Source organism: Melospiza georgiana, chromosome 12 (genome assembly GCF_028018845.1).
Source record: "Melospiza georgiana isolate bMelGeo1 chromosome 12, bMelGeo1.pri, whole genome shotgun sequence".
In the NCBI taxonomy this organism is placed as follows: Eukaryota; Metazoa; Chordata; class Aves; order Passeriformes; family Passerellidae; genus Melospiza; species Melospiza georgiana.
This window is the reverse complement of record NC_080441.1, coordinates 7,247,954-7,465,388: the sequence shown is the minus strand read 5'-3', so window position 1 is coordinate 7,465,388 and position 217,435 is coordinate 7,247,954. Positions and strand designations below refer to the sequence as shown.

The window sequence follows — 217,435 nt, the reverse complement described above, 5'->3', positions numbered from 1 at the left end:
CCATCGCACCTCCCTGGCATGTCCCCTGTATCCCTGAAGCCACCATCTCACCTCCTTGCTGGGGCTCCGCTGTCGCCAAAACCACTGTGACACCCCCCCCACTGAGAGGCTGCATCCCTACTGTCCCCACATTGTCATCATGTATTCCTGCTGTGTCCCCTCTGTCCCCAAAGCCACCATCATACATTCCGACTGTATCCACACTGTTCCCAAAGTCACTATCACATGTCCCCACTGTGTCTCTGCTGTCTTCAAAACTGCCATCACACCTTCTTGTTGTGTCCCCACTGTCCCCAGAAACACCATCACATCCACCCTCTAAGGAGCTATACTCCCACTGTCCACAAAGCCACCATGATACCTTCCCACTGTGTACCCTCAGTCCCCAAAGCCACTGCCACAGCCCCTTGGTGAGGGGCTGAATCCCTACTGTCCCCAAACCACCTTCACATATCCCTGCTGTGTCATCTCTGCCCCCAAAGCCACCATCACACCATCTTGTGTGTCCCCACTGTCCCCAAAGTCACCATCACATCCACCCGCTGAGGGGCTGCATCCCCACGGTTCACAAAGCCATCATCCCCCCCATTGTGTCCCCGCTGTCCCAAAGTCACCATCACATACCCCCCACTGTGTCCCCTCTATTGCCAAAGCCACCATTACACCATCCTGCTCCGCCTTCTCTGTCCCCAAAGCCACCATCATATGCCCCCACGGTGTCCCCACTGTACCCAAAGTCACCATCATGCCTTCCCACTCTGTACCCTCTGTCCCTAAAGCCACTCTTTCATGTCCCCACCATATCCCTGCTGTTCCCAAGGCCACTACTACACCTTCCCTCTCTGTTCCTGCTGTCCCCAAAGCCACCAGCACCTCCCCATCCTTATGTCCAAATCCATCACTGCACCCCCCTCACTGAGGGGCCATATCCCCGCTGTCCCCAGGCCATCACCACATCCCCAAACACATCTCATTTGCCCTCAAATCCGCACCACATGCTCCCATCGCCGAAGCTGCTGTCACTCCATCCCCCCGAGGGGCCGTGTCCCTGCCGGGCTCGGCCACCCTCACCTGGGCAGCGGCGCGGCTCCTCCACGCTGCAGTGCTCATTTTCACTCCTGTTTTGCAACACAAGATTGCGTACGCCAGGACAGTCGCGAGGGAGAGTAGGCGCAATGTGAAGCAGATGAGCGAGTAAATCATGAAGCCGCCGTACATGTTCTGCATACTGCAAACGAGGAGCTAATTTCCTGGCAGCCGGCTTCAGGATGCTTCCAGCCAGTCTCTGCCGATGTGGCCCTTAAAAACCTCTCAAGCTCTGGCTGCAAGCAGCCCTGCTCCTTTCTGACTTTAGCATCTAATTCCCACAAATATAGATAATTGAATTACGCATTTTGTTAGGGTGAGCGGAAAACACCCGGCAACCACTGGATCACCGAGGAAAACAAAGTCAGTCACTTTTTTTGTGGTGTTTTCCTTAATTCAGCATTTTTTGGGGTTTGGTGACATTTTGTCGAGCATGAACTCAACCAGAGGCAGAGAGAAGCAGCTGAGGGTTGTTTATTGCACACAGAGTAGCCCTCCCTGACAGCAGCACTAATGGAAATAACACTAATAAAGCTGTCGTGTTCGTGGTCTGAGCAGCAAAATGTGAGCCCTGCTTTCTGTGCCCTGCTCTGACAACCACTTCCCCAGCGAGCACCAGCAGACCACTTCACCTCCCTTCCTAGTTACCACCACTGATTCATAGTTGAGATCAATTAGTTAATGTTTGCAAAGTCAGTTGAAGATGACAAAGCGTTACACGCTGCTAATAAAACCATAATGATCCCATTGTTAAACATTAAACACACAATGAGGTGTAAAAAAATACCACATTTATAGAAAATTCCTCTTCCTTCAAGGACAAAGGATTAGCTCCTAAAAAAATTAAGGATGAGCACAAATTTGTACCACAGCATTGTGTCTCAAGGGTTTGGCTTCTGCTTGGGTGTTTGCTACTGATTATTTGTGTGTCCATGGGAACGCCACTTGGACCAGCAGTCGCTGACCCATCTGAGCATGGCAACTTAATCCAGAGCTAGCCAAAAACCACCAGAAGGTTTTGGAAAGGGATGGTCCTTTCCATTCCGTGCCTCTGCTTCCCAGTCTGCTGAACAGGATGAGGACTGCAGCTGTGTAGCCTGATTTTTGCAGGCAACATAATGCAGCAGTTAGCAAACCCTCACAACATGGTCATTAGAAGCCTGGGGAGCTGTGCTGCCTGAGAGACACGTCACACCAGAGTGCAAGGAATAAAAAAGTGGGGGTGTGGGACTTTCTAGGAGATTTTTCTTGGCAATGAGTCTTGCTTTAAATGTGGAACTGGTAGCTGTGCCACTGGTAGGGCCGCAGGTCGCCGCATGCAGAGCAGCGCATGTCTGATGCTCTGACCTACAGGCAAGAAGGAGGAGAGGAACCAGGAAAACCACGTTTGTCTGTAGCTTTGGGCCTGCACGGGGCCAGTTCATGGTGATGAGGCACTGGTGTTTCTGGCAGGGCAGAAGCCATGGGTGGGGATTTGCACAGCAGGAGCTCCAGGCAGATTTGGCACAGCGATTTCAGAGAGCAGAGCTCCTCTCCAAAAAGAGCAGCCCTTTGACAAGGCATCCCTCATTTCCTCCATCAAACTGCCCTTTGCAGGGAGCACGCCTCAGCTGCAACAGCCTACTGCATCTTCCTCCTGAAATCTGATGCTGCCCTGCTTTGATGGCGATCAGTTGATGACTGCAGAAAAGCTGAATCATGAAAGAGAGGTTATAAACAAGGTTATTTTTAACGAAGGAAATGGATCCCACATCTTTCAGAAGTCAGGGCAAGGGACTCTCAGCTAGGGCTCGCAGGTCTCACTTCTGCCCCAACGTTCTTTATGTCCTGGAGCAAATTAAAATCTCTCTAGCCTTTAATTTACCTCCTTGTAGCATGGACAATGCAGCAGACTCCAGTTGTGCTTTCTTTGTACAGCAAAGCTCCTGGTGTGACAATGAAGCGCTGCTGGGAGCTGTGTGATGCCAAGGGCTGGCTTGCACTGCCACCCGGCACCTTGCAGAGCTATTTTCAGCCATGCAAAACGATCACACGCACTATCTCAACAATATTCATAGGCATTTCAAATGCAGAGAGAGACTAACCAGTCTGATTCCCCTCTCCCATATTTCACAGTCTTACATTTCAATTCCCACATGAAGCCCAGTAACTTCTGCTTCATTTTGCTCACTGCAAACTCAAAATAGACAAGTTTTGCAACCCAGAGGCTCATGCTGTGTCCTTCAGGCACTGGGGTGCTGCTGGTGTGCTGTAGGTAACCAGCCCAGGGGGAAGGAAGATGGGTCTGGTTCACCTACAGCTAACTGGGAAATTTCCTGAGTGTGCCGCTTTCTCACATTTAAATTCTTCCAAGAAAAGCATATTTCATTTTACCCACAATAGATGACTCCACTCAGAGAAGCAGGAGATTGAGGCTGGGGCTGGCCAGGCTTCTGTGTACTTCCCAAAAAATATGAACAACTCCACATACAGATCCTTACAAACCTGTCTTCTCTGCTTCATGCCCGAGTTAACAAGTGTTTTGGGTGTGTCTTCCCAACATTACAGAGATAACTACCAAGGTTAAAGAACTCTAGATTTTTTTTGAAAATATTTTGTAAATATTCGTATTTAAATATATACACATGTGTATTTATGAAAACTTTAGGAGATTGTAAACTTCCCTGCCATACTTATTTAAAATGCTGTTAAGGGAGACTTTTGCTCCTGGAGGAGCTTACCTTGCACTTGTTTTCTTTGAGTTAAGCAGGGATTTCCACACAGAAAATATCAGATAGAACCCAAAGCAGAAATGGGTTGGATCCCAAGCGTGCTCTGCTCCCCCTGGCCCATCTTCACTTACCTGCTGTGGAAGCAGACACCAAACCTGCACTGGCTTGGGGCACACAGCAGAGCCTTGGCACAGGTGCCCAGGAACCTCCAGCCCGGCTGTGAGAAGTGGAACAGGACCAACCTTGCAAGCCAGTTCCCTCTTGCTGGTGCCTGCAAGGACACGTGGCTGCGTGCCAGCAGAGGAATAACCATTGCCCCGTGCTAGTTATGGGGCAGGGATGCTGCAAGGCTGTGCTAATTAGTGCTTGAGACGCCTCTGTGATCTGGAGATGAAAGGTGATTTACAGCTGCTAATTATTGCTCTCCTTCATGTGAAGTCTATTATTTCCTGGTGTCCCTCACTTTGACTCATGCCACATCCCATATTTGGCACAGGGCAGGTTTGTGGTGCTTTGCACACTGCATCAGTGTGAGATCTGCTCTCAGCATCCATTCCAGGCAGCCTGGCTGCGTCCATGCTTGGGAAACTTGGGCTGGAATTTGCACTAAGTGGCAACATTTGGGCAGGTGGCTCAGCTGGTGGATGCAGAGGGGCTGCATCCAGTGCTGGGTACTCAGCTGGGTTGTGCACTCAGCTCTGTGAGCAGTCAGAGGCCCAGCTGGGTGACCCAGAGAGGAGAAAACAGGAATATCCCGAGCTTCTCTGCTGGGGACTGCCCCAGGGAAGGGGAAGAAGCCAGAGAGGACCAGACTGGGGCCTCCTAGTCTATGGCTTCTCATCTGTGTCCCAAACCTCCTGGGCAGGAATTACAAAGCAGGAGAAGTTCATGTCTCTGGCAGGTGTCTGGAGGGAAGGGATATTAATGTGGTTTTGTGAACAGCCCATGGATAGCAGAAGGAACAGGGATATTCAATGTTCTTCCCACGTTATGCCCCATGGCACGTACAGGTTGCAAAAGCAAGTGACATTTTGCTCTTATTGCAAAATAAAACAGCAGAAAGTGACACGTGGTGTAAGGTAGTTGTAACAACAGAGGAAGAAATATCCCTGATACTCTACACCAAAACAATTCTAGCACAGAGTGGGATTTCCTTCCCCCTCCCTCACTGTGCAGCTCTCCAGCTGGGAAGTAAATGGCCACTCACACGAGCTGGCACAAGGCAGTCAGGGATTTTTACAGCTCAAAGAGATCTACCTCCTGCCTAGCCCACAGCAGTTTCCACCTTCTTCCCTGAAGTCCACAAGATTTTAAACCTGCAAATTATGAGACTCCCAGGCAGCCTCACGTACCAGAGAACAAGGAGGACTTGATGGGTTTTCCAGTCCTAGAGTAGCCCTCTCTCCATCGCCCCTTGGCTCCACCAAGCCCTCCTGGCAGCTGTTTGCCTGCACACTGAATTGGTCTGGGCCTGCTCTCACTCTCCCCATGGACACAGCAGCCACACTCTAATTCCAGCTTTGGCTTGCTCTCAACAAACCCATTTAGGTCCTGTGCCACCTCCCCAGGAGCCATCGATGGCAAGAGCCCTGCCTGTGCTCTGCCACAGCCCCACTGCTGCACCCACAGCTGCCCAGGGGCGTGGAACAGGAAGGAACCCCAGTGCTGAGCAGAAAGATTGCAGAGCTGCACCCCAGTGGCAGTGCCATGCAGACAGAAAACAGCACTGCTCCAGAAGTGTTTGTGCCAAGGGGGCTGATGAAGGCTCAGTGGCTCTCTGGGACAGTGTCACACTCACACTCACCTGCAGATCCCCTTGTGGGGCCGTGACACCCATGGTCCCCGCAGCCCATGCTGGAGGAACTTGGTGCTTCAGGCTGATGTTGTGACACCTTCCCCTGCTCCACAGTCCTGCAGGATTGTGAATCCTCTGGGGTACCAAGAAAGCCACAAGCCAATTCCTTTTCTTGCTACAAGATGATCAATGGAGTGAGCCAAACACTGCTATGGGGAGTGTGATTACTCATTAGAGATCCCACCTGTGCTGCAAAGGGAAAACACAGAAAGATCCCCACCATAAAATCTGCCTTCTGCCGTGTTGTATTTTTTTGCTGCAGCATTTTCTTCAGAAGGTTTTGTCCTGAATTCCTCAATGTGTCAGGGCAGAGGGGCCTTGGCTCCCAAGCTGCTTCGCACATCACTCACCCTCATGGCAGTGAAACCCAGCATTTGCTGGGACATTGTATTCCTGCACTTCTGTATGGATTCTACTGACTATGGAAAATGCTGAAAATAAGTCTTCAAAACCTAACCCCACTCAAGCAGAAGCTGATTTTAATGGCCACTGCTGAGTATTAACCTTAAATGTGTTACCAAGGAGTGAGCAGATACACAGGCCATGAGCACCTCTTAGAAATTGACATTTTACATAAGAGGTTGACAAACCAGGATCATTTTGACACCTTTGATAAGATAAATCATTGTAGACTATTAGAATACTTTTATTTTTAGCAGCTGAATATTCTCAAATAACAGTTTTTAATAACCACAAACGATGACATCAAACTGCCACACCTCTAACTGAAATCATCACTCACTTCTTCTGGCAGGTAGGGAGGGAATTCTCAGCTTTCCTCCTCCTTTTAAACAACCTCTGCAGCAAAGAAACATTAAAAGGTGGAAAAAACACACAATCTTGCGTGGTGGTGACATTGACAGATGTGATGGTGCGGGCTGTACATGACGTTGTGATTTTTTATTAATAACTCTGCACTGCAGAGCTCAGTTAGGAAAAGAAGGAGTGCCTGAGCGCGTGGGGAGGACAGCTTTGTTCTTTGGACTTGCAAGAGAAAGAAGGTAACGTCAAAGGCAGAAACACAGGAGGGGAACAAGGCTCACAAAGGAGGCAATGGGCTGTGGGTGGCTGCGAGCATCAGGTGCACGCAGAAACGAGACCCCAGCCATCAGGCACCCAGGCTTTCAATCAATTGACTTGGACCAGCGACAAGAGGGCAGGAAAAGATGCTCTCGATTTGTGGAGCAGATAAGGGAGGTCCAGTCGTTTTAAATAAAAGGGTTTGGGAGCTTTTCTATGCTGACTGTTATGGTGGATTACCCACAGAAAGTGCTTGCTCCCTTCCTCCAGCAAGGCAGCGTTCTTGTGCCCCCTGGCCCACACAAATCCCCCATGAGAGATGAGCAGAGCCCGGCAAGAAGGGGAAGGAGGGATCCCTTCTCCAAAGCCAGCAAAGGCTGCAGCAGCCCCGTTCGCCGCTGTCCCGAGCAGCCCGGGAGGAGCTGCTCTGCAGGAGGACACGGGCGGCTGCAGGAGCAGCAGAGGGCCCGAGTGCCAGCGAGCGATGAACACTCTGTCCCCAGTCACGTCCCCGCTCCGCCGAGGGGAAGGAAACCGAGCTTCAAAGGGATGGAGCAGGAGGGGCCCGAGTTTCCGGGGGCGGCTGCTCCCCAGTGTTTGTCATCATCCGAAAGAGGAGTGAAAGTTTTCGCTCTTGGGATAATTATTAAAGACATTTGGGTCTTGCTTTCACATGCCCTCTTCTTTTTTGTTTTTTTAATTAACCGTAAACCCCATCCCGACTGCTAAACAGGGATCTGTGGAACTGAAGCTTGTATAAATGTGGTGATTTATGTTCCTTTGGAAGCGAACTGGCATTTCTGAAGAACCCCACCCAAGCCTAGCAAATACCATGGGAGCGCACTGACTCACTGGCTGCTGGCGCTCGCTGCTCTCCCTCCACGGCTGGAGCTGCAGCCAGTTTGGGCACATGTGAGGCAGCGCCGGTGAGCGAACCCGGGTCCCCAGAGACACCGTGCACCGAGGAAGCGCCTGCCAGAACCCCGGGCTCCCGGGAGAGGCTCCGAAGGGAAGGAGAGGAGCGCTGCGAGGCTGAGTCAAGCTGTAATCAGCCAGCGATGCTGGAGGAAGCAGCGAGCTGCTGGCACAGCCTCTGCCTGCAGCCAGGGGAAGAGCTGCTGCCAATTAAGGAGCGTTCGAGTCACCCCGAGGCGCAGCAGAGCCCTGCCGAGCGGCCGGCCTGGCAAGCCTTGGCAGAAGCGCCTTTGCTCGGCTGCACCCTGAGAGCAGCCGGGAGGGCAGATGAGCTTGAGGAAGCTGTAACAAAAATCCAGCGCTGCCTGCACAAAGATCAGCCCAGGCAGCAATACCCGCCGAGCACCTGACACGGGGGAGCCTGACTCACGGAAATCTGTTCAGCCATTTGCAGGTGCGATCTTGGTGAAATAAATAAATAAAAAAAGACATCACCGCATTGTTAAAATGGCCCCTGCCTACTCAGTGCTCTGCTCCCTCACATTAATGCAATTGTGTTTGATGAATTGCGGGAGAAAAGTCCCTTTTGACTGCAGTGCTCCCAACAGGCTGCAGAGCCACCCTTACAGGCTGGATCTTGCCAGCTTTTGCATACATCCCATATACAAGAAAGCCCCCAGGACCACCTCTCACTGCCCCACCCACCCTAAGGAGACCCTTTTCCCATGCACCCAGAGAGAGCAACACTGATCATGGGTGTACCTGGGTGGTGTTTGCCTGGAAGAGATGTGCTGGGCTCCTACAGCTCCCAATGCCATACAGTGAACCAGCTGGGCCGGTCTTCCCCTGCTGGATTTTTGTTTGTTTGTTTGTTTGTGGTTTTTTTGCTAGCTATCCATCCAATATCAGCTGTAATAAAAAAGGCAAATCAGAAAACAATGCCGTCTGTTTGTGTGTTGTAAACTGGGAGAACAGCTGCTACTCCTGGGCTAAATGGGAAGCCTTTCCTTGAGAGCCATAAAAAGCGGGGTTTCTCCTTTCAGTTGCTGCATCATATCACAAAGAATGGCTTCTGCCAGCCTTGCTGCCTTTTTTTTTTCTAAATAAAACCAGGTACAATGGTCAGGAACAGCACACAGGACACAACTCTGCCCCTCAGTGCTCAGCTGTGCCTTTGGAGAGCCTGAGAGGCATCTGAAAAGCAGAAAAATTGTTTCCTGACAATGTCCAGCATGCAGAGGAACCTGGACATGTTCTGTCCCTGGTGTGTCCCTCTGAATTGTCTCCAAATGCAACCAGCACCATCCCCCTGGAGCCGTTCCCTGCAGAGCTCAGCACTGAGAGACACTGTGTCTGCTGTGCATTGCAGATCACTTTGGGATTATATCTCCATCTTAGGTTGAAGCAAACCTCCCTGGGTCATTGGGGGACTCAGGATATGATGATCTATGGAGCTATCACCCTTTCCCAAATGGGTTCTCATTTCTTCCTCCAGGGTCACTGCTCCAAGCAGAAGTGTGTGACAGACTTCATCAGAAATTAAAAGCTGCTCTAAATCTGCTCTTGGTAGCCCAGCCTGCACACTCCCCACCGTCCCCAAACACACAGAGGCTTTGTTTAAGTATTACTCAGCTAATATTTCTTTTTCCATGACTTATAAAAGGTGCACTAATCACTGTGGGAGAGCAGGAGAGGCCAGCAAGGATTGCCACTCCTTGCAGCACCTCAGCTCCAAGCCCTGACCCTCAAACGTGACCGTGTGTGCATCCCACCCACTGAGCTGTGCATCCAAATCTGTGCCAGGGCTCAGCTGCAACCCTGGAAAGCCTTCCCAGGTAGTTATCCAGTGGCTGCTGCTGGATTTATTTACCTCAGTGACAGGGCTTTTGGGGACTTGCAGCGTCAGGCCTGGAGCCCCTTTGAAACTTTATACAGATGGGAGAACAAAAAGAGCACAGGAGCAAGAGGATATAAATAAATGGGAGATGTCTGCTCTTGGCTGAGAATAACCCTGTTTGATGGGAGAAAACTTTTGTCCTATTTTCTGTTTTATCAGTGGAACAGCACTTGACAAGACCACTGCTCGGCTTTTCTTTTCTTGTCATTCAGAGGGAAACGTTTCTGCCTTAACAGAGCTGATGTTTCCTTGCAGACAGAAGAGCAGCCTGCACCCGAGCTGCAGCAGAGACAGCTCATCAAAGCCCCAACAAAGCTGCTCTTGTGCTGTAAGGCAGCAAAGCAAACAGCCTGCTCCTGTTATCATCTGGGCTTCACACACTCAGAGCTGTGGCCACCATTAACAACAGCACGGGCTAAATTCTCTTATCCCTGCTCTGATTCTGTTCTACCAACAGCCCCACTCTCTCCCGTAAAGCTGCCAGGGCAAGTAGTCACTATTTGTGAAAATGCAGGGCTTGCAGTGCCTGCATGGCTCCTCCTGGCCTGGCACAGTGCATTAACCTCCTCAAGGATCCATCAGCACTCAGGGATTGCATCACCAGCTCCCAAAGGAGGCAAAAATTAATATCTGCTATCCTAAAGCATGCCTTATAAACAAGCATCACTTAGCTGAGGAAAATGGGGGGCCAGGAGGCTGCCAGAGTCTGGGACTTTGCTGGGAGCTCCCTTTCCCTGTTTCCCAAGGCAGAAGGAAAACAGAGGAGCTCCCTCTCCCCCAGCCCCAAGGACTCCCCTCTCTGGGAACCAACATTGGGATCATAGGGGACTTCAAGAAGAGATCAGGTGAATTTGCTGGTGGTGGGCACACAAAAATCTGGGAAGCAGGAGAAACATGGACTTTCAGATGAAACAGAGCTGCAAAAATAATTTCCTGTCTCCTGAAACATTTTAATTGACTTCTGGATACCTTCAACAACGGCTGTGCTCCTGAGAGTGGGATACTGTGTAAAAGCATCTCCTGGGTGTACACACAATGTTTCAGTGGGGAGGAGGAATACAGAGCAACATCCAAAGGATCAAGGTCACCTAACCTGGGACCATCTCAAAAGGCAACATTTATATATATTGAAATAAATGCCTTTTTCCTTCTAAAAATTAAACCAACACCAGCATATTCAAGCAATGCACTTTAATTTCAACTAACTGCTACTACAGGGTTTTTTTTGGTTGGTTGCTTTTTTTGTTTTTTGGTTTTTTCCTAAGAGTTTGCTCCTCAAAGACACCCATAATTTTCCCGGGGGAGAGACAGGAGCAGGCAGGGCCCGGGGCTTTGGGAGAACGGCAAGAGCCCGGCAGCAGCTGGGGATTGGTTTTTCCATGGCTCCCTCTAGTGTGTACAACCCAAAATGGGATTGAACACAGACAATGAATTTCGTGCACTCAATGCCACCTGAAACAGATTTAATACAACGGGCATTTAAAATGTATTTCCAAAGGAGATGTTTGCTCTAGGAGAAATTCTGCCACTCCTGCACAGAAAAACAGCTACTGGGGCTGCAGGAGCAGCTGGCTGAATTTTGCATGCTCACAGTTTGATTTCCTGTGTTTCTGAACCAAAAATTAAAAGGTCAGAAAGACTCTTCTGTAATAGCAGCTCTGGCCTATTTTTCACCTATTGCTTTTTCATTTATTCATATCTTCCTCAGGGACTGATCTACCTTCTAGAATAATAGGGTTATTTTCTGAGACTAATCTAAGAAAATAAATTAGAAAGTCTAAACCTTTCATTAGATCTCAAAGAGACAGAATTTCTCGGTCAAGGAGAGCTGAGACACTCAGGAATAGATGTCCAGCAAATAACATTTATTAATTATGCATATTCATACTCACAGCCATGGACAAAGGCAGCCTCCACCAGCAGACCTTCAGGAGGCTGCCTGCAAACCAATGTGTAAAGTAAACAGCTCCTTTATTGGGCTAAGTGGTCACGTAGTAAAGGAGCTCACATTTCCAAGTAGCTGTGGAGCAAAATAATAGGAAAGCTATTAAAGTCCAGAGAAAGATTGCATTATATTGCCTAAATTAAAGTCTAAATCAGCACTGATGTAAATATTACGGTTCCTACTTTCTTCCACGTCTGAATACCAAGCAGAACTTGGCCAGCACATAGAAATCCTTTCAATAAATGCTTATTTTTCCCCTGGACTTCAGATGGGGCTAGGGAGGGGAGAACTTTGCCCTGAGGGCAGAGATCCTGGCCCTGGGTGAGGGCCAAGGTCAGGCTGGGTTGTGATGTCCAGGCATCTCTGCTGCTTGGCAGGCAGGAACATCAAATTCTGCTCCCCATGATCAGCAGCAAAGTTTTCCTCACACAACAGCCTAAGGCAAGGAGCATCCTTGGCTTTGGGGCCCTGGGAAATGGGCTCTTCCCTGAGGTCTCACAAGAAAGCCAACCTTGAGATGAGCTCCATAAGCCCCCTCCTATCCTGGCTGCATTTTCTTTGCTCCCCTGCATGCTGAGCCTTCCTTTGAGGAGCCAGGCTGACCACCAGACAAAGTAAAATAAATGAACTGCACCCCAACACTTAGGTCAAGCAAATTCAAGGTGCATCCTGCCTAATTACTATCTGCCCTGAGAATTAATCAGAACAATTTACCAGCTATGGTGCTGCAATTGCAGGGGATGCACCCAACTCCCACACAAGGTCTGTGAGGAAGATGAGCAGTGCCAGGGTCAGATGAAGACCACTGGCCTCTATCATAACCAATATATAAATGACCAATATATAAAATAGTCACAGGTTGCAAAGCAGGAGAAAGTGGTGCACTCTCCATGCCCAGGGCAGCCTCCCTCCCATCCCAAATGCAGAGTGCTGCACTCTCCATGCCCAGGGCAGCCTCCGTGCCACCCCAATGCAGAGTGCTGCACTCTCCATGCCTGGGTGTCCCTTCCAGGGAAGGCTCTGGGGCTGCACAGCATCCTGCAGGGGACAGAACCTGGCAGCTCTGGCACCATCCCACAGGCACAGGGGACAGCTCCACTGCCCCAGAGCTGGTGCCAGCTGAGATATTTCCTTAAGGGCACAGAATGAAGTGACCCATGAATATTCAGAGCCCACATAGCAGCAGGACCTTTTCTAAGAGCACATCACAAGTGTTAAGGGTGGTTGAGATGATTGGATTGTCTCCACTTGGCCTCTGCACTTTAGGTGGGCTCCCTCCACAATCCAGAGTGCAACTTTATCTGGCCCAAGTGTCCCTCAGAGAGCAGCAGCCAGCCTTGATCTGGGGACAGCAGGAGCTGGAGGATCCCCTGCTCCCCTCTGTGGCTTGTTCCAGCAGTTAATCACCCTCACTCAGAAATTTGTGCATGAACTAGAAACATAAAATTAATGATTTCTGTCATCTCCTGCCTTGGCAGCCTGCTTGTTCTACTGACAACAATGATTCAGTAATCTGAAAAACATTGTACTTCATTTACAGTATTAACAGCTGAGCCTACAGATACAGAGATTGCAGCTACTCTCATGGAAAGGCTGTCCTGCAGTGTGCAGAATTACTTACCTTTACATTCTAATTTCTATCATTGCCTCTGCAACCTTTGGTTTGGCCTTCTTGCTTGTGCAGAAGTGACAGAAAGCAGCCAGGTCAAAGGGGTGAGGATTTAGGGCGTGGGTTGCCAGATTCAGCAAAGAAGGAGGAGGCAGGAGTATGTGGACTCCACTTTACCACAGCTCATGGTCTGTGCCTTACAAACCTCCAGCCCAAGCACTGTTGTCTTATCCACCAGCCAGGTGTCTTGGGAGGAAAAACTCTGCTGACAGAGTGAGTTCTGTGGGTTCCATCCTGCTCAGGAGCTGAGCATCACTGGGAAAAAGCAGACATTTCAGCTCTGATCTTCTCTCCATCCAAAATCTGACCTGCCACTCCCAGAAAATCAATGCAGCCAAACCAGATAATGCCACCCCTCTGCCCTTCCAGAGAAAGGGAGAGATCAGCTATGACAAATGCAGAAGGCCACCAAAAGTGCGCTGCCTTAAAGAGCCATCAGAGTAATTTTAAAATCAATGTGATGTTTGACAAAGAGCCAGCATGACTCCTTCCAGACTGGCAGTGCCATCCCAAAATGCCCTGGAAGGGATTGGGAATTCTGCAGGCAGCACTTTGCACACACTGATGCCAATGCAGCATTTTCTCTGCAAGGCCATAAAAGCAAACTAAAAAAAAAAAAAAAAAAAAAAAAAAAAAAAAAAAAAGAAAAAAAAAAAAGAAAAAGGCAGCATTGCAATGGTGTGAGCAGCTGGTGAGGGGAAGTGGCACCGTGGGTGAGTCACAGTGACCCTGCAGAGCCACCCACACACCATGGGCACGGATGGCCAGGCAGCCACGGGGCACAATGTGCTCTGAAGGGCACCAGAGGATGGCAGGACATCCTTAATTATAATCTCTGCTCTCTCCACGATGGAACTGGAGGACAGGATGGAAGGGACTGCTTGGGAAAGCTGCTGCTGCCAACCTTTCCCCCCTGCCTGGTGTGGTGCTGGCAGTGCCTCCCTGGCACATCAGAGCAGCCCCAGCAGGCAGCATTGTCCTGGCAGAACTTGGGGCATTTGGGCTCCCAGGGCAGGATCTGGCTGGGCTGAGGATCTGTGAGCAATCCCAGAATGGATTCAGCTGGAACAGAGCAGTGGTACCCAGGGCAGGGCAGAGGGGCACAGGGCTGTGACAAGGACTCACCACGGGCACTGCCCTTCCCTGTGCCCACACTCACCCACCCTGAGCAGCCCCAGGTGTGAGGTCCCAAACGTGGCTGCTGAGGAGGGGATTAGCAGCTCACAGCTCACGAATCTTTAGTGATTTCCAGAATGATGGTCACATTTCACACTCCAGGCTCCTTGGCCGGGGTAAGAGCTCTCCACCATTCCTCCTGGCAATAGCTGCCGGTGTGTCACCTCTTGGCTTACCTGCCTGCCAACGATGGTGGGGCCTGGCACCACCTGGGCCACCTCCAGGTGTGAGTCCTCCCTGCGCAAGCTCAGGCACTGGAGCACAGGACCTGAGGGAATCCATTCTGTGATTCCCTCCTCATTATTCCCATACATTTGTACTGTAAGAACATATTTTAAAAATACAGCATATCACTACTTTTTATTCTCAATTCATTACTTCCAGGAAGCACCTGTAACTTTATATATATAAATAAGCAATACCCCCAGACCTGCTCATTGCATCCATCTGTGCACCCCAGGAATTAACCCCTCTGATATGAGGGGCCAACCATGTGATTTTCCATTGAATCCAAATAAACACATGTCCATAAGAAAACCTCAAAGGATTACAACAAATGGGGCAAAGGCAGCAGCAGTAAATGCACTTCCCAGCAGCAGCAGAGGTTACCCCACATCATCACCAGCCCTGGGAACTGAGGAAAGGGAATTCCTGCCCTTCAGTCCAGCAGCAGGAGTTACCCCAGGTGTGGCAGTTCTTCAGAGAACACAAAATTCCTGGTAGTGACTGTAAATCTGTGGCTGGTGTCTGCAAACAACCGTGGGCACACTGGGCACCAGGCAGTGGCACCTGGGGCCCATCTGGATGTGGTGGCTTCAGCCCAGACCAGGACACACAGCCTGTGTTCCCAGGGGCAATCTGCACCACAGCACCTTCCCTGCAGGGAGAATTTGGGCTCTTTGTGTATTTATTAATACACAAAGAGCCCAATACACAGTTTTATATAGAAAACTGTGAAGCTGCTCCTGGGAGCAGAAGTTCCTGCCTGGCCCAGGCTGTGGGCCCTGAGCAAGCACCAGCTAGAGCCAGCCTGGGCTTTGGACAGGAGGGGTTTTCTGAGCTGATGTTTGGGATGGGAGCTGGTGCTGATGGCCCCTGCCCAGCTGTGGTTTCTCACCCAGCCATAAAATGGCTTTGTGCACCCTCTCTGTCCCCAGATCCCTGTGGGGCTGGCTCGGGGGCAGCTCTCAGCCACATGCAGAGCACACCTGCACCTCCAGGGATGCTCCAGCAGGGCTGTGCCCCCTGTCCCCTGTGTCCCATCCCCAGCAGCTCCTCCCAGGGCAGCCCCGGTGGGCTCTCACTGACCCCGGACCGGGACCCATTAGCAGGGGATTGACTCCAGAGGCTGCTGCTGCTGAGGGTGCTGCAGCCATCCAGACAGCTTTATTCATTAGCAATTAGGCAGGCGTTGTCTGGCATCTAGATTAATCCCACTTTTAATTATTTTGAAACTGTGTGAGATTTCCCAGGCATTAAAGATTATGTACGCGCTTGCTGATTCCACAGCAATTATTCTAATGTAATGATGTCTATTAATACTCTTCCCAGCTTGCCATGCCCAGAGGGGAAATTCCCATCTCCCCCTGTGGAGATCACATCTCCCACGAGGCATAACCCCCCTATTCACCTGCTTACATGGCACAAAAGAACATTTTCCATGTGCTTCACCTAATATTAATAACATTACAGAGCTGCTGCTGTATCAAATACCAAGCAATGATAGCAAAGGGGAGAGAGATCCCTTAGAGCCACAGCCCACCCAAAAACCAGCATCTTGTATTTGTGGGATATTTTGAAAGGTAAAGGTCACAATATTTTTATCCCGAGTCAGGCTAAACCATTTAATCTGAAATCAAAGGTTTCATTCAGCTTCTGCATCATTTGAGCTCATTACAGATTGCCTTTACAATCTACAGACAGCATTTAAAAGAAGAATGTAGTTTCAAAGCGGGACAATGAAGTGTGTGCTGACAACCTCAAACCATAGAGCTATTCCAAAATCTCACCTTTCCTTTGGTATAAACATCCCCTAAACTTATCAATTTCCATCTATAATTCTCATAATTCCCAAACTTCATGTATCAGAGAGTTTGCTATTCACTGGCAAAACAAGTATTGTGCCATTGGCCACCAACTGACACTGTGGGGCTGAGACAGTTATCAGAATGAGGGCTCAAGTGAGTGCTGTGCCAGGACCCATGTGCATCCCTCTGCCCATGAATGCCCAGCAGAAAATACATATATTTGACATTAATCTCTAGCTTATATAGAGGTTTATGTCCACAACTGCTTGTGCACATCCTATCAAGTGAAAACCTTATTTGCAGTCATAGGAGGGAACAGATTAAAATAGCTGAGATACCAAAAGGCAGTGGTTGTAGTGTCCTGAAAATGAACACTCAGCTCTCACTATAACTATTTTGATTGTTTTGCATATATATTGTTTCAGCATTTCATTGCTCCCCAAACAAAAAGCGATATAACCTCTCCTGCCTGCCCTAATGTATCCTCACAGAGCTAAACTGCATGACAGAGCTGCTGGGTAGAGACCACGGGTAATTTGGCTGATAGATCCTCTGGAAGCTCAGAGCTAAATTCGATTTCAGGCCCAAACTCGTCAGCCTGTCTCTGGAGATGGCAGAGCAGTGATATTAGCATGATGGCAACGCCGCTTACTCTGAACTCAAGAAATGGATTAAATGAAATTACACTCTTCCCTGATGAGGCTGGTGGAACAGGGAGATTGCTTTAGGAAACCCAGAATTGAATTTCATAGGTAAGAGTTCAGATGCTGGGCTGTTTGCTCAGGAAGGTTTGGCAGGCTGCTCCTCCCTGGAGCCACAGCTGCCAGGAGGGCAGGAAGGACACGGTGCCAGCTCCCTCCAGAGCCTGCAGCCACCCTCACTCACATCACTGCTGGCTTTGGCAGTGCTCCATCCACTTTGGAGGCAGGAGATCCCACAGTCCCATCCCAGCATCCCCATTCCCACCTGTGAAGGACTCTCCACTTCTCCCTTCTCAGGCACTGCCACCCCAGCAGGGTTCAGCAATACCAAACCACCCCCAGCTCCTCCCAAATGCTCTGGAGACAGGGAGATTTCTATTAACTGGAAGATTTAAATTTACCTGCTTGGAAAATACCTCTCCTGCAGAAGATGTCTCTGTAAGGACGCCCTCTCCACCCAGAGCTGCTCTCTGTGCCTCCCTACAGTACTGGGCCAGCCTGGCAGCTCAGGGCTGCAGCTCAAGGTTTGCATTTGTTTGACAGGTTTCCTCAATTACCTGATAATTCTGGCTCAAATTTAAGAGAGGAGATGGATCAGGTTTTTTTCTCCTCTCGTCATGAGCAGAAACAGCTGAAACAGCAATTGCACTGGTATGTCAGGTGTTACCCATGGCTCTGATATTTTGGATAATGTGTGAATTTTAAAAACTACACAAACAAGCCCATTAGTTCATTTTCACTCAAAAATAACATAATTGAAAGCAAATTTATTATGCATCTAAAATGCATCATTTGCCATATAAAGAGGATGCGAAGGTCATTGACAAAAATCAGCAGAGCAGTTCATGCCCAACAGCCTTTACACACCAGGTACCCTTTAGGAAAGCTTTAGTCCCACACTCTAAGACCCAAATACAGCCCTTTGCAAGGCCACACAGGTCTCACAGTTACCAACATCCCAAGTTTTTGGAGGGCAAAAGGAACCAAGACTTTCTCTTTAACATGAATTTTAGCAGTGCCCATCACCATCTCCTCACAGCCCTGGGCTCCACCCCGACTGGCCCAGGTGGTGCTGGCAGTGCCAGAGGTGCTGACATCCCTTTCCATCCCTGGAAACTTAAGAGGCATCTCAGTGCTCTAAAGAATTTTCTTAATGTGTCTCCAGGCTTTTCAAAACTCACCAGAGGCTTTGAGAGCTTCTTGACCCACTGCTGCAGCTCCTCACCTTCTGAAGTTTGTCTGCCCAAACATCCCCCACTCCCTCATCCTTCACCTCCTGCAGTAAGAGTTTTCTCAGCTGTCAAATGACTCCCCTCAAAAGGCAACCCCAATTGGTTTAATGCCAGATTTCACTGCTGGGTGCATTTTTAGCTGCAGGGAGGCCTCTCACACGACCTCCATCCCATCAGCAGCTCCTGTAGCACCCTCTCAGTGCACTAACAGACCTGTCTGTTAAATAAAGCCAGTCAATGCAGATCTGCTGGCAGGCCCCTCCACCCCTGCTCCCAGGGCTCAGAAAGCCTCACAGAGGTAGGATGCCCCTGCAGGTACTCACAGGAGAAGGGCAGCTCTGTCCTCACAGGAGAGTTCCAGCAGATCAAGGCAAAGTCTCCCGTGCACACCTTCATGACAACTGTCCTGCTGCAAGCCTGGCAAACTTGTGGGCCTTTTATAGACACCAAGAAAAAATGCCTCCATCCAAACTGTCAGAAAGTGTCTTTGTGTGGCATCTCTGGCCAAGAAGATGCTCAGAGGGCTGGAGAACCTCAGCTCTGGAGACAGGCTACGAGAGCTGGGGGTACCCAGAGCCTGGAGAAGGCTCTGGGGAGATCTCAGAACCCCTTCCAGTGCCTAAAGGGGCTCCAAGAGAGCTGAACAGGGAGCCTTGACAAGGGCATGGGGGGATAGGACAAGGAGGAATGGCTTTAAACTGAAAGACAGAAGATATACCTAAGATATCAGGAAGAAATTCCTCCCTCTGAGGGTGGTGAGGCCCTGGAACAGGTTGCTCTGAGAAGCTGTGGATGCCTGGAAGTGTCCAAGGCCAGGTTGGACAGGGCTTGGAGCAACCTGGGACGGTGCAAAGTGTCCCTGTCAATTTTTTGTGTGTCCCCAGAAGGGATACAGTGGGATGCACTGGAAGTCAGTGGATAGGAAGCATCCTCCAGAGTCAACATAGAGGGTGGGCATCTCATAAAGGATAAAAATAAATCATATACATACACACACATATATGTACACAGAAGAGAAAGAACTCCTTAATGCTTCAGACCACTAACAATCCTATTTAAAATCACCAGAAACCACAGCTTGTTTTTCTGAGGGCTGCTCATAAGTTGAAACCTCTGCAGTAACTCCTGAACCAGAAAACATCCCAGTGGTTTTGCCCTTGAAAGCTGTAGTTTAAATACAATTCAGAAAAGCTATGACTTCAAATTCACATCCTTGCTATCAACTGCTATTTCACCCATGTTGGAATTACCATCCATTCTCAACTGTGCAGCTCTCAGCACATCGTCAGAGAAAGAAATAATCACATGAAAATCAGAAGTCTGTAGTTAAATTTTATTTATCAGTTCTATTGTTAAATGACACAATCAAAGTCAGTGGATTGGCCTGTAAATCTACACAATAAGACAGCGTCTACAGTGGAAATCAGTAGAGTTTGATATGGTTATGACAAAATGGTATCCTTATATTCGTACATCCCCTATATACAATAAACAGTATACACAAAGAAAATGCAACTAGTCTCTGTAAACCATGCACACCACAGCATAAAAACAAGATGCACCTCCTGCAACAGGCCTCCAGCTTGCCCACAGTTAAGTCCTGTTTACAGCAGTGCCTTTCAGTTTCAAGAGCAAATTATTTTCCCCCATGAAAACCAAAATACAACTGAGACATCATATTGGCAACTGCAGTTCTCATTTAAAAAAAAAATTGCTGTACATGAAGTTATTCTCTTCTCAAAGCTGCTAATGCAGGGTATTGGTTTGCTGCTGCTTTGCTCTCCCCTTGCCCCTGGCAGGGTTGCTGCCCCCAGGCAGCCACACATCATCAGATGTACAACCACTTCCAGGTAACTTAGGCATGGAGCCCTAAGATGTTTTTAAAGCCTTCTGCCTCATTTCCTCCCCCCCTGCCCTCCTGGTGTATAGAGTCTTACAGGTGAAAGGCAACAGTGCAAGTGAGCCTCGCGAGCATCGTGTCCAGAGGGCCCTCCCAGCTCAGTGCCAGGCCCGGCAGCACTGCAGGACAAATGTGCTCAGCTTGCTGAAAGTCTGGCCCAAGCCTTGCAGAGGTTTGTATTTTTTTTTTTTGCATAGAGATTTGTAGGAGCCCCTCACACCACGTTTGCTGTCCCGTGGGCCTGGGGGAGGCTGGAGGGCTGCGGGATCCCGCTCCAGCTCTGACCCTGAGCCCAGCAGAGCCTGCTGGGGAGCAAACTGTGCCCCCCATGCACCACACCTCCCTCTCCCCCTCTAACTATGGCTATGGAAAAACTGGCTTCCCTCATTTCCCAGTCCTCATCCGTCATCGCTATGAAGGGCTCAAGAGCATAGGAAAAAAAAAAAGCCCTGTTCTTATCTGGTGTAGCAAAGATTTACTGGAAGTAAATCCTAATTCAAGTGTAAATCTACTTCCATTGAGCAATTCTCTTTATAATATTGCTGGGATTAGAGAGTTTTATGACTTTTTAAAGACACTACACAAATATCAGCAACATAATTTCATCTAGTTTATACCACCAATTATTAAGGAATGATAAATTCAGCATTATGTATTCTAATGGGTAAGAAAGACTTAAAATGAGACACTGTCACAGGATTATAACTTGGAGAAGGCTTTATGAAACAAACATGAGAATGTGCTGTAACTTTTCCAGAATGGTTAAAATCATACTGCCCTGAAAAATTCTGGAAACAGTGTCTTATAACGTTGGCATTGAGTTCAGAAAAGTATGCATGTATTTTTTTTTCTTTTTTTTTAACATGAGATAGACCAAGCTTAAAACTCTAAACAGCAGTAGGTAGAAAAAGTTTAAAATTTTAAATATTTATATAGCTAGAGAAATTACTTCTATTCATTTTAAAAGCCAATATGATACATAAAACTAGTCGATAATTTTTCTAGACCTTTACTGTTCCCTTCATCGTTCACTCATTAACTTGGTAAATATCATAAGCAGTTGGTGCCCTTGAAAACACATTATTAAAATAAAATTAAGATAAAATCAAAGGAAAAGGATTTGTTCATATACTGTATTGTGAGAGTATGCTAAATGCTCGTTATTAGGAAATGAGTTTGCTTCCCAGATAGATTTCAGCCGAGCATCATAAACATTTTCCAGCATCCCATTTTGTACTCATAACTAATTTAAGGATTTTTTTTTTCCTTTCACTTCTTTTAAATGAATGTCCAAGCAAACATTTCCGATGAGCCGAGACGGCTCCCGTATTTCATAAATAACCCAACAAACCTAAAAAGGACAATTTAATTACACGCTAAGATTAAGTGTTCCACGTACAGTACAACATTTACTGCAAAGGCAACTGCAAAGGCAACATTTTGACCTCTTTTTGCTTCAGACCCTCGAGAAGCATCACTGGGTTTGCAGGCTGGCTCGGGCTCTGCTCGTTTTCCGCCCGGCAGGTGCGCCCCACTATCGCCGCCAGCGCTCCACGTTCCCCGTGTAGTCAGTGCTGGAGCTGTTCTCGCCCTGCTCCCTCAGGTGCGCCTGCTTGGCCCGCAGGATCTTGCGCTGCTCCTGGCGTTTCCGCCGCGCCTCCTGGTGCTCCTTCTGCCGCATGTACTGGTACCGCTGCAGGAACAGGTCTTTTGCATAATCGTACAATTCCATGTCTAAAAAATTGAGGGCCTCGATGCGCTGCTGAGTCTGCTTGTCTATCTCCACGCTGGAGGCCCTTGTGCTGTTGTACTGCGTGAACGGCGAGATGAAGTTCATGTTGAAAGTCTTCTCAAAGAGATACTGAGTCTTGCGCTGGAACTCGGTCAGGCCGAAGAAGGCCATGCGCTTCAGGTTCTCCTTGGCACTGTCCAGCAGAACCTTATTCCTCTGCTCCTCGGGCATCACCGACAGGTTGTAGCAGCCCACCAGGCTGAGGTCGGAGAGCATGCGCACCTGGCGGTTGTTGGCCAGGTTGTAGGGGCAGTCCATGAACTCCTGCAGGGAGCAGCCCGACCAGTCGTCCCCGCTGTAGCAGCTGGGCAGCTCCTCGGTGGTGGGGGAGCGGCCGTCGCAGACGTGCAGGGACGCCTTCCATGTGGCCCCGCGCTGCACGTGGCGCCACTCGCTCAGGTACCGGGACACGGGGTCACGCAGGATGGTGATGTAGTAGAAATTCCTGCCAAGGGGAGAGGAAAACAGAGCGTTCAGTCCCGTGTGTCTCCAGCACAGAGCGCATTAACGCTCACAATCGATACAAACAGGCAGAGGCACTTAAGAGGCTTTCAGCAGCCCTGCTGCACAGGCTCCTCTGTGAGTTCACCTCCACGGGGTGAAGGACGGCTCAATAAATCCCTGGGGGAAGCGTGAGGGGCTGCATCTACCTGCACACACACAGAGCCGTCGCTGTTACCTGGTGGTGTCTCTACAGAGGCCAAGGGAACCCAAGACTCCCCTCTGTGCTGGGTTGTCCCTGTGGTAACACCCTCCTGCTGGTGCTACAACTGATGGTTGCCCCAGACCTTGGGAGAATACTTGAAGTATCTCCCAAGATGTAAGCCATGATCCAAGCAGGACACAGGTAGCCCTGGCTCTTTTAATTTCCTTGTACCACAGAGCTGCACTGACAGGCTTCCACAGACAGCAAAGAGCTGCCTGTGCTGTGCTCCTGATGAGCAGTTGTGGGTCTCAGCTGCACGAGCCCCAGAGCAGCATAACACTTCTGAGGAAGGTATTTCTTACAGGACCTTTTCTTTTGCAGATCAATGGGGTGAGCCCAGAAGCCCCAAACCACTTCCACTCTAACAAGTACTTTGGCAAAGCCCATATAAAATCCTGTTTTACTCTACTGCCTTCATCTGATACAGGACTGAAATGATGAGAGAGGAGAGCTAAGTGACTAAAAAGAAATTGAAGGATACATTACAGCATTTTGTAAGAGAAAACATTTTTCAAGAGAGGTTCTGGCTTTGGTTTGAAGCAACAGGATTGCAGCACACGTGGGGGTCACCTGGCCACTGGGAATCCAACAGGCCACCAGCTGGAAAAGCTGCAAGTTCAACCACAGAACTCACCCAGAGCTCACTCTGGGCTGCACATTAATATCCACCATCAAACACCATGGTATCCACCATCACAGCCTGAGGATGGACACAGCTCTTTGAACCTCCACTAACATGACCATGGCCTCACCTGGATGATGCTGGAGGAACACCATCAGGATATCAGCCATCTGCTTAAGCAAATGGAATTAAAGTAGCTCAGTAAGCAAATTGTGCTGCAGGGAAGGCCACTCCTCCAGGAGGAGGACACCAAGGAGTGTGTGCCCAGGAGCCCTGAGCCCCTGGGGTGTGACTGCCATGTCCTTGGTGCTGTGCAAGGAGGAGAAGGACATTAATTTGCTTTCTCAAGTGACATTGTGACTGGTCACCTTGAAGTCAAACTTTCATTCCCTGTTGTTTCCTTTGGCAGAAAAGCCACTAGATGTCAATGTTTTACAGAAAATCATCTTTGAACGGACTAAAATGTGAATCACAAGCACAAAAAGGATCCAACTGCACAGGGAAAGGAAACCTAGAGAATCACCATTCCTCTTCCTATTTAGAGCATCCACACTCATGAATAATTAAGTAAGTAGAAAGTACAATAAATGTGCAAAGCCAAATAAAACCAATGAGCCCAGAACAGAATCAGTGGCTGGAAAAAACAGCATTCAACACTTGGAGCTGGGACACCACAATCAGCACCACCCCTCTGCTCAGAGGGATTTGGCCACAGATTCACACAGGCAAAAGGAGCAAAAGTCCCCACCACAACCCCCAGGAAGGTCCTTATCCACAGAGGTGCCATTCAGTGATTTCACTGTGAGAGCTGGGGGTAAGAGCGAGCAAGAATAAAGCTCACTTTCATGAGTGAGTGGCAGCTGCTAACCCCACACTGTCCCTTGCAGAGATGGGGAGAGTTTTGCTCTGTCTTATCTCAGCAGGTCTCTGGTAGCTTTGGAGAACCCAGCCTGGCAAAGAGGAAGGGCTTTCCATGAGCACCACCTCAACCAGAGCTGTCCCTGACAATGCTTCTGCCTCAGGCTCCTCTGATGCAGCAGCAACCCAGCCTTGTCAGGATCCCCAGCAGGGGAAATGGAACATCTCTGGGATAAACCTAAGCACTTTGTTTACCTTCTGCCAGGACTCCTGAGCCTTGGATCTAGTTTACTGGGACACTGCACTGAAATAATGACCCAACCATACAGCACTAACCTCTACATTAACTACAGCAACAAACCTCTGATGACCGTGGGGACAAAAGCAAAGCCCTGCTTGCCCCAGAGCCCCTTGCAGGAGCTGGGCCATGAGCAGCTCAGCTCAGGGGAGAAGGGTGCAGGCACAGACATATATGTTTGAGAACATATATGTTTCACAAACATATATGTTTGAGAATCCAGCTACCAGCTGGAGGAGAAGGCCAAGCAGACTGTGTGCTCTAAGGTCATCACAGAAATCGATGGGGAGTCAATGCAAGAAGGGAAACAAATCCTGAGCCAAGATCGATGCAGTGAGCGTTTTATTACAGCCCAAACTCTTCAGCCACTCTCCCTTCGTGCTCCTTGGTCACAGGCGGTGACAAAGCATCTCCCTTGGCTGCTGTTGTAAAAACAAAAGAATGAATAAAAACTCAGGCTGAGGGAAGAGGCTGTGCTGTAACAGAGCCCTGTCAGCCTGGGCTGCCTCACCTGGGCAGGTACCTCCATCTGTGCCTGCCAGGGAAATGCTGCAGTCCAGGGACACTGGGGGGATGAGGCTGAGCAAAGGGGCTCACTGGACTCTGCAGTGAGCATGGAGCTGTCTGCGCCACTCCAGCAGCCTGAGCTCAGGATGCCAGGCAGGGACACTCACGGGATGGCCCAGGCAGGGCCCTTATCCTCCCTGGCCTAAGCACAGCTGGCTGGAACAGGCTCACAGCTGTTACTTATTCCACCTTGTTATTTCCCAGATGAATCCTGCTTTCAGAAAATGAGAAGACATGTCTTAGGGAGAGATGCTTTGTCAGTTGCTGGGCCAATCTCAGCAGTTTATGCATTTCTCTCCAGCCTATTAAAATGTTACCAAAAGATGCACTGCCCCTTTTGGGAACATCAGCTTTTGCCCCAAGCCTCTCCTCTGAGTTAGGAATCATGGCAGCTCCAGGAAAGCAGCTGTGCTGCTCTGTGTTCATCTGAACTGAGCTTCAGAAAGTCACAAAAGCGTTAATGCATCCTCAACTCAGAGCTGTGCCAGAGATGAATTCGGCCATCAGCACTTTGAGCATCATTCTGCTGCAACTGAGGAAGACTTAAAGCATTGCAATTATTTTTAGCTCTGTAGGTAACAGCTTGTTCTTTCTGCTGCCTTACCAAGGGAGTGCTGAGCTCCTGCCTGCTCCTTGAAGCATGTGCTTCAGAGCCCAAAACAACACGTTTGCAGGTAGAGCTCCAACTGCTGTGAATCATCCCTCCCAACTCAGAGCTGCACTCACCAGAACGTGGCTTTTCTGATGCACCTGGGGGGCCACAAAGCAGAGAGAGGGAGCTCAAGGGCAACTCACAAAGCAGGGACTTGCTTCTGGTCTCTCCCTGAGCAGTGCTGTTCCTTGAGGAACACGGGGACCGAACAGTCCCACAATGTTGAGTTTGCTCCCCATGCTGCACCTGTTTGCTTTGAAGGATAATCCTGTGGTCACAGTGTCCATTCCTGCCAGTCCTTTCCCCACCTCTGCCAAACACAGGGGCAGAATCAGATTCCCTTTTTTTTCAACCTAATCTGTTTTTTAAAGAATCCTTGCATCAAATTTTGAATTGCAAAATAAAAAAAAAAAAAAAAAAGAAAAAATATTGATTTTCAAGTAAGGAACTGTGAAACCCCAAGGGATGACAACACTGAGTAAAGCCAGAGATTTCAGAGTCTGGAGAAGCTACCAGAGAAGGGATATGCAGGTACTCACACCACAGTGCTCAGGGGGCTCATTGTGTGCAGAACTAAAGAGGTGAGGGGCAGGGAACTCTAATTATGCACCAAAATGGGTCAGAATCTCCCAAAGTCAGAGCACATCTCAGCCCAACCCCGCTGCCCCACTGTTTAATGGCCTGCTGAGGTCGAGGGAGGCTAGAGGTCAGATGCTGGCAGCTGCCATGGCTTCAGCCTGGAAACCTGAGCCTGGCTTGATGGAACTATGAGGTAAGGATGGGAGACGGGAGCTGAAAGCTGAACATGCACTCACCATTACATCCATTAGTGGATTAGTAGGTGAGGGTCTGAGTGACCTTTTCCCATTTCTGCTGAGAAATGAGGCTGCAGCAAGAAGGGCTTTGCAGGTTACTGAGGGTGAGAAACCTGCAGCCTTTGCACAGGGAGCACTGCAGCCCCAGAATCATCCCCATCTCCCCCACAGGCTGTTCCCAGGGGCAAACTAAGGCAGGAAAACACAGCTTCAGCACAGGGCTGAGGAAGCACAGCTATGATTTCCAGGGAAAGTACTGGGGCAGTCCCATTCACCGTGCAAAAGTAAAGCCAAGCTTTAAACTGGCTCAAACACACCCATTTGTATCTAGGTCAAGCTCAGCCAGATGGCAAGCCTGGCTAGGACGTTTGGAGTCACAGACAGGGGCTTGTGCAGTGAATGGGAGGCAATTTTATACAAGTGCCTCCATCTCTTTGAGTGGAGATGGGGGAGGCAAGGAAATTTGTTAAGTTTCCAAATCCGTAGGGTTTTTTTTTTCCCCAGTTCATGGACTTTGTAGTACATTAATGGGCCAGTGTGAAACCAAGTTTTGCTCCAGGTGGAGGTGGATATTTTGAAAGAAAAGTTCACTCTGAAGGTGCAGGGGCAAAGGGATAAACCAGATTTGTGCCAGCAGAAATGCAAATAAAACAAACTAAAACCCTGCAACAGAGATTCTGCATATGGTGCAAAGGATTAAGAATGGAGCTACTGGAAAAAGAAAAATAATCATAGGGTTGGCACTTCAGCACCAGAAACAATGCACAATCACCAGAGCCAGCAAGCAGCACAAGGACATCCATGTCCTCCCCCCCTCCACACAAACTGCTCATGCTGCTGAATAAAAATCTAGAGAGTTGCTTATAAAAGAGTAGCCACATACTCATTCTTTTAAAAGCTGAGCAATTTAGGGTTTTTTTGAGATGGCAGCTTGTCTCAGCTCATCTGACCACAGGAAGATGCTCCTACACTGTGGCACAGATCTGAGATCCCATCTCCTTCTCCTCCACTGCTCCCAGCAGCTGTGGGGAAACTGAGAAACTCTGTCACAGGCATGTCCTGCACTTCTCCCTCATCCCACACCACCTGGAAAACGTCCCTGCTCAGGATTATTTGACTCTGCTCAGGATTATTTTGACAGCAAAGTGACAGACCATGATGGAAGGTCAGGAACGCGATGGGTGTGAGTCTCACATTCCTTGTTGTGCTCTGAGGAACCCTCCCCGTGGGCTCCAAAGCTGCTGATGGATTTAATCTCTGGCAGAGGGTCTCCAGCCCATCAATCATGGCCACCACATCTCTCTGAGAAGTCAAACTCAATTACGCCATGCCGGGCGCTGAGTGCCTCGCTCCCAGAAGTTGAGGTTAATTCCCATCAAGAGTGGCCCACTGAGAATTTGATTTGCTAATACTACAAATTGTTCCTCCAAGAGAAATACCACTGCTGCCTAATTTGTTGGAGTCAGGCATCTGTTTGGAGATCCCTCAGAGAGAGGCAAAGTGTTCATTTGATACTGTGACTCATCCTGGTTCTTAACAAACTCTGTCACCTAGAGACACAACCAGAAGGACAGGGGTGAGCATCCTGTGAGAGCCTCTCCTGCCTCAACCATCCCTGCTTGGAACCTCCCCCCAAAATGAGAACACCTCTTCCCTGCCAAGAGCTGCTCCTGCAGCACAACTCACAGAGATGAGGCCAAAATATTTGGCAAGTTTACTGGGCAGTGCTGGAATCAAATGTTTGCATCCACTCTAGACTGGTTCCAGATGCTTCCCAGCAGCGATGTGGATGGCAAAGGCAGCAGTGGAGATGCATTCATGGCCCATGGGCTCCCCACAGTGCTGCTCTGCTCCAAGGCCTCCCAGCCCCACAGAGAGCAGCAACAAACCCCATCTCAGAGTGGGAGAGGAGCACGGGGGGCTGTCGAGTTCCCCTGAGCTGCAGGGAGAAGATCTCGTGCCCACTGTTCCATGGCTGCCTCCATGCCCTGGATGTGGATCTGCAGCCTGGCTGCCCATGCCAGGGCTTCCCCTGGCACTGTCACAGCTCATGCAAGGAGGTGACCATGGAGCAGGGGTATTGGAACAGGACTGATCCCCTTCTCTCCTCTCCCCAAAGACCTCAGGGCAGCTCAGGCCCAGCTGCACCCTGGGCTGGCTATACTTGTTCCTACGAGACCTCTCTATATTCAGGCATTTAAATGAAACCAAGCTTCCAGGTCCACCTCATCCAAAATTCAAAGTACAGTAAAATCTAGATGAACAAATCCCTTTTTCATGAAAGAAGTGATGGATAAAGATTATGGGGAGGGAGAGAAGGAGGAACACACACCCCTTCCCTCTGCAGACTACCCAGACTATATTCCTTTACTCTGGGTCTCAGGGTGGCAGAAGCAAATAACGCATTAGCTCTGAAAAAGGGCCTGGAAGGAAAGGAGATAAGTATTTCAGGACTGTGAATTAAAGCTGTTAGCAAATGCAAATTTACATTTCCTCTAAGTAATCATTATGTTTTCACTTCTATCAGCACCCAATGAATCACAGAGATGTTTTGTCTAGAAACACTAATGGTGGGGGTAGGAAGCCAGCAGCCTACCCACAGCAACGGCAGCAGGGGAGAAGTGCCAGAGAAACCCATAAAAAGGAGCTGGATTTTTCAAGAACAGCAATTACATCAGCCCATCATTGCCCGTGAAATTACCAAAAATGAAAGATCTGCAGGAAAAAGGCATTTCAGGCACAGAGGAAGGCAGCGATTTAGCAGGTCAAGGTACACATTCATATATGTGCAGGCATGGCATATGCAAACAAAGATAATGAAAATAAGGCTTTAAATAAGTAAAAAATATGCAGCCTCACACACACACATGCTCCCAACTACCCTCACGCACAAAATAATTGTCCACAGTGTTGCCTGCAGAGGGGAGAGCAGCCCTGCAGACTGCCAGAGTGGTATTAATTTCATAATTGCCTGTATTATTAAGATCTCTGCAGGACACCCCTGCTCACAACCAATTCAGCAAGAATAGTGACCTTTTAAATTACTTTTTTTTTTCAGCAGTGCATGAAAAGAGAAGCAAGTTTCTGTTTTTAGACTCCGCAAACAGAAGAGTGACTCAGTTGCTGGTGCCATTCCCACTCTCTGCCTCCACCCTGGATGGAGTCTGGCATGGGAAAGGGTGGCAATGGGGCCCAGAGCCATCCCAGCCACCTGACCTGCTGGAAAAAGGACTGAGCTGCCCTCTGGAAACACCCAGCTTCCATCACAGCCCATCTAGAGCAGTAAAGCTTCCCACCTCATGAGCTTGGTTATATGACAGAGGCATCAGGATGGAGGCAGCAGTGGTGTGGAGGTAAAACATGGGAGGTAAAACACAAGGAAAGGAGAGAGAAGGTCACAGGAAGATCAGTGTGTGCCATGCCTCCATCGTGCTGGATGACAACCTGAGCACAGGTGACACTGGATTTGTGAGGTCTCAGCAGCAAGGCCTTGGCTTTGGAAAGCGCCTTCCTTGCTTAGGGTGATTATCCCTTAATAAACAGAGGCAGAGCTGAATTTTGCTCTTAATGCACACTAAGAAAACTCAGGTTTTCTAAGGTATGAGCGATGTCTTTTGAAACACTGAGCTCTGGCACCCACAGAGTGCCAGGAGCACCTTCCTATCCTGGTGTGAGGAGCTGTCCCTGTCCCCTGGAGCTCCTGGAGCCACACCACACACATCTCCCAGCAGTGGTACAGCATGGCCCCAATCACAGAGCTGCTACGGATTCATTAAAAAGCATGGCAGATATCCTAAAGCAAAAAGGAGGCCACTGCAACAGAGCTGCTGAATAACCACAGGATGCTGCTATAAATCAGATCTTTACAACAGTATTTACCCCATTTAAATGCTGCTGCAGGAATTAGTCTCAACGTGTAACTGATATTTCTGCAGTGGCAAAGATCGAGGTTTGCAAAGCCTGCACTCCATAAGCAGCGGTTTACAGAGATGGAATAGTGGCAGTTTTTCATTTTCCAGAGTCCACTCACCCTTCCAAGAATCTTAATGCCTCATTGATTCATAATACAGTACATAAAGATTTCATTTTTTCTTGCACACAGTGATATATTATGGAGGCAATCTATTTTGCCACTGAAAAGTTTGCTTAGTAGAGAAATTTGGAGTTTTGACATTCAGGAAATTACAGTCATCTGTAAAGTGCGATTGATATGCCAAGGCTAACATTTTCATTGCACTTATGGAGCCAGAATAACTATGCTAAAATATTTATTATATTCTAAAAAAAAAATCCAACTTCTTGTTTATAAAAAGCATATATTTAGCAATAAAAAAGCTTTACCCTTATATCCATATATATTTTAGCTATGTCTTAAATGCACAAAGCCACATTCTCTCTGACCAGATTAAAATACTTATAATAATTGAATAAAACCAGTGTTTTAGACAGGCTGTGTGTGCAAGCAGAGGGCATGAGCTGACACGTGGCTGCATGGAGCTGCACAACAACAGAGAAATGAGATAGGGGCTGTCACAGTGAACCTGCCCAAGGTCCCTAAGGGGATGTGGACACTCGTCCTGCCAGCCACCAGCCACCCACAGGAAGCAGGAGATCACTGAACCCTGTGTGCTTCATTTGCCAGTTCTGCGGCTAACACGATCCAGGAGGAAATGGGTGTGCAGAGCTCCAGTCTCAGCTTGGCACGCACACTTGTCTTCTTTATGAACACACCAATGTGTATTCAGAAGTTGTGATTTATCCTGCATCCTAAGCACTCACTGCAAATTCATAATTTGAATTTGCAGCTCCTCCCAGCTCCTCTGCACATGAGAGTAGCTGCCATTGAACATCCCTGCCTGGGTGCTGGAGAAACCTTGGAGCTCTCAAGGAAAAGATCACACAATCAGCCCCAACAGCTCTGCATCTCCCACAATGGGAAATTAACTCCAGAGAGGTATTTATAAAATCATTTTTTACTATATCAGAGCTCGATCAATTCTCTTCAATAATACATAAAAGGAGGAGGTTTGGCTCACACGAAAGAACGTAATTCCTTCACAAGCCATTTGCAGATAATCTCCCCTACCCCAGTTAATACATCCCACGATAGGTTATACAAAAGTGCTTTTAAAAACTAAACTGAGGATATATAGCACATGAAAAAGGCACATTAGTGCAACTTACACTTTGCTTATCATGACTATTGCTCATACAGAAATCCAGGGAAAATCCTTCCCAGTCTTTCTAAAATTTTGTCAAAAGCAAGCATCTATTGAAAACATCTTTGCAATGTAATTAATGAACTGATACTAATGAAATTCTCAGCCTGCTGCCAAAAGAGGGTAGAGGAAGGGACAGTGTATTTACAGCTGCAACTTCTACAGTTTTAATTTCAGCTCTCATTGATTCCATTGAGCACCATGAGACTGCATAATGAAGAAATCTGTATCAATTGAAAATACCAAGTGTGCTCCTGCCCCACTAGGGCACTACTGTAATATCATGTAATGGAAGGGGATTCTCATTTAATTGAATTGGAAATGAAACACATATTAGCTAAGAAAACTTAATCAGTGCAATAATATTAAAATGGGCCACTCAGACAAACTATACTGATTAAGTCACTTGCAAACATTTCCGTAATCATCACTGAGACTTGTGGTATTAATGATTTAAACTCACTTTTCTACTCCAGGGAACAAAACTGCAATTTCATAGCAGACAATTAGAATATTTTAAGCCCTGCCTCACACACTACAATACAGTCTCCTGGCAGAAACACAGGACCTCATCCTGCAAGGATACATCTTGAGCTGTGACGTACAAGGTCTGCATGGATGCTGGGATGTTTGATTTAAGATGGGAGACAGCCCTGAAAGCACCTGGCTGGCAGGGAAATGTTTCTGAGGTACTGGCTGTGGTTTCTTTGCAGACTTCATCTTTAATCCTGACTTGTTACTGATGGCACACTCTGATGCACTGTAACACTCTGAGCTCCAAATGGCTCCCAGCAGACCAGGATTTTAAAACTTGTGTTCACACACAGTTGACATAACTGGATTTAAAATTTTCATGGAAGAGCAGAGTGCATTTCTAGTAAAACTCCATGGATGCATTTGTTGTGCCAAAACTCAGCTGGGAGGGGTTTTACATCAGCTAGGCAAGCAAGACTAAGAAAACATTACAAGATGTGCAGAACGTCTTCTTTCCCCCTGCTAGTTCCACCCCAAACATTTAGAAAAAGTATATCTAAGTATGTCTTACTCAGTCTGAATCAGTGAGGACAATGCCCTTAGAAAGCAACCCTGAACAAACCCAGGGATGAGTCCATTGTGTTTTGCTTAGAAAGGACTATCCACACAGTCCAAACTCGTGGTGTGCCTGGAAACTGGAGACTGAGCTGGCAAAACCTCATCAGATGCTTTCCTGGCAATCAGTGACAGCACATTCAGGACTGACATCAGCTCGGACACATTGCATTTTTCTGCATTTCAGATGCTACCTATATTTTAAATTAAATTGTAGCATTTTTCTGGATTTCAGATGCTCCCTATATTTTTAATTAATTTGTAGCATTAAGACATTAAAAACCCTACTTGCAGACAGTCAAAAGCAAATTCAATTCTTCCATCTTTTCAGTGCCATGAAACAAACTCCAGCCAAAGCGGCAGCTGAACTGAGGCCACCACAGAGAGGCAACAACCTGGGAGAGCAGTCCAGCTCCCCTCTGTGCCAGCTGAAGGACTGGCACTGCAGAGGGCACCCAATTCCACTGCCCGTGAACAGTGCTACTTGCTCCATCCTTTACTCTGGCTGGGTCACTGTGAGGGTATCACAAGCTTGGGTCAGATCTGACCTTTCACTGAGCAGCTTCTCACTGCAGCTCTTGAGCCCTGAGCTGCCAGCCCTCACCATCCACAGCCAAACAAGCAGGCAGCACATGGAACCCTCAGCTGGAGGGAAGCCTTGTGTAGGATAGCTGAGAAACCCTTAAAACCAAGCTGATTTCAGCTGAAGCCAAAGATAACCTGCTTCTGCCAGAAGGGACATGATAAACCTGGTATGATAAACCTAAAGCAAAATAAACCACATGACATGTAGGGTTATTCACTAAGATCACAGCTCCTTCCAAAAGGATCTGCCACTCCCCCAACCTTGTCCTCAAAATATAAAAGAAAACAAACAAACAGACAAACAAAAAAGACAAGAAGCAAAACACTCCTATCAGCAGCAAGAATGGTTCAAAACAGTTTAGTTCCTATCTGTAGCTCTTTGAAAGATTTTCAGAAGACACAGTTCTACTCCTCCATGGATTATTCTGGCTAAAAATGTGTGTGACATTTTAATTATCAAGTACAAATGTTACTGCAAGTAAGCAATGAAACAGATGGTGTCCTGAATTTTACAGTACAGCCACATTTTCCAGCTCAAATTTACAGTTCACCAATCATCAGCTTTAAGTTCTGTCTCTACTGCATCTCCCCTACCCATCTGAAACACCACAACCCTCCAATGCTGAGAGCAGAGCTTTGGGAAAGTTGGGAAATTCAACCCAAGCTGTCTCCCTCCAAGCAAATGTTCCCAATGAGGAAACAAAGTGGAGCACAGCCCTGCACATCAGGAAAGCATGGCAGGTAAGGAGGGGGAGAGCACTGAGGAACTGCCCAACTCAAGTAAGCAAAGAGGTGATCCTGATACCTCCATCTCCATGAAGGACCCGATTTATCTGATCCTCTTCCTCAGTGAACTCCACTCATATCAGTTATCAGTCCTGAGATTTCCTTCCCTACCCTCTGGAGTACTCAGCAGCCCCCTCAGAGTGTGTCCCCAAGGGGAAGGGACAGGATGGAATGAGTGTCCCTTCAGGATCCACCAGTGCCAACTCCCACATCACCAGGGAACAAAAGAATAGTAAAGCCAGAAGCTTTTCCATTAATTGTTGGCCTACCATCCTTCCAAAAACCCCTCAGTGCTTAAGATCAGTTGCAGTTTCTCATGTTTATTTCCCCCTCTCACAAAACATGAAATAGAATTCAACACAGGAGCCACACATGGGGATGGGGACAAGGAGCACCTGGGGATACTCATCTCCTGGATTGACAGCACCATGGCAAATGTGGTCCTTGCTTGGACGAGCTTTATTATCCAGCTCAGACAGCACACCAAGAGAGAGTGTGAGTCTAGAGACTCCTGGGGAACAGATGCAGCAGCATCCACAAATTTAAGTAGCAAACACAGTGAGTTTTCAGCTGTTCCTCTTAGCTGTGTGTGGCCAGGCTGAGCAGCACATGATGCCCTCATTGAACAGGCCCTTGATTTAACAGGCTGTGACCAAACTGAATCCTGGAAAGCTTTCCTGATACTCCACTCCATTCATCTCCACTAAAAGGGAGCTGCTGCTGGGGCTTATGGCATCAGTGCTGCAATTATGACAAGGAAACGTTTTCTGGGAAGGTGTCCCAGAAAGTAATACACTGAACACTTCCTCTCACCACTCACAGTGCTGAGCAGTAACTCCTCTCACCATTAGCAACAGCTCTGAGCCAGGTCTCCAAGAAGGGCACCCCTCCTGTCATGCCCCTGTGCTGGCACAGGGCTGGGACCACCACCTCTGCTCTCATCATTCAGCTTCTGCAGACACCCCTGGGACATGGAAGTACTCCTGCCAGGATCAGACAAAGGGAGATGCTGCACAGGCCAAGGCATGCATCTTTTGGACACCAGACTTTTCCCATTTTGCTTTGAAATGGACTGGAGCTTTGGAGGTGGAAGGGCCAGAGCCAGCTCTGCAGACAGGCAGTGATGCTCAGTCACAAAAGCATTTGCAACATGGGCTCTGCCTCTTGTGTGCAGGTTTGCTCACTGCCACTTAATCCAGCACCACGCTGGCACCCAGGGTGAAGGTGCAAGATCTGTGGTGTTCCTCTAAGCCCACCTGGGAACCTCTTCCTAAAGGGAGCCAAACAGGGCCCTTGTAGATCAGAAGGGATCCAAGGACTGAGCTTCTCTTGGAGCACAGCTGCTTTAACAAAACTTTCCACTGGACTCCTGAACCCCCAGGGAAACACACCTGGGTATTCTGTCCCCAGGGAGAGAAGCCAAAGCAGTGTCCAGAGCTGGGGCACGTGGCGTGGCTGGCAGCAGATTGATGCTCCTGCATTTGAACTCAGCAAACAGGAGCTCCAGAGCATGGTGAAGTGCATGGCAGCAGCTCAGGCTCTGCTCTCAGTCACACTGGCAGCTGGATTGCTGCGATAAATAAACCTGAAAATCGACTGTCTGAGCAGCAACAGCTTCTTCTTATGTCTTCATCCCTGGAGGGGTTAATCTAGGATAATCTAATTTATTCCCAAATTGCAGGCAGCAGTGTCTTTCCCCATTTAGCAGATTAAGAAACTCTGCTCTACCAAATTTATCTGAACAATTCATTCCCACAAAATTACACTGGGTTTTGAACTGAGGTTAATATACTCCATGGTATCTGCAGGCTAAGCAATCCACTGAGGGGCCAGATTAAAGCACAGCTAAACACCACCTGAGTGGGCTTTTCTGGCAAAGCATCTGTGCAGGGATGGGGCAAGAGCAGCAGGTGCAGAAGGGATCCCAGCAGTGACAATCTGGGCCAGGGCTCAGGCACATCAGCAGCATCTTCAGCTGCATCTCACCCATCCTGTCATTAAAATAGCAGCACCCCCATAACTCATTCCAACATACGGCCACTAGGCTCCTCTTCACATTATTTTAAACAAAATGACACTTTCTCTAGACACTTAAATGCATCCTGGTCTCATCTCATCAACAGAGGAAGCATATTTTTCTGTTTATGTGAAAGGTGATATTGGATGCATCATACATTGAAATCGTTTGCTGGCTTCCTCTCTTGACGTAAGTAAGGGGAAAGAAAGTCAGAGAAGACAGATTTTTAAAGATGTATGCATATGCATGATCATTTTCTAACCTAGAACATTATTAAATTCTTTCATATATTCATGTGAGAACTGCAAAAGATTATGAAAGTAGAGATGCTATCACTCATACTTTCCCAGAGCAAGGATTAGGGAGCTTTTCTTCTTAGTAAAAGTGATATATTTAAATACTATCTGTTTGGCCAAACCCTACATAGTACTGGCCAACAGAGGTACAGCTCACATCCCTGCTTTGCAGAATAAACCTCTCTGCAGGTCCAGCCAAACACCGGGCAAGACTGAGCAAGAGATGTCACACAGTTGTCAGAACTTTGACCTTTTTATGGCTACTAAATGCATTTTAATTTCTTCAGTTTCTCAGGTCTAGCACCCTCTACCAAAAATATACCCCACATAGCCCATCCAGCTCCTTCCCAGCCTTTGGAGAGCTGAGCCCTGCAAAACCCTGCCTGAGCCATTTTACCCAAAGGCGTTGCAGAAATCCTCTTGCAAGAGATGCTAAATTCATCTAAACAGCTTTATTTATGAGTGGTGTTACATCCCACTTCTTGGGGAGACAGATCTGCCACTAGAATTGCCTTTTCCTGCCTGCAGAAACTGTAACTCTGCATCAACATTACACAATTAGTTTAAAATCACTATTTAGATAGCTCTATGGTAATGGATATGTACACCAACTCCAGCACCACAGAATTTGCATAGCAGAATTTTTTATCATGCTTCCTAAAGATTAATAATTTAAAGCAAGTTGTAACTGTGCTGAGATTTAGTCTTATGTTTTCATCACTGCTTTATATTCTCATAAATATCCAACATTCCCAAGTACATAGGAATCTGAGATGGTATTCAAGAGGAAAAACTGCAACCAATATATCTTCCATTTATGGAATTGAATATAAGATCATATTCAAAGTGCTGCATTTACTGACTGATTTTGAATACATAAAATATATAGCCATTGCAAATTCACCTTTCATTGCAAAGCTTTGTTCTTGTAGTGACATAACTTATTGCCAGATTAGAGCCCCAAGTACAGCTGGGTCATTTTTCGTGTTCTCCATTCCCACAAACACGACTGGGAGAGACAGGTCGTGCTCTCTATCAAAGTTGTGCTTACCACACAGCAATATTGCAACACGTCCCATTAGAGTTATGTCTGCTGAGACTGTGAGCACAGACTTGGCTGCAGGCACCTCCTAATGGAATTACATAATTGGAGGCATGTCATCTAAATCTGAACAAATTGGATTCCATTGTCATGCACTATTGAATCAGAACGGGAAGAACACTCCATGCTGTTATCTATGGTAAACCAATGGTGGCAAATCCAGCGTCACTAATATTTTGATAATGTGATGTTTATTAAAAATGGGGGAGGAAAAAAAAAAGATAAAAGTTTCATGTAAGGCATGTTAAAATCATGTTGCACGGAAAAATGAGCTCATCCGAGCTTGGTTTCAGACTGGGAATAACGTTAGCGGCTTATGACGGCTGTGATGTTAAGAAGATGTAACTGAAGAACCACACGAGGCTGGGTGCCTGTAGCAGCCAGGGAAGTGCAGGCAAGGGTTTGAGACAGCCCCCACCACCAGCTCTGCATCTGGCAGCAGTGACAGCCACCAAGGTGTTTGTTCTGCCCAGCCTGTGGCAGATCACGGCATTAACATTCCCATCCTGCAACTGAATTCTCCAGCCCTTGCAATTCACAGGCATGCCCTGCTTTTCGTTTACAAGTATATCAACTTTAATTTGGAATTACTGGAGGAATCATAACGAGGGAGCAATAATTTTGAGCACACTGAACTGCACATTCAGGGCAAATTTTCACTGAGCGCTCAGCTCGACCTCCAGCTCTGCACGTATGAAAGAACAGAGGCATTAATTACATTACCAGAATCACTAATCAGCTCACTGCATCTTTACATTTCATCAGCTAAATGCTGGTGCAAAATGAGAGGCTTTTTCCCCCTGTAATTCAGCTCTTAAAGCCTCACCAGGATACTTCCATGAGCACATGGAATGAATTGATTAACAAAAACAGCAAGAAAAAAGAAACTAAGAAATTAATTGTGAAGCCTTACAGAATTCATGGTTCTCTTAGTTAATTAACTGTGGGCCAGCTTGGGCTCCTGTATCCACACCAGGCCATCAGGGCAGCTCATGGATGAGCTGGGCCCCAAGGCAGAAGGGATGAGCTGGAAGGGCAGAGCAGCCACCCACTGTCTGGTCCAGGTGATGGCCGAGGGTCTGTGAGGATAAGAGGATTTGTTTGCAGCATGACTCTCCTGAGGCTGGCACACTGCAGAAATTCAGGTTTCAGCATGCCAGCAGCACCTTGGCTGCACACTAACAGCACTCTCTCCACTGCTCTGCCCAGCAGCACTGCAGTCCTGCAGGACTGTGCCAAATTCTGATTTTTATTCAGCACAAGGGAGAAACGCTGTCAAATCACCAAATTACCTCAAGTTGTGAGAGCGCGCAGCAGGGGGAAAGTGTTAACTACCAGTGAGCCTCTGCCTGTAGATCAGCACGGAAAGGAGTCAGGTGAACATTTACTGAGCTCTCAGGTCAGAGCACACCCCCAGTCACAGCACAGGATCACACCATGGCCCAGTGGGATCACCCCACAGGCAGCCCCACTCTGCAGATGCACGGTCCCACCTCAGCAGCCCCATGCAAAGAAACCCCCAAAAACCTGTCCCCTAAAATCTGCACAAATGCCTGGTCTAAAGGGCCATTAATCTACATGGACAAAAGAACTGCTTGAAGAACTGCTTAATCCAACACCAATCCATTTTTGTTAATCTGCAGCTTCAGCCTTTTCTGCCACCACGCTGTGACCTGTCACATGCCCATCTCCACAGAGCTCTCTTCCTTGATGGCAGTGCCTTGCTCTCCTTGACCAAAATGATCCTCTAAAGCAATTATCACACATGCAAAAGACCTGAGAGCCTACATTACATGATAAACCCTTTACATCCTCACAGCAAGCGCCAGCCTGTCTTCAAGCCTCAGCACATCTGGTTACACAAATGACCTCAGCCACGTTGCTGAGGCTGAGTCCTTGCAGGGCTGGATGACACTGTGCTGTATCCTCGAGTGACACCACTGATGCCACCACACCACAAGGACTCCACACAGTCGTGTTGAAGGGAGGCTGCTGTTTTGGCAACAAACCTGGAACTGAAGTGTGGCCCTTCAGGATGGGCAACAGCAGATCTGTTTTTGGCATTAGAGCAGGAACTGGGGCTGACTCAGGCTTTCAATCTGATATTCCTTAGAAGGAGCCATGACAAACATCTCCCGGGGCAGTGGTGTGGAGTCAGGAGGACTCACCACCTTCTGCAACACCACCTGCAGAGCTGAGCCACAAGGGATCACCACAGCATGACAAACCCCCAGAGCACCACAGCCAGAGAGGGGAGGTGGGAAGGGCACCCCAGGATGCTGAGCAACAGAAGTGTCCTCAACACATAGGCAACAACAACATCCACTGAGCTGGGAGACAGCAGCACAGCAGCTGTGATCCTGTACATACAAACAACATCATTAAAACCAGTATTTTAACTAGTAAATTGTAGGATGCTCCTGCTAGCAGCAATGGACAAAGCCACCTTTGTTACTTGGCAGGCATTTCCACAACTCTCCAGGGCACCTCCAATATTCAGAAAGAAACCTTTACTCATCCACAGAAAGGTTATGAACCACATTCTTGCATTCAGCCTCCTTTGCTTTAGAAGTATCAGCTTGCAATTAATACAACTAATTAATATCACTAATTAATGAATTGAAGCAAGGGCAGGGAGCTAGGAGAACATTGCTTTTGATAGCTATGAAATGGACTAACAAGAGCCAGCTGGATAATTACTCCTCTCTTCAGGAGTTTTTAAAGAGTTTGATTTTTCCATCAAAAAAGCTCCTGTGAATATTTAAAGAAAAAAAATTGTAAGAGTAAAGTAAGAAAACTGCTGTCCAGTTTTGCCAGTTCGGCTCATCTTTCCCCCACAGAGATGCTGTCAGGTTTAATGGACATGAGGGAGTCCAGATGGGAGAGGGATGGCATGTGCTCCAATTAGCAATCACACCTCTTTAAAACCAACTGACCATGAGACATCAACCCCCGAGGAGAAGATCCTGTCAGTGCTCATGGGGATGGTCTGCCTGGAAAGGGCTCATGGCACAGGCATGGTGCTGAGCTGGGGAAGGAAACACGGAAAAACATACCCTGGTGTCTCCACAGGACCTCATTTTCCTCCTTCATGGCCAGGGCAGCCTTGGTGTCTCCCTTGGATGCTCATTTGGGGCTGCTGGTCACCCAGCCTACAGTCATGCCATGGCTGGGAGAACACCCAAAACCCACACCTGAGCCAGGGCTGGGGTCTATCTGTGTGGAGGAGTGGGTTACACAGTAATAACAGCTGGCTGGAATAATAAATTAGCACCTAATTAACAGGACTGTTGGCTGCAAAACACTGAGTTAATGGAATAGAAAAAAAAAAAAAAAAAAAAAAGGAAAGAAGGCAAAGAGCTGGTGCTGTGAAATAGGGAGACTGCTTTAGAAGCTGCTTTGTCAAGGACGTCTTCCAAGTCGAGGGTCTAAAAGCTCAAGGAAGAAAGTGCTTTTGTGGGGGGAAACTTGCCCAGCCCTTACCCAAGGTCGGGATTTGTTTCCCAAGCAGGCATTAGCGGCCAGCACTCACCAGACTCTCCCTGTCAGGTAGAAAAAGGGGCTGTAATGTCTTTAAGTTGCATGCCAGAGGACAAGGTAAGCATTTGGGATGCAGATAATACAGTCAGGACAAATATTTATTGGGTCAGTAGTCACTGGTGAGAAAGAGGAGCTATAAAGTGGAGATAACAGGGAATAATGCTGCCACAATGGGAAACTGCACTAATGACTTAACAGCTCTTTGCACCTCTCCACAAAAACCTCCTAAGGGAAAGCTCCTATTCAGTGCAGAGGAAACAGTGGTATAAATCTGCTTCCTGCTCCATCTGACCCCCTTTGCTCTCGCAGCTGCTGCCAGACCAGCTTCTGCCTTATTTTACTGTGCTTCTCCCCTGGTTTTGCTGCCCTTCTCCACACACAAACCAACATAAATCCTCTGCCCAGCTCCATGGCAGGTCGCAGCAGCCCTGGTGGAGCAGAGCAGGAGAGATTCCTCTCACAATTCTCCCCTGAGCTGGGGGACAGTCCCAGAGGGGACATCGGAGCTGGCACAGCAGCAAGGCTGACCTGCACCCTCCTACACCAGCCCCACTCCCCAAACCCAGCCAGCACTTCAGGGGACTGTGCATGCAAGGCAAATGCAGAGCAAGCCTCTCTTCCAGCGAGGAGACACTAAGGACACAGTTTAAATAAAAGTGCCGTTTAACTGTCTTTAATTAATATTCTGAACTGCACGTAAGCCTTTAACACACAGCAGGATCACGGTGAAAGATTTATGAGATTGGTTCACCTTTTGCAAAGTGCTGCCTTGGGTCATCAGCACAAACTTATCATCAGCCCACACCACACCAGTGGGGAGCTGGAGCGAGAGGGGAAGGGGAACAGCTGCACGAATATGATGTGACCTACTTTCACAGTAATTTGAATGCATATCTGGGAAAAAACCCCACCCTCTAAAATTTTAAGGGAGAATTATAAATCAAAGCACGACAGTAAACAAGTCGTTTGTGAAGTCGTACTGTCTACTCTGTACAAACAAGATATTCATCAAATAATAAAATACTACTTTAGAAGAAAACAAGCACAATTATTTTATAATTATGGCTGCTCTAGTCTTCTGAGGGCAGGAAACCTTCCTACCTCCATAGAATCATAATCAAGACTCATCAAAGTCCCGTAAAAGCAAATCAATAGCTGCTCTTGGCAGGACGAGTTAATTAATACCAGAGTGCTCTCCTGCCTGGCTGTCAGGCTGATGGTGCTCAGCACAGCTCTGCCAAGATGCTCCATGAAAAACCACCCAGCACCACTTGGCTGCTGGTGAGAAAGGATGCCATCCCTGAGGGTCTGGGTGCAGGGGCACTGGGGCTGTGCTCTGCTTTGTAAAGCACACAGACACCAGGCTGGTCAAATCTCTAAAATGCAATCGACTCCTCGCTTCTCTGGATCCTTATTTCCACCAAGCAGGAGACTCAGCCAGCACCATATGGCTAATTTTATGAAGGGAACTCAAAGCCATGTCCTTTTCACCACTACTGCACTTGTGGAGTTGGTCCCTGGTTACGTGTGGTGCTCTGGGGTGCTGTGCCACCCCCACATCAGGCATGCCAGGGGGAGCTGGCTGTTTGTTATCAGGTAACTGGCTCACACCACCAGCACTGGTGCCTTAACACCCTGCCAGAGACTTCTGAGCTGCCACTTCAAATGTTGGCTACCAGAGTGCAAGCTTTCATCATCTCTCCATGGCAGAGTCACTGGAGCTCTGTGCCTTTTACTGCATGAGTTCCTTCTCTTTTTTTGCTTATTAAGAGACCTTTAAAATGGAAGGATTGTCTGCCCTCTGTGATTAGCAAAGATCTCACAGCCTCTCTCAAAGTGCAGAGAAAATTACAGCCAAGAACGTGATAGCAGTTACAAGCCCAGAGCAGGAAGCAGTGAGACACACTCAGCAGATTGCTTTGAAGCAAAAGCTCAGTAAAACATTATTAAACTTATTTTTAGTCTAATTTTCTAAAGAAATCAGCCTCTTACAAGCACACTGTCTACCTCCCTCCTCTCTCACCCCACTCCCCATAATTTTTTAATTGGTTCCTTTATCTGGAGACTCCTCTGTCAAATTGGGGTGGAAGATAAATAAGCATTGAGAAGGGATTTAGGGGAAAACACCCAGCTGGCTATGGAGTGCAGGAATTGCTGGGAGCTGCAGTCGGCCTGACAGCAGCAGTGTCTCCTGTCACCTGTGCCTGACATGAGATGGACATGCAGGGTGATATTTAGCATGGAAGGCTGGCAGATGCAGCAGGGGCAGAACACAGAGGTGCTGCTTGATGGCTTTGCTGAAGAGCAGCATTCAGCACGTCCCAAGAGTGCCAGTGACGTTCCACAGACCTCCTGCCAAGAGCAGCTGATGTGTCACCTCAAATCAGGCATAAAAATGGGACAAAGATGCAAAATGCCAGAAGAGAAGGAAAAGCCACTTCTGCTGAGTGCCACTGCTGATGTACTTTTATTGTTTAATGGTTTTCTTGGGTCAAACAAGGGGGAAGATACAAGTGTGCAGACAGAACTGGCTGCTCCCCGTCACAAGGAAAAGGCATCAAACAGAGAAGGGCTCAGCAACAAAAATACATGGGTCAGAAGAGTACACACACAGGAGAAAGGGGTGAGGAAACTGGCTGCAAGGTAACAGGGGTGCAGGAGTACAGCTGCCAGTCAGCAGAGAGGCTGGAGCCAGGACCAGACTGTGGGTGCCAGCACTTGGCTGGGAGAAACAGTTTTTCTCTGCCCAGTTAGCACAAACTCCACCTGGGTCAGAGTTTTACTAAGAGGACGAGGAGAGATTGCAGGCCATTAGTTTGCCAGAGGGCTAAGTGATGTTAGAATGCATTGCTGGAGCTCAGGTGGGTGGCTGGGTAAACACACCCCCCTGCCCAGCACTGCCTGTCCATCAGCTGGAGAGCAGCAGGGACAGCAATCCATAGGGATGCTGCTGTTCATAACCCAGCTCTCATTCCAGTGCAGTCTCTGAGCAGACTGAAACAGTGCTGGGAAGTGGATGGTCAGGAAAGGGCTCTATCTACATCCTTTCCTTTCATGTACCCATTCCTTCAGGGAGCAGACAAGGACAGGCACATTGCATACTCACACAGCTCATTTTATCCCCTTCCCTCCCATTCCTTAGGTTTTGTTCTGCTTTGGGATTTAAGTAAAAAATAAGTACAACCTCTCCAACCTTCTGGGACCAGCAAGGGCAGCCAGTCCCCAAGGACACCCAGCACACTCACACACATCCTCAGGCTTTCATTCTTCAGAGCAGGCCCACAGCACTGCCAGTCTGGCTCCCTGCTGCCTTTGGCTGAGGGAGGAATGCAGTGGACATCACTGCACCATTCAACATCTGCTAGGGACTTTGCTTCCAACACTTCTCTGGCAGATGTGGCTGAGAGGCTCACATTATCCATGAGAGAGACACTGAAGGAGCATGGCAAAGAGCCTGGGTGCAATTTGTCTGCAAACAGCCCAGCATCCCACTGCAGAGCTGGCTGGCCCAAGACAGTTTGCTATTTCTGTGTGCTGTTTTCTGTTCCAAATAAACCTCTCCATGCTCTTCTGCATCCAGACAGAGAGTCTGGATACACACCCCACTTCCCTGTAGTGAGCAGACAGGGCCTCCCCACAGGTACCTGCACCAGGCAGCTTGTGGGGGATAAAGCATTCTGTAGGCTCAGGGTTTATTTTAGAAGATGCTCTGTGCATTCATGACTCTGTGGTGCCCCAGGAGCCAAAGGCAGGAGGAAAGCTGCCCCTGCACAGCTCCAGCCTGGTAAACAGAAATCTCCAGCCTCTTCTAGGTCACTGCACACAGAGATGTCCATTTGTTTTTGAAACTAAATTTTGCATGGATCGATACAGTAAAGGCAGCATTTTTTGCTATCTAGGCTATCTTCCTTATCTCTGCTTTAGAGGAACAACAGCTAGAGCAAGCTGAAGAAACAGAAAGGCACGGGGCAAGCACACTTCCAGTGAGGTTACCAGAGCAGTGGGGCAGCCCCAGGGGGGGACAAGCCCCGAGGAGGAGCAGGGAAGGGGAACTGCTCCCCTCAGCACCAGTGCAAGCTCCCTGCAAGCTTGGCAGTCAAGCCCTTGCAACCAGACAATCACATCTCAGGTACAGGCTTGGTGTCTCCGTGCCAAATCCCACAACAGACCAGTGCCCCACAAAACTGTGCTCCCACTAGAGAAAATGATCCGATTTTTTTTAAGATGCAAGTTCTTGGACTTGGCAAGCCAAGCTGCCTTAATGTAAACAAAGACCAGACTTTGTATTCTTGCTAATTCAGGCAAAAATACTTCTCAACAGTCTAAACATCTCTCCAAGCACATTACTCCTTTGCATCCAGTGGTCCTATCACACTGCTGAAGGAGGTTGTGAGAATGGGAAACACACCACAGACATTCCTTTTTTGCAAGTCTCATCTTTCCTGTGGATTTAGCAATTATTGCAAACAACATAGGATGAGTTCAATAGTAGGTGAGTGAAAAATTGGATCTGACAGCCCTAATTGAGCCTGAAGTCCCATTTACTGAAAATGATCTGGCATAATTAAAAATTCACAACTGGAGACCAGTTGTGAACACTATACATTATAGGTTCTCTGAATTACTCTGGGAAACATATGCTCTCCAGGCTTTGGTCTTGCAGCCAAAACAGCTCGAGCCACACTGATGGATTCATTTGAGAGGAGTAGCTCTGGATTTCAGGGAGGGAGGGATGGCAAGAGGGTGGCCGTGCTGAACTCACACCAAGAACAGGTTTACAAATATTCCTTCTGCAGCAATGTGTTGCCATCCTTACACCGTGGGGAAATGCTCCTTACTAGCATGGTAAGGCAGTAACAGGACAGCTCCTGCTTTTCTATCCTATTTCAAGTTTCTTGTGTTGCCTCAGTTTAAAGCAAAGGGACAAATTTTCCTGTGAGCACTAACAGGAACAGCTCTGCAAGCTCAAGGGCTCTTGAAGCCTCAGCCCTGTGCCTGCTGCTGACACTCAACATCCTCAGTGCCCCAGCACAGACCCACGTGCAATTTTCCAATTGCTTTCTCCTTATTAACGTAATTGGGATATAATTCCAGCACATCATTTGCAAGCCTCACTTAGCCTGAGACAACTTAGGGGAATGTGACTGAAAACATCTTAATTTCTGCTTTTAGCAAACCACCAAGCTATGGCCAATAAGCAGAATGTTTGAACAAACAGGACAGCCTTCACTAGGGCAGGGTGTGGGACATGAATCCAGTTGCAGTATGTTAGGGAAATAAAAGCCTCAATAAACAAAGCGCATTCTGTTCTGCACACATACATACCAATCACAGCTAAATAACAGGCTTTAGATAATTTATAACAAGACATAACTTTATAAGTGTTTTTAGGAACAGCTCCCAGCCAGGAGATTTAACTGAGCTGAACACTGAAGGTACTAATCAAATGCTCTAATGCTGGATCTCACTTGATAGGCAGGATACATGTGAAGAAAAAAGAGTAATTACCTAACATTCGCATTTTTGAGAGCAAACATATCCACAACTGCAACTGAATTATATTTTTATCTGGCCTAGTGTAAGAATCACACCATCCTATACCAAAGGTTGCAATGAATAGAACACGCCATTCAGTTTTCTCCCCCAGGAGGGTTTTGTTGTGGGGTGGACTTTGTTCTCCTTCTCAGTGTCAGCTGCTGAGAGCCAGCATGACAACCAAAACTTTCCAATAAATCACAAGGCAGTGACTCATTGAAAGGCCTCACTTCAGAGGAACAGCAAGGTGTCACCCTCCCAGCAGCGCCGCAGCCGTCGTCAGCGGCGCCGCTTTTCCAGGCACGTCACCTGTGCTGCAATCCAAAAATAGGCATCCCAAAATAGGCTCCAGAGGCAGGAGAGGGATCTGAGTGGCACATGCAGGCTCTTCCAACAGGTAATGCAAAACCTACTGCATGCCCAGGATGGAGAAAAAAGCCAAACGCGTTTAAATCCCGGTTAATCCTGCAGAGCATCTGGACCTCTCCGGGCTCGGCTGTGATGCTGATTTGAGCACCGAGGTGTGAGACAAGCATTTATGCACCAACCTGCTCATCTGCTGCCAGAGAAGAGCCCACAGCAGTCACACCTTGTCACTTTCCTGTGCTGGAAGGTGGAATGATGCAGGAGCCAGAGCTGGGCACCCCTCCACATGCTGCTGCAGCAGATACGGGGCCACTGAAGAGAATTTCACTGTGGTGGGGGACAGTAGAGCATTACCAGAGTCCAACACTCTACTTGGGGCTATGAAACATCAGGATTCAGCTTTATTCCCTCACTGAACCAGAGACAGCTGCAAGTGGGTTCTGCTTCTCTGACAGCACTGTGGGATCAAATGTGTTTTAGTGAGGGAACCTCAAACTCCCCAAAACTCTGTTTCCTGTGCACCAGATATCAAAGGATAAAAGCAGGTGTAAGCCCTCCTGTCAGACTAATGCCTTTTTATATTTCTTTTGTGGCTTTTTGTCATCACCATCTAAGGTCTCCCTAAGACAAATTGCAGAGAAGCAAACTGAAGAGACAGGAACAGGGCTCAGATCAGACACTTCAAGGGCTTGTGAAAGGATTTAGGAAAAGGCAGCAATCTGAACACTGAATTTTCATTAATTTCACCATCTTCTGGGCTATGTACAGGCTCTGGAAGAACAGATGAACCAAAAGCACCTACCAAGTCTGCAAAAGCCTGACTTAGCCCATGCTCAAACTGCCTAGGTCCACCAAAGCACAACAGAGTCCAGAAGACTCAAAAAATAGTAATCTGGAAGAAAAAAATGACACCCAGCACAAACTACTTTCCCCCTGCTGCTTTCAACCACAGAATTTCATTACTTTTGCTGCTGTCTTGCTGATTTTCTGGCACAACACTCAGAACACTGGAACAGACTATTTTGCACAGCATCTGCCATCACTGAGGGACTCTGCAGTCTGCAAACTTGCAGGCAATTTATTGCCCATATTCCTCCCCTGGACAGCCCCTCCTTAAGCTTTATGGAGAAAGCATTTGCAGCAAGCCTGCTTTGATGCTTTCTGTACAAACTATGACCTCTAACCCTGTCCCCAGTGATACTTTGGATGTTCTTGTTTTTGTACTAGTTTGGTTAAAAAAGAGGTATCTCAAATCTGCAAAACAAGAATAAAAAAATCTCCTCATGCCTAGGTTGCTGCTGCCCTTAGCCAAGATTTCCTTCTGTCCTTTAAGGTGTCATCTGATGTTGATAGCAAAATATTCTCCTGAGATCACACACAGCCTGTCCTCATAAATTGCTGGCAAGGATCCTTCTAAGCTTGCCTGAGAAGCATCTTGCCTCAAACAAATCCATATTTATAGGCTCCAGATATGTTTTTCAGCTTGCATTTATTTATTACAAACAAGGCTAATAAAACAAGAAAATTCAGTTCTATGTGTATGCTAGATTCAATGAAGAGAGCAAAATTTGCATAACTTTGAAGCATAATCTTCCAAAGCAACAGCTAATCTGCGAGTGATTATCTTTCTATTTGTTTATCACTGCCTGTATTGATGGGGAGATGAAACAGGACAGCACTGCATCAATAGAGGGGCATCCACGACAGAGTTCAATAAATATGAAGCTCAGGCAGGTATCCAGGTCTTTGTTTTCAGTAAGGCTAAACGTTATTCTATCTTATAAATACCTGGCCTTTCCCAAGCTGCTGGATCCCAGAGTGTTCCACAGCCTTGGGAGAATCTCCAGGGTGTGGGTTCAGCTGCCAAGTGATCAACTTTCTATCTATTAAACATCTGAAACAAACTCAGATCTGGCCAGCCGCCACTTCACGAGCCCACAGAATAACAAGCTCATTGTGAGTCCTTTTAGCATGGATTAATTGGTGCACAGAGCCGGCAGTGTGAAGAGGGCAAGAAAACAACCACGCAGCTCCCCCTCAGAAAAGGCAGAAGGCTCATCAGATTTCATTTGCTCCGGATCCTGGGTGAGTAAAGACTTCCGTGCTACACGAGCAGGCACAAGCTGTCACCGAGCCTGGCCTCAGCTGTGCAGCACCCTGGCTGTCTGCTGCTATTTCAGCGTTTCCTGCCATTCCAGCGGTTGTTTGGGAAGGGAAATAAATTAAAAAAGCATCTGGAAACATTGCAGCTATCATCATGGTAATTAAATGAAGGGAAAACAGCCCAAAGTGCATCAGTGAAGAAAGGAAACCAGAAATGTGAAGTTCTGTTAAGTTCTGGCTAAGCTCTGTGGCTCTGTGTTCTCCAACTCCCTTGCATGTTAAAAAAGAGCATTAAGAGCGTCTTAACATACTGCAGGAGCACGGGAAAGAGGTTTGTTTACATAAGGTTAGGATGCTGTCACCAAGGGTTTTTTAAAAATATTTTTGTGGGGCTCTGGCTGTCATTAATCTGTTAAGAATATCCCTGGTGCCAAGTCAAACACATGAATTACAAGGTTTTCTGCAAGTCACCACTGGGTCCCACATCCTCCAAGATGCACTTGCTGTCTTTCAGCCTGGACTTTGGCCATGTGAGTACCTCAGCTCAGGAGACTGCATCTGCTCTGCCAGGCAGATCTGCACTGCACAACTCTGGGCAGAGGGTTGGCTCACACTTTTTGGGTGCTCAAAAGCCCCCAGAGTGTCACTACGAGCAGTGTGCAATGTGTGTGACCCCAGGGAGCATCAGAGAGGAGAAAGAACTGTGACAAGAAACAGGAGGAACATTTTGACATCCCAAGATGCATTTTTCCTGACAGTTCACTGGGCAAAGGACAGCCAAAGGATTGTGTTGTCTAACGAATCAATAATTTTTGGAGAGAATTTCATTAGCTCTGACACCTCTTGCCGATAGAGGGGTAACTGGAAGTCATTCAAGTCACTGGACCCCGTGATAGTATCTGCATACTGATGGAGTGCTAATTGTGTTTGGGACATCAAAAGGTCATAAATCAAACTGGCTTCTCCCTGGGAATACAGTAACTCAATTCATACACAAAGGATTTTAAAATTTAAACTTATGATCAAATGGGGAACTACACTTATTAACATTTCTTCCACTGTGCTCCAACCCCTCAGTCAAGTGGCTGAATTGTCCAAACAGGCTTAAAACTACAGTTAATCAATACTGAACGTGTTATTAAGCAGCATGTGGCCAGAAAACTGCCTGCTGGTTTGTGTCAGCCCATTCTTCTTCCAGAGACCAAATGATAGAAGCAGTCCCTTTATTCCCACTAGATGCCTGCAAAAACTCAGACTAAACCTCAGCTGATTTTACAACTCTGCCTGCCTTAACATTTCTCTTCTGGTTGCAACTCAAAGCCTGGCTATGCATCATGTGGCTGAAAGAGCGTGTGATGCTGGCAGCAGGGGGCTGCTGGTGGCCACCTTCCTATCCAGAAGGTGTCACAGGTACTGAAAGCATTGCTCCAGAACCACTGCACCAGCAATTATTAACACAATAAAAAACTTTTACTTTGTCCAGATGACAATTAAAAGTAGTAGATGCAAAGGAAAACAAAGGGGGAACACTCGAGTGCTAAACAGACTGCAATATGCAGATTTGTGTACTGCTCTGCAGTATGAAATCATGGGACAAATTAGCTGCATCATAAAAGAATTGGGCAAGTTAGTGTCAAAGAACATGAATCTGGCAGGAATATATATCCACAGTGGAGCCAGCTTTAGCTATAAATGTAAAAACCATGCTGACACTTCTGAGGGCTCCAGTGGAGGAATAATGCCATGCCCTTATTTTGCAGTCAGATTCTGACTTAGTTCTCTGCTCACTGATCAGGGCCACGAAGAGGAGTGAGCTTCAAGCAAAGCACAGCAGAGAATGATGCCCATGGGCAAGTGTACCACTAACCAGGACACTGACAGATTGCCCAGGGAAGAGGAGGTACTCCTGCTCTTTGCAGTTTTAAAGACACTTCTTACCAACACTGAGGATGGCAAAGGCACAGGAGAGCCAGCCTTGCACAGGAGCACAGAGGAGGAAACTTGGATCTCTAGTGAGGCAGATACAGCTTTAAAATAAAGCAAAACCCAAGAATAAGGCAGCTTTTGGAGTTTGCAAATCTCCTTGCTCCCGTGCTTTGGGAAGTCCCTCCTGCTGCAAACCACATCCAGATAATTGGCTTTGCACAGCACCGGCTCTGCAGCTGCCTCCCTCCCTGCCCCAGGGGTGTTTGCACCGTCAGCAAGGGCTCCTGCCCGGCACAGTTTGTAACAGGGATCAGAGCAGGATACACAAACCCACTGCATGCTCGGCTGCCCCAGCCCGGCTGAATCAGCTGTCACACACTGTCTGGATCACAGATGAGCACCTTCCCTGGTCTCTTACAGCAATCTCTTCTTCACTGTGCTGAGCAGCAAATATGGCTCTAAATACAGCCCCATAAAGGCTCCCGGATCCTTGTTTCAGCTCACAAATCCAAAGGAAAATTTCCACACTCTAATGACAGCTTGTGCTATCCAGGCTCATGCAGGTGGCTGAGGGGGAGTGAATTAACTCTGCTGGGGTCACACAGAGCAGGGCTGTGCAAGCACAGCCAGTATCATGTCACAGTGAGCCTGACCAAGAACAGAGCATCAGAGCAGACCACCAGGTAGGGCAGGAGCTTCCAGAAGCTTCTGCCCTGGACCAGAGTGTGGGATGCTCCCCTCCTTCGCTAGCACATCTCTGTTCAGCAGGGCAGTCTCCCAGGCTTATTGCCTGAAGAAAAGGGAAAGGAGAAAGGAATTAGCCTTTAGACAACCCCATTCCTCCCCTTTTCTGCAATGGCGGCCTCACTCCAACAGGCTTTAAATTCCACATAATTTTCAGACATCTGAAAGATGGAGGAGATGAACTCCCTCCTGCTGACCCGAGATTGACTCAACAGTAATCATGTTTAACAGAAGTGAACCTGCAGGCTGAGACAGTGACACCTGGGAGAGGAGCAGGCACAAGAGGGACAGTCTGTGTTTCACCAGCTCAGCCTCCTTCTACAAGCAGGGGGAGCAGATGGAGGAGCAACACAGAGAAGAGAAGCTGTGTCAGAAAGGTGAATGAATGCCAGAGCTGCTGACCCCAGCGAGTCCCTGAGCTCTCTATCTGCACACTCAGGGTATGGTGCAGCCATGAGCCAAGCAATAAAATGCATGGAAACCAACACTCCTGTGTCCATCCAGAGAGGCACCCAGATGTCCATCAGGGATCTCAGCCCATGGTGTAGGTGGCAGGGTGCAAGGGAACACGACATCAGATATGGCACACCAACAAGGTGTTTTTGCTTCCCCAAGAAACACATTCACATCCAAAGACAGATAGAGTCTGTTCTATGTACCTTGTATAGATTATAATAAAGGCTCTGATAAACATTTTCTCTCAGCTGCTTTATTCCAAAATTCATGTGATTTTTCTTCCCTCTCTTTCTATTTTTAATTAAACTGAACTCACACAATCTAAATGACAACATAACTTCTTGATCTATGCAACAACAGACCCACTCAAAAGAACATTGTTTGGGTATTCCCAGACTATCCCTCCAGGTTTCTAATAGCCAGGGTGGTCAGTGGAGCATGAGATTATTATATTAATGGGTTCTAAATGTGCAGGTATTTAACTGGAAAACTATGATCAGAGAGAGGGTGGAGAAGCTGCAGGTGCATTTATTTAAATGGCTCATTTCCAACTTCTCCCTCTGCTTCAGGATCTGCATCCTGCTGAATGACTCCTCCATACACCTCTCATGGACTGTGTAGTCAAAAATCAGAACTGGCCTGCATGGCCACCTCTTCCTGCCAGATTATATAGGATACACAGCACAAGGATCATCACTTTCAGTGTGGGCACTCTGATGCTGAGTCTTGCATTTACTACCTGAAACACTGCCTACTTTTATTCCACTGCCTTATTCCTTCTGCTAGCCCCCAAGTCCCATAAGATCAAAGCATCATCCAACATCGATGAGCTACAAGACTCAGGCTCACACAATGCCTTTGGCATCTGTAGACTGATAAGGTTAAAGAATAAATGGTTGGGGTTTTTTGGGCAATCTGCAGAGAGCTCTGCCAAGATGAGACACTGGCTTATGAGGCTCATTATGATCATACTGCAGCAGTGACCTTCAGCACGCAGCAAAGGAAAGCAGGATTTAGTGTTCATGTCAACAGCATAATGAAACAACTCAGGGGAAGGCCAGCCTCAGCCACAACTTTTATCCCACTAAAGAACTTGCAAATCCGCAGCAGTGAGAGGGAGTTTGCAGACAAAAATAAAAGAAAGCCTTCAGCTTTTTCATCCCAGGTTCCTGTGCTACAGAAGTCATAAATAAGGCAACAAAATATTTTTCTGGATAAAAAGCCACTAGAGAAAGCAATTCTCTGCCTTTCACATCTGGAGCTTTCCTGGCAGTGGCCATCTGGGTGAGATCAGCTCCCCAGGGACCGGTGGCTTGTGCTGGTTGGGCACACCAGAAACCCAGCCCTGGCCCTGCAGCGTAACACACTGAGGTGAGGTGCCTGAACAGGGCTGGACAGAACCAGCAAAGAGGAGGAGTCCACCAGCATCACCAGCTCCCAGAAAATCCCTTCACCCCCTGGTTTCTTTCAGAGGAGGGTTGAGCTACAGTACCTTCTGTAACCTCTCACCCTATCTTCAAAGCAATGTGATCAAACTGGAGCAGCAGTGAAGTCAGCAAGACTTCCCTCAGCAACATTAAAAGAGCATGCATCCAGCACTCTGAGCCATGCAAACACATCTAAAAATGCAGCAGGCCTTTTAGTTCCCTCTCATTAAACCAAACACATCCCCAGTCCCTGGGAACACGCTGACAGGCCAACTACAGCCACAGATGAGGGACAGACCACACTTCAGATGTGCTCCACAGCTTAGCAGCCCTCTGCTCTTGAGCCCTGATGACTTTTCATCCTGCTAGTAATTGAACACTGTGTGACAAAACAAAAGGTACTGGAGAGTCCTTCCCAGCCCTCCTGCACCACATGTGTGCAGCTGGTTCTGCTGTAGTGCCTTAAGTGTCAGATGATAATTTATTTTCCATATGATTTAGCCAGCTTGCAATTATAGATTTGATTGACTTACTGGAAATCCCAGAAGACCACCTGCCTCAGAAGGAGAGTCACCCTCTAAGACTTCAAATTAGTAGCCAAATTAATCAATCCTTACATAGTGATTTCACTAATTTGATGAATTACCATCAACACTGCATTGATGATTTACCCTGGCTTTGATACTTATTTGATAAGTACACAAACAGCACACAACATATTGCTTTGTTGCTGCTTTAACACTGTTGACAGCACTGGGGGGGATATGTCTTTCTCAGAAGTGTGTTAAAACACTTTGCCAAGACAGTGGTGCAATTCTGCATTGATAAACTGCACATGAGCTAAGAAGGAGGGACTTGGGCTCACCTCTCCTTATGATCACTGCCCTGCCTTGGGTTAAACCTTGTCTGTTCTGCAGCCCAGAGCAGCCCAGGACCTGAGTTTTGGGTGATGGGAATAATCACCCTTCACCTTTCCCAGCCATCAGCTCTGCTGGATGGGGCAGGATCAGCTTAGGAACCATCTGCAGAGGAAGGAGGGAATTTTCACCACTTACTTATTCAAGTAGGTCTGCTAATGACCAGAACATTCAGGGCTGAGCAGTGGAACAAAATGAGACAGAAGATGACAGCTTTTGTTCTTCTGTCAGTTTATGAATGAAAATAAGATGCAAAATTTGTATGAGCATGTACAATGGATGGGATGACCAGCCATGACCATATTTTAGTGTAACTGTGAACAATATTTCCTTTCCCAGGCAAAGCTGAATGCAAGAAAAGAATGTTTCAAGCACTGTTATTAGTTTTCCTATATATCCTCTACTTTTAGGTCACTTTAGTCAATTAACACTGAATTCTAAGTGACTTTCTGGAATGCCTCTTTCAACCCAAGGCAAGTGGTGAATCAAAAATCAAATCCAGCCAATTAGCTGCAAAGGTAAGACAAGGGGACCAAGAGGTACCAAACAATCAGGGCAAAGCTCCCTTCAGGGACACCACCAGCACACATGAACGGAACAAGAAAATGAAACATTGATTATTTAAACCCGAGGTGCTGTTGGCAATGCAAATCACAATTACAATCAGGAATTTAACAACCCCTTTCTATTGAAGAGCAGTGCATTGGGATGGATGATTAATGCTTGTTTACTTGTGGGGCGGCTGTATTGGGGGAAATCAAGCTGTAGCCCCTTCCCTTTGCTGCAAGTCTGTCTGCTGGGGGAGCAGGAGGACCTGTAACACATTAAGGTCAAGTCCCTGCGCCAGGTTCAGCATCAGGAAGGATCTTAAATAATCTGCCAAAGTAGTAGCAGCAAATCTGGAACAGAACAATGACCCAAGCAGTGCTTTTCCATTATACAGATGATGCAGTCCAAATCTTAAAAAGGTTTGAACACTTGCCTTGGCTGTTTCTCCTTTTGCATAATGAGAATCTGCTACTGAAATGAAAAATAGTTTATTGCAAAAAAACCTCCCAGCAACCCAAAACTGCTGTGTTTGAGCAACTGGTGACAACTGTGCAGCCAACAGTCTTCCCAGAAGACAGAGAGATTTACAAAAAAGCAGCCTGGAAGGCAAATCATTATCATATCACCTGTGGTCCTTTATAACTGATTCCTAGAAAAAGACCCATAGGTCTCTTAACACACTTATCTCTACATAAAAGCAGTCTTAAAACCTACCAGCATTGTTTCATAAACCTGCAATGATGGCACATTTGCACATATGTGAGGATGCTCATGTGTTCACAGGCTTGGATTTGCTGTTTCTGCCTGGTGAACTTTGCTGGGAAGAGAAAAAAAGGCATCCATGCCAGGAGAGGCTTGGGAGAAACAGCTTCTAAAACTAGGAAAGCTGATGGACAGGCTCCAGTTTTTCTTTACATGAAAATTTTGTTGCATCTCCCATATTTAAGATCCTCAACAAGGCGGAACTCTCAGCTGGTTTGAGCTCAGGTCTCTGGCGACTGGTGGTGCACGAGGTTGGAAGGGATCACAGTGCATGATCCTGCATCCCACAGTTAATTCTCACACCCACAGAATCACACAGGAATTGCTCAGCTCCTTGCAAAGAAACCCTGGTTTGACTCCCCTGTCCTCAAGCACCACCAAATAGGCCCTCATCTTTGCAGAAGGCTCTAAGTGCTGCTGTAGCAGACATGAAAATCCAGTTAACATTCCCTTTCAGTTTGATTAACGTGCCTTAATGCAATCCAATTAACGAAGTATTATGGTTTCTAACATCACAGCTTTTATATCCTTTTCTAACCAGGAAAAATCTATGACATATGATACAGCCATTAGAAAGGAGCAGATAGCTCTCACTCAAAAGGCTCCCTATCACCTGATCCAAAGCCAGATAGGGTCAGCAGAAAGACATTTGCTGACTCCAGCAGGTCACGGATCAGGCACTAGAGAGTGAAATCTATAAATGCCCTTTCACTGGGGAAGTCACATTACTGAGGACCATGAATTATGTTGGGGGAAAAAAAAAATCCCAGCTAAGAGCTGCAGTATTTACAGCACTGTCTCAGCTGTAAAAACCTTTCCTGGGAATCAGAGGCTGGGCAGTGGAGACTGCAAAGGACTTAGTGAGAATTATGATCAGATGGATTAGCTAAGCACCATCAGGCCAGAACTGTACAGGAACATTAGACAAGGAGTATTTGAAAGCCAGCACAAAGTCTTTCCAGGATTAAGTCCTTCCACTGTTATTCCTTTCAAAATAAGTAAAAGCAAGGTAAGATTAATTCCTTGTCAAGCCCATGAAGAACAGACTCCAGCACAGAAATAAACACAAATTGAATTTACTTTGGTGGCTTCAGATAGGTCACATCAAGCCAGAACTAATGCAGTATTGACCTGCTCTTACTCTAGGACTACATAACAAAGCAGCCAACAGCATTGCAGGCACTGCAAATTCATTTCCTTTAATAATGTCTGGGCAGCAAACTTAGCCTGGGATACAGGCTGCATTCAATAGGCACCTCCAGCAGCAGGAAGCAGGATGAATACTAAAAATTGGACATTTAGGTGCCATCTGAGACAGACAAGTGCCTGCACTGCTCACCACAGCCCCGACCACTGAATGGCCACACTGCTGCCCTCACCAGTAACACCCCAAGGCCTGAAGGGCAGCCACAGCCCACGGGGAAGGCAGCATCTGCAGGCACTCAGTGCGCATTCTGAAGCCACACAAAGCTGCCAAATTTTAAGCAGCACAGGCACCAAAAGAACCCCCCATCCTGTGCAGAGCCAGGTTTTGCAGTGCTGCACTTGACCTCTGCTGTGCATTTCCTGCAGATGCTGCTGGGATTTCATCCATCTCTGCAGCCCCCACTGGAAATCAGCTGCCATCACAACAGCTGGGCTGGGAATCCCTCCCCTCTTAGGCCCCAGGAATCACAGAATCACAGAATGAACTAGGTTGGAAAAGATCTTTGAGACCATCAACTCCAATCTATGACCTAACACCTTCTCATCAACCAAACCATGGCACCAAGTGCCACATCCAGTTTTTTTTTAAACATGTCCAGGGATGGTAACTCTACCACCTCCCTGGGCAGATTATTCCATTGCCCAATCACTCTTTCAGTGAAGAAGCTTTTTCTGATGCCTAACCTAAACTTCTCCTGGTGCAGCCTGAGACTCTGTCCTCTTGTTCTGTCAGCTGTTGCCTATGAGAAGAGACTGACCTCACCTGACTACAGTCACCTTTCAGGGAGTTGTACAGAGTGATAAGGTCACCTCTGAGTCTCCTTTTCTCCAGGCTGAGCACCCCCAGCTCCCTCAGTCATTCCTCACAGGGTTTGTGTTCTGAGCCCCTCACCAGCCTCATTGCCTCCTCTAGACCTGCTCAAGCATCTCAACATCCTTCCTAAACGGAGGGCCCAGACCTGGACACAGCACTCAAGGTGTGACCTCACCATTGCCGAGTACAGGGGAAAGACTGGGGGTTCAGGTCTGATGCTTTATTTATTGATTTTCATGCAAGGCAAGGAACATGAAGACAAAAAAGAAGAACAAAGCATTAAGCAGTACCAAGCTGATGGCTTAAGGAAGTTTTGAACAATCTCCCTGCCCTTGCAGTGGATGACCTTACACAGATCACACAAAAACATCTCAGAATAAAATATTTATTATATTGTCCAGTACAGCAAGCATGCAGCTTTTAATGGAAATGCCATACACACTTCAGATGGAGCTCAGTGGACACACACCTTCCCCGCCCTTCTATCAAACCAGGGCACTGGCCTCTCCTTTCTGTAATTAAACTACTATCAGCCATGTAACAGAATGGAAACCAGTGTGAAAAGCACAATGCACCAACAAACACAGCTACACAACATCCAGAACATTCCCATGTCATTGTGTACTTTAGAGTGAGGCTTATAAATTAATTTCTGCCAGCTATAATTCCACCAAGCAGTCCCTGAGACTTTGGGTTGTTTCCACTCATTAATGAAATCCTGGGAAGCATCAAAGAGTTGCTCCCACAACTTACTCACAACCATGGTTGCTTTCAATGGGAATTGCACGATACATCAAAGGGCAAAATAAATCACACCAATCACACCTGCTTCTGCAAATAAAGGGCAAATAAGACCAAAGCTGCATGTTCCTAAGAAGTTTCCATCAGAAGACTTTTGAAGGAAAACTCAGCTGTTGACAAAACTATTTATCACAAACCGCTTCTGTTCCTCAGGGAGCTTCCACAGATCGGGAAGGTAAACATTTGAGACAAAACAATCAGAAAACTTTCAGCCACAAAGAGAAGCTGTGCTGCCACATCTCAACAGGCAGTCCTAGAGCTGCCTTGTCTCTGCATTTTCTTCTTTCTGGACAAATTGGTTTGGGCTGCATCTCTTACCAGGCTGCAGTAGCAAGAGGGGCTGTGCAGCACATGCTGGGAGTGCTCTTCTGGCCCTTGGGACACAACAAGCAAATGGTGAGAAGAAGGATGTGAAATAAGGATGCAAAGCCTCTCTGCAATTCCTGTTTCATATCTTCTCCTTGATAAAAGCTAGATTTCCAGCAGGAAACACACACAAATTTCTCACCTGCCTTAGCTATTGCTATTCCAGAGTTGCTAATTTCTTCCCTTTATTGAATCAAGATCTCCCAGTTGGAAACAGGGAACACTCCAATAAGCAACTTCTCTCTTGTTCTTATCCAATCTGCAACCCCCTCCAGAGAGAGATCCCTTTGGGGACCCAACTTTGTACAAGAAAATGGCTCCATAAAAGGAGAAAAAAATTAAAAAGGAGCAAAGAAGCCCTTAAGATGTCTTCCCTTCTCTCTCTAGTGATTCATGCCCAACTCTTCTCCTCACATGAACATTTATTACTCGTATTACTTGTGTTACCTGATGGCTGAGGAAAGGTGGGAGAGATAGCTGAGGGTAAGGGACCCTGGAAAACATCACCACAAGTATCTCCAAGATCTCTCTTCCCAGTTGGACTTCTAAGTTCCCAGTGAACAGAGAAACACAGGTGATGCCCCAGGATACCTGCTTCAAACCCATGCAGTCAGAGCAAGACCCTGTTTCAGAGGAAATGGTACAAATGCTCCAGAAGAGCATCCTCACAGCCTGATGAATTGGGTTGGTGGCTCATCTGCATTGCAAATAGGCAGTGCCTTGCACAGCTCAGCCCCAGGAGGGGCTGAGGGACCCACTCACACAGCTTTACCCTTCATGCCTCTAAGCAAGCATTATTTACAGCCTCACACTCAACCTGTAATAAACGCGGATCAGATTAAAAACCCGTTAATAGTTCATATTTATTAGCAGTGCATGGGAGATGCTCATAAAAATAAGTAAATTACATTGGTGCAGGCCTGCACATTCACTTCTTTAAATGAGATTTTGAGTTCATTGCATATTAAATCACTCTGCTCTTGGATTACACAATATTCTCATTTCAAGCAAGTTCTCCAAAGACACTGTTTTGCCCTTTTAGCCACCATGCATCAGGGCCACCATTTAGGAGCAGTCTCAACCTCATACTGAGGGCCCCATGATTTCAGTGGCCTGTGCTTCATGTCTCTTGTAGCAGCAGTGGTCCTTTTGTCATGACACTGTAAATGTTTGCTACCACTAAGGACATATGTCCACAAGTAAGTTACTTTTCTCTAGCATTATTTGTACAGAAAAAGCTGCAGCTTAGTACAGGAAAAGATCTTTAGAGGATCCTACATTTCAGGATTGCCACCAAAAGCTTAAAAGGAGCTTTTCATCCAATCACTTTTCTAAGCTGCTCATTTTCTTTCTAACTCCTCACTGCACAGACTCAACCACAGGCTCTGCAGACCTTCTTCTGATGTGGGCACAAACTTGCTGCCACCAGGGACAGATGTGCTCCTTCCTAAACACCAAGGAGAAAGTGGCCATGCAGACCTACAGCACAAGGCTGGGTGAAACAAGGACCAGAAAAAACAGAACTTGTGTTTTTGTAAGGATCCAGCAGCTTCCTGAGGAAGAGCCATGTGCTTTTTAAAATTCCCAAATAAAGTCTACTGCAGCTCAGAATTCAGCAGACACTCAAAAATTGGATAATTTCTACAGTTAGGTTCTTTGCCAGCTTATCCTTTACTCCATCTTACTAATCCAGCTCTACATCAGGCTGTGTGACACCAAAGAGAACTCACCTAAGAACTACACTTACATGGCTTCAAAATGAAATGCTGCTCCCAGAGGTGGATTTCCCAGCTCCCACGATTTCCAGTGTACAGGAGTGCAAATAAAGCCATAATTTTGTACAGGGTCAGTCTGGTCCTTCACATGGGCACAATCAACTTTGCACCCCATTTTCCAACATCACACCCAGATATGCAAAATTTCTTTTCCAAAGGTATATTTTATCATCTGGAGTGCAGGAGCAGAACAAGTAAAGGCAGAAAAAAAGCAGGTCTCATCTTCTGGCACTCACTAGGCAGGGATGCTCTGGCAACAAGCAGGTACCCAAGGTATCACTGGTACCTTGGCTGAGCCCTCACTTCTTATGACAACAGCAGATACAAGGATCCATTGTTGAGAGTCTGAAACACAGCCATGGCTACATACATTTACATACATTTCACTGCTCAGACAGAACCTTGGGAAAAGACAAGACTATTGCAAACACAACAAATATAATCTGGTTACAACCGACTGCAGAGCCTATGGTACCGCTGGCTGTGGGGAAAAAAAGAGAGAGGTACTCTGAGAATTAATGTTCTTCCAGTCTACAGAGAAACAAATGAGTTCCTGGTGCTGAACAATTAGTACTCCTGTTAATTATGCGTGAGGGTTAGAAATAACACCAAGCATTTGGGACTGCTTCCATTTCGATTGTTTTCTTTCTGCACTGGATAACAAAAATATATTCAGACAGCTAAATAAATCCTTCATAACACTGATGGGACTTCTTGTTCACAGCAAGCAGTTATGCAAATTGCTAATTATGAGGCAGAGATAATCATAATCTAGCACATTTATGCAACCACATGTACAACAGGGATAGCTAAAGCAATAGTTGCCTTATTGTCCTCACTGCATTTTTAAAAGTCATGCCAATGGCTAGCTCACTGCTTGGCAGCACAGCCTGGCACAGTGGGTGTTACAGCCCAGGAGCAGCCATATGCCCCTGGGATGCCACAAAACAGAAGGTTTAATATACTGGAAAATAACACAGTCACAGGAATAAAAACTCCAGGTACCTCCTAGAAAAATAAATGGGAGAGTGAGTATTACAGCATCCCCACTGGTTTTGAATCATCTCTTGAGAACTTGCTGCACCCTAAGCTCAGGTAGGTACTCAGCCACTTTTCAGTGGTGCCAGGCTTCAAATCCTGGGCTCTCAGGACACCACTGGGTCAAGCTCCCCCCACTCAAAACCTGTCTGAAATCCAGACCTGTGTGCCTGGGACAGAAGCACATGAGATGGCAGGGATCCTCAGTGTTGATTTTGCAGTATGAGCTCTCAGGCTTGAAAGGAAAAAGGCTCAGAGCTACCCAAAAAAGTGATCCTCTCACCACTAATGAAGTAGGCACATGAAATGAAAGCTTGAGTACCTATCCTGAACTGCATTTCATGAAAAGTATTGGCTTCAGGGATGTCCTTTTGCTTCACACTTGGGGAGACTGATTTAAAACACCTAACAGTCATAAAACAAAAACCAAAAACATGAGAAGGAAGGAAGACTGCACACAAACACAAACCTGCCCAGCCTAGAGCAGTTCCTGCTCATTTACTCTCATCCAGCACACACTACCCTTGCTATTTCTGTCCAGTTTCCCAGACCAGTTATTCCAGTTCAATAAAACCAGCAATGTGTTATCATTTTCATTTAAGGCTCCAAATTCCAAAGTTTACACCACTTACTGCAAAAAAAATGGAGGTAAGAGCACAAAGTACTGCAATGCTGGGGAAAGTGCATGGTGACATCCACAAAAATCCCACAAGGGAACAGTCTGGAAGGTGGCCTGTTTCTGCCCTAATTAGCTCTTGTTTTGGCAAACCCAAGGGAAATGCAGTGAAAACAAGCCTGTGACTCCACACACCCAAAACACAGAGAGAAGCTGTGGATGGGCTCTGAACTGGAAATGATGGATGTGGCTCACTTGCACTGTAATTAAAGCTCCTTCCACAAAATAAGAACAGCGATCTGTGTCCTGCCGCAGAAACCTGCTGCATCATGGAAATGGAAAAGACCAGACAGACCTGAGAGGAATTGCCAATGATTTTCTTATGCCTCGAAAAAAGAAACCTTTGCTCAGACCTGGCTGTCTCCGGTGAGTGGGCAACAAGAGCAGGGATCAGGAAAGGGGTCACAGCTGGAGAGTCCCCCCAGCTGGCACTGAGAATGCAGCCACCCCACCTGGGTGCTGCTGCTGCTCACTCCTCTGCTGGCAAGGAGCTGGAGGTGAGCAGGTAAAAGAGTAAATTTATGCAGGGCTGGACCCCACTCATCTCATGCCAGCCACCATGCCCCTTGCCTGGTGGTGCTCATGCGTGTGCCAGACCCAGCACACTCACAGCAGGCTGTGCAGGAGAGCAACTCAAACCAGCAACCAGAGGCAGTCCAGGATCAAGCCTCTGAAACCTGAAAAAACCCCCAAGAATCCTTCAGCTACACAAACACACATCCATGCTTGGTTATTTGTATTTGGCTTTAGCTTGTAGCATTTAGGTTCTTGTCTTTGTGCTGTTCTTATGAGCAGGAGGATTAGAAATTTATTTTGCTCCTTGAAGAAGAATAATGCAAGTAAAATCTTAGTTCCTAGAGAGGACCCATCAAAAAAACAATTTCAAGAGGTTGCATTTGGTAGGTTCCTAAATGTATTATGCTGTGTTTGACATTCACATGGCCCACCAAATTCAGTTTTACCCTGGCTGGTATTTTGCAGCATTAATACCTAATCACTGGGGACACGATGGGACCTACCACAGACCGTTCCATTTCAATTGCTATTTCCTCTTCAAAATGTAAAGTAAAAGCCAGGTTAGACAAAAGATGCTAATCTGCATGCATTGTGTGATAACAATGAGCTTACCTGCAAGTAGGAATTTCCACAAGAGTTAAGATGAAAACCAGAAGATACCAAATATCCAATCATTTCGAGTGTTTCAAATCATTGCAGGTGAAAGGCATTAGGAGGGAAACAAAAAGACACTGATTAGCATAACAATACAGTGTTTGCAACACATTTTTAACACTCTTAATTGCATTCATAATACCAGTGAGAACCAGGAGCTGTCAAGCCAGTTTTCCTTTACAGGATTTGCTTATATTTCAGATTGGATTTACACCATTTTTCACAATACTGGGCTCCAATGTACACCCCTCACTCAGGTGAAGCTCACACAACCACCACAGAATTGCAGACTAGACAAGGAAAGCTTTTCAAAGCTTGGCCTGAAGGTACAGGTCCTCTAGCCAAGAAAATACAAAAAAACCCAAAAAGGTCCAGAAAGGAGACAGCTGTAATTTATACCTTGTGGCAAGCAGAATTCAAACTCTATTCTGCTTTTCCCAAGATTTCTATGTGCAGCTGCATGGTGCATTTCAAATTCCTTCTTTTTCCTTGTGGAAATCAAAACAAAGCCATAAGAACTTCATTCCAGCACCAGTCTGTTGCCCATATAACTTTATGTGATCAAGCCTCACATAACTGTAATAAAAGAACTCTGTAAAACATAGTTTTATAATACTTGAGCATACATTTAAACAGCTGAGGAGTTCCTCCAACCTGATGGAGCACATTGCTTTCCATCTATTCCTGGAGACTGAAAATTTCAGGTGGCTTTCACTGCTCCTCTGTGGCTCACATTCCTGCCCAGCAGCTAGATGGAAACTCACAGGGCAGTTACTTACAACTGACCTGGCTCTTGGACAAGAAGCAATTCTCATTTGAGCAGCAAGAGGAATCTACCTTTGCAGTGCATCCTTAGGAAGAGACACACTGGGGTTGCTACATAGAAATTCTGCTTGGAATTTGTATTTCTTTTTCTTGTATTTATTTGCTGGTTTGGGTTTTTTCCCCCTCCTTCTTTAAAAGTTAAAGAAAAAATGTGAACTGGTATCTCAAAGATAAAATAAGAAACACAAGGTAAACAGATAGTTCCTTAAAGTGTTTCTATCTCTTTACATCTGATTAGACACCAGACAACCTGAGCTCCTGTAATCATATGAAATCACAATCTGAACTACTGTTAAACACACAAATAGTTTTTACTCCCTGATTACTAGGAAAAGCTTGAAAATGTGATCCCCACAGACCTGGAATAAGCAAATAAAGAAAAACCAAGTTTGGCTGTGATCCTGCAAAGCACTTAAACACAAGCTTAGCTTTGCAAAATCAATGAGACTTTGTGAGCTTCTAGAGAACTTCAAGCTCATGAGAGATTTGTGGGATCAAATCAGGAAAAAAAATCTGAAGGTCTTAAGTCTTAACCTAATGCTATTTCAGATTCTCTAATGCCTAAAGTTTTAATTTAAATGCTGAGGACTAAGCTTAATATGTTTGCATAAAATTATTTACTCAGCAGCCTTTAAAAAGGTGAAAGGTCTTAGAAGACCTTCAGTGGAGGATCTGACAGAGCACCTATCAACCACCACCCCAGTGTCTCTAGGTGGGATGGCAGCAGACCCAAAAATGTAGAAGACAAAATCCCACTTACATCTATCATAATTACAGCATTTTATCCAGTGCTTTCAACATAAGTATTGCTTCCATGCCTGTGTCACTTCAAGTCTGCACAGTTTAAAATAGAAAAAACCCTTCAAAATTGTTATTGCACTTCACTCCAAGCTGTTACAACCTTGAAAAGTAAAATAACAGAAACTGTCTAAATTTTGAAGCATTTGGGAAGAAAAAATTTAAAATGTATAAGGAATTTGCTCAAATGTCTTCCAGGCACTGCGAGGCCCAATGATTCTTCAATCAACATGTTTGCTCAAATCAGCTAACAAGAAAGTGACTATGAACAAGAGCTCAGAATGAGCTTAACACTGTTTTTTGTGTGGTTTTTTTTGTCTTTTAATTCAAATAATTCAGCCCTTGAAGCAGACATCTTTCTGATGGGAATTCACTGGTTTAGCATCTCCCCAAGGGTCACTGCATGCAGTTACTAACAACGGGAAAATCAAAAAATCAATGCCAGACTCAACAGCAACTTCTTCTTTTACTACTGCTGGTTTTAATGAGTCTGAACTAGAAAGTCAGGGGGAGGTACCTATGACAGTGAACAGCCCTGATGGTCCCTGCAACCAAAGGGGGAGGGAGGAGGGAAAGGCAAAGCTCCTCTCCCACCCAAAGCATCCATTGTAGCATCACGGCTCTTCGTCCAAAGAGCCCAACGAGAAATGTCAGCAGATCACAGCAAAGCTGATACTGTACAAGAAAAACCATAAAAGAGTGACTGCACAGAATTCAAGGAGAGGAAATAAATCCTGAACAAAAAAGATATTGTACTGTAAAGCAAGCTGAAGTGCTTTCCAACCAGTATTGAAGTAGACTAAACCTCTGCTATCCCCTTGTTTTAAACCTGACTATTTGCAATCAAAAGCAGATAAAGACTACACTTGAAAGCCATTAGCAAACTACATTTTGAATTATTCCTTTATAGTAGCTGTTAAACCACAAACACACATTTTGCTAATGCTCATTTCTCATGTTTTTCCCCAAATGTTGTTTTTACTGCTGGATTGCAATGATAAACACCAGCAACTCCGATATTTCTTCCACTTTCTTTGAGAATGAAGGCACATTCCCCCAGCAATGTATTCACCAAGGTACCAATCACATTTTTTAAAGTAAGTGGATTTGATGATGAGAACTGCTGAACAAATCTTCAGCAAATGGTGTTTATTGCCTATGCGAACGTTAACCGTGCCACGCCAGCTGATATACTGGTCCTTAAAGCACTCAGCTCCCTGTATTTATAGGAACAGCTCTCCTGATCCAGTGCACGAATTAGCTGAGCAAAGCTTGGCCATTTCCATCCCTCACACACCCTCCAGTGCCACCATGATTTGCATTGCAGACTTCACGCTCATCCGTGCGCATCTTCCCTCTGAAATACATTTCTGCCTGAAGCTCCGCAAAGATTAAAGAGTCTTACATCCTGCAGTTGGTTTTCCTAAAGTGCTTCCAGCCTACCTTAGCAAGGGACATTTCTAAGCAGGAGGGTTTAAATGCTTTCTTTCTGATGACAGGTTATGTGATGAGTCACTTGTCCAAGTGTGGCGATATCCACGTCCACATGTGGATTTTTGCCCCAAAAGCAGAAATCACCTTGCAATTCCTGCAGGCCACCTGACTTGACTGTGAAGCTGGCTCTGCTACAAGGAAAGGATTGAAAAGATGGTCAGAGACCCTTTCCAACTTCCCACCTCGTCTGATTCCAAGCAGACAGCAACGCATCCACAGGCAGCCCCTGCCAGCATGCAGAACCCACAGCCCAGAAATACAGATGTGCAATTCTGTGCCCAAGCACTGTGAACAGCACCAGCCAAATGCAGCTGCAGGGTGCTTCAATACTGCAAGCAGCGCAACATTCCCAGTTTACAGGCAGGTTCCTCTGACACAGACCAGTTATTCTGCCATCTCTGCAGCCTCTGTAGAATGCCACATCTCCCTAGAATGAACCACAGGGTGGAACAGCTCTGGATGCACATGTGGTCACTCAGTTTGGACAGGACAGAACCTGCACTCACATTCCTCTGTAAAATCAGTCTCTCTAGAAACATAAACTTTGTATGCCACAAGGCCAGGAAAAAATGTTACAATAAAATTGGAATATTAAGAATTATTAAAAGTTAGTCCCTAAATACTGAAAAATCAGCCTAAGCTAAATTTTAATAGCCTGAATACTTCCCAATTTGTCTGTTTTTCTCAGTCAAGAGTTTGGATTTGCAGAGATCTTGAGAAATTGGAGAAACTCTGCACACAGTGAAACAGAGCAAGTCAAGGACAAAGCTACAAACCTTAGCGTCCATTTGGAGTTTGCAAGATTCTTAAGAGATATTTTTTTCCAGTCAGGCTGATTAATGCTGTTTTAATGTGCAATATTTTGTGTTTAATAACCCTGGCCTTGCTTCTGAAAGGAGGAAAAGGTTTTACAGTTCAGCATTTTACAGTCAGTTTTGCAAAGGGCTACCACTAGATTGCATCCATAATTTTTTATGCTGCCACCTCCGACAGCAGATGGCAAACTGCCAAGGTAGAGTCCAGCTTCCTGCCTGGAATGGCAATGTTTTGGGGCAGAGGGGGACAAAATGTGGCTGCAAAAAGAAGAAATGCAAAACCAAAAGCAAAGCAACGTAACTTGGCCAAGGCTGCTAAAATTAATTACACAAGTATATATTTATTTTAGAAATCTCCATCCCCCGGGAACTCCTGAAAAGACAAAAAAAATGGAAAACCATTTTACTCCTCCCTCAGTCAATGCCCATCCCAGCCTGAGATTACATGCACTAATAAAAGCAGGATGGGAAGAACATCTGGCAAAAAGCATTCAGGGTCAGTGTTGTGCATCACTGCACGGAAGGAGCTGAAGGTGAAGAGGGGAGAGCTGCCCCAGGAGAGCCACTGCCCACCTGCCACTGGTGCTCACCAGAGAGATGCTACTCAGGACAAAAACCCCATGCAAGGGGACAGGCTATTCCTGCTATACATTTCCAAACCATCTCTTGCAGAAGGTTACATCCAGACCCAAAGCCAGACCCAAAACACAACCAAGAAACCTGTACTGAAGATGATTTGCTTTACTTATAACTTTCCATCCCCACAGAGCAGAAAGCCAGAGTTTTACTACGATAAACTATGACCACAGGAAGGGCTTCACTTTTAATTACACCATTTTAACGTTATATATTGTTTTCTAGCCCTTAGATGTAATTAAATATAGATGTTCTCAGAGCTTAATGTCAGTTTAAATTCCAGGCCGGAGCAAGTAATTTGTTTTCATGTTCAATGAACAAACCATTTCTCCCACGTTTCAAAGACCTGTGCTCATGTATCATGTATAAAGGTTGCCTTTCTCCAAGCTGAAAGGTCAAACAGACCTGAAATTACACTTGGCCCTCTAAGGAGGAAGCAAGGTCCCTAAAAGCCAGAAATCAAAATTTTGATCTTCCTGCCTTGAAAACCTAATAGTTCCAAATTTTCTTGTCTAGTTAGTGCCTGACTCAGTAGTGTGATCTCAAATGCTTCACACTGGCTTGTGTCAACCACAGCTGCACACAGCTAAGGGTGCACAGCTATTGGGGTGATTGTGCAAGGGTTTGGGATTATTCTTCCTGGGGTCATCTATCTTGATGTTGATGGTGAGCCACAGTCCAAAACAGACCATCAGATTAGATGTAAAAATGCCCATAAAATAAACACTGCCATCTCCCAACCTCTTCACCCCCAAAGTTTGCTCCATTACAGCGGATTAAAACTGGTAGCTGGAGACTTGTGAGAAATGAGCTGATGAGGACAACTCACAGTAGGAGCCCTGGTGTCCCCTCACCTCAGAGTTCCCAGCTGAGCTCTGTGTGGGACAGATGGCAGCAGGATGGCACACAAACACTGACATCCCACATGTGCAGTCACTCCCCAGCTAAGCCAGGACTACAGCCCTCTATAACCAGGCTTAGCTTGATCAAAACCCTCCTTTTTTGAAAATTTTCTTCTCTGAATGCCTTGCCCACTATTTGTTTATTTATAAAATTTATTTAAGGTTGCCCCTCATAGACATGTCTGAGCTGCAATGACTCCTGCACACAAGCAGCCACCACCAAAGAGATGTGCAAGTCAAGATAGTTTGCCTCAAAATTTCAGAGGAAACTTTCCTGCTCTGTAGGGAGCTTTCCTTTTCTAGCATGGGGTCAAATCACGTACAGAGGCAGCCCCACATGGAGCAGGCTGTGTTCTTCCTGTTCCCATGCCAAAAAGCCTAAGAAAGCTTCTTCCATGAGCAACAATGAGTTACTAATCCCAGGTTTCTCTTATCCACTGTGAATGCATCCTTCTCTAAAAAGCATTGTTCGATCCCCTAAAAAAGCACTGGAAAGACACCAAAATCATTGTGTTGCAGTAATTGCTAGCGATTTTGCTCAGCTTACAAGTACAGAGCTTTTATTTCAATACCACTTCAAAAGTCAGCTGGCACAGAAGATTGGCCCATTTCTTGATTTACTTTGCATCACTCTTGGTAAAAAAATGTTTTACAAGTCAAGTGCTCCACTGAGACTGAGTGGTAACTTGTTTGTTCTCAGATACTTCCTCCACTGGGATTACACTGCTCTCACTAGAATTGGCAGTGAGGGCACTGGGGTGAAATCACACCTTCACAATTCTGAGACTTCCACAGGACTGTTATTTAAAGTTGCAAAACTTTATTCACCTAGGGAGGTAGAGGGGCTGTGCAAGCAGACAGATTCATTCCAACCCCTGGGATCAGCCTCCCCTCTGACACCAGCTGCACAAACCATGTCTGAAAACAATTCAGAATGTCAGAGGTCCCCTTGCACTCGACCCTGTGCAAGGCCGCGATGCTCCTGTTGATACCTTCAGCTTCCCACCCTCAGCAGCACCTTGGAGAGGAAGCCCTTTACAAAACACACAATTCATGACTCCTCTTGGTGCCCACTGCTCATCCTTCCTTGCCATTGTTTTGTTTCCACCTCTGAAAGCATCTGCAGCACCAGGGGCTCTGCAAACACCACCCATCCCAGGACCCACCACACAAAACTGAATTTTAGCTATTTCAAAGCACCAAGAGGAGATCCAGCAGAAAAATCAGGAGCATCCTGGCAGCTCTGAGGCTGCATCAGTATTTCTTATCTCCTCTGTTTTGCTGCACTTTTTGTGCTGAGAGTTAAAGCAGAGATGCACAAGGAAATCAGGCCCAGGTTATTCAGCTTCTGGCCTCTGGCTCTTGCTATGGATCCTGCACTAGCTTAAAGAGCATTTTAATAGAAGTGATTTTCTCTGCAGGAAGGTACTTAACCACAGTCCCTTGGCCAATTTTGTGGCAATTTGAAAAGCTCAAGGAGGTCTGCATCCCACTCCAGCAGACACTTTTGGGTATCTTTTTTAAGGAGGTGGTCCCCGTGGCACCCTGATGTGGATGGTGGGACACAGTGGGACAAAGTGCCTCCAGACTGTCCAGGGAGCCCAGGCTGCCACCAGCTCCCACACCACCTAGTCTGCATCATCCTTGTCAGGGACACAGACCATGGGGGAAACACTCGTGCTGGGGGACAAGGGGGATTTCACCCTGTGCAAAAACAAACAGGGTTTTGGTAAAGTGATTTTCTTCTTCTCACCGATGGTTTTCTGAGCTAAAATTAATTAATTAAAAAAAAAAAAAAAAGTCAAATCTTCTGATAGGTTGCCTCAACCTATTTACTTTAATTTTTTTAAAAAAGTATTTCCTGATCAGCAGCACAATAAATTATTTGCCATGACATTAAATATGCATTATTTACTTAATACATGGTAATTTATGTTGACAATGGCAATAATTCTCTGTGCTGAAGGTGCTGAATGCTGACTAGTCACCAAGGAGATGCCACTACCTAGGCTGAACAAAATACTTCACAGTCATTTCAGGCATTGGTAATTTGATACCAGCTTTGAGGAGACAGAAAACAGCAAAAATGTCTAAAACAACCTTCTAAAATTTCCCTCCACTGAGGTATTTCAGCACCTATTTCATCACAGGAGCAACAGGATTTAGCACTACTTGATCATCTGGGGTTAAAAGGAAGAGGATGGAGGAAGGTTAAGTGACAGTGTACAGGAAACTCCGTATTTTGCTATCAATAGTTAATCTACTGTGTCACATTTCTTAGAGAACTAAATGAAATGCAGCAAGCGCTGTGTAAAATTGGAGCTAGGGAGCAGAATGATTTTGTAGAGCAAATAACTGTCTCATACTGGCTGTTTTATGCCCTATTGAACAACCAGCAGTTTATGAAAACAAAGTTTCATAAATACCAGTGGAGGTTTCCTTCTCAGGAAGCATCTGTGGATTCAGAGGGGCTCAAATCAGAGTGGGAAGAGCAACCTGAGGGCTGAGGAAGGAGTCCCTGGCCAGTGCCGTGGGTCTGGTGAAGAGAGAGCAGCAAGAAGCACGGGGCAGGGAGGCTCCTTCTGCAGCAGCATCCCTGCTTTGCTCCAGGCTGTCACAGCTGGACAGCTCAGGAGCTGGAGTGGCCCAGGGAGCAAAACGAAACCCAGTGATCAGGGTTCTGAGCATCAGAGCCCATAAAAGATTAAATATTAGGAAGAAACTGGAAATTCTTCCTTCTGAGGGTGAGGCACTGGCACAGGGTGCCCAGAGAAGCTGTGGCTGTCCCATCCCTGGCAGTGCTCCAGGCCAGGTTGGATGACACTCTGAACAACCTGGGATAGTGGAACGTGTCCCTGCCCATGGCAGGGGGGTGGAAATGATTTTTAAGGTCCTTTCCAACCCAAACCATTGCATGATTCTGTTTTAAACCTTGCTGCTGCTGGCTGGGGTCCTTCCACCTCCAACTGAGAAGGGACAGAGCACAGCACTCAGCACAGGGATGCAACTGCAATGAGGGGGAAAAAGGGCTGCTTTGAGGGCTTCCCTGGTCAATTCCTGGGAACAGGATGGAGGAAAACTTCTGGGAATACCCCTGAGAACTGTGAAAAGTAGTATCTTAATTTTTTTTTTTTTTTTTTCCCCGAGAGACTGCAGGGAAAACAAAAACCACCCATGCAAATCACTTACAGGCTCACTGAGGCTTCTTGCCACATACCAGGGCTCATCCTGGAGGAGAAAACACACTGAACCTCGTAGAGCATTAAAATCCACATGGAAAAACCTGGTCATTAAATCACCTGGTGCTGTGGTACATATGGCTGTTTGCATTATTGAGTCATTTTCACATACACGTCCCAAGCCTTTACCCAGAGCTCTGAATGCTCTGTATCACCCATGGCACATGACTTTGGGCCTCAGCATTTGCTGAGAGAACCTGGCAGACACAAAAATGTATTACCTTCATCTCAACCAAAAACCTGTTGCCTCCATGACTCAGCCTTACCTACAGCATAGGAGTAAGTCTGACTTTACTTATAAACTCAGGATTTTTGCCAGATGCTATTGCAATTAGAAATACTATTTTTAATACCTCAAGTGCAGCTAATTTTTTTTTAAGGTTAAATCATGGTGAACCTAAATTAACTTCTACTAAATGAGTCAGGAACAAACACTTAACACTGCAATCAAATATTTTCCTCTGTTGCCCTCTTGCCGTCCTCACCTCCAAAAACAACCAACAGCATCAGCACAACATGCAGACACACACCAGCTTAGTTTATGGGATGCTCCAAGACACACAAAACAACTTTCTGTGTGGATTTCCCAAGGACAAGCAAAATTTAAGAAAAACAAAGAAACCATTATTGTGAACCACGTCGGTAACGCTTCAAAAACCCAGATTGAAGAATTATTGACTGACTCTGAAAGCCCTTTCACTGTGAGAAAAACACAGCCTGAGCGTCACTGGGTCTGAGGAGAAGTGCTAACTCCCCAAGTATCAAGGCCCTGAAAGCAAAGCAATAAAATGTATGTTTTATGAAGTTTCCCTGCAAGAAGGCTCCATCAGTTACAGCCCCCACGGGAAGCGGCAGGCGGCCAGCACCAAGGGCTGTGTTTTTGCCATAATGTGCTAATGCTGGCTGTATTTTACACCTCTCTGGACACCACCACAGCACCCCAGCTCTGTACTCAGCAGGACATAAGGCTGAGATTGAGCATACCATCATTTTCAAGTCTCCTTTCATCTCTCTGTTCAAGCTACACCACAAAACCCACCCTGCACCCCTCTCCCCTGCTGCAGCCCTGCTGGGCTCTGCCTTGCCTGCTGGATGCAGTCAGCAGCATGGCTGGTGGGAGAGAGGGCGAGTCAAGGAGAAGGTTGCTGTCGACAGCTAACTCTCCTGGCCTGACCCTCTGATAGCTTTTTTTATGTTTAAATGATGTGATAAAAATCAGCAATGAATTATGCAGCATCACTTGATAAGTCCAACCCCAACAGTTCTTGAAGAATCCCATTTTAAAGTTAAATTGGAGTTTGATCCTTTATCTCAAAGCTTTAATAAACCAAGCAAGCCATGTGCTGTAGTCTTTACTGAATGTTCTTCAGCAGGCTGGGGTGCTCTCTCCCTCCTCATCCACAAGTGCACAGGAAGCTCAGGAGCTCTCCCTGACCTGCACAAGAGCAGCTCCTGCCAAACGAAGATCTTGCCCTCCTCCCCTGTGCTGCAAGCAGTTTAATTTGCCAGCCAAGTTTTTCCAGCCTGGTATCCACCAGCTCTCCCTAGGAAACACCCATTACTGTTGCTGTCATACCAGACCCCTACAAGCCATCACTTTGGGAAGTGCAACCATTTCCCCCTGGCCTTTGCTTGGTTTCACCCACTCTTTGAAGACATCTTTGCAGTGTCTGTAAGGCAGCAAGTCTTGCACCCGATCTTTATCTCAGTTTTGCAGAGTTTAACCTAGAGAGCATCCCTGCTCCTACCCAACACTGCTCTCCCAGTCTGGGAGGGTGATGATTCCTGACTGATTCCAGGACAACTGGTCATTTTCTCCTTTGTGGAATCATCAGCAAGAAAAATGGCCGTAGCCATTAATGGGACGGGTATTTTGATGGATGAACTATCACACACTGCTTGCTATAACATTTCATACTGCAGCCAGTTCCTCTCTTGCCAAATGATGGAAGACCAAATCTGCAAAAGTAAGGGTTTCTACTCGTCCATCTGTTTTCCCCACTCTGGGCAGCAATTTTAAAGATTCCATCCATGAGTTCTTTAGTGGGGAGGCTGAACAGGTGCCCTGCTGGAATGTTCACCAGACTTCTGGGGCTTCCCTTTGAGCACTTTTTGGGGATGGGGTGCAGAGGGTGAAGTGTAAGACCCCCAGGATCCCAGCATTCAGCAAAGCAGCACTGGAGATACAAGCTCAAGTTTCATCTTGTGAAAGCAGAGCACCACTGCAGGATCATTTTCCATTAAAGAGGCTGGAGAAAAAGGACATAGAGAGCACAAATCCAAATGTCCAGAACAGGAACACCTGCCTTGGCCTCACTGCAGAGCTACAGCATTAATGGAGCCACCACTGAGTGAAAAAAACAACATACACCTCTAACAGAAGCCTTTATAAAGCACTAAAAGGCTGTGTTAGCCTGTGCCACTCCAGGCCCTGACTTCCTGTGCCTCGTCCGTGACGTTACCAAAATGGACAATGTAATTAATTAAATTAAAATGCATTAAGCAATCCAGCAGGAAGGCAGAGCTGCCTATTTCAGTTCTCCTGAAGTAGCAATTATTACAGCAGGGGGAAAGAAAACAGCCATCATCACAGCCCTGGTGCCATTAAAAATAAAATCCAGGGGGAAAATAAGCATAAGGAATAGCAAAGCACAATGTGCAATTATGGCCCAGTAAAAACTGGGAACAAGAACAGTCACTGCAGAGAAAACCAGGCAGAAACAGGAGGGAAACAGGCCAGCTGCTTGCTCCCTGCATGACTCCAGGGCAGTCCTGAATGAGCAGTGGCCAGTGGCTCATTACACCCACAGACTGTGCTGGACAGCCAAGTCGTGAACACCCAGAAAGGAGGCAATCTCTCCATAATTTGAAGCCAAATAACTTTGGTGAAGCAGCCAGGAACAGAACCTGTCCTGAGGAAGGGATCAGTCTCCTTGTTAAGAAAATTCATCTCTATGCCAGTAGCATTTTTACAGAGGAAGATACCCCAAGAAATGCCAGAGGATGAGAGTGCCTGCATCCCAGCTGGAACACCCAAGCACCACCACCAAGCCTGCCTGGCTTGGTGACCGATGTGAGAATAAAACACATCCTTGTCAACTGATGCTGCACGTAGAAGGAAATTCACTGTCCTTGCAGGAAACAGCCTTCAAGTTGCAGCCAAGGCTTTGAACAAGCCATTTGTTCCTGTATCTATGGCAGCAGCCTTTGGTGCCCCCACAGGCACTGGGACAGACCAGTGGCTCTGCCTGCTTGGCCACACAGAGCCAGCCTGGAGCCAGCTGAAACCCAGCAGAAGTCTGGAGGATTGTCTGCCAAGGAGGAAGTCTCTTCCTGAGTAATTCTTTTGGGTGCAATTCTTTTGAGCTCCCAGCAAATAAACTGAACAGAATAAACACTAAGATATGCCCCTGGATGCTTGGTTGGAAGCTGGCCCCTGGCTTTGTCCACAGCATGGTGGTCCCTTCCTTGCCCAAACCTGCCTGCACCAAAGCACAGGACCAAGTGATGCCCCCTCAATTCTGATGCATTGTTTGAGCCAATTGTCAGTGAGAGGCTGCAGCATCCATTAATTTGGTTAATTTTTAATTAACCAAATTATTCTGCAATGATGCTAAGCTACAGCATCATCCTAAATCCTGATGCAAAAGGAAGAAGCACTGGGGGCCAGCAAAAAAAAATTTCCCATGGAGAGCATCCTCCAGTGGGTCTCTCTGCAGCAACACCAAGCTACACTCTCATGCCAAACCTCCTCAGTTTCAGCAGGGCCACAGTAAGGCAGAAGGCTGCATGGATTTTATTAAATCCAGACCTTCCCTGCCACGTCCAGAGATCCTGACACACAGCATCTGCTGTTAGAACATTTATCTTCTGGCACGAGGTGTGTCATACCTACACCCCCAAGAGCCACAGGCAAGGGATGCAGGCATGAGATTGGAATAGCTTGCTGATATTTTACTTTAACAAATAAAACCGGAGAAACGATTGCAGGCATGGGATGCCCAGCAGATAGCTGAAAGAACTGATTTGGATCGACAGCTAGAGGCTCCTGCAGCTGCAGGAGAGAGGTTCAGACAGAAAAATGTTCCCATAAAATACCAGTTTATCACAGACACCTCTACCAGTCCTCCTCCATCTTTCCACAAGAATAACAATAAATGGTTTCTCCATTGTTTTGCTATTTCTTGCTTCACAGAGCAAGCACCACCAGCAAGATGAGAAAGTTCCTGCAAGAGATGGCAAGCCTGATTCCTCTGCTTTGTCCTGCAGACTTCTAAAAGAACCTGCAGAGCCATTATCAGGCCTGGCTCCCATCAACAAGCCTTTCATCTGCTAAAGCCTCATATTGACACTTGCTTATTTATAGCAACTGCACCGCACCATTCATTTAAACACATCAGCATTTGTGAATAAAAGATAAAGTGGACTTTGAAGCACTGGCCTCAAAACACACCAGGCAGAAACAGGAGACAAAGCTCTTTAAAGGTGGAGATGCAGTTGGTTGTTGTCCCTCAGCTCCCTGCACCTGACCTGTACCTGCAGAGGATGCACATCCATTCCCCAAACCTCCTTCTTTCCAGCCAATCTGAACAGCACCAAAAGGTTGCAAGGTCACCAGTATTTCTTGGCTTCAACCAACTCACCTTTAAATAACCTGCTCCTAATTATTTCCTTTGATTTACTACATTCTAGGTACAAAATGCCTGCTACAGAGCTTTGCCATCAATGCTGACTGTTGGCTGTCAACATTTCCATCATCATAATTCTATTTAATCATCGCCTCTCATTGAGACTTACCAGCAGAAAAACAAACAGAACTGTTCACAACTTGACTGCAAAGAACAAGTCAGCTGAAGGGAGAGAAGGGCTCTAATCCCCTCCAGCTGCACCAAACATTACTAAGTTACAGAAGTAATCATAAAATATTGAAAAAATCCAGGGACAACATGAAATATTTAGCGACCATGGTGTGAAGTGCGTGTGCTTTTCACTTAATATCATGCACTAGTGAAGCCAATTTTTAATTAACCAAAACCAGTGATAAAACTCCAAGCCTGGATCTCTGAGTGGCAGAAGGGCAAGATCAATGCCAAAGAAACTTGGATGCAGATAGGAGCATCCAAGAGCGTGGCATTTCCAAACGCTGTGCAAACAGGAGAGCACCCTCAGGACTGAAACAGCCTAACTCAGGGCCCATCTCATGCTGGCCTGAGGCAGATGAAGAGGGTTAATTTGGATTTAAGTGAGTAAAGGAGATGAAAATCAATCCTCTAGGATTCAGCACTGATATTCATGTGGCTTCATAACATAACTCACAATATTGGATATTCTTATAGTTTCAGCTTTTGGCATCTGGCTTTCCAGCTATAAAACATTTGGGTCTTTGTCACTCTGGAAATGAAAAATGGATAAAACAACCAAAAATTCAATGTGATTCAAGTGCATTCAAAGAACTCAGGATACAAAAGAAGTTGCTGCTCCCTCATTCCTATGATTTTAATATTACAGTCAAACATATTTCACAGGGAGAAGCTGCTATGTGTGAGCTCAGGTCATGGATGCTGCTATGTGAAGCATCATACACACATTATTAGTCATGCAAATCATGATCCAATTTGAGCTTAAATCCTCACAGAACTCAAATCTCTTTGAGAATAGTCCAAGAGCTCAAATAAGAGACTGAATTTCAACTTGGCTGAGCCCATTAACAGCTGATCAGCAGGCACCTCCAACATGCTCCTGCAATCCCAACTCTGGGTAGATTTTAACTCACAGGAGTCCAGTGGGAGCAGCTCCCACAGCTCTCCACAGTGCAGTCAACACTCCAGCATCCAGATGTGCATGAGTGGTATTTATGACCTGGTATTATCAGGTACACCCTATTTTAGTGATACTTTTCTGGATAACTTCTGAATCACAACAAAGGGAAGTACATTCTGCAGCAAAGGAAGTTGAGCACTGATTTTTTTTAAATTTTGTCTTGTTACTTTGCTTCTGAAAAAAAGTAAGAAGTACAAGCAGGCAAAAAAGCAGTGGCACCATGTGTGAACCATGGGAGCTATTTTTCTCCAGGCACACAGACCACAGCCTTAAACACTGTCTGGCTGCATCACCAAACCTGGGTGAGTGCCACTGATGGGATATAGGAGGAATAGTTGATTAGGATAAATCTTCACACATGAATCTGCATAATGGCAATGTTTATAACCATGGCTTTTCATCAGTCTGGTTTACTCCACACCACGAGCTCGGTGTTGTCAGCTGCCTCCCTTAATTATGTCAAGAGCCTGTGTGGGCCAGAGAATCATTTTTTCCTCCTATCTCTCCTAACCCCTTTAAGACCATCATATTCTTTTCTGTCACTGGCACCTGGATGCTCTTTTTGGTAGCAGGACACTCAATTCCTTTTCAAAAAACAGCAAAATCCTGCATTTAGCTGGCCAGTAAAAAGGAGGAAAGCTTTTTTTTTTTTTTTTTTTTTTTTTCCTGCAGCACCACAATATGTGATAAAACATTATGCTTTTAAAAGCAGAAAGATTTCATTGGAAGCAGCATGTTACCTAGAGCACTGTTTTCAGCAAAGAGACAGCAGGAAAACACTCCTTCAACATGGGAAGAGCTCTCTACAGGAATAGGGAAGGTTTGAGATAACCTGCTTTTCTCTTCACTGAGATGAGCAGCACTCTGGCAGCCAGAATGAGGGGCAGCAATATGATGCAGCAGTTCTGATGGTCTTACCAGACACAGAAAAATACACATCTCCCCATTAAAAATCTTCTGAACCCCCTCTCCCACAAGTGAATTGACAGCCTGCAGGAAAAAAAAATCTTAGTTTGCTCAACGCCAAGTGCACAATTTTGTGCTAATGCACAATTCTGGGTCTGCAGGAGTACCACACTCCTGTGGCCGAGAGCAGCAGGGAACCACTGCTGAAATCAATATTGCTTATCAATGAAGGGGAAAATACATCCAAGTCTTTGAAGACTTCTAAGCTCATTGTAATGAAGCTTCCTGCTCTAATCTAGCCTGTGCACACAACAAAACCAGCCAGAGTTCTGTTTGCAATTCCTGCATTTTAAATAATTCACAAAGAAATCAAGACAGCTTATCACAGCGCGCAGGGAATCACGGTGGATGCAGTCTTGCTGCAGTGCTCTTCTCTCTGATGCCTGTTGCTCCTGGTTCTGCAGGACAGCCCTACCCTTTGGTGCCATAAATGTTTTAGGAACAGCCCAGGGCAAAGGACCACCTAGACTCTCTGCTCCAGATGTCCTCTGGAGGCTTCTCCCACCACTGAGGGAAACACTGAGATTTTATGCAGCAGACTCCTCTAGCAAAAGAGCAGTGCTGGGAAAAAAGGTGAAACCTTCAATAGACAAAAGAGAGGCAAAGGGAGACCTTGCCAAGTCAGGGCTCTGCATCCCTGTGGGAGCATAAAGCCTGTTCAGAGCACAAAGCATAAAGTTCAGAGCAGTGGGACCTGCCACAGGACCTCAGTGCTGAGCAGGATGCAGCCACCCCTGAACTGCTCCCTGCCTGGGGCTGGCCTCCATCGCTGCCACAGCACAGCCCAGGCAGACAGGGGTGGCCAAGGAGAAACACAGAACATTGGTGCATGGGGACACGTGTGGGGACACGTGCAGGATGGGAGGGAAGGCCAGGGAAGCCCTGCAGGGAGACCCAGCCTGACACCACAGTGAGAATGCATCTCCAGTGCAACATTTTCCCCTGCTCTCTTACGCTTCAGCATTTCCACTCAACCACGTCCAGCCAAGCTGTTGTTACTGGCCACAGCATTGCTGCCCCAGGGCTGAATTAGTGCTTCTTCTGCAGCCAGCTCTGCTCTTGCCTGAAGGGCTGCCAGGGAGGGAGTGCAGCAAGGCTCCTTCCAGCAGCCACCCTCGCGGCATGGACGTGCAATTCTTGTATAACTCACTTTGAAGCTCCCTGCCTCCGGGCATGAAGCAGCAACTAACATACAGCAGATCTTGCTCTGTAAACTCCCAGTCAACAGACAGCATTTCTCAGTACTGGTGTCTTCCCTGATGTGCTTGTCAACAGCTCTGACCCTCTCAAAGATCAGATTTTTGGAGGAGAGGGGGCAGCAACCCTGTCCCTGGGTTGGATACCAGTGGTCCAGCACCTCTGCCCATTGAGGCAGGGGCAGCTGGAAGCGTCGGGGTGCTTGGCACACTCCTACTTGCAGCTTCATCTCTTGCACCTCTATGTTTTGCTTTCCCATGACAAGCACTTACTCCCAGCAGCTATTTTTCTTCTTCCAGTTTTAGTTTTAAAACCAGGAAAAAGTCGGCTTGCTTTCCTGATAAAAATCAGGAAGCCTTAGAAGCAACTTTATCTAAAGAAACTGTTTCTAAATGATGAAGAACTGTGGGAAACTGTTCTCACCACAGTTCACCTGGCTTGGAACCAATTCTCTGATTCTTTTTCCTCCAGAAACCTCTCCAAATGAGTGTATTCATCAGCCAAGTGGCACAAGCCCCATCAAAAATACCTCTGCAGGGACTTGCCTACCCAGACCCTCTTCCCTGGGCCCCCCAGGGCCCCATGTCCTGAGCCCACCTGAAGTCAGCACTGGGCTACAGCCCAGAACCCCTGAGGTACCAGGAACAACTCATTTCTCCCCCAAATTGCTTGTGTGGCTGCCTCCAGCTTACAGAGGGCAACATGTTCCTAATGTTGTTCTTGCATTTCTGGAACCTGGAGGATGAAGAGCAGAAGATGCCATGAGGGGACTCCTGGAGCAGACCTGAGCAGGGGAGTGGAACAGGCCAGTATTACCTGCAGGAAGCAGAGCCTCTCCCTGCCACGCCTTGGATAGAGGGACAAGCAAACACCCAGAGAAAGCTGCTGGTACTCTACAGCCTATTTCCTTAAAACCAGTGCATTTCCCCCTCTCCTGACTGAGAGCCACGGTACTTCTTAGCCCCAGCTTTTTAATCTGATCTCACATTTAAGTGTTCTGCTAATTAAGATTCCATTACAAAGCTGCTGTTGGATGCCTCCCTCTCCCCTCGCCAGAGTAGGGGAGCAATCCACTCTGGAGCAGCCTGACAGTCCTGATAGCTTTGGGAATAAGATGGCACTGGTCCCAGAGAGCACCAAACCCCCACAGCTTGGGGATTATGTTACACTTCAACCTGTCATCCATCAAAAGCCAGAAACCAATCTCACCCAGTGGAAGAAAAATCAATAGCTTTCTCTTTCAGCACCAAGGGATGTATTTTGTCTCCTATCCCAGGGTCTTAATCAAGGGACATGATCCCAGATAACTTATCAGTGATGGGTTTGTAGCAGCTAAGGACATCTGGCACATCACAGTGGGTTTTAACTATGGGCCACTTCTCTGGTTCGAAACTCATTCCTGTTAAGAGAGTTTCACCCAAAGCATTAGACAGAGCACTGCAGGTCAAGCCATGCAGGTCCCTGCTGGAAGAACACCACATACACTTCAGGAGCTGAGCTGGAGACAGCACCAGTGACCATCTGGATTTCTGAATGGCAGCCCAGCAGCACTCCTGTGCCAGCAGCTCACCTTGCCCTGCACTGTCTCTGAGATGCAGGAGCACTGCAGTAACTGGGAGCACCAGGAGGCTGGGAATGCTGAGTACTCCTTGGCAGAAAGTACTCATAACTCTATCACAGAACACCCAAATGGGTGCCACATTAGCCATCTGAACAAACAATCACCACATTAAACAACTACAGTTAATGCTGTGCTGAAAAGCAGTGCCACACTGCCCTCAGCTCCAGTGCCCTGCATGACCACCCCAGCATCAATCAGCTACAGGGTCTGAACTGACCCCAATAACTCTGCACATTCCTGCCCACCAAACCCATGGTGGGGTCACTTCCCCTGGCAGCCCAGGAGCAGAGCAGCAGCACACAGCGTCAGTGACCTGCTTTCCTTCTTTTGGCACGTCCTTTGCAGAACACAGCTGCAAAGTGGGCAGAGATGTGTTGCTGAGTAGTGGTTTATTTTCAAAACCTTTTGCATTTTGCTTCCTTCTTCTGGAGCAGAAGGGCAATACTCTTTGGAACAGAAAGGTGTTTTAGCACTTTGCTAGCGTCTAAGCTCCTGGAGCAAGTGCAGTGACAGGGGACAGACAAGGACATGACTGCTTTTGGTCCTGACACTGCTCACAGAGCTGGATCCTGTTCCCACACCAGTGGTGCCCAAGGCAGCCCCATAACTCTGCTGGGATCAGCCAGCACGACTGAGCCTCCCATCGACCGGGAGACACCAGGGAGAGCTGGACTGTTTTTAGAGCCTCTGGCTTGGCAATGAATTTAATTTCATTTATTTACAGAAACTGCATTTTTGCAGCAAGCCCGGGTTAAAAGCATAAATAAAACATTTTATGTCACACTGGATTTTCACAGAAGGAATCAATAGAGTTTTGATTTAGTAATAATGAGAAGAGAGCCCTGTTTACTACCTGTCAGAAGGGCAACAAAAAGCTCCAAAGAGTCTCCCTCCCTCCTGGCACTTTCAAGCTGCCACTTTGCACTGGCAGTGCAGGGAGCAGCCTGCAGTATCCCACATGGCTGAGAGAACATCCCAAACCAGGCAAAAGCAGACACAGCTCACTCTTACATTTCTCCCCTTTTAACTTTTCCCCATGGCCTCACTGGTTTGAGGTCTCTGGCCCTTTTCCATCAGGGTTTCCAAGTGCTCATGTTGAGGGGGTTTGCATTAAAAGTAGCACCTACACTTGAAATACCTTTGCTCCACACACAGGACCTGCAGCCAGGGATGGTAAGGAACAACTTAATCACTCCTCTGCAGCAAGGGGCCCAATTTCTACAGATTGGGTGTATTGCACTCTCCCTGCAGATCACCACCACCCTCCATAGCATCTCCAAAGCCCCACATCCAAGGCTGAAGATGATGCTGCCAACTCAAAAGGGGCCTGGAGCACAGCAGAGCAAGAGCACAGAGTTGCTAACCTCTGGGGCTTTTTCCCCCCAAAATCCATCCTGAATTGACCAATGCCAAATCCAATGAAGAAACAAGGCAGCAGCTCTCCAGGAATGGATTATGGGGATGACAAGGTGCCACTGACCCCTTTCCCACTGAAGCCCCATCCACCCTTGTGCTGCTACTGCTGGATGGAAGCAGGAATGTGGGAGAAGCCAAAGCATTCCTGGCTGGAGGTTGTTTTGCTGCTAATTAGGCTGGCAGCACAGCATTGCCTCTCTGTGGCCCTGGCAGACGTCACTCAGTGTCACCTGGGCACAGGGGAGCAATGGGCCAGGGCAGGCACCACCTCATTAGCACAGACCCACTCCCAGCCCTGCTACATCCTCCTCCCAGGGGTCAGCCACCAGCTCCCACTGGATCCCCATCACTGGGACTGGAAAACAGGAAGCATGAACTTGTTTGCTAACTCACTCATCCCTGTGTTTCCAGGTGAGGAAAAGGAAAGGTTACAACAAGCCTAGAACAGCACCAAGCCCTTGCTTGGGCTTGTCCCCTCCACACCTGAGACAATAAAAGCCCCAGTCCTCTCCACAATATCCAGAGCGATTTTCAAATCAAGTCTGCTCACGTAGTCATCATCAGATACATGGGACTTCCAGTTAATTAGTTTCTAATGTTATTAATTACCTGTCTTGCAAGCATTTTACATCAGACGCACAATGTTTAATTTCATACATAAGAACCCAGAGCACTCAACTACCAGCATTAATTGGGAGGATTGTTTTTAATGCCAGTCTCATTTTCACAGCACAGTACTAGTGCTTACATGAGGAAAGCTCTGCTACATCCCATCATCTGGCACTCGGTTATCACCACGAAGCACAAGAACCACATGCTGTTGTTTAATTAAGACTCTAGCACAAGGGGGGTTGCTGTGTTTTTTGTAAAGAGAAAGACCCCCTGGGTACTCAGCACTGCTCCTGTGGTGCCCTGAGCCCCTCCACAGAGCACAGCCCTGGGGACTCTCCCGGCAGCTTTTGTATTTTCCTCAGATGTTTGCTCTCACTGCCTGCCCCTGAATGGGCTTGCTTCGCAGTTTATTTTGGGAGGCTGAATATTGCACTTGGAGCACGTTTCACAGAATGCTTATACCCCACTTTGTCACGGAGCTGCATGCTGCTTCCTTCATCTATCACTCACCCTGAGTGGAGGCAGGGAAGAAAGGGTGGGTGTGGGAAAACCATGGCTTAGCACTGTCTGTAAAATAAAACAAGGCATCTCTCCACGGGTCCATTGCACAGAGAAAATGCCCAGCCTCATTTGCACATACTGATAATGACCACAGCCATTAACACTCCAAGCCACAGGCTCTGAGCTCAGTGTTAGGAAGGAGGAGATTGTGCCCCTTGCAGACAGCAGCCCCATGGACCAAAGGAGCCGTCACCAAGCCCACTGGGTGAGCTGGTACAGCTGAGGGTGGACCAGCAAACATGAGGGGGGGTCCCAGCCCTTGCCACACTGCACCCTTGTTCCCCAAAGCAAAAGCACTCAGGGTTCCCCTGTGCTCCAGGCTGACTTCAGGCCAGCTGGGTGTTCTCTTTGCAAGTAATGCTTGGAAAACCCCCATGATGCTTCAAGCCAAGGGCTCTCAGCTGCTTAAAACAGCTCTACAACTGGGTGAAGTAGGAGACAGTATTGGCACAAATCTGATGATGAGGGGCTGTACAAACTCTGTTTCTATGGTAACACCACATCACAAAGCTATTTGGATATTCATTACAGTTTTCTAATTCTTATAAACCTACTTAGTCCATAATTCCCATTTATTCCAAGATCCTCTGTGCAATCTGTGTGATTCTCTCCAAGCTGCACGGCAGACCCTTGCTTTGAAACACTCTGCTCACCTGCCCCACCAGGGAGGAGACCTTCACTCCAGGTGTGCTGGGGCCAGCATGACTGCAGAGGGAAGTGAAAGATGCTGCTCTGTATCTGGACTAAGAGAGTCAAGAAAACAGTGGCCTCCTGTGATGCTCTTTGAAACTCCTGTCATGGCACGTTGAACAATTTAAGCCTTAAAATAGACTGAGAAGAAAAGGACAATATCATTAACAAAAAAAAAAAAAAAAAAAAAAAAAAAAAAAAAAAAAAAAAAAAAAAAAAAAGACTAAACGAAAATCAAGGAAAACCCAGACAGCAGAAAGGTTCACAAGCATGAATCAAGAGAAGAAAAATGATCACCAAATCAACACCACTGCATTTAGACAATAACCAAAGGACAGAGCACAGCCATCTGCTAGACAATGGGTCTCATGAAGAAACAGGGCAAGCACCCCACTGCTTATGCAAGGAAAGTCTTTGTTTCAAGAAAAATCACCATCATCAAAGTACTGCCCCTTGCACCATGTCACCCCCAAAGGCACAATCTCCTGAACACTGGGTTCCTCATGAACCTCAGACAGCCACAAAGAGGAAGAAGTCCTTCCCCATCACAACCAGGAAAGAAGAAGGGGCTGCACGCACTGAATTAATCAAAAGAGCAACTAAAACTGGATCCCCCACTTTTAAATGCAGAGATTCCCTTTTCCTACCACCTTCCCCCTCGCAAAGACAGCAGATTGAAAGAGCAGCCTCAGGGTACATTCACAGGCATCCAGCTCAGTCTGCAGCGCCTCAAGTAATAGCAGCAATGAGGTCAGCTAGGAGCAGCTACAGCCCTGAAATGACAACATACTTTTATTAAACAGTAAAAAAAAAAAACCCAAAAAAACACCAACAACTTTATTTCTCACCCCAGCATGTAAGGTTAAAGCAAAACTCAATGCTGGAGGCAGAGGGAGGAGGCAAGGATGTTCCACAGGTCTGAGAGAGACATCTGCCACCCCTGGGCATCACCAGCATCTCTGGGCTTGCCACAAAATCCAGTATTCTTTGGAACAAAGGCTGTGGTTTCAGACCTTGCAAGTATCTAATCTTCCTGGGTCTAGGTTATGGTCTGTCTGCACAGTGCTCTGAACCACTGTGGATCTGATCCCATTTAGCAATTCTCTGTTTACTGCTGGGCTAGCATGGGGACTGTCCCATTAACACCTTGAAAACAGACAGAAAGCAACTGAAATCTTCAAACATTAAATTATACACCAAAGAAAACCTGCAATGTTATGCTGCAAGCACCACAGACAGGAATCAAGACCACTTGACCACTTTGCTGGTTATTCAGGGTGTACAAGGCTCCATCCCCAGCACTCACTGTCTGCAATAGGACCCATGGCTGTATCAGCAGCACCATCTGTGACTCCATCTGAACGTGTAAGCTAAGCCACACTGGACACAGTGCTCTCAGCTAGAGCAGCAATTCCCTGCTTCCCTGGTGTGCAATGCCAATGACAACAAATTGTGGCTGCCTGTTACATCCCAGAAATGGCCCCACTGCAGCAGCAGAGCTTACTTAAAGTTAAATCTAATGTAACATGCACTTCAATATGCACGTGCAAAAAAATCCACGCGGCACTTTATGCACGAGTATTACTAAGTCTAGATGTCCACTGCCAATTTAAGGTATTAGTTTAAGAACAGCTATAAAAATCATCTCTGCAAACAAAATGGCCATCTCTAATAATCTTGCCAAAAGTAAAAAATTTATGGCGCACTATAATTACATTTCCAAAGTTAGAGGAATTACCATGTGAAACAAGAGTTCATGAGATGCTACAAAAACGTGTCACCACAGGAACACATCTCTGCTGGAGCAGGGAGTGATGGAAAGCTGTTTGCTTATTCTTAGCCTCTAGAGGTCACAGCCTCACAGTTAAATCCCTGAAGTCAGACAAGCAGTCGCTATTTTTGCTCCAATACATGATTTATAAGACATTGCAATCTCTTAAACAGCCCAATTTTGTGGAGATCAAAAGAAACTTTGCTTGGCCTTTCTAGCTCCACATAATCCACAGGAAGGGCGTTGCAGCAATGCCTCAGCTCCTGCAAGTTGTTCCTGTCCCATTTGCAACCCATGGTGCTGAGATGACAGGAGTGGGTAGAGCTGCCGAAGCATGAAATTGGTTTAAAATGATGAAGAGAAGATCTGTTTTTCTTTGAGATCAAGCCACATCTGAGAACACTAACAGCAGTCTATTCCCTGCTGAAATCTGATCTGTACCATTGTTTTTCATCCTCTTATTTTCTTGTTTGGAAACCAAAACCTACCTATACTATTACCTATGAGTTTTTCACTTGACCAAATGTCATCAGGCAGTTTGCAGCAAGTTCTTGAAATGGAGAGGACAAAATGCCTCCTTGACAATTCCTCCAGACTGTGAGATACAAAGCACCATGACCTATCCTGTGCCATTATGAAGATGCTCCCCCCAAGTCACTGTAAATCAGGGCCACTCACCAGCAGCATGGTCTGCTGAGCAGAGCCATATTTCTGGCAGTGATGGACACCTCAATCCAATCACCCAAGCCTAGCTGGAGCCATTTTAACATCCCATGAAATGGTTAAAGGCAGTGTGCCCTCCTGAGGAGCGAGGAGGAAGCTGGGAAGCTCAGATGATGATGATGATGGATGCTGGGCTCCCCTGGTGCCAGATGTCTACCCACACACTTGAGTGCCAGACCCATGGTGCCATCCCTTCTAGACTTTACATTATCAGAATATACAACATAAATGCATGCTCCTAGACCTTAATAGGACTTTCTTCCAGAGGCAAACAAGCCTCTCTTTTCACACTGTTCCTGCTTATAAATAGTTCAAACTCATTAATAACTTAAAAGCAGGTGATGCTTGGTGTGGTTCAATTACAGCTGCAGCATTTAGTGTACTACCACTCTCCAGCACGCCTCCATCATGTACTAGCTTGTAGCCAGATAACAGGCTTCCCCAGAGGGAGCAAAACCCTGACTTCCAAGTAAGAGAACTGGTTTTTGTCTAAACCAGAAATTTTAATGTGAAAACAGTGCTGCAGGTTCTTTCTGGACACAGAAAAGATGTGTCAGAAAAGCAGAAGCCAAGCCCAGGCCAAAGCTGAATGCACAAAATTAGTTTCCTATTTTGCAAATATCACCAATTAGACAGTGAACCTCTTCTTCCTCCCTGCTGTCTCAGTGACTGCCTGCCCACGTTGACACACATTGATAGAGAAGTCAGACTTCAAATAAAACATGAAAGGACCTATCTGAGCACTTTTGCAAATTTCTCTGAGGTCTTCAACAAATGTTAGAAGCACAGGTCATAATACAGCACTTGCATAAGCTTCATTAAGGCACCTTCATTTAAAACCTTTCCGAAAATCCTTTTCCTGTCATCATTTCTATAGTAAACAAAGCTCATTCAGGTCAGACAGTCCTAAAAAACCTACACAACTCTAATGTCTTGAAACAGCAGCCAAGAAAACATTCTGATGGAATAAAAATCAATCCATTCCCACTCCCTTCAAACATTACATTTTATTGTTTGGCTGTTAAAAACCTCAACACCACACCAAACACAGAGGCATCTGCCAGGCACTTCAGCCTCACTTCAAGATTCACTGCTGGGAATGAGCTGTTCACTCCTCAGCATAAAATGCTGTGTTTGTCCCCATCCTCCTGGGGAGCACAGCGTCCCCTCCACCCCAGGCTCTCTAAGCAGCACCCACTGCCAGGCACCTTTCACAAACCCTGGCTCTGCCACCAGCAATTTTCTTGCCCCAGAAAACTGGACTTGCTCAAGAAAAAGAGATATTACTTGCAATTATCAGATAACCATGCTTTTTTCACAGTGTGACCACAGGTCCAGACCAAAATAAAAACAACAGCATAACCCAGCCTATGTCACCCCACAGAGACAATGGTTTCTCTTGGGAAAACTGTTAGTACAGTGGCCAGATTCTGCATCCTTTAATCAGCTGAATCTGATGATTATTGCCATTTGTGCTTTGTCAGTCTTTAATGACATACCTCCATTTCAAACTGCCTCAATGAAAGGTACATAAATGTAGGTAAAGCAAAGCTGACAGGTTTGTCTCCAGTTGCTACAAATCAGATTTCCAAAATTTAGGCCAGCATTTCTAAATGCAAACAGATTTCCTACTGGAATCAGCTGCAGTTCAATATAGGAGTTGATCAGGTGCTCACTGGGACTGCTCCAGAAATCAATGTTCATATTCCCATATTGAAGATGGAACCCTGCTCCTCCTGGGTCACAGGGCCTGGGGTCAGGTCTGCTGATCATTTTTATTACTACAAGGATGTAAGAAGGGTCTGAGAGGAATATATATCACCATCACTTCCAAATTTCTCTTTTTTCCCAGCTCCTAAGCAACTTCTCAACCTCAAACAAATACAATCTAGAAAATATCCTCTCTGCACATGTTGGCTAGGCTGAGAGGGTAATTAAAACAACTGGATTTTCAGTACAAAGGAAAAGACCAAAACCTGCCTCCATCTCCTCTGTAACATCACACTGCATGGAGCTGCTAAACAGTGCTGGTCCCTCTACCCATCCCAAAGGAATCCCACTTGAAATAGAGCCTTTAACAACTCTCCTTTGCATATGATGATCCAGCCAGTTCCCTCCCATCTTGCAGTGCACCCATCTCCTTAGTTTGGCTACAAGGATGCTGCAGAAGGTTAGAGTCCAGCTGGCATTGAGGTGATCCAAATCCCTGCCATGAGTACAGACTGCAGCTAGGAATCTTCCAGCTATTAGAGCAAGCCTCACCCACCTCCTCCCTTTCAACCTCTGCCCACTGCTTGCATCCCCTTGCTGACCCAACATCTGATCCTGACCCATAAGCTCTCAGCAAATATTTATAAAGCTACAAATGCCAACATAACCCATAGCAGAAAATGAAAATAACACATACCTACATCTGCACAAGACATTCACGTGATTTGAGCTGGCCTAGAAATACAAATTTCCCCTCAAAAAACTGTTTAATTAAAAAGTAGTACCTCATCTCAGTACCATAAAAATGGTACAGCACATCTGCATGCCGTTGGCTTAAATCAGTTTAAAAGACTGCATTCAGCCCAAGCCCATCTAACAGAGCAGGGCTGAAGAGTTGTTTCTCTGGAGATTGGTTCTGGTATTTTTAGGAAAACATGCACTAAAATCTCTATTAATAGCCACATACAAAAATTACTAATAGCTATGAGATCTTTTTTTCTTTTTAATATGTGCCTTGATACAAATAACCTTGAAAAACCTGAATCATCTGCCTGCTATCAGTTTGAGCCCAATGGCTGTTATTTTGTTATTTTTGAACACTCAGGTGAATCAGTGCTCATCCATGCACTTAAGAAGGTGAAATCTGGAAGAATCGCATCAGGATTCCCAGAGTTTTGGGAATGCTCTAAGTGCAGATTCATCAGATTGTGCCTCAAAAGCAAACCATCACTCTGCTAAAAATGACTCAGTTGTACGCCCCTGTTCATTTGGAAAGACGATGCTATTGTTAGGAAAACAAGCTAATTAGGATTCCTGTGCTAGTTTCAGCCTGAGTTTCTCTTTAAAATCTGCCCCTAGCAAATGCTGAATCCATTGCTTTTGTTTAACTAAAACAGGCTTATCATTTCTTTTTCCTTTCCTATATTTTACAGCTCAGATTTGAGTAAGAATTTCAGTATAGAAGCGAAAGAACTCTTGCCAAGAATACATTCCTGTAACATTGCAATTTGATGGTTTGTTTTATTATTTTTTCCCCACGTAGATGTTTATTTGCAAATGATTAACCACCCCATATATACACACAATGCAAGTTAGTGTTTTTCACCTACTCTTTGTCTGCAAGAGCTTAGCTACCATAAGCCAACCTGCATATTTAATGTACTTTAAAACAGTCATATTTGTTGCGTTATTGCTGTGGAGTTTTGGATGGCATCCAAGGGTACTAAGTTTAGCTACAAAACGGGCTCTTTTAAAATAATTTCCTTGTTAAGAAGCTGACTGCAGAGCCTCTGGCCGTGTTTGGCATGGCAAAGCAATAAGCTGGGTGCTGCCAGCACTAGGAAACAGCAGCAATCCACAGGCACATGTGGCATTTCTCCCCATGGGTGACATCCTGAATGGTGCATCTGAGGGAGGAAACCCTGCTGTCCTGTCCATGTGCTGTCCATGTCCCCACACGTGCTGTTTGATGAAACACCCAGCATTGATCGCATCAATGCTGCCTGCATGGCTCTGACAGTGATTTACTGCTGGGCAACCTCAGAGAACCCAAATCCACCTGTAGCTGGAAGGAATTTCAGTCACTTAACAACAGCGAAGAGCAGGAAAAGCTCCCTGTGAACGCTCCCATGTCCCTTCCTGCCTTCCCCCAGGCTCGCTGGAGCACGTGTGCACAGAGCACAGCGTGGCAGGATGTCACACCGGCACAGGGGACAGCTCCTCCTCTCCTCCTGGCTGTCACTTCAGGTGAACAGCACACGCACAGCCAGCCCGTCAGCGCCGGGGTGCTGGAGGCCACCCCCGGAGCACCCCGGGGCTCAGAGCACAGCGCAGTGAAGGCACCTGACAGCTCCAGCAGAGACTCATGTCTGAACAGCCCTAAGCCAGCCCTAGCCAAAGGAAAAGTGAGAACGGACCTGACACCTCTCCTTGGTAGATCTCTTTGACAGACCTCCACACACTGCACGGTGCTGCTGCTGAATGCCCAGAGCATACAGATATCCTAGGTTCTTCCCTAAGATTTAACTGGATTCAGAGGAACCAGCGATTTGTAAAATAGTACACAGCTCCATCAAGAGAAGTAGAGTTTTCTGTAATGAATTACTCAGTATTATTATTTCTTTTATTATTTCTGATTTAAATTAGTAATACTGCAAAAACACCCCACTCCTACCCTTTCTCAGCTGTGACTGGCAGAAACAGAAGAGACCTCAGGATTTTTCAAAGGCTTATGCTTAGGGTCTCCTGAAAACAAATCCTTAGTAGTTCGGCCCCAACCCCAGCAAATATGTAACACCACTCCAGGTGAGATGATCTCCAGGCCATAGAATATTATATTCAATTCTTTCTCCTTAGAAAAAACCCACACTATAGTTACTTCCTTGGCCTCTGCGTAGAAGCAGCTTTCTTCTACCTAATCTCAGCTTTTATGAATACATTTATAACTACATTTAACTTTCACACAGATCATCCTCTACTAGGAAAACTGAACACTGTACTAATCCCAATTAGATTTGAGAGAAAGAATAGTCTATCTATCTCTTTATAATTATTATGAGAATGTATTCAATTTGCTACTTTCATCTAACAGCAATTACAACTGTTTACCAGTTCTAAAGCACATCCTTTAGGAAGCCATGAGTCATATTTCATGCTAATCACTGTTTATTTGGTATTCTATTCCAAAAATAAAGGGATCAGCTCACAAACCCTTAAACAGAAATGATAAGAGAAAAAAAATCTAATGAAGCGGTGCATAAGAAAGAGATAAAAAAGCTAAGATCTTCCACATGCTAAACAGTTTTACAAAGCACCCATTGTAAAATTCATCCCCAGGACAAATGCTGACTGCAAGTAAGACTGTTTAAGGCACTGCTTTGAAGCTACTTGGAAAAAATTAGCAGGCTGCTGGTACTACAAAAAATATCTTCCATCAAGGAGATTTAAGCTAAGTTTTAGAAGAAGAAAGATTCCAGCAAAGAGATGAGATAGCCATGAACAGACCACTAATGAATGCACTGTGTCTCCTGGGCTGTAAAACAAGTCTGTCTGCTCCTGTTTGGTACAGTCTGGGGGTGATGATTGTGCTCCCCCAGCCCAGAAATGCCCTCTTGCTTCTGACCTCCTGAGGCACAGCGGGTTGCTGTGAGCACTTTGCATCCCGGAATTTCTCCTGCTTTCCTTGCAGCCCCTCCACCAGCACGCTTTTGACAATGTCCTTAATGCCAGAAATACACACACAGAACTTCTCCTTTGTTGTTGAAATCTACAGACGTGAAAATATCACAGAACTTGAGCGAGAGATTGATAAAGTGTGATTGGTGATTAGTATGGATTGAATGAGCACCTACAGGTTGTGCATCCCAAGGAAGAACACATTTGTGTGGCAGCTCCGTGTGTTCTGGCAGGGATGTGACCTGAGACTGACCCCTGCCATGCCACGGCTGGCTGCAGGCATGGAATGCTGACCAGTCCCCCAGCATCTCTGTGTGGTGGCTGTGCTGGGGCAGGAGGTCAGAGCCCAGCCAGGGAGGATTAATTTGACCTTATCTGGAGTTGGAAAAGACCCAGCTGGGTATAGATGGAGCCCTGCTGGAGGGTCAGTGGAGCTGATCTGCCAAAGGCAACTTTCCTCTGGGGTTGGAACACAGCCTAAGATAACTCTCCCAAGGCTGAAAGCCCTCACCTGACTGGGTGAGTGACTGCACATTCTGGGCTATGCTTTTTAAAAACACAAGAATGTTTAAGTGAATGACATAATGAGTTTTGACATCACAAATCGGTACTTACATGTTGATGCGGCTTAAATTGGTTTAATTTGTTTAGCTGGTTTATAAAATATATCTAATTTGAAATATCATTTGTCTCAATTTCATAAGCTGCTGCAACAGGTTGTCATGTCTAACCACCCATCATGTACACACACAAATCAGGAAACCAATAGCTGATGGATCAGCAGTGCCTGGCAGCCCTGCTCAGCTCCATGTGGCACTGTGGCCTGTTGTGCATGGGCAAAATCAAGCTCCAACTATTTGTACTGGCCATCTAAAACTAATGGGAAGCAAATTCCATCTTAATCCAATTATTTGTGGTAAATTAAAATCCCTCACTAATCCTTCATCAGCGCCTGGTGATGTTGCAGAGGAGAGAAGCTGGGAGTTTCTGTAACTGATGGGAAGCTCCACAATGTAATGCAAGCACAGGACCTGCTGCACACCAGGCACGAAAGGGTGTGAACCAGCAAGAAATCCTGGGCTCCATCCCAGCCCTGGGCTGGACACAGGCAGCAGGGCCACACCACGGAGCAACCAGGCCCTCCTCTGCAGGCTGCACAACTGGCCATGCCACAGAAAACCAGGAAAGGGGAAACTACAGAATTACTAAGGCTGAAAAAGGCATCTTAGCTCATTGAGTCCAACCATGAACACAGCACTGCCAACCCCACCACTGAACCAGGTTACCCTTTAGGCTTCCATATGCAGATGGGATGTTGGTGTGGCACATGCAGGGTACAGCTGCCTTAAATAAATAATTGTGGCTGCATCATAAAATAATGAGAAACCTGAGCACATGGCAAAGATAAACAAAATCTCAGTTCTTGTCCTGATGCAAGCAGCTCCAACCAGAACCACATGTCCAAACTGGGGTCTGAAACTCCATCCTGAGGTCTGAGCACGCTGCTCATCCCTCTCCTTACTTGGGCCATCTGTCTCCAGCTCCTCCCAGCTGCCTGTGCATGCAGCCGGGGCAATCCAGCAGGGCAGTGTAAGCGTTTCCACAGACCCTGCCCGTCGTGCACTTGCTGTGGGGACACACAGACGTCAGCACTGCCATCTCAAGAGGCTTCACAAGACAGCCATTCACACCAGCACAGCCCCCCCAGCAGCCACCACCCACGCCTTTTCCACAGCACCAAAATAAACTCATTCATTAGAACATTCAACAGCATTTTCCCTGCAGAGGAGGAGGATGCACGAAGGCTTCTTCTGAAAGCAGCATCATTCAGTGCTCAAGTTGCTATTTATTTGGTGGATGATGAGCAAGAAGAGGAGACATCGATGCACAACAGCTCTCTTGAGCAGTGTTGTGAGTTTATTCTGAATGTGGATGACGGCAGGGCAAAGCCAAGCCAAGAGGTGCTTCTCAAACCACAGCGAGGCAAAAAACCCTAATTCCAGTGACTCCAGAACCCAGCAGATTTCCAAAAAGACTCCAATGGTGGGTCACACAGATCTCAGAGTGCACAGGCATTTCCCTCATCCACCGACACTGATCAACGACCCACGGCAAACAAGACAACACAAACCACAGGAACAACTCCAGGAGCCCACAGGCCAACAGCTGGAATAAGTTAAACATCAAGCTTTTTAGGCACCTTTCTAAAAGGACAGAAAAGAAAAAAGGAAGAAAAAATATTTCAGGCACTACTAAAAAAATAAGGTGGATTATATTTACTATGCCTATCCAAAAAAGTGCTCTTCTGCTTTAGGAGATGTTGGCAAGGACATGACCTTTAATGCTGTGAGTTAGAGCAAAGGGTGGATTTAGTGTCAAAGGACCATCTCCTGTGGAAAGAAGTAATTACAGCAGAAACCTATCTCATGGGGATTTTTATCCAAGAAAGGTTTTAAAATATAAACCAAAGGTGCTCCTGTTAAGTACAAGCCCTAGAAAATACCTGGAGATTTTGCTCTGATCACCATAGGCTGTGTTCAGAATTAAGAAACAGTCTCACTGTTAAAAAGAACCTGTTGGAAGTTTGGATTTTTCTTTTTCTCTCACGGAATTTTCTCCTATCTGCTGCCTAAAGGATAATAACCACCAGTATTGAAGAGATGAAAGAAGTGGCCAGGTTAGGGTGAAGGGGTGCAGCTGGCTGCAGCCCTTTAGCTGGGGGCTTTTCTTTTGGGAAGGGCAGAGATACTTTGACATTTTGGCTCAGGGGTGAGGGGCTGGGCTCCATTGTTGTTGTTTGCCTTCTTATACATATATATACTAGTAAAGAGTTGTTTCTTCTCCCATCTGCTTGCCTGAAAGCCCCTTAATTTCATAGCTATAATAACTCAGAGGGAAGGAGATAATATTTTCCATTCCAAGGGAGGTTCCCACCCTCCTTAGCAGACACCTGTCTTTCAAACAAAGACACAAACCAAGTGCCAAAAATCAAGCAGCAGTGACTCATTAAATGGTTACTAATCAAAGTGGAGGAAAAAAGATTTCTTATCTTCTGGACATCAGTAAAAGGTGGCGTTGCAAGGTCATGTGGTAAAACATTAACATTAAAATAAGACCTCAAAAACACACCAAGGAGAACGTTACAAGAAATCTATGCATGCATCCCCCTCTGAAAACATGCTTTTCACTGGCTCATGGACATGAGAAGTCAAGGCATTGGCTCAAATAGCTCATCTCTCCCCTCCATACATCTCAGGGCAGAAATCAAATATTTGGAACATTCATAATTCAAGCTTCTTAAATCTCAAAATTAAATTAAGTTTTCTTAATAAGCTACACATCATGCACTCCTTCTAAAGGGCTTCTTTTTTGAAAGATTTAATAAACCTTAAATAAATAAATAAAACATTGTACATCAAGAAGTCATAAAGTTCAAATATGATAACCTTGAATTTAGTTTCCTGCACATGGTAATGAAGCTCCAGAGTATTGGAAATTCCTGCTGCTGGAGAGAAAAATAAATTGGGCAGACACAGTGAGTGCTATCCCTTAGTACAAACGAACATAAACAAGATGCAAGAATGCAAAGCCAGCATGTGCGGCCAGCTATAATTTTCTGTGATTAGAGACTAAAATGAAATGTAAAACAACATCCCAGAGTGTCAAATTAGTGAAAAAAGTCATGGACAACATAAAAAGAGGATTTTTGAAAGTCTTACAACCTCTTATAAAAATGATGAAGATGAAATCCAGCCTCATCTTGGTATATTCAAATGGGTTTTCTCCTTAGCTTCCTCTTGAAACCACTGCTGGGTTTTCTAAGAGGAGGCTTGGTGGGGTTTGTGAGGTGCAGGCAGGGTCCCAAGCATCTCCCTGCTCTCGTTGGGACAAGGTGCTGGGGTGGCACAGAACCCACAACCCTGCAGTGCCCTTGGCTGGGGCTGCCTCCCACACTTGCCCTCCCTCAGTAGCATTGAGAAAGAGAGGGATGATAGATGATTGGGGTGTTTCAGGCAGAAAACACTGTAAGATGAGCCCTCGCCCAAGAGCAATAAAGCAATATACTGCCAAACAGAGAAAGATGTCCAGGAAAATAATTTGGAGCTAGAGAGCGTTCCTTCATCCAAACCCAGATATCCTAGCAGATGTTCCTGCAGTGGCTGAGGTCACCAGAAACACCACCACGCTCACAGGAGGTGACACAGCCACATACATACAACTGAGTGTTTTCCATTGAGAGCAAGCCTTACCCAAGGCCAGAAGCACCTGATGAGCTCAGAAGAGGAGGCAGGCTCACCATGGGAAATGCTCTGTCCAAAAGGAACAGTGGAAACACAGGGGCCAGTGTAACCTCCTCAAACTGGCAGACAGAGCACACAGGCAGGTGGACCTGTACATGTGCAAATCCTCATCCCATTGTTCCCTCTGCAACCACAAACATGCCCAGCAAGGTGGGATGCTGGTGCCTTAACAATGCACAGCAGGGCACAAAGGGCTGTGGGGGCAAAGTGCCAGCCCAGGGAAACAGAAGATTCATCACTGTGTACCATCTCACTGTGCCATCATCAAAAATCTCCCTGTTACCTCACTGTATGAGAAGCCTGATGCTAAAGAAGGCTACAAGGTTTGGAACAAGAATATTATTCTGCCGTGGGATGCTGTAGGAAGGCTGGGACACCAGCCTGGAAACATATCCTTACACTGAGCTCTCTCCCAAGCAGCTGCATGGCTTCCTCCCTGCCTCTAAGAAATAAGCAAGCTCTATCCTGAAAATAGGCAGGATTTGTCTTCCCCAGGAGGCTGTGAACAACTGCTTGGTCTAATGAACATTTCAACATCCTTAATTTCTAGCCAAAATGTGTTTCTGGGCAGCTCATCCCCACAGTAATACACTGCCCATAAGCATTCAGCTTCAGGTCTGAAGCCTTGCTAGCAGATGAAGATGCATCTGCTTCCCTGCAGATAAACAGCTCTGCTGAGGAGGCTCCAGACAACACATTAATCCTCCTAAAGTCAGTTGCAATTTAAGGTCATTAAACAAATTTAGAATTAACAAACTCCATGCAGAAAGCTGGTGTAGTGGGCTCCTATGGACTGTCACATCTATCAGCACATCTGTGCATCAGGCTGCTTCCCAACATGGTTCTTCATTACCCCAAGATCTAGAGAAAGCAGTCACTGAGCTCTGGAGTCAGAGCCAAGGGGAGGCAATATGGAAAGATGTGTTCTCTCCATCCTCCTTTCCATCCCAGAGTGGAGACTTCAGACTATGTGGAGCTGAAAAAAATGAGCCGCATCTTCACTCATCCCTTCGATCTGCTTCAGGAACCCAAGGGTCTTAACAGATAACTTTTGTTAGTTTATCTCTTGAGAGGGCAAGAGTATGCAGTACAGAAATGTGCTCAGATCACACAGGGAGCAGAGCCTCTCCTTAAAAGCAGAAGTAACCTCCAGCAGAAAATCAGAGAAGATAGGGCTGAATGATCCTGTGAGGCCACCTGACTTGCCAAGCTGTCAGTCTGTATCTCATGGGCAATGCTCACCCTTTCCCACCCAAGAACACCTCTCAATTGCTAACACTTGCAGCTTTTGCTGACAGTCTCTTGTCTTTTCTTAACCTTTCATCTGGCAGCAGTATCAGTCATTACAGATTTTTCTTTTAAGACATTCAGCTCCAGTACACCTGAAGGTGAAACAAAGTGGGAGGTATGAATGCCTGGCGCTGTCATCAACCCAGTTCAAGCTACAGCAAGTCTCTAAACTTATTTTACTGCTGCTACAAGACTTTGATATGAGATTTTCCAGGACAGAACTACTGGAACTGCAGCCAAACAGCACCGTGCAATAACCCTGCACAACATGCTTGAAACAAGGACTCAGTAAATTCAGGATGGATGCCCTGGAGACAGACCAAGCTTTAAAGACACCCTGCCACAACTACAGATCATCAAGGAAATACCACAAATGCCTGTCTTGTTTTCCCTGGGTTTGCCCAGGAGGCTGCACATCACTGAAGGCACAGCTTGCCTCTCTCAAGGAAGAACACAGAGAAGAGCATGGCTGATTTCAGCAGTGAAACTATAAAGCTTCTTTAAAACATAATGACTGTGATACCTGTGTAGGCCAAAGATCTCTCTAGCCCAGAATCCTAAGGTGATTTTGCTCAGTCTTTGAGCTGATATAAATTTGGAGTACCCACAGTGAAGGGGAGTCATGAGGATCCACCTCCCACGGGCTGTTTGAAGTTGATGCCTGCTGGCCCTTGCACGGTGATCCCCTGTCTGGTCCCTCCAAGCCACACGTGGTTTTGCAGGTTTTGATCATATTCTCCCTGCCCACCATCAGTTTCCCAGGCAGTGTGAGCTCTCCTTTGTGTGCAGCTCTGAAGCTCAGCCCTGCTGCTGGCGGTACAGCTGTCACAGCCGCTCCCCACGGGGTGTCACCTGTGCACAGAGACTGCTGTGGTTCTGGGAGGGATGGGACATTCAGAAGCCAAAAGAAGAAGTCTCCTTCACTGAGAGAGGCTTAAGGTGACAATGGTAAGACGCAGAAAAATAATAATTAACCTGTGATCAAATCTATTCATCTTTTTTTTACTTCAGTTGCATAACTGAAGCCCAAAGACACGGCTGTATGAGATGCTCAGCAGCACCCTGTGGGAAGGGGAAACCAGCAGAGTTGTAACCTGTCCTTCAGGCTGTTTACTACATAAAAAACAAGTTTTGCTCCCCTCAGACATAAAACTCACAGATTACTTCTCACACATGCGGCAGCATAAAATCTGAATCCTTACAAAAACAAGGATGGTGGGACAGACAAGAACCCTCCCATGCTGCAGCCTGGACTGGGCAGGAGCACCTGCAGGTCTTGCTTTTCACAGGTTTGCTGGGGTCTCAGCCTGACCTGCAGCCAGCCTGCAGAGGGAACCACCATGAAATTCACCCAGGGAAAAAGGCAACAGGCCTCAAAGGTTTTACAAGAAACAATGCCAGAAACATTGCTCCAGTCCTGTGCTTTCCATGGAAAACAGAAGACTGTTTTTTGCTTAGATAGAAGATAATGAGTAAATACAGAGTGGTGGGGACAAAGGTTTTAAATAGGATTTTCCACTAATGACTTAGTCTTTATAATTTCCATTTCCCCACCTCTGCAGGAACAGAGCCTTCTCCTGGGAAGCATCACATGATGGTGCTTGCACAGCACCTGGCAGGGTGAAAAATCAGACCCCAGCTGATAATAAAATAAAAATAATATAATATAATATAATTATAATAAATATAAAATAATAATATAATAAAAATAAAAACTTTATTTGAAACTATAAACATCCCTAATTTAGAATTTTGTTTAAGACATAAAAATCTTGAAAGACTTCGTCCAGATAGTGTTTTGCTTCTAGATTCCCCTCCCCTCCCAAGCAATCTGGATGTCTTCTTAGTGGTTATTCTTTCCTTTTTCTTTAGAATAGAAAGTATTCCTCAGCCCCCAGGAAATCTGTCTACACAGAAGGGCAAAAAGAAAGGAAAATGCTTCATGGGCAAAAAAAGCAGAGCTCTACAGAAACACTTTATATTCTCTCAATAAAGAATCATTTAAGTATTAACAAGTTGCAAATGTTAGAGAACTAATTTCACATATTTTCTTTCCTCCAAATTAGGATGTTAGAAATAATAGAAAAAATAGCATTTTGCCTTGTAAATTACTTCCACTTCTGATCCATGCAGCCTCAACAAGCCACACTGAAATTCACATGCACAACAAAATCTACACTGTGCCATGAGCCTGAGTATACACCCTCCTCCTCTCGAGCCCAATTCCTAGTAATTCTGTGAGACTTTTAAAATGCCATTCTGAGCACAAAAATCCAGCAGCTTACTCCTGTCAGAAGGGCAATGTGGGAAATGGTGTGTGTGCACCAACTTTCCAGATTAATTGGGGTCCGACGGCACACGGAGCAGCGGTGTGCAAGGAGAGGGGGGTGTGTGATTAATTGGCATTTCCCTGCTCCCCAGGCAGGGAGAGATGGGACTGTGCCCCCCTGCCCTCCACATGGCACCCTGAACCCAGGGCTCCCTTAATGAAACACACCACCAGGCAGGGGCAAGGATTTGGGCAGGATTTTGACAGGAAAAGGAGAAAGGAACCCAAAATATGGTGGTATTTCAGATTTACTTTCACTGCAACCTATACAAAATGTATCCCTAGTGGCACTAGTTGCTTGTTATCATCATACATGAAGGAACTCTACATCAAAGAGCTACGCTCATTGAAAATAGGTTCAAGGTCAGGTATAATCCCATCCTGAGCTACTTAGAAGAGAAGAAGCACCAGTGTTCTCTTTTGCAGTGAATATTTTGGGATCTACTCTCCTCTTACAGGGCAAGGTGCACCAGGCAGGCCAGAACTGAAGACTGACAGCATTTAAACAGAGGAAATACTTTCATGCTGGTACATCCCACCTCTTGAGTCAAATGGGTATAGAATTTTTTTCTATGAAAGCCTTGCATATTGAGCAAAATGTCCACTTCTTTACAAACAATACCTTAAACCCATCCTATTAGCACAGCAAGTACTCCACACATATCATCATGAAATAATTTTCATTCATAAAGTATCTCCTTCAACCTTTAAGATGTTCCCTTGCCATAGATGCTTTCAGTGACAGCACTGTACATTGCCAGTGAAAAATCAGAGTTGACATCTACATTTTTAAGTTTAACAGAAAATGCAGTTTACAACTTCCATACTTCCAGATGAAAGAAATCTAGTTATCTTTTATGAAAGCAATTATTTAAGCTATCAGAAATAAAACAAAGCAACAACACACTTGACAAGCTACATGTCCCAAAACAGATGGAAAAAAAGCAGGTAATACCTTTTTTCCACTAGCCTACATTAAACAGGAGCAAGAGGAAAGGGAGGGAGAAATGCCCCCACCTTTTCAGGCATAAATTAAATTTACACATTCAATATCAGCTGCATTAGGAGCACACTTTAACTGACAAACAGCTCAAGCTATGAGAGAGCCCTTGCCACTTCCCCAGCGCCCAGAAAGGCGCAGTGATACGGGACCGCAGCGAACGCCGCGATGTTCCGCACCCAGTAACTTAGCAACTGCTTTTATTTCTCACGGCTTCTCTGAGAGAGAGGGGCAAGAGGGGGCTGAAGGAGCGTGGAGGAAGCAAATGTCATGTTTGGTTTCTTTCTGAGTAGCTGATGAGAGGGAATAAGGACACGTGGTCGTTGGGGACGGGAAGGATGCGGTGCCGGCGAGCGGCAATCCCAGCCCAGCAGCTTTGCTGCTCCCTCATCCTCGAAGGCATGGAGAAATAATCTCACCACGTCTAGAGCACAGCCCAAGTAGAGCAAATGCATTATTTATTACCAGAAGCTTGGGAGGAATAAAAAAAAAAAAAAAAAGAAAAGATGCTCAGAGACTCCTTCCTCCCTGTAGCTCTCCAGTTCTTTGGCCACATCAAAATTCTTCCTGCTTAATCTCTGCTGCCTGCTTGAGTGGGGAAGAAAAGCCTGACTAACAAAAGCCAGAGTGTGCCCAGGCCCAGCAAGGCTCTGCCTCCAGCACAGCAGCCCACAAGCACCCCGTCTCACTTCCAAAGATATACATATTATTACCAGAATACTTCACCTGAACAGCCTTAATAAAATACGAGGGGATATTAACTAAGCTGTAAAAATCTATAAAAATTCTGCTTTACAAGAGATATTTACCTATGAATCAGCAGTTGGGTTAATTCATTATTCAGTAGGCTTGTTATTTACAGTGTATTACAGCTTTGTAAATTATTTATATGTGCTTGTCTCTGTCTGTGCATGGTTTTCCCTTAAGAGACAAGAAATGTTTATTATCTCCCACACAGGGAGGTTGTTTCAGTCAGAGGTAGGATATTAAAGCATCTGAGGCTTCACTCAGGATTTCTCTAACCTGCATTCTGTTGTGTATGGGATTCAAACACACTGAGCACAGGGATCCCAGGCAAATCCACCCCAGCATCTGAGAGATTCCAACTCAAACCCAGCCTTTCTGCACCATGTAACCAAGGATCCATTCAGCCAGCCACCCCAGGGCCACAGCCAGCTGCAGCTCCAGGAGGAAAAGACTTTACATTTCATTTCGTGTCAAATTGCAAATACTCACCATCAAACCAGACTCCCTTTCTAAAAAGGACACTTCTTATCTGCTAATGGTAGGTTAGGTTTTAAAATCTGTTACCTAATTGCCAATCATGTGAATTTTATGTAGCAGACACCAAGAAAACCATTGGAGGGACCCTATCTCCATCCTTCCAGATAGAGAGATGGACCATAGGTATGAAAAAGATGAGCAACGAGGAAAAAATTCTTTACTCAGAGGGTGGTGAGGCACTGGAACAGGTTGCCAAGAGAAGTCACAGCTGCCCCATCCCTCCAAGTGCTCAAGGCCAGGCTGGGTGGGGCAAGGAGCAATCCAGCCAGTAGAAGGTGTCCCTGCTCAGGGCAGGGTGTCGGAATGGGATGATCTTTTAGATCCTTTCCAACCCCAAATCATTCTATGGTTCCAAGAAAAGTCACCAAACACAAGAGCTCTGCAGCACTGCTAACCAGGGCCAGCTGCTCTGGGCACCCATCAGGAACCCGGGAACACTAAAAGCTCTCTTAGACCCAAAAAATATCAACAGGAGCTCAGTGGATCCTTTCGTGCATCCCAAAATCAGTCAGCCACCAGCTCCCACAGACACCAGCTGCAGAGGAGGCTTGCCAGTCCTCGCACAGGTCTAACAAACAGGGCTTGGCACCCACGTCCCTTGAAAAGTACTCCAGTGACTGCTGGGATCCCACCATTCCTTTCCTTAGTAAATCATGAGAAAATAATGATTAAACATGGGTTTTTTTAAGGCACCTAGCAAATTTAGGACTTTTCATCAATTAAAAAATATGAAGCCCACATTCCTGTATTAATGAATTTCCAACCCCCGTGCAAATGCAGCTTGGTGCTCATCCAAGATAAGCAGTTCATAGTAAACATGAGCCATGGCATTTCCATTCCCAACATAAAAATACGTGCAGACAGACATGTGCTAAGCCACATACTAGCTCTGAGTGTGCCTGCCTGTTCAGCAAGTGTAACAACAAATTTAGAGCAGGAATGCTAACAACTGTAAATAGCACGTTTTAGTACTCTGTCCATTGATAAACGAGAATTACTTTAAAATAGCAATTTAACTTGGAAGATGGAAAAATATTGACTCCAAACATTTCTCTTGCTGGCTTGAGTATTGATGAGAGAACTCAAAAGTGGAGTGAATGTGGAAAAGAAGGGGTGGATGAGCTTCAGTGCAAATAAAGGTACCAGAAAGGCACCACTGAGATAGAAAACATCCAGAGAGGAGCAGCCAAAAGGCCTGAAAGGACAGAGCAGAGATGCAAAGGGCCAGACTGATACAACCACCCCTTGGGGCATCTCTAATATTGGAGGCAATCAAAGACCAAATTTGCTCAAATTTCAGGCAGACAAGGATGTGGCAGCTCTGGAGAGGCAGAGGAGCCCCTTTTCCATGCAGAGCTGGGCAGGCTGTGAGCAGCCTGCACTGAGCTGGCACGTGCTGGCAGCTTCGCAAGGTCTCACACCAGCCTTGCCTGCAAAGCAGACACAAAGTGTGTTTAACTTGATTAAATATTAACAACGTTCCTATGCAAAGCCAGCATTAAATCACTAATCGCATTACCAGTTTTTAAAATACTATTGGCAATGTCTGGCCCAATTTATGTCAAGCCACTCCAACAAAGAAGTACAGTCTTTTCATTACCATTAAAATTACAAAATTTCTGACCTCAGACAAGTCTGTCACACAGCTATTGTTTTTAATTCCCAATCTACTGATCGTGAAAACTTAATGAAACTGCTTATAGATAACTTTCTCCCTTTTGAATTAAGTGAATGGATTTCCTTCCCATATCAGAAACCACAGCAGCCCTGAGATGGCCCATTTTTCACTCTCACAGTCAGAGTTCCTATCTTTAGGTCTTAAAGAACATTAGTTTGTTGTCTTGCAAGCTTTTCCTTAGTAAATACTCAAAATACAGTTTATTTATTCTTACACATTTTGATGATGCTATGGTTTCTCCATTCATAACTGACTTACCAAGATAATGAAGATTTTTATTGACAGAACCTTGCTTTTCCCTCAGCTGCCTGAAAAGTGAATTTATTAGAAATACTTCCAGTGGCTAAAAGCCTGCACTTATTTTCCAGTGGGTCTCCTACGTGAAAGTAATGTCACTGCAAGACCAAGACCAGAATCTGAAGCAGCAATCTGCGTTGGGCATCTGCACGGCTGGCTTATTTTGAACAAAAAAAAATTCTCAAACCACATCACAAATACATTTTGTAATACTCTTTCACTATCAGCTAAAGATTTCAAACACTTCTGTTTGTTATTTGTTACCAGAAATGAGATTTCGAAGAGAAAACTGTTTAAAAATAGGTTTGGTGACAAAGTTTTACAGAAACCATGCCACCAAACTGGATTAAAGGTGACTTCTGTGTGCAGGGCTCAGCAGATCCACCCTGTAAGAAGGAACTACACTAGTCCTAAACTTTTCAAACAACTTTATCTTTCCACACTTGAAAAACTAACTGGATTTAGACAAAGTGGGGAGCTTAGTAGAGTCTTCTCTTAGGAAGAAACAGTGAGATCTATTAATCCTCAGATGTTCAGAAGCATGGTACAGACAGGCCATCAGACCAAATTCTTCATATTCTAAACTTGCTCATTAGAAGCACAGCCCTAATGCAAAGGACAATATTGTGCATCTGATACACTTTAGATAATTATATTTCAGTACAGCTATGCAAATGCTATTTTTGTGCATAGTAATTGAATTCCAGTTTCTTTTCAAAGAGAGTTTGAGACAAAATCACAGGCAAAACAACAGTAATTAGTATATCAAGAATGCTACAAATCCTAACACACACATGTAAACCTATACAACTTATTAAATATGTATGCATGGACACTAGATTTTTTTCATGGATAAGAAAGAGGGAACACCAAATCCAATTTAACACAGCCTCTCTTCCTCAGTATGTTTTATGGCTACCAGCCCGTAAGAATCACTTAAATAAATATAAATGCAAACCCAATATTCAAGTCAATTATTTAAATGAAGGTTGTTGCCTTCGTTTATTGTGACTAAACCCAGTGGTTAAATCCATCAAGCCCAAGTCTGAAGTTTTACACAAGTCTGCCCATCACCAGACTATTGATGCTGTGCTTTGCTTGCCTTACCATTTTTAAGCAAACGGGGTGAAATCCTGTCTCTGGAGGAGTCCAGGGGATTTTAACCACCCTTTTTTATATGCCCATTGCTCAAGGACTGTCTGGGAAGCTGCCAACCCAGCCTCAAGCCATGCACAACCCCCAGCCAGCCCCTGGCAGCAAGCAAACCCCTCAGCCCTGACACTGGGGAGGGTAACTGAGTGCTGGGGCAAGGAGATGGCTCAGCCAAAGGCACAGCTGGCCACAGCCAGGACAGAAGGCACAGCTGGCCACAGCCAGGACAAAGCCACAAGCATGGTGACGAGGGCAAGGAGAAGGTGCCCACAGCTCCCCATGGATGAGCTTTCAAGGATTCCTGCAAATGCAGAACTGGGTGCAGCCCTCATGACTAAGGTAGAAGCACCACAGGCACCCCAGATAACTGCATGCCTGCTCACAGTCCATAAACTCAAAAGCTCAGAGCCATGCATGACAGCAGAGGACTTTTCCTGCAACTGCTTTGCTGCTTGTTAACAACACTCTTAAACTAAAGATGGAACCAAAATTGTGCTTTTCTCTGTTCTTTCCCTCCCCACACCTACCCCACCAACACATAACACATCCCTCAAGGCAGCTCCCTGCCTAGGAGCTGTTTCAGCATTTAAACTCTGGATGGGCTCTAACAGGAATCATTCAACTGTCCTCAGAGAAAACCTGGTTTCCCAGCTGTGTGTATCGACCGGGTATCTGCAGTGCAGAACACTCTGTAAGCAAACAGACAACGATGCCAGCTCTTCCCCCTGCAATCTGGTCCCTATTAATTTAGAATTATTTGAAAACTCCAATGAAATATTGAATTAAAATGTAATTGCAGGGGTTGGGAAAGGTTGTGGCACTAAAGCTCTTATGAAGCTGCTTCATCTACATGACATTTTGGCAGCATTTACTGCCAGCTATGCAATTTAAGCGTGGAAGCTTAATAGCCAAAGGGAGAAAGATCCCAAAGCTGCACATATTGGAGCATCACCCCACATTGTAAGATAACCCTCCAGAGGCAGGATATCTCAATATACCAATCGTAAGCCTCCCCTGCAGTGAAAGAGAGTTCATTCAAAGGAAGAGACATTCCAGCAACAGAAAGAAAAAGTGTAAAACCAGCTCTTGATTGGTTTCCACGTGCCATCTAAGACTCAAAACATGCAATGTTCTTGCTCCAGCCCTGTAGGCACATTTTGGCAGGCATTTCCCTCAATGGTATGGTGTGCCATAGCTGCACTCTCTCTTCCAGCTCAGTCATTTTCACTCTGCATTGACTCCCTAGCCTGGTTCACTACAGAGCCATGATGAGGCAAGCAGCAGGGCAGAGGCAGCTTCAGCTGATGAAGAGAAATGCTCTTTAAGCCATGGCCTGAAAGAGCGTAGGCAGACAGTGAGTTAGATCCATGTTCTGCTGCTCCTGTTTCATATTCATTATCATCCAGCAGCAGCCACCAACGCACTCGCCCGCTCTCCTGGAGCTCAGCCATGCATGGCCACCCTGCTCCCTCCCCAGCACATGAGGCACGTGGCCTCCCTCCTTGCTGGGCTGTGCCCAAACCCCCCTCTATTTCTGCAGGAATAACCCCACAGCACCATCACACCACCCTCTTCCTACGGCTACAGCCTGCCTGCTCAGAGCGTGGCATTCGAGGTGAGTACTCTGCTCCATCTCAGTCACATCCTGCACGTGCTGCAGCCAGAGTTAGCAACAGGACAGCAAATACAGCAGGTATTACGTAGAGCCCCGCTTTGGGAAGGCAGAGCATCTCTGACCTCCCCAGGATCCATCTGGCTGTTTCCTATCAGCACAGACAACAGCTCACGCAGGAGCCCGAGAGCTTTCGCACACCCACCATCAGCTGCGTGTATAAATAGAGACTCGTCTGCTCCACAGACACTGTGTCCTGCAGCCCAAAGTAACTCAATATCCTCCCACCACGCCACCAGCCTCTCCCTCAGACGTCCATATAAAGAAGCCTTCGCAGGCATCTTTAAAAAAAAAATCCCACAACTCCGGCAGAGCAGAAGCAAGTTGTAAGTCAGCAGATCCCACACGAGCCTCACGTTTCATCCAGGATGCTCTGCCCACAGCTCCCTGCTGGCATCTACCCTGCTAAACTGGGACACGTGGAACCAGTCAGACTCCTGTGGCACTTAGCCACATCCCGAAATAAATCCTTATCACCAACCAGCATCTCACTGGGAGGCAGTGGGTGCCACTGGGACACACAGTCCGTCAAGGAGAGAGGTTGAGGAAGCACTGCCACAGGTTTGTGCTGTCCCCAAACACATCCCTGTGTACCCATCAATAACTAAGATGGCACTGAGTGCCACTGACTTGGCCTCCCTGGTTGCAGGGATGAGTCCCCCTGTGCTGTTACTCCACCACACTCAAGAAGGGTTAGCAGAACTTTTCATCTATACATGTTTGCCAGAAACACCGTGGCTGTTGTTTTATTCAGCCACAAGGAATGCAAAGACATTTGCCACAGACATGGCAAACATACTACTTGTGCAGCTGAAAGTACTAAATCCTGTTTCCCTTCAGGAAAAAGCAGATCCAGAATACAAATTAACCCAAGTAAGGCTCTGAACAAGAGCTCCCCTCTTACCCCCTAGCTCTCCACCAGCCCCAGAAGGATGTAGGAGGCTTCACAGAGATGGATCTTTATTTATAGACACAGATTAGCATACAGGACTCCACTGTACAATATGTCCCCATGAGACAGAGTCCGAGGCGACACCAGCCACAGACAGTTATTGATTACGAGTCAAAATGAAGAACGGTCTGTTTTGAACCAAACAATTTTATTACAGTCTTTGCTACCAAGACACAGTGGCTCTGAAGACTGGCTTCAGCAAGCAAATCTCCAGGCAATCTGTCAAAGGCAATGCCAGCATATTATTCTACAGGGTTATGTGAGTGACCTTAAAGCAACTGTACGGCCCTCTGATATTTGTGCAGGTCAAAGACTGTCTTCATACATTCTGAAGACATATAGTAGATATACAGCATTGTGTCAAAAGAGGAACTTTTTTCTTACTAAAGCCTTTTAGGTCATTTAGTCACCAAGAACATGGAAAGTTGAGAAGTACCAAGATAACATGAACATTAAAGTGAATTTCAGGGTTCTGTCCCCACAAAGAAGCTACCCTACTTCATGGCAAATACCTTACAGAGGCCAATATCCTCCCACTCTCCAAAGGTGGTTATTTCACTTGGCTGGACACTAATTCCAGTTTCATCAGATGAGTATCAGCTTCCAGAGTCAAACTGAAACCATAACATGACATGGAAACTAAACCTAGTGAAACAACTCCCATGTATTACCACTTTTAAAATAATCCTCCTGCACACCATTAGCATGACAGCAGCTCAGCTTCAGTTCCTTCATTCTCAAGTCGAGGGCATTTATTTAATGTCTGTCTTAGCTGCTTGGGTCAGTGTGTATCCACCCATACTAACAGATTTCTGCACAGCACAAAGTAGTGATTTTCTCCTAACCTGCAGCTACACCCATGTAGGCAACAAAGCCAAGAGCCTGCTTCCAAAGAGCTCTTCCCACCTGTCAACAGATGCTTATAACACCTTGATGAATATCAAACAACCAACTTACACACCAATGTGCAGCTAAGCAGATGCTTCCTGCCTTTCTAATAAAACAGCTAACAAAAACAGTTTATTTCATTCTGGATCTGATGGCAAACAACAGTGAGTAGTCCAAATATAAAGCTTTCTACATAACACACCCACTCTGTTGTTCACAATACTTCAGTAGAAAAATAATCACTTTCAGCAGAAGAATAACCACAATAATTGAAAGTCTTGCCTAATCCCAAGCACTGACCCATGCAGGTGAGGGAACATGAACATGCAAAGGCTGGGATCTGCCCCATAGCTGAGATCATAGCAAGTGCATCCTCACTCATGGGTTAAGCAACATCCCAGTGGCATTCCCCACAGCAGAGAGGCAGGAGAGCAACCTTCATTCTCCCAAGGAATCAACAGAGAAGATACAAGCATGACTTATTCCCAAATAGGAAACTTGTGCAACTAACCTATCCTGCAAAAGCACTCCCATATCTGCCTCTTTCTGGCTACAATTACCAGGCATTTGGTATTTTGAGAAAAGCAGGACTGCAATTAGAGCTCAGAGCCTGGAAAGGCTGTTGGATGAACTCTGCAGAAAGGACCTACTGGGATGCAAGGGTTTCTCACTTAACCAGTACATAAAATAATGATCCATCAGCCGTAAGAAATACACTGCTGTTTTGTTTCTGCTGTTCCCAACTGGTACATTCTCCTGCTTCAGCTACCCGCCATATTCAGAAAAGCAGATGGCATCATTCAAACAAAATTAAAATAGATAAGAGCATGCTAACTTTTTATGCCTTATGACGATCATCTTTATGATTTTGATTCGAAAGTGCGAAAACTACACCAGATCCAAGGTAGCATAAAGTGCGTCAAGGGAAGAGGATTAACAAACATCCTTCCAGTCCTACAGGAAATGCAGAGTTCACAAAGGTTTTGCCAACCTATAGCTTTAATATTAATGGGACTGAGGTTGGCCACAGTTTGGGAGAAGTGAATTGAGGGCACAAGCATTTATGCACAATTATGTGCACATTACAGGGAAAGTGTGCAACACAAACATACACTGGGCTGCATCACAAAATCCTGGGGGCCAAGCTGCCTTGCAAAAGTCACAGACACTCAGGGGTGAGGGAGTATTAAAAGCACATTTGAAAAAAAAATATTTACTTGGAACTGTTTTACCAACACAGCAGTCAGCACTGTGGGAAGTGAATAGATGGACAGACTGTGGCACTTTCACCCCTTCAATATCCTGAAAAACAGAAGAGAGGCAAGGGTGGGTAGGGGAGGAAAGCCTCAAGAGAGAAATCCCTCCAGTTCAGACAAGTTCATCCATTTCCAAACTTGCCTCATCTCTAAGACCAGTGTCACCAGAGGTGGGTTTTCATGGCTGTGTGCACCTGGAGCTCAGACTGCAGACATCCACCCAGGAGCCACAACAAGGCACGGTTATGGCCCTGCAATCCTGCTCCACATCTCATCCCACAGGCACCTGCAGCCTGTGGAAAGCCTCTGTGTGTGTTGTTTTTCCAGTAACAGGGGAGTGGAGAAAGGAAAAGATTCAAAGTCATTGCAAAGGCACATCTGAGAATACAGCTTTGTGCAGAGATGTTGCGATATGTGGAAAGCAGCCGAACTCATTTTTGAAAGCATTTTTCTTCCTCCTAAAGGCTCTGCTGCCATCCTGGCAAAGTGTACCCTTGTCAGTCAGTGGCTAACCTTGTCAAGGGGAAGAAAAGGCTGGGATGTGACAGGTTTGACAACCTGTCGGATGCCTGGTGCTCTGCTCTCCTCCTGATCTGATCACTATCAAACATTAAACCATTGTTCCTCCACACAGGAGCGCAACTTGATGCTTGCAAGCCCCAGCCAAGAAAGATAGCGAGGCTGGTGAGCTGCCAAGATCCTTGCTTTGTCCCTTCCTTGCATGTTCTAGACTTCACTTTTATGATCTGATTGTTGAATGTGTCACACTGGGAGCAGTCCCACAGGAGTCCCAACACAGGGGCACTGAAATTGCCATTGGTTTTCAGGAAACTGAGAACTAGAGGTGGATGTATCAAAGGTGACAACCTGGGTGACAGCTGCCTGGGCATCAGTCTGCACAACCTAGCTTGCAAACCAAATCCAAAACTTGGAGAAACCCCCAATAGACCAAAATCTCCCCCATCCCCTCAGAAAAGCAGAACAGCCCTGCTCCCATGCAACATGTACTGAAAACCCTGGCACAGTGCACATCACTCAGCCTTTAGACACCCACTGAATGAGATCATCTAAACATAAGGACTCTCTTTCTCTGTGTTCAGGAGGGGATAAAACATTTTAATTCATCTCTTCCCTCCACACACAAAACCTCTGCTCTTCCGGAGCAGCTTTCAGGATTCAGGAGTAAAAGCAGCAGCACTGACTGTAAAACCCTGCTCTTTATGCTCTCTAATTCCACTGACACTGCAAGAGTCAAAGGCTGAACAGTCAGGAGTAAAAAGCATCCTGCAATCAGGAGTTTAGCTACAGCAAGTAAGGTAGGAGCTCTAGTGCATATTTGAAGAGGCCATTTAGCCAACAGATGCCAAGGACAGACAACAAGGAGCACTTAAATTGTTCTTTCATAGAGTTCATATTCAACTTAATCGCAAGACTGTCTGTTATCTTCCCAGCTCCCAGTGGGCTTAAGTCAGAACTTGCATCAGGTTAATTTGCTTCATGAAGACCTCAGCAACAAAAGCAAGATGCCTGCTGCAAAGCCCAGCTGCTTCAATGCAGCATGGCCACCTAACAGGTAAGATGGGGGTATCCTCAAGGGTAAACTGAGGGTTTCCTCAAGTCTCAGGAGGCTTGTTAACTCTTCATAGCCTTTTCTGTTAAAATTCAAAGCAGGCTGGGGACCACCATCCCCAACAAGAGTCCTCAGGTTGTACCATGCCAGGAGGAGGTATGACGACTTGCACAGCAATTTGAAGTGTGCCCAACCCATCCTGACAGATGTGAAGTGAGGCAGCAGGTCCACCACTGTTCAGCACCACTGCTGCCCCAAGACACTGGGTGGATGGGTACAAGGCTGCAGCATCCATTCCCTGGGGCTGGAATGAATGGGCTGCTCCTGCTCCCAGCTGTGTCAGGTAAGGAGATGGAGACTGCTGGGCTTGGAAGCACAGAGACCTGCTGGGTGGGGACAGGACAGGACAGCAAGGCTGGCTCTGAGGGGAGCTGTCCTCCTTTAGATAAGACCAAACACACTAACTCAAAGGACCAGACAAGCTTTATGGAATTCATAAAGCCTTTTCATGTCTTTGTAGCTTATTTGCCTGAAGACTTGTGCATTTTTTCCCCCCTCTAACAGAACTAAATGCTGTTTGATTCTGCAGCTCAGGACATTGCCAACACAAAGGATGGGTGAAGCTGCCCCTTCCTGCTCCACCCTGCAGCCTCCTCACCTCTGCTCCCCACTGCAAACAGGTGCAGAGGTCCCACACCATATATTCAATTCAACCACAGCATTTCTCTGCTCTGAACAGAGCCATAACCAAGCTTGTGCAAAGTTTAAAACACAGGTAAGAATTTGGGGAAGAAATACAACAGCAAGAATATTTTTCTCTTTCATAAATGAAGTTCCACATCTCTCATCACTCACGGATTTCCAGGGCTGCTCCCTTGCTGCAGACAGCTCAGTGCTCACTTAGCTTTAAGGATCCTCCCTCTCTCTTTATGCACCAAATTTGTTTCTTTTTTTAAACAAATAAAATCTAAGGCTTTTTAAGACTGATTTCCCTTTTCAAGGCAGTGAGGAAATAGATTCCTTTTAGCATGCTTCATGCTTGAAAAGGTTACAGTGGCCTTTCAAAATACCACATGCTGTGCATTCTGTACAGCATTAATGACTTGGAGGATGCTCTGATACTTTCTAGTACATCTTAACCTTTTAAGATTGGGGCTTCATTGTCTTACCTTAATAAGCAGTTTGTTCACCTTATGTCACTTATGTCTCACAAAGGCCACCCCAGCTGAAAATATATATTAGATGTAAAACCACTTGTCCTATGTGAATAGTTTAGCACATGTGGCAGCAAAGCAACGGCACAAAATAGAATATGCTTATTCTCTCCTCCCATTATTTCTCTCCACTGTGACTAAAGCTTCCCAATAATCCCAGAGGAGCAGTTCCCTGGCTCTTCACAGCACTTCTTTTAAACACAGGGCAAGAGGGCACCAAGAAAGGTGCAAGATTTTATTCACTGCACACAAGTTGATGGGCCAGTGTAAGCACATTGGCTCTCTGGGAAAAGGGAGGGCAGGAATCAATAAGACATCAACAGTGATTAAAGCTGTTTGACAATTTTTTACATTAAACACATTTCCATGCTCTTGTGAATGAGAAGCACAAAATCTATAGTCATAAATGTGTAATTGGGAACATCCTATCTGCACTGAGAGGTAGGAGAGAAAATCTTAAAAAACTATGAAATATATAATTTTAAGTGATACACACAATAGCACTTATGCAAAGAAAACCTGGAAAGCAAAGAGAGCACCCTGACATCCTCCCTGTCTGCTGCAAGCCCTGCCACTTTAGACAACACTGCCTTTGTCCAACCTGCCAGCTCTACCATCAACAACCTGAGGAGAAAAAAATCATTAAAACACACACCTAGACGCTAAGATACAGCCACAACAAGAAGTCAATCACCCTTGCTGGAGAACAAGTTACAAGATGCCACAGAAAGCAATGATGTCTTCATTAGCTTTTACAGTAAACATCCCCTTGGAAAGCAGCCTTTATGATCCACCAAGGGCAATAAAGATGTCTTTACAAATTGATGAGACAAATACTTTAGAGGCATAGTTTCCTCCAGAGCTAGTGGGAAACAGAAGATAATAGCATTCTCTAAAATCATATATAGAGGAAAAAAAAACTTACTCATCGTTATCACGGCAAGTTCACACATATAACAAAATTAGGGTCAAGCACAGAAAGGGCTTCAACATCAACAAAGAGTGAGGGCAGTTTCTGCCCAGGGAGGGTGCACTGAGGTGCCTGGAGAGGAAAGGTCTGGTTGGCTCAGTGTAAGCTGGATACCCAGGGATCCAGCTGTACTCTCAAGTCTCACCTGTAGCCGTGAGGACCATTCTGTGCGACGGCTTTTCACCATTAATTTGGGGACGTTCCTGAGTGATAAAACAAAGGAGAAGGAAAACAGAAAGATAACAAGCATCTGATACACAAGACAGCAGGTCTGAGATTCTCCTTGCACTAATAAGATATGATGCTGACCAACCTCATTATACAGAAAAGCCGTTTTTGAGCAAGGACTGAGTTACCAGAAGCTAAAGAAATTAAATTTCCAGGTCTCAACCGGCAGTCTTAAAATTTAATTTTGTCCAAGGCCTCTGCTAGCATGAAAATGTGGAATGCCTCAAGTAGAATAGCTCTGTTCTTCAAAGCAGTTGGGCTTTTCAGAACAGCACTGGAAGCAACTGGAAGGCAGCAGCACAGGTACACCTGGGGGAGGGGACAGACAAGAAAAACAGAACTAAGAACTAAGGTTCTTTCCTTGAATTTTTTGCTCCAACTACATTAATTATGGATATTCCAAAATCACATTTTGGGCCACCTGGAGCACCTGGGGCTAAGCCCAGGGACACGGAGATCTGGCAGCAGCGATGTCCAGCACAAAGCCTGGCCATCCCCAGAGCTGGCTGCAGGACCAGAGGGTTTGCCAGGCAGGGAACCTGAGGAAAAGCACAGGCTGAAGAATTTGTCACTGTTTCTGTTACAGCTTTGCTGCCAAATTAAATACACTGCACCCCAAAAAATTACATTTGCCATAAAATCAACTCTGAGTGCAGACATCACAGACAGCTCTCCCTTGCAAGGATCCAGGGATGTGTATGCTCTCCATACCTTTCTTACCACACTCCACATGCACTGGGTGAGCCAATCCAGTTCTGCAAGATGTATTGCTTAATTAATAATTTTGATGTTGGCAATTAAGGTGTGTTTGAAAGAAGATAATGAATATTTTTTCACATGAAAGCACCACCTTTTTAGTCTAGCAAACCTCTGTGCAAACTATAATTGATAGTTTGCTTTAACGTGGAGTATTCCCGCTGCAATTATGGGGTTTTATTGCTCTATGCTACTGCACTTCACACAAAAAATATTTTCATTATCATAAATTCCTTTGCTAGCAGATTGCTTAGGATGGGAATGGAAAAAAAGCATCAGTTTCTCCTGAGCTGGAAATCTTGGCTTGTTTCTTGTAGCACAGCAGTGGAGGAGCTCTCACACGAGATGCTTGTGCCTGTCCTGACTCTATCCTGAAGGCAAAGCAAGATTTCAGCCCTAGGGTATTCCCTGGATGGGAAATGTTAACCCAAACAGGTTTTTCAGTTCACTGCTAGATATGTTTCTGCCTTAGCTCCAGGAAGGAGCCTGCAAGGAAGCAAAGCAGCACCAGTTCCCTGTGTACCCAGCACACCTTCTGGGGCTGCCACTGTCCTTGGCTGACCCACAGGTCTCTGAAGGATTCTCTCTAATTCTCTCTGCATCAGCTGCTGTTCATGGCAGGACATGTATCCCCCTTCTCTTGGAAAAACACCACTTCTCTCACCAAAAAGACACAGCGCTGCCTGCCTCTCCCAGAGCTCACACATGGTGCCAAAGAGAATTCCCTTTTATCTGTGGTTCCTACCTGTAAAACAGGAACCTCTGCAGGATAGCAGAGCCTTGCAGGAAACCAGCTCTCCATCCAGAAACCCATCTAGGGAGCCTGACCCCAACCCCCAGACCCAGTTTCCAAGGGATGGTCCTGTAACAACGGGGCATGTGCTCCCAGAGTCAGTGGATAGGGACACTGTGATCTCCCACCACCACATGACAGCCTGTCGATAACACATCTTCTGGAGCACTAATGACTTTTACCATGTCCTCTGCCATGATCAAACCACTGCTACCTGGAAAAAACCTTGCCCAGGTCCAATAAAAGTTATCCATCTCCTCTCAGGAGAGATGACATTTACTGAACTTAAAGAGGAGTAAATACAAGAAAATTCACAGTTTCAGGGCTTAGATGTGGCACACAACATTTATTTTCCAGAGCTCCTTGGTGCTGCCACCAAGTCACTTAAGCTAAAGCTCTTCCTCCCCTGCTTAGCAAGAGGGTTTACCAATCAAGAGTTGCAGAATACATTCTAATCCAGAAAGTAAACATGAATCAGCATGAAATACACACAAAGTTATTTTAATACAGGGCTCTCTGTGGAAGCAGAGCTCCAGCCACACTTGGCCACCCTGTCAGGAACCAGCAGAAAGGCTGCTACAACCACACAGCTTCTGCAGGACCATCCCAAACCAGACTGAGGAAGCAAAGCACCCACTCAGCCAGACACTGACTGAGCCCTGTGTTCTTGCCCAGCCTCAGCAGCGAGAACGTGCTTGAACATGAGGTGCACAAAGCTGCTCAAAAATTCTGCTAGACTTGCTCTAAAATAAGTCTCAGAGGAAACGGCAAACTTCACTTCATAAGCACTTAAATAAATTTAATGCTATCTATAGTTGCAGTTCTAACTATAGCTACAGCTCAGCAACCCTGCAGAGTTGCACTTTAAGACATTCCTTAACTAGAAACAATTTGCATCAAGCTGTGTAAGGTGCTGCTTCTTACCAAGAACAGAGAGGTAATTTGCGCTTTTCCCCTGCTCGTGCTGTTTAATTTCCTAGGAGGCTCAAAGGCTCACCTGGCCATTAATATCACAATACCACTGAGTTTGCAGAACTGCTGTAGACTGTGATCATTAGAACAGCTGTGCCACAAGGACAAGCTTCCACAGTTCTGTCCCAAAACTCTGCTCTGCACACCTATAAAAGGACCATGACAATTTTGCAGTACTTGTGAGAGTGCATAAACCTATTGTGCATATGGCACAGCAGCCCACACCACTTCTGGGAGCTGAACCTTTGAAGCCTGCACTTATAGGAGAACATGTTGTGCTGAAAAGCAATGGGTCCATGTGTCCACTGCACACCTTGTGAAGAATGACTTCCTTTTCATGTTACACTTGCAGCAGCAGCCCAGCTACAATTTCTCCACAGTGAATTGGGCCCTAATTACTGAACAGTTTGTGAACAACTGCCCTTAAAATGTTAACAGCTGAAACGATGATAACAATAATTCCATTTGCAGTTATAATGGCCCCTCATTAGAGCCACTTAATTAAATATTTTCCAAAACTATCCCAGAAAGAGAGTCTGCTCTCTCAACTGTAAAAGCAGAATCCAAGGCAGCCTCAAGGAAATGGTGGCTTTTCCAGCTGAAGTATTTCCCACAGCCAAAGCAAGGAGTGCCCTCACCCACGTTCCTCACACGGCAAACGCTGCCATCATTAATCCGTTCATTCAACAGGAAAGATGCTGCAGGTCTTACTGAGCATATTCTCCTGTGAGCACTGCGCCATAAATTAGGAACACTTAAACCATTTACACTTCTTTAGCCTTTATGCTGTCTCTCCACCCTGTTTGCAAACTGCCTTTGGTAGGATGACGCAAATATTTAGCATTCTCCCAAAGTCACAAGTAATAATTGTACTTCCTTCAACCCAAACACAGCAGGATAAAGAAAGAGTTTCTTTCAAATAAGTGTTTATGGAATAAGCAGTACTATGGCAGATGCTCTTCCACCACCCTAGCTCCCCATCATCTGCCCCCACCTTTGCAGAGCCACATCTAATCCTCTTAGCCATGCACCAACGAATAAAGTCTTCAGGCTACCTTCCACCCCATGCAAATGAGACTAAACAGATATAATGTAGCACACTGCCAAGATTTAATGGCAAACCATGATTGGTTAACTCCAACACAAGCAGCTTTTTACAAGCAGAGAGATGGTCTGGAAAATCAAACACACACTTGCTGCTGGGGTTGAATTCAACCCCAAAGGAGTTGTTAAGTACTTCTGGAACACAAGGTAGGTGTCCCTTTTTCATCAGTGCAGTTGACAGAATCACAATATCTTCATGGGCAATAATGTTCCATGGTCTCCCAGGCATCCCTGCCTTCCTTCAGGTCTTTGCAATGTTGTTGGTAAAATCCAGTTTTATCAATGAATGCTTTCCAAAGTGCTATAGATAGTAGCAGGGTTAAAGCATCCATTGAAACCCTGGATAGTCACTTGGAGGCAATATACAAAATGTACCATAATCCCTGAAGGGGATTACACCTTTGCAGTCTGACTCAAAACAAATTTCCATCTTGATTACCATCACAAAAAGATCCATCCTGCTCTATTAATCTAGGGGAAAAAAAGCCAAACAGACTAGCTTGGACAGGTCTGAATTAATTTTATTACTTCTCCAAATGCAACTTCAAAATATTTAGGGCCTTTCTACCACCTACATCAGAATACGAAATAATCGACAGCAATTTTTCCAAAGCCATAGCTGTATTACCTTGAATTCAAACTTCAATTTAAAGCTATTTTAATAGTCAAAAACTGTCAAAGCCCCAACATAAACTGCCCTTAAAGGACACCCATATGGCTGGGAATTAAAGTGGAAGGACATTGAGCTGCAGCCAAGAGGTAAGAACCAGTACAAGAGGTAAGAGCCAGTACCAAGAGGTAAGAACCTGTACCTTCAGTGTGATTTTATTCTGGCAAGATCTGTGTCAGAAGCCTTCAGTGGAACCAGTAAACACTTCCTGAAGCACAAGAAAGAAACCGAGTCAGGAGCCAGAACACAAAAGCGCTGATGATAAGGAAAAGGAAGACTGGAGAGGAGAGAAAGCTGCTGGGGCTGGAGTGGGGAAGGATCTGCAGATAGCCCAGCTTAAGAACAGAGCCCGCACTCAGAACCCCTGCACAGCACACGGGGAGAGGCTCCAGGAGCCTGTGTGACACAGCCAGCTGCTAACAGCTCCCCCTGAACTTGGGGCACAGACACAGGCAGGAGCACTAACCAGATCTGAGTGTCGCTGCCCCTCCTGCAGACTCTGTCAGGCAAACATCTGTCAGAACGTCTCACTTGTTTAATCACATAAAATGTTTCCTCTTCATTTCTGGCACCTTATACTGACATAGTCTATGGCAAGATGTCTCTGTATCATGCTCCATCGGTGTAAAGCAAAAGAAAAGCTGTTTATAAATAAAGGAGGCACAGTTTGAGCCTGATATTAGGTTTTCATGTGCTTGCTAGCAGCCAAACATACATTACAGCAGAATAATGGCAAATAAAGCATGAGCATATGCACAGTGCAGGAAAAGCACCCCTGAGCAGTTCTGTAGCACGCTTTAATTTCCTCAAACATTATCTCTGAAACGAACTGCAAGCATGATGAATGATCCTGTTCCTCTGCCTGGCCATGTTCAGACTGTTTTAACTGCTGTCTGTTGGTTACTGGCTCTGGACACCTGAATGTAGTTGTTTTTTTCAAAGCAGCACTCATTCAATATTGATTTAACACCAAGGGAAAAAACAAAAACAAAACCAAAAACAAAATAAGAAAAAGTCCCTCCCCCACAAAAAAAAAACCAAACCCAAAAGCAGAAGGGGAGAAATGCATCTCCCTCAAATTACTACTGCAGGTCTTCACCTGCAATTCAAGAATATTTCTGTGACAGATTACATGTATTGAAGATCCTGCCAAATACCAACTGCATGAATGTTAAAAGCCAACAGGAAAGCAGTTAACAATTCCCCCTACTTCTGCAAATCCTATCCTATGCAGAATCTGAGACAGTAAATCACAGGACCTCTGTCTCAATAGCATTGTTAAAGGATAAAGCAGAAACAGCCAACATCAAATGGTTTCACTAACACACTGTCGAGTTATTTTAGAAGCCATCTCCTTTTTTAAATAAACATAATTTAATCAGAGGTTGAAAGCAGGGCATAGGAAGGAAAAACTGGTTACCAGGGAGGTTGATTTGGTTTTCCAAGGAGCATCTCTCTGCTGAAGGCTCCCTCTCCTGCCCACCCCAGCTGCAGTCACCACCACCACAAATCAGATCCCAAATAGCTGCAAGGCAAATTGATCACAGCATCTCAGTCATTTATTAAAGTCCTACTAAAATCCAGCAAACCAGTGAGAGGGAACCAGCAGAAAACCATCAGTGGTTCAGACTACCTGCACTGTTAAACATTGCTTTTCCTCCAGCTTTTTGTACAAGCACCCTGCATCCTTAGTGTCAAAATACTAGGATTTTTGTTCCTTTTTGCAACACAACACATTAGTTCTTCACATCTGTCACCATAAACAGAAAGCTCTGGGGAGCAGCACTGTAGCCAGAGTGATGCCTCCATGTACCTGTGACTCCCAGCCCAGCTCTGCCCACCTTCCTGCTCTCCACCTGCTTCCTTCCCTCACCCTCCACAAACTTTTCCCTCCCAGGCTTGGATGTACTTGTCTCTCCAGCTGTTTTCCCCATCTTCCCTTCACCTCTACACTCATCAAACATGCTTTTAACAAATCACTTGAGATCCTCACAGCCAGCCTGAATGTAAGGACTGCAGATTCTTTCTGAATAAGATTTAAAGAACAGCTTTTCCCTACCCAGCCACTTCCACCCAGGGACAGCTCATTGCACAACTCAATTACAGCACATTTCTTGACCTCTGCAATGCTCACATCCAATCTTAGAGAGCTGAGAAGATCCTTCTCCTTGCCAGCAATTTCAACTGCATCTCCACTGATACAGTCCTCCATTCCTGCTTTTCCACTCAGCCAGCTGTTTGGCTCCAGATAAAGGAAAACCTTCCCACCTTTCCTGACTGTTATCTCCCAGTTCTGCTGGGAAAAGCTGAAACCCACCTCCAAGCCACCCACACCATCCACAAGCCAAGCAAAACAACCAGCCTCTGAGCTTTCTTCCACAGCAAGATCTTCCATACAGTTAAAGAAAAAGACCTGGAGGTAGCTCTGCTTCTTCTACAAGAACACTTTAAAGAAATATCTTCAGGAGCTCCAGCTCCTTTAGGTCTCTGCTGATGTTGCCAACAGACCTGGTGGTCCTGGGCTCTCCTGTATCCACTGACATCATTTTGAAGGTGAGAACATCACACACCTTGGAGCACTTTCCAAAAGAATGGGAAGACCAGCTGGATCCCAGGACTTCACTGTTTTTAGCAGTAAAAAACCAAGCAAATACCACTTGAAAAACAAATCTGGACTGCAGAGGGACCCTGACAGCCAAGCCAGTTTTGAAGATGAACACTAATTCTTACACATCCCACAGCTTTTTGGACCCTTATGCATTTTCTACCATACAGTGTTTCTGGAGACAGGAGGATGGATGGTCATGGCACACCTGCACTGCCCAAGAACAGCCCAAATTTTGCTACTTCATTAGGGCTCCAGCAAAACTGCTTAAAAGTAATTCACAGCAATAGATTCTTTTTCATCCAGGCATCCTAGAGGAATTTCCAGACCTAAAATGCTGCCTTACTTGCATCTGTCGCTAGACACAAACCCATTCATCTAAGTCAATGATACAAGAGAGTTGTGTAAGCACTCGTTCTGCCCATGGACATCCTCCCCACAGCCAGCCTATGCCTTCCTCTCTCCTACAAGTCCATCTGCTGCATGCACACACTGGCATAGAAATTTTGAAGTCCCCATCCCAGCAGCTTCTGCTTAGGATGTGGCTGCTCAACCACATTCAATAGCAGTGGTTGAACAGAGCCAGTTGCACACGGTGAACAGCAGAGTCTGAATCAGTCCACAGGTCTGTTTAATTACAGCAGGAAGGCTCATTTATTATTCTCTTCTCAAGTGTAATTTTTCCACTTTTGTAGGCTTTTTACCTTAAAAAGTTGGTATAACTGGGTTAACATCCATGAAGAATAGGCAGTTAGTTCTATGGATGAGATTAGCTAACAAGCTTGAGCAGGTTTTATGTTTGACTATCAGCTGATCTGGGCACATTAAGTCATTTATGTGGTCTCTGCTGCAGACACTCATTACCTCACTGTGTAGGATTCCTCAGAACTACTTTTCTATTTTTTTTTTTTTTTTTAGTCATACTTGAAGTAACCCTTAATTATTTGTGGTCTGGCAGAAGCTGTAATACTAACCTACTAATGAGAGAAATACAGCACACACAATAATTATCTGCCACTATGTGCACTGAAATGAAAGTGAGCACGTTAACTTAAGCCTGAAAGACTGTTTTAACTCTAAATTTGAAAATAGAATTTGATGGTGCATGATTAAACCTCAAATTCTGCAATCAGGCAGGCGTTATTGGAGCAAGAACATGTTAACTTTATAACAGCGGGAAGTTTTATGAAATCTTCCTTTAAAAAAAAAAATCAAGCTAAAAATAAGTACTCACTCTAAAACACCGTTTTGCTCTCCTTCTACAAATCTTTATGATTTACTTTTGAGTCAATAACTCACTAAAATTAACAAGATGAAATTATGTTTTGACAAGTTCCAGTGCTGATGAACAGATTTTTATATCACGAATCCAGCTTCACCTCATTTTTCCACCACAGCTGACAGTCGAGACGTGAATCATTCATTCCTTCTGGCCCTTGTGTATTTTATCAAATGCTACAGGGAACAACTAACTTCAATTCCCTCAAGTCATTTAATAAAATGCCAAACTTAATGTTCTTTCATACTCTGATAAAATGAAGTTCTATAGGAAAGAAAACATACATCTAGACAAGCTCAACCATTTTGATCAGATTCTGCCACCAGACCAACCTTACCAACACAGATCTAATATACACAATTCTGCCACTCAGTATATATATAAAATATACCACTGGAAAAGTTTTCCACCATTATTTGGCAGCATGCAAGGTTATCTTCTGCATATGGCTTTGCAGAATAGGTGGGTGGGTATGATGGATAAACTTCATTTAGGATAAATATTTGTCCTCAGAGCAAAGGAGCTGAAGTAATTACAATAAACCCATAAGGGCAGGTACACATAGGACATGCCCAAAATTTAGTGGAAATCATACAGAGGAGCTTTGGAAAGCTTCTGAAAGGTGCTTAACAACCAGGACAGCAGCCAGAGCACTCTCAGAAGTATGTAGACCTGAGACTCCAAGGGCAGAAAGAGCAAGGACCATTTCTAGGCTGAGCAGCAATCAGAAAGGATGAGCAAGGAAACTGTCCCCTTGGGTCAGCTCCCTCCTGAGTTGGTCTCCAGCTTCATGAACAACCTCCCCTCCTTGGCTGGACAGCTCAGAGAACTTCAGATTTTGGGTAAATGGTCAAAAAGGAAGTCATTCCCTTTGGACAGAAGTCAGATACCTGCAAGCTTCTTGTTTCTCCCAGAAAACTGGAGCTGTTGGGATTCTGGCAAGCTCCTGCAACACCAACAAAATGCCAGGGGGAAAAAACCACACCATATTTTCATCATAGCCATGGAGAGAGGCAAATCTTAAGTAAGTAATTCTACTGAAGTCAATGGGCCTGCAGCAGAGAACATGATCCCTGTGATAACTCACCAAATCCATAAACTCTCCACTTTCTTACACAGACTGGATGTTTTCCATTTAAAGCATTTAAATGCAGCACCTGAGGTGCCCTGCTGAAGTCAGCAATGACAAAGTTCCACCAGCTCCTATACCCCACAAGGACATCATCCAAGGTCAGGCAGTGTGGGGGACTGGAAGGATGCCTCCTCCTCCTCCTCAAAACTGAGCATCTCCTCCTCCTGTACCTTTACCAGGAACACCACCAATTGGAGTCACCCGAGAGTGCAAGAGGCTGCTCTGTTTGCAGCTGCAAACATTTTATTTATTCTGAAAATTCAACCAACACAGCTGTGAGATCTGAAATATGACTCAGTGGAGTTTGCGTCTTACTGCAGGCAATCACATTTATTATAATAAATAACTATAAATAAATAATGAGGTTGCTTAACAGGGACACTGGTAACCTGTCTAGACAATTGCAGTGGTGACGTACTCTGCACTGGAATGTCCTCCACATTAGCAATAAGTCTTGATTAAAAGAATTATTTTTTTTTAAGCAAGGCAGTGATTGCTTATTTAAAAACACTAGAGCCTGCTTCTCAGCTCTGCCAGCATGCACTCAGCAAGCTTAGCTAGCAACACCTCACTCTCTAGCAAGCCTTCAGTGAAGCAGACCCTTAGAAAAATCAGGGAAACACTCCAGCATGCAGAATTTCTCACCACATAACCCAAATTTTCCTATTTGAAGCAGTAAATACTGCTTCATCAAGAGGCTGGCATACCCACAGCTCAACAGCACCCTGTGACCATCACCCCAGCCATGGGAGTGCTCTGTGGGAGAGCTGCCCTTCCCTTCCCTGGCACTTCACAGTCTGCTTAATGGAGAAAAGCAGTGGCCAAGCTAATAGCTGGGACATATGACCTTAATTAATTAGCAGACCTAGTGGAAAATGCCAGCTCTGCACTGTCACTGCCTTGCTCTCAAGGACCCTGTGCCTGCGTCAGCAGCACAGAGACACCGCGGCCATTAACGGCGGCTCGGGGATAAGGACAGATGATGCGAGGGTGGCTTTAGCAACCTGGAACACAGAGAGGAGGTCTGAGACAAAGGAGTGACCTCCTGTGAATCTGTTTGTGGGGAATGTCTTCCCTCTCCATAGTGACGGGCCCTATGAGGAGCTCACCAGAACAAAGCTAAGGTCAGCTGGAAGGGATGCAGAGCGAGCAGATGGCCGCCTGCCACCTCACCAATCAGCAAAATCATTCACTTCAACTGCCTCATGAAATATTTCCTCACTTCTTGCTCTCCCTCTCTCTCTTGCTGTTTTCTTTCATCCATGCAACTGCGTCCATTTAGGTTACAAAACCCATTTAGCACATAGAGGGGAACAGCTGGGAAAGCAACCAAAACAAAAACAATCAGACCACGACCTCCTCCAATGACTCCCAAATCCTAGAGGCAACACTCTGGGAACAAAACAAAAAACATTCCTACTCTATAGAAATATCCCTTGCCCTCAAAAAGGTCTGCAGTTAAAAACCATTTCAGTACTAAACTTTATCAATACTGGTCACCACTCTTCATGAAAATATCTTTTTTCTCCTAAGCCATTTGTCTGCCCATGGAGGAAAATCCCAGTGTTATGGACTTTGTAGAAATAAATTCTGCAAGCATCAGCTCCACTAATGTTCACAGGGTGGCCACAAGAAGCTTGACCAAGGATTTGAAAGACATCTGGTTATGCAGGATAGATGTGCATTCACATGGGCACAGTTTCATCACTCAGGTCCTAGCGCTGGCTGAAAATCTTGTGCATCACAAAAATGAAACCCACTATCACAGCTGCCAGTTGGGATTTACATATTTATTTCTATGGTCCACGTTAGGGAATAAATATTGTGTAGTTTTGCAACTAAAAAAAAAGGTTCTGTTATTGTTATCAGCTCTAAATCATTAAGGCACATCCAGATCTGGGTTAAGCACGTTTTGAATACCTGTAATAAATAAAACAAGTAGATTCCACACAGACTACATTTTTTCAGGGAACATGACCTTACCCAGCTCCTCCAGGACCACAGGCAGCCTTGCAATTTAAATCCAATTTCTCCCTCTAATTTCCCATCTCCTTTTTTTAAAGCTCAATCCTTTCAGTATCCATTGCACGTTAGATTTATAATGCTAATCAAACTTCTCCAGGTAGAGATAGAGTTTATAAATTAATCCTGGGTAAAATAAATACATCAGCCAATCTTGGTACAAACATCCCTGCTTCTGATTAATCTGAATTCCAGGACGTGTGGCATGCATTTCAAAAGGGAGAAGAAGCAGGAAAGATGCTCTCCCAGCACTCAGCACAGCGTATTTGCATCAATGTGACCTCAAAGCCACAATGCCTGGGCAGGTGGCAGGATGAGACTCGTAGTTATTATGCAAAAGTACAACTTGCTGTGCTGTTCCTTCACGCCTCCTTACCCAGGCAGGGAGCTCCAGGTGCACGGTGCTTGCTGCTGCCAGGCCGCAGGGTTTGGCTCTGAAGCTCAGGTACAGGAGCTGGGGTGACCCAAGTGCACAGCCCCACTCCAAGGGGCACAAACTGAGCCTTCCAATGCTTCCTGGCTGCTCTAAGATATTTATGAATAAGTGCCCACAACTCCAGTTGTACTTTCCTGTTTTATGCTAACTACAGGCACCTATAAGAAGCGATCAATAATAGTCTGTGCCATACCCTAAGAACCCTAAAATGTTAAGTGCAGGAACCCTCACAGACAAGACATTACGGCATTTATAAAAGCTATTTATACACTAACTCAGCAGAGCTAACAAAATTGGCTGGCTGGTTTAAACAGGACCCAGGGCCAGAAGTCTGAGCAGCTCTGCTGCCCCATATCAGGTGCAGCTCTACACTGAGCCAGCTCCCAGAGCAACCAACAGAAAGAAAATGCACAGAAGCTGCAACTGAGCATTTATACATGAGGAATATAAAGGCATCAGGGGTATCTCAACCCACTGGGAAGAAATCATCTCAATGATCCCATTTTACTGAGCGCTAGGGTGAGGCTGCACAGCGTCCATGCAAAGCCCACGAGCACAGAAGGGGGCACAGAGCTGTCCATCAGTCAAGGGGGCCTCAGCCTGGACTCACCCACCTGAGAGGCAGAGAAGCAAAGGCTGCTCTGGCCACATCCCTACCAGCCATGTCAGCCCATACCTCCCATGACACTGGCACCACAGGCTCCTCCTTGGTTGTGCCATTGCAAAGTCTTGGTTAGTTGCTATCAATGCCCTAATTTCTCATTCTTTACAGAGTGTTATTATCTATCTGATAGGCTTCACTTAAGTAGACACCACTTGTTGGTGTAATAGGTACAGTCTGAAGAGAAGTACTAAGTACCTTCCTCATTAAATGAAAACACAGTGGTCCCAGTCTCTGCCTTCAATCCCACAGTGAAATTCCCTCTCTTTCACCATGGACACGATACGATTGCCAATTAAAGAGTGAAAGCAGAACTCAGTGCAATGCTAAAGCAATTAAACGGGAAAAAAGTCACGAGAGCAGGATGAACACAGTCTACTGGGGAAGAAAAAAAGAAATTAGTCCTCTAAAAGCAACAGTAAAAAACCTGTATGTACTGCATTTGATTTTAAGAAAATGTTAGCAATAATACATATGCTCAGTTGAGTTGCCCAGAAGAATTAGTTTTAAAGAGAAAACAGTTTAAAAAATACACTTAGAAAGCAATAGTATTGTTCTGGTTTATGTACTGTCACTGTCATACAGTGCTGTACTTCCAAATGCTTCAGAGATCACAAAGTGCTCTCCCATCCCCAAAATGAAGCCCAGCAAATTGCTAATGACAACAGTTAAAGCAAGACATGGAAACCAGTCCTACAAATGAACAATGTCAGAAACAGCACTCTGGTTTAACAGCCCTAACCAGGCAGCCAAGTGCAGCTCACAGGCTTGTCCTCCCAGGAGACTCCTCTAAAGAGCCAGGGCAAACCAGGAATTACTAATTACGAGTATCCAAGGAGGACGCAGTGACATTTCTTTGTAAGGCTGGAGCATTTTGTGGCTATTACACTGGCTCTTAACCTCTCATCCCATCACGCAACTCCTATGAGTTCTGTGGTCCCAGCATAAACCCTGGGGCAAAGAGCTGACACTGCAGAATCCCAGCTCTTATCATTAAAGCTAACCGGATGCTGATCTTCAACCAATTTAAGACAGGGCTGATGCAGGGCATGAATTATCTCCCTTCCTGGCAGGCAGCCTCTCCAGGGAAGGGGGCTTTTGATGCAATCAACGGGATGAGCACCATTGTCTTTAACAGGGGTGATTTGGGCCATGAAAGCACCACCCCTGCCAAGTGCAGGGCACACACAACAGGGAGCCTGCAGATTTTGGCTCCACAGCAGCCAGACCAGGCAGCTCTGGAGATCAAACCAAGATCAGACCTGGCAGCACCCCAGGGCACAATATCTGCTTTGACATTTTCAATGCCCTGTGGAAGCCTCCAGGAGCAGGCTGAGGGTGAGCTGCCAGAGGCATAACAGCCAGTACAAACTCCTTCCCCAGGTACTTCAAACTCACAGTAACCTTGCTGTTAACTCCCAGAAAACTTAATTTCAAGACAGACTGCAGTCCTCTAATGTTACCTCTTCTAAAAGCTTACTTTGTGCTCAAGAACAAAAATAAAGTTCTAAACCCAAGGGAATGAAAGGGTTACATGATCTGTGTGTTAGACAGGTCTTAAAGTGCTCTAATGTCTGGGCAACTGGTAAGAAGGGAGAACTGACCTAAAATACCTAAAAATTCCTGTGTGTTTAGGAAGCTTTACCAGTAAACTCAGCTATCGATCAGAGTACTGACCCTTTCAAGCTTGCACACACCTAGAATTTTAACATCTCCTCCAGGTATCAAGAAGAAATTCCAACTAAGGCCAAGTCTTAGCAACATCAATAATGTTCTTTTTAAATATGCCATTATATCATGCTATTAAAGTACTGACTAAGTGAAGCACTTTCAGGTATCCTGTGAGCATCTCTAGCATTAACCACTGTGGAAACAAATATTCTTGGACAACAAAACAACAAAAGGGCTTCAGGATGCCCAACTGCACAAGCTCATCCCTTAACATAAATATTGTTCTGAGACTCTAACATGCACAAATTCAATGAGACTTACTTGCTCATCCTCTAAATCTCAGGTTAATTTCATTTTGACCACCTCCATCCTTGGCTTAAAACCCAAGACAGAGTGCTCTAACAACCTTCAGATGAGGTTACTTTCAACTCATAGGCTGAAAGCAAAGAAACAGTCAGTCCTGCAGGCCATAAGCCTCTTCTCAGCAAACAACACCCAGCAAGATGCAGGTCATTCAATTCAAAGCAATAATTCCCACCCCAGGAAGGCAGAGAAGGTGCAGCTCAGGACACGGCACACAGCTCCCACTGTGGGATGTGGGAACACACAGCCAACTGCAACAAGCAGGGAGTTATCTCAGGGAAAAGGTGATGTTTCAGAAGCAAAACAGGCAACAGTTTCCACTCTCAGGCTTTGCTTAAAGCAGATGCTATTTGATTTTTAAACCCACACCTATATACAGTTAGAGTAAGTGAAAATATCTGTTGACACTTGTGTTACTCAAGAGTCGCTCTAATTATTAACTACAGCTCCAAGACCCATGGTGCCTTCTCCAAAGAACCTGCAGGAACATCTCCGCTACCATTAACAGAAATACCAGTCCTGACCTCAAGGGGACCTGTCTGGGAGCAGCCAGAAGCCTGCAATGCTGCAGGAAAGAGAAAGGTTTGCAGCACATGGGACTGTCCTGCTCCAGCTCCATCAGTCATGGAAATCAGCACACCAACCCACTGCCACCAAAACCCTCTGGACTTCAATGGAGCAGAAAGAAAAAGGCTCAAACTCTACAGGGAAGAGCTGCCTGCTGGTTTGCTTCTTACACCAAGTTGTTCCTCCAGAATCAGCCTGTCCCCTCCAAATTGCTTTTACATCTTACTGTACAAAATGTCTTTTTCTTCTCAAGGAGGCTGGAACATCTCATAGGAACGATGACCAGATTTCACAATATGTGGTTTTGAAGGTTGGTGTTAAATGTGACACTGTAGCTCCAAAGTAATTGTGACTAACCACTAAATCAGCATGTGTAATGGATTCCTCTGAACATTTATAGCTAGCAGTTCCATTATGCTCTAATCTGGAAAATGTCTAAACGACTCTCCACAAAAATTAGATGGGAACATAAATGTCTTGATAAAAACAAGATTCCAGAGATACTCCACTTAACCACAGTGACTTCTAAAACATAATGTCTGGTGCAATAGCATCCATTGGAGTGCAGTCATTTGCTATTTGATTTTTAAACCCATGCTTCAAGACATCAATCTAGAGAGCATCAAGTCTATGTGAAAGGTGAAACAATTAAGAACAAACCTCTGGGACAGTGCTGGGATCTGCAAGGAGAGTGAGTGGCAGCAAAGGAAATGAGGAGCACCAAGGGGCTGCCTGGGAGCTGTGCAGGGAAGCTGCCTCTCCCTGCTGCCAAGGGGTAAGCTCAAAGTCATCCTGTGCTCCTGCATGCTCATCCCTGCACATCATTTGAATGAAAACCCCTCAGTCCACAGGACAACAACACACTGTAAGAACTGTCTGTCCTTGTTCAGGTTCAACCTCTTCCTAAAGCTGTGATTCCCAAACTCTGAAGGTCTGGGGGTAACACAGAGGGAGAAGCACCACCTTAGAGATCTTGTCTGCCCTCTCTTATGCAGAAAATGATGCCAGAAAAAGGCCTTTATGCAATCAAAACCACAATAAAAATAATACAATTAGCTAAGCATACAAGAAGCAGAAGAGGGAAGCATTACTGATTCATTCCATTTTCCTGGAAAAGCTTGAACTGTGCTTGAGCAGAGGACAAGTTGAAATTTCCCATTAGTGAAAAAAAAAAGGAGGGGGGAGGGAAGCTTGTTTAAAGAGAGAAGGGAAAAACCCACTAGTGATCAAGTACAGCACAATAAATTTTACCACAAAACCTCTGCTAGGCAGAAACCCTGCTCCCAGCCGAAGGAGCAGTGGAGCTTGCAAAAAGGCTGCTCATTTAACACAAAAACTGTGTATGAAATAAAAGGCCATAGAGAACCCCAATCTTCAAGCAGGGAGGGAACAGACAATTTTTGTCAATCCTCTCAGAAAATTTTCCTCCAGTCTCCCTGCCTGGGGGGCAGCTGGGAGGGGGGACAGGAGGTGAGGAAGAGGTGGCTGGGATGGGGCTGCTGCAGGTGACCCCAAAGAGCTCGATGGCATTTGCAGCCTGGAGTGGTCTCATCTCACCCTGGGCCAGCAGCACAGGCGTCAGTCTAAACCAGGGACTCAAACACTTCCCCACTCCACTTTCCTGAGCTGTTCTGTGCTCTCCTACACCACAACCAAGGATCAAAGCCAAGTGATTGCAGCACATCCCAGCCCTGCTCCCTGCATTAAAGCGGAGGGTTTTGCTTTTGTCCTTAACAGAAAGGGATGTTTCATCTCAGTTGCTCAAGCAAAGATGAAAAACCTCTTGCAAAATAAAAGAATGTTGTCCACATGAGCTAAAAAGTCTGTCTTCTGCTCCTCACTTCTCCAAACACCCAAGATTGGCTCCCACAGCTATCACACCACAGATTTTAGGATCACTTACACAAGCACAGATCATGCCCTTGTACACAAGTACACAATGTACTCTTCAGCTTCCATAAATCCTACAGTAACCTAAATCCAAAAGAAAGCACATCTCCCAAGTCCTGTAATAGAGCCCAACACAAACTTCCACAAATACAAAAAAAAGGAATGACTTCTGGCAGCCCAGATCTGCAATTCCTGCCTTTGCATTGCACCCCAGATGCCTGCTTCCCCTTTCCATAGGAAATTACATCAGTCCTCTGCTGTAATCAAAATTATTAACCATACCTTATAAGATACAGTCCTACATAGGCAAGGCATCTGTAAATGCTCATGTGTCCAGTGACTGCTGTCTGCCAAGTGCTTGGTGGGAGGAGATGAGGTTCCCACCCCAAAGCTGTTCTCAATAAGAGTCTTGGGAAGCCAAATACATGGAAGTCACAGGAAAGCATTTTGGTAACACCTGCTGCCAAAAAAGAGCAACTCACTTCACAGACTGCGTTACCTTCTCTTGATGATCAGATTTCAGCTTCAGTGCCCATCATCACCATTATACCTCAGGTTTAAACAACCTAACCCTCATTCTAAACACCTAAAGGTACTGGGAACTCACACATGTTCTGAGACACACAAATATCCTTAAAAAGAGTTTTAATCACAAGAGTAAAGAGACCAGAATATCACTTATCTTGATGGACCATTTTATAAGACATTAAATATTTTTACTGTAAGGGAAAAAATAAAGTATGATACTGCACTTTATACCCATAACTCTTCTATGATTACAGAGGTTTATTGCAGGAAGCAATTCACCTTCCTGACATCAGATGATACATGAGGAAAAAGCAGAAGCAAAAATGCTCTGCTAATTTCAGAAAAATAACATAACATGACGGGAAAAGCAAAACCAGCTCTTCAGAGAATAAACAAGAGAACCTTAGATTCCTTAAAAAAAGCCTATAATTGCAATTTCCAAAGCACAGTTAATTTGTAACATTTAATACACAAGTTGTCATCAGCCTTAAACCTCAATTTCCAGACTCAGCTGTACCTGGCAGAGCAGCAGGATGGGCTGAGCACACAATCAAATCCTCCAGCACAACTGCTGAGCCTCCGCAGCCGAGCCAGAGAATCTGCTTATATATTTTACAAATAACCAGATCCCTCCCTAATCCAGGCTCTGAGAAATTTTTATCTCACCATGAGCTCAGTTATTCTTAAGTCCTTTCTGTGTTTTTTTTCTCCAGGCTGCCTGATACACTGACCAATTTTATAAAAAGGATTGGCTGACGGGAGGTCTGGATTCAGGTCAAACACAGTTGGCCTTTTCAGTGCGCTCTTTCAGAGGCTGATGGAAAACGGATTTAAAACTCCCATTTTCACCTGTACCCTCAAACAAACCAGGATGCTGCCCAGGAAAGGCATCTCTTCCTACAGCCTTCTCCTGCAGAGGCCTGGCTGTTACAGAGTCTGAATCAGGTTCTGCTTTTGGTTCTCCAGGTCCCCAAACCAAGGCTGATCTACCAGCCAGGGTGGACAACATCACACGGATCCATCAATTTACCCAACCTCTCCGCAGGTCTTTGGGTCCTGTAACAGGGAATCTCAACTTTCATTGTCTCAGCAAGCCTCTGGACCCTGCACCCTCTGCTTGGTGCACACACAGCTGCAGCCCTGATCACCCCAAGGTACAAAACAACAAGAATTGCGGCATCCCAAACATGAGAGAAAACACTCAAAAGCCCAAGTCTGCAGAGTACACTTTTTGTTTGCCACTCCAAGGCAACAAAACCTGCTGACACCATTACTGAACCCTATTCTGCAAAGCCCTGAGCAATAAATTTAAACACCTTGAGCCTAAGCTTAAGCAATATATTTAAGTACTTTTGGTAGCACAACAGAGTTCAGGCTTGACAAGACATAGTTTGTGTGCCTCTTAAACCTAGTGATGCACAACCTCCTTCTGATCCCATCTCCAGAAATATCAGCACTATTATGTGCTTGCACTTAACTGTCCCAATAAATAAATTTAAAACCATTTATGGCAGATTTTTCCAAAAGCTGTATTGTACCAAACCCCAGGCCACATGCAATTAGCACTTTCATCCTTGCAAGCAACAAAATAGCTCAGTAATTCAAAACACAGGGCAGTGCTAACCCATTTCCTGTACAGTATTTTCTGCTGATTGTATTTCTAGCAAAACTGCAATTTCTTCTTGCACATGGCAACATGTTAACTATACCACAAGATACTGGGTGATAAAGCAGCTTGCAGAACTGCAAGTCAAACTCATCCCCAGCCACTGCCCTCTTGTTCAGCTGTTCTGCATCACTGCTGGCAAACTGTGAGCTCCCATCTCCAGCAGGTATTATCAGCAATGCCCCATAAATCTAACTCAGTAAGGAACTTGTCTCCATCCATAAAATTCTGAGAGGGCTCATATTCCAACCCAGAACACTGCTGACATCCAAAATGCAACCATCAGCATGGAAAGTGAGCCAGTAGAAGGCTGCCTCATCTCAGGAAAGGCAGCTGCAGGTGCAACTACTCTTTTCATTTGTTTTCTGCCTCTTCTCTGGAAATGGGATGAAAAAAAGGCTTTCATAACTCTGCTTTGCCAAACCCATTAGTTGTGTTTATGGGCTCACCTGGGGTCTATCTGAAGCAGGACTGACTTAAATGACAATACAACAGTCTTGCAAATTAACAGAGTTTAAGAGATACAAGGAGCTGACTTCTGAAGGAAGTCTCATGTGAAAGAACTGAAGCTTCTCCTAGGTCTCTGCTGCCACTGTGCCTTCTGATGGTCTGATCCCCTCCACTGTGAGCAGCTGCTGCCTTGACAGACACCAGACAAAGCAGCAGCTTAAAGCACAGCACTTTCATTCCTACTGACTTTGGTCAGGACATCTGGTGTCAGACACCCAAAGTCTCCTGTTTGGAGGCAGATCCTGGCTTTTTTCACTACACCCTCCAGTCAGAGCACCACAAACACACCTTTAGAGCCTGATTAGACCTTACTTTAGAACAACTGTACTTAGGATCTTACTAAGTTATTAATTTCAAAGAGCAAAGTTGTACATTGCTTCATCCATGAAAAGGGGTGAAACCAACATGATGCAAGAGGTCTGGCCTGGAAGCACTGAGTGGTGTGAGCCCACAGCAGCAGCCACATGGACAGGGAGCTTCCCTTTTACCTTCCTGGGAAGGGAAGGGACACCACAACCCTCCCAGGACACCAGCATGTCCAGGCTGCTGTCACCTGTCCCTACAGAACTTTGGTTTTCTATTTAAACACTACAGCTTCCCTAAATTCAAACTGAACACAATATTTCCACTGCCTCTACCTAGGACTAGTCACATATAGGCAGCAAAGTTACTACATGCACCCAGGCTAGGAAATGCTACATCCTTTATTCTATGTGCAGATGGAAAGATATCCTCATGCAAAGAGCTGAATTACACAGACAAGGCAGTGGCTGAGAGGAGATGACAGACTTGGTGATGAAGACAGGACTCATCCCAGGTAGTCTTGGCTTCTCAAATCCCACTCTCATGTTTATGTACCACTTTTCCTTCAAGCTGACCAGAATTAAGCAAAAACATACCACATGAAAGCCAAACAACTGACCTTTATAGTCAGCTGCATTCGAAAGCAAAAATTCTACCTCATATTTTATTGACCTATAGTTATTGGAAATCACCAAAGTAAAAAAAAAACCCCAAACCTACTGAAGTTTTGGCTAAAGATGTGCATTTAGTAAAAGAGAAAATGGGGTGACCATGCCAAGACAAGCTTTTTCTCTTACCAGAGACTGACTTGCAGCACACAAGAATTGAAGGAGTTAAAGACTAATTTATGCCATTTATGTTCTTGCAAGTCACTCAGCTACCATCCAGCAGGCACATCCTGTTGTGTCTGACATTTCCTTGAGGGCTTTTGTCTTCTCCCTTCTCCGTGCTACCACTGCTCTGATTAGATCCAACACCCCCCCAAAGAAAAAGAAACAGCTCTGTGAAAGGCAGAAGCCACAGAACCATCTTCTACAGTTGGTGAAATTAGTTCCAGGAGGAACAAAACCTGCCACTCTTCTGGAAATGCTGCAGGGACAGCCCCCTCTGCATCCTCCATGGGGAGGAGAACCCCCACAGCACCTTCACCATCACAATGAGTTAACTGCTGGCAAAAAACATGATAAAGTTAGTACATGGCAGGTTTTGCTTAAGCAAAGCTTATTCCAAATAACTTTCTCTGAACCCACAGTAAAAAAAAAAAACTCGCTACCTCAGAATGGTTGGGATTGCTCCAGGGACTAACTTTCCCACAGGCCAAAGGAAATGCTCTCCCCTCAGTTACCCTGAAAAAGAAACTCTCAAAAGCAGCTTCTCTGGCTCTGACCAAGGAAACATTGTTTTGCTCAACAGGGGGGGTTAAAATAGTTGCTTTTCTCCGACCTCAAGGAAGGCTGAAGGAAATAATCAGCGGCAGAGAGTGTTTCAGCCACTCGATTTGGGTGTCTGCCGAAGGATCTTACAGTTCAAACAGCACTGAATGAGCAGATTGCCATTGCTGGGAGCTTTGCAATGTTTTAACTTAGCCAAAAAAATGGATTTATGGCAGAATTGATCTTCCAGCTACTCGGACCTCTAAGAGCATCAAAACTGCACAATCCTTTTGATTACAGGAAATTAGGAGCATTTGCTACAAGGATCTCATGAAAGGCATACTCTTCTTCATGCCTTTATGGAGATGTGCAAAATCATTTATGCTGCAAGATTATCTCCCTCGTAGCTGCATATATTTAGTTATATTACATCAAAAGTTTGGCTCCTTCAGAGTTGGATAAGCAGCTGAGAAGCAAGAAGTAACATGATTTGAGTCTCACCCCTAATGGATCTTATGATTTATAGGCCTCTAAAGACTAATGATTTTTTTCAAGACTAAAAAAGAGGAGATTTCACTCAAAGCTGTATATAATAGCTTAAATGGATTCTGTCTTTAAAAGCATGAACAGCTGAGAAAGAAGGCTAAAGTCAGGGAAGAAGAAAGAAAGCTGGTCCTAATTGCCACTTATTCAAAAACATTATCTTGTTATATGCATATATTCACTATCCACCCAGAGATATGGGAGTGGATGCAAAAGGCAACAGCACATTAAGTGTTTAGACTTTCTATTTCCACAAAACCCACCCCACTCGATGTTAAACACAGGTCCCACCCAATGAAAACATATTAAAGGAAATCTACATTGGCTGTTTACATCAGCAGTATGAACTTAAATGCAAAAGAATGGATTGCTTTGGCTTCTTAGTCTCACATTAGCAAATGCAATTATCTTTCATTAATTTTACAGAGTGTTCACAGTAGAAATTAAATAATTTCTTCATGTCTAAGAAAAACTTTACCGTGTTAATTATTCATAAATACCAAAGTCTCCTACTTATTACTCATCACAAATGTGATTCGTTTCAATAACGCCTGAATAACTCGGTGCTACCCTATTAGTCCCAGAACACAATGTACAATTGCCAGCATCAGCAAGTCAATCACAAACAATAATCCACGCTTGCCAGCTGCCAAGGAAGAAGAGGAGGAGGAAGGAGGAGGCAGGAATGGCATTTTCCCCCCACCCCAGTCACTGTGCTGCCTCCCTCATCCCATAGAGAAGGAGAGTCCCACATCTCCTCTCCTTATCAGCTTTGCTGCCACCCAAAATGCTGCAGAGTCAGGCACTGCTCAGGCAAGAATTCCATCCCCAAACTGGGAGCAGCGAAAAAGGCTCCCAAGGGATGAAGGCAGCAGCTGGGGATGCTCCACAGCTTTGCTTCCCTGCCTATTTGCATCTGGGCAGGCAGCTCTCCAGCAATGGGAATTAACTGATCGAGAAGGGAAAGGAGATTAATCCTCACAAGTATGTAAGGAGCCTACAAGGATAATTCCAAAAATGGCTGAGGGCTGCTCACCCACAGTAATCCCTGCAGAGTGAAACAAAGCCCAGGCACCATTGCTGCAGCAAAGTGGTTAAATAAGGGAATTACCCAGAGTTTTGTGCCTGGCCGCTTGGCTGCTCAGCTGGTTGAGCTTATGGGAGGGGAAGGGATGACTGAAAAGTTACTGCAGGAATAAAATAAGCTGAATATGCTGGAGTTACAAGATTTTGTATTATTTCTTCAGTAACTTAAAAAAGACAAACTTGTCCACATCACCAAAATCTTAGAGTTGCACCAAATCACAAACACATATATATATACACATATAATTTTTTTCCATTAAAATGTCAAGAAAACCTTTGACACAAGGTTCATTTGACATGGGTTCCATCCAGCCCAGTTGTCCTGCCCTTGGCTGCACTTCCCAAAGCCTATGTCTTCTCAGAAAGACCCATTCCAACATCCCATTTTCAGCCACATATCAATGATTTTTGCTTTCTAGCAAGTTACGTGAGCTAATTTGGGCCGAAGCCGTACAGAAATGCTGCCTTTATTATTACAGTTGTGGAGAAAGTAAATTAATGCAAAGGATTGCACACAGAGGCCTAATCCATTTGAGGTAAATCAATGCATTGCACATTTAAATTGCCCTGCTTTCCTTCAGAAAAGTACATTGAAGTGATTCATTAGGCACTGAACTGCTCACAGAAACAGACCAATTCTCTTAGGCATGCCAGTGCATCTCTGCTAGTTAAATTTAAAAAGCAATCAAATCTACTAATAAGTCCTTTTTGCCGACATTTACATCAGTAGAGAACATGATTCCTGACAATTCAGATTAAATAAATGAAGCACAAATTAATCTCAGTTAATATGTCTCAGAACCAACGCTTGACTTGTTAAACTTAAAAATCTGTCTTTTAATAAAAATAACTTATTGGTAACGCCTGACTTCCAAGCGCCTTTGATAACCTTTATTAAAGGTTATAAAGTTATCAAGAGGGATCACAAGGCACAATCTGTGTCTATTTTAATACAGTCAAAGCATTTATTTATAGTTTAATTTGAATATTTATAAATTCCAAAAGAAAAATTAACAGAAAAGTACCCTTTTAATAAAAAGTTATCAATTCTTAGTACAGCAGCACCATGCCACAGTGTTCAAATTCCCACTCTCTTCTTTAGGGAGGATCAGCTCAGATAACATATGGAATAAACAATTTAAGGTATAACACCTGTGCCTCGTATCTTGCTCTACTGCAATCACTGGGGGTTATTCCTGCAATAATTAATGCCTTCCCTCTACCCACAAGAAATTCTCAAATTTCAAGTTAAAGGCAGTATGAAACATATACTTTCAAATAACTGGAAGTAAATTTGCACCTTATTAAAGACTTAGAGAACTGAAGAGACCTAATATGAAAAATTATTTTTTAATCCCTTTAAGAAGTCCAACCCTTTATCTGCAAAACCAGCAATATCAATTTAGAGAGCTTTACAAGTCCTACAGTCCAAATCTAAAAAACCCATGAACTTAAGTTTATAACCAAGCCTTTCAAGGTTAGTCCTTGTAATGGGATTAGGTGAAAGAAACACTTGTACTTATGAAAATAGTGCCCTGCCCTACTCCTCAAAACCCATTTTTCACTCTGTAGGCTGGGCCACTGCTCATATTGCTTTGGTCCCAACAGGTGCCATGCAGGAAAATTCAGCTGCTGGAGGTGCAGGTTTGTGGGTGGCAAGATAGCAAATCCCACCCTGCAACCAGCAAGCTGAAACAAGCAGGGGCATCAGGAAATCTTGCTGATCAATGAAGCAGCTTAGAGCCACTCGGGCCTGGCAGCATCTCTGCAAAAGCTCTGGGTTTTGGGTTTTTCGGTTGTTTGTTGTTTTGGGGGTTTTTTTGGTGGTTTTGGTGATTTGTTGTTTTGGGGTTTTTTTGCCTTATAATTGTTGCTCAGTTTTCCTGGGGAGTTTCGTGATGTGTATTTCAAGGGCAGGCCCCCTCCTGGTGCTCTGGCCAGAGGCCAAGTTCCAGCAGGTCACCCCATCTGCTCACTCACCCTCCAGCTCAGCTGGGCTGCTCCCCTCACTCCCCGAGGAGCCCCCAGGCTCCACCCCAGCACTGGGGGACTCTATCCTGGGAAATGGTGTCTGCTCCACCAGCTCCAGAGGTTCTGAATTGTCCTGCTCCTGCTGCGGCCTACATTGTCCACCCAAAGTCTTGGGGCACCACGGGACCCTAAAGCATCTCTTCAGCCTACAAGGGGTTTAGTGCTGATCTATGGGGCTTAACTATTCCCCAGCTTCCACCACTGCAGGTGAAACACTGAGTTCATCCACTTGCACAGCTATGTAACACCTCTGCAGCAGGGAGAGGCACACTCAAAGGCTGCTAAGAACCAAATCCTACAAATGAATTTTCTCTCCCTTGGCAGTGTTATGGATGGTTTCCCCCTCCACACCAAAGCAGTTCACTGGGAAGCTGTTATCAAGACCTTTGTAGCTACCTACACACTGCACCATAACAAAAACTCACTGTGGGAAAACTAAACACTAAACTAACCCCACCTCAGTTAGAGCCAGTAGTGCAGAGCTCAGAGTAGATGACTCCACATTTTCAAGAGCACATGGATTAATCTGTTCAGCCAACAGAGACACACACTGTGTTTCCAGTTTGCTAGGAAATGTTTCAACCCTTTTTTTTCAGGTTTTTGTAAGACTCAGCTTGGAAGGGTTGCAGTAACACGCAGGGACAAGATAAGAACACCCATGCATTGCCAGCAGCCTCTGCCCCACATCACAGCAGCCTGGTGCCAACATCAGGCCTCCCAAAAAGCCTGGTGCCAACATCAGGCCTCCCAAAAGCCAGCAGGCACCAACCTGGTCCAACAGGCTTGTACCAGCAGCACAGTTTCCTCCAATCTCAGACTTTCTGGCTCCAGAGGCAGCTCTACAAGCTCGTTCTCCTTTCAACAGGGAACATCTCCTTCCTTTGATGCCACCCAGGAGGAACATCAAATACAGCCTGACCTTCAACCACAAGCACATCTCTCACCCGAGGAGGAGACAAAGCCATGACACCACTTAAGAATCCTAGTACCTGTTTTTGCTCCTATGTCTCATTACAGTTTCCTGTCTAACCCCAAGGCCTTTTGTTTCTTGCAATGGTGCCACTGGATTTACTGCTATAGACAACTTCAGTAGACACTTCCCATAATAATTAGCCAGAGCTGAGAGAAATCTCAGTCCTGTGATGCACAGTTACTTTGGATGCCGCCTCTACTCAGTGTGCCAAAAGCTTTGAGGCTTCCACAATCAATCAAGTGACCCAAGTCAGTCACTCATGACCAGGAAAAAGCACATTTCTCCTTTCTCACCACTGGTGCCAAGAAGCTGAGACAAACCCCTCCTTTCTGCCACCACCATCAGCCCATTCCACACACCTCCCAAGTGGCAGATCCAGAGCACAGAAAACATCAATTTTGCCTATACCTTCCCCCTTCCCTCTTCTGTAATTTCTGGATGCTGCAGTGGTGAGCAGGGCTGATGGAGCAGGCTACTAACAGAATGAAGAGCAGATACTGCAGGATGACTGCTGCAGGCAGCAAGGTTGTCATGTGTACACCCTCCAGGCTGATCCCATCCCACCCTGGCACAGAGATCTCTGTACCTGGTGCTGAGCATTGCATGGTCCAGGACAGAGCTTCCTCTAGAGTAACAAAGACTCAACTTTTAAAGAAAACAAGAGGCCCCTAGAGACCAGCCCAGTAACCAGCAATCTGACAGGCAGGCTCGCCACACCTGAAAAGACAAACACCTGTGCAAAGTAATCACACATAGGTGCAAGCTAAAAGGTTTGATGGAAGATTTGGTTATTTCCAGACAAGGCTACGCAGCCCCAAGACAGTAACTACAGACTGCTCGATGCAGCTGCCAAGGAGTTCAAATCACTCTTACAACAGGTCTCACTTTTCAATCACCTCAACTATAAATGCCTTCTCTGTAAATTCCTACCCTTATCAAGACAAGGTTCGCTTGAGAAAATTCTTCTCTGCTCCTGATAGAATTCTTCTCCCTGCCCTCACAAGGCTCCCCAAATGGGCCCTGCACTCCTCCAAGCTGCTTCCCCTTCCCTCAGGGCTGTGAGCTCCTTTCCCTTCCCGCCAGCACACATGACCCAGGATGGTCAGGCCTCCCTCTAAAAACCTCAGGAATAGCCAGGCTGACCTCACCTGGAGCCAGCACGGCTCCCCAGCTTAGACACCCCCATCCTACACCTACTGCTGCTCTGAAAGCAGCTTCTATCTGCCCAGAAAGGGCTTAGACTTCCAGTCTGCTACTGGCAGTAGGTAGAGCTGCTAATTAACCAGTTGTCAGCTGAACCACCGCTAAATCGAGAGCACAAACTAAAATTAAAGATGAGTTATTAAAATGGGCAGAAAGACTTGAAAGGACTATTGTTCATTTAAGAACTTCTCTTCCTGTATTTTTTAAACATTTAGAAATTGCAGTCCAAATAATTGCTTGTCAAGACATTTTTTTGGAGAATAACTGTAGCTATTCAGCAAGCTGTGTAATTAGGTTATTAAAAGTATAATATCATTTGGAAGGCTTTGAGAGAGTAGACCTCTACCTAACACAAAATCATCAAAGCTTCATTTTCCTCCCTCTCTCCTGGCTTCAATCCCAAACCACAAGTCCCAGCGACCTCTCAGAAGTCAGCTGTGACAGCAGACATTGTTTATAGAATGAGAAGCCATCACTCTGAACTCCTGAGCAAGAACATGCACTGCTCCCATTCCAACTCAGGAAAGCATGTCTGGCATCCAACAAAGGAAAAAAAATACAAAGCCAAAAGCTGCAGACAAAGTCCCAGCTCTCTAAGCCTGATGCTCCCTTCCCCCTCAGGTAGTGGGTTCAGGACAAGGAGCCTCCCCTTTTTCTGGAGAGCACAGCTAACACCAAAGCACAGACAGGAAAGGAAGGAAATCCCTGACCCACAGGTACAACACTGCAGGCCAGGCCCATCTCTGGAGGAAGAGGAACACTGGAAGCAGTACAGCAAAACAGAGCACATGTTATGTGATTTACATTTCTGCTGACAAACAACATGTTTATAGGACAGGTAAAATAAACTGCATAGCTGCAAGGCTCAGCAGCCTGAAACCAGGAGAATAACAGATCCAGAGGGCAAGGAATTGGTCCTGATGTTAGCAAATGGGATGTCACAAAAATTAGACAATTAAAATTTAAAGCAGTAGGGAAGACAAAAGAGCAGGAATCACAATAGCCAAGTCTGATGAAGAGCTGCTCCTTGGGTACAGGACCATAATGATGCTAAGCATTTTTCTACTAGATGGCAGTGTAGTGTCACACTATATGAAAGGAATTCTAGAAAGAAATTGCTTTGTATTACAAGTGAATCTGTGCTTAGACTTGACTTCAGATAGCATGATATATAACAGCAGCCTCTTTGTAAAGGGATCTGCCGTTAGTCTCAGTGCAATAGGAGTGATACTCTAGTTTCTAAATTCCCACAAAAGAAGGGGAAAAGACGCTGAAACCCTGAGCAGTTCTGCTACACGGTACGGCCACAGACAAGCTCCTGAGTCTGTTACAACCGAAGGTGGGCTCTGATCAAAGAGCTCTGGGAGAGGGGGAAGCAGGTCCTCACTGCTTCTCAAAGGCAGGGGCAACTTTTAGGCAACACCCTTGCTGTGGTCAGGGGAGGTTGGCAACTTCGAAGACCCAGGGATAAAAAGAGAGCAGTGCCACTAAACCCAAAATGCAAGCAAAAAATGGTCAAGGTTAGGGCTGAAGAACAATGCAAATATTTGCAGTAACTCAGCCATAACAGTAACCTCTACTTTGCATGGCCGCCATCCTGAAGCCAAACTTCAGGTACCAAGAAGATACCGCGGCTCACCAACATCCCAAAACCAACCAATTAATTCTTGGCGCACCCTGGAGCTGCAGGAGCTCCGTACAGCCAAAGATGGAAAAGCTCTGGGGGAAGCTCGCAGGCAGCCGAACGAAGCACCGTCCCTCTTGCGAGAGCCGCTCGGGGGTCCCCAGGCTGCGGGGCTGCCAGGCCTGTTCCTGTGTCACCGGGCTCATCACCCCCGGCCCGCGGTCACAACCGCGACAGTCGGCGGGACATCGCTTCCATCACCCTTCCATCACCCCCCTGCCGGCGGAGCGGGGCAGCTTTGCCCGCTGTGCAGAGCTCGGGGCACGCTGTGCCCACCCCGCGGTGCCAGCCGCTCCGTGCCGGGATGCCGGGCTCACACCGCGTCCCCCTCCCGCCGCATCCCCGGCACGGCTGCGCCCCGCGGGCCATCGCCCGTCCCGCCGCCGCGGAGCGCAGGGAGCCCCCCGGGCACGGCCTCACCTGGAGGGCCGGAGCCGCACCTCCTTCTTGCTGTCCACCACGGAGGGCACGCAGTTGGTGAGCTCGGTCCAGTCGGCGTGCAGCCCGCAGCTCCAGCCGGTGGAGAAGCGGGAGAAGAGCCAGGTCTCCCGCTTGCCGGGCCGGTGGCAGGTGCACTTCTTCTGCCCGGCGCGGCACTCGCAGGGCTGCTCCAGCTGGATGTTGCGGACCAGGTGCCGCCCGAAGGTGGTGCCGCCCGTCTTCTGGATGTGCAGGAACACGATCAGGTCGTCGCCCTTGATGTTGAAGTCCACCCGCCGCAGCAAGTCGTCGGCGGAGAAATTGAAGCGGGGAACGAAACGCGCCGGCGTCTCGTCCTCCGCCCGGTACGGGTCGGCGGCGGCGGCGGGGCTGAGAGCGCGGAGCCGCAGCAGCTGGCACTCGGTGCCCGGGCAGACGTACTGCAGCACGATCACGGCGAAGAGGAAGAGCATCACCAGCGCCAGCAGCACCTTGTGGGACCGGTCCTCCATCGTCGCCGGGAGCGCCGCGCATCGCCGCCGCCGCCCCGCTCAGAGCCTCCGCAGCCGCCGCCGCCTCCGCCGCGGCGGGACCCGCGCCGCCGCCATCGCCCGCCGCTGCCCACGGCCCTTCCCGGCAGCCCCCGCGCCCGGCCCCGCCGCTCCTCCGCCCGCCCCGCCGCGGCCGCGCCCCCTCACGGGCCCGCCCCGCCCCCGCCGGGACCGCCCCGCGCGGCCGCTCCCGCGACGGTACCGGGACAGCGCCGGTACCGCCTCCTCCCCCCCACCGGCACCGCCCCGCGCGGCCGCTCCGGCCCCGGCACCCGGACAGCACCGGGACAGCACCGGCACCGCCCCCTCCTCTATCCCCGGGACCCTCCTCTATCCCCGCGCGGCGGCTCCGGCACCGGGACGGCACCGGGAGCGGGACTGGCACCGGCACCGCCCCGCCCCGCCAGGCCGCTCCGCACCAGCCCCGAGAATGGGACGGGGAATGGGACCGGCACCGGGACTCTGACTTCACCGGCAACGGCGCCAGGACTGGGATCATACGGGCACCGCGCTCCACGCACGGACCGGGACCTGCGGCCGCACCGAGTGTGCTCTGAGCGTGGCCGGCCCAGGGCGCTCCGGGATGCTCCGTCCTGCTGTGCCCGCGCCGGAGCGAGCGGCGGCCCCAGGAGCGGTGCCGTGCCCCGTGCCCGCCGTGCCCGCGGGGCGCAGACGGACGGGGCCATTCGCAGGGAGCGGCCAGGTCACGGTCAGCGGCCGCGGAGTCACCGTCCCGCCCGCCCAGCGCGCCCACACACACACACACTCCCATCCTCACCCATACACACACACACACACACACACACACACACACACTCCCATCCTCACCCGTACACACGCACACACACACACACACACACACACTCCCATCCTCACCCGTACACACGCACACACACGCACACACTCCCATCCTTGGGCACCGAGCTGTCCGCTCTCTCTCCGCCCCTCGCACCAACACCCCGTGTTTTGGTTTTGTTTGGGGTTTTTGGGTGCAGAGGTAGCACACTGACTGCTTTTCTTGACGCCCCAAGTGGTTTCTGTTGTTTCAGGTGGCAAATACCTGCGCTATCTCTGTCAGCATATTTCAAAACCTCTCTGCGCAAGGAGAGTGTTCTGTAAATAAAACAATAACAACAAGGACTCTGTGGATTTATCTCTGATTACAGTCCTGTGTATATTTGTATGCAAATGTTGTTTAGCCCTCCAGCTGCTGGTGGCTGTTCAATGAGGCCCGTGGGTGGCAGCACATGGGTGCTCACCCCGTGTTCACCCCGTGCCCTTGCACAGGGACACATCCCCACACCATGTACCAGGACCTGGCAGGGCCATAGAGCACAACATAGTGAGCCCCTCAGGCTTTACTTTCCCTCTTGGTGCAACTGATGTTGAGGCAATTAATGCCTGTGGCGACTGCAGCCTTGCAAGAAAAAAAGCAATAATAAAAAGAAGAGGTTTCTAGCTAAAGGAGGTTTTCACCCCATCTCCTGTCAGTGTCCTGTCCTTCCTGGAAAAGCAGCTGGGGCAGGACCATGAGTTTGGACACCCCCAATTTGATTGATTGCTCCAATATTTAACTGATGTTACACAGGAACACCCAATCTCAGGCAGGGCTGGAAATGTCTGAGCTTCTCCTTCCCCTCCCCATCACAGCACCTCAGCTTTTGCTTCCCTGTCCCTTGTGATGCCTCTGCTTCTCTGCCCGGCCAATCAGCCTAGAGCTGAATTTTCTATTATGCACAGCAGGCAGCAAAGAAAATAGTTTGTAAACAGTCTTCCCAGACCTTTATTAATCATAAAACCTAAAAATAAAAAGACTTGCCTTCTTTTTCCCCTCCTCTCAAGCAATTCTCTCTAAATAATTTCAGCAGGTACATGTGGTGTTTGGAGGTGATTTCGTTACGGTTTTCATCCTTGAGCAACCTCTCCTATCTTCTGTATTTTTTCCAGTTGTCCACAATATTTTGAAAACATTTACACTCACAATAATAGGCAATTTTATCACAAAGATTCTAGGCATGAGAACTACTGAGTTCATTTACTTCCATTTGGATCTTCAAAATGAATGGATTGCACCATTTAATGAAAACTCAGTGTTCTGAAATTCAAGCCTTAAAATTATAAAGATGTTTCTGTGCTTTATATCCATCGCTCTCTCACAGTCATTCATATTAAAAATATTTGCCTCGAGTTTTATTTGTTTTACATTATGAAATAACAAAGATGCGTGGTGAGTTAAAAGCAATCCTGAATGCTAATACCTGGGAATTAAATGGAGAGGATAACAATGGCCCAATGTCTACATTAAATTAATATATACTATAAAAGATATGATGCATACTGGGTTGGTGTTCCCAGCAGAGCCATTATTTTGGAATGGGCTAAACAAACAATGATCATCCTTTCAGTAATGAGTGATGGTCTCCAGTCTGCTGCCTTCTCACTCACAGTATGTAAATGATGCTCTCCAGCTTTGATCCAGGGACCCAAAACATTTGCTTAGGCACTAAAGAAATGAAAATTGCTCTGAACTAGATAAAAGTAGGACAGAGCAGAGCTGTTAAGGTTTCACAGCACGGGCAAGATTCGATGGCTGGCAGGGCAGATGGTTTAAGCTAAGAGGTCAAGCAAAAGCACTGAGCACCTAGTAACAGCAGTGAAAAAAAAAATCTCCACCTCCTTCTACACACACAGCATCCCCAGACAGCCCAAACTCATGATCCCTGTTCCCACTCCCCACACTTGACCCTTCTCTGCTGGCACAGGGGATGCCCTCACCCCATGTCTCAGACGAGCACATGGGTATGGCCACTGCTCCTCTCCCTCCCACAAGTGCCCTCTGCCCCTGGCTGGTCCCCTCTGCACCCACCCTGTCAGCAGCTGCCTCCCTCCAGTACAGCAGGGCCAAGCTGAGCTGGTAAAGAATCTCATTTTGGGCTGACCCTCTCTTATTACCCACGGGAAGGTTCAGAAAATCAGGGGTTGGTATGCAAAGGCACGGGGTGTTTGCCCAGAGACAGATCAATAAAACACCTTGTGCCTCAAGCCCTAGATTGATCTCTGCTGCTTTAGGAAACTGCTGTTAGCTCATCAGCTGGGGCTGCTCATCACATCCCTGTGTACTTCCTGAAAACCTTTGTTTCCACAGCATCTGAATTTCACCTCTGCATTTGGCTGGCAAATGGTGACTGCTTGGCTCCAACAAAAAGAAAACACACGTCTGCTTTGAGATAAGCAGTCTCTCAGTGGGTAAAACAGAGCTTTAGCAGGCATTGAGGCCTCCAGCTTATTGAGAGGAGCAAGGTCTCAGTTCAGCCTGAGGAGGTCCCAGTGTCACTGCTGGGTACAGGTAAGGGCAGGAGGGCAGCAGCTTGAACCCCTGGGGCAGATGGGCAGGGCTGGGCTGTGGCAGCCCTGGCCAGGGCTGGGGTAACCCCTGCTGCTGAGGCACCCACAGCTGCTGGCAGGATGAAGCCTTTTTCAGATGAGAGGGGAAACCTCATTTGCACAATAGCACAATTAGAATAACTTGATTAAAAGAAATGCAAACGAGCCATTAGGTTTGCTTTGTCTCCTTGTAATGTGATTCATCTTATAGTATCTGTGCAGGAAGGGGGAGAAGATAGATGAAATAAGCACAGAAAAGCCTCCTGTGTGATGAAAATAACATATTTATTAAAATAACAAACACAATCATCACCAGCCCAACTGCTGCAGCTTTCCTTTATGGAATTGTCTGTCTTGTCTGGAATAGCTGATGGCTAAACAGGATTGTGGCCAGGGCATTTAAAACCACTTTTCCCATCATTTGTCATCAAAGAGATGAAGTGGATGCTCCAGCCTTGTCCCCAACTGCCCCTCTCCTCCACCACTTCCATAAGATGTGCAAACCAGCAACTTTGGTAATTTGACTTCTCCTTTGAGACTGGGTAAAACTGGATTATGGAGTCAAAAGGTATTACCAGGAGACAGTGTGGAAGACACCACTCTACTCCCTGAGGAAACAAGTCTTAAAATGATTGGAAAGGCACAGAGCAGTGAGATGGTCATTGCATGGGAGAAGAAGCAAAGCCAAGAGCATGGAAATATCAGGGAAAGGAGCAAAGAAATGCTGTGGTGGGAGAGAGGTGGAAGCCCTGCTAGCCCCTCATGGAATAAGACCCTTATCTAGTACAGGGTATGCAAATGAGTGAAGGCATGGAGCAGTGGGGTGATGAGTAAACTAATTGGAAAATGAGGCTTGATTATTCATGGACTTGACATATCAGAGGGCAGCTAATCAAAGGAATAATACAAGTTTGCATATTCTTTGTGATGTGGGCATCAAAGTCTTCCTTCTTGTCACTGTGGCATCACTGCTGTTCATTCCTAAATCCAAATACACTTGATGCAAGTGTAACATCTTGCTCCATAATAGGAGATGGAAAGGCTGAGATGCTCAAAAGAGCTCTGATTTTTCCAGCTATTGAACTGATCTTGCATTTATCTCTACTTATAGATCTTGCCTCCCTGAATACAAACATTGCCCAAAGCTCTTTGGGTGTGTGGTACACTGGGCAGCCTTTAAAAGCTTGAGCCAAAGACCCTGATACTCAAGGGACCCAACTTGCAAGATAATTGCAAAATAATCCCTTACAGTTTCATTTTGCTGTGGGCTGATGCTAAATAAACTTTGTCTAAATGCCACATAGCATTCAGATGGACTTGGCAGGAAGTGTTTGCACAGAGCTGGGTGCAGGAAGCTTTCAGGAGTGCCTCCTTCCCAACACATGGCATCAGAAACCTCCTGTCCAGGCTGTTCACTGCAGCAAATCTTGGAGCCAGACAAAAGCCAGGCTGGCTTCAAGTCACAAGGCATCAGCAGAATTTCCATTTCACACATAGATCTCGGCCCTGTGAAAGGTTTTAAAGGAGGACCTGATGTGGGACTGACACCTGGCCATGTCCCAAGTGTCTGGGCAACAGTTGGAGGGTGAATGAATGATACTGCCCCATCACCACTGATTCTTTCCCAGCATGAAACTGGCTGAGAAACTGCTGAAACATCAAATTCCCTTTTGATGAGGACAGCCTGGGACAACTCCAGGGAACAGGATCCATGGGGATGAAAGGGCTCTTTCAAGTATGCCTCTGAATCAGTGGGAAAAGTGAGAAGTTGGGATTGCTCCTGCCACTGTTTGCTTGTCTAGATAATTACAGTGATGGGTATATTAATACCATCTGGCATCAGATCCAAAGAGCAAGCAGGCATTGATAGAGATTACTGGAGAGGTGTGTGAAGAACCCTTTTGGAGGTGCTTATGAGCAGATTAGGAGGAATTAGAAGGAGTGTGAGCCAGCAAAGCCCAGGGCTGCAGACCATATGGTCCAAGGGACACTTTGTGCCCGCTTTAAAGATATATAATGCAAAACTGGTGTATCTGACCTAGTTCAGGACAAAACCTGCAGCACTTGCCTGATTAAGGTGGGTAAGAGACTAAGATAATGTACAGTGGTCTTCAGCAGTTGTTTTACAATGAAGAAAAAGGCTATTAAAAGACTCATATAAATATTTGTTGAATCTTCCTAAAACCCAGGGGGAGCACATAGCCCTGAAAGAGCAGTGAGAAAAGACATAATATCACCTCACACTATCTCAATAGGTAGTCCTGTGTGGAGTGAAAGCAGTGGAATTTGGTCCAAAGGCATTCAAGACATCTGAAAGGTGAAATTTGTCCTTCACAGTGAAGTTATTCCAGTTTAAAAACACTGGTTTTGAAACAGATTTGGTTAAACTGGTACCACCTTTTTTCTGCACACTCTTCAATCCTAGATCAGTTAGTATCAATTTATCTTAATTTGGTGTCATTCTGTGTACAGACTGCATCTTGGATGCTGAATAAATATTTGCTTGTTGAAATTGATGCTGAATTTGGGTGACACAGTGTTGTGGAATTAACCTGTGTGACAGAGGATCAGGTGCAAAAAAAAAATCTCAGGAGGAGGTCTTAAATTTCAGATGACTTCATGCAATTACCTAATTTTTAAAATGAACAGGAGAATAAATGAAGGTGAAGCAAAAATAATCTCAAGCATTGCCAAATAATAATAATAAAAGAAGCTTTGAGGATAGCTTCTTCCAGCAGCAGGACTGATGAATCTTCAGGGAGTGATCCCACAGTCCAGTGAAACAAAGAAATGCTCGTTTTGCAGTGAGGTTTTGCAACTGCAGATTTACCAGGAATAGCAAATAAATAATTCACAGTTTCTGAGGATGCAGAGATAAATTTTCTTTCTTTTACTTCAAATCTAGGTCTGACAAGCTGCTAAAGGCCTACAGCAAGCATCCCCCTATAAAACAGAAAATGAGGGACAAAACAGGAGTTTCACATTCCAGTTATGTGTAAAAAAAAAACTCCTAAAAAAGAAAAAGCTCCCTTTCCTCTACACCCCACCCCCCCCCCCACACTGCTGCCATGAGTCCACAGGGAAACAGAATATTCGTGCTATATTACACTGAAACTTCTGGAAAAGGAAACAAAAATGCAATTAAACATTTAAAATTTCATCACAACAGAATTGAGTAGAAAATCCCCAGCTGGACGGGATGTAAATTACAGATATTGAGTGCAGCAATTTCCTGCAGTTTCCCAAAAACACTCAGGGTTTATAGCATCACAACACTTTGCAATAACTCATGGAAAAGTGGGGCAGTGTGAATTGATACCTCCTGATCCCAAATTCTGCCACCTTGGCCTGGGCCAGCCCTGTGTTTGCATCACTGCAGTCCAGGCTGCCCCTGGAATCCCTCTGTGTGGAGATGCTGCCAGTCTTGCGTGTGCCTGAGCTGCCACTTCACTGGATCAGAATAGTAGCGGCTATTTCCATCTGCTGCTGCAACACATCTGAAGAAATTCCTTGCAATCCCTTCCTCCTGTTCCCAGCTGACACAGAGCCCAGGGCAGGGAGTGCAGGTGCAGATCATGTCTGGCCAGAGCCTCCTCTCCTTGCTTGGACAGCGGATGGGCTCTCATCCTGCTCTCAGCCTCCTGCTCGGAGCTTTGGGAATGCTGGATCCATGGAAAGGATGGCTGGGGATCAGCAGAGGCTCACCACAGCCTCAACACCCCCTCACCCATCTGATGCCAAGGGGAGTTTTTCATGGCCCATGCTGCGGGCTGCGCAGTCCAACACCTGCTGTGTGTACTGCAGCATCGAGTGCAGCACTGCTTAAACCAGAGGAGCCAGCAGATGACCTCCTTTGGGTCTTGAACCTTTCTAACTGCTCACTGACATAACCAGAAATTGAGTGGGCAGAGCAGTGGGGGTCAATGCTTTGTTTCCTGCCCTCTCACAGGGACAGAGCCACTGCTGTGTGTGTGCTCTGTTACTCACAGATGTGCACTAGGTGTCTGTGCAAGAGTTACCTGTCCAAAGAGATGATGAGGTTATATTATTATAATGTATTTTCCTGCTCATCTTTCCCTATTAAAGATATTCAACACATAATGCTGGCCTTGCACACTAAGGGGTGGAGGACAGCACCTCTCAGCATCAAAATTTAGGAGATTCCCTACAAGAATATGTGTGGTCCTACTGCACAGAGCTTTATAGACCTGCCTAAGTCCCAAGTGATATAATAGTTTTCCAAGAGCTCCCTCTAACTCTGAATTTTTGAGAGACTTAGGATAATTAATCTGGCTGTGACACTATGCAGAACACTGTAACAACCAGAAGAAAAATAACTTGTAAAAAATATTATTTTCTTCCATGCAAAGAATCAAACTTTAAATGATTCCATCTGTCACTTTCATCTGCACCCTGTTTCATTGGCTGGATTTTGCTCATTAAGATAAATTTCAAGCCAGCAGATCATTTTTACCTTCAGGGCTTTGATGAAATGTAGTGTTTGGGACTTCCTCCCCTCCTCCATTTTTGACAGCCTTGACAGAGGAATAAATGTTTCTCTCTTATGCTGCTTTGCAATTGTATGGAATGGCTTTGACCTTCCAAAAGGGAAACACACTACAGTCAAACTCCTCCTGCTTTCCCCATGGGACTAGGAGCTGGCCAAACCCTTCCAATAAAAGTTTCTTACTCGACCTTGCATCATTAAATCCTCTTTTCTTTATTACTCCATCTCCTCAAAACTTCCTTAGCAAACCTCTGGCCCTTTCAAAAGGTGGGCTGGAGAGCTTCCATGCTATGCAAATGGTTCAAAAATCTTTGTTTCTTCCCTGAAAAAACATAAAAGCAATTTGTTGGACTCCTTACCCCATAACTAAACACAACTGTACACTGTGCACTCTGTGTGTTACAGCTCCCTGTGCTTTCAGTCCCAGTGACTTCTTTTACTGTAAGTGTTAATTATACATTGGAATGGTTTCATGAGGGATGTCATAAATCATCTGCCACTTAAAGTCTTAAAATCACGGCTGGGTGTTTTCAGTGGGGTCCTGCTCTGTGCCTGGGGCACACTGGTGCATTTACAGAAGGGTAAATAATCACACGGATATAATCACATGGTCACGGTCAACCGGGCCATTGAGGAATTAGGGGATGGGCGGGATGGCCTTTGTCATGCAGGATGTAAGATTAGTCGGACTTAATGGTCTGTTTTGGCCTTTAAATCCATGAATAGGGAAAAGGAAAGAGGAAAAAGAAAACAAAAAAACCCCAAAAGTCCCTATTATAGCTATTATAGTCAGCATCTTTCTGCCTTCTGAAAGCAGAGCCAGAGGGACTGGAGGCAGCTGGGGTGAGAAATGAGTGCTGGGCGCTGCTTTGCACTGCCCCTGCTCCCAGAGCTCCCCCAGCTCTCCCACACTCCCCAAACAGGTCCTGGCAAACAAAGCCCACTGGGATTTGCTGACATCTTTCTTCAAACAACAGACGTGAGCACACACACAATGCTCAAATGATTTTCAATTTCTTTTCCCCCTTGAGGTCATTATAGGTGTTCCAGAACTAGAAATCTAATACTTTTTCTATTTCTAAATTAAGCTAATTAAAATTTTAATCTGGTGGACATTATCTTATTGCATAATTAGAACAGCTTATATTGCAGTGGTTTGGTTAGTACCGATCCTTTTTGCTTTAAATTGTGTTTCATTAATTGAACAGGGCTTAGATAGGTGCTTATGAGGACCTAAGCCAACTATCTGTTCTTAACAAAATACTCAATTCTCCCTTTCAGCTGTACCTGCTCTGAGCCTGCAAGCTTTATGCTATAATAGCTTTCCTTTAGTGAAGGGTGGGTTATCACACCCAGGACCCACATGGGAATTTCAGGAACTATAGGCACCCTCACAGACACCATTGTAGACTGACTCCACAGAGCAAACACAAAGGATCCTTGCTGGAAAATGGCAAATCCAAACCCTACCCACTGACTTGCTGATATCATCTGCTTAACCCTGGGTTATGGCATAATCAATTATTCCCAGCTCACTATTAAGTCCCAAAGAATCTTTCTATAGACTAGACTGGTATTACTCTGCTGTACATTTGAAAGAGACTACTGTTAATTAATTTAGCTCATCTGCATACCTAAAATTCAGCTAAGCCCTCTATTGTGTTACCTGCTATAATTTCAGACATGTAGGGCTTCCAAACTCCTGTAGAAATAGAAAGGGATTAAACTCACCTATAGAGATTTAAAACAATTTAAGAAGTGGCTTTTCAACACTTCCCACAGGGCCCTGTGCAAAGCAGGTCCTGGGACCTGGCAGAACCTTTCCTGCGGGTTATCCATCCCACCAGCAGTCAACTTCCCTCCAGGACTTTTGATCCAGTGCTTTGCAAAGGCTCTGAATTCCCTGAAAGTGTAAATAACACCTTAAAGCACAATTTATATACTCCTGGGGCTAAGGCACCCTAACTGGTGAGTGTAAATCACTCGGCATATTTATGATGCACTGACACATTTCCATTCTAAAATAGGAGTCCAGCACACATAAATCCTCATGAATGCTTCTCTGGAGCCATCCCCATCCCATTCACCCCAGACACAGTCACCAAATCTGCACGGGAACCTCCACAATGCCCGAGGCTGATGTGGATGGGCCCAGGGCTCTGCTTCTACCCCAACAAATGAGTAAATAATTACATTAATAATGAGCCAGACCTTCCAGCTGGCCAAGTCACAGGAGCCAGGGCACTTTTGCTAAACAATTTCAGATTAAAAAAAAGCAAGCAACCTTCTGTCAAAATGAGACAGCTTCATGCAGCAGAAATCCCTTGGATAAAAGCTGCCATTTCTCCATAGGGAAAACAGGAAACAATTCAATATAAAAATTCTTGGGTTCTTTTTAAATTTTTTTTGCTCAAAACACAGATAAGAACCCTCAGAAGAAGATTTTAAAACACTGATTATTGAAAACACTGATTATTCCTCAAGCAGCAGCTTCTTTTGAAAAGATGGAGAGTTTTAGTAAAAGATTGCATCCGAGGTTAAAAAAAAATAAATAAAAAGGCATAATTTCGTTAGTCTCCATTGTCAGCTCCCCTTCATGAGCTGCTTTGGGATTAAGGGGGTGTCTGCAGCAGGGAATCCTGTGGGTCTGTGGGGATATGGGGCTCTCAGCATGGCAGTGAGCCCTAGGGCACAGCAAACCTGCAGCTCCCAGCCCTGCAGGGTTCGGGAGCTGCTGCCAGGTGGGGAAATCCCGGAGCTGCCTCTCACAAAGCTCAGCTCAAACATTCCCTGCTCCTTCAGGTCCTGTTTGGAAATCAGCACAAAGTTACTCCACAGCTGCAAACAGACAGCGCTGAAGCAGAATCCATTTCCTAAGCAATAACTCATTTCCAGAGCAGTCAGTGACTCTGCCCAAGGTGAGTCCCAGCAGCCCTCTCTGTGTTTAATTTGCACACTGGTTTTGTTCAGGATGCAGTCCCTGCATCGCCTCCCCTCCAACACTGGCATTTTCCAGGCTGACAGCCAAAGGGATGCTTAGGCAGACATTCCTGCAGACAGAGAGCTAAAGCTGCTTTGCTTTACATTTGCTCCAAGAGGGGCAGGATGAAGAACGGTTTGCATCCAGGCAAAATATCTGAGCTCATCATTCAGTCAGAGTTTGCTTGCAATGAGTGTTCCACCACGCTCAAGGCAGGTCCCCTCTACCCCCCTGCCCCCTCTGCCTCTAGAGCCATGTCTCTCACTTAGGTGATATCAAAACTTTAGATGTTTTTGCTGTGAAGGGTTCAGACCCCATTGTGTCACCCTCCCTGAATTCCCTCTCGGGGATCCTGAAGAGTGGGACCACAGCAAAGTTGATGGGATGAGCCTCTCATCCAGCCTCCCCCTAAAAGCAGGGTTATCTCCAGCACAAAATCAGCTTGGCCATGGCTTTGTCTGGCCAGAGCATGAAAACCTTCCAGGTTGTCCACAGTCTCATTGGATGACCATGCATCTGCCTCACAGAGCTTTCCCGATCTCCAGTTTGGGTCTCCCAAGCTGCTCCTGCCCTTTGTAACACCATTTGCCTTTACCAAGAAGAGTTTGGCTCTGTCATTTCTGCAGGCAGCTGTAGGTTTCCATGAGCTCACTCCTTCAGCAGCCCAAACCAGCCCAAGGCACTTCAGCCAGAACCTTGAAGGGCATCCTAAGCCCCAGAAATCTCCCTGCTCTCCAGTTTCTGCGATCAGCCAGCTCTGGTAGCAGAAGTCCAGGTCTTGGTCTGCACTTCACAAAATGCACCCCAGTCCCTTCAACCCAGCCAAGCAAAGCTGCTCAGGACACCACTGAGGGAGGCACAAAGCTCTCCCACACATGTTCTCCAATAGCAGTGCTGAGGCATCCATGCTAAGCAGGCAGAAAACAGAAAGCATTCAATTATTATTTGTACTGCTCGCTGAGTTGTCTGAAAACAGTGGCTTGGGCAGGCATTAAAGCAGCTACAGCCTCAGTGGCTCAATAGATGTCCTAAAGCCTTCTCAGTCTCCAGCCTGACTAAAGCCCACCCTTTCCACTTAACTTCCCAGTTTACATGGCAAAACAGCTTCCCAAAATATCCCTGTGGCACACCAAACAATCTTGCTGTTAGGACTCAGATTTCAGTGTGATTGGTAATGAGTGCACCAGGCATCAGAACAAGGTTATTAAAATATCTTTCATGATGAACAATGTAAAATAAATGTGGATAAATTGTATTATTCTGGGTCATTTAATTTTAAGTGCAGCAGCCTCTGTATTTTTTTGCCACTTAAACGATATGCAGCATGAAACAGCACAAATAAATACAGATGTAGAGAACATTAGATACACTTTGTAAGAGCAAATTATGCACATTCACATTTCATTCTACTTAGATCAAAATTAGATGGTTTTCCTCCATTATCTCAGTGGATACACTAAAAATCAGTGATTTATGAAAGAAACCGGTGTGAATGCCATTATAATTGATTAACCTAAGAGACTGGTGACCTACTTATAGATATACAAATATGATTATAATTGTGCAGTAAGTAATTGAATGTTCTGCAGGACTTCTTTATAATGTGACTGTAATGCATAAAAACAAGAGGCAGAAAAATGGCTTCAATGCTGTGCATGGTCTGAGATCCTAGAGAGAGGTGCTGAGTGCTTCCTGCTCTCTCCTGTCAAGTGGTGTTGGGACCCTGCAGAATGAGCCCCCTCCCGAACAACAGCATTTCCCTGAAATAGCCTGTCCTGTGGGCTAAAGGCTGCACTGTGCTTTGTGGCCAGGATAACTTTGGACACCCTGAGCAGATTTCATTGTCTGGGAGATGCTGAGCTCAGACCCTTCCTGAATCATCTCTAATGGAGCCCCTTTCCAAGACTTTCTTTGAGTCAAGAGAGGGGGACAGGCCAGAGGTCATGAAGAAATAAAATGGAGTTATGGGTTCCTGCTTCTAAACCAGCCCTTTGCAGTGGGACTCAGCGCTGCCTGGTGGGTCTGGAGTCTGCCAAACGCCAGGTGTCTGCCAGCTGTGACTGAGCCCAGCACTGCTAATGGATATGAGCACCCACTCGCCTGTGTTGCAGCCACAGGACACAGCAAAGAGCATCTCCCTGCCTCCAGTGTTCTGCCATCCACATACAGAACAGGGAGCAACAGAAGAAGGCAGTTCCCAGCTGCTGGTAGCTCATGGGTTGAAGCCTGAAGACCTTTCCCAGGCCATGCACATGGGTGTAATCTGCAATCCCAGGCAGTGCTCCTTGCTAAATTTCCCAACACCTCGGCAGGGTGCATCCTGCTGGACAATGAGCCAGCATCACCCAGCCCACAGCTGCCTGCAGGCCCTCATGGCATTATTATGTGCCACAGATTTTGCTGTATCTTTTACTGCCAATCATTTCTTCTGACTTAATTTGCCTGAACTCCTCTGCATGGACACGGGCAGCAGAGCTAACCTTTGACAATGACACACACCAGCTCTCTGCAGAACAAAACTCTAGATTCCCAATTTGAATGACTAAATATACCAAAGCCCAGTGATGAATTATTTAAAATCTATACAAATTTTGATGCTGCATACTGAGCTAGAGACTTGAATGCACCTCTGCAATTATGAGTCCCTCTGCCTACAGCTCCATCATGGAAAAGCATCCATTTAAAGCCCCTGGGATAAATGATCTGTTGCAATTCCCTGGACTGGAAACCCTGGAGATGATGTGGGAGCCAGGAGTTGCTAGGATGGGATTGAGTTAATTAGCACTGTGTCTGAGGAGAGCCGTAACAGCATAATGAAACAAATAGAATAAAAGCAGTTTAAAGTGACTCCAGTGGATTGATGGGCACGCTGCTGACTGTGGAGCAGTCAGATTGTACCCATGCTTGCATGGCTCTGCATTTGTCATGCTTTGCTCACGCTGGGGGAGAGGGATGAGGAAGAGGGTGGGTCTCTGCAGCTCTGCAAGAACTCTCTGGCACTATGAGTTGTTAGGGGCAGAAAGATGGAAACCATTGCCAGCAGCCCCTTGCTGCCACAGCACACCTGGCTCAGTGTCAGCCCTGCTTGTCAAGAACCAAAGCCACCACCCCCTAAATCCTCATGGAGCATGGGGCCAGGTCCAGCACACACAGCCCCTCAGAAGCCACAGCCAGGGATGCTCTGTAGCAGCAGGGATGCCTGGCTTCCCAAAGATAACCTTGTACCTGCATCAGCTGTAGGTGTCCCACTGCTGCTGAGGGTCCTGGCAGGGCTTGCAGGACTCCTCTCTCCTTGCATCCTGCCATGGCTTTGTCAAGCAGGTGCTGGAATGGCTTTGCTATGCCCTGCAGCAGCGCAGTGTGTTCATCCAGCTGCAGAGCCCCAGACCTTTAGAGCCCATCCCAGAGAAAAGTTTGTGTCTCACCTCCCAAGGAGCTGCCTCTGAGCTCAGCATTCCAGTGACTGCATATAGATGGCCATGTTTGATTTCTTCATCCATCCTTTCCAGTGCTGAGAGCTGCCAGGGGATGACTGACAGGTTCTGCTTTTTCAGTGTGTTTTGCATTCTTTTCAATATTCAGTTGTCTGGAAGAGGAATATGTTGGCCCCAGCAATGCTGCATTTGAGAGAGATGCTGGTTTCTTCAGCATAAATTGTTCAGGGTATTTTTACAGTCGGCATAAAAATACTGACACTGCTGGTATGGATATCTCTGTTATCATGCCTGGGGCCAATAAAGAAAGTGTAAGGAAAAAAAAAAAGAAAGTCACAAGTTAAACCCTTGCTTTACAGCAATCATACTCTTCCTTTTAATTTTTAAACTTCTCAAATTCCAGCTTCCATTAAAATGAATTGGTAAAAGATAAACAGAATTGCCAAGCTGCACTGTTTTGAAGCAGAGAGATGACTCCCAGCTTGGCCAACTATTCTGACTGCCAAATATAATATACACTAAAATGATAAAGCATAACAATGCAAAAGATCACATACAGTCTCTATCTCTCCCACAGGGAACTGGAGCTGTGCCCAGCAGTGGTATCTAGTCCTAAGCATTGCCTATCTACCAAAAACTAGAGACAACTGCTGGGGACAGGTAGCAGCTATTAGCTGAGCTACCAAAAGGACATCTGCAGCTTTGCTTAAACAAGAGGAGCATAAATAAACCCAGTCTGGCTTTCCCCTTAGTCAAAGTCCTCACTGCTGCTGCGGAGGCATTTATGTTGAGGCTTTGCCCAGCCCATTATTGCCAAAGAGCCTGACCCACACGAGATACACAGGAATTTCATTGCTCCAGCACCAGGACGTGTCTCTTTCCACAGAGTTGTTCCTCATTCCTACCAGCAGCAGCTGGGCCAAGCCCTCACTTTCTGCTTGCTCCCTTCACTTCAGTCCTCTCCTTTCAGCTGCAGTCCACAAATCCAAGATAATGAGAGCAGTGGGGCCAAATAAATCCCTATGTGTAGTACCTGTGCCACTCTCATCCCTCCACACACATCAGCTGCTCTTCCTTCCTGAGCACTGCTTGGAGTAAAGACAGACCTGCAGTGGAATAATCCCAATTTCAAGCCCTTTGCAGAAATTACAAATGACTTGCTTCCAGCTGGATGCAAGGCTTACTAATTTCCCACCAGCACTCAGGTGGCAAGTTTGCCACATGAATAATTGTGTGTCCAGAAAAGTGTTCCACTGGTAGGGTTATTAGCAGGGAAACAGGAATTCAGTTGGAAAGCATTAATAAACCTTAAAGACAACAGCTGTTATGGTGATTGATCCACTATCCAAGAGTACACAACTCATACAGGATGAAGGAGCAGAGGTTATTGCACAGGGAGGATATACTGAGAAGTGGGAAAGGAGGCAGGGTTGCTATAGAGGCCAGGGATAAAAATTGGTACTATCAGGTTCAAAAGCATTTTAAAACCCCACACATCTTTTCCAAACCTGACTCAAAATTAAATATAGTACTTTGCAGCATTTTAGAATGTTACTTACTTTCATTTAATAGACATAGGCAATGGAAGCCAGAAGAGTTTTGTGTGTGACACAGAGAAATCTCTGTTTATTCCCCAGGATCAGCAGATGCTGCAGTGTGAAGACTGCAGATGCCCCAAGGAGCAAATCCAAATGTGCCCAGTGCACCCATCCCTCCTCCTGAGGGGAGAGATGAAATCACCAAGCTCCTTCAAGGGCTGAAAAAAGGATTAAGGAAAGAACTGAATTGCCCATTGGAATGCCAGGAATTTCTGGCCCACTGTGGTCTGGTGCAGGGCTCTCCTGCTCACAAATAGCTGCACATTGGGAACATGACTCCTTTCTGCTTGTGTGCATCAGGAGTTTGTCCTTTGGCACTCACTGAAATCAGTTTTTGGTCTGTCTGAGTAAGGATGCTGGTAAGAAAAGGAGAAAGTGAACCTACATGTTTGGCATGTAGGAACGTTCTGTACTCATCTGCAGCTCCCTTTGCCTCCCTGAAAACTTCCTTTTCTGCAGGGATATCCCATCCATCCCAGCAGTATTGCCTTTGCAAGAGCTGAAAGGACAATTCATGGTCACAACAGAGACAGAGCAGTGGGAATTCAAGTCCCTTCACACAGAACCATCCCTAGGGCTGGGGGCAGGCTGTGATCCACCCAAAGCGTTCACATCATGGCATTACAGGTTGTGCCAACTGCACTATAGGGTGTTGAGCTCACTGCAGCATGTTTCCTTCCAAAAGGAAACAAAACCAAACCCTTTCCAGTTTATTATTTCAGCTAATTATATGAACCAACAGTATTTCATCCAAACCATTTTAGGAAAATAAGTGGAGAATGTTTGCAAAACCAAAGCAACCATTTTTCTCCTGCCAGGGTGGCAGATGCAAACATAAAGAGTAACATGTCCATACATCTCCAATCTCAACTTCTTATGAAACAAAATAAAAGCAATCTGGTTGTGAACTGATCCAAAGCAAATACAGTATTTCAGAACATGCCACTTTAGTTGGTGGGGCTGATTTATACAATGCAATTTAAAGACCAGTGTGCAAATATGGAGGGGAAGACTATTTCCCCTTCACACTTTCTTACCTCACAGACATTGTTTTTGTTCTGCATGTGAGTGAGGAGCCCTTGGCCTGTGCAGCAGCTGCCTGTGAAGGATGAGCCCTGACAGGTTTCTATGGCACTTCCAAACAGGGTTGTTTTACAGGCCAGAGGTTCCCTTTGTCATACAGAATGCTTTGCCCTTTATTGTGTGATCTGTGAGATATCAAATCACAGTAATTGTGATATCACAGAGATATCACACAGTGGTCTTCAAAATAAATACAGCCAAAAGCATCCCCTGCCCAACTTCAGTTAGCAGGCACTACCTCTATTCCCAATTTACAGCTGGAAAGAGAGGCAGGAGAAGGCAGCAGGAGGCTCCCTAGGGAAATGGTGGAATCATCAGCCCTGTAAGTGATCAAAAAATAAGAAGATGTGGCACTTCACAATATGGTTTAGTGGGAATGGTGGCATTTGCTGGAAGGCTGGACTTGATGAACTTGGGGGTCTTTTCCTACCTTAATGACTCCATGGCTCTGTGACCTTCCTGAGGGCATCTCCATGCACTGAATGTCAGAGCTGGCAGAGCTGCAGCCACCTCTGAGCCTGGGGTGGCAGGCTGCGATTGCCCCGTGCTGTACAATCTCCTCTGTCACACATCATCTGAGAGGCAAACAGCTCATTGTGTCTGACATTTCCACAACTCTTTTTCTGAGGAAGTGCTGCTCCAGCCATCATCTCTGTTCTGTTTTTAGATTTCATGGTCAGTTTCCAAGATTTAGTGGCTTTTCAGCAGGCAGAGGAGCACCTCGGTTGTGTGGCACTGCAGTCCTACTTAGGGATAATTGCTGAAGTAAATCAGAAACAAGGGGAGACCTAGCAAAAAAATAGAAATCACATGTTTTAAAAGTGAAATTAAAAATAAAGTAAAAAGGAGGAGAAACAAATACCATCGGGATAATTGTCATTTTCATCAAGGACATCACTATAGAATTTCCAAAACAGGTCCAGTCTCAGTTTTCAGTTTGCACTGCTAGACCTTGATCCATCATTTTGCAATGAACCCAGGCATCCATTTGTTAGGGACCTGCAGGCTTTCTGAATGAACACCTCCAGCCATCCCTCATGGGCTGCAATCAGGAGGGATGCCAAGTGCTCTGGATGATTGCTGCTGCTGCCTTGAACAGAAATGCTCCTGAGTCCTTCCCCAACTCAAGCCCAGCCCACTCCCTGTTCTCTGGAAGAACCAAAGCTTGAAGTCTGCACATGGCCAAATCTGTGTTTTACATCCAGAAATCCTCTTTATTTTGGGCTGGATCAGCCCCACAGCATCACAGACAGGGCAAGACACCACCAGGCTGGGGGTGCTATAAGTTACACTTCCCAGGAGAGAGGGAGGTTAACAACAACAGTAAATACATGAGTTTAGATCTGTCTTTGCTGTTTCCCTCTTGTTTCCAGCAGTTGCATTTGAGCATTTTGCACACTGGTGCTCTGAGGGGTGCTCTTGAAAAGGGCTGAACCCCAGGATTTGGAGAGCCCTGATACCTGGATTTCATGAGCAATGCAAAACAGCCACCTATGGCCATATCAAAAAACAGATTTGCTAATTAATACCAAGTCAGTTTCTCTCATTTAGTACTCAGATGGCTAACCAAAGCTCTTCTTCCCTCACATCTGCATAACTTCAAGCAAGGCTGGACATTTCCTTCAGCTTCAGCAGGAACCTGGCAGCTCCTGGGCAAGGAGCTGTGATGGAAACTGCTGCAGTGCCCAGCCCTGCAGGGTCCCTGAGACATCCCAGGACCTTTCTGCACAGAAATGTGCCTGATATGGAGCTCAGGTAAACTGTGCTGTGCTGCATTCAGGAGCTTTTCCCAATTAGCACTGAAGACAATATCCAGCCTTAAAGTTCAGATATTCAGAGTCTGAGGGTTGTTTAAGGTTGAGCTGGGCCAGACCTCCATTATTTTTTAAACACTTGTTTTTCTGCCACCTTTGTTTATTATACTTAGTACTCCCTCAATGGAGACTTTCCCTGGACCTCTGGGATGTGCCATACTCCTTTTTCTTGTGATGAGAAGCATTCCCCTGCCAGAGCACAGCCATGACTTGATGACTCAAATTTGCAAAGTCACTTTGTTTTTCATGAAAACCTGATTATCAGTGCAAGAAGAGACCCCTTCATTTTCATAGCAAAGTGGCCTGTTCTGCTTCAGACAAAACTCTGGATGTTTCCATAATTACACACTGACCTGTGCTGAACAAGGCAGCTCAAAGGCTATTTTATCTCAGCATGGCCAGACTTTATCAGATTTATTCTATCTAAGGAAAGTTACATCACAAATAAATTACTTCACTGGTAGATTGCAGTATGAGAAAAGTAAATTATTTGGCAACTATTCCCCTTTCCCCTCTCCTCCTTAGTCACCTGGTTTATAGGGCTATTAACAAATTCACCCTGGCTAAAAATGCAGCCTTAGAATAGAAGAGACAACCTCACTGCTTTTCCACTTCATGAAGTTTTATTCTGAGTCCCCTTTCCCTCTTGCCCTCTGGAGACTTCGTGTCTCTGCAGCACTTTCTGATTCTCTGCTGCCAGCCTGGGAGGGTGGCCAGGAGATGAAGGGAAGGGAGGTTTTGGTGCCTTCCCTGAAGGACAATGGCTCCTTGCTGTAACTACAGTTCTGCAAGGCATTTTGTGCATCACTGGCACCTCTCCTCCTTGCACACAACCTCCCTTCCACCCATCCTTACCCCAGATGGCTCCCATGGAGGGCTGGGGCTGGGTCTGCCTGCAGCAGGAAGCACAGTGTGCCCTGTTGGGTCAGCCCAGGCACTGCCTCTCCATGCAAGGTTGCTCCTTTTATTGCCATGGTCCCTTCTTGCTGCAAGCATGATTAATGCCAGAGCTCTTCAACCAGTTTCCTACAGGAGAATTAAAGTTTTAATGATTAACCTTTATAAATTACAAGAGCAATACTCTAAATAACAAATAGTTTCTGGCCAGGTCTGAGCTATTATGCTCCAGCATGATATGCTGAGCCCCCATCTGCATTTATTTTCCATACTGTATTCAAGTCCTCTTATGTCATTGAGATAAGCAGTCAGGAGATATGTGTTTTCCAAAATGATGTCCTCATTCATCATTTCTTCCTCGCTGCTCAGCCTGATTACATTTAATTCAAGAAGAAAGAAGCCTTGCCTGGGCCCACTGAGCATATAAGGTTAAAAAAGCAATACAAATGAAGCAACAGCTTCCTGGAGAAATGGCTACAGAACACAAAATAACAGCATCCCTTATCAGCACTGGTGCTGTGTATTTTCCTCCTCATTTTCAGAGAAAACTCACAGCACAAATGACCCATTCATCAAGATCAGCAGGTACAACTCTGCTTTAAATACATATGCACAAAAGCTACCACCCTCCCTATTAATAGGGAACAAGCTTTGAGCATTAATTTCATCTGGTATTAGTGCAAAGCTTAATTACAAGTAGAGATAGGAGAGCAAAAGCTTGCTGCAGCCTGAACTGTTTCCAGTGGCACTTGGCTTAGGGAGAAATATCTTTTGTTTCTACAAGTTCTCCTCTGTCGCAGTATTTGGCTGCTCCAGGATGCAGCAGGGAGAAATAATGCCAAAATGTGCCTCTGCACAATGTGAGCAGCAGCTTCCTAAGCCTGATGGAAGGTTGATGGTGACTTTGCACACTCACCCTCTGTGTGGCAGCCTGGGATGAGGGTCTGGGTGCATGGAGCCTCCTCGGGGAGCCCAGGGGCACTGGGAGAGTGAGAGGCAGCCTCTAGTGAAATGCTTGCTCATCCTCTGCAGGGATGCAGCCACTGTGAGCTGCTCGTCCCCAGGCTGTGCCAGCTCTGCCCTGGGTCCAACCCTGCCCTCTCCAGGTGCCAGCAGAGCTGCTGCTCATTCCCACAGTGCTCAGTGGCCAGGGTGATGCTGTTGAGAGGAGTTGTCAGTGGCTTGGCTCAGCGTGGGAGTCTGCCCACGATGGGAATGGGCACTGCAGGTCCTGGCTCATGCATGGAGAGGCAGCAATAACCCCCCCAAACCCACTCCCCCAGACAAGCTGGGCTTGCTGCTCCACAGCCAGACTGGCACCCTTGTGTTTGTAGAAGGAATTTCCCGCTAGGAAAGGTGGTTTGCATATTCACTCTAATCAGACTTCAAAGAAATGCCAAAGGAGCCAGGGAAATGAAACACGTACTGAGCCAGCCAAACAGGCAAATAAACACAGGGAAAAAAAGCCAGAGCCTCTGACCAAATGAACTCAGACCAGCTCTGAATTTAAAATGAAAATTGAAAGGGACTTAGAGAGATGGGTTCCTTCCAAGCAGGTCCAGAGGGCAGCAGATCACAGCTCCAAGCTCTGCCCCAGAGCCACAGCAGCAGTGTATGTGAGCAGCACCTCCAGGGCAGCAGAGCTGCTCATCCCACCCCTCCAAGGAGCAAAGATGCACTGGGGTCCCAGCTGCCACTGACTACAGGGTTCAACATGCTGGTTTGCTCCCCGAGAAGTTGATGTTTGCTGAAGAAAAATCTTAAATAAATACCTAGCTGGGATGTCCTGGGTTTCCCAAAGCTGCCCTCCTAACACTGTGACACAGCCAACAAATGGTGTCAGCTGCATCACTCAGTTTTGGGATGTTTTTCTCAGAGTGCCCCATGAATGCTTTTGAAACACATCCTCAAAGGAGCAGTGACATGGAATTCCCACTGAGGCAGCTCTGAAGGATAATTTCTCCATTTTTTTCTCTCTCCCTTGGTATGGTTCAAGCTCTGGCCAAGCTGTTCACAGGTTTAGGGTTTCACTTAACAGCCGCTGGAAATAGTTACAATGACATGACCTGTCTCCCTTGGCCTGGACCAAGCAAGCCCTGTTTAACCCTGGAGAGGAACCCTGGGCACAGGGGTGGGGTAGTGCAGCTGCTGCACTGCTGCCCTGCATGGCAGGCTGGGAAAGCAAGGCATGGAAGTTCTATTATCCCTCTGAAGCTACAAAAGCAGGCAAAATGTAATTATAATCACCCAAACTGGAGTTCTGCCAGGACATCAGGGCTAATGGTCTTGTTCTTGCAAGAAGTGCCATGGGATTTTTCTAATGATCACAAGTGGTCAGGACCTCAGTTTCACATCTCATTTGGAAGATAATGAAGAACTCTCCCATTTATTTATGGTCCAAAGGGAGGTAAGGACAAATTGACTGTGTCAAAGGGCAGGAGGACTTAGAGAGGGAGATTCTTTTGCTCAAGATATCACTGGGAGCTCTGACAGCCAGGAGGGATAGCAGAGGGAAAACAAGAAGCAAGGAAGAAGCGTGTGTGATTTCATATGACTCCTGTTAGTGTTTCAACTTTTTCTGAATCTGCTGTGACTCCAGTGACATTGCTGAAAGGAAGGTGAATCTTTTTTCATGTGAGTTATTCCTGCTGTAAAATATATTTGGAGGGAATGAGTTTATAAAGCTATCTTTGAGATAATTGGCAAGGATACTCCACTCTCCCATGAAGGTTATGAGTGGGTTACAAGAGGGTCTTCACTTTAAACTCAGAGCAATGAGAAATTAATAGATCTTGCAGTGTCAGTCCCAAGGCAGAGGATCATGATAAACTGGAAACAGGCAGAGAGACTCTTTTAAAGTTATGAAGCGAGAGAAGAGAGATGTATCAAGCTCCTGGGATTACACGAATTCAGACTGATACATCTGCCAAGCACAAGCGTGGTGATTGCCAATAAAAGGTCAGTGCAATTGGAGAGGACAAATATTGCCTTATCCTCTGAGAAGGAGAGGCATGACATCTCCAGAGACCCTGCCTGTTGCTTCCCTGGAACGGGGAGCTCTGCTGGGGAAGTTGCACCACAATCAGCACACAAGAGCTGCCTTTTAAAGTGAAAGCTGCTGTGATACAGACAATGATTTCCCTCTTTCCAACCCTGATTATTTCCATACCTAAAACCTTTGTGGAGCCTCTCTTTTTCTGCTCTGAGCACAAGAAAAATGGACCATAACCTAGAAAGCTGGAGAAAAGGATTTGGACAAGAGGAAGAATTGGAAAAGGCTGTTCTGGAAGGTCATTATGTGGGTATTGGCTGTTGTATAGATGGAGCTGCTGGAGTGGAGAAAGAACTGGCTGTGATATTGATGGGAATGAGTGGTTAAATGAGAGCAGTTTGGGTTGCAAAATATAGACTGCCACTGAGAACAGCACTGGAATCAGTTTAATTAATTTATATGATCAATAACCTGGAAGGGTGAAGGCACAGACCAGCAATGCAATTTGTTCTTGGTACAAAACAATCACAAAGGAGCCATCAAAAGGTGGGATGATGCTCTCAGCTTGGACTGGGACAAGGTGCACACAAAGAGCACATGAAATGCTGGTAAGAGCAGCAACCAGAGTCAGGATCTGTCTCAGTGATCTCACACAACAAAACAGAGAGAAATAATGAGCAAAGCTCAGCCCTCAAGCACAGCACTTGGATTCAGGGTGCATGAAAGGCACATTGCAAGGGTGTGCCATGTCAGAAAAAGGGGGAAAGATGGGCTGGTGTCAGCAGGGAAATGGACAAATCCTGCAGCTATGCAGACTTGGATTTTTTCATATAGGGAAGAGTACAAATGACACATCAAAGGTAAAAAGAACTCACATTCAGAGATGTTTGCATGGAGCAGAGGCTGAGCAGTGAGGATTAGTGCCCCAGGATCTGGCACAGCAGCTGGGAGACTGACCTGTGATTCCCAAAAGATGTGATGGACAGGGCATGGTGCTGGTAGAGGAGGAGAATTGGGCTTCATGCTCCTCCTCCGTGCCCAAGAACATCCAATGTCAGCCTTCAGGTGAGCAGGACACAGGGTAAGGTGGAAGCACCAGAATAGGGCTACACCACAGGAGCTGCAGGAGAGCCCTGCAGAGAGGGGGTGTTGCTGGTTAGGCAGATTCCTCAAAAGAATTTTGGATAAAACAAGTTTTCTCCTTTTTTTTTTTTCTGTTCCTCTTTACCCCCTGGAGGGGAAAGCCCATATTTCCCTGGCTCTGGAAGAGCCATATGCACATCTCTCCTGCCTGCAGGGCTGAAAGCCACCCCAGAGCCACCTGAGCCTGTGGGATGATGCAGAAACCCTCGGATCACCCTCGGATCACCCTTGGATCACCCTCCCATCACCAGGGCTGGCAGAGGGGAACAGCCCCAGCCTTGGGCAGGGGACACTCATGAGGGTCCTGATCCTGGAGCAAAGGAAAGGGAGAGAGCAAACAGGAGTGCAAGCACGTAAATGCCAGTCCCTGGGGAGAGAGGCTGAGAATTCCCCTGTGTCTGCTGATCTGCAAACCTTGTCAGAGGCTTTCGATTCTCTCGGAGCAGAGGAAGAAAGAGACAGATGCTGAGATAATTACTACCCTGGCAGAGAACTTATTCTTGTATCCAGAAGGAGAATTACAGCCTCACAGCTGTCTTCAGGATAGAGTGAAAGCGTTTTCTCCATGGTACATTGCAATGGCAATTAATTTTCTTGATAAGCTTAAACTAACCTTTATTTTAAAAAGGAAGATAACTTGTTGTGTGAAGCATCTTCTAATCTGGCATTTACCAAGGGCAATGGGATAGTAATTTGAAAAGCAATTAAAGGTACCTTTTTTAAGATTTCCAGTGCCTTTTAAAGGTGCTGCAGAGCCTATGGCCCCTCTTGCTCAGGATGACTCAGTGCTTCTCCTTCTACAGCACATTTCCAAATGTGCAAAGTCCAGAATTTGGAACCAAACTTTGGTGCACAGACTCTCTAAAATAAGCAACAATTCATCCTCTAGGTTTGATCAGAATGTTGGACCATTTTCTTGCATAGCAGGCATGTGAAACCAGGAAAATTCTTCCAAAATATTATTTGGAAGGCCTTATTGAAGCTTTCCAGTCTTTCAACAGATGGTGATAAAATGTTAAATTCTGAGAGCTGTCCCCCCGATCCAAGTGTTCTCTTCCAGTTTTTATAGAAGACCTTTTCCCTGGATTAACATTGCTAAAGTGCTTTGAAGAGAAAGAATGCCACATAAATGCTCAGCAGCATTCTGTTATAGTAAATAATCCCTTTATCTGAATGGAAACAATATCTGAACTACTTTAAATAATGCATTCTAGATTTTTAATCAGCAGGACCTTTATAGTAATACACATGTAATTATTGCCAAGAACATGGGAATATCTCATTCTGAACTAAAATGGAGGAGGCAGCAACAAACTGAGAGGTACAATTCATGGAAAAATGATCAGCTTGGTCTTGCTGGTGAAGAATTTAGTCAGGACTTAGCAAACAAATGTGACTAGCTCCAAAATCAAAGCAGGCATCCCCACAAGAGCACCAAGGTGGAGACCTTTGGGTCCAACACTATGCACATAGCAACACATCTACATCTAAGAGTGGGAAGGAGGAAGGGAAGGGATCAGACAAGTTACCCCAGGAGCAACTGCTAGCCCTGGAAGCATTGTTTATTCAGAAGTTTTCTTACCATTGTGTCTTTGACGTGTAGCACACAGAGCATCACAATAAAATATCTCCAGTCCCTCCTAATTGTTTTGTGGGATGACCTGTCAGAGCATAATTAGATCATTCCAAGCATTGTTGTTATGGGGAATCTTTGTGATCCTTGAATGTCAAGCTGCCACGGAGATAACCTAACCTTTGAAACAGCACTGTGTTAAAACCAGGAGTTATTTATTATTGGCAATGCTCCTTACACAATGTTAGTGCAGAGGCACTGAAAGGGAAAGGCAGACCAAAAACTAAAAGCTTAATAATGACCAAATGCGGTAATAATTACAAGTGTGCAGCAAAATGGGATCTGATAATGTGGGCTCTGTACAAGTCAGCTGCACTGCAGAGAGCTTCAGAAGCCCTTGTGGTGCATCAAACTGCATCCTGACCCTTCTGTTTCAATATTTGATCTTTTGTACTGCCCCAGCATGATACCTTGGTGCTTCAGATCTCCAAATACTGTACTGCTGGATTTTAGATGAATGTGGAAAGTCTGGATAAGACTGCTTACCAGAGGGAACTAGGTTACAGCATTGCTTTAGGCAGAGAGACCTATGGGAAAAGAGGTTGTTTTATATAAATAACTCCTCCAAAAGTGTAAGGTGGGCCTGGGATGAATTGATAAGAGAAAGCAAATTGCATGCAAAAAGAGATTTTAACAGCTAAAAATACCTAGGAGTCAAATCAGCCAGTGAAGGGGGCATGGTGGGGGAGGTTGATGTACACTTAAGGAAATGCACACCACAGACAGATCCCAGCCACACCATCCCACTCCCAGATAATCTGCCTGAGTCCCTGTGCCTACACCACACAGCTGCCTTCCTCCAACACATCCACTGACGGTAATTCAAAGTTCTCCTTAACCTTCAGTCTGTAAATGAAATGAGACAACTCTCACACACTCCACGGGGCAGTTTCTCATCACTCTGATCACCCTCGTGCCTCTCCTGCAGCATTTTGCGAGTTTTCTCTGCACTTTGTGAAGCGTGGACACCCGAGATGCGCGCAGCCCCCAGCAGCTGTGCAGCAGTGCCAAGCCCGGAGGTAATCCAACCTCCCTCCTCCTACTGCCTGCTAAACTTAGCCATCCATCCAGGGAATCTCACTGGTCCCTCAGCTGCAGCCACAAGTGGGAACTCATATGCATTTCGCTTTCCACAGCCCCATTCCTGGTTTTCTCTTTCCTCCTCCACCAGCCAGACCTACATTCCTTGTTTTTAAGTGCTTGACCTTGTATTTGCATGTCTTCAAATGCATATTTACCTGCTTGTCCTTGGCTTGGTGAGCTGCCCAGGTTGGCTGTCGGTGATCATCTCTTTGTTTACCACATTACCCATCTTCAAATCACTTGGGAACCTTATCACGGCCCTTTCAGGCTATTTTTTCTCCATGCTGTAGATAAAAACATTGCAAAAAAGCTTAGGAACAGAAGCTGATCTTTAGGAATGAGAAATTAGAGAAGCAACGTTCATTCTTGTTGTTGGCTGGTCACTCTTTAAACCATTTAATGTGTGCCCTAATGACTAAATATCATTCTTGATTGATACTTAGAATTTGCAAAATCATAAATGCTTACAGACCTCAACGTATACTAGGTCAATACTATTGCTTTTATTGATCCCAGGAATAATCTAATGAGAAAACAAAATCATGTTAATGTTCTCACAGCCCTGCATTGACTGATACAAATTATCTCACCTTCCTTCAGCACTTTATTCACCAGAATCTGCCTTTCGTTGCTTTCCCACTCCAAATGTCAGCTCCAGCCCATGTCCCTCACCTCCCCTGGACACTGGACAGATGAAGGCTTTTCTCCAGGCTCTTCAAATTGTCCCCGATTTTAAGATTAATAATTTCTGTTCAGCCTAATGAATCAGCAGATTTTTGAGAGAATTGAGAAATACAGCTCCTTTTAGGACCCTCCATCAGGGTGAGATGTAATTTCCACACATCCGAGCTCCTCCAGTACAATCTTACTCTGTGGAAACCAGGAGTGCCACAGTGAAGATATCTGTGTGAAAATCTCTCTCCTAAGTTTGGATCAGTACAGTAACACCACAACAGCCTCTGGTGGCCCTTCCTACACTGCAAAATTCGGCAGCCACTCATGCAACGGTCTCATGAAAGTTGCCCTGGTAGAAACCCTGCACCATCTCACTGCCTGCCTGCTTCTCACAGAACAGCCTTTGACCACTTCCTAGAAGGGAATTCCCTCCACATTCAATGGTGATGGTTATTTGACAGGAAATCAGTTCAACTTTAATTGGATGAGTATCAGACATAGGATTGTTATTACAATTGTCAACATGGTTTTGCTAATTGACAGAGAATTTAGGACAAAGTTATATCTTCCCTTCTATCGTGTGATCCCAAAAAAGTTAACAAAATGAAAAATGAAAGACCACAGGTTTTTATCAGAGCTTCCAAAATGTTCTCTTTGTTATGAAGCTAAGCCATCATGCTGCATTTGGCTGAGCTAGTTAGCTCTTTCATAGTAGCTGCTATGGGGCTGTGCTTTGGATTTATTTGTTGATAATACAGACATGCCTCAGTTACTGCTGAACTGTGGGAATGGACAAGAAATTGGAATGAGATGCAGCCAGCACTGTTGACCCAGGGATATTCCATACTCTGAGATGTCCAACTCAGCAATAAAACTAGGGCAAGGTCACCAGAAGGGTTGCCAACCAATTGGTGAGCAATTGTTTTCATTTGTGTTGCTTGTCTTTCTTGGTGTTTATTTCTCTCTCTTGGTTATTTTCCTTTTCACTACAATTTTTGTTACTATTATAATAATAATCACCATTATTATTACTGCTATTATTATTGCTATTATTATTATTATACTTAAATTATTTAGCTGCTCTCATGTCAGCCCCTTCCAATTCTCTCCCCACCATCCTGCTGGAGGGCTGAGCAAGCAGCTCTGTGGTTCTCAGCTATTTTTAATACGTATGGTCATTACCAGCCAGTTCAAAGGCTGTGGTGAGTCCCTAACCCTTACAGCTTCACTTCAAGAGATGTCAAGTAATTTCTTGGCCAAGCACAAGAAATCTGGTTCAATGCAAGGCTCAGTGGAAGGACCCATCCTCTCCCTGGGATTTCCAGAGCAAATCAAACTATCAAGATGGGTCTCATCTAAAATCCAGGCATTTCTCACCCTTACCCACCTATTGAAAAGGGCTTCCAGACAGCTCACAGCAAGTCATGCTGTGTTCTCACATTCCTCATATGTTGCATTCCTTCTAAACTTCAGTCTGCACAGGGTCAGCAGTTTTGTTTGCCTCTGATGACACTCGAGGGTACGTGACCCACGAGATGATCAGCACTGGAGTTCCTCTTGCCCTTTGCACATGCAGCACCAAGGCTACGACTTTGTGCCATGTTTTTCATCCAGGAGGTTATTGATATTTATAGTAGTGATATAGCAGATCATTTGGACATGGAAAAGAGACAGGAAATCAATTAGCATCAATACATGTCTCCAGACTGTTAACTTGCTCGTACAGATACAAATGACCTTCCCTCTCCACACCCCGTGGTGCTCAGGAGGGAACAGACCCCGAGTGTCCTCCAAACAGGTTCAGAAACCAGGAGGAAACACAGATGGGAACTTGTGGAAGAAAACAATTTCTTTGTACATATTGAGAAGTGTGAAGGCCTCACTGAGCACTGAACAGAACTAACAAAGCACTAGCAGAATAACAACAGCACAAAACCACTAAAACAGAGCCATAAGAGCAGCATTATGGATTCATGTGGCAAGCACAGCTTTTCTCCCTCCCTTGTGCCTGGTCAGGGTTGCACAAAGCAGGCAAGACACAGCACCACACCTGGCTCCTCCAACCCCACTGCAACCAAACTCACTGCAGCCACTGTCCTGTGCTGAACCTCAGGCCCAGGAAAGGCAAAATTTCCTTTGCCTGGAACCCAGAATCATGAGCTAAAACTCTTGTATGACAAAGGAGAGGGCTGAGAAGGTGGTGGGATCTCTGCTTCACAGGCACTGAGAGATGTTAAAGATCCCTGGATGCCTCTTGAAATCACATTGCACACTGTAGGTGTGACACATGTGGCCACCTTTGCTGCCATGGCATGGCAGTGCTTTACCCCCAGACACTCCAAGAGGCTTTTTGATAGAAAATATTCCAATCTGTGGGAGTAGGGAGGTGAGATATACTGCCTGAAGATAAATCTAGTCTTTCTAGAAGCTGTAAATCCCCGCAGCTAAACTCAGGGAGCTGCAAAAATCAAACCACCGAGGAGCTGAGTGATATAATATGAAACCATTCCTTCTGAATATCACTTGAGAGTGAGAACATTCTCACTGGAGATAGGCATAGATGGGGGACCCTCCTCCATATGGGAGGAAGAAGGACAGCAGAGCAAGCAAACAGCATCTCCATGCTGAGACACCCATGGATGTCACTGGGCAGTGCCAGCGCCCCGAGCTAGAAGGATATGGACAGTCTAAACAGAGCATGGCCAAGGGCTCTCTCCTCTATAGGGGCACCCAGCAGCTGGGACAGTTTGGGTCTCACCTTCCAGCCATGGGTTTTCACCTTAGAAAGTCACTCCCTGCTTCTCCAAGGTTCTTTCTTTTCTGAGCAAAACTCCTCTTAGGTGAGGCACCTCCCAGCCCCCATGGGAAAGCCCGTGTTCACATATCCTCACGAAATCCCTCCTCACTTGAGAGCCAAGGCAGAGCTCAGCAGGAGCCTTGGCAAGACACAGGAGTGTGCTCTGTGCTGCTGGGCTTCCCCAAGGAGGGATGACTCCATCCCACGGGGCTGAGTCACACTGAGACATCTCATGTCTGCGGATTCCTGCCTTGGCTCCTGCTCTCCTCAGTCCCTGTGAGATCCCAGGCACACTCAGCCCTGCTCCTGCATGGAGGCAGTGGCATGGAGCCACACTGTTTGGTCTGAAGCAAAAAGAGGGCTGAGTCCAGCTGGTGGGTGTGCAGGGGCACCGTGCTGCTCTGCACACACCAAGGAAGGGGTGGGATGTTCCTTTTCCCCAAGATTTTTAGGGCCACATTGCTCCTGGCATCACCACCAGGTGCTGGGGCTTGCACCCACCCCGCTCCCACTCCCCTGCATCCACACACTGCAGACAGGCTGTTCCCAAATGTGCTGCAGCCACCTTCCCTCAAACCAGCAGGCTTTGAAAACATTAATAAAAAAATCAAAATTTTCAAAAATTAAGGAAAGAGCTTCTTGCAAACATCTGAAGGATACTGTGTTGCCCAGGACCAAACCCTTATCCTGGTTTCCTTCCTACACCAAACCCCTTCAGGGCTGTACAACCCCCTTCAGACTGAGCATCTCATCACCCCGAGCATGTGGTGATTCACCAGCCTGAGCAATCCTGCATATGTCTGCTGTTCCTGTCAATCTGTCTCCTTGTGTACTGACAGAGAGAGGGAGAGAGAGCAGAGATCTCTGACAGTGGGCAGATTAATAATACATTTAATTTCTCCATGCATCATGAGGAAGAGGAAGAGCCATAATTCAAGAGCCTCCCTGAGAGCTTTGAGAATTCCTCACAATAGGAGGCAAGAGCAGGAAAGGTGCTTTTGTGCTCCAGCTCCTTAAAGCTAGTGGCAATCTGTATTTTAATGTAACATTTAAAAGGCACAGAAAGACTTGTGTGTACTATAAATATAAAGTGAAAATATTAAACCAGTTGAATACAACCAGGACATCATTTTTCATAAGCTGTCAGGATCAGGAGATAGCAGCAAAACGTGGGTCTCTGTGACATTGATGGCTCCTCAATATCTCTAAGGATGAGTGGTTTGAGCATCCATAAGGAGTCCAAATCAGAGCACTATTCCATGGGGAAACACCCTGGCAGTGGGAGCAAGGATGCTCTGTGGCACCACAGAAGGTCTGGTTGCCCTGCACTGTCCTTTACACGGAGATGCATCCACTTGGAAAATGAAACATGAGCTGTGTGTAAGGAGAAGTGATAGTCCTAAAGAGCCAAGGTGGGAGCCTGGTGATGCCAGCAATGATTGGCATTGTTTCACAGCTTGCAGGAGCATGGCAGCTCCTGCCTGCCTGTGCAGTGCCCTCTCCTGCCTTTCCCACCAGCCAGGTGCTCCCTGAGGCCTCCAGCCTCCTTTCCAAGATGGGTTTCTGCCCCACCTCCTCTTTACCTTCCTAAAGTTTCCACAGTGCCTGGCTGAAAAACATAAGGCAACAAGAGTGCACAGTGCATTTCTGTCTGCTTAAACACTGGCATTTCCATTTTGGAGAAGGAAATTGTTGTCTAAAAACCCAAAGCTATTTCTTTCAGTGCTTTTATACATATACCTTGCTTATACATTCACCTACTTTCAAACAAAGGGAAAAAGAAGATGAGATTTTCTGATACTGGCGTTACTTTACATATCTGACAGGTAGGTACAAAACAGGGAGATAATGAAGGCATGTTGGTGTGTATTCATCAGAAACACACATGGAAAGGCACAGGCTGAGACAGGTAATTTATATGTCTCTTTCTTCACAGCTGCCTTTTTTTTTTAAGCATCAGGAAGAGAAAAATGTAGAGAAATCAGAATAAAAATTAGCATTAGATGTCTGCATTTCAGAGAACAGATCTGAGCAGGTCTCCCCAAGGGTGCCAGCCCTGCAAGGTCCCGGTTTCCTCAGGGCTGTGCAAACCTGAGCAAAACCAGCAAACTAGAACAAAACCCCAAAATAAAATATGCAGACAGGGATAAGTTGGGAAAAGCTGAGCTCCTGGCTTGGCTCAGAGGCCCTCAAGCTAACTTGACTGAGAAACTCTCTTTCAAACACACAGTTTGGCTGAGAGGTTGAGCAGAACAGTATGAAGAGCACCCTTGTCTTTCCTAAAGGCCAGCTACACACCTGAGCCCACAAACACTGTCCATATAAGTACTAAAATAATTTTTCTTTTCAAAATCCTTTTTTTTTTTTCATAATGACAGTCCAGGATAATGCTGTTCCCAATAAACAGCAAAGCCATGCCAGGTGCCTCCCAAAGCCAAGCCTGCAGCAGGTGTCTTTGTGAGCCAGTCTGAGTCCTTACAGTGTCACACAGAAACCAGATGCCATAATGATCATGAAAAACAATTTAAAAGAAACTGAATTTAGGTAAGAGTATAACCCCCAGTTTCCAACCTGCCTGCATTATCCAGAACTCATGATCCTGACAGAATTATGCAGCTCCATGTATGCTTATGTTAGACACTGTGAGGTCATCGTTTGAGTCAGTAGAGCTGCTGTTCCATCAGCATTTCAATTATAAAACTCCTTTGCAGAGATTAGTAACACAGCTCATGCTTTAAGCCAAGAAGCAATTTTTTCCCCCTTAAAATTTCATTAAAGTCTGCTGATATAGCAAAAAGCACAGTAACTTTCTTGTAGTTTCAGATACTACTTCTATACTCTCTCACTATAAAAAAAATTTGCTCCAGGCAATTAGTTCTTTGCTGGGACTGGTCCTTGCTGTCCTCTAACATTCCATAGCCAACATAGCCCAGACACCACTGCAGTCAGACTGTGCACAGCAGCAGCAATTCTTGCACTGTAGCCATGGCTGTAGCCTATACAGCAGAGCTGCATCCATTATTCTCAATACTGACCATGTCTCACGCTGGATACAGCCAGTTCCCAGTAAAACATCACATTAAACCTTAATTCTGCAAATGGCAGATGTGTGTTTACAGACCTGAGCCACACATGTGTCTAACCTGCTAGCCCAGGGCACATTGGAACATTGCATTCCCTGTTTTCCATCAAAGGAATGGACGCAGACTATGAGCAAACCACACTGCCACACCACTTCAGTCCACTATTCCAACCCAGCAGCACTGGGATTTACTACCCACACTGTGTTCAAAACCATGGAAAGAAAACACCATTTGTGAGAAAGATCATTGTAGCAAGTTGTGGAAGCAGTGACTGAAGCCTTGCCAGGGAATCACCTCCCAGGCTGTGCCCATGCTCCCTTTGTCCCAAAGCCTCCTCCACCACTGGCCAGGCTTCTGGGGGGCATCTCCACCCTGGTCCAGCAAACAGCAGGAACTGTGTTAGAGCCTAATCACCTCCAACATGTGTGTGTAACCCTTTACAGAAGCCATAAAACTCAGGGAGATGCCATGAGCATTATTTCCAAACTCTACTACGGTTCCTTAAAGAAATACCTGTGCCTCTTCCAAACCAAATTTGTCAGGTGGATTTGTAATATTGTCCCAATTTTTATGTTTTCCTTCACGTCTGTGTCTTCTCTCCCTCCAAGTTCTTTCCTGGGCTTCAGTAAGCCAAGCAGCAGGATTGCAGAAACAATCATATTTATCTGAAAAGAAATTGAATCATAACGTTATAGGATTTCTGTCTGTAAGCATCCACTTCTCAATTTCAGCATATTTTGTCTTGCTTTGCCTTAATGGTCAATAGAAAGGCTCCCTAAGACCTTGCCAGGATAAAAGAAAACTTGTTAACATAATAAGAACATCTCAAGGATTTCATTTCAAAGCCACCAAGGGCTTTCTGCTCCTTCCAAGCTGCCTCAGAGCCTTAGCCCTGAGTGCTGATGGCAAAGATCAAATCTCATTCTCCCAACAGGGTCCTGGAGGACTTTGTTCCAGGGCCACTTGTTCATTAGAAATTCTCATTATTAGGTGAAAAAATGACTGCTTATGCACAAAAATACACCTGCTGCTGTTACTAGAAAAACTCTACAAAGCACAGCATACAAGGAGGTTGCAGATGGGTAGGAGGCAGTCTGTTCTCCAGGTAACAAGTGATAGGACAAGAGGAAATGGCCTCAGGTTACACCAGGGAGGTATAGATTGGATGTTAGGAAAGGTTTTCACTGAAAGGGCAGTCAGGCATTGGAGCAGGCTGTTCACTGTCCCTGGAAGTGTTCAAAAACCCTGCAGATGGGCTGCTTAGGGACATGGTTTAGTGGTGGACCTGACAGCATTAGGTGAACAATTGAACTCAATTATCTTAGAGATCTCTTCCAACATTAATGATTCTATGATTCTAAGATGCTAATTCCAGGAATTTAAGCTTACCTTTTGCTAGCTGTTTCACACAGACTCCTTGAAAAGAGCCATACATCTCCAGAGGGTGGCCTGAAAAATCCCATCGCCCACAGCCCTCCCTCCTGATGCCCACCGAGCTCTTCAGCAATGCGAGTGCAGGCAAAGGATGCTGAGCACCAAGACCACAAAATTCCCTTTGTGCTTAATGAGAAGCCTAAAGCAGAGGGCCAGCAGCTCCATCAGGGCTTGCCACAGCACAGCTCAGTGTCCTGGAAGGCTGGCATGGGACACAGCCAGCTCAGCAGTGTCACTCACAGCCTGACCAGCTCCACAGCCTGTGCGGAGCAATCCAGCCCTGCTTCAGCAAAGACAAAACCATGCCATTAAATCACAACCTGAGTGTACTTTAAAAAGTACAGTAGCCAGTTTTTTGGTTAATTAAACTATTAAATTATGCTGGAAAATAAACATTTGGAAGTTTTGAGCAAGACAAAGCCATGAATACTAAGAACTCCCCAACTTAGCGTGATTGATTGCACAAACAAACCGTATGTATTGGAGAAGTGTTACAGAAAAACATCCCTTTCATCAAATTTTAAGTGAACAGTTGTAGAGTGGGGAGGGGGGAAATTAATTAATTACACCCTGAAACATTTTACTGATTGAATCCATGACCCCAGCACTTGTAAGGTCATCAAATGATAGATTAGTGCTGCACGGAGTATCACAAATGGCATTTGCGCTGGGAAGCTCATTATATGAGATGTCAGGTCATGTAAATCATAGGAAACAAATACAAACATCCATCAGAAAAATGCAGATAGTCATTACAGGCAGCAGAGAGGAGCTGAATTATTATGCAAAATTTATTTTGACTATTAAAATACAAAGAGGTGACACAAAATTGTCCTTTAAGCAAACATAAACTACAAGTACTCTGACAGGAGGCTTTGTTTATAAATGTTTCATCTCTTCAGTATTCCGTGTCTGTAAATATTACTTGAAAAACAAAGAAATGGGGGAAAACCGGAAAAAATATAAAATCGGCGATCCAGTGTTTGGGTCTTCAGAGCTTTTTTTAATTCAAGAGAGAGCTATTCTTTCCACATCTGAATAATCAATGCAAGATAGGGAGAAATAGACTGTAATTATTGCATGTGAGTCATTTGTTACAGATCCTGTCTGCTCCAAGAGAGCAGAAGCAAGCACTGCTTCTTGACAAGCAATATTTTTTTTTTTAGGGAGATGCACTAAACAATTTGGCAGAAATATGTGGGTGCTCGAGAAGAGAAAACCGAGCAGTGTGAGATACTAAACCAGAGGGGCTATTAGCAGTCTCCAAATGGCCCAACAGGAGCCCAGCACCTGTTCCCAACACCATCCATGACTCCAGGAGATGGACTGGCTTCTGCTGGAGTTCATTTCCTTGCTCATTAAAACAAACCCTTGGATGCTCTCCCTATTTCTGTTAATATGCTTGGTGAAGCCCAATTCATACCTGTTAACAGGACAGATGATTTTTGGTTTGGATTAGGAAAGTAAGCATTTTCTAAGTCCAGATACAGCAGCTAAGCACTCAGGCCATAACTAATATTGATAATTATGAAGCACTGCAAATTACACCCAAGGTATAGGTTCCTCATTTTGAATGCACATTAAAATATCTTCTCCATTTTGAAAAGCTTAGTGACACAGTATTTAAAGGACACTATTTTACAACAACATCATGAAAACCAGAGTGTCAGAGGGGACTTTTGGGAGCTTTCCATCTGAATTTCTTGATTGATTATATAAAATATAAGATTAGGACTGGTGGGTTTGTTGGGTCATGTTTTCAGTGCTGAAAGCCCTCAAAGGTACATCTAAGTCCCCTAGACTGGTTTGGAAAATTGCAGCACATCTTCCTGAGTGAAGCAGGCTCCTTCCAACAGCCTCGGGATTATGTCTAATGAGTCACATCTCCTCTTAGTCTTGTTCCATTTCTCACTATTGTAAATCACTCTAATCTCATTTTATGAGCACTGCATAAGAAGGCAGGCACCGAAAATTACAAATAATAGGTCAAACTGTGATTTGTGAATAGAGAATGCAATATCCCTTCCATTACCTGGAAGTTGTTTGTATGATGGAAAGGAAGAACTGGACCCCACAATGAAACAGAATAAAGCAGATATATTGGATCTTTTACCATCTTAAAAAATGTTTGGAGTGTTACTAATGTAAGACTGATTGATACCATCTGCACAGCTCCTGTACTGCTGCTCTGTGGTGGGATGAATTAGTATGCTCTGAACTTTCCTTGGGTAACAAGCCATGAGTGCCCAAGCAGTGCCAATCTCAGTACATTCAGTGCTGCCAGTATAAATTGCTCAGTCCCTTTGCCACCAGACAAATGGAGTACAATTCCAGTAAAATAAATACAATTCCAGCTCTGAAAGAAATTGCATCTGCTGGTGATGCCTTTTCTACTGATGTACAAAGGAGGTCGTGACAAGGAGCTAAACACAGTTGTTAAAGATGCAGTGAGCAGTTCTTCAATTCACCCAGACACAGAAAAGAAAAATAATACTGTGGGATCCAGTTCCTCCTGGCCTCATTTCTGGAAATCATTGACTACAGCTTTTGCAGGGAGTCTCACTAGCACCTGGGAAAGCCCTTGGCCTGGTGGGCAGTGAGCCCAGCACCTGCAGGTATGGTCCTGCAAAAATGCTGAGAAAATCAGAATGATATAACCGAAATGGGAAGGTTGAAGGTGGGGATATTTAAAACCAGTGCCATTGGCTGTTGTGCCATTTTTTATCAGGTCCTTGTTAGAGGTGGTGACCTTGAAACACCATGAACCCTGGTTAGTGTGGCTGATTTGGGCAAAACATTTCCAACCTCCAAAGAAGGGTAGGCTCCTGGAGGTCTTGTTTCATGCTGGATATTTTAATTGCCAGACCTGCAGCTGAATCCCCCCATGCAGGACCACGGCAGGGAGCGCTTGTGCCTCAGGGTGGTGTTGAGGATTAAGCCTCCACAGAGGCTCTGGCAAGAGAGCAGATAGTGTGATCTTCCCTCTGGGAAGCACAGCAAAGCCTTTCCTGGGGAGCCAGCACAGCCCCAGGGCCCCCCAGCACTGGCACAGACATCCCTGCACACCTGCCTTGCTCAGCTTGGGGCTCTGGAGTGTCCTCATGCTGCATCACGGTGTGGCTTAATATATAATCCCAAAAGAGCTCACCTGGTGACATCTTTATCTTGAAAGCAGCAGCAGCAGCCGGTGTGTGCTATTTTCAGCCTTGCAGGCTTGTTTTGAGCATCTCTCCTGCTGTTCCTTGAGTTGAAGCCCCAGACGAGTTCATCCCAAAGGGAAAACAGCGCTGGCCCAGGTGAGCACATGGAAACGTGTTCAGAGCCCACTGGTCTGTCCTGACTCACTCCCAAACACCAGCTGGAGACAGGACCCACAGCAGCTCACCCTGTCTTTGCCAGCCAGGGGTTGTTCTGGTTCATGGTGGAGATAATGCCGGCTTGGAACTGGAGGCGCCGTGCCCCACACCCTCTGCTCCTGCCTCAGACAGGCACTAGTGATAAACTATTGCTGTATCATTTTAAATAGGGGAGGTTTATTAGAATCCCCTGTAAATCAGGCCTGAAATTACCACTGTGGATTTGCAATAAGCCTGAGCCTTGCTGAACAGCTCATCCAGCTTCTGCATGAAATTCCTATTTTAAAACCACTTTTGCAGCTCCCCCATGAAGGCAGCTCGATTTGTAGCTGTACACAGGACACAGCAGGGCCTGCCAAGCTGGGAGAGGCTCTTTCCCTTTAATGACAGCCATCTGCAGGTTCCTATAACTTAGCAATGTTCCCAGCCATGATTTATGGAGGGTGCTTAGCTTTACGGTACAATCTTTACTATTTTACAGGGTTCCTTTTTTTTTCCTCAGTTAAATGTTGTTTTCTGAATAATTCCAAGCTGCCAGTAGGTTTACAGAGGAGAAAACTGGAATGAATCTCTCCTTGCTTTTATTTACTCCTATTTGAGTACTGTGTTTCTGCATCCATTTTGGAGATTTACAATGGTATTAAGGTTGCTTCCCTCATCCTCATTTTATGGATTTCTGCTGCAATCATTTTGAAAACCAGAAAGCTGACAGGAAAATTAGGAAATTAGATATCATGTTCCTGTTCCTTCCAGTGCCCTGATGAAGAAGGGGAGAAGAAAAATCAGCTGAAGGCATAATAAATAACACCATATATCCTGGAGTCCCCTCACTGGTGCTGGCACCTCCTCTGGGCATCCCATGCATCCCATCCCACAGCACTGCTCTGACCCCACGAGCACTGGGCTGTACCTGCAGCTGTCCAGGCAGCAGTCATCCCAGTGCCAAGTTCACAGGCTAATTACTCATCTAATTTTAATTGCTAATGGTGGCCCGTGGAGCAGCAGCTCCCTGTGCTGAAGTTCTCAGCCTATTGTTCAAGTTTATTGAAAATAATCACCCCAGAAAGAGAAAAATATTGGTGGTGACCAATCAGCTCTGGGGACAACAGTGTGGTTTGTCATATATGACCTGAAACACCATCTCCATCACCACCAACACCTGAGGGCAAGGGAGTCTCATAAGCTTTTGGAGGACAGCAGACAGAGAGAGGCCCTCCTGCAGCTCACTGCACACAGGAGTTGCCCTGGCTTGCTCCAGCATCACCAGCTTTCCAGAAAAACAACCTCTAAATCAACATTTCAAATCATTCATGCAATTGTAGGGCCAAACTTAGGGCTTTCCAATGAAAATGAGCATGCAGAGCCTTTCAAAAGGAGTGGTTTATCTAGTTATGAGCAAAGGCTGGTTATCTCATGGGGGAGCTTGTACCACCAGCAGCCAGAGGCAATCCAATCCATAGCAAAATTCACCTAGGGAAGGTTTCTGCTGTCTGCTGTCACAGGCAAAACAACAACAAAAAAATTTTGGAAATAATTCCAGGTCACAAAGTGACCTATTTCTACTGATTTCTTCCCACCATGGGTTACAGAGATGAGTATTCTACATAGTTTCTCCCACTGCTGCACTAGTGACATGCTGACTAGGAAAAGGGCTTTCCTTGCTCATTTTACCCCAGATATGGGATTTTCTACCTCTCTAAAATCTAGCCCATCATTTTGTGCAATACATTACCCTTGATTCAGCTGAGAACAGGTATTTCCATTGAAACAGGGAGAGCATCCATTCTGTCTTTCCTCTTTATGGAAACATCTGTGAAACGAAGCAACCAAACACTGAAAAATGGTGAAATTGCACAGTGAGGGAAATTCTGAAACTGCATACTGCAAAAATGCCATTTCCATTTAGCCCAGTGAGTTAGAAAAAGATTTAAATATAAAGTATCCTCTTGGTTTCATGGGCTCAATCTTTGTACATCAGAAATTATGACTTCATGCTAATATATGATATGGTATGATATACAAATAAACCCAAACCCAACTCTTTCCTGAATGTGTTCTTCATTTTTTGTATCTTTTTATCCCACAAAATGAGTGTTTAAAACTCATTTAAATTATAATATAAATTATTCTCATTGAGTGACTTGCACTTTGATTTGACACCTGATGTTCTGATGGGCAACAGGGGATTTTTTAATGCTGTAGCTACACTGGATTTAAAATAAAAAGATGGAAATGTAGGGGGGAAATGCAATATAAATAGAACAACGATGGAGTAAAGAAAAATCAAATGGGCTGCTGGCTGCAGTGCAGGGGCCCAGCTGTCCCAGAGAGGCAGCCAGCTGGGCAGCAGGCAAGGAGGCCAGGCAGATGTCTGGCTTCTGCTGTTGGCTTTGGTGGCATTGATGCGTTTCCACAGAGCATCTTGATGCCATTGAATCAGTGTTTCCAACAGAAATAGCTGGGGAAACTATTCTGATGGAAAATTGTTGACATGCTTCACTGGCTGCTGATTGTAGAATGATTCCATAGATTTATATCAGAAGGGACCTTAAGGGTCATTGAGTCCAAGCCCTGCTCCTTGCAGGACCACCTAACACTGCATCACAGGACTCAGAGCATCCTCCAATGCTCCCTGAACTCTGACAGGACTGGTGTTGAGAGCCTGTCCCAGGGCCTGGCTGCCCTCCTAGTGAAGAATCCTTTCCTTTCTGAACTTCCCCTGGCACAGCTTCCTCACGTTTCCTCCTGACCTACAGCTGCAGCTCTCCCTCCACTGGGGAAGCTGCAGACTGTGGAGAGGCTCCCCTCAGCCTGCTCTTCTCCAGGCTGAACCGACCAAGTGACCTCAGATGCTCCTCAGAGCCTTTCACCATCCTGGTCTCCCTCCCCTGGACACACTCTGAGCTGAGTGCTGTGCTTCCGAATAAAACAAGAAATAAATAAACAAGCCCTCTCCTCCCCAAACAGGACTTTGTCTTTCTCTTAATTAATTGCAAGCAATGATCATCCCATCCACCTTCACATCACTCAGGATGGTGCAGTCTTTCCCCTGTCCCCTTTGGCCACGCCCTTTCCAAGCAAGAGCCCTGACCATATGGAGTTTTCTGGGTCACAGAGGGGGTTCCCATGCCCAAAAGTTCTTGCCTTCCCTTTTCCTCCTCCTGTTCTCCTGCAGCCTTTCTGCAATGGGTCACCAGAGGTGTGGTGTGCAGGGATTTAGCTTTGGCCCAGTGGTGCTCCCCATTCTTGGAGCTCTCCTCCATCCTCTCCATGGCCATGGGGATGGTGCCAGCCCCTGGAGAGGAGCAGCTGCAGAGCTCCAGCACATTCTCCTGCTTAAGGGCAAGTGCTAATTCAAAGCCCATCATTCTGGGTATGTGGGCAGACCTGTTTTAGCAAGGGCATTAATTTGCACTTATCAGTACTGAATTTCACCTGCCAGTTTATATCACCCTGATACTTATTTCTGTAAGATCCTTCTGCAAACCTCTGCTTTAGGTCTGGCTACTCCGGACAAATGTGTGCCAGCTGCAAACTTCACCATCTCACTACTTGTCTCTTTGTTCCAGGTCATTTTGGAATATGCTGACAGTGTCCAGCACAGGCACCTGCAGGATTGCTATTCTAATTTCCACACACTGTTAAAATTGATATAGGACATTTTTCCTAGCCCTTGTTTCCTACCTGTGTAATCAGTCCATAGAAGATTAATCTTGTGAAAATCTAGTCCCATTAAGCCCTTTCAGTGATTCTCTTCTGTGCTTTAGCCCTGCTGGCTGCTTTCTGGTGCATTTGCCTGCTTTTGGAAGCATTAAATAGACAATCTCTGCTTGTAGGTAGTGTAGTAAAGGTCACTTGTCTTGGTTTATTTTAAACTTTTTAATTTAATCCCTTTCCATTTCATCTAAATCTGTTTCCTCATTCTCCTCCAGCTTCTTCATTTAAAATGAAATGTATCTGTGGTAGGATGGTTTTTCCATAGGGATGCTGAATTTGATAACCACAGACAGTACTAGAGCAGCTCATCAGTACTTACATCTCAAATAAGGTCCTCAGGAATAAATCAAGAGCTGATCCGCCTCACCTGGGCTCTCTAATTGATGTCTGACCCCCTAAAAAAGAAAAAGAGGATACTTATGGTAGTTACAAACGTGGTCTGGGAGTGATCACCCCACGTGTCATGACCAACTATGGTGAAAACTGAAGTCTCCCTTTCAGGGCGGGACATTTCCTTCACACAAATTCTGAAAGTCTGTAGGATTTAAAAGATCCTGATCAAAGCCCTGGCATGAGGAAGCTGGGAAGGAGATCTCACACTCACCTTGCAAAGCCAAGCCCCACAACATGGGGACTGTCCCAGGTGAGTGTTCTCCATCCACCTCCCAACCAGCCTGGCAGGGCTTCTCTTTATTGACCTGTTTGGAATGAGAATTGATTTCCACAGAATCACATTGTTAATCCTGTGGGATGACTGAGTGGCTGCATGATTTTCATCTCTGGCTGCTTGCAAGCTCCTCAGCAAAGCTGGATCCCACTCCACTGAGTGTTTTTCTGTGTCCAGAGTTCCTGTTAGAGACCTGGGGGAGATGGGAAGGGGCTATGGCACTGGGAAACAGGCAGTGAAATACTACACAAATCCTTTCTAGTAAATCAGATTTAATACTTTTATGCTATTACAAGCTCCATTGAAAATAGTGCAAAAACTCTTAGTAAATCTGTCCCCTAGGTGCCTTATATCTGTATTTATTCTGTCTTTTGAAATTCGTCCATTTACCCAGTTCACTTTCTGCTTCTGGGTGTTAGTTTTTATCCAACATGATTTAATTTTATACTGGGGATTGGGTTTAAAGCTTGCACCATGATATCTAAATAAGTTCATTAAATGCTCTAAGTTTCTCTGGTTACAAGTATAAATTCATCAGCATGGAAATAATGACATCTTAAACCTATTAAATTTAAAATATCTTTATGCTCAACCCCAGAGCTCAGATATGCCAGCCAATGATAATCAAATGCCACCCGACCACTCAAAAATTCCAGAGAAGAGAAAATGAGCTGGTTTGAGGATGCCTGTGAGGCAAATCAGGCTGTCAAAATCCTATCATTCTTGGGAGGAATTTACATAGCTCATATTAAACTCACCAGAGCAACTGGAAACCTGGAGTAATTAATGCTGTGGGGGGAGGCAGGGTGCTGGATGTGCCTGAGCCAGGAGGGCCCTGCAAAAGGAGGAGGGTCAGGAAGGGAACTGGGATGCCCTTGGGAATGGGGAAGGTCAGAGCTGGGAGCAGTGAAGGAGAGAGGAGGTTTGGGTGGTCAGGGTGCTGAGTGGGTGGATGGATGTCCAAGGGAGAAAGGCAGAAACCTCTCTGGCCTTAGGGAAAACCTTTGGCTTCCCTCCCAGCACCCTGATCTCCCCCTGCATGGGCTGGCAGGGCTTTCCATCCTCCTGTCCTGCTGCCCCACAGCCCAGCTCTCCGCACACGCACTGCTCCTGGATTTCAGACAGAAAACACTCTGCCTTATTTACATAAAGAGAACTGGGAGCTGCTCCCAGCCCACTGGTTTGTTCCTCTCTCCATGGCAGATGGCCCTGGCTGCAGCCACCCTTGGGTACAGCAGCAGGTGAGCCTGGGAGGCTGGGGACAGGACACCACCACTGATGTGCTCAGGCATCCCTGGGGAGCAATAAATGAGAGCAGAAGCAGCTGCTCCTGTCCAAATGGCTGCTCCCCAGCCCCAGAGCACACCTGCACTGCAGGATGTTTAAAGGTGATGGCTTTTGTCTCACAGAGGTTGGCAACAGATAGACTCTGTCACTGCAGCAAGTGTGAGGCACCTTAATCCTCCTCTTATTGACATGACATATTGTAATGGCTTCTTTGGTTACCTATCAAGTCACTGTGTACTCAGAAAGCTTTAATCTGTAGATTATTTACTCAATAGACTGTAAAGGCTTCACATAATAGCACATAACTTCCAGCAGTTCCAGCCTATTGTGGCATGGGGAGTTTGTGTTGATTCCCCCCACCTAAATCTAACCCAAGGCATCTAGGCAGCAATAAGAAGAACAGAAACCCCTTCCCCACAAACCAGAGAACTGGATTTTCTCCATCACCTCCCCCTTGGATCTCACTGTGCTCCATCTCCCTTCAGTGCAGGCACTCATTTTGCCTTCCCTGTCCCATCTGTGAATTTTCACAACACCTGTAGGAATTCTTACAAACCTTGAGATCTTTGTCCCACTGCCCAAAGTGGTTAAAACTGGGCAGGAATCTCACAGATGCTGGAGGCTGAATGTACAATACCCAAATCCCAATTCTGTTCAGCACTGAATATTAAACCAACTCTCTTGCCCACCTTCCTTACCTGGTAGTGCAAGTTCTATGTTGCACCATGATAAGCCTTAATGAAAAGGGAAAACAGTACATTCGAGATTCTACATGCCAGATTTGACACGGATGTTGCACATCCAAAAGATGTATAAATGTTGGTTGTAGCAGACAGAGCCTAAAAGGCTCCAGTTTTACTCTTGTAGCAATGACAGCAATGCCAGATCATCAGAATACTGACCATTCTCTGAGAAAAGGGAACCATGGGGATGGGATTTCTTAAAGGCATTTTTAATTTTCATTGTCTTTAAGATGTTCATAATTTAAAGGACATTCCCTACCAGGTGAAAACAACATTAATTTTGAGCCTAACTCCTCCAAATTGATTTGATTTCATTTAAAACATAGCTAATTAATTAAAACCACTCAACAATGCCCCTTTAATGTTTAACCAAAGAGCACACCATACTCCAGCTGAGCTGCTAAATGTTTATATCTTATTAGCAGGCTTCCCAAAGCTTAGAGAAAAGGATTTCCATGCAAGTTCTCACTCCCATCTTTTAATTACACCTAAACAACTCAGCTCATTATAATTCTACTACAAACATTGCTCTCAAGAGCATCCTGCAACATGCATTTAGCAGGTACCACCAATACTTACTCCCACACCCATACTTGCATGTATTTCTCCATTTTTAAGTGGCAATTCCTCAGCAGAAGATCTCAGAAAGTGCTCACCATTTCTGGCACAGCGAGCACTTCGGAATTAATTGCCAGCATGAAATAAATACAGCGTGAAGACGTGCATTAAAACCGAGTTATAATTAAGCAATATGGAGATTTGTCCCTGGTAATCAATAAGCTCGGGGAGCTTGGAAGTTTCTGGGGCTGTGGGCGGCACGGGGAAGGGGTGTGAACGGCTCTCCCTGTGGGGTGTTTCACCATCTGCTCCCCTCTGTATCCCCCACAGAAGCTGTCCCTGCTGGCTGAGAGCTGTGGTACCCACACAGAGCTTGCCTCTTCCAGCCTCTCCCTGCCTTGGGCATCTGTGCCCATGCCAGCCCCTGCCCTGGGCATCTGTGCCCATGCCAGCCCCTGCCCTGGGCATCTATCCCCATGCCAGCCCCTGCCCAGCCACCCTGGCAGCACCCACAGCCACAGCAGCTCCCAGTGAGGGGCTCAGAGTGAGGAGCAGAGCTCTCAGAGCCCCAGTCCTGCATCTCCCTGGCTGCAGGGGAGAGGAAAGCCCAGCACTGCTCTGCTGTACCAGGGAGTGGCCGGACTTCGAGCGCTTCCCGTGGTGTTTTTCCACCGTGACAGATTCCTCCCAGCTTGCAGATGGTTAGTCATGCAAAGCAGAAATAACATCGAATTCAATCTTCAAGAGTCATCAGATTGGACCTCACTTCTTAGCTCAGCCTGGGGACTGGGATGGTGATTTGCCTGAGATTAAGGAGTCCTTTTTGAAAATGTAAACAACATCTTGCCATGTGCTGGCCTTTTTCTGTTTACAGGGTTTGATTTCACGCCTGAGAAACAAGCCTATTGCATCATCCTGGTGGAGGGATTCTGCAAGAAAGTGTTGGCTGAGTGAGGAAAATCACTGATGCCAGCTCAGAAGTCCTAATTGCCCTGAATGAATTACAAGCTAAAATAGTCTGGCCCAGTTACCAGCAACCATCATACCCATAACAGTTTGGCATGGCAGCACAGAGGGAAGGCTTCATGTCAGACTCCATTCTCCACCCTCTCCCTTTCCCTGTTGCTTTCCTGAACAATTCCATTAGGATTTATCCTGTTGATGTGGGATTATTTCCAATACTTCTATTCCTTGTTCAAATGTATAGAAATTAATTTTCTGGTCATAATTTCAGTACCTCTGGGACATTAGCAGGCTGGAAGTAAAAATAGAACGTCATTACAGTGTCAGGTAATGCGGATGAGTGTGACTAATAACCTGAGTGTCATTGATTTAATAATCTAATAATGTCTCTGCACACTCAGCGCTCAGACTCACTGAGTGAAGATAAAGATTTAAGCCCAGCTGAAGCTGCAGATAAGAATCAGCACCTTGGCTTTAGGGATCAGAACCAATGATAAGCAACACAAGGCTAGCATCCAAAGAATTAAAGCAGGGGAAGGAGCTGGCTGGTTTCTGCAGCTCAGGCTGCACAGGAGGCAGGGTCTCCATTCCCCAGGGTGACAGCAGCAGGAGGTCACAACTGCCCACAGGAAACACTCATCAAGCTCAGAGAGAGATGCTCACCGTCTAGCAAAGGTCTGGCAGCTCTCAAGTACCCGCTGGCCTGCCAACAGCTTGGTCTGTGGTTGTCTAAAATGCAAAGGAAAAGCCCATTAAAATCAGCTACAACACCAGCCTGGGAAAGTCTGGTCCACAGCCTGGAAAGCAGGAGGTGGAGTGAAGGGAATGGGCTTTCAGCTGGGACACAAACCTTCTGACTCTGTAATCAGGGTTATTCATTCAGAGAAAAGCTGCCACAACAGCTACCAAGCTCCCTAAATAGAGAAAGCTGCAGAAAGGATCTCTTTCCCTGGAGAGCATCCCTCCAGCCAGGCCCATCCTCCCCCTCCTCTGACCAGCACTGCTGGCTCTGGCTCCCCATGCTGCTGATGGATGGTGGTGAAGGTGCTGCTTCACCCTGGATGAGCTGGGAGATGGATCTCACCCCCAGAAACCACACAGAAATGCCTGCTAATGAGACATGACACCAGGTTTGTTATAATTTGGTTGGAACAGGGACAATCGATCTTCTCAAACTGCCTGTGAAAATCCCATTCCCCAGAAGGCACCTCTAGGCTTGGCCAGTTTGAGCTCCATATGCTTTATTACTAATGCAGAAAAATTTTCCTGTACCTGGGACTGTGCTGGCACAACAGAGGACAAGTGTACTTTGGGTAAAATCTTTGACTGCAGGAGCTTCAAGCTTCTTACAGCGAGGAAGGTTCTGCAAATTGTTCGGCTTCTTTTTCAGATCATGCTCTGAAGGCCTCATCAGTCTTCCCCAACACCACTTCATCTCAAGTATATTTACTTGTTTCCAGTTAACTTCACCCAGATAACAGGAAAACTCCCTGGGGAGTTGCTATAGAAACACCCAATGGAGGCAAGGAGAGATTGGGGCAGCAGAGCCAAAAGATACTGTTAAGATTGAGGGAGATTTTAACTCCCGCTCTGTAAATACAATTTCACTGGAAAAGTTGCAAAAATAGGAGTTAAAATGGAAAATTTCCTGCATGGTTAGTGATGGGGTCACTGCTGATCACCCACCCAGGGAGATTCACCACCATGAAGGAGTGGAAAGGCCTTTCCAGGGATCCTCTCTGAGGGTTTCCAGCCTCAGTGAGACTCTGCTTGCTCTCAAAAGGACATCTGCAAAAAGGTGGCTAAAGTGCCCCCATATCCTTTCCAGTGCCATTGGTGACATTGATAACCCTTTAAGCAAAGCAGTGTCCTTCTGCATAATGATCTGAGAAGGATTAAATGCAGGAAAGAAATATAACAAGGAGTCAAGGAGCTACCTACCATTAGCAGCTCTCAGGCAGTTTTGTTTCAGGCGATTTACCAGTGCTTTTGTCCAAGCCATTCATTCCACAAAACACTATTATGAAAATAGATGTCGTTAGAAGCACTTTTTAATACATAAAATAGTCTTTCTCTTTGCAATTCAACTGTGTATTCAATTCAATTTTTCTCTTACATTTCTGAGAGTTCAGAAAGCCCCAACAATAGGAAACAGGTGTTCTGATCTTCTGCATAAACCAGATTTTTGGAACAGTTAGTGTCCTTTCTCTTACTTGATGCTCACAGACATAAATGCTGAGGGTCATTAGAAATGAATTATCTCTGACTGTAAAATAGAATGGGGATTCATCAACTATATTGATTTTTCTCATCTATGCATATATGTGTAGCTCCTTTGGCAATTAGTCATTAACTAAACCACTGCTTCATTCCTGTGAACCAAATTTGAGTTGCATTTTCCTTCATTGTATCTGTAAGCTTTTCTTTGCATTGTTTTTCTTCATGTGGATTATCAGCCTGGATTTGCAGGGGTATTTCTCTTACAGCCAGCAGGGTGGTTAATTAACACAAGCTCCATATGCCAAAGGTGGAGCTGCTGGGGGAGCCTAAAAAAAAACAAGATCTTCATCAGGAATGGATGTGTGCCTGCCCAGGAGCTCATGGACACACAGCCAAAAACACATACAAAATTACAAAACCCCTAAGACAAGAAAAAACGAGTTGATGCACACCAAACACCTAAAAGAAATTTGGAAGAAAAAGCCCCCAGAAATTAAAAACCTCAGTAATTTTATATAAAACACGCAGACTACAGCCAAGTACCCACCTTTAATGCTAATTATCATCCAGGATATTGGCTGGGCTGGCTGGAATCTGCTGGGGGTTTGTGAACACGTTTATCTTAATTGCATTCATGTGGTTGTGGGGTTATTTGATTTGATCTTGAGATATCTGACACCTGATTTGTATGTGCATTTCTGACAGGTTTGAAGGATGCACAGAGCAGGGAATGGATTGTCTCTATGTGCAGAGTTGTGGAAAATGTTCTTAGGGCCGAGACAAAGTCAGGTGTTAAATCTCATAAAGAAACAGGCAAATTCTGTATCTAATGACTTACCATGTAAACTTGTAGTCAGAGGAGATTATATCAATTTCTGTGGTTTTTGACCACCTGGAGATGCTCCTTAAAAGGAAGAATAATATGATTAAAGTGAATGTAAAACCCCGTAGGAAACATAACTTTTAGGCTTCATTTTTTCAATACTGGGACTTCTAGGACTACTTAGGATACAATCATTTTAAAGCATACTGCTTTCCACTGTAACTACACACAGAGAAAAGAATGCTCATAAAAACTAGCATTTTCCTGAACAACAAAAACATAATTGATCACCAACCAGCTCCATCATGTGAGCAAACCCTCAGCTGAATCACTCAGCTGCTCCAGGTTCATTACTCAGTATGTTAATGCCCTGTGCAATAAACACAACAAATGAAATATGGAACTACTCTAACCACAAATCATTACTAATTGATACAGCAAGACTCAAGGAAAGCTATCACTAGGAACAGCTTCTGCAAAGTTATCCCTGGATATACTTTCAGGTCTGCATCCTCCCTGCCACAGAGGAGCAGGAGCTCAGTGAGGTCTCTCAGGCTGCTCTTCCTATTTATCACATTTCATCCATCCTGAATTCCACCATTCCATGCTATTCCCAGTCAATTCAATTTCAGTGAACTTAATTGAAATTTTTTTTCTTTGATTCTATTTTCCCATGGCTTATTTGTCCTTAAATTCCAGGCTGATCCACAATGATTGTTTAAAACAGGATGCAGCCAAACTATTCAACACTACATTGACTGAACACCACATACTATTATGGAAAACATAGCTTGTTCTTAAGTTATTCTAATTAACCCTTTTAGAGGGTATCTTGCTCTTACCTTAGTATCCTTAGCACATGCAAAAGAGCCTGAAGATTCAATGAACTGTTTCCAGTTTTTATTCCATTCAGATTGTGCCCATCTCTTCTATGCACAGTCCCTACCACACAGATAATTCGATCATTGTGAGGATGAGATGGTTTCACCACAGATCTGTGAGAGCTTCATACATCACATTTGCAAACCCCTGTGCCTTCTATACAGTAGAAAGTCCCCAAAACTGCTCTTACATATTTTGAACTGGCACTTTGTTCCTCCCATCAGTTATTTAATTTCCAACTGGATTTAAATTAACACATTTTGTTAATCAAGCATTTAATTCTGAAGAAGAAATGCAGCTCTTTGCAAAACTGCAGCACAGCTTCCATGAAACTCTCCTGGCTGTGCTCAGGACAGAGGAACAGATCTTTTTACCATTCCAGCCATACTCAGAGAATATTGAAGACAAAGCCCTAGAGAAGCACATGTGAAAAGACAAAAAATTTCTTCCACGTATTAGGTACAAAAATTCAGCTTACATAGTGCAGTGTTCCAGGCACCAATGAAGCTGACTTACCAGCAATCTTAATCTTGGGGTGAAGTGTCTTAATGTTAAGAATATAAAAAGAGAAATTATCCATGCACCTGTGTGTGCAGGATATTGGAGTCTGGCTCGACAGGGCAGTATATAATTCTCTGATTCTCACTGAAAGGCAAAAAGCCTCACATTATAGCTCATCCAGGAACTGCTGACAGAATTTCATCTCTCTTTCCTGCTCTACTTATTCTTCAGGTAGGGAAAAAAAATAAATAGGTGGAAGAGTTGAATGGAGACCTTTGCCAGTGCTGCACAAGAGCTGGGTGATTATTCCAGCACAAAGGGTAGTGGATTTGCAGGGGCACACTCCTGCCAGCATAGCCCAGGGAAAGCACACAGGACTCCTGGTCTCTCTCTCCTTTTAAAATTATATTTCCTTATGGTAATATTTTAATTGCTGTTCTTTCTGCCACTGTACCCCTCTTGATGTGCTCCTCACATGAACACTGACTGCCATCCCCTCTGGATTTCAGATTTAAAAGGCACAAACAGAGACTGCTAGCTCAGCACTGTTATTTCAACATAGCATTTTCCTTAGGGAAACATCAGCACACAAGGTAAAAAGAGCCCTTAGAAATGTGTTGCCTTTGATTAAGCCTTTTCCTTGTCACACCATAGGAAGAGCTCTGTAGCTGCACACCAGCATTCCCAGCCCAGGGTGTTCCAGTGCCTCCAAGCCCTGCACAAGATTGCTCCCCCTTGCCCAAGACTGGGATATCCCAAGGGCTGAGAAGTCTTGTGGAAAGTGCTGGACATGTTAATTTAGCAAAGCAGCTGGAGCTGGTCCTGTGCCATGGGATAAGTGCTTGTCCTGAGGGTCTGCAGCCCAGGCCCCCAGAGCCATCCTGTCATTGATGAACTTGTCCCCATCGTGGCTCTCACTTAGTGAAGTGACAACTATCACACACATCTCTCTTCTCCCCGCCAGGACCACTTATTGCTGGTTTTGGGAACACAGAGTGAAAATCCATGGTTAATGCAGCTCCCCAGAAGAGAGAGACCCCCACACCTTCCAAATTAGAATAATATCAAATAAAAACATTTGAGACTTGCATGGCCCTGAATTTATGAATGACCATCAACCCTAAATGCAGGCATGGGACATTGCATTTGAATGATTTCAGCTCTATTCTGATTAAGTGTTTACAAGAGTCACCAGAATCCCAAAACCTTTATCCTCATAAACCTTCTAGATTTAATAGTGACAGTGTCTAGTGGGTGAATTAAGCAAGTCAATTTCATAGCAAAGGCAAGTCAAAGCTGCTATAATTAATTCAAATTAACACGCCCACGAGCGCCTGAAGCCTATCATTGTAGGGTGTCACTTCAGGGACAACTGCAGAAACATCCAAATACAAGTCATCATCAAGACCTTTAAGACTGAACATTTTCCAGGAAACAAAAAGTAACCTGAACAAAAGCAGGCTGGATTACAGAAACCCAGATGTTCTTGCCCTGCAGAACTTTATTATTAGCACAGTCAACAAAGCAAAACAGTTTCCTGTAAATGTGATTATTTAACATTACTTTTATCTGTTCAGTATTAAGTCTGAATTACTGGAGTGTATCCCATGGCACATAAGGTCTGTGATAGGACCTCTACTTGTTATATCTCAAACTCTGAATAGCCCAATACCACTCAGGAAATCAGAAAGGAATGCAGTTGCAACCTTCACTATTTTTTGTATCCCTCTAGGAAAGCACAGTGTTCAGCATGGATATTTAACATGAGATAAAACACCAAAGCAGCAACTCTAAATCCAAAAACCTTATCCTTAGACAACAAAATTATCATTTAGATGCAGAAAAGTACAATTTTGACATTACAATGAAACATGGCCCAATTGTTTCTGGAGAATACTGGTGGAAATAGAGGCCAGGGAGCAATTTTGGAAAATCAGGTTGTGGAAGGTGCTCATAGACCATTGCTGGAGTACAATCAAATTTTCTGAGCAGTAAAGTGCTAAATAGTTAATTGTACAGGAAGGAAGACTAGCCAGAGAAATGCTCCTAGGAGCAGAAGAGAATTTTGCTGGATGGATGCTCTGCACTCCACCCTGATGCACTGGGGGACACCTCACCCACACACCAGCATGGACACTTGACTTGTTACTGCAAGAACATTGCTTTGGGTTTGATGTTCATGTGAGAATTATACCTCTAATACAACAAAAATGGCCCCATTTGCCACTATCCAAAAAGAGATTTGGCTTCATTTGGTGACCGTGTCCTGCCAGAAGCCCAGAGGGGCAGTAGACAGAAGTGAAACTGGATGGTGAGTGTCCAGAGAAACCAACGACTGGTTAGAATCAGGGAACTTTGCCAGTAGAAAAAGCACAACAGCCACACAGAGATGTTACCAGCCTTTAGTCCCCTGGAAGAAATTGGCTTTTTGAGGAGCAATTCACAGGAGAAAAACATGCTGGTGTGTTAAGGCTGCATACCCAGCTCTGCTCCATGCCAGCCTGTATCAGCCACTGGTTCTCCTCCACATTCTCATCCCTGGGGCAGAAACCAGGGGATCAGCAAGAGCAGGATGATGCTCCCACTCAGGTTCAGCCCCTGTGCTGCCACTCCAGCCATGGAGAACCAGGTGTCCTTGGCCTGGGTGAACTGAGGCTGATTTGGAGATGCTTTGCATGAGATGAACTCACAAGCACCAAACTGCCCAAGGCCCAGCAGGACTGGGCAGGCAGACACGTGAGACAGGGCAGGGAGCTGAGCAGAAGGGAACATGCTTTCTACAGGCTTTCTTCAGAGTTAAATGGCACTTCTGTAAGTGAAGCTAAACCACACCACCCTCCCTCCACCCCGCACTCCCAGTTGCCTACTTACATTAGCATTTGCCAGCTGTCAGGCTCTTGCTCAGTTCCAGTGAAATCTCCTCAATTTTCTCCTCTTTCAGTGATTATGTTGAACTGCTGGGATCAGATCCTGGTGACACTGGAATTGCCAAATAATCCTCTGTTGCTTTTTTATATCTTTCTACCCTCTTCTCCTGAATAATGTGAGCCAGTACAGAGCCCAGCACAGACACAATGCTCTCCAGCAGGACACAGGAATCACTGCCAGCCTCCTCAGAGTTGTCTCCTAACAGAGAGCTTAGGTTCTTTATAGCAGAAACAGCTCTCAGACACACTGAAAACTCACATCACTTACCCAAGAGACCCCACAGACATCACATCTTCAAGAGGGGTCCAAAGCCATCTCCTTCTGCTTTATCAGAATGGTCAGGCTGGCTCTGATCACCAGTCCCTCTAGCCCAGCACCATCTCTAGGACCAAACAGTTGTGTATGCCTGCAGAAAAGCTTAGGAGCAGGACAAACTCACAGTAATTGCCTGGGGTGATTTGATGGGCCCCAATAATGTGAGCTTGGAGACTTTCTGCAGCCCCCTGGTGTGTAACAGCCCTTCTGCATCCCTCTGCCATGAATCCATCTAATTGTTTCTTGCACCATTTAAGCCCCATTTGGCCACCCCAGCCTCCCGGAGTGATGAGTGCCACAGTGGAGCAGCCTGATGGGAGAAGGAGCAGCTCACTGGTTTGTGCTGGTCCCCAGCTGCAGCTGAGCTCACTCTTTCCTGCAGAACCCCCATGCACTCAGCCAAAGCCCCCCTTGCCTTGCTGGTCCTCAAGCTCCAAAGGAAGCCCAGCCTTGTGGCCTCTTTTATATCTGCACAACTTCAGGGCAGGAAGATTTGTTAGATGGAAGAACAAGACCAGAACGCCAGCTTGACTCATATTAACATTAATGACTAAAAATTAGGCTCACATTCTACTTTCTTCTGGACTCCACAGCTGCAAAACAAAACATCTGGCTTACCTGAACATCTCTGAGGCGCTTTGGGCTTTGGATTTAAAAACGTCAACAAAAAAAAGCAGGCATGTAAATGTGAGATGTATGTAGGCTTGTAGACATCCCTCCATTCCACTCTCAGGTTCTTTAAAATCATTTTCTCCTAAAGCCCAATTTAGAAACTGCAGGAGAGACTTGATGTTTTTATGCAAATTTTCAAATATACAGAAGTGCTGAGCTGAACTGGGATTTGAAGGGAAGGCTTCTCTGCTGTTTCACCTGCCATTTAAGCACCAAGCAGGGATACACTGGCAGAGGTGACCAGAAATAGATCCAAAACTTCAAAAGTGTCAAAATTGAATTTTGAAGAATAGGGGATTGAGAGAGAGTCAGCCAGTGTAGCCTGGGTCTCAGAAATCTGAGCACTCACACAGAGCTTCAGAAAATCAGGTTTAGATAACAAACAAGGCTGGTGAATTGCCTTAACCTTTGCTGAAGCTCAAATTCCCTGCCAAAAGTTGTGGGCCAGATAAACTAATATTTTCTGATGAGAAATTGTTTTGCTGAAAGTTTCTGGCTATCCCTCCATATCACACAGGATCCAGACATGCATTCACAGCCTCTGCCAGATAAAACATTCCTGCTCTGTGACACAGCCCAGGCCAAGCTGCAAAAGTTAATTCACTGTAAGTTACTGATAGTGTCACTGATGGTTTATCATTCCTAGGCTGGTATGTCCTTACACTGATTTAAACTGGTAACGGCTTGGACCTCATTTTTAATTGCACTTTGAGTCTGGCTGCCTGGTTATTGTACAGGCAAAACTATTGGTGAGCAAATGAGGTCATAAACCAGCACTCAGCCAGGTCATTTAGGGAAACATCTAAAATGTCATGTGTGTTACTGTCACAAGCATCACTCCTAATAATAGTGCACTCCCTTAAACAGATTTTTTAACAAGTTGTGTTTAAAAGCCAGACTGGAATTCTGAGATGTCCTGACAACAAGGTATTTAACAGAGCTGTGCTGGCTCTCATGTCCCTCTTTTGCATCCTTTCAGGAACAGAAATAGATTCATCACCATTGTGACATTAGAAAACATGGAGATTGCAGAGAATACGTGAAATAAATTGGGAATGGCAGAGTATTGAACTGACAATACAGGAACCACTGGGCCTGTCACACCATTGCTGGGAGAACCCACAAAGCACCTTGTTAGCTGTGAGAGCTGGAATTGGAGCTGCAGCCTCACCTCCTCATAGCCCAGCTCAGGCAAAATTAAGAAAATTCAGCCATACCTTGATGGGTGATGTTACAGCCCTGCTGCCACTCAGCCTGCAGTGTGTTTCACCTGCCATTTAAATGTGTGTTTTCTCTCTAAAAGCCTCAAAGGCTGCAGCATCAATATGTCAGAGTGCCTTCTTGAACAGAATGACCTCCCAGCCAAAAAGCTCTTGGCCTGACCTTGGTCTTGATGCAAGAATGGCAAAAAAACCGTACAGGAAAACTGTTACATGTTACTAAAAATAAAATGTGTAAAAGTAATTACTTAATTTAAACAAGAAACTGAACAAATAGGCAACCTATTAACGTGTTTCTGATCTAGAGGTCAGGAAGGGAGTGACATTTCCAGACATTTTATCTGGGCTGTGGTACAAGGTGAACCAGAAGGAAGCACGACCTTGGCATTCAGCAGACACAGGCTGCAGATGCAGAGCTCACTCTCCTCCTCTGTCAGCTCTAACCTGCCATCCCACCTTCCCTGCTGGGACAGGAGCAGCTCTGAAGCTCACCCACCCCACCATTCTCTGAATTTCTGTGGAGGATGCTGCCCCATGACAGCAGGAGGCACAGACCCTCTGGACAAACCTGCAAAAAGACCCCAGGTAAAACAGCCAAGCATTGCAGGTGCAGTCTGACAGTAAGAGGGTGGGAAGCGACCAGCAGAATTTCCAAGCAAATCACAGCAAACCAATTTGTCAAGATAATTAGCACAGAGGCAAAGGGGAGAGGTAGATGTGATATATCTTGGCTCAGGAAGGCTTGTGACACCATCCCATTTAAATTTCACATGAGCAAAATGAGGAAACGGAAGCTAAGTGAAAATTTAGCACAAAACTACACTCTCAGTGTTATTATCTGCAGCTCAGTGTCAACCACAGCCCTGTCCTGTAGCCCATGGTTTGCTGTCAGAACTGCAAATGCATGGCTGAAAGAGGGGCTCCTCACTCAGGTAACAGCATCACAGCTCAGGATGAACCCCCAGATAGAAAACCTCACCCAACATCCCCATGGTGAAGGTCAACAAAAACCTGTGGAACATCACAACCCAAGGTGGAGGCTCCTTAGAGTCATCCCTTTTCTCCTTGGAAGATGAGGCAGTCCCTTTCCCTGTGAAACCTTCTGCTGAGCCTGCCTTGAGAGATTCTCCCTGCAATTAAAACAGAGAGCTTTTCCAGTGGCAGCTGGGTTTCATCTGTGCCCCATTTGTGGATGGATGGTGCTGAGCCTCACTCCTGCCCTGTGCTGATGGTTCCTGAGGGACCTGAGTGCTCAACCTCATCCCCAAACTTGGGCTGCAAACCTTTTGCAAGTGAGACCGAGCCTACTAAAAATCAAAGTTCTTTCCCACATTTTAACCCTGCCCTTCAGTTCTTTCATTTTTGGTGAGCCTATGTTTTTACCTTTTAGCATGATACTGCCTTTAAAATACCATAAACAACATTTCAACTGATAAATAATTTAAAGAAAAGCAAATAGGTGCTTTATGAGAGTACCCAGCTGCTCAGCCATCCAGCAGGGCCCATAGACTGGGGATGGTGGAGGCCTGATTGCCCATTAGAGAGGCCACATTCCACAAAGTCACAATCAAAACCCTCAGGAGAATCAAGCATTGTGCCCATGTGCAATATGTCACTTATTTGCCAGCAGGGGAAGCCCTGTAAGGAGTGAATGAGTTTTCCTCTGTTCAGTGACATTGCTAATGGCTCATGCAGGATTATGGGTAACAAACCTCTGAAATGAGAGGTTGAGTTGTACACTACATTATACATCTGAATTTCATGGTATATTAGTGACAGTGATCAGTAATACAATATGACGGGGAATTGCTAACATCGGAGAGAAGTTAATATGATGCACTGCAATTTCTCAGAGAGTCCCACACTTTTTCTACCACCCGTAATCTGCTCATTATGGTTTGGCAAAGAGCAATCCCCCTCGTGGAGCGAGCGGCACCGGCGCCCTGACAGCTGCTCATAAATTTGAATGGGAGACACAGAATCCAAAATGTTCATGTTTCCATGGATCGTTACCCAGTTGCATCTCCCCTAAGAAGCAGGTGATTTTTTAACATCCTGCCACAGTTTGTTTCTGTTCATATTTTGTCTCTCCAGATGAATCTGATGCCAGCTTGTGTCTTAGAGCATTTCTTCCCCATCCTGTTCTATGAGAGGGGCTGATACAGCCTGCACGCATGTTAACTAAACGCCAGTTAATGGAGCATAACTAAGAAGAATTAATATATTTACAAAAAAATTTATATTTCTAGACCATTACAATTAGAGTCAAATGTATCACATAAAGCATTAAAATTATAAATGCAACCACAGATTTATGTTTACAGACTCTGGCAAATCCCATGGCCACATGTCCCCTCAGTCACTCCTGCTGCAAACAGCATAAACAAATGTTTAAACTATTTATGTGACAGTAACCTGGACTATTCTGTGGCTGTTTTACAAGGCCTGTAAATATCCATCTGACCTTCCCCAGCTGTAGGAGATTTTGTCTTCTCTGCAGGAAGAGCCCATGAGGACAGAAGAGTCCCTTGAAGATCCAACCCCACACACCCATTAAGCAGAAGCACCAAGACCATCACCTTGCCAGGAAAATTGAAATGGGAGTCATTCCTAGGATAAGGAAGTTCATTGAAAACCACAGCCAAGCAGGAACTGGATGGTAATGATGACAAGTAAATGGAAGAAAGTATCTCCCTCCAGCATCAAATTCAAGCCCTGACCTTTTCCAATGTAATGACTAACTCAACCTTTACATAATAATGTGGGTGATATTTGGAGAGTATAACATATGTGTCATTTTAATTAATTGAACAGAAATAGATTCACAGAAGAAAAATGAATTAACCAATCAGCAATCACTTTTCTATCTATTTGATGTCAGAATAATTAGTTTATTCTCGTAATCTCTTGACCCCTCTAGAAATCATAACCTTGCTGACCTCCTTGAGTATGGGAGCTCATTTGAATAGCACCATAATTGTGTTCTGGGTGCATTATCATCTAGTTTCAATTTTATTAAGGTAATCTTACCCCTTATTATTAACTCTCTCTGAAAGGGTGACCCAAACCCTGGGAAAGAGTGCAGGACTTTACTCACAGTAAAACCAGTGTACTTTGGACATCAGAATCCTTCCTCCTAGGAGGTGGGTTGGTTTTGTCAGCTGCAGGATCAGCAGTAATTTCACCACTGTTGTCTGCAGACAGCAGTATCCCAACACACTTCCTGATGTTGGCAGCTGCAGACTGTTACCAACCAGCAAATGCTTAAACAAAATCACAGTTTGTTCCAGAATGATAAAATGACCCTACAAAGTGAATTACACTGTGAAAAATAAATGTAAAACACAGTGTAGATGCACAAATGATTATTTCATTATCTGGCCAATGTAAGAACGACAGATACAAATTGTTCCAATCATAGAGTGATGAAAGAGTAATGAACAATGGGTTCTTGAATGAGCACAGGAACAAAATAATGAATTGCAGTTTAAATGAAATCAGGAGTCAATGGACTGGATCACAGACTGTCCTTCAGACATAGGAATTCTGCATTAGTTAAACAGTGTCATTTGGAAAAATGTCCTTTAAGAGAAGGAATCTAAATGCTCAGAGAGAGACAAACATGATGAGCCTGGACCCTGGCTGGCTTTTAGCAAACTGAGCTGGAGCATCCCCGTTCCTGATGCTTTGATAATTGATCTACCACAAATTAGCAGCTTCCACTCTGCAAAGTTATCAAACCATTGCTACTTTTCCCTGTTTTAACTTTGCTCTTCCTCTACTACTGAGTAACTTTGATGCAACATCTGATGAGATTTCCACACAGATTCTGGGCACAGAATGAAGACCAAGACACAAAAACTTTTCCTTCTGGGAAAGGAAGTGTCAGTTATGTAGAAATAGCACATATGGCAAAAGCTCTACTGACTTTTTTGTTGGAAAACTCTGCAATAGATGGATTTATATTATTTTCTTTTGTTTCATACCAATAAACCAAGGATTTCTAATGTTATTGCCAAAGAAACCTGTCACATTTCATGTTTCATAGCTATCCATCACACTGCACAGCTTTTTGTTAGCTGTGTACTGCAGCTGTGTTTCAGTCAAGAGTGCAGGACATCTGACCATTTTTATCTCTCTGTACAGAATTTCTTTACACTCTATGAAGACACTTTGGAAATGAGCAGAAAGTAGCTGGAGCCACAGGCAGGGCTCAAAGAGTCTCACAAAGCAGCTCCTGCTGCTCTGCCTCTGCTGAGGCCAGGGCAGCACCACCTGCCCTCCTGCCCCTCACACAATTCCAGGCACAAAACAGAGGCAGCACTTGGAGCCTTGTATGGATGTGATGCTCTGGGATGAGCATCTGTCACAGACATCTTCTATGGAAAATCCTTTCCTTAGGATTTTTTCCTCCTGAGAAGCTGAGAGGCCTCAGGAACAAAATGAAAACATTGATTATCTGCTGCTGTGGAATGCAACAGGTGGATCTGTGATTGGTCTCATGTGGTTGTTTTTAGTTAATGGCCAATCACAGTGATCTGACTCAGACAGAGTCCAAGCCACAAACCTTTGTTATCATTCATCTTTCTCTATTCTTAGCCAGCCTTCTGATAAAATCCTTTATTCTATTCTTTGAGTATAGTTTTAATACAATATATATCATAAAATAATAAATCAAGCCTTCTGAAACATGGAGTCAGATCCTCATCTCTTCCCTCATCCTCAGACCCCTGTGAACATGGTCACAAGCATCCCCAAGGGAAAGGTCACCTTTCATCCCTTGGTGCTCAATAGCCTGGAGAGATTTGAAAACCAGAATGTCCCAAATCCAGCAAGCAAGAGCACTTTCAAAAGCCACAGAGGGGCAGCAACAAAGGGAAAGGCAGGGGAAACCTGGTTTGGCTTGCTTTGTGGGCAGAAATAAATATTTATTGGAGAAAAAAAAGCTATAGGAGAGAGGTGGCATCTGTGCTGTGTAAGGCACTGAAAGGCCACCCTAATTCCATGACATTGTCTGCAAAGGGTCTGTGCCCTGCAGGGTCAGGGTAAATGTCACGTGCCTGCCACGTACACGTGAGCCAACATCCAAACTCTGCCTGGCATTGTGTGTGAGCCTGTCCAGGCAGCCAGACCACAACTGGACACATCACTCACAGCCCCTTGCTCCCCCTCTGATCAGATTCATGTTCCAACAGATCCTGATGCTGAGCACACCAAACCCTCAGCAAACATCCCCACACCTCCACCAGGGTGCCCAGGAGTGCTGAGAGAGGCCAGGACAGCCAGCACATCCCAGCAAGGCACCCACAGAGCCACAGGGCAGGTTTAACATATAGAGAGCAGGGGTAAAAACCTTCCTTCCTTGGGATTTCCCCTGGATATTCAAAACTGCGCCTTGTTGACTCAGAGACAGAACTCTCCTCATCTGACAGCTGAATTTTACAGAACATGATGAGGTTTGCAAACTCCTGAGTACTTTGGCTGCCTCTGCAAGCCTGATACTCAGATAAAACTGTGCTGCAGTTTCATGCACTGAGAACGGGCTCTCCTCTTCCACTGTGGTGTCTGAGGAGGTGCTTTAAGGCATCTCCACCTACCCCCATGCCAGGGACTTTTCCTCTTACAGCTCTGTCTCCGACAAAAGCTCCAAAAGAAGATCCCATTCCACTGGAGTTGATAAACAACTCCCATTTGGCAGAAAACCAGACCACTGGACCCAAAGTTGAGCTGATCCAATGCATTAGGTTATCATGGGCTTGCTGCCCATCTTTCAGATGATTGGGGGTCTCAGATTATCTATAGCAAGCCATGACATGATCTTTCATAGCCTCCTCCAACCAACCTGATGTCAGCAGTTCATTCAGCCAAGTGAGATGGCACTCCAAACACCTGGTTCTAAAGAGACACCCAGCCATCAGCTTGGACCAGAAACCAAACTGAAAATATTCCTGGAGCAAGCAGGAGAGAGCCCTGCTCCTGTCCAAAAGCCCAACTGCTGCCTGCAAAAATCCACAGCACCCTGCCCAGGTGTTCAGACAGGTGTCCCCTGCCCATGGCAGGGAGGTTGGAAGCAGGTGAGCTTTAAAGTCCTTTCAACCCAAACCCCTTCTATGATTCCAGAATTCTGTGACCTCTCCCTGGGACTCAGCAGCATTCCTGCTGGGGCACTGGGGGAGGCTTCAAGTGACACCTGCACAGCCCAGCCCAGAGCCCAGCTCTTGTGCTGCTCACACCCAGGAGCAGAAGAACCCTGGTAAAAGGTGTGTGTCTCACAGCCAGACACTCCCTCTGTCCCACCAGGCCCCCTGCCTGGCCAAATTCCCCTCTGTGTGGTGCTTGCCAGCTCAAGAAACACCTCAGCAGGCAGGAGCTGCTTGCCAAGGTCTGGCTGCACCTCCTCACCCACCTCCATCACTGCAAAGTTTGGAAATCACCACAAATGCCTCCTTGCTTTGCTCATACTGAGTGCTGTACCACTCTGGGGGTTGCCAGGAGCTGCAAGGTGACAACACAAATCACAAAACTGTACAGAAGGGAGGGGGTGAGCACCAGGAGCCAAGCTCCTCGCTAGAGCAACCCACTGCAGGAGAGCAGCTGGAAAAGAGCTCACTGTGCATTATCCAGAAGAAAACCCTCTGGTGCACGGGGTGGAGAGCAGAGCATGGCTCCTGGCCATGCAGGGAATGCAGTGCTGGCCATGGGGAGCTTTGCTGCTGAGCACACAGGAGGGTGGGCACTGCTGGGCTGTCTCTGCTCAGCCTGCACCACTGCACAAGAAATGGATGCTCCTGTTAAAACCCAGCCAGAACATTTGTCTCTGTGGCTGGCAGAGGATCCACACCTCAGTGACACACTGCACTTCTCTGTGTTTGTCCCGAGCTCTCCCCATGCTCAGCTCAGGGTTTCAGACTCCAAGGCAGATGCATTGGATTGATTTCCAACACAGCTCTCGTAATCACCTACACTTTGGAATGGTCTCCATGCAAACACAAGGCACAGGCTTTGTGGTGTCACACCACAGTTCCTGTGTATTTTTTGTGGTTGCAGAGCACAGTGCAAAACTCATGCTGGCTCAATATTTGAGCTTCAATCACCCAATTGTGCATCAAAGGACAAGCACACAGTCAGAAAGTGAGCACAGCTTCACTAAAGTCATCCCTATTTACGTTGCAATGATTTGTTTTTCAGTGTTACATTTGATTCACTGTCTCACTCAAACTTGGCCTGTTACAAAAAAAAAAAAAAATTGCATGAGACTCCAAAATTTTGTTAGAAAAAAATAATCATAAATGTGCACTGCTCCATGAGGGGTCCAGCATGACCCTCATCATCTGAAGGGTTAATGCAGAACTTAGAGATGATCACAGTGGCATTTCCTGACTCCTACACCTTTGTTTTTCCTTTCTCATCATTACATTAACACTTCTGTGTTATGGAATATTTATGAGGCACACCACATGCTTAATGGGTTTCCTCATTTATTTGCAGCTAGCCTGCATTAATACAAGACTCACAACATTCAATCTGAAATCCATCAAGGATTCCCAGGCTTAATATTGCCACCACTTTTAATGAGAAAGGAAATCTGTAAATCCAACTTGCAAAAGCAAAAATAAAGCCATGTGGGAGCAGCACAAGCAGTGCATCTGCATCCTTCCCTTTAAAAGCATCCAAAAGTAAACTTCTGTTAATTGAACTGGTTCTAAAACCATGAATTTCAAAGTAACTCCCTGCACTAAATCTTATCCATAGCTCCCCAAAATGGCACAAATTCCTCTCCCTACTGCCCATCCTGCATGGGGATACCTGAGCAAGGGGGATTAGAGCTGCCTTGGGACCCTGTGGTGCCCAAACCACTCATGTTCATGAGCACCTGAGGGAGGAGGAGACCAGCTGAAGATCAGGCATTCATTATGGCATTCATGCTTACATGTCTCCTGCTGGACAGCAAGCCCTGCCTTGTGCTGTTGCACCATTAGATGCAGGGGAATACTCACCATTATTTAACCTTATCACATCTCAGGGCACCAGCAAACTCTGAGCACTTTGTGTGTGGCAAAAGGAGCTGTGTCTCTGGGGCAGCACAGCCCTTCCTCAGCAAGGGAATCTCTGCCTGCTGGGATTGATCAGCTATTGCTGCCAGCTGAGGAGACCTCTGAGAGTTCTCTGATGTTTGTGTTTATAGAAATCATTCTCCACATCAACATTGCCCTTATTATCTCCTACACACACATGCACAAAAATTAACCCTGAGCATTAACAGAGGAGACAATGAATGAGACTATGAATGAGACCACTGCAACCCCAAATAAATCAATCCAACTGCATGAACTAACAGCCCAACATTCAGTGCCATTTAGCCTGGAGACATGCCCCAAAAATAAATATTACAGTGCAAAACCAAACGGATACCTCAACAATTAAAAAATAATAAAATCCGTCGGTTGTTCTTTCCTGGAAGCCTTCAAGGGCAGACTTTCTTGGATATACATCAATGCAGACCTAGTGTGGTCAGCAGAACACCTCAAAATTTTCTGCTGGAGAATCTGAGCCTGTGTATTTACCCTCTGTTCACGGTGAGTGCCCCTGAGCTTGTGTCTGGAAAGGGACACAGCACCAGCCCCTGTGTGCACCCAATTCCCCAGCTGCCTACAGAAAAATCTCAGCACTGTAACAGCAAATTTGAGCTCCTCACATTCCTTCTGTTGTCAGGCTCTATTTCAGAGAGGGACCTCAGGATATGCCTAACTTCAGCTACAGCTCCTTGCCTTTGAAGATAATGGGGCAATCACACATCTAAAGTTAAACATCTCTTCCTCTCCTGGGAAAAACAGTCCTTAATGCCTCTGAGATTAAAGATGATCTGGCAATATTTCTGTTTGCCATCACACAAAAGGCAAAAGTTGCAGATTTAAGAGTGGAAGGCAATTTCCCCTCTGTGCTCAGCAGCAGAGAATAGTGCCATAGGCTTTCCAGCAGTCAATCCATTTGGTACTCCACTGACAAGGTTAAAACAGTCAGAAATTTATTGTGCCACCCTCAGAAAAGAGGGCTTTTTTTCCCCTCATATGTAACTAATTTCTACTGAGATGTTGGTTAAGGAGAAAGTATTTGATAATCTGATTTTGCAACCAGAGACAGAAGAAATCCAAACATGGGCTAAATTGTTCCTTGCCAAGCATTTGATTTCCAAGGAAATGAACACATTCAGCAAATAAAGGGGAACCTGAGAGTGCAGGAGAAATGCCTGAGGGCAGCACATTGCTTCTGGGGTGTGCTCATGAGAGAAATGGGGACTGAGGAGACATCACAGGCTGGAGAAAATGTACCCTCTGGGACAGCTCCACTCTCCTCTCTAAATCCTGGGCGCACAACTGGTCAGAAATGAGGCGCCATCCACTCCAAAAGCACATCTCAAACAGCTCCAGCCTTGTGCTTACCTGGATGCCTTCAGGATGTTTGGGCAGAGCAACCACTGCCTGTTCACTGAGGGGAGCAGGACCCAGCATCTGACTGAACACAGACAGGAGCCCGAGATGAACTGCAGAGGAAACCTCATGTCTGAACCAGCACATGAAAAGAAGAGAGCAGAAATAAATAGATTAGTCTGGTGTAGAGTGTTTCTGTTCAAAAGGAGGAAAAGCTGCTGCAAACTTGGACTGCAGGTGAGGGGAAAAGCCCTAAGGGAAGCAGAGGAGCCCAGGAACACCACCTGGAATGGGCCCTGGTGCTCTGTAAAGCAAACACGCCAGGTTTTGAGTAAAGCAGCTCCAGAGGGAGGTATTTTGGCAGGACAGGACGAGCTGTCCAGCAGCACATTGTGAGGAGTCCCCTGGCAGCACCACGCTGCCCTCATCCAGCGCTTGGCTCTGACCAGGCCGCAGCATCTGCACAGCACAGATAAAGCTCCACAGAGCCCTGCCAGCACTTTGAACCCCGGGCTTGTGGCTGAACAAACCACCTCACACTCAGGGACCTCCACAGAGCCAGCCCTGGGTGGCAGCACCATCCCACCCATCCCCTTGGGAGCAGGGACCTGGATGTGCTGCAGCCCATCTCATCCATCCCCTTGGGTGCAGGGACCTCCCAGGGCACCTGGATGTGCTGCAGCCCATCCCATTCCATCCCCTTGGGAGCAGAGACCTCCCAGGGCACCTGGATGTGCTGCAGCCCATCCCATTCCATCCCAAAGCTGCCCCACAGGCACTGCTGCAGCTCCAGGGCAGGCTGGAAGCAGCACAGGTTTGTGCTGCGAACATTCAGCCTCTGGAGAAAGCAGCATTCCAAATCTCTCCCAGACAGCTCCTTATCCCCTCTGGGGAAGCCTGGCTCACACGCCTAGGCACATCTTGCACATTCAGCCAAGCTTTTGTCTTGCATTTCTTAATTTTTTTCCAAAAACATCACTACTGGAGCAAGGTGATATTTTTTTCCCCCATTCCCCTCCAAAGGTGGCATTGGAAATGGGTGGGCTCAAAGCTGAAAGCATGGTCACTTGGTGTGACCTTTGAAAAAAACATAGCAGCCTGAGTAGAATTTGAAAATCCCGCCTCCTTTGGGGCTGCTTGTAGCAATTAGGTCATATTGGGGCAATGCTCTGCCAGAATGTCACCCCATGTGTAATTTACCCCATGGAAATGAGGTGCAGTGGTGGTGAGAAGGGGAGGAAGGGGTGACAGAGGCCTCTGGATGGGTACTGACCACACAAGGAGCATTTCAGATCCACCAGCAAGCACAGAGCAGGGGTTACCTCCTGCTAAAAGTGTACCAGCATCTGCAGGTGAAAAGACATCCAAGGGAGTGAGCTCAGCCCTGTGAAGGGAATAAAAGAGGAAAAACAAGACTCAGAAAGGCTCTAGGTTAGCACAGGTGAGAATGAGGTGGAGTTGGTGCTACAACCTCCCCAGGGGACTCCCAACACAAGGATGCTCTGGAAAGGTGGAAAAGCACATCAGGAAATCCTGTGCAAGGGGAGACCCTGACCCACCCCACACCTGTTTAGGGTCACTGCTCTGGTCAGGGACAGCATTGCTGTGTCCCAGCCCTCCTCCATCCTCACTGCTGCAGCTGCAGTGCAGCATCTCCAGGGCCTCACACTGGGCAAGACTGGGAGCTGCCTCCCTGACTGCAAGATTGATGTTGCATGACTTAAGCACAAATTAAGTGTGGAGCACAAAAACCATATGCAGAACCAGCATTTGCAGCCCTGGCTTTGGGCTGGCCTTGGTTGAAATTCAGCAGATCGACAGCATCAGATTGTGTTGGTGTCTGAGACAGAAGCCCCCTGGCATTTTTAGATGACTTTGTGATAGTTATCTTCCCTTTCTACTATTTGCTTTACGCTTGGAAAAAAGAAGTTATCTCAGGAGTCCTTTGAACATTAAAATTTATGCCATGCATGCTACTTTCTTCAAATATTGTAAAATATTCCAAGTGCAAGAACCTTGGCACAGTGCCCAGGATCCTGTCTTTTTGGATGAAAGTTTCAGATAACTGACACTTCCAATTACTGTTTCTCCCTGAAGAGGTCATCTCTGCATTGGCTATAGAGCAGAGCAGTGGAGGTTCCAGAGGTCCCAAATTTCACAAAAGGTTAAAAATCCTGCACGGGTACTAATTAAAAGCAACACACTCTGTGTCTGACCTAGTTCTGCCTTGCTTTCAGGAGGCTTTACCTGAGTATCTTTCAAACCACTTAAAAATTAAAATGGTTAATAATGCATCAGAGCCAAACGTTACCCAGGGGCTGGCTACGTGGGGAGCTCAGTTTGGCATCATTTGTGGGGGTAGGGAGCTCTACAGTCCAATTCCCTGCTTTTACCCCCACCCTGCACATTTTATACCACTTACTGATGTCCCAACCCTTTTCTGGATGATTTCTGTAAATTTTCAGCATCACACTGGCCAAATCAGGAGGTAGAATTGGGCTGAACTGCTCATCTGCTCCCCGATGCATCCATCTGCACAGCCAGGGTCTCCTGCACACTCAGCTTCCCTCTGTGCATCCCTACAGCATCTGTATCGCTCTCTCCCCTCCCAAGGTCTAATTTCCTAGGATAAACAGCAGGGCACTGCCGAGCTGAGGAACGCCAGCTTAGAAATTTTCCTTTCTGTTCCTGCACCTCGCGTTGACATTTATCCGGGAAAGTTTCATTTTACCATGTTTTTTACTCGGCTGCCACTTAGTGGCAACGCAAAGTCATAGCTCGGGCAAAGCCACAGCCTGCAAATCCAGCTGGAATTCCAGTGACTCTTCCCAGGGCTATGGGAATTGCTTGCTCAGTCATTCACTTTTCACCCAACACCCTTTCCACAGGTTATGAGTAATGTGCCAAAATCCCATCCCACTGGAAAAGCACTGAAAATATCACAGCCGTCACAGAGGTAGCATCCACCTCGCAGTGCTTTAATTCATAAAAGAAGCTTGGTGGTTGTCCAGCAGAACCAGGCCAGGCTGGAGGTGCTCACATCTCCATCTCCAGCGAGGCAGACACAGCTCTGCAGGTCTCAGGGTACCCCGAGAAGGAACTGCCTTCTGGGGGGAAATTAACTGCAGGTTCCTGCTGGAAAACTAAACTTGTGCAAAGCAAAGGGAGCTCTTTCACAAACCCCAGCACTGAGCTCATGGGGATTCCCTGCCAGAGGTGAGGACGTGTCCAAGCTCCTTCTTGCCTGCACTGTTGTGGCTGCTCCTCCGGAGCAAAACAGCTGCATTTTCCAGTTTCTGCTGAAATGTCAACATTTCCTATGGAAACAGTGAAAGTAAATCATGGCTTTGTGACTTTACAGGGGGCAATAACAGCAACAGGCAATTATCACCCCAGGGCAGAATCTTAAAAAGCCAAGTGAGACTTTCAAAAGAGGAAACTCGCATGTTTTCTGTAGGGGCTCTGTGCTCAAAGTCTGGCATCCCTAAGACACACCAACTTTCATTTCCATAAGTTTCATTTCACTCTCCGTAATTGCACTGGAGATATCAAAAAGAACTATTTTTTTTGTATTCTCCGTGGAGGTGAAAGAGAAGGAGCTGAAATTACAGTGTATTGGAGCCTTCACATTGCAAATGCTTGAAGTTTCTCTTTTTTCTTCTCTTTTATAACCTGCATTGATTACTGTCAAGACAAATTTCTTGCTGTGAAATAGAGGTAAGTCCTTGTAACCAGACCCTGAACTCAAAGTGACAGTCACGTTTTCTAATTAAAAAAAAAAAAAAAGAAAGAAAAAAAGCCAAGTTTAAAAAAAAGGTAATATTCAAACCTCACCTAAGCCCTCAATTTCACCTCTCACTCTAATCACAGTTGCTGCAGAGGTACAGATTGCAAAGTCACCTGAAGGACTCTCCTGCACCTGGAACATCTCCTGTGCAGTAACCCAGCACAGCCCTGGCAGCAGGATAGGCTGGCACTGGCTCCTGCCTTTCCCTCTCACATCCAGCAGACAAAGGATACCTCAGCTCCGTCTCCTTGCAGTACCTGAACTCCTTTGGCTCCCTGGTCACACCAGGACCAGGCTGTAGCTCTGCTTTGCCTTACATAGCTTAAAATGCCATCCTGGGGAGAGCAGGAGAAGCCCTCCCTGCCCATGCACAGAGATGTTCTGGACCTTCAGGTCTTGCTCTCTGCATGATGAGCGGCTCCTCATGCTGCCCACAGGACCATGGCAGCACCCCACAGCAAGGTCAGAAATAGGTTGAAAGAATTATTTTTAAAACACATTTTTTGTGCTGTGGATTTCTTTGTTATGCATTTTAATGGCACTTCAGATTAGTTCAGCTGTTGACCACAGTTGGCATCCCATCTGAGCAGCTCGAGCTGCCCTGGCATCACCAGGAAATGTTTACTTTTCATACCTCTGCACTTTAGGCTGTGCTGCAGGAATCCAGCTTTTCAGAGCCAGAGCCTGCCTAGGCACTTAGATCCCTTTTCATCCACTTTATCAATTGGCTCCTTGAGGAAACATTTTGCCACAGTTGAGGACGACTGAAGGCTTGGGAGGACGTGCCAAGACACAGCCAGGAGTGCACTGCCATGGGCAAACACAATGGGACCCTGAGCAGGCTGTTGTCATTTCTGCTTGAGGGAAATGGCACTGAAGGTGCAGGAGATGCTCACTGTGAGCCATGGGAGCAGCTGTGCTGCTGCTGCTGCCATGGTCAGCTCCTCCTGTCCCTGCCCAGGAGGCAGCATTTTGCCCAGAGCACCTGGAACAGCCCCATTTCATCCTGCACTCACTGCTCCCAGCCATGCCACCAGGCTGCCTGCAGCTCCAACTGCAGCCAAGCTGGCCCTGGAGTCCAATTCCTCCCTGCCTTGTGAAATAACAGCACAGATCAACATCTAGCAGGGCAATCTGCTGATAAACAATGCACAAAGAAACCCTGCCTATTCACAGCCTCCATGACTTTGCTGGACTAATTTCCAACATATTTTACCCTCTTTGAACCTCGGGGTGTCTTGCCTGGACACAGCCTCACAGCCAGCTATACCTAAGAGGAAGCAGGGAAAATAACAGTTTTGCTAACAATTGCATAGAGTTTACTTGGACTAGGAAGAGCCCTCTGACAGGCAGCTGCAGGAACAGGTAATACTGAGTTTCCTCCTTAGCATGGAAGAGAGTACAATAACATGGAATCAAGAAATATAAACACAGAGTAAAACCAAATCACCTAAATGGGACAAAACACCAGAAAAATTGTCTGATGGGGCTACTGCATTTAAGACAGAACTTACTGGGAAGGGGGTGCTCTTGATCTAAAGATATTTTGCATTTTTGGGAAGATATTTCAAAACACCCCTGGCCCTGGGGATTTTTCCTTGCCTGGGCACTGAGGGGCAGAACCACTGGGAATGCACTTGCAATGCCTGTTTCATGCTCCCAATGCTTGTTCAAAGTTCAAGGCACTCTGTAGGTTGGAGAGATTCCCCTGGCCAGCACCCCAGAGCAGCCGGCTCGGCAGGACAGCACTTTTCCCTTTGAGATAATATATGAGGGAAAATGGGATAACTGCATTTTTGTCAAAAGAGCAGCGTTAAAATTCTGCCATGCTAGCCTTGCCTTGCCCAGGGCAAGGAATTTTTTTGACAGGTGAATAAAATATCATTAGTTTCTCCACTGTCATCAATCATCAAAGTGAAGGCTGGGCGAGTAACCTCTGCAGACAGTCCTGGGGCTGCATGAGCCCCTGGTTTCTAAAGAAGCAGAGAGGGGCCAAGCCAGGAGGCTCCCTTTATATCTAAATGCATGGCAGGCAGGCAGCTAAAACCTCTCCCCAACTTTGACGTTTTTCCCCTCAGTGTTAGAAGCTGACAACAGCATAGAAATGGAGATTTCACGTTGTCACTCCAGCCTTGCCCAGCTATTTGTGGCCAGGTAGCCCAAGCTGGGCTGGATATTGTGTCCAGGCATTGCTGAGAGCACAGCATAAGTTAAGGAGAGAGAATGACAAATCTGAGGCTTTTGTCTAAAGGTCACACACTTGAAGCTTCTTTCGCATTTGTGCGAGTTAATTTACTTCTTAAAAAAAAAAAGAAAAATCTTCACAACAAAGAAAAATGAACAGAAATCTGTCCCTGAGACTGCCATGGCCGTGAACTTCCAAAGCTATTGTGATTTCAATAGAAGAATAGGAGACACTGCCATCGAAAATGCCATTGATATTGTAACAGATCATTGCCTAAATAGACCATAACAGCCCCCATTTCAATGGTTACTGAGAAACGCGTTAACCCCTTCCCGTCTGAGCGCCGGCACAATCTCTGCGTGACACATCAAAGGGGACACACCAGATAGGCTGAATTTCACACCCTTTTTCTGCCCCTGTCAGCTCCTCTGAGCTTCCCTGTCCCTTTCCTTTTCCACACCGTATCGGAGCCAGCCGCGAGGGAAAATCCTTTTAAGCACAGGCAGAAAACCTGGGGTTAGTGCATTGTCTCATCCCCCGGCCCCACTCCCCAAACCACCCAGGAGAAGGCAAAGCCTTCCCCACAGGGCTGGGGCTCAGGGGCAGTTAAATGCCAACAATTTAGGAAAAAAGGATAAATATATATTATATATATAGATATATATACATATTTATACCTATGTAAATATATATCTACATAGATATATACACACACATATATCTATATACACACATATACAGATTTCTATATATCTATCTTTATCTTTTAATTCCCAGTGGACTAAGCCCCAAAACCTTCCACATCTGAGAGGGCTTTCAGAGAAAAATTAAAACCAAAAGCAAATAAAACCAAAAAATAACCAAACAACACCCCACCACCAAAAAAATCCAAACCAACCAGCTAACAACAAAAACCCAATAGTAATTTTTTTTAAACTTCAATTCTTCTCTTCCAGAACCAGGGAGGCCATTGCAATAGATGCCTGTTAAGCTCCTGATTGAGGTTATTCCTTTACCTTGTTCTTAAGCTCTTTGCCACGTTCTACCACTGGAACCTCCTGAAATATTAGGCTAAACATCTTTCAAAACGTGTCATTCCTCACTCAGCTTGACTTACAGATCCTGGGGAGAAAAAGAATAGAAGTAGGTTTCTTTTGAATAAAAGACTATTTTCATAATGCTCCACATTAATTAAATTCAACAATTTAATTATTTTCTAATTTAATCTGGGGCCATATTTGCCATTGCTTAGCACAGGTCACATGCCAGGCTAACCAGTGCTGGCTTGCAGAGCATCCTCCTGCCTTTCCTGTGCCACACTGCTCTGGGTTTGTGACATTCCCTCATTACTTCTCAGGCACTTACATATAAGTGTTACATACATGTGCATGGATAAATATAAATACAAAATGCAAAACTCCCTAAATTTCTTTTTATTCAATCATTCATCTTGAGTTTCTCCAGGCTGATTTTTTTTCTACCAAGCACTACCCTGTTATACTCTAGCTGTTCATTGATTCACTGACTTTAAAAGTTCTTTGCTACAGTCCTGCATTCTCCTCTACAGAGGAACATAGTCCAGAGGCACAAGTG

The 217,435-nt window shown here is 45.8% G+C and overlaps 1 protein-coding gene across 1 annotated transcript; it reads right to left on the bottom strand.

Moving 5' to 3' along the window:
• Positions 1-19,553: 19,553 nt before the first annotated feature.
• On the bottom strand, positions 19,554-145,072 carry HS6ST2 (heparan sulfate 6-O-sulfotransferase 2). Its single transcript, XM_058032596.1, has 2 exons — positions 144,503-145,072; positions 19,554-22,371 (listed from the first exon to the last, which is right to left on the bottom strand). The coding sequence occupies exons 1-2, from the start codon at positions 145,012-145,014 to the stop codon at positions 21,669-21,671; spliced, it is 1,215 nt and encodes a 404-aa protein (XP_057888579.1). The 5' UTR covers positions 145,015-145,072; the 3' UTR covers positions 19,554-21,668.
• Positions 145,073-217,435: the final 72,363 nt, after the last annotated feature.

Excerpts from the sequence above, each read along its gene's own strand:
- HS6ST2 (XM_058032596.1), bottom strand. The coding sequence starts at position 145,014 with ATGGAGGACCGGTCCCACAAGGTGCTGCTGGCGCTGGTGATGCTCTTC. Across the intron at positions 22,372-144,502 it reads GTGCGGCTCCGGCCCTCCAG|GAATTTCTACTACATCACCA; the intron begins GTGAGGCCGTGC and ends TCCCCTTGGCAG.